The sequence below is a fragment of the Onychostoma macrolepis genome, chromosome 22 (genome assembly GCF_012432095.1).
Source record: "Onychostoma macrolepis isolate SWU-2019 chromosome 22, ASM1243209v1, whole genome shotgun sequence".
Lineage (NCBI taxonomy): Eukaryota > Metazoa > Chordata > Actinopteri > Cypriniformes > Cyprinidae > Onychostoma > Onychostoma macrolepis.
The window spans coordinates 12664849-12908641 of record NC_081176.1 but is presented as its reverse complement, the minus strand read 5'-3'; the positions used below and the strand labels follow the sequence as shown (position 1 = coordinate 12908641).

The window sequence follows — 243793 nt, the reverse complement described above, 5'->3', positions numbered from 1 at the left end:
ACGTAAAATCAGCCGCTTATGTTCGTGTTTGTCCATTTCTAAAATACAGTAAATTATCGTCATTTGCGAATAAAATGCCAATGTAGTGCTGACACGACATGTTTCGCCCCAATCGTCCAGACCGCTCTGAGGACTTGATCTGCTGAAACTGCTGCTTGTTCTTCAGTGTGGTGTGTGTTGATCTCTAGCGGTGAGACTGAAGAACTGCAGATGAGACTTTAAGCAGGAAAATCTTGGCATCTGCTGCTGTATCTCCAATTATACTGATAGCTGCCTATTGAACTAAACTCTTCAAACACAATAAAATGATCAAGTTTTATTTTTAATAGTTACAATATGCAACACATTACATTACAATACAAGAGAAGATTAAAATCACTAAACAAAAAGCATCAGACAGACGATCTAAACTAGTGACTGAAAGCACATCTATTCTAACACTAGTAAAGATCAGTGTGGGCCGCTGTGAGAGAACAGATTCATCCACATCTCTTACTTCAGTCAAAGAGTCTGATCTACAGAGACATGTTTCTCAAGAGACAGACACAGAACTTACAAAAACTAATTTAAATACACATTCTGTATATAAAATATAAGAGAAATGTGATGTAAAACATACATAAATGTAAAATAAAACAATGGTATAAAGAAATATAAATACGACAGGATCACTGATCTTTAAAATGACTCTATTATCGATCACTGATTTGAATCTGTACATGTAGCCCATAATAATTTCATTTTCATTTTAGACTTTCAGTTTATGTCATTTGATATATAAGTGCTAAATTACATTCACAGTTATGATCAGCAATATTTTAATTGCTTCATTATGGACGAGTTTAATCTTAACATGATTATGATGAAGGTCTTCTAGACTTGTGTTCTTACTAATCCACATCTTCTGAGCGTCATCAGACTTGAGTCCCTTCTGTTTCAGCTGTAAAAATACAAAATAGCATTCAGATAAATACAAAACATACAATAAACATTGAACATTACTCATGTGTACATGTATGTTTCTATTAATGCTGCATTATTTCATTTGAAGGTCTTCCACCTGTATACATTAGTAATCATTTTTAAATAGTAATATATAACAGTTAGTATAATAACTTTAGATTTGTTAAAGCAGTGCTATCTGAAGCTGTAGTAGCTGTAGGTTTAGTATTGTTTGTATTAATTGCTTGCTGTTTAGCAACATCTCACCAAAATTATCATCACACATATTAATTTATAACAGAACTAAAGTGAGAACCTTCTGAGGATTCCTCGTCTGATGATGACTTTTCTTGATCTGTTGATTTCACAGATTCCTCCTGAGCTTTAGACCCAGTTAACCATCCACTAATGTAGCTCACACCAGCTCTCAAGAGTGATTGTTCTTTCTCCAGGCTGTGAGGAGGAACCAGAAGAGAACAATGATGTTGAGCAGAACAAGTTGAAAATGTGTTACTATATTTTAATTAGTACAAAGTAGACTGTAACAAAAATATTTGTTTTATTTAATTTTTAAAAAAAATATATAATACATTTAAAACAATTGACATGTTTGTCTGTTTGTGTTAGCATGACAGCGACTCACCTCAGGTTACAGTTTGAGTCTCGTAGCACGTCACTGAGCTGCTGCTTTGAGTTTCCTATTTTATTGTTACTCAGATCAAGCTCTTTTAGAAACTGCAGTGCTTTCTTTTCAGCCAAAGACTGAGCCAAAGCAGCAACATCTGTAATACCACAGTCATTTAGACTAGAAAGAGAAAGACAAACAGACAGAGGAAGAAAATTATTTTCCCTTTAACCCAGAGTGTGATATTAACCCAGAGAGCACAGACACGTTTGTCATTTCTTAGCATAATTTTGTAGACAAAATCACAGTCACTTCAATGAGAAACAAAGTGATGAGGAATTTCACTTAATGGCTTTTCAATGGCAGAGAAATTCCGTGTTTCACATTAATTACTTAAACTATTGTGGCCTGCAATAGTCTAATTTGTCCCACCATAGTTTGATAATGAACTAAAAATCTTTTAATGTTGTTATTAACATAAACTTGCACTGTTGCATGTGTCACTCCGAGTCAGTGAACCTCTGTGAGTGAAGGAGACAGACTGAATGAAACTGCAGTTCACTCTCTGACAGTAGATGGTGCTCACGGAACAGATATTTCACCAGAAACACAGCAGACTGCACTACTTTCTGTTCCTGACATGCACCTTTCACAGAGAAGTCAAATATATTTACGTGTTTTCAAGCAGACATTCCGATTTTTGTATGAATTTTGGTGTTTATGAAACAACAGTAAATACTCAAAGATTTAATATTTATTTTCAAAAATGTATTTTTACATTTTAATCTGGACCAAAACATGCCAGAAAAGACATCTGAAAAAAAAAAAAAAAAAAAAAAAAAAAAAAAAAAAAAAAAAAAAAAAAAAAAAAAAAAAAAAAAAAAAAAAAAAAATATAATACATTTAAAACAATTTACATGTTTGTCTGTTTGTGTTAGCGTGACAGCAACAAATGGATGTTTACTCACCTCAGTTTACAGTTTGAGTCTCGTAGCAGATCACTGAGCTGCTGCTTTGAGTTTCCTATTTTATTGTTACTCAGATCAAGCTCTTTTAGAAACTGCAGTGCTTTCTTTTCAGCCAAAGACTGAGCCAAAGCAGCAACATCTGTAATACCACAGTCATTTAGACTAGAAAGAGAAAGACAAACAGACAGAGGAAGAACATTATTTTCCCTTTAACCCAGAGTGTGATATTAACCCAGAGAGCACAGACACGTTTGTCATTTCTTAGCATAATTTTGTAGACAAAATCACAGTCACTTCAATGAGAAACAATGTGATGAGGAATTACACTTAATGGATTTCCAGTGGCAGAGAAATTCCAGTGTTTCCCATTAATTATTGAAACTATGGTGGCCTGCAATAGTCTAATTTGTCCCACCATAGTTTGATAATGAACCAAAAATCTTTTAAAGTTCTGATTAACATAAACTTGCACTGTTGCATGTGTCGCTCCGAGTCAGTGAACCTCTGTGAGTGAAGGAGACAGACTGAATGAAACTGTAGTTCACTCTCTGACAGTAGATGGTGCTCATGGAACAGATATTTCACCAGAAACACAGCAGACTGCACTACTTTCTGTTCCTGACATGCACCTTTCACAGAGAAGTCAAATATATTTACGTGTTTTCAAGCAGACATTCCGATTTTTGTATGAATTTTGGTGTTTATGAAACAACAGTAAATACTCAAAGATTTAATATTTATTTTCAAAAATGTATTTTTACATTTTAATCTGGACCAAAACATGCCAGAAAAGACATCTGAAAAAAAAAAAAAAAAAAATATAAAAATTTAAACGAATAATAAAAATAAACATTTATTTGAATTAAAAAATAAAAAATAAATTGGGAATCCCCCCCCCCCATTTTTGTGTACTATTTTATTGTATTTTCAAAAGCATCGTTATGTTCAAACTTCTTTTTGTTATATAAAAAAAAAATAAATAAATTTGTTATTAACCTTGACTGAAATAATGAAATAATAATCAGAAAAATCTCTCTTTTTTTTTAACTGGACTTTTTTTAACATTTAGACAAAATATTAAAGTAAATTGTTTTCATGTGTTTTATGCTTTGTGTCATATTTGATAAATCAGGTTTTTATGGCTCATATATCTTAATATATAGTGAGAATATGGGTTTTAAATGATAAATGATGTTCTAAAATATAAATGAAGGAAACAGGGCAGTTTAAAAATCAAACAAATTATACATAATAAAGAAAAATAAAAGCACAATCGAAGTGTCAGAGATAGAAGATTCTGCAACTTATCAATGTTAATTTCTGTTAATGTTATAATACCAGTTACTCTTATCACAAACATAATTTCTTGTATTAAACTAATTGTCTTTTTTGCGCTCTGTTGCTCACACTCTGTCTGGTTTGAGGCGCATGTACTTTGGACAGCTTGGCTGATACTGTTACCTCGCTGTTGTTCGCTCTGGGGTCTCTTGACATTTTTAAAAAGTATCTTGTAGTTACACATTTATTCATGACCGTTAGTGATGTTACTGTTACTGAGGTTCTTCGTGTCACACTGCACATTTAAAGCTAATCAGTATGAAATTATCACCTGCCTCATCTGTGACACTGTGAAATTCACTGGCCAAATTTTACCTGTGTTTACCTGGCAGGTGTTTATAACAGACCCTGCTTTCATCAGTTCATAAAACACAACAGGAATTATTTTCCACAAATATAACGTGAACTCAGGCTCTTTGTGAAATATTGAGTAAAAGTGTTAAGAGTTAAATTGTTGAAATGATTTTAAGCATGTTCCTCACCTCAATCTCTCCAGTTTACAGCGTGAATCCTTCAGTACGTCACACAGAATCTGCACTCCTTTGTTTTCTATTTTATTTCCACTGAGGTCCAGCTCTCTCAGGTGTGAAAGGTTTGAACACAGAGCTGAAGTCAGCATGAGACACTGTTTCTCTGTAATACTGCATCTACACAGACTGAAGACAGAAAGAGAAAAGACAATGAATCAGATGCATGTTAAGTTTATGTGTGAGTTAAATGCATCATAACTAAATGTCATATAGCACACTAATACACCAGCAGAAGCATGAAAATATATTATAGAACTATAAACCAATCCCTAGCCAGGATTTGAGGATACTAGATTCAACCAAGTTTAGACAATCATCACTCAGTCAAAATATATGTTATAAATGTAGATCTGATTTTGTGAATTATAAATGTAGAACTGATTGAAACATTTCAATCGACTATTTTCATATTCTTAATGTGAGAAAAATCACAATCTCAATTTAAAGACATGTTAGAGTAGTTTAATGTTCTTTGATTTTTAAATGGAATATAAGTATATTAAGTGAAGAAAGCGAAGTCAAGTTAAATTTACTGCATGCAGGTGTAGTTTGTTACTGTTTCTATTATAAATCACAGCAGTGGGCGTCTACTTGGGTTTCTGAAATCGTGTTTTTACAAACTTAAAATGAGGATAGAAAATTTTACAAACATTTACAAACTTTTGGGGAAAAAACATTGCTATCTTCACAAGCAAACCTTCAGAAACATGCAGTTCATGATCCCTTTTAGATTTAGTGAAAAGCACCATCAGTGTTATAGAAACCATTTAATTCTGTCAGAATAATCTATTGTCATGCAAGTTCTTGTCCGCTCACTTCTGTCTCATTTTGCAGCAAAGTTTTGTCAGATTTCATCATATAAATCTTTCTGCTGATAGAAATACTGAACCATCAGTCCATTAGCTCATAGTACTTTACAATCTTTCTTTAGAAGGAGAAACGCCAGAAAATTCAGTGCTATACATTTTGTAACTTGTGCCCTGTTGTCTTAATAAATAGTATATTTAAATCACATGTAACTGCTGTACAGTGTAATGATACTAACTGTAGTTTCTTCAGCTTGCATTGTGAACTGCTCAACAGAACACCAAGGTTTTCAACTCCAGAGTCTCCTAGTTTATTCTCACTGAGGTTCAGCTCTCTCAGGTGTGATGGGTTTGATTTCAGAGCTGAAGTCAGGATGAGACACTGTTTCTCTGTAATACTGCATCCACACAGACTGAAGACAAGAGAAAAGACAACGTTAAGTTAATGTGTAAGTTAAATGCATCATGAATAAACACCATACTGTCATTAACACACCAGCAAAAACCTGGAAACTTAATTATAGAAACATAAACCAAGACAGAAGCATAACTGTGATTTGAGGATACTAGTTACAACACAAGCCTGGAGCATCTTCACTCTCGGACATAAAAAGTTTGTGAATTATAAATGTAGATTAATATCACTGAAACATAACATTTAAATTGACTGTTTTCACATTGTTCATTTGAGAAAATAAAGAAAAGTTTGTAATCACAATTAAGTATTTTTTAGAGTCTAGTTTATCATCACAAAATACAAATATTGCTTAATAAAAACTGATTTTGTGAAAAGTACCATTAGTCCTGTAAAAACCACATAACTGTCAGAATAATCTGTCAGTCATGTTACGTTCATTTTTTTTAAGTCTGCTTTTACTTCTATCTCTTTTTGCAGAAAATGTTTGACAGACTTCAGCATATGAAAATTTTATAGCCACAAAGTTTTAAATGCTTCAAAGTTTGTTTGTTTTTCTACTGACACACAAACTGAATCATCAGTCCATCAGCTCATAATATAATATACTTTAATCACACTGTAGCTGCTGTACAGTATAATATTACTAACGCTAGTTTCTTCAGCTTGCATTGTGGGTTCATCAGTAGATCACTGAGGTTTGCCATGACTCTTGATTGTCCTACTTCATTCCCACTCAGGTCCAGCTCTCTCAGGTGTGATGGGTTTGATTTCAGAGCTGAAGTCAGAGCTGAACAATCTTCAGCTTTTATATCACAAGATCTTAACCTGCATTCAGAGAAATGAGACAAATATTATTTTTTTCATTCTGTTTCATTAAAATACTAAAACACTAATTGTTTGTTGTACGTGAATGTTCCTCACCTCAATTTCTCCAGTTTACAGGATGAATCCTTCAGTACATCATAAAATGTATTCACTCTTGTGTGTTTAAGTTTATTTCCACTGAGGTCCAGTTCTCTCAGGTGTGATGGGTTTGATTTCAGAGCTGAAGTCAGGAAGACACACTGCTTCTCTCTAATATTGCATTTACACAGTCTGAAGACAGAAAGAGAAAGCACAATGGATCAGATCATTGATGGCATCTTACAAAAACAGCAACAGTAGGCATATAGTCTTTAGTTGCCATAGTTTAACTGTTTTTAATTGTTTTTAAGTTCCAAAAAAACAAGATGTTTTCTTTTCATTTATTTATTTATTTTTAAACTAGAGACATAAATGTATTTTTTTTTGTCTCTCATTCATTGTTGCAGCAAATGTGAATCTCATAATATTTTTGCAGAACATGTACACAACCAGTACAGTTTATCGGTAACACTTTACAATAAGGTTCATTAGTTAAACATTAGTTAATGTATTAACTAACATGAACGAACCATGAGCAATACATTTGTTACTGTATTTACTAATCTTCGCTAACGTTAGTTAATAAAAATACAGATGTTCATTGTTTGTTCATGTTAGTTCACAGTGCATTAACTAATGTTAACAAGATTTTAATAATGTATTAGTAAATGTTGAAATTAACATGAACTAATAATAAACTGCACTTATACAGCGTTTATTAATCTTTGTTAATGTTAACTAATGTAGTTAACTAATGAACCTTATTGTAAAGTGTTACCAGTTTATCAAATACTTTAAATTAAACCCAATTATTTCCTAATTAGACACATATTATTAAGTGTGACCAATAGAGAAACAGTTGCTGTACTGATGCAGTGCTACAGTTTAAATACTGTAAACTGGGCCTGTTTGACTAATCAGTGACTTTTAATCACACTCTAGCTGCTGTACAGTATAATGATACTAACGCTAGTATTTCCAGCTTGCATTGTGGGTTCATCAGTAGATCACTGAGGTTTTCAAATCCAGCGTCTCCTAGTTCATTTCTACTCAGGTCCAGTTCTCTCAGGTGTGATGGGTTTGATTTCAGAGCTGAAGTCAGAGCAGAACAACCTTCATCTGTCATAAAACAGCCTCTTAACCTATATTGGGGAAAAGAGAAAAGCAGAAAATAAATCATTCTGTAAAGACATAGAAAGAGAGATCATCTTGACTTCACCAGATCACAAAATACTCAGTGTCTTTGTTTAAAAACTGTTGAAGTGATTTTAATCATTTTGATTCTTGTATGTGAATGTTACTGACCTCAATCTCTCCAGTTTACAGTGTACATCCTTCAGTGTTTCAGATACATGCTTCACTCCTTTGTTTTCTATTTTATTTCCACTCAGGTTCAGTTTTCTCAGGTGTGATGGGTTTGATTTCAGAGCTGAAGTCAGGATGAGACACTGATTCTCTGTAATACTGCATCCACGCAGACTGAAGACAGAAAGAGAAAAAATAATGAATCAGATCTATAAAAAATCATCTAAGGTTTTGGAGGATTTGGATCATTTGCATGACTGTAATTTGTCATTTGAAAGTCACACGTGAAATTCTCTCGAACAGCATTTACATTATAAAGCATTACTTCTATTCCAGATGCATTTGTTTCATGTCAATTTTAAGACCGGTTCTTCTATGTCAATGTCACCTTTCACTCAACGGGCAAATGTGTTTAGTTCTGCTGTTCCCAGCTACATACAGTAAGGTTTCCTTAGTTAACTACATTAGTTAACAAGAACTAATGATGAACAATACTTCTACAGCATTTTTCAAATTAAAAGTTGTATCTCTTAACATTACGCTCTGTGAACTAACATGAACAAGCAACAAACATTAAAGATTAATCTGATCAAGTGTTCATTCATTAAAGTGCTGTATGTGTGCCGCAATTAAAAAAATAAATAAATAAAAACTGTCCCCGAATTTAAACAGGACTGAAGAACTAGGGTGAACGTCAGCCGATAAAGATTGGTGGCCAATCTGTTGGTACATTATTCATTTGTTTTGTTCTGAATCGGGCACTAAATTGTTGAAATGTTGCATTTTTGTTTTGAGGAGTTTGTAAGTTCTGGAAAAAAACATTGTTCTCCCTCTACAGTAACTGAACTAATTAATAATGACCCATGATCAAAGTGACTCGGACTACTGTTTAAAGCTAATTGTCATTTTCTGACAATTATTTGTTTTTAATGGCCTGTTTAATTTTAATACTTCACATTGTGACACCTCTGGCTCAAACAAATGAGAGAATAGTTTTATCAAATACATGTTAACTGATGTAAGATACTCACATCAGTGTGTTGAGTTTACAGTGTTTATCCTGCAGTAGAGCAGCGATCTGATTCACTCGTGTGTCTCCTAGTTCATGTCCTCTCAGATTCAGCTCTCTCAGGAGTAACGGGTTTTTACCCACAATTCCAGTCACATACTGACAGGCTTCATCTGCAGCAGGACCCAGAAACCTGCAGAAGGTAAAGCAGGATTCAGTTTAATTATGAAATAAATGTACACTGCCTTACAAAACATGTTGATAAAACAGAATTCATTATTGTTCCTAATGACAAGCTCTATTTACTGTTTTACTTTGAACGTAAAAAAATATATATTTTTTGACATTCAAATGTCAAAAAAACAGTGATGTCAAAAAACAGAAACAGTGCAAATGTCACGAGGAGCAGAAGGGCATGTAGAACCTTAATGGACAGACACAAAATTAAGTTTGTTACAGCACATTCCTTATCAGAATTTAAGGAGCTTTCTCTTGGCCACACCGAGCCGTAAAATTGACAAATGACCAACACAACGCCCAATTCTCTTACTAGCTTCCTGCCATGCACTCCTTATCCCCTCATGAGATCCATAAAACACCAAAGATCTGAGGAAAACATCGGATGTATTCCAGAACAGGACTTCACTGTTGTTTCTTATCACTTAAACATAATTTAACCAGGATGGGACAAGAATCTCCTGGTGCCTTTAACCATAATTCAGTGATGGTATCATTAAGAAAAGACAGATATACGTTGACCAGACGCTGAACAAACCTACACCACGGACATTCCCATGACCTCAAGACCTTTCCTCTTCGTTCTCCTGCTTTCCAAAGGAATGCGCTCTTTCTCCCTTCTTGGGCAAAGAACACCCAAACTTTTATTGACTTTGCCAAAAGGATAATCAGTAATGACTGCTGCTATTAAAGCAATATACTCAAGAGACTATGTATTAATGTGTATTTTATGCCTTTTTCAAGCTTGCTGTGGTTATTAGGATTTAGGATATTTTAATCTATGCCTTAACCGTTTAGTAGATAAAATTAGTATATGTATTCGGAAAGACAAATACATTATATTTGATATTGAATTAACGCTTGTTTTGATAGCAATAATGCGGTGTGGACCAATGTTGACTTTTAGCATCATAAGGCATGATTATAACACTTTATAGAAATCTGCTAGGATATTTCCTCCATGTGACATATTTATTAGCAGATAATATATGCTCGCTGCTAAAACTTTGGTCTCGCCTCACTGATTGCGCTGTGAAGTGCCTACAGACTTAACATCAGGTTGGCCATCCAAGACTTCAACACTCTGTCAACTTCTGACCAAAGAAACTTTCAAAGCCTGAAGCAGCCCAAGAACTTTAAAGCGTTGCCATTCGCACGTTGCCAAGAAGCCAACCACTTACAGACGGGATTCCCAGTGACGTCACAAAAGGACCGCACCCGCAGCCAATCAACAGCTTCGGGGTTCCCTCAAGCAACCATCCAGGGAACGAGCCAGCCGTCAACTCAAAGCAAGTAAACAAACAAACCATCTCCAGTTCTTGCTGAGCTGGTTTAAATTAATCTTTAAGAGTCAAGTCAAAGCCTCTGTTTGTGACTTCCTCAGGTCGTATTTACAATACACTTGGAAAAGAGCATTAGAACCTTAAACATTCTTCAAATTGCCATCACCTTGCCAGAAAGTGTGTATGTGTGTGTATGTGTTTTGTTAGTATTGTATCATAGAATAGCAAATAAACTCTCATTTAATTTATAAAGAATGGTCTGGTGCTGTGTTTTTCAAGTTTGAAACTATTTGCCACCCAACCAATTCCGTATTATTACCGTGGCCACGAAATACACAGAATTGCTAAGATATACTGGTTTAATGCTCGCTGAACGAGTCGTTAATAAAGTATAAATTATACATTTTGATTAATATCAATTAGTCAGATCAATATTTAATCTCTATGATTCGATTTCCTAAAGCTAAAATTCAAAATAAATGCTTAAATGAGGAGCTAATTTTTACAGGCAAAAGATCTTTCCAGACAGCACATGTTTGTGAAGACCTGGAGACTCATAGATCTGCTGTAGAGTGATACAGTGTTGAGAATCTGGGCTTGATGGAAATTAAACCACAGTGTATTCAGAAAACGTTAGTAACAAACTACTGAGTATCAGCACATCTAGTGGCTCATAATGTCTATTTAAACATTACTGTAGCTTATACCACAACAATTTGTCACCAACAACACAGTACCTCAGATGCACCAAATCGAAGCTTATTGTATTGGCAAAATAATATTATGTATGAATATTTAGCCTGCATGTCTTTTATCTTGTATTATTTCATCCCGCCTCACCTCAGTGTCTTCAGTTGATAGTTTGGATCCTGTAGTAAATGATTGAGCTGCTTCACTCCTGATTGTCCAGGATCATTTCCTGTGAGATCCAGCTCTATCAGGTGTGAAGGGTTTGATCTCAGAGCTGAAGCCAGAGCTTTATAACCTTCTTCAGTGATGCTGCAGTCTGAAAGTCTATTTGGAAAAAGTTTTATAATAATCAAAAAGTATTACGTGATTTATAGAATTAAAAACACATTTCTTCCTGTTAAAATATACATTTTATTATGAAAAAGATATATACGTTACATGCAATCAATGATAATTCAACTCACCTGAGTTTCTGCAGTGTGCAGTTTGTATTTTCTAATCCGTTCTGGAGTTTCTTCACTCCTGAATCCTGCAGATTATTGTTGCTCATGTCAAGCTCTTTCAGACTGGAGTTTGATCTCAGGACTGTAGCGAGAGCTGAACAGCTTTCCTCTGTTAGACCACACTTACACAGACTAAAATGATGAACAGAGAATTTACAAAGTACTTTATTATTGTCTTTTGGTTACTGTGCAGTTTATCTCATCTCTTCAAGATACTTTAAATGTGAAACAATAAATAAACTCAATACTCACATCAGTGTGTTGAGTTTACAGTGTTTATCCTGCAGTAGAGCAGTGATCTGATTCACTCGTGTGTCTCCTAGTTCACGTTCACTCAGATTCAGTTCTCTCAGTAGTAACGGGTTTTTACCCACAATTCCTTTCACATACTGACAGGCTTCATCTGCAGCAGGATTTTGTAACAACCTGGAGACATGAGAAGTACACTGACATTTCACAACTGTACATAGCAGTGCTGCCTTCTACAACGAGATGAAGATCAGGAGACAATGAAGATCATCTTGATACACTTGGTAGGCTTTTCACACCACAAATGCAACATAACAGACAGTTTTGTTGAAATCTGCCTCTTTTTTATATAAAAGTTGAAAAAATTCAATGTTACAAGTGTAATCCAAAATAACCGTTAAACTCAAATCACTGCAAAAAGAAATAATGAATTTATTAAAATATTCCAATCTTTTGACAAATCATAGTTATTTAATAAAAAAAGAATTGAATTCAAAGGTAAGATGTGGTAAATTAATGTAAATATAGGTACATGTAAATGTTGCACACAGAGATAAAATATGGTTTGATGGTTTAATTGCATTTCAGCTAAAATCTTAAATTTATTACACTTAAGGACACTCACCTCAGTGTCTTCAGCTGATAGTTTGGATCCTGTAGTAAATCATTGAGCTGCTTCACTCCTGATTGTCCAGGATCATTTCCTGTGAGATCCAGCTCTATCAGGTGTGAAGGGTTTGATCTCAGAGCTGAAGCCAGAGCTTTATAACCTTCTTCAGTGATACTGCAGTCTGAAAGTCTACAGAAAATAAATACATGAATTAAAAGTAATATTGTGGTTCAAATTAATCCATTCATCCAGCGCACAATCACAATTAATGTAAGAGTTGATTAGAACAAATGAATGCATGATTCTGATTGGCTACAGATGTGTTGATTATTTTGAATAACTGCACAGCTAAAGTAGTTCCTGGCATGTCTTGACTGCATTACAGTTTCATATCACTTCATCAGATTACTTTCCTTACAGTCTACAAAAGCAAAAGAACCAAAACCCCTGAAGATAATGACCAAGCAAACAATAGGATAAAAAAACCAAAAACAAACAAAAAAAAAATGAAATGAAATGGCACATCTCATTCGGGCTAAGAACCATTTATGAATTAGTTCATTGGTTTATACGCATTAAAAATCAATTGGTTATTTTAGTAGCATGAAAACAACAACAACAACACTTTTTCAAACTGGGAATACATTTCATACAGAAAGTGAGCAAAGAACATCCCCATCATTGAAGCCATCAATGACGAGCATGAGTTCTGTCCTCTTACAAAAACTCCCATTAAAATCAAGTCTATACTGCAAAATGATGAGTGAGTACGTGCCATGAACTGAACAAAAGTCTGACATGTTCACTAATCTAAACACCTCTGGATTTGGCTCTACATGTATATGCTCAACAGAAACGTGTGATTGGTTAAAATGCTACACGCTTTTTATGCAACATGCCTAAAAAGAAAATCTGATGTAACATCAGCAGATCTTAATTAAATCATGAATTTGGGTGAATTTTTGTCAATTTTAGTGCCATTTTTTGCCCAAAGTCCCCGTTAATTTTCAACCCTACTTGGATTATGTACAGAAAGATACTTGGGGGTTACTCCACCCCAAAATGCAAATTTTTGTCATTAATCACTTACCTCATATCGTTCCAAACCCGATAAAACTTTGTTCGTCTTCGGAACACAATTTAAGATATTTTGGATGAAAACCGGGAGGGCTTGTGACTGTCCCATTGACTGCCAAGTAAATTACACTGTCAAGGCCCAGAAAAGTATAAAAAACATTGTCAAAATAGTCCATCTGCCATCAGTGGTTCAATCTGAATTTTATGAAGCGACGAGAAATGCCGCTACGCTGACACAAAGAGACAGAGAGGCAATTGTTGAATAAATGTCGTTATTTTTATTTTCTTTGCGTACAAAAGTATTCTTGTCGCTTCATAAAATTCAGATTGAACCACTGATGGCAGATGGACTATTTTGACGATGTTTTCACAGTGTTATTTACTTGGCAGTCAATGGGACAGTCACAAGCCTCCCGGTTTTCATCCAAAATATCTTAAATTGTGTTCTGAAGACGAACAAAGTTTTAACGGGTTTGGAACGATATGGGTTATGATTAATGACAAAATTTGCATTTTGGGGTGGAGTATCCCTTTAAGAAAGTAGGAGACTGATTTTTACATATATGTGCTTTGTTTCTAAATTTCATCCTTAGCCTAGGAAAAATATAATTGTGAACAAATGTTATAGCTATTTTATTTATTTTGTATTTTTTTATTACTGTCATAAGAGGTAGCACTGTTGTAAGGTTAATAATGACATGACTTTCATACACAAAAAAATTCACAAATTTGTTCTCTATGCACAGTTAGTAAATGAAAACCACTGTCTATATATATATATATATATATATATATATATATATATATATATATATTATTCCTGTGATTGTTGTGGTGTTGAGTGTAGCTGATGGTGAAATGTACTCACTTCAGTATCTTCAGCTTAGACTTCTGCAGTCCCTCACAGATCTCTTTGACTCCTGAGTCCAGCAGACGGCTGTTGTTCAGGTTCATCTCTTTCAGGATGGTTTTGGAGGAGAGAACAGTAGCTAGAACTGAACAGTTTTTCTCTGTCAGCTTACAATTATTCACCCTGAACACAAAAAATCATTATTTATTATTCAGAACATATTCAACACACTTCAGATGAACAGCTCTTCATATCTGCTCACACATGTGGACGACAGTCTTTTACACTCAATAAAGAGAAGATATATTGTATAAAATCATGTTCACTCACTTCATTTTCTCCAGTTTGCTATGAGAGTCCATCAAAAGAGCAGAGAGTTTCTCTCCATCCAGATCTCCTAATTTATCTTCACTCAGATCCAGTTCTGTCAGTAATAATGGACTTTTACCCAGAACTTTAGTGAGATACTCACACGCTTCCTGTGCAGCAGGACTTTTCAAAAACCTACAGGAAGCAGAATTATTAGATTACATATTCCAAATGTATGCCTTCAGGAGAAAGATAGAAGCTCTCAATCTGAATGAATCTCTAAACAGAGTAGAATAATTAACTACAAACATTTGTCTTGATGAATTAAACGAAAATTAAATTTACAGCATGCAATAAAGATACAAAGATACAAGCAAACATCAGTAGCAGAAAGTACAGAAATGTGTTTTCACTTATTACTTCTTTATACATAAACAGAATACATAAAACAGCATATCTTTAATTACAGCAGATGATCAAAATAAAACATGGCCAAAAATAATACTAACAGAAAATGAGAATGTGATATAATTTGTCTAAACACACGTGACACCGCCTGACAAATACACTGAATCATTATCAGATATTCTCTTGTGAACACAAATACTGCTTATCTGTGAAAATAGCGGAAAATACATTATCAGTGCTATAATAATAAATTAATTTTTCCAATGATCAGCCAATAATATCTCAGCCACCGATATACTGTACCCTCTAGTCCAGTGTAGCATTAATGTAAAATGTGTGTAGTATGTGGTTGAAGTTACAGTTACGATAATTGCCTCCAGTTTCATTGAGAATATATGTGACCCTGGACCACAAAACCAGTCTTAAGTCGCTTGTAGCAATAGCCAAAAATACATTGTATGGATCAAAATGATAGATTTTTCTTTTATGCCAAAAAACATTAGGATATTAAGTAAAGATCATGTTCCATGAAGATATTTTGTAAATTTCTTACCGTAAATGTATCAAAACTTAATTTTTGATTAGTAATATGCATTGCTAAGAACTTCATTTGGACAACTTTAAAGGTGATTTTCTTAATATTTAGATTTTTTTGCACCCTCAGATTCCAGATTTTCAAATAGTTGTATCTCAGCCAAATATTGTCCTATTCTAACAAACCATACATCAATGGAAAGCTTATTTATTCAGCTTTCAGACGATGTATAAATCTCAATTTCGAAAAATTGACACTTTGTGTAATACACATATGTATTACTCAAATAAAAGAAATAAGCACAATCAGTTATGTTTTACATCGTATTACAAAACAGAAAAACTGTTACAAACATTGAAAAAACATCAGTGTTTATTTTGAAATATCTGAAAGCTTTTATTACCTGATGATCTTTAATGAACACTGTCCATCCTGCAGTAAATCACTGAGCTGCTTCACTCCTGATTGTCCAGGATCATTTCCTGTGAGATCCAGCTCTATCAGGTGTGAAGGGTTTGATCTCAGAGCTGAAGCCAGAGCTTTATAACCTTCTTCAGTGATACTGCAGTCTGAAAGTCTGTATATGAAAGAATTAGTTAAGTACTGCATGATCTACACTAAATAAGCAAAAAGCATATAAACTAAAGTGACATCATTTAAATCATAAGAAAAAAAAAACTGTAAGAAAAATTAAACTAATAATTATATTTTTTTAAAAGTAATTCTAAAAAGCATTGCCATGGAAAGTGTGAAAATGTGTTAATAATTGCATTTTAATTTTTAAAAATCTCACCCCACAGATAAGCAACAAATTAGACTGAAATTAGATTAGAAATTAATTAGATTTTTTTATATTTCATAGAATAGAAATGTACAAAAATAATTGCAGCCTCCATAGACTTAATCATTTGTCATGACAAATGAACATTTATAAATGTATGTTATCATGTAGAAATATAAATAAATGAAGATACACACTTCAGTTTCTCTAATCTGCATTGTGTGTTTTCCAGCAGAGGACAGATCTTCTCAATTCCTGAGTCTCCGAGTTTATTTCCACTCAGATCCAGCTCCATCAGGTTTGAAGGGTTTACATTAAATGCTGAAGTCAGAGCAGCACAACCTTCTTCTGTAATATTGTTATTACTCAGCCTGCAGAGGAAGAAAAAGACAGGAAATATTCTTCAGTTTATCTCAAAACCTTCTTTAATGAACAGTAATGACATTCTTCATTGCTTTTGCTTGTATTGTTATTTGTAAGCTGCTCTTATATCTGCAAAGTTAATAAATACAACATTTTCATCTTAACCAGTTATTGAATGTAAAACATAAAAGAAAATGTTATATATTAAAGATACTTCGGCCTCATATTATATTAGGTGTCTTTGACTACTATGTACTTACATCAAAAAAGATGAATTGTTAAGTACAATGTTGTGCTCAAGGCAATATAAATTACATCTGTTCATCACATAAATCAATCAAGTCTCTTCAGAAAATTTGGACTAGTTTTATGATCTTTTTATGAACTTTTTGAAGCATAAAAATGGTACTGGTCCAGACTGTCAATGAAGGGACAGAATTTGCTCAGATTTCATTAAAAAATATCTTAATTTGTGTTCCGAAGAAGAACGAAAGTCTTACGAGTTTTGAATGACACGAGGGTGAGTAAATTATGACAGAATTTTCATTTTTGTGTGAACTATCCCTTTAAATCTGATGCCTATATAAAAAATACATTCATGCATGCAAAATTGTGATGCTGCTTAAACTGTCTCCATATTTAATCCTGCTGTATTATCTACTCCACAATCTCGTATATCTACTGTTCTTTTACTGAAGCTCCCTCTGCACCTATACCTTTCTGGCAGTTATTTGACTTGTGCCTGGTGCTGAGGAACAGCTGAAGTGTACGCCTAAAACATCTCTCTTGTGTTGTGTTTGTAAAGAGACAGTTCTGTGTCTAAATAAACGCAATTCTTGTGAAGAAAAATAAGTCAGAAACAGCAGATGTGAGCGGGTGGCCAAGCTCCGCTCCTGCAATAACAGCACTATATCAGTTTAAATGTTAGTACATAGTAGCTGATGACACTTAATATAAAGAGGGCCTGATACCTCCAAAACAGGAATTTGAAGCTTATGTGAAATACTCACTGAAGTTTGTTGAGCTGACAGTGTTTGTCCTTCAGTAGAGCAGCGAGATAATTCACTAATTTTATGTCAAGTTTATGTCCACTCAGATTAAGCTCTCTCATAAATAAGGGATTTCTACCCATAATTCCAGGCACATACTGACAGGCTTTCTCTGCAGCAGGACTCAAAAACCTGCAGAAGAGAAGATGAAGCAGGATTCAATTCAACAGAACTTGGTGTAATCAATAGTCAGTTTTTCAGTCTTGAAATCACTTTGAAACAATATGCAGCACAATTCGTTGTTGAATCAAAGTTAGTGAAATGACACTCTATAAATAATTCACCTTCCTATTAGGTGAATTTTGTATCATTTGTATCATTATTTTGTATAATTTCATCACGTCTCACCTCAGTGTCTTCAGTTGACAGTTTGGATCCTGTAGTAAATCATTGAGCTCCTTCACTCCTGATTGTCCAGGATCATTTCCTGTGAGATCCAGCTCTATCAGGTGTGAAGGGTTTGATCTCAGAGCTGAAGCCAGAGCTTTATAACCTTCTTCAGTGATACTGCAGTCTGAAAGTCTAGAGAAGAGGATTTGAAAATCAGATTGAAATTTATTATACAGTTAATATCACTGCAAAAAAGATTTTGTATAAAAAATTCAAATGCATTTCATTTTCTCTTCCTGATTAGTGAAGAAAAACAGTCAAAAATGAATGGATGAAACATTTATATAGCGCTTTATTGTGTATTGCTATACACCCAAAGCGCTTTACAATCATATAGGGGATCTCTCCTCAACCACCACCAGAGTGCAGCATCCACTTGGATGATGCGACAGCAGCCACAGGACAACGGCGCCAGTGCGCTCACCACACACCAGCTACAGGTGGGGAGGAGAGAGAGATAGAGCCAATCAAGTGGGTGGGGATTATTAGGAGGCCATGATAGACAAGGGCCAGTGGAGGCAATTGGGCCAGGACACCGGGGTTACACCCCTACTCTTTTATGATGAGTGTCCTGGGATTTTTAATGACCACAGAGAGTCAGGACCTCGGTTTAACGTCTCAACCGAAAGACGGTGCTTTTTTACAGTATAGTGTCTCCGTCACTATACTGGGGTATTAGGACCCACACAGACTGCAGGGTGAACACCCCCTGCTGGCCTCACTAACACCTCTTCCAGCAGCAACCTAGTTTTCCCAGAAGGGCTCCCATCCAGGTACTGACCAGACTCAGCCCTGCTTAGCTTCGTGGGCAACCGGTCTTGGGCTGCAGGGTGATATGGCTGTGGCAAAAAATGGTTCATTGAACTCACCTGAGTTTCTGCAGTGTGCAGTTTGTATTTTCTAATCCGTTCTGGAGTTTCTTCACTCCTGAATCCTGCAGATTATTGTTGCTCATGTCAAGTTCTTTCAGACTGGAGTTTGATCTCAGGACTGTAGCGAGAGCTGAACAGCTTTCCTCTGTTAGACCACACTTACGCAGACTAAAATATTAAACATGAGAGGATGAATTTACCAGCACAAAGTTCTTGATTCCAACATTCAGTTATTACTGAGAATTATGTTTTTATTACCTGATGCTTTTAACATACTTATCTACAATAGCAAATTAACACAATACTCACGTCAGTGTGTTGAGTTTACAGTGTTTATCCTGCAGTAGAGCAGCGATCTGATTCACTCGTGTGTCTCCTAGTTCATGTTCACTCAGATTCAGCTCTCTCAGGAGTAACGGGTTTTTAATGTGAAGAACTTCAGTCAGATATTTACAGGCTTCTTCTGCATCAGGACTTTGCAACAACCTGCACATAATAGAAGTACATTGATATTACCTGCCATACAGTGATTCATGTTCACAATGTTGTGAAAGGGACTCATTTCAGGGAGTCATTTCAAAGCTTTTATAAATGTCTTTTTGACAATTTAATTTTCTTGAAGCTAAGATATTTTTAGGACTGTTGAATGTTATTATTTTAATATCACTCACCTCAGTGTCTTCAGCTGACAGTTTGGATCCTGTAGTAAATCATTGAGCTGCTTCACTCCTGATGGTCCAGGATCATTTCCTGTGAGATCCAGCTCTATCAGGTGTGAAGGGTTTGATCTCAGAGCTGAAGACAGAGCTTTATATCCTTCTTCAGTGATCCTGCAGTCTGAAAGACTAGAGAAAATAAAAACACAAACTTAAATTAACATTGCAGCTGAGATTAATTCAACATTGTAATATCAATAAATATGACTAAATCACTCTACAGTTTACCTTATCAGATATGCCACCATTTTATTCTGCTAAGATTAATTTATTATATAATGATGACCAGGAATCTGTTATTGTTGAATATGTGTGAGAGTTTGTTCTAAATTTAATCTTAAATTTCGATTATTAATTCATACAGGTTATTATAAAGATGAAAGCAGGTGAAAGTGTGTGTGTGTGTGTTTGTTTGTGTGTGTGTGTGTGTGTGTGTGTGTGTGATGGTAAAGGCCAACCCAAAGTTAAAATAACTAATTATTTATAATAAAACTAAAGTCCTAAGCTTTCACTTTCTTAATTACTGTAATGTATCAATACAAATACAATTATATGCCTCTAAATTTTGTATAAATTTAGTCCATTCTGTTTCTTAAGGAAACAATTTAAAACATAGCATAAGGCTAAAACTGCACCTTATCTCTGCATTGAAAGCACATTATATGACACAGTTCTCAGTACTTCATCAAATAAATGAGCTGCACCTGAGACACAGATTACCCAGACAAACACACTGATTTAGGCTGATTGACAGAAGTCATTTTCACAAAGGGCTAAAAATTCATATTCAGTAAAATTTTGGACTTTAAGCTAGAGCCTAAAATTCACTAAAAGGAGGCAAAAATTAATTTTGTATCAATAATTGTGGAACTTAATTATTCAAGAGTAAAAATTGATGCACCCTCTGTTATTCAATGTCACTTAGCCATCAATTCATAATTTTATGTGATGGCTGAGGGCATGTTAACAAAGTGTGAATCTTGTTGGTCGGCCAGGTTTCTTTACAATTCAATGGAAAAAAGAACACCTCTCCATAATAAAAAAAATACAAATAAATCACACTGACATAATGTGAATGTTCATGTTGGCTTAAATGAACAGCAGTTTATGGTAAAATGTACTCACTTGAGTATCTTCAGCTCACATACACGCTTCTTCAGTCCCTCACAGATCTCTTTGACTCCTGAATCCAGCAGACGGCTGTTGTTCAGGTTCATCTCTTTCAGGATGGTTTTGGAGGAGAGAACAGTAGCTAGAACTGAACAGCTTTTCTTTGTCAGCTCACAATTATTCAGCCTGAACACAAAAAACAGAATTATTATTCAGCGCATATTCAGCACACAACAGATCAGCAGATCTTCATATTTGCTCACATATGTCACTGACAGTCTTTGGTAATCATAGAAGTTATAACGTATAAACTCATGTTCACTCACTTGATTTTCTGCACTTTACTATGAGAGTCCATCAAAAGAGCAGAGAGCTTCTCCCCATCCAGATCTCCTAATTTATCTTCACTCAGATCCAGTTCTGTCAGAAGTAATGGACTTATTTGCAGAACTTCAGTAAGATACTCACACGCTTCCTCTGCTGCACGACTTTTCAAAAACCTACATGAAGTAGAAGACAATTTTAGATGAGATAATCTTGTAATTTTATACCTTTGCTGCTCCCATCCTGCTTACAGGTGGAGTTCAGCAAACACAGCTCATCCACACTAATATGTTTTCATAGTTTGTGTATTACGGTGATGTTGCTTTTGGTTTTTAGTTGTTTCTAGAGTTTGGAATTGGTTTCTAAAGCATTCCTTTTAGGTTTTAGTTTTACACCCATAAAATAATGCTCACAGAAGGCTTTATGCAGAATTTATTAAGAATTAATAGAATTTTTTCTTTAATGAATAATTTTTTTAAGATGTCAAATATATTTTTAATTTTGTACAGATTGAAGAGAATCTGTTATTAGTCAATGTAAACAATCCTTTTTGGTGTGTGAAAAATGAATAAAATTGCTTAATTGTAATGTTTAGAGGACATTATGTGATGTTTGAATATTTATTGCATTTGTGTAAATAAATAAATTTATTGACAATTGCTTAACTTGTTTATCGTTTGAGGAATTATAAAATTTTCATCAAGTTTTCATCAGTGCTGTAGAAGTGTAGCAATTGATTGCACTATTAATGTGCTGTTAATACAATGAGTTTATGGCTTATGCAAACAAATAGTTCCAAATCTGATCAATTTGAAATGAAATAACTACAAACGAGAAAATGTTTTTTGGTTTTTTCATTTGTACAAAAAACAAACAAAACAAACAAAAAAACGAAAAAAGGAGATGCTGATAAACGGATAATGGTTAAACGACTTCAAAATGTGTTTTCCCCATGTGGGAGGTCATGGCACGCCCCTTTCAGCCGACTACTCAACCAAATGTGAGCACGTGACGTCATCCTCGGTTCGTTCAACAAAATAATAGTCCTCTTCTGCTGTACGGGGCGGGTTCTAGATCGGCCTTTCTTCTGTGCAACCTATCGCGTTACGCAGAAATATTTATTTCAGAAATTTTAATCAGCACAGAGCCTATTTTATTTAGCTGTGACTGTAGTTAAATCTGTACGGCGAAGCTGCGCTACCCATAGACAGTGCAGAACAGAAGAGGAACACAGATTTTTTTTTTTTTTTTTTTTAAATAGAGGGGGGTGTGTCATTTTGATTGACGGGTAATTTTCTCTTTTTTCTCTTTCTACTATATTTATCCACTCCATGTCAGAGCTTTTGTATCTTACATACATTGGAAACGTGCACTCATTTTTAATTATTACAATTTTTAACATTTTATACATTTACATTTAATCATTTAGCAGATGCTTTTATCCAAAGTGGTTTACAAATAAGTGCTGTGACAAGTCTTGAGTGAAGTGAAGTGAAGTGACAAATCAGATTATAACTGATCATTAATTAATTGTTAGTCTATATTTATGATTATTGCAAAGTCATCCAAACTGGCTGGAATCAAATGGAATCAAAACACAAAATGTCGGGGGGATCACGTGACCCTTCGACGGCGATGCAGGCTTAGTCTTTCGCTCTGCTCACTTTGCCACATATTGTATGATCCTGTCAGTAAAATTTGAACCACTCTGCATTGGACCCATCATGAGTGCTAAGGCAGACAAAGGGGATCGGAAAAGAGAGATTGAGCAATCGCCAATGAAGAAAAAATTCAGAGATTCCGCCATCTCCAGAGAAGACCTCGACGATGCTATCGCTAGCCGTATTGAACTAGCATTTAAACAACAGCAAAACACTTTGAATTCGGTTGTGAATTCGGCAGTAAGAGATGCGATGGACTCTGTACTGATTCCAGCATTGCGCGAACTGCGTGAGGACATACAAGCGACCAACAAGTCTGTTAAAGAGCTAAGAGAGGAGTTTGAGGCCATAACTACCGGCGAAGCAGACACGTGACGCGTTGATTCTGTGCAAGCTGATGCACGTGAGGATAGGAGGGCAGTCACGGACGTGAAATCAGCTGGAGCGACTCACCGAGAAGATGACGGATATGGAGGACAGGTGCAGGAGGAACAACGACGACTGGTGGGGCTGCCAGAGGGGCTGAGGGATCCGACGCGGCTGGTTTCCTCAGAGTTCATCTTCCCAAGTGGATTCCTTCCTTGAGGGGCCGTGACATTGAGATTGACCGGGCGCACCGCATGTATGACGGAGGAGAGGCTCCGATCGACGCGCACTCTTATCTTTCGTGTACTGAGATGGCATGACAGATCTGATATCCTGAAGGGTGCTCGGCAGGCCTATCCGTGAAATGCGCACAGAACAATGTTACACTACTATTTTTCCCGACTTTAGTCCAGCTACAGCGATCAGGAGAAAGGCATTTGGTCCGGTTTTGAAGAAGATGACAGCGCTTGGCCTCCAGCCCTTCCTCATCTATCCGGCGGTGGTTAAACTACGGCACAAAGGGGAACAGAAAAGCTTCGATTCCCCTCAAGCGGAGGATTTTATCGGCTCCCTGTCTCAGCAGAAGACATATGCCGCGGCTCTGCGGGCGGCGACGGGGAACAGCGGCCGCTATCTCTCCGGTCCAGCGGGAGGAACTTGATAGCCGGGATGGACATGGTTCTAGCTGCCCAGTAGGGGATGATGGTAGGATGGACATGGACGCTTGCTAAGTCTATTTTTTGCTTTTTCTTCTCTCCTCTCTACTACCGAAATATTGTCCCTATATATCCGGTACAACGATCTCGTTGCTGGTAAGACTGACACTCCTTTTTTTCTCTCTCTCTCTCTTTGGAGGGGACTAATTGAGAGTGGGTTTAATTAAAAATATTTTTGGCTTGGTGGGCCTTTCGGGAGACATGTCTTGCGTTGAGTGGATCGGTCACGAACCATCACTATTTTTGTTGCTCAGTCAGACCTATGTTCTCGGTAATGTGCGGTCTGAGTTGTTCCTCGTTATAGTTGTTGGTTGTTCAGGTTTTTATGTTGTTTTTACTTTTTACAACAGACATTTATACTGTTATTTATTTTACCTTATTTCTAAAGGGATTTTTCTTCTAGGAGGTTTGGTATCTAAAATGCACGTCAGCGTTTACATGCTATTTACAGAATGGAAGTGCTTTTGTTTTCATTTATTGAATACAATTTAGGGATTGTGAATATTCAATGCATACTCTAAATATTTTATCACTGAATGTGAATGGTTTAAATTCCGCTGTTAAACGAACCCGTGTGTTAGAATATATAAGTCTATTTCCTGTGCCCTAATTCAAGAGACGCATTTAAAACAATCTGACGTGGCACGTTTTCAGAATAAATATTATAAATTAGTGGCTTTTTCCTGCGCTCAAAATAAAACTAAGGGGGTGCTTATCCTTGTTAATCGAAAGTTAAATTTAACAATTGAACACCTTGGTAGTGATGAGAAGGGTAGATTTGTGTTTATCCGATGCAAAATATATAATAATAGGCTAGCATTGGTCTCTATTTATGGTCCGAATGAGACAGACAGTGCGTTCCTTACACAGATTTCAAAACATTACTTGAGCAGACTGACTGCCCATTAGTTGTGGGTGGGGATTTTAATGCTGTCATAAATCCTGCTTTAGATAAATCTCAATTTGATACAACAGCCAATCCATCTTCTAAATTACTGAATAAATTTATCACGGAGCTCAACTTAATCGATCTTTGGAGAATTCAGAATACTAAAGCTAAGGACTTCACTTTTTTCTAATAGACATAAGACTTTCTCTAGGATAGACTACATATTTCTCAGCCCATCTTTAATTTCGTAATTCCTCCATCTCTATATTACCAATTTTAATATCTGATCATTCTGCTGTGTTGTGCAGTGTTCCTCTTTTCGATGTTAAAGCCAAAGCCCTAGATGGCGCTTTAACATATCATTATTAAGTAATCAGACTTTCATTACTTCATTAAAAGAATATATTAAGGAATTTCTTGAAATCAATATGCCCTCTGATGTGGATCCTCAAATAATGTGGGAATCGACTAAATGTGCCATACGAGGATTCTGTATATCTTTTCTTCTACTCTTGCCAAAGCGAAAACTTACCAATTTACACAATTAGAAAATAAAATACAATCATTGCAAAACCTACAAAAACAACATTTTACTGAGCAACAGGCTACACAGTTGTCCTCTTTAAAAGAAGAATATGATTTACTTTCACACTCAAAGGCGGAATTTATTTTACATAGGACTAGGCAAAAATATTATTTTGAATCAGAGCGACCTAGTCATTTATTGGCCCTTAGGTTGAAAGAATGCGAGTCTAAGGCATATATTAGCGCAATAAAATCATCGGATGATCAGGTCACCATGAATCCTCGGCAATTAATGACATATTTAAAGGTTTTACATGAATCTGTATAAAGCGAAACAGATTTTGATGAACCAATTTGTAAGCAGTATTTAGATAAATTGGAACTGCCTCGGATCTCACAGATGGATAAAGAATCTTTGGAGGCCCCATTAAGTTTGGAGGAGCTTCACGTCTCTCTAAAAAGCCTTCAAAAGGGCAAATCGCCAGGTCTAGATGGTCTCCCCCCGGAATTATATTTAGAAATTTGGGATTTGGTAGGGACACTTATGCTTAATTCATTTAATTTTGCGATTGAACATGGGGTTTTCATAGAGATCAAAAACATCACTGATTTCATTACTTCTTAAAAAGGGAAAGACCCATTAGATTGTTCCAGCTACAGACCGATTTCGCTTATCCCATGTGATCTTAAAATCTATGCTAAAGTTTTTGCTTTTCGTATGGAGAAGGTAATTCATAGTTTGATCAAGGAGGACCAAACTGGTTTCATCAAGGCGCAATGCATCTGACAATATCGTCGACTCCTTCATATTCTGGACTTTGCAGACTCCCACCCGACCCCTTGTGCGGTCTTTTCACTTGATGCAGAAAAGCCTTTGACAGGCTAGAGTGGAATTATATGTGGGCAGTTCTGCAATGTTTCGCTTCGCGAACACTTCATTTCTATGATTAAGACATTATACCACTCACCTGCAGCATCAGTCATAACTGGTAATATTATTTCCCCGTTCCCTTTGCAGCGGGTACAAGGCAGGGATGTCCGCTTTCCCCTTATTGTTTTGTCTATCTCTTGAACCCTTAGCACAAGCCATCAGGAAATCTGAAGTATCGATTAAGATTCATGATCATAATCATAGTATTTCGTTATACGCTGATGATATTATTCTATATTTAGACCACTTTGATGTTTCAGTCTCTAGTGTAATTAAGGAATTTGATCATTTTAGTAGCTTATCAGGATATAAAATAAATTGGAGCAAATCTGCTTTAATGCCAATTAACAATGTTAAAGTCAATTCTTCTATTCCTCATTTATCCCTATTAAGGAATCTTTCATCTATTTGGGCATTACCATATATAAAAACATTCATAAGATTGCCAGAGACAATTTTAATAATATCTTAGTTAAAGTCAAAAATGACATTCAAAGATGGAAGAATCTTAAAGTCTCTCTTCAAGGAAGAATTTTCACTGTTAAGATGAATTTGTTACCTCGATTTAATTTTTTTTTCTCTATGCTACCACTTTCTCCCCTTCCAGGTTACTTTAAGGAGATTAACTCCATAATTTCTAAATTTATCTGGAATGATAAATGCCCCAGAATTAAACTTACCACATTACAACATCCTAATAGCGCAGGAGGACTGGCTGTACCAAATTTTGAATTGTATTATTGGTCGCTCCAGCTTAAGGCTCTTCATAATTGGGTTGATCCTCAATCTACAGTTTCTTGGAGAGTGATTGAAGCTGACAAGGTTAAACCAAATAGACTCCAAGATATGTTATTTACTGGCACAGGAAAAAAAGGGGATAAGTATAAATTTGGTCCGGTTGTGGCCAACTCTATTAAAATCTGGAAAACGGTGGAACGTCGGATAGGAGGAACCTTCAAATTTTGTAATAGTACACCTTTATGGCACAATTTTAATTTTGTATGCGGAAATCGTCCATTTGTCCAACCCTCTTGGTCCTCTTTAGGTGTAAACACATGCGGTGATATATATGATAACCAGGGCCTATGTTCATTTCAGACATTAAGAACCAAATTTTGTCTACCAGCATCCGCATATTTTGTCTTTCTTCAGTTACGTTCTGCTCTCAAAGCGTATGGAGTTCCTTGGGCATCTCCCATCTCCTCTCATCCTATGCAAGATTGGATTGCACTATCTGTTGGTCGGCCGTCTGTTTCTTTAATATATAATAAGATTATTGATTGCGTTACAAAACCTCTTTCTATTAAAACTATTTGGAATAGGGAATTATCTGACCTTAATTTATCTGTCAACTGGGAGAGAGTGTGGTCTAATCTCAGTTTAACATCTAAAAATCTGGCTCATCGTCTTATTCACTTCAAAGTCATTCATAGAGCATACATAACTCCTTACAAAAGATTTAAAATGAAACTACAACCGAATCTCAACTGCCATATATGTAACACTACATCATCAGGTACTTTTCTGCATATGTTTTGGGAATGTCCTGTCGTCATCAGTCTATGGACACATGTAAACCTGGTTTTATCATCCTTATTGCAAATGGATTGGTCTGTTAATCCAAGTTTGTGTCTTCTTAATGATGATTCTGATCTCTGTATAACCTCAATGCAAAAGAGAATGATGTTTGCTGGTTTTACAGCTGCGAAGAAGACAATAATACAAAACTGGTTTACACCGCACATGTGTGGAAAAACATATTGGATCCGTAGTCTCCTGCACATAGTGGCTTGTGAATGTACAACAGCACGAATCAATGGGGCCAAGCCTTCTACCATCGATGCTTGGCAGTGTTTTCTTTTTGTTATACGTGACTGTATAAAGGAGTGACTTTTGTGTTTTTCTTGCCTTTCCCTCTTTCCCTCCCTTTGATTGGACTTTGAGATATTGAGTATGTGTCTGTTGTTGTTTTTTATTTTATTTATTTATTTATTTATTTTTATTTTTATTTTTATTTTGGATGTTATGTATAAAAAAAAAATTAAAAAAAATGTTGATAACAAAAAAAAAAAACACAAAATGTCGAAAATGAATCAAAATATCCCTATAGGATTTACCTCAATTCGAGCACAATTGTTTTAGACAATACGCTCAGTTTGTTTTGGACATGGGATGATAATTGCAAATAGCCTACTGTAAATGCAAATTGGCTGAGGGTGGATTTAATTTTTGAAAGTGAATGTGAAGTGACGTGTCGCCAAGTATGGTGACCCATACTGAATTTGTGCTCTGCATTTAACCCATCCAAGCGCACACACACAGCAGTGAACACACACACACGGAGCAGCGGGCAGCCAATCCACCGACAATTCCTGCCGGACCTGAGACTCGAACCCACGACCTTCGGGTTAAAAGGCCGACTCTCTATCCATTAGGCCACGACTGCCCCTAATTTTTACTGTACTGTAGGCTAATCATCACCGCAGGAACATCACATTTAGCCAGGATTTATGTTATGAGTGTGCACAGCACTGGACGCTTAAATAACATTTTGATAAATAACTAGATAGATAAATAACTAACTCTTAAGGCTTGTGCCAGAGTGTTCGGCCATTCACCAATTTTTATATAATAGGCCTAACATAAATAGCTAATGAAGCCTAGCTGAGTTGGACAGCAGACAAGTGTCCGCTTCATACAGCACGAGCCGCAGCGCAAGACTGACAGGACCATAGCGGCTCCGGCAAACACCCAGAACTATGGTTAATAACATAGTTAATAATGAAATGTTTTCATTTCGGTTCGTTCTTAGCAAAAAAAATTTTTTCGTTCAGGTTCCAGAGCAAAATAAGAACAGAAGAGCGTTTAGAAAGAATTCTAACAAACTTTGCTAATATTCTTGAATTAAAATCGAACAGACTAAAATTGAATTATGCCTTACTATATGACCAAAAAATAACAGAGTAGGGCCTATGTTTCCGCTGTTTGATCGTGCGGCACCTCACGCGCATATCTATAGGCTAGCTATTCATTGCAAACAGCTCAGCCGTTCACCGTTCAGCGTGAGCACCGGTCCACTGTGGCATATTTTTGCTCATCATGATTTTTCTGTCGATACTAGAACACGCGTGAACTAGGACCTATTTTACCTAATAAATAGGTATAGCTACAGCTTCAAATACATCGCATAGGCCAGGGGTCTCCAACCCTGCTCCTGGAGAGCTACTGTCCTACAGATTTCAGCTCCAACCCCAATCAAACACACCTGAACCAGCTAATCAGGTATTCAAGGCTACTTGTTAATTTCAGACAGGTGTGCTGGAGCAGGGTTGGAACTGAAATCTGCAGGACGGTAGCTCTCCAGGAGCAGGGTTGGAGATCCTGCCTTCGTGTTTCTGATTGTTTTGCTGCCTGCCCTGACCATTGCCTGTTTTGTGGATTACTCTTTTGCCTTGCCTCTGCCATTGTTGTTTGCTGTTGTTTTGACCCTGATTGTTTCGACTACGCTCTGGAATAAAGCCTTGCATTTGGATCCTCAACCGTTGTCACGCTCCCTCGTTACACAAATACTTGATCCTGCAAATTTTGATCTTTTTTATATTATGTGATTAATAAGCAATGGATCAATACAGGACATGAAACTGTTCACTGATGTAAGCATGGTTGCAGGTCATTTTAAAAGTACAATTTGAATAAATATTTAAAGGTTTTAATCACCTGATGGTCAATTTACAGCATTCATCCTGTAGTACTTGTTTGAGCTGCTTCACTCCTGATTGTCCAGGATCATTTCCTGTGAGATCCAGCTCTATCAGGTGTGAAGGGTTTGATCTCAGAGCTGAAGCCAGAGCTTTATAACCTTCTTCAGTGATACTGCAGTCTGAAAGTCTAAAAAAAAGACATTGGAGACATTTATTATCATATCACGGGAACGGGATTTATGAACGGCTTCTGACAACCTAAACAGACAAATTATGAACAAATTATTGCCATAAAGTGCAAAAAATGTATGCCAATATAATGTTTTTATTTTAATATTGGCAGAAATCCCATTAATCAAATTCCATCATTAATAAATGCTGTCCTCATGTACTTTCAAAAAAGAATATGAGTCTCAGTCATACTCTAAATTAGATAAAAGTATAACTAAAACTGTGGCCTTCATTTTTACAGTTAAGCTAATTAAATAAACATTAATAAATGTATATAAACATACAGAAAAGTACATAAATGAAAATACACACTTCAGTTTCTCGAATTTGCATTGAGGATTTTTCAACAGAAGACAGATCTTCTCCATTCCTAGGCATCCTAATTTATTTCCACTCAGATCCAGTTCTATCAGGTTTGCAGGGTTTGAATTAAATGCTGAAATTAGAGCAGCACAACCTTCTTCTGTAATACTGTTATTCTTCAACCTGTAGAGAAAGAAACAAAGACATGCAACTAATAGAGTACCAGAAGGATACATTTATATGATAGGTCAATTAATCTCAGTCCTTAAATATTTTATAGAACAACAATAACAGTGTTTCATTAGACTGTAAAAATGTAACATCAACATTTTTTGTAAAGCATTATAAACCATGTGGAATACTCACATCAGTGTGTTGAGTGTACAGTGTTTATCCTGCAGTAGAGCAGCGATCTGATTCACTCGTGTGTCTCCTAGTTCACATTCACTCAGATTCAGTTCTTTCAGGAGTAACGAGTATTTAGTGTGAAGAACTTTATTCAGATATTTACAGGCTTCATCTGCAGTAGAACCCAAAAACCTGCAGAAAAGAAGATGAAGCAGGATTCAATTAAATTCCTAAATAAACTTGATCTAATGAAAAGTAGCCTATGGTTCTCTGCATGTGAAATGCATTTTATATTCGTGAAATAATATTTATATAAATTATTTGCATGCATGTAATTCATTTTGTATTATTTCATCACATCTCACCTCAGTGTCTTCAGCTGACAGTTTGGATCCTGTAGTAAATCACTGAGCTGCTTCACTCCTGATTGTCCAGGATCATTTCCTGTGAGATCCAGCTCTATCAGGTGTGAAGGGTTTGATCTCAGAGCTGAAGCCAGAGCTTTATAACCTTCTTCAGTGATACTGCAGTCTGAAAGTCTAGAGGAATACGAAAAGAAACTTTTAAAGTTTTAAAACGGTAGTAATTACACATTTAATAAAAAATATTTCAATATGAGTATTGTGTCATTAGGATATTTATATTTCACAGCACCCCAAAAGTTTTTTCAATAAGAGAAATGAATGTGAGTGTTTTAGCAATCTAAGTGATGTTACTGAAAAAGGTTATTCATGACACGCATCCTGGCTGGTGCTTCTTCAAATCTCTCATATTACACCACTGTATTCTCTAGTTTCATTCAATCACAATTGCTATCATCTTGTGCCTCAGTTATCAACTGTGTTTACTCAAATGAACCCCAAGGACTTCAGTATTAATAGCAGGTCTGCTGTAATTGTTGAAGTGTTTATCTTGTTACTAGAACAATTGCTTTGTACACTGTAATGGATTTCCGATAATTAACATGTAAGCTTTTAAAATGCCTTCTTCACAAATTACTTGTCCTCATCTTTATTTATGTTGTGAAAAGCTGTGTAAATAGTGATACGACTGTATGTTACACCTTAAATGTACGTCTTATCTGAACTTCATCAACTGTAGGCTCAAAGCTGTTTTAGGAGCCGTTTTCTTTGTGGAGGCTTTTCATTTGAAAAACGAATAAAATATTTCAACTTAAATCAATAAATCAATCTTTTTTTTCTGATATAGCAACCGTCTGGATGTACATTATTCCTTTGCTGTATAGAGAGTTAATTTTAGACTTCATTTACAGGACAGTTTTGGGCTTCGTACTGATTAATGTTTAGATTCACCAATTCCTAACCTGAGAATCTGTAGCGAACATTGTGAATTTCTCAGTAGAGTGGAGATTTCAGTCACTCCAGAGTCTCCGAGTTTATTTCCACTCAGATCCAGCTCGATCAGGTTTGAAGGATTTGAATTGAATGCTGAAGCCAGAACAGCACAACCTTCTTCAGTAATACAGATGGAATTAAACCTGTAAAAGAGAAAAAAAAATTATAAACGTAATGTAATATAATAAATTATAACATCAGTTTTGTAGTAGTTGGCCAGTTTTACACATTGACTAAATTACTTACTTCAGCTTTTTCAGTCTACACTGTTCATTCTTAAACAGAGTCGAGAAGAACTTCGTTCCTGAGTCTCTGAGTTTAGTCCCGCTCAGATTCAGTTCTGTCAGATTTGAAGGGTTTGAATTTAAAGCTTCAGCCAGAACATGACAATCTTCTTCTGTGATATCGCTGTTATTCAGACTGCATTGAAAAAAAAATTTGCTCGATGATGACGTTACAAAAGCATCCATTGGTTATTCAGCAAGTGCTCTCCAGTAAAAGATACACTGAACACATCCAGCAGCAAGTTCACATGTATTAAACGCTGTCATCATAAAGATAAAACTTACATCAGTGTGTTGAGTTTACAGTGTTTATCCTGCAGTAGAGCAGCGATCTGATTCACTCGTTTGTCTCGCAGTTTACATTCACTCAGATTCAGCTCTCTCAGGAGTAACGGGTTTTTACCCACAATTCCTTTCACATACTGACAGGCTTCATCTGAAGCAGGACCCAAAAACCTGCCGTGAAAAAACAAAACAAAACAGTAGTTTCATCTACTACACATACTCAAGTCCATGTGATGCTTGTGGTGTATTTTTCATCCATATTTTAATTTATTCAGTATACAAATTATGTTGTTCAGCACATTTTTATACAAAAATAATGCCATGTTTTGTTGTAAATTATATTTCTTTTTGATTACATTTTAAAAGATTTATTAAATTGCTAAAGTTTTATTTATTTCATTAAACACCCTTTTTATTATATTTTTGATATTAAATCATAAAACACGGAATACATAAAAAATAAAATAAAAAGGAAAACAGAATTTGATTGGAGCCCTAAATTAGAAAGTATCTTACTTTGAGGAGCTTACTTGTAAAAAAAAAAAAAATAATAATAATAAAAAGAAAAAAGAAAAAAAAACCTATATTTACATTTATTCTCACGGTCTAACAAACGTGTAATACATTGCCTTCCTCATTAATAGTATGAAATAAATGTGACTGGTGCTGGCAAAATGAGTCAGAATGAGCAAATTTTCAAAAATGCCTTCTTTTTATTTTCATTCTCCATTAAATACCTTCAAAGTGATATATGACTTGTTGGAATCGGACAAGAAATGACTGAGCTACAGCCATTTGAAGGCAACAGAGTCAGCAGAGTTCAAAGATTCCAAAGCAAAATCATCTAGCAACGGTGCAAACTTTCCTCCGATTCTTTTCTTAATAATAATTACTATATTATTAATCACAATACAGCTATTTTTTATTAAAATAAGAACAAAGATGCAAATAAACAGTAGTTTAATCAAGAGCAGCGAGTGATTCCGTCTTTTCTTTTAATGTATGATTAGCATTGAGACAGATCTACTGTATATTAAGACCTACGGTAATGCATGGATCTAAAATAATGTTACACATCAGATTTTCCCCCAACCATTAACTAAATGTTCATGTAAGACATAACGTTTGTGTGAATATTTCGCAATAATGTACTTTATAGAGAGATTGTGCACTCTGGGAGAGGTACTTTGCAAATGTCAGTCAGCACGATCATTTTGTTTTCATCAGCATGGGTTTGAAAATCATATTTCACTGGTTTGGACTCGAGAATTCAATATGAATATTCACAAAGCTGGAATGCTGCGCTTTGCAACAATAGACCTACAACTTGTGAGAGGCAGCAGCAGTCGTCCAGAAGCGAGAAGAGAAAAAGGTCCTCTCAGAAAACATACAAATAAGGATCATTTTAGATATTTAACCTCAAATTTGACCAAAACTGACATTTTTCAATTCTTTTGCCTGTAGCTCAAAATTAGACGGGTCACAAATATTGTGGTAAATATTGATAAATATTACCCAGCCCTATCCATTAGACTGAATTAGTAAAATAATTTTTCTATGAAAAATGCGCTGCACATAATTTTATTTTGCATTATTTCATCACGTCTCACCTCAGTGTCTTCAGTTGACAGTTTGGATCCTGTAGTAAATCACTGAGCTGCTTCACTCCTGATTGTCCAGGATCATTTCCTGTGAGATCCAGCTCTATCAGGTGTGAAGGGTTTGATCTCAGAGCTGAAGCCAAAGCTTTATATCCTTTTTCAGTGATACTGCAGTCTGAAAGTCTACAGAAAAGGGATTTGAAAATCAGATTGAAATTTATTATACAGTTAATATCACTGCAAAAAAGATTTTAGATAAAAAAGTAAAATACATTTGATTTTCTCTTCCTGATTAGTGAAGAAAAAGTCAAAAATGGTTCATTGAACTCACCTGAGTTTCTTCAGTGTGCAGTTAGTATTTTCTAATCCGTTCTGGAGTTTCTTCACTCCTGAATCCTGCAGATTATTGTTGCTCATGTCAAGTTCTTTCAGACTGGAGTTTGATCTCAGGACTGTAGCGAGAGCTGAACAGCTTTCCTCTGTTAGACCACACTTACGCAGACTAAAATGTTGAACATGAGAGGATGAATTTACCAGCATAAAGTTCTTGAATCCAACATTCAGTTATTACTGAGAATTATGTTTTTATTACCTGATGCTTTTAACATACTTATCTACAATAACAAATGAACACAATACTCACGTCAGTGTGTTGAGTTTACAGTGTTTATCCTGCAGTAGAGCAGCGATCTGATTCACTCGTGTGTCTCCTAGTTCATGTCCACTCAGATTCAGCTCTCTCAGGAGTAACGGGTTTTTAATGTGAAGAACTTCAGTCAGATATTTACAGGCTTCTTCTGCATTAGGACTTTGCAACAACCTGCACATAATAGAAGTACATTGATATTACCTGCCATACAGTGATTCATGTTCACAATGTTGTGAAAGGGACTCATTTCAGGGAGTCATTTCAAAGCTTTTATAAATGTATTTTTGACAATTTAATTTTCTAGAACCTAAAATATTTTTAGGACTGTTGAATGTTATTATTTTAATATCACTCACCTCAGTGTCTTCAGGTGACAGTTTGGATCCTGTAGTAAATCACTGAGCTGCTTCACTCCTGATTGTCCAGGATCATTTCCTGTGAGATCCAGCTCTATCAGGTGTGAAGGGTTTGATCTCAGAGCTGAAGCCAGAGCTTTATAACCTTCTTCAGTGATACTGCAGTCTGAAAGTCTAGAGAAAATAAAAACACAAATTTAAATTAACATTGCAGCTGAGATTAATTCAACATTGTAAAAACAATAAATATGATTAAATCACACTACAGCTTACTTTATCAGATATGCCACAGTTTTATTCTGCTAAGATTAATTTATTATATAACGATGACCAGGAATCTGTTGAATATGTGTAGTTTGAGTTTGTTCTAAATTTAATCTTAAATTTTGGTTATTAATTCATACAGGTTATTATAAAGGCCTGTTCACTCCGAGATGAAAGCAGGTGAAAGTGTGTCTGTCTGTGTCTGTCTGTGTGTGTGTGTGTGTGTGTGTGTGTGTGTGTGTGTGTGTGTGTGTGTGTGCATGGTGTGGGGTGGGGCGTGTGGGTAAAGCCCAACCTAAAGTTAAAATAACTAATTATTTATAATAAAACTAAAGCCCTAAGCTTTCACTTTCTTAATTACTGCAATGTATCAATACAAATACAATTATATGCCTCTAAATTCTGCATAAATTTAGTCTCCCGCTAAAAATTCATATTTAGTAAAAGTTTGGAGTATAAGCTAGAGCCCTAGCTTAAAAAATTGAAATTCACTAAAAGGAGGCAAAAATTCATCTTGTATCAATAATTGTGGAACTTAATTATCAAGAGTAAAAACAATTTAAATGTACTTTACATGTAATTTACAGTACTTACATGTTTTCAAAAAGTTCATCCTATTTAACCAATCATATCCATTTTTTATTGAACGGAATTTATTACCACTAAAGTTGCTCAATATCAATCTCCAACGCCTGTTCCTGATTCACCCTCTGCTATTCAATGTCACTTAGCTGTTTGTGAGCCACCAAGTCATAGTTTTATGTAACGACTGAGGGGATGTTAACAAAGTGTGACTTATTGGTCGGCCAGGTTTCTTTACAATTCAATGGAAAAAAGAACATCTCTCCATAAATTTTTTTTTTTTTTTTAAAACACACTGACATAATGTAAATGTTCGTGTCGCCTTAAATGAACAGCAGTTTATGGTGAAATGTACTCACTTGAGTATCTTCAGCTCACACACAGGATTCTTCAGTCCCTCACAGATCTCTTTGACTCCTGAGTCCAGCAGACGGCTGTTGTTCAGGTTCATCTCTTTCAGGATGGTTTTGGAGGAGAGAACAGTAGCTAGAACTGAACAGCTTTTCTCTGTCAGCTTACAATTATTCAGCCTGAACACAAAACAGCATTATTTATTATTCAGAACATATTCAACACACATCAGATCAGCAGATCTTCAAATTTGCTCACATATGTCACTGACAGTCTTTGGTAATCGTAGAAGTTATAACGTATAAACTCATGTTCACTCACTTCATTTTCTCTAGTTTGCTATGAGAGTCCATCAAAAGAGCAGAGAGTTTCTCCCCATCCAGATCTCCTAATTTATCTTCACTCAGATCCAGTTCTGTCAGTAATAATGGATTTATACCCAGAACTTGACTCAGATAGTCACACGCTTCCTGTGCAGCTGAACTTTTCAAAAACCTACAGGAAGCAGAACATTTAGAAAATTTTGATTAGATAATCTTGTTTTATTAGATAATTTTATGCCTTTTGCAGCTCCCATCCTCCTTATGGATCCAGTGTAGTATTAAAGTATAGTAAAGAGTAGAATGTGTTAGTCATAGTTATCATAAATATTACCAGTTTTGTTTAATTGTGATTCAGTGAATTCCTCTTCATGTCATTCTAATTCTGCATTAGCTTTATTTGTCACATTTACCTGGTTGCACAATATGTCTGTGGCTTATTTTGAAATACTGAAAGACTTTTATTACCTGACAGTCTTTAATTTACAGCATCCACCTCGCATTAAATCAATGACATCCTGCTCTCCAGATTTTCCAGGATCATTTCCTGTGAGATCCAGCTCTATCAGGTTTGAGTTTGACTTCAGAGATGAAGTCACACTTTTATAACCTTCTTCAGTGATTCTGCAGTCTGAAAGACTAAATATACATAAAAATCTGTTAAGTACTTCACCCAGTGCATTAATAGCACCTGCTTCATTTGAGTTTCATTCAATACTTAAAGTTCTCTCTAAACACAAATGAAAAATATATATATAATTTCAGTTTCCATAGCCATCTTTTTTTTTTTTTTTCAGTTAATCTACTCAAATGGACATTTATAACTGTATATCATCATGCAGAAATGTAGATGAATAAAAATACACACTTCAGTTTCTTCAGTCTACATTGTGGATTTCTCAACAGAGGACAGATCATCTCGATTCCAGTGTTTCCTAGTTTATTTCCACTCAGATCCAGCTCTATCAGCTTTGAAGGATTTGACATAAACACTGAAGTCAGAGCAGCAAAACCTTTTTCTGTAATACTGTTGTTATTTAGCCTGCAGAGAAAGAAAACAAAGACAGGAAAAATTATTTGGTTTATTTTAGCCACAACACAAAACTTCACTAACAGAAAGGTTTTTTAAGCCAAAGACATTGGGCTTCTCTTCTGACACAACATGCATTTTAATGCCACAGTAAACCCAGCCTAATACAAGTAAAAACTTCTTAAGCAATTAAGTAAATAAGTAAACAATCTGTGATTAAAGCAAAATCAAACCACAAGCAATAAGACAAATAAACACCAGAACAAAGACGCAAATTAGTTGTTTTTTTCATGTAGCCTATTATTCAAGTACAAAATACTACAAAAAATGGCGTCATTAAATATGAAATAAAATAAAAGTGCAGGGACTGCATAAATTAAATATGCAACAAAAGTTTTTCAGTCAAGAGCAGCAGGTATATTAGTTTGCTGTCACTTTAAAACTGAATGCACATATTTAATTTATTGATACACATCTGATTTTCTCCCAACTGTTTATGCTCACTTTAGACATATCTGACTGTGTTCACCTGAATACACGCCAAGTCAGGCATTTTGATACATAATGTGTAATATGTAAATATAGTGTATTGTTGTATTGTACATGCTTGAGGGGTGTGCGCACACAGGGACACCTGAAAGCTTGTGAATACAGAATGCAGTTCTCTAGCACAGTTTATTGTGCTTTTAATAACTTAACAAGCATGTTACAATCTTCATTTTTTCATTCATTATTATTATTTTTAGCTTTAACATGTCAATAAATACAAAGCTCTGTCATTAAACTACATGGCACTCAATCTAATATAATCACATTATTATTCACATGGCGCAGCTGATTGGTTTCTTTTGCATCAACATTCAAATACTCAGCTAGTGCTTGTTGTAGCAGCTGCAGCACGCTTCAGAAAACATCTGAACTCAACATCTAAGATAACTGAATTCTCTTTTACTCATTTCACTGTGAATATTGCACGGTCTGCCTTATTAATTCCTAAATGAGCAACTATAAACATGTTTTAAACTAAGCCTCATGTTTAACATGCCTTGTATTCATATGCAGGAGCGAAATGCTAAGCAGTGGCTTTTATGCAACTGTGTTTATTCAGCTGCAGCAACATTCAGTCTAATGTTTGTGATTGTTGTGAGGACATGATAACAAGTTATGGTCATGATAACAGGTTTATATGAAATAAGCATTTGTGTTTGTTTGCACTTTAACTGGGATTCACTATATTTAGCTGCGCAACCTCTATGTGCGGTTTATTTTAGCTGCACTCAGTGTCGGAGTCCTAATGGCTTTCTATACAAATAAGAGTTGAAAAAAATTGATATGACAATTATCAAAATGTAATATAAACTGGTATTCTGTTTTAAAGATACTTATACAGTACTGTACACTGTTAAGTATAAAAGAATGTATGATACTCACGTCAATGTGTTGAGTTTACAGTGTTTATCCTGCAGTAGAGCAGCGATCTGATTCACTCGTGTGTCTCCTAGTTCATGTTCACTCAGATTCAGTTCTCTCAGGAGTAACGGGTTTTTACCCACAATTCCAGTCACATACTGACAGGCTTCATCTGCAGCAGGACCCAAAAACCTGCAGATGGGAACATGGGGGAAAGAATTTATAAAAAATATTGCTTAAAACCCTAGTAGTCTTTCTTATTGATAGTCTAATTTGAACCCTTTCACACATAAGTTTAAAATATTCTAGCTGAGCTCTCAAAGTTTAACGCAAATGTGTTGCCTTATTGTTTCCATGGTGACGTGTCATACTTGTTACAAGACAGACTGCATTAACTATAGCTCTGTGTGCGTAATGTATCGCATTTATTTAGTTTTCCCTTTTTTATTCAAAATATTCACAAACATGTTAACTATATTACGGTTGTTTAAACACCTTTATAATGATCATATTAGTTGATCTATAACAGGTGATGTGCTCCGCCACATTAGTTTGTGAAAGACATGAAAGTAAGTGGCTGGTGAACTGTGAGAAGAATGGAATAAACTTCATTTTTACCTACATTATATTAATAAACACATCAAAATATAGTTGAAAGAATCATTATTGCTGATTCTATAGACACTAGTGTGTATTTCACAAACTATTTTTATTGTTTGCTAGAACTTATGTGTATCTAAATGTCTGAAGCCTAAAATAAATATTATGTGGTTGAAAATACTGCATAGTTGTGATATATGTGCCAAACACTGAGCGCATTCATCTCTGGCTAAGTGGCAGCCAAAGAGTGAAATCAGGTCTGACTCTGAATTTAGCATTAACATTAGTATTGTTAATGTTTGTAATTGTTGTTGGTCATTTAAATGTATGGGTTTTTTTTTTAAATGACAAGTATCGGTATCGGAATCCGCGATACTGGCCCTGTATTTACTCTGTATCGAATCGATACCAAAATTTGCAGTTTCACAGACCCCTATTCCCCACCACAAATGAGAAATAAAGCAGCACCTTTATAGTGTAGGCTCCGCCCACAAGAGAGAAACCATTTTAAGGTAAGTACCAGTTAAGTAATAATTTTTTTCAACCTTCTACAAAAAGGTAATTTGATTATACATACATTTCACACAAGTGTACAAGTCTTGATTCAAACTATGCATGCATTATACTCAATGGTAAACAGTCGACAAATAACTCAAATGCATTTTCCCTGTTCCCCTCCCAAAATATAACCACTTTAGAACAGTCCAGCTGGTGGGAGATTCACACATGCGCAGCCTGCGAAAGTTCCTGTCTTAAGCATTTACAAACTGCCACCGGTGGCAAATATACAGATAACTAAATAATTGATGTTATCAATAAACCTATCTTTAACACTCACCTCAGTGTCTTCAGTTGACAGTTTGGATCCTTTTGGACATCAATGAGCTGCTTCACTCCTGATTGTCCAGGATCATTTCCTGTGAGATCCAGCTCTATCAGGTGTGAAGGGTTTGATCTCAGAGCTGAAGCCAGAGCTTTATAACCTTCTTCAGTGATACTGCAGTCTGACAGTCTACAGAAAACAAATACATAAGTTAAAATTAACAGTGTGGTTCAAATTATTGAATTACTGCACAAATCAGAAAATAAGACTAAATCACACTCAAATTTTTATTACAATTAACAAAAAATGTTGACTTTCATTTTAAAGACAAACCTGTAGTGAGAGAAAAAAATTCTTACATTTTTTTTCCAATTCTGAAGGTGAGCAGATGAAAAAAATATAATATTTAATATTTGCATCATGTAAATACAGAATATTTGCATCATCAGTTGCATAATATTCCTGTCATTGATGTGAATGTTAAGGCCTGTCACAATAAAAACATTTTTTGGACTTGGATATTAGTAAGCAGTAACTGCTTTAAATGATATCAGACCTCCAAACATGTTTGCATTTTGACCTCCAATTATGCTGGTACACTCTAAACTATGCAAACGCTGCCAACCACCAACCCAAATTATTACATTTAATGTACTATTAATACCTTTGTTGTCAAAAAAAGAGAGGCTTTAGGAACACTCTACAGTTCTCCACCAAAATAAAAGCTCTATGGTTTAATGTTTGAAAACAAAATCATTTGTAATATTATCGCTGGCCACTCAGTGGCCAGTCACAAGGCATTTTATTAGGTACTGGTGCTGCACAATTAATCAATAAAGATTACGTTCTCGATTCAAACACCCATGTGAACTTATTCCAATGATTTAGCATTGAAAGTGTCAGTGGAGAGTCCACAGCACATTTTTTTTTATCACTGCTCATGTTAATGATCGAGAAGGCAGATAGTCACACCGTGATATGAACACTTTTCACTAACACAGGCAGCGACAAAACACATGCTGCTCATCAGTGATGGGACTAACGGCGTTATAAATAAACAGCGTTACTAACGGCGTTATTTTTTTTCAGTAACGAGTAATCAAACTAATTAATGTTTCCCCCGTTACAACGTCGTTACCATTACTGACAATAAAATTCGCCGTTACTATAATTTATTATAATTTTATTTTTCAGTTCATCTGAATGGATGCACAGTGTACCTGTATTTGACGTACCATAAACTCTGTGAAGCGCACGACTCGCCGTCGCTTTCTCTCACATACACGCACGCAAAGAAAGATGCAGAGCAAGAGAGTGTTTCATAACATGCAGGATTGACGCGCTACATGTAAACAATATTCTTTGTTGTATTTTTCTGTCAAAATAACGGAGTTCATTTGAAATTCTTCAGCTTTTAAGAACTGCCGGTTTCTCTGGTAGTGGGCGGAGCTAATGCGAAAACGACAATCTCATTGGCTGGCGCTCACCTATTATCATCCCTGTTTTGATTTCAGCAAATCAATTCAAGCGAACTCAGACAACATGATTAATATTCATGAACCCAGCAGTTTATTAATCCTTAGTCCGTTTTATATTGTTATTAGTAGTAGAATTCGTAGTAGTTTTGTTATCTTATCATTCAACATTTTTTTTTTAAAGTAACGCATAATAGTTACTTTCCTGGTAATTAGTTACTTTTATAATGATGTAACTCAGTTACTAACTCAGTTACTATTTGTGAGAAGTAACTAGTAACTATAACTAATTACTTTTTTAAAGTAACGTGCCCAACACTGCTGCTCATGCTCCGCTGATGCTTCTGATGCAGGTGTTAAAGGGGTAGTTCACCAAAAAAATGACCAAATTAATACCTTTGGCTCCTGACAATACATTGAGGTCTTATGAAGCGAAATGATCAGTCTATACAAGAAAATTACCATTATTTACTAAATTATTACCTTAAATCCTCAGCCTAGGCAAAGGTTCTCAGTGCATTCATGATTGTCTGAAGCACTATCTTCCTCTGCCGCATAATGACATATGTGGCAGTGGCGAGGCTATGGCTGAGCCCGAGTAGTCATGGGCCCACCCAGTGAGAAGCTGGTAATTTTCCAAATGGAAGCAATTTACTAAATAATAATAATAATAACAATAACACTAATAATAAAAATAATAAATGCCTTATTTCACTTTAACTGTCACACCCATGGACTTTTTTGTTTGTTTGATTATGTTAGTCAGTTCACCTGTGTCCTCATTAGTTGATCATCCTCACCTGTCACCACGTTAATAACCCTAGTTGACTTTAGTTCTAGCCTGTTCAGTTTGCATTTGTCTGGTATTGAATGTGAATGTTGCCTCTACGTGTGTCTCCTGCCTGCCTTCTGTGAATTACCCTTCTGTGGATTTATTAAAGACTATTTGACTTGATCTTCTTCTTCGTGCGAGTTTTAAAGACCATGTTACGTGACAGAATATCGGACCAAAATTAAAGTATGTGGCGTGTTTCCCCACGTTTTGTTTTTTGTTTTTGAGAGCTTTTCTTTTGGATTTTCATTATTTTGACCCAGAGCCCAGCCTACCACCACCCTGCTATGTGGAGCTATATCCAAAGCCCACTGCAGACGGAGAGCCAGCATCCGCTATGACCGATGAGCCATCACCAAAAGGAGCAACAGAGCTGAGGATCCCCGGAGCCAAGGCCTCATTTGTCATCTGACCAGGTGCGAGAGCCGGCTACAATGCACGCGATGGTGAATGAGACAGTGTAGCGCGAGTGCGCGAAGGGATGCCCCACCCACTGTGCCACCGCTGAGGGTGAGCTCAGGCAGGACTAAGGAGATTTAATAGACTTTTATTCTGAGGTTCTTCTTCTGTCATCATCTGTCTGTCCCGTCATGACCACGGAGGTCGTGATAGAACTGTCTATATTGTTAAAGAAAATGAGCAATTTTCCTATTGCAAGTTTGCCTTTTTTTATTTATTTAATACCTTTTCATTGTAACTACAAGTTATTATACGTGTTGGTTTATTAAGAAAGAGACCACACGTTATTGTATTTGTTTTATTGAAAGTAGTTTATTAAGAAAGACACCAAACATGTTATTGTATTAAGCATTTATTAAGAAAATGTTATAGCATATATCAATAGGAAGATAGCCAGGAAAGAAACATGTATTAGCCCGAGCTTTAAGGAAAGGAATGTTACCGTTGAATGATGTGTTGCAGACACAGCGAAGAAGGCATCTGAGGAGAAAGTCCCGGAGAAGAAAAATGAGAAAATGGAGGACTTCATATAGGAATTTTCTTTGGGAATTTCCAGACCTCATGATGTGTCAAGACATTAGAATCCACCTGCTGTCTATAAAGGACTGAAGTACGATGAAGAAAATCAGATGCTGGTTCTGTGTGACAGCTTCTCTGGTGCCGGCGGCCTTGCCAGTGATACCTCTAGACAACCGAGCTTGCAAATTATATATACCATTGATTTGATTTCTGTTTTTTATATTAGTATTTTATTTGTAATGTATTTAACCTATATACAATAAAACTATACTTAATTAAAACTAAGAAGCTCGCCTGCCTGAAGACTGATTTATAACTTGAGCAGAACAGACCACGCAGAAGTCTTCTGAGACCTATTTTGTGAGTATGAAAATTTACATGTTTATAGGATAGGACAGACTTGACTTTCTTTACCTAACCTGAGAATAAATAAAATAAGGTAGAAGGTGTAGGGAATTTAGCACCGCAAAACAATATATATTGAACTATCTGTCTGGAAATATCTATCTGCCCCGAACTGTCTGCCTGTATGACAACAACCACAGAGATCGTTCCCCGGTGCTCCTTGTGGTGTGTGTGGGTAGCACACACCGTTCCTAAGCCCCCTGATCATCCTGAACTCCCACCCACCTAGCCTCCCTCTCCCACCACCTCTGCACCAGTCCTCACCATTGCCACCGCTGTCTCCTGGCAGCCCAACATCTGTGCGGTGGGATTGTAGCGGGTCTGCCAGTCTCCATCCGCGTCGTGGCTGGAGGATCCCTTGTCTTTGCCTCCAGCCTCTGAGTCCTGGACTCCACCTTGGCTCCTAGCTCCCTCCTCTCCACCGTGGCCCATCAGTCCACCAGCTCCGCCGGGCTCCCTCATCCCTCTGGCTCCGCCTTGGTCAGTTGCCGGCCTTCGCCTCGGTCACCGGAGCCATCTGCTCAGACTTGGTCCTCTGGATCTTTGGCGTCACCCTGGCTCATCGGCTCTCAGTCTCCACCTCGGGCTCCTCCACCACCTGCTCTGCTGCTGTCGGTCGGCCCCCTGGAGTTGTCAGCCCTTCCTCCATCATGGCTCCTTCCTCCATCAGCTCCACCGTGGGTCACCATAATGGCTGCGGCCTGGGTCCTGCCTGGCTCCTCCTTCTCCAAGTCCCTCCAGTTTCCTCTATGGTTCTTCCCTCTGTCGTCTCCACCCTGGACTCTGTTCGTCGTCCTCCTCCCGGGTGTCCGTCCTCCGCCCTTTGTTGTTCCTGCGGCGCGAGGTTGTGCCTTCCGGGAGGGGGACGAACTGTCACACCCATGGACTGTTTGTTGCATTTTCATTCCCCATGTGCTCAGTGTGACCCAGTTTTTTCCCCGTGTTTGATTATGTTAGTCAGTTCACCCATGTCCTCATTAGTTGATCACCCTCACCTGTCTGTCCCTCGTTAACAACCCTACTTTAGTTCTAGCCTGTTCAGTTTGCATTTGTCTGGTATTGAATGTGAATGTTGCTCCTACGTGTGTCTCCTGCCTGCCTTCTGTGAATCACCCTTCTGTGGATTTATTAAAGACTATTTGACTTGATCTTCTTCTTTGTGCGTGTTTTAAAGACCAAATTATGTGACATTAACTTTATATATTTAATTTAAATAAATATTAAGCATGAGTTTTTATGGTCAATTACATTGAGTTTCTTAATTTTCCCTCTTCCTATTGGTGTATACAAAATGATGATTCATCAGTTTCTGTTAGTCTCACCCACAACGTTACGGTGTAAGGACATAATAGTAAAATGCACATCTTTGTGGAGCTTTAACAGAACAAATATACAAGTCTTTAAAAAGTATATGTTGAATATCCTAATTGAAACTAAATCTTAGCAATGAATCCGGACAGTCTAGAAATAATTCTAGATTGGAAACTTCTGAGCCATGCGTGTTTGAAGCATTATATTAGCATAGGTACAGTGTTCGATCAGTTAAATAGATGCGTCTATTGTAGAAAGAAACACATAAATATTGTGCTAGATACTCTTCTCCATAACTGCATATTTGCAGCTGTGCTCATTTCTACGGTCCTTGATGTTTACTCCTCTTTGAACTCGAACTGACAGAGACACTTATGAGATTTACTTATTATGATGACTTAATATGAGATCATCTGGGAAGCCCAGTGCCCGTTTCACACCGCAAGCGTGAGTGGCGCGTGAGCAGCACGTCAGCGTAACTACAGCATTGCTGCAGCTGCAAACTTGCCAGAGTATTCACACTGGAAGCGTTTGTTCAGCGTCACAGCAGCGGCTCCAAAGCGACATATTTCTTTACAAAGACAACTATAAATTTGTTTTTAGAAGTTGGTCAGTTACAAACTTGAAAGTTTTGAAGTCTTGGGGATTAGCGTGTAAATGGTCAACAACAAAAACATCTCCTATCATGTTGTTTCAGTCATACTCAAATATAGAAAGTGCTGTTTATACTGTTTTTTTTGTGTGTGGTTTTTTTTTATTATTATTATTTTTTAATAATATATACTTTTACCCATATCTCCATTTCTTATAGAAGCTGTCAATAATGAATGAATAATGAATTTATTATGTAGGCCTACTGTATCCTGAGCAAGATGAATTGTTCGTTGTGAGTTTGATAAAATGCTTTAAGTTAGAATTTGCTTATGGCAATTAAAAATTAAAAACAAGTTAAAATGGGTAAATATTCTATACATATTTTTAATTGTTCATTTTCTTTCCTGACATACTCCAATTCGTCTTAAAACACACTAGACATGCTTATTCTGTGCATTTTTAGCATGTTTTGTGTGAAATATTTATTTTGTCCATCAAAAGTGTGCTGTCACTTTAATTGAGCGTGAGCAGCGCAGCAAAAATAGACTCGGCGCCGAAACCATCGCTGCAGCGCTGCTCACGCGACGCTCCTGCTGCCGGTGTGAATGCACTCATTTGTTAACATGGACGCCGAAAAAAATACGCGCTGCTCACGCTTGCGGTGTGAAACCGGCGTGAAACGGGCAGACTGAGGTAATGCTTTACATTAAACTTTCTTTACTTAACCGTAGTTAATGCGTTAAATAACATTAACAATACTTACTGTCTTTGTTAACGTTAGTTATTAAAAACACAACTGTTCATTGTTATTCGTGTTGGCTCAGGTACGAATGTTAACAGTTAACTTTTAAGTTTAATAGTAAATGTTTGTGAACGTGAATATTAAGTTGTATACATTATCATGTTTAGGAAACCAGTTTGAGATGATTTGAGCTTTGTGACATGGCACATTATCCTGCTGGAAGTAGTCATCACAAGATGGGCCCTGTGGTCATAAAGGGATGGACATGGTCAGCAACAGTACTCAGGCAGGCTGTGACATTTGAATGATGCTTATTAATTGTATTAAGGGGCTCAAAGTGTGCCAAGAACATATTTCCCACACCACTGCACCACCACCTCCAGCCTGAACCATTGATACAAGGCTGGATGGATCCATGCTTTCACGTTGTTTACACCAAATTCTGACTCTAACATCTGAATGTTGGAACGGAAATTGGGACTCATCACACCGGACAACCTTTTTCCAATCTTCTACTGGAAGATCAAGTTGCTGTTGCCTTTCTTTGAGCTTGAACCAGTCTGGCCATTCTCCTCCGACCTCTGGCATCAATAAACTGCAACAGAACTGCCAGTCACTGGACATTTTCTCCTTTTTTTATCATTCTCTGTAAACCCTAGAGATGGCTGTGTATGAAAATCCTAGTAGATCAGCAGTTTATAAAATGCTCAGACCAACCTGTCTGGCACCAACAACCATGCCATGTTCAAAGTTACTTAAATTACATTTCTTCTCCATTCTGATGCTCAGTTTGAACTTCAGCAGATAGTCTTGACCATGTCTACATGCCTAAATGTATTGAGTTCCAGCTATTGTTTGGGTGATTAGATATTTACGTTAATGACCAGTTGAACAGATGTGCCTAATAAAGTGAGCACTGAGTATATATATATATGGAAATGCCCTGCATTATGGTTGAAACAATCATATTCCTTTCAGGTCTTTGTTTAAAAGACATTTATACAGTAGTACTATTCTAGAATTGTTATGTTTGTCTTTCTTTTGTAAAGAGCTTGTTTTAATAAACAGTATTTATTCATCACATGGAATGCTGCTTTGAAACCAAGTCCATTTGAACTAAATCTTCAACATTTTCTGACTGAAAATAGGCAGTCTTTTTTCCTTCAGAAAACACCAGTTAACAACATCTGTTTGTCTTTGGAGCAGCTGCCTGATTGCCACCTCTGACACACAAAATTTATGAGATGACAGAAGCAGTACGCCTGACCAAAATGTTGGTGACAGTCATTCTTATGTAAACATATATGCATGTAAACATTACTGAGTTCAGCAAAAGGTATTGTGGTTATGTTTACATATCCGACAACATGCAGATATTACAATTACCAGTGTAGCTGATGGTGAAATGTACTCACTTGAGTATCTTCAGCTCACACACAGGATTCTTCAGTCCCTCACAGATCTCTTTGAGTCCTGAGTCCAGCAGACGGCTGTTGTTCAGGTTCATCTCTTTCAGGATGGTTTTTGAGGAGAGAACAGTAGCTAGAACTGAACAGCTTTTCTTTGTCAGCTTACAATTATTCAACCTGAACACAAAAAGCAGCATTATTTATCTGCTCCACGTGTAACTGGAAGTTCTTTATAATGACTAAACAGAGATGTTATAATATATAAATCATGTTCACTCACTTCATCTTCTCCAGCTTGCTATGAGAGTCCATCAAAAGTGCAGAGAGCTTCTCTCCATCCAGGTCTCCTAATTTATCTTCACTCAGATTCAGTTCTTTTAGTAATAATGGATTTACACCCAGCACTTCAGTGAGATACTCACATGCTTCCTGTGCAACAGGACTTTTCAAAAACCTACAGGAAGTAGAAGGACTTAGATTAGATAGTCATGCTATAATTTGATGTCATTTGTGGCTCTCATCCTCCTTATGGGTCCAGTGTAGTATTAATGTCATAGTTATGATAACTGCCTCCAGTTCAAGTGAGAAAATGTAAGAAACTTGGGTTCCAGACTCATGAAATTCAGTTGTTTACTGGTATTGAATTTAAGTTCTACTTTGTGTCATTTTAATTCATAATTTAATTATCTATCTGTCTCCTCTACATAGTTGAACAGCTGTGACTATGTCTGTGGCTTCTTTGAAATATTTGAAGACAATTATCACCTGATGGTCTTTAATTTACAGCATTCACCCTGCTGTAAATTAATGAGTCCCTCCACTCCTGATTGTCCAGGATAATTTCCTCTAAGATCCAGCTCTGTCAGGTGTGAGTTTGACTTCAGAGATGAAGTCAAAGTTTTATATCCTTCTTCAGTAATACTACAATCTGAAAGTCTATATATATAAAAAAGATTGATTTAATGATATCACCTGCATCATTTAAATTTCTAAATATTTCATATAAAATGTAATGTTGTAAGCTGTCAAAGAAAAAAAACTGGAATTAAAATTACATTTTAGTCTCCATAGTCATCTAGATTTTTATCATTTGATATACCAAATAGACATTTTGTAATGTATTCTGTATCTTTGTGATTTTGTGAACTTATAATTTTAATTTTCTTTTAATTTTCCTCTGTCCCTGTTTCGTGGGAACAGTTATGATTGTTTGCCCCTGTGTCTTGTTAGTCTAATGCTGCGTTCACGCCATGTCGTAATTCCAAGATGAGAACACGTGACATTCTACTCTGAATTATGTGTTTCTATGGCAAAACTATCAACGGCAAAGCCCTCACGTGCTCCTGAACTCGTAATTACAACTTATAAACTCGGAATGTTCTGAGAGTTACGACTTGGACCAGTGACAGCTGTACCCCGTGTCTGCCTCCAGGTTCATTTTGGCGCTACTTAGGCGCTACCTCTGAGTCTGAGAACATGGAAAGCTTTGAGTAAAATGTACGGTAATTATGATAATTACGACATGGCGTGAACGCAGCATAATTCCTCCTGTGTATTTAAGCCTTTATGTTTTCTGTGTTCATTTTCTGGTGTTGTCCATTGTTGAAAGTACTGTTGGTGTTCTCAGTTCTGCTCAAGCTTTTCCCATGTCACCTTGTTTTTTTTTTTTCTTCTTTTTTTGTTAATATTAAATTTGAGTGAATCAAACAAAATCACATATACAGAAAACATTACACATGATTAAATGTATATTCGAACACAGACATGTACATAAATGAAAATACACACTTCAATTTCTCTAATCTGCATTGTGCATTTTCCAACAGAGGACAGATTTTCTCAATTGCTGTGTTTCCAAGTTTATTTCCACTCAGATCCAGCTCTATCAGGTTTGAAGGATTTGAATTAAATGCTGAAGTCAGAGCAACACAACCTTCTGCATTAATGCTGTTATTATTCAGCCTGCAGAAAAAGAAAACAAAGACAGGAAATCGTATTCAGTTTATCTCAAAACCTTCTTTAATAAACAACAATGACAGTTTTAATACAAAACAAGTAAAAATATAACATCAAAATAATGTTGTATTCAATACTCACATCAGTGTGTTGAGTTTACAGTGTTTATCCTGCAGTAGAGCAGCGATCTGATTCACTCGTGTGTCTCCTAGTTCACGTTCACTCAGATTCAGTTCTCTCAGGAGTAACGGGTTTTTACCCACAATTCCAGTCACAAAATGACAGGCTTCATCTGCAGCAGGACCCAAAAACCTGCAGAATGGAAGATGAAGCAGTATTAAATTCAGTTATCTACTAAACTTGGTATAACAAAATATCTAGAAATTACTGCTTAAAACCTATATTAAAACTTTTAATACAAACCACCATTAACAATAACAAAAGACTACCGTATTAGTGAAGTATGTTTTCTATAAAAAAAATCTTTCATGTCATTTATATTATATTATTTCATCACGTCTCACCTCAGTTTTAGTTGACAGTTTGGATCCTGTAGTAAATCACTGAGCTGCTTCACTCCTGATTGTCCAGGATCATTTCCTGTGAGATCCAGCTCTATCAGATGTGAAGGGTTTGATGTCAGAGCTGAAGCCAGAGCTTTATAACCTTCTTCAGTAATACTGCAGTCTGAAAGTCTAGAGTAGGAATGTAAATGTAACATTCAGATTAACTGATTATTCTAGAAATGTTCTGAACAATCTAAATCCATTAACCCTTAAAGACCTAGAACATTTTTGGGGCACCTGACATGCCTGTTGTATTGTAGACCTATTGTAGCAGTCGGCATCAAGTGCCATATATCATTATAAACAGGAGAACTTGAAGTTTCAGTCTAGCTAATATAAAGTCCCAATTTTCCCTATGTTTTCTCTAAGAATTAACGAATTTCCAGAATTTTAAGAAAAACGCAAGCAATAATTGGGTGTTTTTTTTTTACTGTTTACTCAAACAGAAACTCCTGAAGTTTGGATTTTTTTTTTATTTAAAAAGTTGTATCTGTGTGTTTTACACTTTCAAAAAAAATTGTCTACATATAACATTCCCCAAGCAAGTTATAGCCATTTATTACAATATTGTTATAGTCGCTTTTCAGTGAAAAACACTATATTGTTAGTTACTTTACTAACAATATAGATGTATCCAAAAAAAAAAAAACATTTAGGGAGTAAAGAAAATGGAAACCGTGTTATATAACAAAATACAGTAAAAAAATAAAATTTTCCAGAAAAAAATATATATTTTCAATCCGAGTATGAACAACAAACACAAACAGTGCAGCAAGTTGTGAAAAAATTGTCTTGTGCAACAAAAATACAAGCAGTGCAAATGATTCACAAACTATACACAAAATGGGTGAGAAATATATAGAGTGCAACAGAAAAAAATAGTGCAAATGATCTTTCTGAACTATATAAGTATTATTTACATAATAAAACAGCCAAATGGATCGATCCGCTGGCTGCAATCTGCATCAGAATTGATTTTACTGGGACATTGCCTCGCAACGCAAATACCTAAATGCCAGTGCTTTAACCAATATGTACCACTTTTTTATCCTTATTTTATGCCAAAGTGCTCTGTCCTGTGTTTTTCTGGGCTTTTTCAGAGAGTGCTCTCATGCAAATGTGTTATTTTGTGTTTGTTTTCATGCATGCACGACACACCACTTTAACTTTGCGTGTGCTCAAATTCCCATAGAAACACGCTAAACAATGGTTCAAAAGACCAAAACCTGTGTTTATTGGTTGAATATGTGACAGTTTGAACCAATCTGGGCACAGGGGTGGGACTTAGCGTCAACAATCGTTCCTGTTTGGCTCAGAGGGACAAAATGCATTGGTTTCTTCTGACCAATCAATGTTGTCAAAATGTGATGACGTAATCACGTAAGCTACGGAGCCTTTGAATATCCAACTGAGACAAATGCCATATCTCCGGAGTATCTCTGCTTTACGACACTTTTTAAAGCATTCAGATAGGATTAGTGGTTCAAAAGTTATTAAAAAAAAGGACCTTTAGTATGTCAGGCATCAACTCACCTGAGTTTCTCCAGTTTACAGTTCTCTTTCAGTCCATCAGAGAGCAGCTTCACCCCTGAATCCTGTAGATTATTTTTGCTCATATCAAGATCCCTCAGACAACTGGAGTCTGAACTGAGAACTGAAGTGAGAGCTGAATAGTTTTCCTCATTTAGATCACAGTTTCTGAGCCTGAAAATAATAATAAAAAAAATCTATATTATGGATATATGTACCATTATTGTAGGAAGCACAGGTGTTGAGAGTTAAGCAGCACCAGAGAAACCAGCAGATTGCCAATGCAATTTGATCATTAATGGGTTTTTTTCTCCAGCCTTTAACAAATATTTCGAATGGGTTGGAGATCTCCCACAAAAGAAATGCTCAATATGTTAAATTACCAGCACTGACCAGCATAGTTAATTTTATATTTTGTCCACTCCTAGCAGATTAATATAAGATTTAATAAATATATAATATATTTTGTGATTCCTGTTGTGTTGAGTGTAACTGATGGTGAAATGTACTCACTTGAGTATCTTCAGCTCGCACACAGGATTCTTCAGTCCCTCACAGATCTTTTTGACTCCTGAGTTTAGCAGATGGCTGTTGTTCAGGTTCATCTCTTTCAGTATGGGTTTGGAGGAGAGAACAGTAGCTAGAACTGAACAGCTTTTCTCTGTCAGCTTACAATTATTCAGCCTAAACGCAAAAAAATAAAAATAAATAATAATAATTATTATTATTATTTTATTTAACACACAAATTAGATCAACAGGTCTTTATACAGTATGTTTACCCACAGATGGCTGATAGTCTTTATCAATAAAGAAGTTATAATATATAATATAATATATTACTTTTAGGAAGCTACATATATTGTATATGCATTTATGCATCCTTTAAATAACCGAGAAAAACAGTGGTTATTGTATTTGGCAAAAAGGATGAAATTCTCAAGGTTAACCCAAAACTTCTGTAAACCCAGAATTTTAGGGATCACAAAACAAAATATCAAGTCAAGAATATAGGTGTGATTTAGGATTTCAGTAGTCACGTCAAGTAATAACTAAATCAGCAAACTATCTTATCAAAAAGTACAGCAAGACATAGATGATTTTTATATCCCACAACAAATTTAAAATTGTTTCATGCGCTCATCACTAGCAAAATGGACTACAATCACCTCACTTACAATCACCTGCCTTCCCAAAAAGACCATTAGACAGCTGCAGCTCATACAGAGCACAATGCTTCCAGGATTATGACCAGAACCAGAACATCACACTCAGGTCCTAACATTCACACCAACTGAGGAAGAGGACAACTGGGGTAACGTTCATACAAAGCCTTTATTTAAAGGATGTAAATGAAGCAACAGTGCAAGTAGGTGAGTGTCCAGTTCATATAATTCTTAGGTGACTTGGCTGAGATAATAACTGTCATATGCTCTTTGCAGGTGCAGGGTAGCAGAGTGGATGATAGGGAGTCAAGGCTGTAGCAGAAGACAGGTAAGGTAGTCTGGTAAATCTTTACAAGAAAACAACGACGAGACCAGACAGTCCTTGCATGTGCTGTGCTAGTTTAAACAGATCTGTAGATGAGGGTAACAGCAGACAGGTGTGTTGATTGTGAAGGGTGTGCAGGTGATGACCAGAAAGGATTATGGGAAATGTAGTGTGTAACGGTGACAGGATTAGTGACTGGAGATGGGGATTGTGACACTAACATTGGCTTCCATGTACAGTTAGAACTGCTTTTACAGTATTATTGCCTGTTAATTTATTCAGTGGCCAAGTACTAAGATAGAGTGAGGATATGATAAATGAATAAAATGGGCAGACCACTCAGATCATTAGGGTTGAGCCAGTTAGAAATACCTAATGGCAAAAACTGAGTTACAAAAATACAAGAGGCGCTTAAATACAAAAACAAACTAACAAAAAAAAACTAAACAAAGAGAAAAATACAACAATTAAGATTATACAAGCCATTTTACATTTACATATAGAAATACTAAGGTTCAAAACAAGGTCTGTCTATGTTCAACAACACATGGGAATCAGCTTCCAGAAAACGTCAGTAGGCACTGTAGCATTTTTGCTTTTTGAGATGAACATAATTAATCATAACGGGTTATCAATTGTATATCCATCTTCAGGAATTAGCTGTAGTATAAATAGTACAATAAAATGATTAGTTCGTCCGTAGTACGGACCCTTCTATTGACTCTAAGGAAAATTATTCCTCTGGCCACGACAAATAATTTCCTTACTGAAGCATTGCTCCGAGCATGTAGCAAGACCGGACGTTAAAGTGACTTTGTTCTGAGAGCAGCAGACACAGACAACCAAGTGTGAACACATATGGATGTTTATTAAACTACACTACAGGGGAACATGCAACATCGAACTAGACACAGACATACACACATTAAACATGGATGCCAATGCAAGGAAGGCATGGAGAGAGAGAGAGAGAGAGAGAGAGAGAGGGTGAGACATTGAGAGTCTTTATTTATACATTACTAAAATTATTTAAAAGAACATTCCACAAAATAAATTGTAAATATCCAAACCCAAAAACTAAAAAATGTAACATTCATTTACACACATTCTCAAAAGATATTTACTTTAAAACCCCCAAAAGCATCAGGTTCACATAAAAAACCATCCACTCCCCAAAAATTATAAAAAGACATCACATTGTTTGTAAGGTTATAAAAAGCGTATTCCAAAGTTAGTCTCCTTTTAACAAAACAATTAACCATAATAACAGGATCTGTTTCACCCCCCTTCGCTTCCACTCTATTTTTCCTAGTACACCAGATCGCTAACTTGGTAATTCCATACAAAAAATTTAAAATAATCACTTTATGCTTTTTTTTCACAGAATATTTTGGACCATAAATGAACAAATTGAGACCAAAATAACCCAACATCCTCAAACTCCAACATTTCACAGACTCCAAAATATTTTTTAGACGAGAACATTGCATAAAACACATGGAAAATGGTCTCAAATTCACCACAAAAAGGACATCCCTCTCCTATCAAAGGATCTAACCATGCTATGTGTCTGTTCATAGCTAATATCCCATGTACAATTCGCCACTGAAGATCCCCTACTCTTTTTTCAATGGGTCTTTTGTACAGGGACCGCCAGCTTCCTTTCGGGGAAGAGCCTGATTCCAAAACTGAAGTCCATTTACTTTCTTTCAAGTCTTTAAAACTTTTATAATTGCCGTTTTCACACATATTCTGTACATGATTTCCTTGTTAAAGTTCTGAAAAGCCCACCTCTGGAATTTTTAATGACAATATATTCCCAGGAACTTCCTCCCAATCGTCATCCTTTAAAACAATTTTGAAGTCAGGGAATCCATATGGCTCTTTACAAGTCTTAACGGTAGTAACATTTATAAAATCTCTCACTGATCTTGGGAGCACCGATTCTAGTTCATCAATCAATCGTTGAGTGGTACGTACAGATCTGAACCCCACTTTGTCAGCCAGTTCTTTTGCCTCCATCCATCCACATCCTCTTCTGAGATCACTTAACTTGGATATTCCAGCCGAAGTCAGTGCAACTCTGATAGCATCAGATGACAAAAAATAGTAGATAAAAGACCATTAAAAAATAAAGGTTCTTCAAAGATCCATACATCAGGACTCTCCCATTCTCTCGAGAGAGTAAAAGTCTGCCATAATTCCAAAATACCAATATAAAAAGGTGCAAGACCTCCAAGCAAAGTTCCTTTTAATTCCATTACAAATAATTGTTTATCCAGGCCCATTCTTCCAGTCTTACGTAAAAGGGCACATGCAACATCCATCCAAACATGAGGCTGATGATAAAGAAGACGTTGAACAGCCATTAAGCGAAAAGTTGCCAATCTTGCCTTTATATCAATAAGCCCCTGTCCACCTTCATGCACTGGCAAAAAAAGTATAGCTGGCTTTAGCCAATGCTGTCCTGACCAAAAAAACTCAACCAGCATTTTCTGTATTTCTCTGATCAAATTGAAAGGTGGATCAAGGACCATAAACTTATGCCAGAGTGTTGAAGCAATCAAATTATTGGAAATCAGTACTCTTCCCCTATACGACAACTGGGGTAGCAACCATTTCCATTTAGACAACTTAGCACAAATTTTTTCTACTAACCCCTCCCAATTTTTCTTTCCAAAGTCATCACTGCCCATATATACCCCTAAATATTTAAATCCTGTTCTATTCCATTTAACATTTTTTGGGAGTTTAGGCAAGGAAATATTATTAGATCCAAACCATAAGGCTTCTGTTTTTTCCCAGTTAAGTTTGGCTGAAGAAAATTTTCCATACACTTCTAAACTTTCTTCTAAATGTTTAACATCTTCTGTATTTTGGATTATCACAGTAACATCATCTGCATATGCAGAGAGTATAATAGGTTCTTTCCTTAAAGCTCCTGTTATAACTATACCATTTAATTTTTCCGCATCAAACAAAGTAATGGTTCAATTGCCAAACTATAAAGTTGTCCTGACATTGGACATCCTTGTCGAATGCCTTTTCCAATTTTACTGGAACACTCAAACCACCTCCCACTTTTATCAAACATGTAGCATCATGATACAACACTTTTACCCAGGACAAAAAATTTCTCCAAAACCATAACATTTAAGAACATGGTACAAGTATTGGTGATCTACACGATCAAAGGCCTTCTCTTGATCTATGGAAACAATACCAAAATCAACATTGTACACCTTAGTATATTTTAAAATATCCCTCATTAAAAACAAATTGTCATAAATAGATCTCTTAGGTATACAATAAGATTGATCCTCAAATATTAGCTTCTCCAACACAGTTTTAAGTCTATTACCAATACACTTAGAGAATATCTTATAATCAGTGGTAAGAACAGACACAGGCCTCCAATTTTTTTGCATACACAGATCTCCTTTTTGGAATTAGAGAGAACAGCTCGCTGACAACTTTTAGGGAGTGTCTTCAAATTTAAACTTTCCTTTAAAACACAAAAAAAGTCTTGTCCAATTTATTTCCAAAAAAATTTATAAAACTCTGCCGGTAGTCCATCAATGCCTGGTGCTTTTCCTGTACCAAGCTTATTAACGGCTTCAGTCACTTCTCCAAAGGAAAAACCACATTCTAAGATTTGTGCATCTTGTTTGTCCAATACTGGCAGATCTGTAAAAAGTTCACTTGAAGGGCAAAGAACAATCTCTTCTTTTGCATATAAATTAGTATAAAAGTCCACTGCAAGTCTTCTCATCTCTTGAGGATCTGAGGTAATTGTCCCATTTGATTTACTAAGGCCATGCATAAAGTTTGGATGAATATGTTTTTTCTCCAAATTAAAGAAAAAAGTCGTTGGAGCATCCATATCTTGCACTGATAAAAAACGTGATCTAACTAAGGCTGCTTTTACTCTCTCTTGTAACATTTCCTTTAATTCTTGCCTTTTAACATTTAATCGTTCTTGCAAAGAAGAATCATTTTGATTTTGATTCAACATTCCACAAATATCTTGTTCTAAAAGCCATAGTCCATGCTTGAATTTATTTTGCGTTTGCAACAAAAATCCTGACATAAAAGTTTAATTTGAACTTTTCCCACTTCCCACCACTGAAGCAGATTTTCAAAATCACTTTTCTGGGCAGCCCAATAATTCCAAAACAATTTAAAATGTTCACAAAAATTACGATCTAACAGGAGTTTGATGTTAAATCTCCAATAATAAAACTGAGGAGTTGTTTTGACAATGATATATATAAAGTAACAAGATGATGGTCTGAAATAACATTTGGAATTATTTGTGCATTCACAGCTCTATTACACACTGCTTTCTTCATATAGAATCTGTCTAAACGAGCAGCACTAATGTTATTCTCTGTTACTCTAACCCAAGTATACTGCTTCACCCCTTCATTCTTCTCTCTCCAAATATCAACAAGCTCTGATTGTTTCATGACATTTTTAAAGAAAAAGCAGATAAAGGGTGAGGCTCTTCTCCATTCCTGTCACTAACAAAATCTGTAGTGCAGTTCCAATCTCCTCCCACAATTAAAAATCATCTTGATCACAATCACATATAACATTCTTAAGCTTCTGAAAAGGTTAATTCTATTACTTCCTACTGTAGAGCATATATATTAATAAAAACAAAACTCTATTTTTATCTCTACTTTTAAAACAAGGAGACGTCCTTTCTCAACTTCATGTTTAGATAAAATATTGATCTTTATCTTTGACGAAAATAGTATTGCCACCCCTGCACTTACATTGGTGCCATGACTTAAACTACATTCTCCATCCCACCACAAACCCCAGTCAGTTTCATTTCTTTCGTCGCTATGTGTTTCTTGTAGAAACATAACATTAATTTCTTTAGGTTCAATATATTCCTTCATCAAAGCCAGCTTACTTCCATCTCTAGCCCCATTTATGTTCAAGGACCCTACTCTTAGGATATCCATAAAAAGAAAACAGGGTAAAAGATTAAACAAAACCAGAGATGAAAAAAATAACTCAAAGATACAGACACCCATGTGGTTCCTATTCTATTTTGCCTCTTTTATTCCGACCTTTAGTCCGAACATTTCTTAAGCTTTTCCTTATTGCTGTTAAATATTTCTTTAACCTAAATCTCTTCTGTTGTGACAATACTTCAATACTACAGTCTCTACGTATTTTTTTCACTGATTCTACAAATTTATTCAAATCAGGAAAAAACTCAACAAGTTCAACACTTTTTCCTTTTGTTTCATCTAAGAAAGTATTAATCTGTTCAACAGTATACAGGTCTCCTTCATAGTCCTTATCCATATCACCATTAATACACGATTCATCATCTCTAATGCTACCCTCAGTGACTTCAGACATCCCATCTACTTCATCATCGCTACTCACAACATTCCTCTTATTCAAAAGGACTTCACATACTGGACCTTCACTACTCTGTTGAGCACTTCCAGCACTGATACCACTGCCACTTGGTTTTTCATCATCATTTACAACATGAACCGCTTGTCTTACCTCAGTGTTAATCTCTTTTTGAATGTTCACCACATCAGATTCCACATTGACCGTATCTGCCAGCACAACATCCTCGGTCACTGCATTATTTTCCACGACTCTCTGTAGGCCTTGATTTTCGTCAACGCGTTGTTTATGCGGACAGTTAAACCGTTTGTGTCCCATGTCTCCACATTCAAAGCAACGTAAATTGTCCGTGCTTGCGTACACCATGTAGGAGCTCTCTCCATGAGACACACGGAACGATACATCAAGCGTTTTGTCAGGAGATATTAAAAACATATAAACTTGCCTTCTAAAAGACAACACATGTCTTAGCGCGGTGTTCTTACATCCGGCGTGTCGTTTCACTCCACCTGTAATTTTTCCGAACCTAGATAGCTCTTTTACGATTACATCATTGCCAATAAACGGCGGTACATTTGAAACAGTAACTTTCGTAGCCGGAGCAGATAAAGGTGTTACGGGCACGTAAGTTTCCTTAACCCAAATTCCGTTTTCAATCATAGTCTTCACTAAATTTTCATCTTTCAAGAACACTACAACCGCCTTATTCAATCTCGAGGCAGAGTTTATATTTTCGTGACCAATTTTTTCCGCAACTGCTAGAAGCACATCTTCGATTGTTGCACCTAATTCTGGCACACACCTGAAACCATTTCGGAGAGAGAGAGGCGACGCTCCCCTCTCAGGGGTAGACGTCATTGTAACCTCAAAAACTCTCTACTTTCTATTCAGTGAACACTAATACTTTTGCTGAAAAGTGCCCAAAGATAGATAAGAAAAAATAAAAAAAATAAAAAGGAAGGGAAAAAACGGTTAAAACTGAAAAAAAATCCGAAAAAACCGTGCGCTCTCCCACATGCAACCCAATGCTCTACTCACTCCCACCATGCACCAGAGAGAGAGAGAGAGAGAGAGAGAGAGAGAGAGAGCGCTCGCGCGCAAGAGAGAGTATGGCAGGATTTTAACATCAGCTAACTACAACCTGTTACGAACCATCAGATAATCACATCACCTTAATTAAAAGGGGTCGAAGCCTAGAAGCGCATCTAGATAGTTAACAAGCGGTTACTTGCATGGGTTTTGTGGGTGCTGAGTAAAGCATCCTGGTGCATGTATAATGCGTAGATTCCTGATGAATTCCTGTAGGAGTGAAAGCTTCGTCATTCCAGCCGTGGGTTGATTAGTCCGAAGTGAATTGACAAAGTTACTGAACTTAAAACTGCCAGAAGATCGGACTCCCCCCGGAAGGGGAGCAGTTTTACGACTGATCTGGAGACTCATTTGCATGCTTTACGACTGATCTGGAGACTGGTGTAATTTTCCCCACAGTACAGTAAAAATAGTGTGATGCATTTCATGATCACATAGTGTACATCATTGTGTGAGGAATAAAGAGCAGATCATTTTGATATCAAGAAAGAGACATCTACAAGGTATTAAACCAGAGATACATAAACGCTGAGGCCAGGTCAGTAATTTATATGCAAATGTCAAAAGGCTAAAAGGTTTTTTTTAAAACAAAGTGTAATCAGCCATCACTGATCCTAAACAGACGTTACAGCACATTCAAATCAAGACTATAAACACTGTTTAGCAGTGTATTACCTGAGCACTGTGCTGCATTTACTGATTGCACAGTATTATTTTATTTTTCTTTTATTTCGTTTAAAATATGTTTTACATTTCTTATTCACCTTTTATAAAAATTGTTAATCACTTTTTTTGTACAGCACTTTGAATTTGCATACATGTTCTACATGAATAACCTTGTCTATAAAATCATGTTGACTCACTTAATTTTCTTCAGTTTGCTATGAGAGTCCATCAAAAGAGCAGAGAGCTTCTCCCAGTCCAGATCTCCTAATTTATCTTCACTCAGATCCAGTTCTGTCAGTAATAATGGACTTGTACCCAGAACTTTAGTAAGAAAGTAACACGCTTCCTCTGCAGCAGGACTTTTCAAAAACCTAGAAGACAATTTTACATTAGATAATCTTGTTGTAATTTTATACCATTTGCTGCTCCCATCCTGCTTATGGGTGGAGTTCAGAAAACATAGATCATTCCCACTAATATGTTTCCATAGTTAGTATAATAGTGTGAGGTTCCATTTGGTTTTTAGATGTTCCTAGCTCAATTTAAATGTTACTCAGTTTTTTTAAACTTCAGTCGTTTAAAGCAGCAGTTCCCGATTCCAGTTCTCATGTCTCCCCGCTCTGCACATTTTGTGTGTATCTTATTACTTCAGACATTTGTTCTATTCGACCACAAGTGCCCTGCGAAGTGGACATCACAGGATATTCCGCCATGATTCCAGTTCGAAGTGAGCATATACGTTCCATTTAAATGGCATTAAAGTGTGCGAGACGTAAATTTAAATTGTTTTTATTTACAAAGTATATATTATGTCACACTTCACACTTCTCTGGTAAGTTTTGTCTGTGTGTAAAGATGCCACAGGCAGTGGCGTAGCGCAAATCTGTGAATGACTGTTCCAAAGTGAAGTAAACTTCAATGGATTTCCCGTGAAAACTGTGTAAGGATCATGTCAATCGGAACACCGTTCATGCTGATGATCTGAATCAGGTGTGTTAAACAACAAAGACATGGAATTGGGAACCGCTGGTTTAAAGAGAACATGATATTAGCAAGTGTAAACATACAATTTTTGTTGTTGTTAAAAGGAGGGAAAAGCAGAGACCCAAACAGAAAATATAAAATTTGGTGCAGCTGCTGATATTTATATGGCCTGATATTTATATTGATGAAATTTTAAAAGCTTATAATATAATTCAGTGAGATCTTTATAACAGTATAGAAGGCTACTTACGTAAAACAACACATAAATATCAGTTGTCATTCTATATGTCCCAATAATGTGTCTTAGTGAAATTATATTTAAATTTTATTATCAAAGCTCTTTTTTTTTTTTGTGGAATTCAGAGATAAACAAATAAATGTAATTTAATTTGCATAAAAAAACCCAGATGTGTAAATAATTAAGCAAACTTGTGTTGCTTTAGCCCAGTAAGTGTTCATCTAGAAATATTACTAATATAAAAGTTATGTTTACCTTAAAAATCAGTAAAGATCTCACTGCAAAAAGATACGTTTACAACAACTTGAATGGGGGCATTTTAAAAATGATACTAAAAGGGCTTTTACTTGCTAATGTAAAGAAATACATGTTTCTGACAGTTATAATCTTCCATATGGCATATGATGTGATTAATTAAACACTGGATCAAAACAAGATACAGCTTCTCAACTGATTGTTGTTGCAGCATGGTTCCAGAAAGGTTATTTGAAATTTACAAGTATTTGAAGGTTTTAATCACCTTATGGTCTTCAATTTATAGCGTCCATCCTGTAGTAAATCATTGAGCTGCTTCACTCCTGATTGTCCAGGATCATTTCCTGTGAGATCCAGCTCTATCAGGTGTGAAGGGTTTGATCTCAGAGCTGAAGCCAGAGTTTTATAACCTTCTTCAGTGATACTGCAGTCTGAAAGTCTGTATATGAAAGAAGCTGTTAGGTATTGCATGTTCTGTGCTAAATAAACAAAATAAAGAACATTTCAAGTTCAAACTAATATTGTGATGATAAATAATAGTTAGAGAAATGAACAACAAGTTATACAAATTATTGCCATAGAGCGTGCAAAAGTGTATGCTAATATAATAGCATTTTAAAATTGGAAAATACATGCATTGAACCAAATGATTTAATGCTTGCATCTTACTAAACAAACTATTTGCCCAACAAAGAAAATTGTGATTATTCATTCATTCATTTTTTTTTTCAAAAGACAAAAGGAGATATTAAACAGAATATTAGTCTAAGTGAAAGTGAAACTAAGGTGAGTACAGACAGTAACTGAAATTATAGCCTCCAGGTTTCATTTTTTTCAGGTAATGTAGAAATGTACATTAATGAAAATACACACTTTAGTTTTTCCAATTTGCATTCTGTGCTTTTCAACAGAGGACAGATCTTCTGTATTCCTGAGTTTCCAAGTTTATTTCCACTCAGATCCAGCTCTATCAGGTTTGAAGGGTTTACATTAAATGCTGAGATCAGAGCAACACAACCTTCTGCTGTAATATTGTTATTATTCAGTCTGCAGAGAAAAAGAGAGAGTGAGAGACAAAACAAAAAACAAAAAGACTGGAAACATTCTTCAGATTATTTCATTCACAACACACAACTAATAACTAAAGAAAGATAAATCTATATGACGGTTCAACTAATCTTAATCCTCTAAAAAAGAACCACAATGCCAGTATTTAGAAAATGAAATATCAAATAATATTATACTTTAAGGGTATTTTATAAAGTATTAAACCATGTGAAATACTCACGTCAGTGTGTTGAGTTTACAGTGTTTATCCTGCAGTAGAACAGCGATCTGATTCACTTGTGTGTCTCCTAGTTCACATCCACTCAGATTCAGCTCTCTCAGGAGTAACGGGTTTTTACCCACAATTCCAGCCACATACTGACAGGCTTCATCTGCAGCAGGACCCAAAAACCTACAGAAGAGAAGATGAAGCAGGATTTAATTAAACTAAACTTGAGGTAATGAAAAACAGCATCTGGTTCATGAAACACTTTATTACAGAAATAAAATTTCTACAAATAATTAACTTGCTACATAATTTATTTTGTATTATTTCATCACGTCTCACCTCAGTGTCTTTAGTTGACAGTTTGGATCCTGTAGTAAATCATCGAGCTGCTTCACTCCTGATTGTCCAGGATCATTTCCTGTGAGATCCAGCTCTATCAGGTGTGAAGGGTTTGATCTCAGACCTGAAGCCAGAGCTTTATAACCTTCTTCAGTGATACTGCAGTCTGAAAGTCTAGAGGCAAAAAACAACAGCAACAAAATCAAGTCTTAAATGTTGTTACTCATTTAGTAAAAACAAGATTTCATTTTTTAGATTACAATATTTGGTCCCACTTTATATTAAGTGGCCTTAACTACTATGCACTTATATTTAAATTAATCATTTGATACAATGCACTTATTGTGTACATACATGATTTTACATTGTGCTTATATTTTTAAAAATACCTATATGTACTTACATCTGTAATTAATTTCTGTAATTACATTTATAATTACACTGTCAACCCATCCCTTACACCTTAACCCACCCTTAAACCTACCCACACCACCAAACCTGTCCCTAACCTTACCCGTATCCCACCTCAATAGCTTCAGAAGTGTTTTGCAATACAATATGAACACAATAAGTACATTGCACTTATTTTTTGATGTAAGTACATAGTAGTTAAGGCCACCTAATATAAAGTGTAACCCAATATTTATATATTTATAATTCTCAGCTCTCCAAATGTGCATTTGTCAATATTTAAAATATTTCAAGACAGATGCATACTAACTTGTTTTCTGTACAAAGGTTGACATTACTGACAGAAATTTTATATTCATGTTTAAATTCACCAAAACCTAACCTGAGTATCTGCAGTGTGCACTGAGAGTTTCCCAGTAGAGTGGAGATTTCAGTCACTCCAGAGTCTCCCAGTTCATTCCTACTCAGATCCAGCTCTATCAGGTTTGAAGGATTTGAATTAAATGCTGAAGTCAGAGCAGCACAACCTTCTTCTGTAATATTGATGCAAATAAACCTGTAGAAGAAAGTATACAAATAAGCTATACATATAATTATTCAACTAGTAGATTTGGCTATTACTACGTTAGTCCACCAATATGAGAATTGCATGATAAAAGTATTTTTAGTAGTTGGCCTTTGTTTTACACATTGACTAAATTACTTACTTCAGCTTTTTCAGTCTACACTGTTCATTCTTAAACAGAGTCGAGAAGATCTTTATTCCTGAGTTTCTGAGTTTAGTCCCACTCAGATTCAGTTCTGTCAGATTTGAAGGGTTTGAATTTAAAGCTTCAGCCAGAACATGACAATCTTCTTCTGTGATATCGCTGTTATTCAGACTGTGTTAAGAGAAAAACAGTTACAGTTTCAACTAAATATTTACCAAGAGTTAGTTGTTAGTTAAAAGTCCACATTCTCTGGTAAACAATACATATAACACATCCAGCAGCAAGTTTGTAAGTATTAAAATTGTCATAATAATGATAAAACTTACATCAGTGTGTTTAGTTTACAGTGTTTGTCCTGCAGTACAGCAGCAAGTTTCATTAATCCAGAATGATCTAGTTTACATTCACTCAGATTCAGTTCTCTCAGCAGTAACAGGTTTTCACCCAGAACGCTATTCACATACTGACAGGCTTCATCTGCATCAGGACCCAAAAACCTGCAGAAGAGAAGATGAAGCAAGATTCAATTCAACTAAACTTGGTGTAATAAAAATAACATCTGATTCTGATAGGAAATGAGAAATCTTGAATTTACTTTAATGCAACAAATTGCATTAGTGAAATTATAAGGTGCATTAATGCAACATCATGTCATTGTATCATTTAATCATGGCTCACCTTAGAGTTCTCAGTTTACTGTTTGGATCCTGTAGTAAATCACTGAGCTGCTTCACTCCTGATTGTCCAGGATCATTTCCTGTGAGATCCAGCTCTATCAGGTGTGAAGGGTTTGATCTCAGAGCTGAAGCCAGAGCTTTATAACCTTCTTCAGTGATACTGCAGTTTGAGAGTCTACAGTAAAGAGAATTGAATAAATTGCATTTGACCTTTTATATATAGGGGCACTTTTGCAGCATTATTGATTGTACAATATGTATATATGTATATATATATATATATATATATATATATATATATATATATATAATCTATTTTTATTGTGAGATTGTTATGACATCATTATTTGTGTGCCCTTGGGATTACGGTCCCACATGGGATTTAAAATACACAGTGACATAACATTTCTGCCAGATTCAAATGTGCTTTCGCAGTTTGGAGTACACTGAGCCACAAACAGACGTGCTCAGTGATTGTCATATTCTCAACTATGCAGTGTTTTCAGCCACACAATATTTATTTTAGGCTTCAGACATTTAAATACACATAAGTACTAGCAAAACAATACATTTATATAAGTTTGTAAAATACACACTGATGTCTATGGAAGCGGCAATAACAATCCTTTCAATTATAATTTGATGACGTTATTTATTCATATCGGGTACACATTGCGGTAACTATAAAGTTCCCTCTATTTTTCTCCCATTTCACCAGCCAATTTCTTTCATGTATTTTGGGAGAAATGGATGAATTTACGTGTTGTAAATCTGACAGATACGATTCTCTGAATTGCAACACAAACTAATATGACAGCGCCCATCATGCATTATAAATCAACTAACAAGATCATTATAAAGGTTTGTAAATGACAAAACACATACTTGAGAATCGGAATATCAGATAATTGGCATAGTTAACAAGTTTGTGAATATTTTGAAAAACTAAATAGAAGTGATCTACAGTAGTAGTGTCATACAGCACTACTGTGGCTGTGGTGTGTCACGTGACAAACGATGCATCGCCATGGATATAATAAGGTGATGAGGGAGGGTCAGCTAGAATATTTTAAACTTGTGTGTGAAAGGGTTAACAGCAAAGGTCTCATTACACTACATTCGGCACAAATTGTGCTACAGTGATATGTGAGTAACATGTATGTACACTATTTTTAGGAAAATCAAGTTTAAAAATAATTATTAATAAAAACAGTAAGATAAAACCTTAAAACACACTTAAATTTATTTCATGAAACATTTGAAAGAGAGAAAAAAAAACATAACTCAAGGTTATGATACATAAGGCAACATTTTGAGAAATATTGCTGGGCAATGATGCTATCAATGGGCAAAACACACACAGGGCCCACGACTGATCTAATTATCCAGACAGAAATCTGTTGCCCATTCTCAATGGGAAAGTGCCCAGACAACATTGCTCAAAAAGGTGCCCTGTGTATCATCATCTTAATACTAATGTTATTATTAAAATTAAATATTCGTTTATTGAACTCACCTGAGTTTCCGCAAAGTGCAGTTTGTATTTTCTAATCCGTTCTGGAGTTTCTTCACTCCTGAATCCTGCAGATTATTGTCGCTCATGTCAAGCTCTTTCAGACTGGAGTTTGATCTCAGGACTGTAGCGAGAGCTGAACAGTCTTCCCCTGTTAGACCACACTTACGCAGACTAAAATATTAAACATGAGAGAGAGAATTTACAAACACAGTGCATGCGCTAACATTTAGTGATTACTGAGAATTACCGTGTTTTGATCACCTGATTTCTATAACATACTGTATATATACAATAATAAATGAACACAATACTCACATCAGTGTGTTGAGTTTACAGTGTTTATCCTGCAGTAGAGCAGTGATCTGATTCACTCGTGTGTCTCCTAGTTCACGTTCACTCAGATTCAGCTCTCTCAGGAGTAACGGGTTTTTAATGTGAAGAACGTCATTCAGATATTTACAAGCTTCTTCTGCATCAGGACTTTGTAACAACCTGGACATAGTAGATGTACATTGACATTAACTTCCATATAGTGATTTATTTTCATAAGCTTGTGAAAAGTCTTTAGTCATTTCAAAGCTTTTACAATTGTCAATTTAACAGTTTAATTCTCCTTAATATAAAACTTTAGACTATTATTTTAATATCACTCACCTCAGTGTCTTCAGTGAGTAGTACTGACTCTGCAGTAAATCATCGAGCTGCTTCACTCCTGATTGTCCAGGATCATTTCCTGTGAGATCCAGCTCTATCAGGTGTGAAGGGTTTGATCTCAGAGCTGAAGCCAGAGCTTTATAACCTTCTTCAGTGATACTGCAGTCTGAAAGTCTACAGAAAATAAATCCATAAATAACTATTAACTGTGGTTAAAATTATTTAATTAGTGGACAAATCACAAAATATGACTACATTACGCTACAGCTGAATAAATGACCAAATATGCAGATAAACGGATAACAGATATGCAGGAACACAACTTTTAGTTTTTTTCTGTCATCATTTATTCTGTGAGTGAGGTGATTAATCCACTATTGCCTGATTAATTTTAACTTAAACTAAATCAGAATCATCTTTACAGTTACAGAGGTTCATCAAATAAAGCTGAATGCCAATTATTAGTATGTATCATCAGCTACAAACAGCACACACTAGCATTGCATTCGGATATAGAAAATAATTTTTCTGAGGAATTCCAATGTAAAGAAAAGCTTGTTTAAAACTGCAAAACATTTGAAAAATAATCATTCTGACTATGTGCCATTAAAGCTGAGATTCTCCCATTTTCAGTGATATATGACACATTTATGGGAAAATTCTTAAAGTTTTGTAAAACAGGGCCCATATTCACGAACATTGCATCTTACCACTAAGAGTTATCCTAAATAGCAGTAAAAGTTTTTAGCTAAGAGTTTTCTCTTAAAACCTATTTACAAAGCTGCTGAGACAAACTTTGGTCCCACTTTATATTAGGTGGCCTTAACTACTATGTACTTACATTTAAATTAATCATTTGGTACAATGCACTTATTGTGTACATACATGTTTTTACATTGTACTTATATTTTTTAAATGCCTATATGTAATTACATCTGTAATTAATTTCTGTAATTACATTTATAATTACACTGTTGACCCATCCCTTACACCTTAACCCACCCTAAAACCTACCCATACAACCAAACCTGTCCCTAACCTTACCCGTATCCCACCTCAATAGCAGCAAAAGTGTTTTGCAATACAATATGAACACAATAAGTACACTGTACTTATTTTCTGATGTAAGTACATAGTAGTTAAGGCCACCTAATATAAAGTGTGACCCAAACTTTTACTAAGGAATAGAGAGAAGTCTTAATCTAAGAGTAAGGGGGCGGGGTTGACCTTGTTGCTATGGATGATGTCAGCATGCTTACTAACTATGCACACAGTGACTGGCTGATAGGGGAGGGTCTCTGTCAGAGATTTATTCATGGAAATATCAAAGAGTGCGATATTATGTTGCCATATTCAAATATTGTATTGGTTTTAATGGTAACTGTAATGGTGCCTATTGGTCTTTACTGGTAATTGTATCAAAAAGGAAGTGCACAATTTGTTCAGGTGATCAGCTCGTGATCCATTGTTTTCCGCATCTCAGAGTCTTGGGACAGTTTTATTATAGGTCTGCATGTATAGTTCAGTGTTTGTATTCCCTGTGCAATTTGACATAAAATTAACGATACAGCCTTTTTATTATTGCGATATGTTTTTATCGCGATATGTTTTTAACGATAAGATGGCGGTACGTGCACACGCTGCGGCTTCTCTCTCTCCCGAAAGAATGGTGTTTTCCTGTTTTTTATCTTGTGAGTCGCAGTGTTTTTGTATGTCTTCGTTGCGTCTATCTGTCCTAAAGCGCGAATACAGTTGTGAGTTTCCGCTCGACGTTGGCAGAACCACATTTTTAGAGTTAAACTTCGCGCACGCCGAAGAGCTGCGGGACCTCGGTCTACTTTTGACTTTGATATTTGTAATGCCAAAATAACTGCATTGCCAAGTACAATTAAAAAGTCACATTCATTCACTCACATTCATTTCTATATAGCTGGCAGGGATGCTTTACCTCAACAGTTCATGTGATAATATAATATTGCTGACAATCTCCGACAATCTGAAACAGACACTTTGTCTAAACCTGCTCCCAGTTTGAAATGCTCATCAGCCACCAGACACTCTCCATATGAAAGAGCGGTGATTCACACCTTTGTCTTTCAACCCCATGATGGAGCTACTGAACTGCCCCAAAACCCAACCCCCTCTGACTGGAATTACACAAATGAGAATTCAGTCACACTGCTGAAAAATAGGCTATTTGTTGCTTAGTGTAAAATAGCCATGCTCTATCTAAAACAAAAATAATTATAGCATAACATTAATCTGTTTTTTTAACTGCAGAATATACACACATTTTTGCATTAATAAAAAAATAATAAAGTTCTAATAATAATTAAAGTTACATTCAAGTTTATCCATGCCAAAGACCCTGCTGACCACAAACTCGACTACGAATTAACTTTCCATTTAAATTTTAAGAAGTCTTTATGTCTGCACAAAGCCAGAGAAGTGCTATTCATTCGTTTCACTTCACAATAATAATAATAATAATAATAATAAAATCTGTGGCGTCAAACACCTAATTTTTTAAGGTTCTACCTAAACGTAAGAATAACAATCATGGTGTATCTAGTGGCAAAAAAAAGAAGAATTATGACAGAATGCAACTGGACGTATATAAAGCAGTAGAAGAAGAGACTTGTTTTCTGTGATCTATGTTTCAGATGCATGTCATTGTTTAACATCTATTCCTTGGAGTAGATATGGCCGTAAGTTATAAATTTCATAAGAAAAAGCTGGCGTAATATTCTCTTACGTTAGTTTAATAAGACCTGATGCTTACTGAGATGTTTAAACCTCAATGTTTGATTCTGAATTCTGGTGCGATCTAACGGCTAACATGCTAACAGAACTGTGCAACCCCTTTTTCATGCAAGCACGTTGTTAATCTAAAGGCCTTTCCACACTGAGTGCGATGTGAAAAAGCGAGGCGAATCGCCCGCGAATGTTGCTTTCACACCGAGCGCGAAACGAATGTTTGCCTTCTGCTAATTCAATGCTTTTTTTCTTCATGTAGCGTATGTATCTCGTGTGGTTTACATCGTCCGCTGCTCAGTATGCATTAAATTAAGATAAATAACTTGTTTCTTCATCAGAAACACAAAATCCATAATCCATAATGCTTACAAGAATACATCTGAAATAATAAGAGGTACAATTAGTATCAAGCTACATTGAAAATGTATGCAATTATTAACGTTTTTGGTCAAAACCCACTTTAAATCATCATCGAGTGCTTGTAATAACTTCCGATTGTGATCTAAAATGGATTTTGATTCTATAATAGGCAGACATGCACTCTTTGTATGTTTTATAATGGACTGATCGATACATGCATGTCATAAACATCCTTTATTATAAAAAAAAAATACCATGAGCTGCATAAAAACATATACAGAAACCTATCTTCATAATTATAGGTATATTTGCTTTCATATTTCATGTTTAGAAAAATATTTCTCTTTTTTAAATATGGAAGGGCAAGAGATATGATTACATGACTGACAGGCCTAGAGTGAACAAGCTCTGACTCATAAACACTCGCGCTCGTGGAAGATAATGGATGGTGCTCTTCAGATCAAATAATTCAGTGGAGAATGAATAGAAATGTTATTCTGTATAAAGAACGTGATAATAGTCTGTTCTTAAATACCAACAATAACAAGAACTCAGCATTCACTCTTCTCTCTTGTGGAAAAAGTCCTCTACTTCTGTGTTTTTACGCTCATGCTCAATACAGTCTTCTGAGCTTTTAGCGCCACCGCGTCGACCTTTTGGGTAACAGCAGTTGCTCTGGCCATGTGATATAATGCTCAAATCTTATTGGACGGCCCGTGTTTTCGCTTTGCAAAACTGAAAAGATTCGTCGGATTGGACGGGAAAAAAAACATTCGCATTTTTATGCTATGTGGAAGCATTCAAAGCCGTTGTTTTATTCCAGCGTGTCAATGCGTCCGAAATTCATTTCACTTTTTCGTGCTCAGTGTGGAAAGGCCTTAAATCAGTTGTTTATTTGGGCATTTCAGTGTGTTAGTGAATGTTTATGATTGTGAAAGTGTAAATAATATTTTGAAATAGAATCAGTTTGTAATTTGTATATTTTGTGTTTTTCTTAGTTTTACAGTTGTGTGAAGTAAAGTATTCATCGCATACAAAGAAGAACGTGTGATGGAGCTTTATTTCTGCTATCTGTCAGCACCTTGATCAGAACAACATCGCCAGGACATAATGCATGGAATGTGGCTTTGTAACCAAGTCCTTCAAAACTTTCTGACTGAAACCCCTATTAGTCTAGAGCAGTGGTTTTCAAACCAGTCCTGTGAGCACCCCAACACTGCACATTTTCTGTCTCCCTCATCTATCCCACCTGATTCAACTCATCAGCTCATTAGTAGAGACAGCAAGACCTGAAATGGGTGTGTCAGATATGAGAGACCAACAAAATGTGCAGTGTTGGGGGTGCTCGCAGGACTGGTTTGAAAACCACTGCTCTAGAGAAATATGTTATCTTCACCTGTTGCTGTCTGCTCTGTGTGTGGAGCAGCTGCCTGATTGCTGACTCCATCACAAAATGACAGATGAAATGACAGAAGCAGCACAAGTGGACAAAAATGTTGACATTCATTCTTATGTAAACAAACATGCATGTAACAACAGGCATTATTGAGTTCAGTAAAAACTACCATTGTTATGTTTGCATTTAGTACAAAGCCAATAAAGCATTTAATATGGCAGGCCTAGTGTTGTTGAGTGTAACTGATGGTGAAATGTACTTACTTGAGTTTCTTCAGCTCACACACAGGATTCTTCAGTCCCTCACAGATCTTTTTGACTCCTGAGTCCAGAAGACGGCTGTTGTTCAGGTTCATCTCTTTCAGGATGGTTTTGGAGGAGAGAACAGTAGCTAGAACTGAACAGCTTTTCTCTGTCAGCTCACAATTATTCAGCCTAAACACAAAACAGCATTATTTATTATACAGCACATATTCAACACACATCAGATCAACAGGTCTTCATATCTGCTTACACATGTGACTGGCAGACACATATGAATAAACAGAAGATATGTGTACATCATATTTACTCACTTGATTTTCTCCAGTTTGCTATGAGAGTCCATCAAAAGAGCAGAGAGTTTCTCTCCATCCAGATCTCCTATTTTATCTTCACTCAGATCCAGTTCTGTCAGTACTAATGGATTTATACCCAGTACTTCATTGAGATAATAACACGCTTCCTGTGCAGCAGGACTTTTCAAAAACCTACAGGAAGTAGAAAAGAACTGAAATTAGATACTAAATTAGATTTCATGCCTTTTGGAGCTCTCATCCTCCTTATGGGTACAATGTAGTTATGATAATTACATCATAGTTATGATTATTGCCTCCAGTTTTGCTGAGGAAATAAAATTATACAATTCAGGTAATAGAGAAGCATAATTTGTAATTATTCATGTTAATTATGTACATTATGTTTTGTTTTGGAAAACACGAGTGTCAGACTCATGAAATTCAGTTGTGTTATTGATTTTTTTAAACTTCAGTAAATTCTTTTTTCCTGTCATTCTAATTCTGCATGTACACTACTGACTCTATGTCTGTGGCTTCTTTTAAATATTTGAAAGCTGATGGTCACCTGATGGTCTTTAATTTACAGCATTCAACCCGCTGTAAGTCAATGAGCCCCTTCACTCCTGATTGTCCAGGATAATTTCCTCTGAGATCCAGCTCTATGAGGTGTGAGTTTGACTTCAGAGATGAAATCAGAGTTTTATATCCTTCTTCAGTGATACTGCAGTCTGAAAGTCTATATAAAAAAATAATAATAAATACAGCAGCTAATGCCTTAATATCACCTGCTTCATTTAAATGTCTAATTATTACATAAAAAAATAAAATTGTAAGTAGTCAAATAAAAAAACAAAACAAATTAAATTTATATTTTTGTCTCCACAATTATCTAGATTTTATCATTTGATCTAATCCAACAGACATTTTGAGATTTATTCAGTATCTTTGTGATTTTGTGAATGTAGTTTTGTCATTTTTCTCTGTTCCTGTTTCATGTGCTGTCTCATTACTCCCTGATTTTTTGCACCTGTATGGTTAGTCTAATTCCCCCTGTTTATTTAAACCTTTTTGTTTTCTATGTTCATTGTCTGGTAATGTTCATTGATGGATGCATCATTGGTGTTGTCAGTTCATCTCTTGCTGCTCCCTTGTCACCTTGGTTTCTCTTGTTTTGTTGATTTTGTTTGTATTATAAAGTTTACCGGATCAAACAAAAAGCACAAAGATACAGAATAAATTACACATCAATACATTTATATTTACATGCAGAAATGTACATAAATGAAAATACACACTTCAGTTTTTCTAATCTGCACTGTGTATGTTTCAACAGAGGACAGATCTTCTCAATTCCTGAGTTTCCTAGTTTATTCCCACTCAGATCCAGCTCTATCAGGTTTGAAGGATTTAAAATAAATGCTGAAGTCAGAGCAACACAACCTTTTGCAGTAATACTGTTATTATTCAGCCTGCAGAGAAAGAAAACAAAGACAGAAAACAATCTTTAGTTGATCTCAACACCTTTAAGGAACAATGACAGTCCTTATCCAAGCAAGCTACTGACAATATAATATAAAATAATTAGGGTGACCCCGAATAGTCGAAGATTTGATAGGAGGAGCCTGATTCGACTCCTAATCTCACAGTCAAATATTCGCAGAGGTGTTATGATCATACCATTTTGGCTATATGGGGGGTGCTCAATATCTGATTTCACATAGAATTACCGGTTTTCTCCCAATAACTTAATATACAGCCTGTTAAGATAATGCTGTAAATAGGAATCTAAAAATAAAGAAGCTTTAAATAAATATTTTAACCTGCGTGAATAAATCCAACCACCCTCTAGATTTAAGTTTCACTTTCCATAATCCGTGATGGACAGATCGGCATCTTGGCGGCAGGGATTTAAATCTTTAACAAGACTTAAATTGACACAGGCAGAGTGAAAGACTGGATTTTTTTTCGATCAGGTAAGGTACAAGTGATTTCAAAACATTTCAGCCGGTTTATATATATTGTGTATATATTATTTATCTCGTATAAGATGCATTTGGTTGAGTTGCACTGCAGTAAAGCGCTTCATTGCAGTACTATGGTGATTATCTCTTCAGCACAGCGCAAGCAGGACAAACAACAATGCAGAATATGAATAACTATGACTGGGACTGCCATATACATAACATTATAATGTGAACACTTTTATAATAAAACGCTGTGAGTTTAGTTGCCATGTTTCTGCACGTTGTTGCGTGAAGAACACGTCCTCAAAAGAAGCACATTCAGTGCCGCTCAGACACGTTCATGCGTTCGGGGCATTTTGTGCAGATAGCCTATAAGTCATAATATTAACCTTATGTTGTATAAATAACGAAGCGTATTCTATATGAGACAAATGATGAGTTAAATCCCATTGATTAAAAACCTGCTATCATATGCTTCATTCTACTAGTCATCTTCAGCACGAGCAGCTCAAAACAGAAATGCAGAACATTAATAACTACTGTCATATACATGATGTTATAGTGAGAGCACTATTGTAAAAAATGTTGTGAATTCTTAGGGTTTCACTGACTTTTAATGTGAAATATCTTTTAATCAAAACATAAAACATTATTTTTGTATTTTCGAGGCGTCCATTACACATTTTCCCTGTGTGTTAATGTCAGTAATTATGACTGTCGAATGTCTGACTTGACTCTTGGTAATGTATTTTGCCCCGCCCCCAAACATATGATTCGACTATCAGTCGGCTATCAGCAAGATTCGAAAATTCCGATTCGACTATGAAAATCCTTAGTCGGGGACACCCCTAAAAATAATATTATATTTTAAAGATTTTGAAATAGGTTTTACATTTTATGTAATAAATCATGAACAGTACTCACGTCAGTGTGTTGAGTTTACAGTGTTTATCCTGCAGTAGAGCAGCGATCTGATTCACTCGTTTGTCTCCTAGTTCACATTCACTCAGATTCAGCTCTCTCAGGAGTAACGGGTTTTCACCCACAATTCTAGTCACATACTGACAGGCTTTATCTGCAGCAGGATCCAAAAACCTGATGGAATAAATGATGAAAGTTCATTTGGTGGTAAGCTATCCCTTAACATTTTTAATATCAATTATTTTTATACATAAATACTGATGATGACAACAGCAGCACTAGACTGTAAAGCTCATTCATTGTTAGAAAAAAAAAGTTGTTTCAACTTAAAAAAGTAAGTGTTTGTGCTGCCTTTAGGCCCTGTCCACACGGATACGCATTTAGCTGTATATGCAAAAATTTTGTATCGTATAGGCGTTTGGTCCAGACGAATCCGGCATTTTGGGAGAGTGAAACCGGGTCCCAGAGTGAATCTGAAAACGACGCCCTTGCATTTTATCCATAGTTTTATTTCATCACGTCTCACCTTAGTTTCTTCAGCTGACAGTTTGGATCCTGTAGTAAATCATCAAGCTGCTTCACTCCTGATTGTCCAGGATCATTTCCTGTGAGATCCAGCTCTATCAGGTGTGAAGGGTTTGATGGGTTTGATTTCAGAGCTAAAGCCAAAGCTTCATAACCTTCTTCAGTGATACTGCAGTTTGAAAGTCTAGAACAGGAATGGAAATTTAACATTTAGATGATTCATCAGTCATTCTAAAAATCCTTGTTCCTTTAACAAATTAATTAAAAATAATAATAATAATAAAAATAAAAAACAAATCCATAACTCAATATGGATGCAAACAAAAGGCCCAGAGACCTTTAATACATTAGACAGCAACTCACCTGACTTTCTCCAGGTTACAATTCTTCTTCAGTCCATCAGAGAGCAGCTTCACTCCTGAATCCTGCAGATTATTATTGCTCAGGTCAAGATCCTTCAAACTGTTGGAGGCTAAACTAAGAACTGAAGCGAGAGCTGAACAGCTTTCCTTAGTCAACTCACACTTACTGAGCCTGAAAAAAAGGTTCTTAAATTAATATAATTCTATATTGCACAATGTAAAACAAAAGTAAACATGAACAACATTTTTAAATGAAGCATATATCATACTGTAAAACAAATTAAACTTTCAATTTTGATTCAGCTCAGTTTTTGTCTGTTTTCACACAACTTACACTAGTATCTCCAATTCACACTTTACATGATGCAGTCCAGTGCAGAGCACTTTCACTCCTGAATCCTGCAGATTATTATTGTTCATATTCAGCTCTTTCAGATTAGAGTCTGATCCAAGAACTGGAGCCAGAGCTGAACAGCTTCTGTCTGTTAAATTACAATCATTTAACCTACAAGGGAAATTTAATCATAGAATTTGGTAAATACATAGATTTGGTAAATACAAAAATGTAAATATTTTTACGTAAAAATTACATATACTGTAAGGCTCATAGATCAGTGATTTTCAGACACAGTGATATTTGCTACATAAAATCTTAAGCATGACAAAAAATCCAGGGTTTATGGTTTTGATGTAGGTCTGCAGCTAATATTATTTTGATATCTGTAAATTCTTTATTTGATTAATTAAGACTCAATATTTAAGTCAATACTTATTTCCTTTTTTTATTAAAAAGCCACATCATCTAATAATGTGCAAACTGGAGGCAAAGAAAACAAACATTTAGTTAGGTGAATGTATCTAAGTAGGCTATATACATTATATGCAAAAAAAAGAGAAGCAAAAAACAAAGCAAAGCAAAACTGCTTGCCCAACATTTTAAAGTCACTTAATTAAGAATGATGAAGAAAAAACGAAAACACAGACAAAATGTTAACTGGTAACAATTACACTCCCTCAAAATATTAATTATATCTATACAATAGTGCCTTTAGAGTTACTGTACTCCTTAAATATAAGTTAGTTTCACGTAACATTTTAAACCTATTTATCTGCATATTTTAGTTAGAATTATTGCACTCCATTTTTAATGTGCTCTATTTGTTTGATGTGCATGTGCGTGTTGGTGCTTGATTAATGAAGTCTGTGAAGTTCAACAGAGACTTGGTGGCAGGAAAAACCTTTATGCAAAATGCATATACTTGCAAGATTTTCTTAAATTTACATCTAAACATATAACTGCAAGTGCATGTAACTTATACACTGAGGAAAGAAACATCTCAAAATGCATTAAACAGCACACACATCATGTTACACTATATGCTTATGTTTTTGTTTGAAGTGCATCATATAAAGCATTCTCACATGTGCTCCGTGAAATTTTTCCCACAAGAGCACATTCTGTATCCTTCACTATATTTTGATGCATCTTAATCCATACAAATATTATTCACTATTGTAAAGTGACATAACTTGCAGATATTATCAGTGCACAGACGTGATTAATCACATTTTCATAACGGACTTTGATAAGCTGATTTAGCCCTAAATTATTCCATCATAATTTAACCATACACAGGTTTAAATTATTTGTATATAGTTAAACTAATGGATATGAAAATTGAACATGATATATTCAACAATATATTCAATTAAACTATATAGAAAGAATAATTTTGGCATGTTATTTAGAATTAACTTGCAGGCAGCATATGAGTAAAAAAAATGAATTATAGAGGGTTATCGATATATATGTTTTTAATATGAGTGCAAAATATGACAAATTACTAACAAAGCTTTTTTGGAGGTTTTTATGACTGGTGACAGTCGAATGAGACACTCGTCTGATTTCTTGAATTTCTGAAGCTCAAACTCCTCCATTTCCTCCTCTGATGTCAACAACACAAAAGCCAAAGCAGACCACTGGGCAGGAGAAAGTTCAGCAGATGAGAGACTTCCTTTGCTGAGGTGGGTTTGAATCTCTTTTACCAAAGTTTGGTCGTTCAGTTCATTCAGACAGTAGAACAGATTGATGGATCTATCCGGAGAAAGATTATCTTGAAATTTTTGCTTGATGTACTCAACTATGTCCTTTGTGCTCTGGTCACTGCCGTCACTGCCATCTTGCTGTGTCAATAGACCTCGTAAGAGTGTTTTTTTAGACTTAAGTGACAAACCAAGAAGGAAGCGAAGGAATAGGTCCAGGTGTCCATTGTCACTCTCAAGCGCCTTGTCCACTGCAGTCTTGAGCAAATCAATCATGGTGTCATTTTGGTTTTCCTGTTCTGTAGACTCTTGAACAAATGCATTTTTCTTGTTGATGTCTAGAAACAGATGTGCATAAAGGGCTGCAATAAACTCTTGAATGCTCATGTGAACAAAGCAGTACATGGTACCAACAGTGATACCTGTTTCCTCCTTAAAGATCTGGGTACACATGCTTGAATACACTGATGCTTTAGAGACATCAATACCACAGGCTTCCAGATCTGTGTCATAGAAGATCAAGTTGTTTCTTTCCAGCTGATGAAATGCCAGATTCCCCAGTGAAAGGATGGCATCTTTATTCCAGGAAACATCTGGTGTATATTCTCCATCGTACTTTCGTCTACTCTGCAGCATCTGAAAGCGGAGAAAGTGTGTGTACATTTCTGTCAAAGTCTTAGGAGTGTCTTCAGTATTTGATTCCTGAAGTGTTTTGGAGGCGTCATCAGCCTGATTATTTTTCAGATCATTATTTCTTTTCTCCTCCAAAATCTTCTGGAGAACAGTGGCTGAAATCCAGCAGAAGACTGGGATGTGGCACATAATAAAGAGACTCTTTGATTGTTTAATGTGATCAATGATTTCTTTGGCCTGATTCTCATCCGTGAATCTTTTTCTGAAGTACTCCTCCTTTTGTGCATCATTGAACCCTCTGACCTCTGTCACCCGGTCGATACAGTCAGGGGGAATCTTACTGGCAGCTGCTGGTCTGGTGGTGATCCAGATGAGAGCAGAAGGAAGCAGATTTCCCTTGATGAGGTTTGTCAGGAGAACATCCAGAGAGGCTGGTGAAGATACATCACGCCACGTCTCATTCTCCTTAAAGTTTAGAGGAAGACGGCATTCATCCAATCCATCAAGGATGAACAGGACTTTGAATTTATCATTTCTTGTAAGGTTCAGTCCTTTTGTCTCTGGGAAAAACTGGCTTACAAGGCTCATCAAACCTTGTTTTTCTTTCTCCTTTAAGTTAATCTCTCTGAATGGAAGAGGAAATATAAAGTTGATATCTTGATTTTCTTTTCCTTCAGCCCAATCCAGAATAAACTTTTGAACAGAGATGGATTTCCCGATGCCAGCAACTCCTTTTGTCAGTACAGTTCTGATCTCCTTGTCTTGTTCAGATGCTTCAAACAAATTTGTGCATTCAACCTGTATCTCTTGTGACTCAGCACGCCTGCGAACTTTTTCAATCTGCCTTACCTCATGCTCAGTATTGACCTGTTCACTACCACCCTGAGTGATATAGAGATCTGTGTATATGTTCTTCAGAAGTGTGGAGTCGCCGTGCTTTGCAATTCCTTCAAACACACACTGATACTTTTTCTTCAGGTTTGATTTAAGTTGTCGTTGATGAATGAAGACCAGCTCATCTAAACAAACACAACAAGAACACTTGATCCTACTTTTCTTTCCTCATTTTATAAGTGAGAGTATGACAGATGCTCATGAGCCTCTTACCTTTTAGAGTGTCTGCAAGTTCATCTTGCTTCATATTTTTTAGGAAGTAAAGTGTGATATCAAGAGCTGCTTCTTTGACACTGCACATGTCCTCTATAAAGTCCTGGACAAAGTATTGTGTGTTCTCTTTTTTTAATATTTTCTTAAACTTTTCCAGTTCAGTCTTCAGAAATACAATTATTTTGTACTCAAGGTCCTAAAATCAAAGCATAAAAATAAAGATTACAACAATAAAATGTAATTAAATCTTACATCCACATACGAACATGAGGTCAAACACGTTACAGACAGGCAACAGTAAAAAGCATTATTGAAGCTGTGATAATGTAAGAAATATAACTACAAAATAGCAATGGTATAGACGAAAAATGACATTTTTAGAACATAAGTATTTAATATTTAATATAATTTTAGAACATCAGTTACAATAAGTTATCATCAGTTATCATATCAAACTTTATTCAATCATTTTAAGTCAAATTATTGAAAGTACCTCAAAAAATTTCAAACCAGTGTTTCCCTATGCAATTTACCAGGCACACTGCCACTCAGTGGCGTGGACTGGTGGGTTGCCAGGGGTTCCTGCCCCTTTGAGGTCTGATGCTAAAGTGTCCTTTTGGTACAGTGTAGGTGCCCCCGGTGTAGGTGTGAGGGGGACCCACCTCCAAAACCGCAATCACCCCCACCCCCACCCTCTCAGTCCACGTGGCCTCGAACGCTATTTCGCCCCTGCCCATATGGAGGTCTGTGCACGCCACTATGAGCATCGGTGCTGCAATTTCACATGACTCATTGATGATACTGATGCAACATTACATGTTAGTAAACTTCTTAGCAAAAACAGTAAAAAAAAAAAATGTAACAGAAAGAACCAGAACTGAGTTAGGGAAAATGAACATTTCCAAATGTCCACATGACTGTATATTATTCAGTATATGACTGTATATCATGCATAGCTTGCTAAATATTGATTGCATATAACTGTAACTTTAATGTTTTAACTGAATAATTTGTTAAGTAATTTAAGTTAGAATAGATTGTGTGTATGTTCCTACTGATAGCAGCACAAGCCATGCTGATATGAAAGCTGTAGAGGTTGTTTTTAATGAGATTTTCCTCTACCAACTTAAAAAAAAAAAAAAAAAAAAAAGAGTCCATCACAGCAGGGATGTTGACGTGTGCACAACTAAAATCATAAGGAAACACTGCAGACATTAATTAACTGTCATTTTTTCAACAAATAAAATATGCAATGTTACATTTCGTCACCTTGGAATTACAAGGTTCTATCTGACATTTTTGTCAAAATTGAATTATTTACATATTCTTATTCTGTGACAACTTATTTACATTATGTGATGGTTCTTTTGTAAGGTGTGTACATTTTGGGCCTTTTTTTTTTTAGAAAACAAAAAGGGTTCTATCTACAGAAGTCTATGGAACGGAACAACTTTGAAGCTCAACGTCTCATAACTGCTCAGAATGCAGAAAGAACCTTATAATTCCAAGGCGGCAATTTGTTGAATAATGTATTTGTTTGTTATAATATAAACCTTATTTTACTTTTTTTTTTTTTTTTACTTTATTTAATAATATAAACAATATTTTTTCCCCACCTGGAAGATCCAGACAAGACTTTCTCTGAAATTCTTTTTGAAGCGGTTATTCTGGAAGTCTGATTTCTCATATTGAATCCTGTTAGGGAAATAATTTACAATATTAGAGAATTTGTAGGAAACAGTATTTTTTATTTTTTTTTTTGCAAACAAAGCCATTCTCTAGATTTTTTTCTCTCTCTATTTGTTTATTTCATGAAAGCACACATAGATGTCCTTAATCTCTGAAAAATCGACTGATGACATCACATATCAATGGCTGAAAATGTCAGAAGGTCGTAGCCAATGTCAATATCATCACACAACTGACATGACAAAATAAATGTTGGCTTTTTAGGAACACAAGCATTTCTCTTGAACCTTTTGGTTTATGGGATGCAGAGCATTTTAGCACTTATTGTGAAGTGCTAAATTCGCTTTAAAAGGCAGAGCGTACACCCTTTCAAAAGCTAAGTTACATGTCATAGAAAAATGTATTATGCACTTTGGTATGGTTGACTATGCATATTGTAAATTAAACCTTTTAGTTAAATTGTGGTATCTAAAAGATAATTTTGTGTTCCCACCGGTTAAGAAGAAAAGTTGCCAGTTCCACATCATTCTTCATTCCCTTCTGTGCTTTTAGAGTTTCCCACCGTGTAAATTCTGCACCTATATTTACTGTGGTCTTCTGTCCTTTGTTGCTAAATCACACAAAAAAACAAATCATAATATGAAACAGGTTCACAGCTGTGTTTATCATTTCGGAGTGTCTATTTACACTAAGTGCAAATAGCCTGCCTTGTTGGCAGAGGCTATTTACACTAACTCCGACCACGAGCATGTCATTGGGCTAGTCAACACTACAAAAGACACCTCCAAACAACAGTGTCAGCGGCACAGTTGATAAAGTGCATGCTGTAGTCTTTTCAACGCGATCAACCCGAGTTCAAATCCGCCTTTTGGCGAACTTTTTGTCTCCTTTTCAAATCTCATATCATATTGCAAAGGCATTTAGTTTCAGTAAAAATGAAGGAAATAATCGAAAGGTTGAACATAAAGAATCAGTTAAGGTTATGGTAGGTGTAGGGAGGGCTTATTGTCCCAACAAGGCAGCATCCATTTAATAATTTGGATTAATACTATAATTTACACTCAATACATTATTATTGCATACTTTTTTATAACATACTACAATACTGAGGTGCAGATAATTGCCTCTATTTGCAATAATAAATAGCAGAAAATCCTGCTATTTTAATTTAGTGTAAATAAGATCTATAGCTATTTGCTTTTAGTGTAAATAGCATCTATCACTAAGAAAATATGCTATTTTCACAGTGTAAATAGCATCTATCGCTATTTACACTTAGCGCAAATAGCCGCTGCCTTATCATTTTGGGCAAACAATCATCAAAACTGCATGAGAGAGAAATAAACACTTCACTACAGGAAATTCCTTTGTTACTGATATCCGCACATGCTCTCGCTAGTCCTCCTCAGAAATGTGCACTTACAAAGTGTAAAAGTTAATGGTCATTCCAGTTCAGTGGTTCAAGTTTATTAATTTCTTTTATAAATGTATAGATGTGAAATTTAATATGCTGGTAATTTTACACATTTGATTCATCTAACTGAACAGAAAATATAAAGGTTTTGTTTACTAAAACAAAAATCTGAGATATCCCTGCTACATAGTTATGTTAGCTTGAACCCTTACAATAGTCTATGTTGCTAGCTATCTTGTTCTTATCATTAACTATGACTCATTTGTAATGAATGCTGCATTGGATTAACCTCTCTGTTGCACATGAATTCATTTCAAGCCCTGGTAATCAATCACACAGTTCTGCTATGAGTTAATAAATTTAATGAAATAAATTAAATCAATTTAATTTCTAAACTCTTTTTGAAAGGAAGGGTGACTTAAGCTATCTATTATTCTACCTGAATTTGATTACCAAAAACTTCCAGTCTGCCAGAGCAAACCCTGCTGTTTCATGCTAACTTCCATTCTGCTGCAGTTTTCTACTGCTATGATGAAGATTCACACTAATTCCAGGAAATTTTCAAGGGTTTTCAGCAGTAGTAGTAGTATCATGATAAGTCCTAACCCTACCCCCAAAATTTCAGTAAAAACTTTTATTTTTTTAAATAAAGAAATACCTTTTGATAGATGATGGTTTTTTCTCACTGAATTTCGGTGGCTCATCCTTTGACCAGTTACTCTTCACAGACACAGAGCTGAACACATCTGAGCCTGATCTTTCTCTAAGGACACAAAGAGCAGAGAGAGAGAGTGACTTTTACAAACCATTCATTCTACACAAAACAAATAAATAAAAAAAATAACATTAAATAGATATAATCATATTCACATTAAACATCATACATTATACTGTATTCCTACTAGTGCTGTCAGAATTAGCGTGTTAACGCAGGCGATTATTTTTTTCAGTTTAACACGTTAATAATATTTAACGTCGTTAACGCAGGGGCAGAGCCTTGGGTTGGCCACCTCACTCATAACTGCTACTTCTGTCTCCTTTTTCTTGACAAGAATTAATTTAGTCACAGAATGTCTTTACGACCACATTAAACGGGAGACGTTTCAGGCACGCACTTCAGCACCAGGCGTGAGTCAAACGAGCGTGGAAACGGTATGTGCCAACACATTCTCACTCCCAACTCGTCACATATTGAAGCTTGGTCAGGACCACATGGCATCGCTTTTTGACGCTCAAAGTACCCTTTTAGCGTCATTTTTCGATGTGCAGGGTCCTCTGATGTTTTCAGTTGTTTGTCTTAATTTAGAGGTTTGCATGCATTTGTAAAAAATTAAAATAATTTTATATAAATTTATACTTTCATTGGAGCACCTAACCCCTCCACTACGTTAAACCTAGCCACCTCTGAACAATATACGAGACATACAAGAGCCAATAGCATTTAACAACCAAAGCTGACGTAAGGCTTCTTCTGGTGGCATTTTTTGAAATTGCGCACAGACTGCAGCACACAGGAAGAGCTTTATGTCGGACGGAGACAGCGATCGTGTCTATTCTTCTCACAAATCAAACGTTTTGCCTCAGAAGACATGGAATATTAATACTGTTTGAATAAATAATGACGGTAGTTATATCTGCCTGTTATATCTTGTGTTTTATTGACAAATGGTAGGTTTAGGGGCAGGTTACATGTAAATAATGTAATATAAATAAAACTGTTGTGACTGTTTACATTGAAAAATCACACCCCAACATATATGCAATAATGGCAATTTTATTACCAAATACATAATTTAATTATGACGATAAAATTCCCAGTCCCTTTTGCGTCGGCATATTGACGCCAAGTGTTTCTTATTTAAAGCGACGGAGGACAATGATGCTAAAGAGGTACCCTGTGCCTCAAAAAGTGATGCCAAAGGGTCCTGACCAAGCATCAATATGTGACGAGTCGGGAGTGAGAACGTGTTGCATGTGCTTGTAGCGTGTGATTTTCGATTGCACGCACAAAGGCACCGGCGCGCTGTAGCCTTTATCATTTCATATCAAAGTGCAAATGAAACTACATGCATGCAGTGTCGTGGTCAGTTAAGTCATGAAGATACCAAAAAATATTAAAAGCTGCCTTAAAACTGCGCATGCATGTAATATGTTATATATGAGTCACATTCAGGAACGTGTCTCTGAAATGGTTTTCCAAACTGTTCTGGAGCATGCCAGCACTGTCTCCCTCATCTAACAGACTCGAATCAACTCATTAGTAGAGACTTTAAGAAAAGGTAAAGAGAGTTGAGAGAATATTGTCAGATCTGTCACGTTCAGCAGCGACAGTTCTTAAAGAAATAGCAGCCAAAACAACCTAATAACCAGCTGATGTGATATATGTTAATCAAAGAAAAATAGAAAAAAAGAGGAAATCAATAACTTTTATAGCTTTAAGGATTCATCTGTATTTAGTTTAGTATTTAGTGTTTGATAACTTTATTCAATTTCTGTTTATTTCTGCTGCGGGGCATGCATTTTAAATGTTAAAATGCTCTTAATTATACTGTAATGTTGAATGGCTATAGTCAATGGTTAAATATTAGGGGGAACATTTTTTATAGGGAAATCAGTATTAATTGGTATCAGTGATACTGGCCTTCAGTCAAAAAATATGCCATTAAACAAATATTAAAAATATACTGTCTTTATGTTGTTTTTACATTAATTTGAAGATTGAATGTGAAATCGTTGCAATATGAAAGTATATTTAAAGACTTTAATGTTAGGTGGGATTAATTGCGATTAATCTCAGAAAAAATGTGTGATTAGTTTTTTAATCGATTGACAGCACTAATTTCCACGTCTGCTATAAAACACACAATAAATTAGATTACCAATTAAAACCAAACCACCAAACTCATTCACTGTAACCAGGAATTCCTTAACACCCCAATTCCATTTAAAAATGGAATATTATCAATATGCTTGTAACAGATTTATTTCATTACCACTCGTGATTCCACCAGGGATTTAAATAAACTTATACTACAGGTAGTTTTACTACAGGAAATTCCTTTGTTACTGATATCCGCACATGCTCTCTCTAGTCCTCCTCAGAAATGTGCACTTACAAAGTGTAAACGTTAATGCTCATTCCAGTTCAGTGGTTCAAATGTATTAATTTCTTATATAAATGTATAGATGTGAAATTTAATATGCTAGTAATTTTACACATTTGATAAATCTAACTGAACAAAAAATATAAAGGTTTTGTTTACCAACTAAAACAAAAATCAGAGATGTCCCTGCTACATAGTTATGTTAGCTTGAACCCTTACAATAGGCAAGGCAAGTTTATTTCTATAGCACATTTCATACACAGTGGTAATTCAAAGTGCTTTACATAAAAGGAAGTGAAATAGTCATTAAAAATAATAATAAAAACAAGGAATTTAAAATAATAATCACAACAATAAAAACAAAGTGATATAAAAATTGATTTAATAGAATTTAAAACATTTAAGAATAGAATTATTATACATAGTGCAATCTGTTCGGACGTAGCACAGTGCTCATTCAACAAATGCACAGCTAAACAGATGAGTTTTGAGTCTGGATTTGTTTTAGCACATCTGCTGGTTGAACTGCGGGCGGCATCATAGCTAAAAGCGGACTCCCCTTGTTTTGTGTAAACCCTTGGTATTTGTAACTGACTCGATCCTAATGATCTGAGTGGTCTGTTAGGTTTATATTCAGTGAGCATATCTGCAATGTATTTAGGTCCTAGGCCATTTAGAGATTTATAAACGAGTAAAAGTACTTTAAAATCAATCCTAAATGTAACTGGAAGCCAGTGTAAGGACTGGTGTGATATGCTCAAATTTTCTGGTTCTAGTCAGAATCCTGGCAGCAGCGTTCTGGATGAGCTGCAGCTGTCTAATGGCCTTCTTTGGAATGCCGGTGAGGAGACCATTACAATAATCCACCCTGCTGGTGATAAAGGCATGAACAAGTTTCTCCAAGTCTTGACTGGAAACAAAACATCTAATTCTTGCAATGTTTTTGAGATGATAGTATGCTGATTTAGTTACTGCTTTGACATGACTACTAAAACTAAGGTCTGTCTCCAGAAACACCCCAAGATTTTTGACTTGGTTTTTAGCTGTTTGACCCCTAGAGTCAAACTATGCATTCACCTTGAGAACTTCATCTTTGTTTCCAAATACAATGACTTCAGTTTTCTCCTTGTTTAACTGAAGAAAGTTCTGGCACATCCAACTGTTAATTTCATCAATGCATTGGCAGAGGAAGTCAATGGGGCTATAGTCATTTGGAGATAAGACTAGGTAAATCTGGGTATTGTCAGCAAAGCTGTGATAGGTAATTTGGTTCTTTCTCATTATTTGACTTAGTGGGAGCATATACAGGCAAAACAGGAGCGGTGCAAGAATTGAGCCTTGTGGGACTCCGCATGTCATGGACGTCCACTTAGACTTATGCTCTCCTATACTCACATAATAACCTCTTCCTTCTAAGTATGACCTGAACCACTTGAGTGCCATCCCAGAAAGCCCGACCCAGTTTTCCAGTCTCTCTAGAAGTATGGTATGATCAACAGTGTCAAACGCAGCACTAAGATCTAGTAGTACCAGCACTGATATTGACCAGAATCAGAATTGAAGCGAACATCATTTATTATCTTAATAAGTGCGGCCTCTGTGCTGTGATGTGCTCGGAAACCAGATTGAAAATTGTCCAGATATACATTTGAGTTTAAGTAGTTATTCAGCTGATTAAAAACATCTCAGGTTACGTCAGTGGCGAGCGCTGACTTTTTAAACTGGGTATGCTGAGTTCTAAAATTAAGACCCCTCCCCATCGCTTTTAGGACACACTCAAAGAGGAAAACACTGTGGCAGGTGTCATTTTAAAAGTATGCACATTCCTACCTTAGGTTATTAGGGCCCGAGCACCGAGGTGCGAGGACCCTCTTGGAATTGCTCCGTTTATTAGGGCCCGAGCACCGATGGTGTGAGGACCCTCTTGGAATTGCTCCGTTTATTATTCTTCTTCTTCTTCTTCTCCAAAGTGAATCGCATTTTTGAGGGCCTAAACATGCTCCAAAACTCATGAAACTTTGCACACGGGTCAGAACTGGCGAAAATTTACATCTGATATGGGTTTCAGAAGTGGGTGTGGCAAAATGGCTCGATAGCGCCACCTATAAAATTTCAAAAGAGTGCGCCTCGAGCTACGTTTTATGTACATGCACGAAAATCGGTACACACGTGTAACTCACCATTACCTACAAAAAAGTCTCATGGTACAAAATCCAAAACCCAACAGGAAGTATGTTATTTTGAATTTCCTGTACAATTTTTGTGCAGTTTTTGCAATTTCCAGGCATCGTACTTTGACGAACTCCTCCTACAGTTTTAATCGGATCGTCTTCAAATTTGCTGAGTGTAATCATAAGGCCTTTGCGATGTTAAATTGCGAAGATCTAGAGTTTTCGTCAAGGGGCGTGTCCCTGGCGGCCTGACAAAGTTTGATGTTTCGCCATGAAACAGGAAGTTGCTGTAACTCAGGTAAGCAGTGTTCAATCTGCCCCAAACTTCACACGTTTCATAGGAGTTCAGTCCTGAACACATCTGCATGCTCATATTCAGATATAGTCATAGCGCCACCTGCTGGCAACAGGAAGTGACATGTTTAACACTGTAATGGACTCCTAGGTGCATATTAAAAAAGTGTCAACAAGTGATAAATAGGCTGGCAGCATGCTTCAAGCATACTAAAACATGCTAGCAACACTTAGCTAAGTGCTAAAGCATGCTAGTAATGCAGTGAAACAGGAAGTTGCTGTAACTCAGGCATGCGGTGTTCAATCTGCCCCAAATTTAACAAGTTTGATAAGAGGCCTGTCCTGAACACATCTACATTCCCGTATTCGGGTACAGTCATAGCGCCACCTGCTGGCAACAGGAAGTGACATGTTTTAGACTGTGATGCACTATTAGCAACACATTAAAATATGCAATTGTGTGCTAAACATGTTAGCAACATGCTCAAACATGTTAGCTACACTTAGCTAAGTGCTAAAGTATGCTACTAACTCCAACAAACAGGAAGTTGTTGTAACTCAGGCATACAATGTCCAATCTGCCTCCAACTTCACATGTTTGATTACAGTCCTGGCCTGAAGTCATCTACATGCTCACATTCGGCTATAGTGATAGCGCCACCTACTGACAACAGGAAGTGACATGTTTTACACAGTGATGCACTTTTAGCAACACTGTAAATTATGCCATTGTGTGCTAAACATGCTAGAATAATGGTCAAACATGCTAGCAACACTTACTAAGTACTAAAGCATGTTATTAATACCATGACACAGGAAGTTGTTGTAACTCATGCATACAATGTCTTATGTGCCCCAAACTTCACACCTTTTATAATAGTCCTGGCCTAAACACATCAAAAGGCCAATATTCAGTTAAAATTATAGCGCCACCTGCTGGTGACAGGAAATGACTTGTTTCACACTAACTTAAACACGCAATGTCTGATCTGCCCCAAACTTGACATATTTAATAAGAGTCCTGGCCTTAACACATCTGAAGGCCAATATTCAGTTATAATCATACTGCCACCTTCTGGAGTAAATTAATTGTTTTACACTAACTTAAACATGCAATGTCCGGTCTGCCCCAAACTTCACATGTTTGATAAATGTGCTGGCCTGAACACATCTTAAGGCCAATATTCATTTATAGTGATGGTGCCACCTGTTGGCAACAGGAAATGACTTGTTTTACACTAACTTAAACATGCAATGTTCAATCTGCACCAAACTTCATATGTTTGATAAATGTGCTGGCCTGAAGACATCTACATGCCAATTTCCAGTTATACACATAGCGCCACCAGCTGGCAGCATGAAATTACTTGTTTCACACTAACTTAAACATGCAATGTCCGATCTGTCCCAAACTTCACACGTTTTATAAGAGTAATGGTCTTAACACATCTAAAGGCCAAAATCCCATTATAATCATAGCGCCACCTGCTGGCAAAAGGAAATTACTTGTTTTACACTAACTTAAGCATGCAATGTCCAATCTGCACCAAACTTCACATGTTTGGTAAGATTCATGGCCTGAAGACACCTAAAGGCCAATATTCTGTTATAATCATAGCGCCACCTTTTGGCAATAGGAAATGTCATGCTTTATAGTAACTCAAACATACTACTTTCAATCTGCATCAAACTTCATATGTTTGATAAAAGTGCTGCCCTGAAGACATCTACATGCCAATATTCAGTTATAGACATAGCACCACCAGCTGGCAGCAGGTTTGGCACATTTAAATAATTTTGACATATTCCTCTATGTTTGCCTTTTTAAATGCAAATTGCTCACCGTTCCCTCTCTCCCTGAAGCAACCGGTCGGCAGTGAGCCCGGGTGCGAGGGCCCATTCATCGCTGCTTGCAGCTTTAATTCTTCTTCTTCTTCTTCTTCTTCTTCTTCTCCAAAGTGAATCGCATTTTTGAGGGCCTAAACATGCTCCAAAACTCATGAAACTTTGCACACGGGTCAGAACTGGCGAAAATTTACATCTGATATGGGTTTCAGAAGTGGGTGTGGCAAAATGGCTCGATAGCGCCACCTATAATATTTCAAAAGAGTGCGCCTCGAGCTACGTTTTATGTACATGCACGAAAATCGGTACACACATGTAACACACCATTACCTACAAAAAAACCTCTTGGTACAAAATCCAAACCCCAACAGGAAGTACGTTATTTTGAATTTCCTGTTCGATTTTTGTGCAGTTTTTGCAATTTCCAGGCTTCGTACTTTGACGAACTCCTCCTACAGTTTTAATTGGATCGTCTTCAAATTTGCTGAGTGTAATCATAAGGCCTTTGCGATGTTAAATTGCGAAGATCTAGAGTTTTCGTCAAGGGCGTCTCCTGGGGCCTGACAAAGTTTGATGTTTCGCCATGAAACAGGAAGTTGCTGTAACTCAGGCAAGCAATGTCCGATCTGCCCCAAACTTCACACGTTTCATAGGAGTTCAGTCCTGAACACATCAGCATGCTCATATTCAGATATAGTCATAGCGCCACCTGCTGGCAACAGGAAGTGACATGTTTAACACTGTAATGGACTCCTAGGTGCATATTAAAAAGTGTCAACAAGTGATAAATAGGCTGACAGCATGCTACAAGCATACTAAAACATGCTAGCAATACTTAGCTAAGTGCTAAAGCATGCTAGTAATGCAGTGAAACAGGAAGTTGCTGTAACTCAGGTAAGCAGTGTTCAATCTGCCCCAAACTTCACACGTTTCATAGGAGTTCAGTCCTGAACACATCTACATGCTCATATTCAGATATAGTCATAGCGCCACCTGCTGGCAACAGGAAGTGACATGTTTAACACTGTAATGGACTCCTAGGTGCATATTAAAAAGTGTCAACAAGTGATAAATAGGCTGGCAGCATGCTAAAAGCATACTAAAACATGCTAGCAACACTTAGCTAAGTGCTAAAGCATGCTAGTAATGCAGTGAAACAGGAAGTTGCTGTAACTCAGGCATGCTGTGTCCAATCTGCCCCAAACTTCACACGTTTCATAGGAGTTCAGTCCTGAACACATCTACATGCTCATATTCAGATATAGTCATAGCGCCACCTGCTGGCAACAGGAAGTGACATGTTTAACACTGTAATGGACTCCTAGGTGCATATTAAAAAGTGTCAACAAGTGATAAATAGGCTGGCAGCATGCTAAAAGCATACTAAAACATGCTAGCAACACTTAGCTAAGTGCTAAAGCATGCTAGTAATGCAGTGAAACAGGAAGTTGCTGTAACTCAGGCATGCTGTGTCCAATCTTCCCCAAATTTAACAAGTTTGATAAGAGGCCTGTCCTGAACACATCTACATTCCCGTATTCGGGTATAGTCATAGCGCCACCTGCTGGCAACAGGAAGAGACATGTTTAACATTGTAATGGACTCCTAGGTGCATATTAAAAAGTGTCAACAAGTGATAAATAGGCTGGCAGCATGCTACAAGCATACTAAAACATGCTAGCAAAACTTAGCTAAGTGCTAAAGCATGCTAGTAATGCAGTGAAACGGGACGTTGCTGTAACTCAGGCATGCAGTGTCCAATCTGCCCCAAATTTTACAAGTTTGATAAGAGGCCTGTCCTGAACACATCTACATTCCCGTATTCGGGTATAGTCATAGCGCCACCTGCTGGCAACAGGAAGTGACATGTTTTAGACTGTGATGCACTATTAACAACACAGTAAAATATGCCATTGTGTGCTAAACATGTTATCAACATGCTCAGACATGTTAGCAACACTTAGCTAAGTGCTAAAGTATGCTACTAACTCCATCAAACAGGAAGTTGTTGTAACTCAGGCATACAATGTCCAATCTGCCTCCAACTTCACATGTTTGATTACAGTCCTGGCCTGAAGACATCTACATGCTCACATTCGGTTATAGTGATAGCGCCACCTACTGACAACAGGAAGTGACATGTTTTACACAGTGATGCACTTTTAGAAACACTGTAAATTATGCCATTGTGTGCTAAACTTGCTAGAATAATGGTCAAACATGATAGCAACGCTTACTAAGTACTAAAGCATGTTATTAATACCATGACACAGGAAGTTGTTGTAACTCATGCATACAATGTCTTATGTGCCCCAAACTTCACACCTTTTATAATAGTCCTGGCCTTAACACATCTGAAGGCCAATATTCAGTTATAATCATACTGCCACCTTCTGGCAACAGTAAATTACTTGTTTTACACTAACTTAAACATGCAATGTTCAATCTGCACCAAACTTCATATGTTTGATAAATGTGCTGGCCTGAAGATATCTACATGCCAATTTCCAGTTATATACATAGCGCCACCAGCTGGCAGCATGAAATTACTTGTTTCACACTAACTTAAACATGCAATGTCCGATCTGTCCCAAACTTCACACGTTTTATAAGAGTAATGGTCTTAACACATCTTAAGGCCAATATTCAGTTATAAACATACCGCCACCTGCTGGCAATAGGAAATTACTTGTTTTACACTAACTTAAACATGCAATGTCCAATCTGCACAAAACTTCACAAGTTCGATAAGAGTCCGGGCCTGAACACATCTAAAGGCCAAAATCCCATTATAATCATAACGCCACCTGCTGGCAACAGGAAATGGCTTGTTTTACACTAACTTAAACATGCAATGTCCAATCTGCACCAAACTTCACATGTTTGGTAAGAGTCATGGCCTGAAGACACCTAAAGGCCAATATTCAGTTATAATCATAGCGCCACCTTTTGGTTATAGGAAATGTCATGCTTTATAGTATCTCAAACATACTACTTTCAATCGGCATCAAACTTCATATGTTTGATAAAAGTGCTGCCCTGAAGACATCTACATGCCAATATTCAGTTATAGACATAGCGCCACCAGCTGGCAGCAGGTTTGGCACATATAAATAACTTTGACATATTCCTCTATGTTTGCCTTTTTAAATGCATATTGCTCACCGTTCCCTCTCTCCCTGAAGCAACCGGTCGGCGGTGAGCCCGGGTGCGAGGGCCCATTCATCGCTGCTTGCAGCTTTAATTTGTAAATGAAATTCATCTCCAATCCTTCTATCGTTTCAGGTTTATCCATAGTTATTCGAATGCTAGAAAAATTTTCCAAGTAAAACCAGCCAAATAACATTTACACGTAGTTACGTTATGATAGGCTACGTAATATTCAGTGGGGAGATGGGGGATTCCCCCGGTCTATACTTCTCTGCATCAACTGAATGATTTTTATTTTATTTTATTTTTTTCATTTATTTTTTATTCCCAGTGAATAGGAGTTAAACACTCCCACCCAGATGACAATAATAGACTATGCAAAATACCAAAACATAAATCAATAATAATAATAATAATATCTTTAAAATATTGCCAAGTAACGTTGCAAACAACAATAAAAATCACAGAAGGACTTTAACTGTAAGCGACACAAGTATACGGAAAACAAAGGTATTGTTTCCTATTTTTTCCTGATGTTTGTTATTATTTCAAATTTTATATACATTTTTATAAACTTTTTATTTTTTTTTATTTACTACTTAGACAATGTTAAAGACATTATTGTCAACATGTCTATGACCAGATATGTTTTTAGTGGACTTTCAAAATTTGCTTTGCTTGAGAAAGCATGAAAATATACAGTTATGATGTTTTTTGGTTTTTTTTGTTCATATGATTTCGTCAAGTTAGTTTTGCATCAAACACAATGTAATTTTCGGCAATTGAGAACTGGCAGCAACAGCGCATTTTTCCGCTTGGGCTATCGCTTCGCGGACAGCTTACCTCACGCATGAAATCATGCGCATACCAGCAAAACACTGAGAATGTGCTACAATACTGACGGGTCACAGCAAAAGAGCGAAGGCGCCAAAGCTGCAGAGAATCCGCTTACCCGGAAGCTTCCGTCACTGACGTAGATTTACAGAAAACGTATTAATTTATTCCCAGCACTTTATTAAGCTTCATGTCACATCTCAAATGATAAGGTATCAACTTATAATCATGTTTATATTAATTAGCCCGTGAACTCATTCTCTCAGATGGCCTGGGTATGCGGCGCATTCACAGCTTATATGGACGGAACGCCACTGGGTTACGTATGTAACCATGGTTCCCCAAAGGGAATGTGACGCTGCGTCCGGAGACGCTATGGAAATGCCTTCAGTGTGACCACGCTCTTAATCATATGTGTAATCAGTCCAAAGGATGGGCGAGACGTCACGGGCGGGGTGACGTAATGAACAGCTGGTAAAAAAAAGCACATGTGGTGGAACCGGCGTCAGCTTCTTGGAATGAAGCAAGTGCTGGCAGGGATGCCGGAAGTGTGGCTACGAGACGCAGCGTCTCGTTCCCTTCGGGGAACCATGGTTACATACGTAACCTGAGACGTTCCCCTTCAGGAATTCGAGCTGCGTCCAAAGACGCTATAGGAACGAGATGTCCACGCTGCCAAACTGACAAGTCCCTGCCTAGTGTGAACTAGGATGAGACAACAGAAGAGCCAAGAGTAGCTCGCAAGTCGAGGCCATAGAACCTCACAAATGTTAGGGGCATGGACCATCCTGCAGTGTTGCAGATGTCCTGCATAGACACACCTGCCAAAAAGGCCTTGGAGGCCGCCACACTCCAGGTTGAGTGGGCTCTGACTCCCATCAGTGTGGGGAGCTGAGAGGACTCATAGGCAGTGTTGATTGCATCCACAATCCACCTGCTGAGGGTCTGCTTCGTAGCAGGAAGACCCCTCTAAGGGGTCCCATAACACAATCAGCTGGTACGCCTTTCTCCACAGGGCAGCTCTGTGGACGTACGTGCCCAGTGCTCGCAATGGACACATACAATTAAGCTTCAGCTGGTTTGGCTCCCTAAAGGGAGGAGGACAGAAGGCCTGCAGTACGATGGGCTGTGGTGTAACAGAGGGAACTTTCGGGACATACCCCGCTCGAGGGTAGAGAAAAGGCTTTGGCCATGCCAGGCGCAAAGTCGAGATAGGCAGGGGCCACTGAGAGGGCCTGAAGATCACCAACTCTCTTGAGAGAGGAGATAGCCAAAAGGAAGGCAGTCTTGATGGTGAGGAGTCGGTCAGAGATCTCCTCGATGGGCTCGAAGGGAGCTCTGCAAAGAGCCTCTAGCACCACAGCCAAGTCCCATGTGGGGACACGGGACCGTACTGGGGGTCTCAGCCTCAGCGCACCGCGGAGGAAACGTGTAACGAGGGGGTGTCTACCCACTGACTGACCACCGAGAGGAGCGGGGTAGGCTGCAATGGCCGCCACGTAAAAACTTTAATGGTGGAGTGGGTTAACCCTGCGGAGAAACGGGCCTGCAGGAACTCCAGAACGGTACCAATCAGGCAGTTAACTGGGTCGAGTTGGCGGTCTCCGCACCATGAAGTGAAGGGTCTCCACTTCAGGGCGTACAGTTTCCTCGTAGAGGGAGCTCTGGATCGGAGGATGGTCTCAACAACCTCGGTTGAGAGACTGGAAGCTATGAGCTGTGCTATGAGCAAAAATTCTCCATATCTGCTTCACCACCTCTGGGTGAAGCATCCATTCCCCGGGCCTCAGCCCCTGTTTCGTCAGAATGTCTGCTCCCACATTTAGATGCCCAGGGATGTACACTGCTCTCAGTGAGAGGAGTTTGCCCTGGAACCACACAAGGACCTGGTGCGCCAGCTTGTACAAGGGGCGTGAATGGAGACCTCCCTGGTTGTTGATGTAAGAGACCACCGATGTGTTGTCGGTGCGCACCAACACATGATGATCTCTTAGGTCTGAGAGGAAGTGTCTCAGTGCCCGAAACACGGCTAGCATCTTCAGCCAATTGATGTGCCACATGAGATGGCGGCCGCGCCACAGACCACGGGCAGGGTGGCCATTCATGACCGCTCCCCAACCGGTGAGGGATGTGTCCGTCGCTAGCGTTACATGGCGACAAGGAGCTCCCAACACCGGGCCCTGAGACAAGAACCAAGGTTTCCTTCACATGTCTAAGGCGGGCGGTCTCCTTAGTGACGCGGAGAGACAAATCAGCAGTCCGCCGAAGCTCAGAGATGTCATCTGACTTTATCTCCTCGCCCTCATCCAACTCTTTCAGCAGGTCGGCTTGGTATGCCTGTAACACAGCCATTGTGTGCAGACACGCACCAGCCTGACCTGCTGCCGCATACCCTTTGCCCACCAATGCAGATGTAGTACGCAGCGGTTTGGTGGGCAATGCCGGAGCCTTCAGAGACGATGCACAAACTGTGTGTATCCCCGCTCGTGATGTAGCGAGGGCAGGGAGGAACACACAGTCTGAAACGTGATCTGCTATCGCCCTTATGTTTAGTCTTATCTAATGCTTTAGACACAATGATTTTATCTTGTGTGTAGCATATTTGCTTTATGAGATGAACATAATTAATCATAACGGGTTATCAATTATATATCCATCTTCAGGAATTAGCTATAGTATTAATAGTACAATAAAATGATTAGTTCGTCCGCAGTACGGACCCTTCTATTGAGTCTAAGGAAAATTATTCCTCTGGTCACGACAAATAATTTCCTTACTGAAGCATTGCTCCGAGCATTGTAGCAAGACCGGACGTTAAAGTGACTTCGTTCTGAGAGCAGCAGACACAGACTACCAAGTGTGCATACAGATGGATGTTTATTAAACTACACTACAGGGGAACATGTAACAGAACTAGACACAGACATACACACATTAAACATGGATGCCAACGTAAGGAAGGCACGGAGAGAGAGAGAGAGAGAGAGAGAGAGATTTTTTGATTTTTAATAATAAACTTTATTCAATCATAATTATACCAAACAAATTTCAGGTCCACACAAGATCAAAAATTAATTCCTCCTCCACCACAGTACAGAAAATAGAATTATAACACCACTGTAATCTAAAAGCTTCCCTATCTTTCATTGTTTTATAATACTTAAATTCCACAACAATCCTTGATTTGACAAAGGCCTTAAATAGAGATGTAATCTCTTGACCACGCCTATTCTCCATTCTGTTTTTCCTTGTTTTATAAATTACAAGTTTTGCCTGCCCAAACAGAAAATTGAGTAACTGCCATTTCACCTTTTGTTTTTGATTATATCCCGCCCCCAGAATAAATCCAACCGGTGTAAACTGTTCCCCACATTTACCACATAACAAATCCAACAAGTTAAAAAGCACTTGAAGCCTTACACACTCTAAAAAACAGTGAAAAATAGTTTCTCTAGATCCACAAAACACACATTTATCATCAACATTTGAATTAATGACTGAAACAAATGCATTAACAGCCACAGCCCCATGTAATATTCTCCATTGTAAGTCACCAGATCGCTTTATCAATGGTGGTTTATACAGCACTCTCCAAACTGGCTTCATTTCCTCATTCAACCCAAGTTTATCCCTCCATACTGTATCAACCCTCCCCTTTAAAGTCCCTTTATTAAAGACCTTCACAAAACATTTAAATTTTCCAATTCATTGAGATCCAACAAAGGACCTGACATTCCTTCCAAATCCGGTGTAATCCCCAGTCTTGGAAAAGGATCTGCTATATCCAAAGTCATATCCCCATTCTTAAAGTCCTTTAATAACAACAATTCCTCATTTGTCAACCTAGTTTTCCACATATTCAACATGAGTTGCGTGTGACGAACTGACCTCTGACCCAAGAAAGCAGCAACTGCATTTATATCGCTCAGCTCGGGTCCGGCCACATCAACTAGATGCTTCAGTGTCACCAACTTTGAAGCACACAGTATCTGCATAAGTCCTGGAAAACTCCCACCAGCAATGTCCATCCGTGCTCCTTTGATGAGGGGCTCCTCCAGTAACCAGTGCAAAGATTGTATCCCCTCCAACCTGCAAACTTTTAAAAGTCCCCACACTTTAAAAAGTCCACGATAAAAAAGAGGCAGTCCAGTCAAACGTAGTTGTTTAGCATCCATTAAGAACAGTCCCACATCCAATCCAAGTCCATCCACTGTATGTAAAATTACTTCTGCCATCTTTCTCCACACCAGATCCATAGGGCCAGTAAGGAATCTCTGAATGAACTGCAAACGAAAAGTTGCATGTCTACTTGGAAGGTGCACCAAACCTTGTCCCCCATCCTCTTTTGGAAGAAAAAGAACACTTTGAGGAACCCAGTGTAGACCATCCCAAAAAAAATTCACCAGAATCGTCTGTAACCGAGACAGTAATCCAACAGGTGGATCCACACATGATAATCTATGCCACAATGTAGAAGTGACTAAATTATTAATTATTAAAACTCTTCCTCTAAATGATAACTGTGAATGAATCCATTTCCATTTCTTTAATTTACCTTCTACTTTTTCAATCACCCCTTCCCAATTCTTTTGTTGGATGTTTGAATCCCCAAGATATACTCCTAGATATTTAAAACCTTCCTTCCTCCAAATCATCCCACCAGGCAAATTTGGCAGCCCTTTCTCCCATTTTCCAACAGCCAGTGCTTCACTCTTCTCCCAATTAACCTTTGCAGATGAAATTTTCCTAAAATCATTAACAATAAAAACCAGCTGGTTAATATCTTGTTGCCCATTTATCATAATCACTACATCATCAGCATAAGCTGAGATTTGATGCTGTATATCGTTTTGCAATAATAAACCCTTAATCCTAGATCTTAAACTATTCAGCAAAGGTTCAATAGATAGAGAGTAAAGCATGCCAGACAGCGCACAACCTTGTCTGATCCCTCTGCTAACCTTAAAAGGGGCACTCAAACCACCATTGATTTTCAGTAAACTCTCAGTGTCCTGGTACAACACTTTTATCATATCAATAAAACCAGAGCTAAAATTAAAAACCTCTAAGGTATCCCATAGGTACTGATGCTCAACTCTATCAAATGCTTTTTCTTGATCTATAGAAATAAGCCCCAAGTTTACCCCTAAAAGACTAGAGACACTTAAAACATCCCGTATGAGACAGACATTATCTGTGATTGACCTGCCCGGCACACAATACGTCTGGTCAAGATGAATGACCTGCCCCATCACCTTTCTCAGTCTATTGGCCAGAGTCTTAGAAAGGATCTTAAAGTCAGAACATAGCAGACTCACAGGTCGCCAGTTCTTAATCTCCTGTAGGTCACCTTTTTTAGGTAGTAGTGTGATCACTGCTCTCCTGCAACTCAGAGGCAAGGAGCCATCAATCAAACTTTCATTTAGGACTGCCAACAAATCCTCACTCAGCACAGCCCAAAATTCTTTATAAAACTCAACAGGGAGTCCATCTATACCAGGAGTTTTTCCACTCTCCATGCCCCTCAGAGCATTCAGAAGTTCCTCCTCAGAAAGGGGTCTCTCCAGCTCTGCCTTTGAGTCCTCCAAGACCTTTGGCAGACCTTCATAGAAACCAGCAGATAACACCTCATCCTTTCTATATTCACTCCTATACAATTTGTCATAAAACTGTACAGCTCGTTTTCTAATATCAGATGTTTCTGTTAATTCTTGCCCATTTTCAGACCGTAAGGAGTGAATATAGCGACTCTGACCATTCTTTTTTTCCAGACTAAAAAAAAACTTAGACGGGGCATCCATCTGCGTTAGATTCTGATAACGAGATCGGACCAGAGCCCCCTGTGCTTTAATGCCAAGCAAGTCTGCAAGAAGCGATGTCTTAGTTTTAAATGTCTCAATGTGTCCTCCCTCCCCAGTAGCCTCCACTAACCCTTGTGCCTCCATTATTTCAGATTCAAGTTTTTCCATTAAACTAGTGATGTCCCGAGAGACACTGAAAGTATACTGCTGACAAAGTAATTTCACTTCAACCTTTCCACAGTCCCACCACTGACGTAAATTTTTAAAACATTGCTTTCGTAGTCGAAAATTATTCCAGAAGAAAACAAAAACATCCCTAAAATTCACATCACTGAACAAGGAAGTATTAAAATGCCAGTATACACTCTTTGGCTTCACATTGGCTATAAACACATTACATGTGACAAGACAATGATCAGAAAAACCAGTTGGGGTAATAAAACAACTTTTCACAATATTACAGTGATGTCGAAAGCAATAAAACCTATCCAATCTGGCAAAGGAAATAAAATTTCCCCTATTATGTGCCCATGTATATTGTCTTACATCATTATTTAGATCCCTCCACACATCACATAAACAATGTGTTTTAATCAACTCCTTTAAAGCAAGACTTGAGGGAGCGTGAGGTTCCAAATGATTTCTATCCAGTCTGTAATTCTCTGTACAATTAAAGTCCCCACCCAAAAAAAGAACTTCATCAGAACTACAATTCTGTAATTTTACATCAACATCTTTGAGAAACAATACTCTTTCACTACCACTTGTAGGAGCATAAACATTAACAAAAACAGCCTTAAAATTTTCAAACTGAACTCTTATAAATAAAAGTCTGCCAGGTATCACATGTTTGACCTCGCAAGAAGAAGGCAAAACATTTTTAGCAAAGAGGATAGCCACCCCTCTAGTAGAGCTCATATGAGCAAACACCACTTCACCATCCCACTCCTTTTTCCAGTCACTTTCATTAAAACAATCACTGTGAGTTTCTTGAACATACATTACATCAATATTTTTTTGCTTGATGAGCTCAAAAAGCAGTGCTCTTTTATGCAAATCTCGGCCACCATTCAAGTTTAAAGAGCCCACCCTCAACACACTCATTAAAATAAAAAATATGAGAGGAAACAAAACACTCAAAACCATAAGAAAAAAAAGATTACGTGGTTTCAAAACCATCTTCATTTTGCAATTCTAATTTTAACTTGGAAACAAGTTTCTTCAGTCTGTATATTTCCTGTACTGTGAATTGTTCCCCTCCTTCACCTTTCATTAGCACTGTCACTGAATTGATAAACATTCTTCTGTCGGCAAAAAATTCCTCAAACTGAACATTCTTTGCATTCTTAGTTTTTGCAAAAATGACTTTATTTTGTCAAAATTATAGTCACTGCGTCGACTTCGTCCTGTCTTACTATCCACTGCTTCACTGTCAGAATCATCAATCATGCTGCCTTCAGAGTCATCAAGCTTTACAGATCCTGCTGTTGTTGGTCTGCTCATTTTAGCCATTTCCGAACTCTTCCTTGCCCTTTTCCTCTTAATGTTAGGTATTTTAAAAAGTGTTTCATCACTAACAATATCTGTCACCAACTCCTCCTCCTCCACAATAAATTCAGCCACACCAACAACATCAGCAGCCACATCGTGTTCTTCCTCCCCACTTTCTATGTTCCTTCCCATAACATCAGCAGACACTGCATCAGGTCCTTTCTCCCCACTGTTCAAAACCTGCCCCGCGGCATTACCGCCGTCCTCTCCGACAGCAGAACTCTCAGTGAGCGTTGCGCTGCCACTATCACGCACTGTTTCTCTACTCGGCCCTGGCTCAGAATCATTTACTCTCTCAGGACATACACGCCGAACGTGCCCTTCCTGCCCACATGAAAAACATCTCATCGTATCAGACGTTGCAAAAACAACATAATCAAACCCATCAACTTTAAATTTAAAAGACAAGTTCAAATCTTCCAAATCGCTCTTTAAGATCATATATAGCTGTCGTCTGAAACACACTACATGTTTAAGCAGGGGCGATTTACAACCTAAAGGAATCCTTTTCATTTGGGACACAATTTTACCATGTCTAGACAATTCATTAACCAAGGTCTCATCTTTAATAAAAGGTGGCACATTGGATAATATTATCCTTTTTGCCGGCTGAACCAAAGGTATTACCGGAGTGAAGGTGTCCTGAATTACTACTCCACTCTGAACTATACTGTTAACTTTCTCAATGGTATCAAGGAAGATAACAACAGCACTGTTCATTCGCGATGCAGACTTTATACTGTCAAAGCCAACAGCTTTGCCTACAGCTAAGCTGCAATCCTCAACAGAGCAGTTCACCACAGGTGCGAGTTTTATCCCATGCCTGCGTGAAAGCTGCTCAAACTTTGTTTGGCTTGCACCCGCCATTGCCAACCAGCACAAAACTGGCTGACAGCGTTCCACAAAACCAGATCCTCCCTTCTAAAAAAATCCTTATTACTTTTACAAACAAAACTTTAAACCGAATCCTTAAAACAGAGACAGTATAAAAGAGAAAGAAAAGCAAACTCACTCGTACCGCAACACTCTCACTCACACACGCCGACTCCGCCCACTCACCCGACACATGCGCGCACAGAGAGAGAGAGAGAGAGAGAGAGAGAGAGAGAGAGCGCTCGCGCGCAAGAGAGAGTATGGCAGGAATTTAACATCAGCTAACAACAACCTGTTATGAACCATTAGATAATCACATCACCTTAATTAAAAGGGGTCGAAGCCTAGAAGCGCATCTAGATAGTTAACAAGCGGTTACTTGCATGGGTTTTGTGGGTGCTGGGTAAAGCATCCTGGTGCATGTATAATGCGTAGATTCCTGGTGGATTCCTTTAGGAGTGAAAGCTTCGTCATTCCAGCCATGAGTTCATTAGTCCGAAGTGAGTTGACAAAGTTACTGAGTTTAAAACTTCCAGAAGATCGGACTCCCCCCCGAAAGGGGAGCCATGAGGTTTCCAAGGTGATAGGTGTGTCTCCGGGGCACCGAAAGTTAAGAGAGCCCTTGGCTTTTGGTGTGGGAGAAGTTTTATCTGTTTCCCTGTAACACCCATTTTGGTTAGTTTGACCAATAACAAGGCTCATAGTTTCAGCGGGAAAATGTTTCTGTGTCCCACTTGACATCTTGTTTGCATGTTTTGCGACTGATCTGGAGACTGGTGTAATTTTCCCCACAGTACAGTAAAAATAGTGTGATGCATTTCATGATCACATAGTGTACATCATTGTGTGAGGAATAAAGAGCAGATCATTTTGATATCAAGAAAGAGACATCTGAAAGGTATTAAACCAGAGATACCTTCATACCTCTAAATATGAGTGTTTAGAGCTTACTAATACGAATAACGAGTGGTAACTAGGCTAATATAATAAGGAAACATACAAACAACACATGCATATACCAGATACATTTATAACTGCTTAATTATGGCCTAAATAGAGAAAATGTCTTTAGGTGTGTGTGTGTGATGTGTATTTGAAATCGTGGAGACAGACTAGTCTGGTCCGGGGGGTCACCCCCCCCTTCTGTGGAATGTTTTTGAAGCTTGATAAGGACACTTAGTCGATCCTTTTGCATCCTTTTGATAGTGATAAAGACCATCTGCAATTTAGTACCCATATAAATGTAAACGCTGAGGCCAGGTCAGTAATTTATATGCAAAAGTCAAAAGGCTAGAAGGGTCCCTTAAGCCATAAAGTCCCAATGACCATCAAGGATCATAAGCAGATGTTACAGAATCCCCCCCTTTTGGCTGAAAATGTTCACCTGGAGACATCTTCAGCCAACAGTGGATCATGATGGTCAGATGGCAGGTGGATCACAAATGACTGATGACAGGTGGTTTCTACTTTTCCTCAGCTTGGGTGTTAACCTTGTTCAGGTTCAGCAGTGTCTCTGCCTGGGCCCCTCTTCTCCAGTGGTTCCGTTTGAAGGTCTGAGGGCATGCAGCTGTGCACCTGTTCATGGACCTTTGCATCAGGTTGACTCTCAGGACTGGATGTGGGTCTGAGGAGGTGTAACCCGTCTCTGTCAGTCGCGTGAGCTTCCACTTCTGGATATCTTGGCCTTCTGTAGTGTTTGGTCAAACTGGGTGATGTTTTAGCCAGTTTGTCAAGGTCTTTGGGAGTCGTCTCGTGCAGTTTCGGGGTCTGCATGGAGAGGCTTTCTTCTTTTGCTAGAAGGGAAGAGTTCTATGGTGAGGGCTGGCGATGCTTTGGTTTGCGCCATTCACTTCTTCCAGTGTGTAGCAATTCTTGGATGGGGACTCCGTTCTGCTCAGCGGTGGTGATGCTGATGAGGGCTCCGCTTTTCTTGGCTCTAATTCCTTTTCAGGTGGTCTTCCAGAGCATTTATCTTAGAGTCTTTGTTTTAAGGTCAGTTTTAGCTTCCTCTAGTAGCTGTTCTGCAGACTGTAGATGTCTTCTCATGTCTTTCTGGGAAGCCTTTAGTTCTTGTCGGTCACGTTCAGCAACTGCAAGGGCTTCTTGGAGCTGTTCAACTTTTTCTTTGTTTCGGTTTCACTCCACCTGGTACCTTGAGTTTATCCTGAGTCTTCACTTCGAGCTTGTCTGTGAAGCGTGAGATGTGCAACAGCTCTCTCAGGAACTCAGTGGTCTGATGCCTGAAGCCATCCTGGACTTTCACTGCCAGTTTGTCTATGCGGGTTTTGGCCATGTGTCAGTTCCTTTTGCAGAAGGGTGCTGTGCTTGTCGCGTAGTGTCAGCTGGGCTTTGAGGCGAGCTTAAGGAACTGATGGCCTTGTTTAGCTCCCGTGGTGGTGATTCTGGCTTGAGTCGTGTGTCAGGAGTCTCTTCCGGATCGTGACTATTACTCAGAATATTAAAAGTTCAATGGTCTTTAGGGTGAGGCTCTCTGTAATGCCTTAGTCAGGTGTTCACATCTCCTCCTGTGGGGTTTGCTTTCTGTGACATGCTGGCAGACTGGAAAGTGAGGACTGACACAGATCTGTATAGTGTTATCGGCCCATATGTGGTGAAACGGCTAAGTGTCATTTCAGTGATTGCAAACCCAAAGTGGAGTGCGTTGTAGTGGGCTTTGTGGTTCAGGCTTGCTGTTTCGGAATTGACAGCAACCTGACATGCTCTGACATATTCCGCCACATCTTGCTTTATGCTAGCCCCGTATGCCACTTGTTTTAGTGTCTTATAAGTGTCTCTGGTACTGTGGTGTCCAGCACATGGTGCATTGTGGGTATGCATTAACCTGACTCCCCTTTGTCACTGTGTCACCACAAGCTTTGGCGCAGAGTGGGCATCAGGGACATATTATGGAATGTTGCTCAGCACATGTAGCATGTGTGTGACGTCATGCCGAAGTTTGAGGGCTGGAGCAGCAGCAAGTCGAGTAGATGTGATAGGGTGGTTGGAGGGGTCAGGGAGGTGGTAAAGAATAAGCTTTATTGTTCAGTCAGGGGTTTGCATTTAGGCAATGACATTTATGGATAGCTCTTAAGTTAGTGTCAGGGCTGCGAGGTGGGTACCCTGGAGGTGAAAGTTGGTTTCATTCTGGTTATGGATGCCATGTCATGGGTGGATGGGTGGGTCTTGATTGAGGCCGTAGCTCACCATGCCATACACTTGTGATGTTGTTGCATGCCTGGTACAGGTGTTGGTGCTTGACTGGCTTCCTGTTCATTGTGGCAGACTCATCTTTTTCCTAGCCAAGGAGGTGGCGTGTGAAGCTGAGGATTGGCATGATTTGGCAAATTGGAAATTTGAGTCTGTGTAACTGAGGAGTTCTTTGATGCAGTTCTTGTGAGCTGATGCGATTTAAAGGGTGATCAGGATGGCTGTCACTTGTACTGTGATCACTGGGAGTCCAGCTTGAAGTGTTGCTGTGGGAGACTGGAGAATCACTGGATGATTCATGAAGTGCAGAGCTGGGCTCTTTTGTCATCTGAGTAGTTAGTGCCCGGTGGGAGCAGTGTTCTGCTGAAGTGGGCAACCCCTTTAGTTCTGGCCATGTTGTTGGTGTAGACCAGGACTAAGGCAGTAGTTGGTGAATCCAGCTGTAAGATGAAACTCCTTGGGATGAGGGTAAATCAGGCATGGTGTAGAGTGCAGATGCCATTTGAGTTTGATGATGTAATGTGGTCTTGAGTGAGTCCACATAGCTGACATCAGCTCTGCATCGTTGCTTCTTGTGAAGAGCAGCTTTGGCACTGGCAGTTGTCGACAGGTGCAGGATGTCTCTTAGAAAAGGGGGTGTGGCTCAGAGTGGGGCCAGGTTCCTCCATCCCCTTGAAGGTGTGTGCTTGAGGGTTTGGCCACGCTGTCTGTGTGTCACACTCTGGCTGTCCGTTCCCCTTTGTGTATGCTGGTACTGCAGTCTCATATTTTTGCCGATGTAAACGTCTGGTATGGTCTGGCCAGACGTTCTTGCACTTTACAGGGCTTCTCCAGGGGGTTGCAAGGTCTCATAGGAAACTTGTGCACTTGCTTGCGAAGGCAGGTCTGGTGTGTGCTCGGTGAGTGCTTTGAAGCGTGTGAGGCTTCAGGCCATGTCCTCATGGCTGGCTGTGAGATTTTCCGTGACCTCTGTGACCTGACAGTCTGTCTAGGTGACCTGTCTGGCTGGAGTGGCTGGGGTTCTTGCACTTCAGCCCAGAGTTTCGCTGTCTCACTTTCAGCAAAGGGTCAATGTGACCCAGCAGCTCTTTATCACTGAGAAGGTGGTATGCATGTATGGCTGCATGTTCCGTGCACACCTTTGGGCCTTAAGAGTTCAGTTCTGTTTCTGAGCTTCAGCTTGGGGTCTGCCCAAGAGTTGGAAGTGACATAAAAGTTGGATTTACTCCAGTGTCACCAGAACTCCAAGTCTCGCCTTGTTTTCCAACATGCTGTTTCCTGGTTTTCCGATTGGGTCCCTCAGAAGTCCTGGTATCGGGTTTGTGTGGTGACCGGTATGCTGACAGGTGTTGGATCAACCTGGATGTGCAGCCATCAGCTGAGGTGGCTGGGTGATGCCATTACCTGGCGATGGAACGGCTGGCTCTGTGGTCAGTGGCTGGTTAGCAGAGATCTGGGTGAGTGTTCAGCTGGTGGGCATTTGGGGCGGTCATCCATTCCGGTTCTCACACTTATAAGGAGTCTGTACTGCCCATTTTGCCTCTTTTGCAGGGCCTCCTCTGAATGAGTTCCTTTAGGATACTCAAGATCTCTGTACTGTCTCAGATGTAGCCACACTGTTCAGCTCTGAGAAGAGCTGGGACGTGTCACGAGGGTTTCTGCTGGTGAAATTTCAGGTTTGTTGCTCAGTGCTCTGTCTGGTGCTTGGGAGAGGCACCATCACGGCTATGCTGTTCCTGCTGGTTGGGAACTGTGTTGACTTTCTGATGAAGCATCTATCACAGTGATGTGCCTTTCAAGATGCAAAGGCAGGAGGAGTCTGGGTCGTGGGCTGGTCTGACCTTGAAACTGAGTTCTCGCGACCAGCTGAGATGTCAGTGCTTATCTCTGTGTCCTGGCTGTACACTTCAGATGAGTTGGCTGGCTGGAAGTGTGAACGTTCCCGCACTTGAGGCTAATTCTCTGAATGCTTAAAGTCCCTTGGGCTCAAAACCATACGGCAGGTTCATGTTGGTGAAACGAGGGCCGGTGTCCATTTGGGTTGTGTACACGGGGTGTACGGTCTCATGGAGCTGATGGTCAGGTGCAGGAGAGTTGACCGTGTGTTTCTTTTGGTTTGTCGTGGGCGGTCAGCCGTCTGCTGATGTGCTGTTTGGGTGCCATCTGGTGTTAGGATGGATGTCTCTGTGGTGAGAGACTGTTTGACAAGATCTGGGCGTTTCTTTTAGTAGGAGGGCTTTCTGGTAAGTTGTTGGTTTCTTATGCCACTCGTAGTTAAAAGGAGTTTGATAGTCTGATATATCCTGTTTGCCCTGCTGGGGAGGCCACTCGCAGGATCAGTTCGTTTTATGTCCTCAGGATCTCTGTTGCTGGCCCGTGTGCTCTCCAGAGTCAGTTCTGGGTACTGTGCAGAGATAGGCAGGATTTTAACAGTCTTTATGGAGGCAGCGCTGTGTTGTCTGTAGGCCATATGGGCTGAGTTCCGCAGATGTCAGGTGGTCATTGTGCGGGGGAAGACCATGGCGCTTGAATGGTGACTCACAATGTGATGTGGATTTTTGGGAGGAGGGAAGGTTCTGGAGTTGAGGCCTTCCTCCCTTGTGGCCTGTTCTGTTGTCTGCCGTAGACTCAGAGCTGGCTGTAGCAGGCCTCTTGTAAGTTTTGTAATCCGCTTTGACAGTTTCAGACTGCTGGTACAGGATGTTGTGTTTCAAGGTTGGAGGTGATCCTGAGCAGATAGTCTGTCTCGTGTGGTCACATTGGGCAGAGTTCGAGCATAAAAGTTCATGTTTTGCAGGCAGGCAAGTGTGGTGGCCTTCTGCAGGCCAGTTGGTTGGGGTCTGTGAGGCCACACGGTGTCTGTATCTGCAATGATGCTCTGGAAGGGTCCCTGCCCCACCTGTGGTTGCTGGCAGGTGAGGTGTGAACAGTGGGCCTGGGCCTGCTTGTCAGGGGAAATTCTGTGTTGTGTTTTCCCTTTCTGTTCACCTTGTGGTCTGCAAGCCTATTTCAGTTCATTTGTGACATTGAGTTCGCCTTGGCTTTGTTGGTTGGTGTTTGAAGTTGCCTCGTCGCTGAGTAGAGACTTGGATTTCAGCTCGGGCTGCTTGCAGGTGGCATTCACAGGCATTGTTTCAGTTCGCCTGGGTCATTACTTAAGAGAGCTTTAGCCTGCTGGAGCCTCTCTGGCTTCTATTCCAGCTGCTCTCTGTGCTCAGTGTCTGTGTGGGTTTTGTAGAGGCATCCTGAAACTTTCTACTTCCTCTTGTAGCTCCTTGTCCTCTTCATCCGCTGTCATTTGCTGGACCAGCTGGTCTGGCGGTTCTGCACGTGCTCCCGGTCTTCCGGCCTCCTTGTGGTTGAAGCATCTTCGCTGGCTTTAACTGGATGATGCGGTTGTAGGCAAGGGCACCGATGATTCTGGCTGGCTCTCTGTGGCTGTAGCCATGGTTTGATCATGGTCTGTCTGCCGGTTCAGGTTGTCATCCAGCTGTTTCGCTCAGGTGCTGTAGATCAGGAGTGGTCCCGGACCGAGGGCGCCTGTTGCAGTGCTTAGCTAAGCCGGATGATCTGGACACAGGTGGAACACAGGTGGAGAGGGAAAACACAAAACACCAATGCAAGTCTGCACAGATTTAGTGAACTAAAATATTTGGGCTATGTGTTGCATGATTAACTGGTGTGATCAGTTAGTGACGCAAACTAAACGCTTACATATCGTGGCTGATAAGGCAGGAGTGGATAATTGGTGTGAGTGAGCACCGAAAACTATGGGTAACACTGTTGATGGGTGATAACCTAGGGGTCATTTAATGACTTAGGCTATTTGGTTTATCAATGTTATTACCAAGTATTTTCTGATGGTTCAAACAGGTTCGGTCTCCGGGCACACAAAAACAACCAAAACAAACAGAACCAAAATTAATAAAACAAATCAAAGTTCAAATTTAGAAAGGAATAGTGGGAAATCAAGGGCTTACTACCACCTCTAGGGGCTGTGACAAGGACTGCAGAGCGGGGCTCTTGTACTGCCTAGGGAGGTGATGGGAGAGATAGCTGGACAGACCAAGCATGCTAAAGCAGAGAGGCTCTCTAGTCCTCTTCACATTTCATATTGAGTGAATGGCTATATCTTAGGTGTTGTTAGGCTTGGTGATGAGCTGAGGTCACTCGGGTGAGCCCCAGTGGTTGGGCCGTCCCTTGACTCTCCCGAGCACGCAACTGCAGGGGCTCCTGATCACTCGCACCCATGGCACCCGGTGGCAACCACTCAAACAGCAATGCCTTTTGGCACAATGTTGCATCACTCAAGTGAGGGAGGCTCAACGACTAGCTGGCACAGCCAAAATTGGGTTTCGCCTGTGGGTCCCAAGTTACACGGACCCCTTTGGGCCTCGAACTATGGATGAGTTCGCTCCTCTCAAAAGGGTGGACCACCGTAACTTCACAGGATAATTAACCAAAATTGCCCTTATGTGTCAGTCAGTATGGTTGATACAACACTTGAGGTACCCCATTGCTGATGTCGTGCTGCGTGTTGCCACCGGAGTACAGGGCCAGAGGTATCCGAGGCGCCCCCAGTACATGTCGGGTAGGTCAGGCAGGCAGGTCCAGTCCCGAGAATTCCCCATGGATAACTCGTCAGCTTACTGCCAAGCACCAAGGGGGCATGCTACCTAACAGGGAACATTGAGAGGGGACAACAGAAAGATTAAGCGTCTAGGATGAAGCAGCTTGATGCCAATGAGCAAGGGAATCAGACGTGTGACGGTGGGCCAGTAATAGATTTGGAGGCTCATTGTGCACCGCAGTGGCTAGCATTACCTATGCCTATAGAGGAAGGAGAGGAAAAGGGTAACAAAATAAAATTGAAAATTGAAAACAAAGTTAAAATGTCCTAATTGCGTAGGAAAGTAAATGGAAGATTGTTTTAAATAGATTTAAAATCTAAGTAAATTCAATTTTGCTCAATGGGTGTAGCTAGACTTAAGACTGGAGTAGATGAAATAAAATAAGCCAAAATAAAATAAATAAATAATTGCTGCAAATAACACGGTAAAATAAAATACACAAATCAACCAAAGCATGTGTGGGAGACCAAAGTAATCGATAGCCAAGCAGAAGGTGGGACAGAAAGAAACTGTAGAGGTAGGGGTACTGTTACATTTTACACACACTGTCTCTAAGTGTCAGTCGGATGCTAGCAGCTGAGGTAGCTGAGGTACATCTATCCATGTAGGGCCGTTAGCGCAGTAGCTTCGGCTACATGCGATGGTCTGTTTACATTAGTCTGTGACGTATGCGCTGTCTTGAGTTTGAACCGAAAGAGCTCGCTATCGCCTTCCGGGGTCAGACGTTGCTAAGAAACCAATGCACGCTTAACAACCGGTGTGCGCGAAGCACTTGAGCCAGATGTAAACATGCATGGGAATCTCTCGCTCAGCCAGACGTGACCTGTCGTTCACACTTCATTCATAACTTACACAGCGCGTTCACTTCACAGACAATGGCAAAACATTACACCCTTAAATCGACCAATTGCATCACATCAGTGGATTAATATGAATGCAATGATACGCGACAATAAGCAGATGAAATACTGTAGTGAGATTTTTTTTTTTTTTTAAATCACACAGCTAAAATTTAAGCCGCTGTCCTGAAGAGATTTTATCTGTTCAGGAGAGACTTACGCGGTTTACAACGAAACCCGAAAGTGGGGATTTTCTTTACCCAATATCAAATAGATTTAATCTAAAACTCTATGCGCTGCCGATCTGACATTTACTAGTTGGATATGGGACTTATGCTGTTCAAAACTGAAAATGGGGATTCTTCGCCCAAGATCATAACTTTAATATAAACAATATTTATATATATATTTATACGCGCTGCCGGTCTGGGATTTCTTCGCCAGATATATGGGACTTATGCTGTTCAAAACTGAAAATGGGGATTCTTCGCCCAAGATCATAACTTTAATATAAAAAATATTTATATATATATATTTATACGCGCTGCCGGTCTGGGATTTCTTCGCCAGATATATGGGACTTATGCGGTTGTTGCAACAACTACTTGATCAAGATTTTAAGACTCCCGATTATCATTAATCCGTCACTGACCTGCAGTAAGATTAATGTTGCTCCGTGATCGGGCGAGGGGGCAAGCATTAGTTAGCTACGCTAATGGTTAAACCCACGGGAGTAATAGTCTAGTTGTATGGCATCGGAACACCAACGCAGTTGGATAGTTTGAATAAACACACATAAGAAACACATAATTGTTACTGAGTCTGCTCACAGAACTAGGTTTAAAACGTTGCCCGCATTCTCCACCATCTGTAGCATATTTGCTTTATGAGATGAACATAATTAATCATAACGGGTTATCAATTATATATCCATCTTCAGGAATTAGCTGTAGTATTAATAGTACAATAAAATGATTAGTTCGTCCGCAGTACGGACCCTTCTATTGAGTCTAAGGAAAATTATTCCTCTGGTCACGACAAATAATTTCCTTACTGAAGCATTGCTCCGAGCATTGTAGCAAGACCGGACGTTAAAGTGACTTCGTTCTGAGAGCAGCAGACACAGACTACCAAGTGTGCATACAGATGGATGTTTATTAAACTACACTACAGGGGAACATGTAACAGAACTAGACACAGACATACACACATTAAACATGGATGCCAACGTAAGGAAGGCACGGAGAGAGAGAGAGAGAGAGAGAGAGAGAGAGCGCTCGCGCGCAAGAGAGAGTATGGCAGGAATTTAACATCAGCTAACAACAACCTGTTATGAACCATTAGATAATCACATCACCTTAATTAAAAGGGGTCGAAGCCTAGAAGCGCATCTAGATAGTTAACAAGCGGTTACTTGCATGGGTTTTGTGGGTGCTGGGTAAAGCATCCTGGTGCATGTATAATGCGTAGATTCCTGGTGGATTCCTTTAGGAGTGAAAGCTTCATCATTCATCACCACTTTTGGTGTGGGAGAAGTTTTATCTGTTTCCCTGTAACACCCATTTTGGTTAGTTTGACCAATAACAAGGCTCATAGTTTCAGCGGGAAAATGTTTCTGTGTCCCACTTGACACCTCGTTTGCATGTTTTACGACTGATCTGGAGACTGGTGTAATTTTCCCCACAGTACAGTAAAAATAGTGTGATGCATTTCATGATCACATAGTGTACATCATTGTGTGAGGAACAAAGAGCAGATCATTTTGATATCAAGAAAGAGACATCTGAAAGGTATTAAACCAGAGATACCTTCATACCTCTAAATATGAGTGTTTAGAGCTTACTAATACGAATAACGAGTGGTAACTAGGCTAATATAATAAGGAAACATACAAACAACACATGCATATACCAGATACATTTATAACTGCTTAATTATGGCCTAAATAGAGAAAATGTCTTTAGGTGTGTGGGTGTGATGTGTATTTGAAATCGTGGAGACAGACTAGTCTGGTCCGGGGGGTCACCCCCCCCCCTTCTGTGGAATGTTTTTGAAGCTTGATAAGGACACTTAGTCGATCCTTTTGCATCCTTTTGATAGTGATAAAGACCATCTGCAATTTAGTACCCATATAAATGTAAACGCTGAGGCCAGGTCAGTAATTTATATGCAAAAGTCAAAAGGCTAGAAGGGTCCCTTAAGCCATAAAGTCCCAATGACCATCAAGGATCATAAGCAGATGTTACATGTGCTTGGCTTTTTAGACAAACAACACCAAATAAGACTGATAAAACACGATCAAACTGACAGACACACAGAGAACTTGCTGAAAGACAGAAAGCTGACGCTGGTTCCACCGCACATGCTTTTATACCAGCTGGTCATTACGTCACCCTGTCCGTGACGTCTCGCCCATCCTTTGGACTGATTACACATATGATTCAGAGCGTGGTCACGCTGAAGGCGTTACCATAGCGTCTTCGGACGCAGCTCGAGTTCCTGAAGGGGAACTAACTACCTTTTCAATAATCTTACCTATGAAAGGAAGATTTGATATTGGTCTATAGTTGCTCAACATTGTGTTATCAAGATTGTGCTTTTTCAGAAGGGGCTTAACAACTGCAGTTTTCAGGGAGTTTGGAAAAGTCCCAGAAAGTAGCGAAGTGTTCACAACTTCTAAGAGATCTGCTTCTAAACAGTTAAGCACACTTTTGAATAAAGCTGTGGGAAGTGTGTCAAGATAGCATGTTGACGATTTAAGGTGCTGTACTGTTTCTTCCAAAATTTTGCTATCAATTGCTTCAAAAACAGACACAGTCACTTGCCTTTGCTGTCGGAGAGCATTTCACTGTGAATTTGACTTGGGGGGGTTTGTCAGTCTTTCCACAGTAGCAAAAAGAGTGCGAGTGTTGTTTAAGTTACTGTTTATGAGGTTTGAGAAGAAGGTCTGTCTAGCTGTGGCTATTTCCACATTGAAACCATGAAGGCTGTCTTTATAGATGCTATAGTGAATTTCAGGTTTTGTCTTCCGCCACATCCGCTCAGCTTTTCTGCATTGTCTTTTCATACTCTGAACTGCTGCTGATTTTCTCCATGGTGATTTTTGTCTGCCATTGTTCTTGCAGACCCTTGCCGGAGCAATATCATCAATAACATGCTTAACTTTTGAGTTAAGTGAATCCAGGAGAAGAACAACAGAGTCTGCAGAAATGCTTGGTGTTAAAGATATAGCCTTCATAAATAGCGCACTAGTGTTCTTGTTAATGCATCTCTTTCTGACAGAGACAGATCTAGATTCAGTGGTAACAGAGATCAATATATCAAAGAAAATACAGAAGTGATCAGATAGTGCTACATCCTTAATAACAATGGATGAAATGTTTAGACCTCTGCTGATGAGTAAGTCTAGAGTGTGTCGACGATTGTGTGTGGGTCCATGCGATTGACCAATCAGGTCAAAAGTGTTTAAAACAGTTATAATTTCTTTTGTAGTTTTGATTTCTGCATTATCTATGTGAATATTAAAATCCCCTGCAATAGTAAAACAGTCAAACTCTGAGGAAATTTTGATAACAGTTCTGTGAACTCTTCAACAAAGGCTGGAGAGTATTTTGGAGGCCTGTAAATAATGATAAACAGAATGCATGGAGCACCTTTCAGCACAATACATAGGTATTCAAAAGACAAATACTGACCAAAAGACAATTTCTTGCATTGATAAACATCTTTAAATAGAGCAGCTACACCTCCACCTCTCCTAACAGTCCTGCAGACACTTATAAAATTAAAGTTAGGAGGGGCTGTTTCATTTAAGACAGTTGCACTGCAGCTGTCTTCAAGCCATGTTTCATTTAGAAACATAAAATCCAGGTTGTTTGTGGTTATTAAATCATTGATCAGAAATGATTTATTTTTTTAGTGAGCGAATGTTTAAAAATGCTAACTTGATAGAATGACATTTTGTCTCTACAGCAATCTTAGATTGACCCATTATAGGCCGCAGATTAGATGGGTCAGCCGTACAGCTTGAGAAGGCCTTAGACTTTCTATCACGTGATAAAACAGAAATAGTGAAGGCTACAGGTACACTGGGTTCCCACTTGTTCTGTGAACATTTGTGAATGTTGCTGCTAATATAGCGTGGATCCAACACATCACTGGGAGCTGTTATCAGTTGTTTTTGGTTCACCTACAGCTGATGGAGGAGGGTTTGGGCCCTGGCGTTGTGGCAGCGGTCGGAGAGCTCTCACAGGAGGAGGAGGGAGAGCTGGGCCTGCAGCCTTTGGTGGTTGTGGAGCCCGCCGTTTTTTTCAATAGTCTATGTTGCTATAGCTATCTTGTACTTATCATTAACTATGACTTATTTATAATGAACACTGCATTGGATTAACCTCTCTCTTGCACATTAATTTATTTCAAGCCCTGATAATCAATCACACAGTTCTGCTATGAGTTAATAAATTTAATCAAATAAATTAAATCAGTTTAATTTCTCAACTCTTTTTGATAGGAAGGGTGACTTAAGCTATCTAGCTACTACAGGAAATTCCTTTGTTACTGATATCTGCACATGCTCTCTCTAGTCCTCCTCAGAAATGTGCACTTACAAAGTGTAAAAGTTAATGGTCATTCCAGATCAGTGGTTCAAATGTATTCATTTCTTTTTTTAAATGTATAGATGTGAAATTTAATATGCTGGTAATTTTACACATTTGATAAATCTAACTGAACAGAAAATATAAAGGTTTTGTTTACTAAAACAAAAATCAGAGATGTCCCTGCTACATAGTTATGTTAGCTTGAACCCTTACAATAGTCTATGTTGCTAGCTATCTTGTTCTTATCATTAACTATGACTCATTTGTCATGTCATGAACGCTGCATTGGATTAACCTCTCTCTTGCACATAAATTAATTTCAAGCCCTGATAATCAATCACACAGTTCTGCTATGAGTTAATAAATTTAATCAAATCAATTATTCAATTATTGATAGGAAGGGTGACTTAAGCTATCTATTATTCTACCTGAATGTGATTACCAAAAACTTCCAGTCTGCCAGAGCAAATCCTGCTGTTTTACAATAACAAGAAAGTCGCCCGCATTTCTTCTTTTGTCAGGAACTTGCATTATATTAACAAGTAGTGTTATATTAACCAGTAGTAGTATCATGATAAATCTTAACCCTACTCCCAAAATTTCAGTGAAATCTTTTATTTTTTAAAATAAAGAAATACCTTTTGACAGATGATGTTTTTTTCTCACTGAATTTCGGGGGTTCATCTTTTGACCGGTCACTCTTCACAGATGGAGAGCTGGACACACACAAGCCTGATCTTACACTAATGACACAAAGAACAGCAAGAAAAAACACTTTACTACAGGAGATTCATCAGTCTTATTATGAGACTTAATATAATTACATGCAGCATAGCCGTGCTTTTATCTTTCTCATGACTATGCATTGATGGTAGGACTGCATCATCTAATTGGTAAAGTAATTTATAATCAAAAATGAAAATAATCGATTAAATGTGTCGACAGAAAACATCCGCCGGTCATGTCAATTTACAGTAGTGTATAATGCATTTCTATGGACAAAACACAAGACATACAGGAGGACACAAAAGTGAGCTGCAGCAGAAAAATATAATTACTTCGTTCAGTTGAGTGCATGTTCCTTAAACCAGTTAACATTTGGTCTGTGCAAAAACGATAAACAAGCAGTTGTTTTTTTTTATTTTAAAATATCATGTTTATATTTAACCCTTTTGTAAATAATGCATAGTGTAGCCTGCATAGATACATATAAAACTGGAAAAAGGAGGAGAAAGTGTGCATATACTGTAGACAAAGATGCAAGAAAGAAAGAAAGAAAGATTTGCTTTGAATCTGAGTGATACTGAGCTAACCACCATCTGCATAGACAGCAAAGCAAGTTTAGCGGTACCACACGCAATGCAACTGATTACAAGGTGATAACACAAACTTTATAAAAGAGGCTTCTCCATGTTGAATTTATGTACTATTCATATAGCATAATAGTGCATTCCTATGGTACAATTTTGCACCTAAAGCACCTAATACAGACACTGATGGACAAATGCACCTTGATTTAATCAAAGCACAGCAAAGTCAAACATATTTACATTACTCTTTATTAGTTAAATAATCTGCTTGCAGTTGAATTGACTTTTCGTTAAATTTAGCTAATGTTACGCTGTAATGCAAAACACACAAAATACCTTTTGGTAGATGATGTTTTTTTCTCACTGAATTTCGGTGGCTCATCCTTTGACCAGTTACTCTTCACAGACACAGAGCTGAACACATCTGAGTCTGATCTTTCTCTAAGGACACAAAGAGCAGAGAGAGAGAGTGACTTTTACAAACCATTCATTCTACACAAAAAAAAAAAAAACACAAAAAAAACCCCATTAAATACATATAATCATATTCACATTAAACATCATACATTATACTGTATTCCTACTACTGCTGTCAAAATTAGCGTGTTAACGCGTAGGCGATTATTTTTTTCAGTTTAACGCGTTAATAATATTTCACGCCGTTAACGCAGGGGCAGAGCCTTGGGTTGTCCACCTCACTCATAACTGCGCATGCTTCAACTTCACTTCAGCACCAGGCGTGAGTCAAACGAGCGTGGAAACGGTATGTGCCAACACGTTCTCACTCCCAACTCATCACATATTGAAGCTTGGTCAGGACCACATGGCGTCGCTTTTTGACGCTCAAGGTACCCCTTTAGCCATTTTTTGATGTGCAGGGTCCTCCGATATTTTCAGTTCTTTGTCTTAATTTAGTGGTTTGCATGCATTTGTAAAAATAGAAATCATTTTATATAAATGTATACTTTCATTGGAGCACCTAACCCCACCACTACCCTAAACCTAGCCACCTCTGAACAATATAAAACACGTAACAGGCAAATATAAGTGCAGTCACAGGTATTTATTGCAAAAACTGACCATAACAAGCAGTATAAAAGCATTACAAACAAGTCGTGTCGCATTCCAAGTCCTTCTGAAGCCATACAATGTCTTTATGCGAAGAAGAGAGTAAAACATAAGGTTTTAAATCACTGAAAATGTTCCCGGTCCGTTAACACACTCACATCTCATTCAAAAGCATACACCCGTTCTGTAGAATGACGCAACAGGCCACGAGACATACAAAAGCCAATAGCATGTCACAACCAAAGCTGACGTAAGGCTTCTTCTGGTGGCATTTTTTAAATTTGCGCACAGACTGCAGCACACAGGAAGAGCTTTATGGCGGACGGAGACAGCGATCGTGTCTATTCCTCTCACAAATCAAACCTTTTGCCTCAGAAGATTTGGAATATTAATACTGTTTGAATAAATAAAGACGGTAGTTGTATCTGCCTGTTATATCTTGTGTTTTATTGACAGATGGTAGGTTTAGGGGCAGGTTACATGTAAATAATGTAATATAAATAAAACTGTTGTGACTGTTTACATTGAAAAAAAGTCACACCTCAACATATATGCAATAATATAATTTAATATACCCAACATATAGTTTAATCATGACGATAAAATTCCAAGTACCTTTTGCGTCAGCATATTGACGCCAAGGGTTTCTTATTTAAAGCAACAGAGGACCCTGCACGTCGAAAAATGATGCTAAAGAGATACCCTGTCCCTCAAAAAGTGATGCCAAAGGGTCCTGACCAAGCTTCAATATGTGACGAGTCGGGAGTGAGAACGTGTTGCATGTGTTTGTAGCGTGTGATCTTCAATTGCATGCACAAAGGCACCGGCGCGCTGTAGCTGTCACAACTCACGGGGGAGCCCGGGAACCAGGAACGAGAAGACGAGGAATTAGCAACACGGGAGTTTAATATATAGACAGGAACACAGATCACAGGTAGGGTAGACACTTACGTAGACACTTAAAGACCGACAAACACTAACTGAAAGGACTGGGGTTTATAAAGACAAGACAATCAGTGAACTAAGGAGACACACCTGGCATCAAATTAAACAATCAAGGGGAGACAGAAACTAGGTCACAGGGCACACATGGGGAGCAAAACACACACAAGACAGTCCAGGGACGTGACATTACTCCCCCCTCCCGGAAGGTGCGCCCTCGCACTGTGGAACAACAGAGGGGGGAACGGTGGGAACCATGGCGGAGGCTCAGGAGGAGGACGGACCACCGGGAGGAGGTCGGCAGACAGAGACCAGGGAGGCAACGAAGGAGGGAGGAGCCAGGGAAGAGACAGGAGGGACCCGGAGCAGGAGGAGCCTGGCCGGACCCAGGCCACAGCCATGATGATGGCCCACGGTGGAGCCGACGGAGGGAGGAGCCATGGAGGAGGAATGGCCTCCGACTCCAGGGGGCCGACCAACGGCGGCGGAGCAGGTGGTGGAGGAGCCCGAGGCGGAGACGGAGAGCCGACGAGCCAGGGAATGCCGAGGATCCGGGGCCAAGGTGGAGCAGAGTGCTCTGGCGACGAGGCGGGCGGAGCTCCGGAGATCCGCGGGCGGAGCCGGAGCGACTGAGGACCAAGGTGGAGCTGGCGGGAGGAAGGAGCCCAACTGAGCCGGTGGGACGGAGCGGCGAGGTGCAGCGGAGGAGCGGAGTCCTGAGGCGATGGCGGGTCGACGCCCGACCAAGGCGGAGCCGGAGGGACGAGGGAGCCTGGTGGAGCTGGAGGATCGACGGGTGACGGTGGAGGCGAGGGAGCTAGGAGCCGAGGTGGAGCCGCTGGGTCAACGGGCCGAGGCAGAGTCCGGGCCGAGGAGGTTGGAGGCGGAGGTGAGGATACTCCAGCCCCGGTGATGCTGGAGGATGGCAGTCCTGTGGGGCTCGCACCGTATTGATGGTGGGCTGAGGGCGAGCAGAGGGGCTGCCAGACGACAGCGGTGGAGGAGGCAGGAGCGGGTGGGAGGGTGGGCATTTGCGAGGGCCGGCACTGGGGGCGCCTTGAAGCGCGGACACTTGGGGGCGCCTGGCAGCGCTGGAGACAGGGAGGCGCCTTGCAGCTGGAGACAGGGAGGCGCTTGCAGCGCTGGAGACAGGAGGCGCCTTCTTGGTGCAGGCACTGGGGGCGCTTGGCAGCGCGGTGCTGGACGGGACCAGCGGGACTCTTGGAAGCGCCGTGGCGCAGGCACTGGGGGCACTGCGAGGGGCCGGCACTGGGGGCGCTCTTGAAGCGCGGACACTTGGGGGCGCCTGGCAGCTGAGACAGGGAGGCGCCTGGCAGCGCTGGAGACAGGGAGGCGCTCTTGCAGCTGGAGACAGGGAGGCGCCTTCTGGTGTAGGCACTGGGGGCGCTGGAAGCGCTGTGCTGGACGGAACCAGCGGAGACTCTGGGAGCGCCTTCTTGGCGCAGGCACTGGGGGCGCTGAAGCGCTGTGCTGGACGGAACCAGCGGAGACTTGGGAGCGCCTTCTGGCGCAGGCACTGGGGGCGCTCTGAAGCGCTGTGCTGGACGGAACCAGCGGAGACTTCTTGGGAGCGCCTTCTGGCGCAGGCACTGGGGGCGCCGAGCGCTGTGCTGGACGGAACCAGCGGAGACTCTTGGGAGCGCCTTCTGGCGCAGGCACTGGGGGCGCTGAAGCGCTGTGCTGGACGGAACCAGCGGAGACTTCTTGGGAGCGCCTTCTGGCGCAGGCACTGGGGGCGCTGAAGCGCTGTGCTGGACGGAACCAGCGGAGACTCTAGAGGGCTCTTGCGAGGGCAGGCACTGGCGGGCTCTTGCGAGGGCAGGCACTGGCGGGCTCTTGCGAGGGCAGGCACTGGCGGGTTTCGCGAGGGCAGGCACTGGCGGGCTCTTGCGAGGGCAGGCACTGGCGGGCTCTGCGAGGGCAGGCACTGGCGGGCTCTTGCGAGGGCCGGCTCTGGTGGGCTTGCCATACTCTCTGCCGGCGGGCTTGCCATACTCTCTGCCGGCGGGCTTGCCATACTCTCTGCCGGCGGGCTTGCCATACTCTCTGCCGGCGGGTTTTCCTGGACCGCGAACGGCGGCTGGTGAAGGGAAACGTTGACCTCCAGATCCGCTTTCCCAGTCCAGTAAATCCTCCTCCATGTCCAGCAGCCCCAGATAGATGATCAGCTCATCCTCAGCCGTGATGCAGGGGCGGAGCTCCACCGCGCTCACACCGTCCACGGTTGGCTCCTCGCGATGGGCACCGCCGCCGCTCGCACCTGATCTGACGTGTTGGGCTCAACTTCCGGGCGATCTTCCGCCAGTCGCCAAGCCGCGCTGGCTCGCAGATCGCGGCGGGAATGGCTCTCCGTCATCGGTGGGCTCGGGCTGATGCTCCGTGCATCGCTGGGAGTTGGTGGGCTGGGCTCTGGGTCTGGAGTGGATCTGGCGAGATCATCCTCGGGAGAGACGGTGAGGGTGATCCGCTTTCACCAGAATCCACTCCACGGCGGCGAAATCCTCTCGAGGACCATCCTCGGACGACAGCGCCTGCACGCGGTGTTCAGACTTGCGTTGTAGAATGAGCAGAGCGTGCCGTCCGGGTAGCTGGTGTCATTAGCTATCATCAGGAATAGTCTGGTGTGGTCCTCGAGATCGTTCCCCTGCTCCAGCAGGAGGAGGAGGAATTCGGGCCGAACATAGGGATCCATAGATGCACAACGGAAAGAAAAAACACTGGGTAAAAACGGAAACAAAACGGAGGGTACAAACACGGAGGTTACTGTATAGGTCGGTCTTTCTGTCACAACTCACGGGGGAGCCCGGGAACCAGGAACGAGAAGACGAGGAATTAGCAACACGGGAGTTTAATATATAGACAGGAACACAGATCACAGGTAGGGTAGACACTTACGTAGACACTTAAAGACCGACAAACACTAACTGAAAGGACTGGGGTTTATAAAGACAAGACAATCAGTGAACTAAGGAGACACACCTGGCATCAAATTAAACAATCAAGGGGAGACAGAAACTAGGTCACAGGGCACACATGGGGAGCAAAACACACACAAGACAGTCCAGGGACGTGACAGTAGCCTTTATCATTTCATATCAAAGTGCGAATGAAACTACATGCATGCAATGTCGTGGTCAGTTAAGTCATGAAGATACCAAAAAATATTAAAAGCTGCCTTAAAACTGTTCATGCATGTAATATGTTATATATGAGTCACATTTAGGAACATGTCTCTGAAATGGTTTTCCAAACTGTTCTGGAGCATGCCAGCACTGTCTCCCTCATCTAACAGACTCGAATCAACTCATTAGTAGAGACTTTAAGAAAAGGTAAAGAGAGTTGAGAGAGGAAATCAATAACTCATATAGCTTTAATGATTCATCTGTATTTAGTTTATTATTTAATGTTTGATAACTTTACTCAATTTCTGTATATTTCTGCTAAATATCTTGATGGTGGCAAGGAGGATTTAAAGGGGTCATATGATGCTATTTTAAAGATCATTATTTTGTGTATTTGGTGTAACAGAATATATTGACATATGTGACCCGTTCTGGCAAAATGAGTCGGAATGCACAAATTTGATAAAAATGAGTTCTTTTTATTCTCACATTCTCCATTAAAATACCTTCAAAATGATATATGACTTGTTGGAATCGGATAAAAAAATGACTGAGCTACGGCCGTTTGAAGGCAATAGAGGCAGCAGATCTATTTTTGAGAAAAATCGAGTTAAAGGGATGGTTTACTGCGATTTCACTTTTTTCATTTTAAATAGTGTGTAACGTTGCTGTTGGTGCATGAACAGTATCTGCAAAGTTGCTGCGCTGAAAGTTCAACGTAAGCGGAGATATCGTCTTTTAAAAATCAGGAAGTTTAATGCCTACAAAAACAACTCATATGGGACTACAACAAGATACTTCCCGGGTTGCATTCGTAATAAACCCATAAATTTGCATCAACCCCTCCCTCCGGAACATGCAAAAAAGGGGGCAAGGCCATGTTCTGCGGCTTTGTCGAAGAGGAAGAGTTATAGTGGAGAGTTGTAGCCATGCCGTCGAAACGGTGTCACCCAGCTGTCAGGTCTTCTGTGTTCGGACTTCCTACGAATGCTGTAGTTCGTCAACAATGGTTAAAATTTATGTTTGATTATGTTCCTGACAATTACAATCCTAATTTAGCTCTCTGTGCTGCGCATTTTACGGAAGACAGCTTCCAGAATCTACACGAGTTCAATGCTGGATTCACACAGAAACTATTACTAAAACATGGAGCGGTTCCAACTTTAAAACCAGAGGCAGCAGTTGTTGGGCCACAACCTGTAAGTAAGATTCCATAATTTTAAATGTATTTGCATGTATAATTTCAGACGTAATATATGAGGTTTTATCAAGGACGTAAACAAATGCCAATGCTGGCTTTAGTAGCCAGTTAGTTAAATGCTATTTCGTGTGTCTATGACAAATTTATGTACTATTCATATAGCATAATAGTGCATTCCTATGGTACAATTTTGCACCTAAAGCACCTAATACAGACACTGATGGACAAATGCACCTTGATTTAATCAAAGCACAGCAAAGTCAAACATATTTACATTACTCTTTATTAGTTAAACAATCTGCTTGCAGTTGAATTGACTTTTCGTTAAATTTAGCTAATGTTACGCTGTAATGCAAAACACACAAAATACCTTTTGGTAGATGATGTTTTTTTCTCACTGAATTTCGGTGGCTCATCCTTTGACCAGTTACTCTTCACAGACACAGAGCTGAACACATCTGAGCCTGATCTTTCTCTAAGGACACAAAGAGCAGAGAGAGAGAGTGACTTTTACAAACCATTCATTCTACACAAAAAAAAAAAATGTGCCAACACGTTCTCACTCCCAACTCATCACATATTGAAGCTTGGTCAGGACCACATGGCGTCGCTTTTTGACGCTCAAGGTACCCCTTTAGCCATTTTTTGATGTGCAGGGTCCTCCGATATTTTCAGTTCTTTGTCTTAATTTAGTGGTTTGCATGCATTTGTAAAAAATAGAAATCATTTTATATAAATGTATACTTTCATTGGAGCACCTAACCCCACCACTACCCTAAACCTAGCCACCTCTGAACAATATAAAACACGTAACAGGCAAATATAAGTGCAGTCACAGGTATTTATTGCAAAAACTGACCATAACAAGCAGTATAAAAGCATTAGTTAAATGCTATTTCGTGTGTCTATGACAAATGCGTACAAACATTTTGGACCTGAATTTGTAATTATGTACTAATTTTGTATTTTCCATGTATACTTTATGACGTAATTTTTCGATTTGATCGAGAATGTAAACAAATGCCAACGCCGGCTTTAGTAGCCAGTTAGTCGATGCTATTTTGTGTGTATAAGACAAATGTGTACGAACTTCAAAAAATTATATGTAATCACAACAGCAAACTTCATTCAGAAATGTTTTGTAAGAGCCGTGCTTGCAGAAGTTCTGCTTGACTCTCTTCATTACCGCTTTCTGGGTCTGATTCTGGCTCAAACTGATACGGCAATATTGACACCATTATCTACATTTGACCGGAGCACATGCGACTGTCGTCCGTGAAGGTAATGGGCGTGAAGTTTCCGGACAATGTGCAGTACGCAGTTTAGCCAATCACAACACACCGGCCAAACTAACCAATCTGAGCCCACTGCCTGTTTCTGAGGGAGTGGTTTCATAGAATCAGGAAGTCAACCGGAAGAAAGCGGCTTACAATAAAGGTGAAATATATGAAAAATAAGGCACTGATGACACATACACAGCTGAAGGCACTGATTACACAGCTATCACCAATCACACACTCTACTTAAGCCATGGACTTTCTCTCCCTCACTGCTGAGTATTCCCTCACTTATCGCTCCCCTAGCTTTAGCTACTCTACAGTTTTCCTAGTCTTGCCTTGCCTGTTTTCCTGTGTTCTGATTCTAGCCCGTGTTCCCTGGATTAACCCTTGCCCTGCAGTTTGGATACTGTTTGCCCCAGCCCGGACCATTGCTTTGTTTACTGATTACCTCTTTTGTCTTAGCCCTCTGGATATTGTTAGCCCACGATCAAACACGCCTGTTTTGGATACTTCTCTTGCCTTGCCCTCTATATACCTGTTTGCCATTGTTTGACCCTGCCTGTTATTACCTCGTCTCTGTCTATGTTCAGAAATAAAGCTTTGCAATTGGATCCGCACGTCTCACGTCTCGTCAGCCCCGTTACACATATTTTCCTCAAATTCTGTTCTTAATAATAATTACTATATTGTTAATCACAATATAGCTATTTTTATTTTATCTTTGTCATTAAAAATAAGAACAAAGATGCAAATAACAGTAGTTTAATCAAGAGCAGTGAGTGATTCCGTCTTTCCTTTTAATAGAGTCTGGGAATGTGTCATCACAGCGGCAATGCATTCTGGGAATTTAGGTCACGGGAGCTTACAGCGGAGACTGAGTGGTAGTGAATGTAGACTTTTTATATTATTTAATGTTATTCTACTTAAGATCGCGTTGCAGTGGTTAAGGCTTACTGTATCATCAATTGTCATATCCCTTTGCACTGCCGGTGTGAAAAACGTGCTTTCTCCGCGTTAGAATGCCGAAAAAGCAGAGGTTTTATCTGCAGACATTGATGATGAGGGCTATGGCAATTGATCATTCCAACGCGATCTAAGTTGAATCATAAACATTAAATATGTCTACATTCACTACGGAACTCAGATGAAAATTAAACCGAAACTCGTATGGTAAACATCTAAAATAAAATGTGGCTTTATAATTCATCTCTGTAGATTTAATATATTATAGATTAAGTGAATTTGCATTAAATTGTAAGCCCTCACACCACTAATAGAAGGAAATCATATATGGAAATGTTATTTGCGGCAGCTTGTTAATACCCGAACGCTTTTTGTACAGATTAAGTTTCCTTCATTCATTTGATCGCTCGCATTGTTGTTCGGCATCCTAATTTAGCAGGAATCTTCAACTTGGTTCGGTTAAGTCAATGTATTTATTTGCATAGCATCCACAATACACATCGTTTCAAGGCAGCTTCGAGTTCTGTTACCTCTATAATGGCTTAACTCTTAACACTGAGCAGGTTTACCGGGTAATATGACGATATAACAATGATCCACTAGCTGTGTATTCTCCCCTTACAAAATTAGCCATGGTTTTGCTACTCTAACCATAGTTTATCCATGGTATTTAATAAGATTGTGGTTATAGGAATGGTAATACATACACCAAAAACACGGTCGCTACATGTTTACTATAGTAAAACCATGGTCAATTGTCGTAAGTGTTTTAGCAGTTAGCATATATCAGTACCACTGTATTGAAGGAGACTGATTAGTAATGAATATTTGCAGCCTCTCAAACAACAGAGCGATTGTTTTTTAATTTAAAGAGATTTACATATTAGTCCGTTTTATTCTAAGCGTATGTAAGATGTTTTAAAAAAAAATATGAATGGAAAACGGTCGGCTTTTTCTGTGGTGTTTTGCATTTGTTTACGCTGTGTGCTCCTGAGCGTGACCTAAAACATGGCGGAATCCGACGCGGCGTGACGTAGGTTCCCAAGCTCTATGAATGATTAGCATTGAGACAGATCTATATGAAGACCTACTGTAATGCATGGATCAAATATAATGTTATACATCAGATTTCCCCAACCATTAACTAAACGTTCATGTTCTTGATTTTGATATATAATATGTTCTTATATTCATAGCAGAAAATATTCTGAGGGCCGTCAAATTTAGGCGGTGGCTGGCAACCGGTACTGAACATAAATGCTATTTTGAAGAACGTGGAAAACCAAACCGTTACTGTTCCACAGTGGCTTCCATAGTATTTTTTTTTTTTTCCTATCATCAAAGTCAATGTGGACTAGCAACTGTTTGGTTACCCAGTTTCTTCAAAATATCTTCTTTTGTGTTCAGCACTAGAAAGAAATTAATACAGGTTTGGGACAACATGAGTGAGTAAATAATGACAGAAATTACATTTTTGGGTGAACTATCCCTTTAATGACAGTCAGCTGCATGTTTAGTACTGTCCCCTTAAGACCTGCATGCATCTAATATACAGGCACGCATCTGTTTTTCTCAGCTGTTTACTTTAATTTTAGACATAACCAACTGAGACTATATGTAAACCTTGTGTGTTTTGACAGTATTAGCTTAAAAGATGACTTAGTTGAGTAATCAGGCGCTGTTAGACAGGTGTTTTAGTGCGTGTGCTTCAGGTGTACGGGCTCAGAAAAAGCGCATGCGTAAATGAAAAGCTTAACCGGCAAGGCTTTAAAACACACGCAAATAATGTAATTTTGTGATTGTGAATAAGTGCAGTGTTTTGTGAGTGTAACTCTACCACTGAGTTAACACTGATGTGAATGTATGTCGTGCTGTACAGTATATTGATATGGCGCCGCCAGAACTGTAACTGATAGAATGTGCGCTGTAGCACGATACTACGATACTTCTTCAAAAGACATTTTTATTGTCCACGATCAAAAATCGTCATATCGCACACCATTAATAAGAAACTTTGGGTTGTAAACAAATCTTAACCAATGATTCCTAAATGCATCTACTTTTGGAAGGCCAAATAAAGTGCTTTTGCTTTTGCACAGAAACACACAGCGTCTCCCTGACATGGCTACATCAACACTACTTCGGTTACTGAAACCATGCCTTCTTTCCTCGCGTGCACATTTGGGTGGCAAATATTTCCACATCGTGACGTAGACATGTGGGGGTGTGTTTGAATGAGCCGTTTTAGGTGGGCGTGGACGAGTCTTAACTTTTATAAAGAATATCTCTTTTGGTTTAAGACTTTAGTCTTTGCAACTTTAAGGATCTTATCTATGCACAATTAGCTTGTAACACTCCAAAGAGAAAGAAAAACTTGAAATCGCATCATATGACCCCTTTAAAACGTCTAACGAGCCCTTCTATAATTCTGACAGAATGTAAAGCAGCCTGATCAGCCAGTATAGATTTCCATTGACCTTTATTTATTTTAATCAGATCACTAATCTTAGTGATGCCAGCAATTTTGCACCTAAAGCAACCTAATACAGACACTGATGGACAAATGCACTATGATTTAATCAAAGCACATCAAAGTCAAACATATTTACAGTACTCTTTATTAGTTAAACCTTCTGCTTGCAGTTGAATTGACTTTTCATTTGGTCAGGTTGTCACATACACACCACAGTGGAGGATTTAGCTAATGTTATGCTGTGATGCAAAACACACGAAATACCTTTTGGTAGATGATGGTTTTTTCTCACTGAATTTCGGTGGTTCATCTTTTGACCAGTTACTCTTCACAGACACAGAGCTGAACACATCTGAGCCTGATCTTTCTCTAAGGACACAAAGAGCAGAGAGAGAGAGAGAGAGAGAATTGAATTTTAAAAAGCAATTTTATTACAACTCAATTAAAAACATGGTAACACACAAGAGGGCATATTCTCTATTCTCTAACTCACAACAAACTATTAAAAATAAAAATATCATCAATAATATTGCAAAGAACATTTTTTACACACCATCTTTGTTCATCATCATATTTTTTGTTGCTTTATAATAACGAAAATCAATTAAAATTCTTGACTTTACCAAGATTGAAAAGAGCATTGTATCAGAATTCCCCTCTATTTTCCTTTTTCTACTCTACTCGCATAAGTTGCCATTTTCGCTTTACCCAACAAAAAGTTAAACAACTGACATTCAAAGGAACGTCTTCTAGAATACTTAAAACCAAAAATAAAAATCTCCATAGAAAACACCTCATCAAACCATTTAAACATATCTTGTAACAAAGAAAACATAGGTCTTAATCTATTACAATGCATAAAAGCATGAAACACTGTTTCTCTTTGTAAACAAAAAAGACATGATTAACCTCACGATTCATTATTGAAACAAATGCATTAACAGCTATAATTCCGTGTAAAACTCTCCATTGTAAATCCCCTATTTTTTTACTTAGTGGTGACTTATAGAGTGCCCCCCATTCAGGTCTTGCATTTTCACTTAAATGTAGAACATTACGCCAAGGTGCGTCTATTTTTCCATCAAGACTTTTTTTGTTGAAAACTTTAACACAAAATCTATACATTGTTTTACCAGAAGATTTCTCTTTCCCTGACAAAACTAAATTATTACACCTTAAAAAAAAAACATTACACATTTCCAAATCAGGTGCCAAACACAAATTCGGAAAAAAATCATCTTTCTCAGGCTGAGACCGCTCTTCTGAAAAGTCCTTAATCATTTGAAGTTCTTCTTCAGTAATACTTTCTTTCCACTTAGTCAACAACTGAGTTATTACTCGCATTGACTTCAGACTCAACTTTTCCACCATTGCTTTGGTGTTAGAGAGTTCAGGTCCAGTTATATCAATTAGTCTCCCAAGAGTAGTGATATGAGACTTGATAAGTAAGTCTGTCAAAAAAGGAAAACATTTTTCGTTTGACACATCAAAACGTGAACCAAAAATCAGTGGTTCTTGTAGAGTCCAATACAAAGAATCAGTATTTCCACATCTCAACACTTTAAAAAGCGACCACACTTTGAATAAATTACAATAATAAATAGGTAACTTGGATACATACATTTTCTTCGGGTTCATCCAAAACAAAGACTTATCCAAGCCCAAACCTTCAAAAAAATTTTAAATAATAGAGGCAGCCAAACTCCAATTTTCATTTACAGGAGTATCAATAAACCTTTGTACAAATTTCATTCTAAAAGCTGCTGCTCTACTCTGCAAATGAATCAGACCTTGCCCCCCTCTCCCTCATCTTTAGACAAAAATAAAACATTTTGTGGAACCTAATGTAAATTATCCCAAAAGAAATTTACTAAAATAGATTGAACCTTTTTTATTAAAAGTAACGGTGGATCAATACAAGTTAACCGATGCCAAAGAGTAGAGGCTGCCAAATTATTAATAATTAAAACCCGTCCTCTATAAGACATATTGGAAAGTAAAAATTTCCATTTATTTATATGACCCACTATTCTCTCTTCTACTCCTTCAAAAAAAAAAAAATTAACAGTCATATCATCCCCTAAATATACACCCAGGTATTTAAACCCATCTTTGCTCCACTTTAACTCCACAGGGAGAGCAGGTTGTCCATTCGGCCATTTACCAAATAAGATAGCCTCACTTTTTTTCCAATTTACTTTAGCCGAAGATACAGTCGTAAAATCCCTTAAAATTTGTCATTTTATTCACATCCCTTTGTTCTTTAATAAGAATTACAATTTCATCGGCATAAGCTGATAATTTAAAAACATTTTCACAATAGGGAATATTTACACCCTTTAATTCTGCTCTAAACTTTCTCAACAGAGGTTCAATCGCCAAACTATATAACATACCAGACAGAGCACACCCGTCTAATACCTCTAAAAACTCTAAAGGGGGCACATAAGTCACCATTTACCTTCAGTAAACTTTCAACATCACAATATAAGACTCTCAGCTTATCAATAAAAACTTTATTAAAACCAAAAGCTTTTAGAACATCTCATAAATAACTATGTTCCACTTTATCAAACGCTTTTTCTTGATCTATTGATATTAAACCTAAATTAACGCCCAAGAGCTTACCAATATCAAGAAAGTCTCTAAGAAACTAAATATTATAAAAAATTTGCCTACCTGGAACACAATAAGTCTGATCAGAGTGAATGATTTCAACTAAAACCTTACTTAAAGCTTAAAGCTAACGCTTTAGATATAATTTTATAATCACTGCATAGCAAAGAGACAGGCCTCCAATTTTTAATGTCACTCAGGTCTCCTTTCTTTGGCAGTAGAGTAAGGACTGCTCTGTGGCAGCTCAGTGGTCATTTTCCACTGCTCAAATTTTTATTGATGACCGCAAGCAGATCTGCACCAATCTCAGGCCAAAATGACTTATAAAAGTCTGCAGATAGGCCATCTATTCCCGGTGCTCTGTCGCATTCCATACTTTGAAGAGCTTTCTGTAGCTCTTCTAAAGTCAACACTCTACAAAGCTCGCCATTGGCATCATCCGATACCCGAGGAAGACCTTCAGTAAACCCATTATCACTGTCTGACCTGTGTGTTAGCTCACTGCTATACAGTTCTTCATAAAATTCTACTGCCCTCTTACGAATCTCTATATTATTCAACAAGAGTGCACCACCCTTTGAACGTAAGCCATAAATGCATATTTTTTGACCATTTTTTTTCTCCAAATTAAAAAAGAATTTTGAAGGTATATCCATCCACTCTATATTCTGGAAACGGGATCTGATCAGAGCCCCTTGTGCTCTCAGGTTTAAAAGTTTAGCCAATTCTTTCTTTTTTTTAATCTAAAATTCCAATAAGCTCTTGATTTTGTTCAGTATCAATAGATTCTTGAAGTTTCTTTATATCTTCTTCTAAATTTACCATTAAATTAGTTAAGTCTTTAGTGATGTTGCAAGCATACTGTTGACTCAATTGTCTAATTTGTATTTTACCGAAGTCCCACCATTGCGCCAAGGATTGGAAATCAGACTTTCTGGTTCTAAAGTCATTCAAAAAAAAAATTTAAATTTCCCTAAATTCCAAATCAGTTAATAAACTATTATTAAAATGCCACAACGCACTCTTAGGTTTTATGGATCCCAAAGTTAAAAAACACTGCACTAAACTATGATCCGAAAAACTGACTGGAACAATAAAATAATCTCTGAAAATATTAAGTTGATGACTAAAACCATAAAATCTGTTCAACCTTGCTAAAGACAACATATTATTGTATGAATGACACCAAGTATACTGTCTCTGCGTCTTATGGAAATTTCTCCATATATCTATTAAATCATGCATTTCTATTAATTGGATAAGTCTTTTTCAGGAAGCCATATGGGGCTCAACATGATTCCTATCAGAGGCATTCTCTGTACAGTTAAAGTCCCTGCCTATTAAAAACAAATCTTCAGTGTTACAATCACTTATTGCTTTACATAATATATTTAAAAAACCCATTCTTTCAACTGCATTGATGGGAATACAGATACATAAAAAAAACATAAAACTAATTTTCAAATTGAGCTCTTATCTTTAAAAATCTTCCCTTTACAATTTCTTCAACTTGATATGAAACTGGAATAAAGTTCTTTGAGAACAGGATAGCAACACCTCCACTTAAAGATGTGTTATGGCTACAAAGGGATAACCCATCAAATTCACTTGCCCAATGAGCTTCATTCAAAGCATCACTATGTGTTTCTTGTGCAAACAAAATGTCTGTTTTTTTTATCTTAATTAACTCATATAGTTCAAATCTTTTCTTCCCTTCTCGTGCTCGATTCAAATTGAGAGGGGCAATATGAAATTCTCTCATCAAAGAGAAGAAAAGAATACACAAGAAACACCAATAAAAACTCATCTCATAAAAGTATAGTCCTAGTGTTTTTCATTACCAACATTAGTCCCTAACTGTACATTAACTTTGGTGAGAATTTTTTTTCAACCTATAAATCTCTTGATCAGAAAAGAGACCGTCGCTCCTGAAAATTTTTGCTTTCTCAGCAAATTGCTCCAAATCAGGAAAGTATTCAGTGATACATACATTCCTTGCATTCTTAGTTACTCTCAAAAAAAGGAGAAGGGTCTGGCTGCAGACTTGCACTTGCACTCTCAGACACTTGCACTTCCGCGAGTGACGTCACGCTTTTTTTTGGGGTTTTTTTTGTTCTATTTATTGATTATTTTTTGTTTGAATCTCTCAACATTTTACACAAGTAGGCAGGTGGTGAAGACAAGAAAAAAGAAACTAAATTACAATGTCACTTGCAATCGCCGCTTGCACTTTTCGCTACTTGCGACGTCACTTGCATTCAACACGAATCGTGTGCGTTGCCAATGGAGACGAGACGCTGTGGTGGTTAAACGATTAAAACTAATTTAGTAGGCTACAACGACAAACAGGGTCCTGCAAGTTATCTGTAGGAGAAAAAGACAAGACCTGCAAATCCGTGGCTACAGAACAGCAGAATATGAACGCAATGCGCAAAGCTTCTCGTTAAGCGTTTTCCTCCTGCAGAAATCCATAAAACACTTAATATGGCTTAATATATTAAGATAGTGCTATTAAAATATCAAATTCAATATACAGTTTATTAATATAGCCTAATGAATATGTATATAGTATTTTCTCCCATACCGCAAAACATGGGATAATGTAGCATAATGGAGTAAGATGATAAAGTGCAAAATCAATATGCTCCTCATCATTATTAACATATACATAACTAATGTAAAGGCAGGTGAGCCCAGAATAAATGCAACACGCAAAGTCTCACGTTATTTTTTTATTTTTTTTCCCAAATAGAATAAATGGTCTACAGCTCTTTTATATCATTGTCTTAGTCCATAAGCTATATTACGTATTTTATTTAAAATGGTTTTCCTCCCATAGAAAATCATTTTAAATAAAATACGTAATATAGCTTATGGACGAAGACAATGATATAAAAGAGCTGTAGACCATTTATTCTATCTGGGCTCACCTCATCTTGAGATTGATCAAATGAAATGCTACACTCAGAAAGATCAGTTTCACTCTCAGTATCAGTTTGGCTCAAATCCACTTTCTCCATTCTTTTGGTTTGCTATAATGACGCTGTTTCATTCTTCTCTTTTGTGGTGTTTTAAAAACACACTCATCCTGTTCTTCCAATAAACAATGATCTCCTACCATCTCCATGTCTTGATTTTTGTCTGAACTCTGCTTATCACCTGAACCATTAAGTGACTTCATCTTATCAGATACAGAATCTTCCTCCATCTCAACCACAGTTTGTCTTTCATCACCCATTTGTTTCAAAACTGCTGCATCACCTGATAGATCAATTAGGTTTACATCTGCAGATTTTTGTGCATTGTTTTCCCCAACTACACTAGCTGTTGTAGGCAACTCTTCTCTAACAGTTTCTGCTACCTCCTCTTCACCTGCCTTTTCAACGGAGACCATGAAAATAGCAGCAAAAAAAATTGAAAGTACACATACAGGGCTCGACATTAACGCTTGTCCGGGACAAGTGAACGTTTTGCAAGTGAAAGAGAAATTTACTTGCCCAATCGGACAAGTAACTTGAAAAAGTCAATACCAAAAACAATAATAACTGCCTTTATTTGTGATATGGCCTTTGTTATAGGGTGTGCGATATATATCGTTTGAGATAATTTCGTAATTGTTGTTTAAACGAGTGTATTGCAGGAAGCAAACAAAACACACAGCGTGCACGCATACATTACGTAAAGAAGTCTAGGTTAGACTAGCTCGTATGAAAGTGCGTTCTTTCAATGCATGAAGAATGACCAGAAAAGTCAAGATACGGGAGCAGAAAATGTATATATTTATATAATTTCATATAGTTTCACACGAAGATCGAGCGCCGTTTTTCTTTGCTCCAAAAAACATCATGATTACAAATGTGATTTTATAGCAGTTCAATAAACAAGAAGTTAACATTAAGAGACTTACGTTTTAGACACCATATTGCCTGTTTTTGCTCTATTCACCAACAAAATAACTCCAAACACAGCCACAGCGCTGTTCTGCGTCTCTGAGCAACATGACGGCGTTTCGTGCCTGAATGAATCAACCGTTTAAATGATTCGGTTCAGTCGCAATGACTCAGTAATTAACAGTGACTTGATGCCACCTACTGGTGGTTTTAATTTCACATTTACAGTTTTTTTTTTTTTTAAATAATTTCAAATATCAGTATTCAACGTTTTATTAACCAAAACATGATTTATTCATTTGTAACTGCAGATTAAAGCATTCCATGTCCATTAGAGCTGCATTAACAGTGGGCAAATATATCTATTCCACTTCAGATGCAGTGTCTGTGTTTCCTCTACATTGCAAAGATTAATTTTGTTGATACTTATTTCATTTGTTTGGTAACAACCCGAATGTCTTATACTAATTATCTGATTAAATTTACCTTTAATTAAAAAATTTAAATTTAAGTTTGAAAATTCACATATAAAAAATAAGTAAATATTAGCATTTTATTTTTAAGTTTAATATAAAATAATTGTATTTGTAATTAATACTCCCTTTTTATTTTAAAATATAACAGTATTATCACACTTTATTATCATTTTTTCATTATTTTATTTAAAAAAAATCTAATGTTTTGTATTCTATCTATTTGTTTTCTTTTATTTATTATACAATTAACAAAAGCAAAAAGGCCTATAACACTAGCTTGCTCTATTCTTTTTCTATTGTTTTCTTTTTAGTTATTATATAATAAAAAAAATTTAAAAAACCTTGTTACGTGTACAGTGTTAGGCTAACTGAGACTTGTCATAGCACTTACATATCATTGCCCTTTTGTTGATTTTGATTGCTTCCATTGTCCTCATTTGTAAGTTGCTTTGGATAAAAGTGTCTGTTAAAAGACAATGTAAATGTAATCAGAGGGGGTGTACTCATTTATGCTGTGCACTGTAAATGCCACCGCCTGTCGCACTTTGCACCAAACTTATCTTGACAATATGCACATTATAATATAAACTGTTCTACCAGCTATGCAAGTAGAACAAAGGAAAATTCTCTCCATCTATTTCCTCAATTCTATGACTGAACTCTAGACTAGAGATTTTCCTGCCTACCCGAGTTGTTTTTCCTTAAACACAACCTTTGTATGGACTTGGACTAGACTTTTTCAAGGTTTTTCCCTCCTCACCCACATCATCAGACTGTGTATGTTGTTGATGCTTGACTCAAGTCAGCTTTATTTCTATTGCGCTTTAGAGTTTCAAAGCAGAGAGAAGTCCAAATTCTTCTGTAAAGCAGCTCAAATAAGACAACAGTCCCATCACTCAGTGATGTTTCAGTGCTGTCAAATTGATGATATCAAGGAACATGTTAGAACTGTTAGAACCCAACTTAGCAAGCCAAAGATGACAATTTTGAGAAAAACACCCTCTGTTTGTAAGGTTTTGTTTACAGGAAAACTGAAACTTAAGTAAAGGATTCTTTGAAAGCAGACTTACCCATGTTCCTTGGTTAGACTCATCTCAGACGGAGAGTCCCCTGACATACTGCAGCTACACAGCCAGCGCAAACATCAGCACTGCTTTATGAAAAGCGTCAGCTCTTCAGCATGACCTGAAGATAACAATGTTACTGAGATGAATAACATGGCATTTCAGATGGACGCATGAAAAGAAAAGGATTATTATAAAACATGGCCTAAATGTGCTAAATAGACATTAAGTCAGTACTTTGCTACTGACATTGGTGACCAACAATACTTTACTTTCGGTATTGGAGTCTTTAAATAATCTTACCTTTACCCAGCTATTATCTTGCTGTATCACAGTGCTTTTGAAATAAGAGTAATTTACTATTTGTGCTAAACGTAATGCAGTATGCTACATGAACCAAAACATTTGTCAAAATATTATTCTTTAAAATGAAATCGAATTACATGAAAGACTGTATGTTGGAGTTTAGCAACCTAACTAGAAATGTGGGATTTCATCGAGATTTTATAACTTCCTGTGACTGCATTCTACTTTCGATTTCGCAGTACAAGTAGGCCTATTGCGAGTTATCTAAATGTTAAAGGCAGACTAAATGAAAGAGGTGTGGGTTAAAATACTTAAGAAAAATAATTACTCCATTTTTACAAGCTTCATGCTTTAACATGCGTGGTGATCAAACAGTTTACATTCTTCTTGGCTGTCGGTTATAGGCTAACAGTTACTCCTGGAACTGGCATACACATTCGCATTTAAATAAAGCTGAAATGCCTTCATATACTCCAAATAATTGTAACAATAAAGCTTACTTACAGCAGTACAGACAGTCTTGTGCACAAGGAACAGAATCGAGATGTCTTTGAACACTTTCGTTTTTTTTTGTTCGCGCTCTGTTAGCGACAGATTGTAGATGATTGGGCACGTGATACAATCAAAGTTCCGTTTGCTATAAGCCCCCTCCCACCCCCGGTTTTTTTCTTCTTCTTTTTTCTCTCTCTCTCTCTCTCTCTCTCTCTCTGTAGACTAACGATTGTTGACTGACAGCATCCTCAGATTAAATAATTAAGTCATTAAAGCTATATTATGTATATAAATTTTGAATCATCAAACATTTTTTATTTCATATTTTTTTCCATATTCCATACTTTATTAGTTTATTCTGCCAGATAACTGTAGACGAAGAAGTACCACAAATTTGTCATGTGCACTAAGAAAACACACTTTCCGATGTTTTGATGTTTACTTCACACTTGTTGTTTGTCATGTGGTGATTCCAAAGCGAAATCCGGTAAAAGAGATTCTGCATTAACTCGGACTGGTAACGATTAACAGCGTTTACTGTACGTTGCCAAATGGCCGCACATGCGCACTGAGGCGGAGATGCTGAGCGCGGGTTATCAACACATTCTCGTGAACTGTTCTCGGTATAGGAAGATGGATTGTGGATATACATGTTCGTAACTGTTACATTTCTTAGAGCCTGTAAAATGTTTTCTGGGACCTGGTATGAATCAAAGCCAACCAACGTTTTTTCTTGGTATACGTTTGTTTATGTACTACTTTCACTTTCGTCTGTTTCGGTGGGTTTATATGGTAGAGCAGCTGAACTGTTCATACCGCCACCTGCTGGACTGGAGTGTGGAGAATATAAAGTACATACAGTATAATCTAAACTGTCAACATGGCATTTATTGTCCCTTTTTCTGGATCATTTCAAAATACATATTGTAAATGCCTGACATCCCGAGGTTCTTTCCTTCTGTATGTTCAATTCTTTGTTCCGTATTGACATATAACTCAGAATCAGAATCAGAATGTGCTTTTATTGCCAGGTATGTTTACACATAAGAGGAATTTGTTTTCATGACAGAAGCTACCGCAGTGCAAGAGAATGACAGCGACAGAACAAAAACACAGGTAATACAAAGAGGAATTAAAAATAGAACGAGTAAATAAGGAATAACAATATACAAACAGACAATTGTATGTACAGGTATATAACAATAGACAGTTTTGTAAGTACAGGTATATTATGTGCAAATTGAAATGTAGACTATGTATGTGTAAGTATGTGTGTTAGATAAATAAGCGTATAAGTGTATAAATAGTGTGTGTTCCACAATTATTGTCAAGTGTTCATGAGATGGATTGCCTGAGGGAAGAAGCTGTTTCTGTGCTGGTCGTTCTGGTGCTCAGAGCTCTGTAGCGTCGACCAGACGGCATCAGTTCAAAGAGGGAGTGTGCTGGATGTGAGGGGTCCAGAGTGATTTTGCCAGCCCTTTTTCTCACTCTGGATGAGTACAGTTCTTGGAGAGTAGGGAGGGTTGTATCAATGATTCGCTCAGCAGTGCGGACCACCCTCTGTAGTCTTCTGAGGTCAGATTTGGTAGCTGAGCTGAACCAGACAGTTATTGAAGTGCAGAGGATGAATTCAATGATGGCGGAGTAGAACTATTTCAGCAGCTCCTGTGGCTTCCTCAGCTGGGCCTTTTGACAATGGACTCAATGTGATTGTCCCACTTCAGGTCCTGGGAGATGGTGGTGCCCAGGAACCTGAATGACTCCACTGCAGTCACAGTGCTGTCTATGATGGTGAGTGGAGGGAGAGCAGGGGGGTTTCCTCCCGTTCACGGTCATCTCCACTGTTTTGAGCGTGTTGAGCTCAACTCTTACCAAATTCTAAGAAACATATTTCATAAAAATACCATTAAATATTTTAAAGCAGCCTATTTAAGAGTTCTCTTCCCCACAAAGCAAATAAACACTTCAAAACCTTCCTAAATCTATGAATTAATTTTGATGCACTGTACCTTGCCATTCTGTAATTTTTCTTCTCAAGATACAGAACATATGTTTATATTCATTATATTAATTTAAAAAAATTTCAGAAGCCCTTCAAACTGTTTTATCTCCTTGTAACATAATTTACTTCAGAAATTAGGACCTAGATCAAAGTGTATCCATGTCTATGTTTGCAGAAAACATTTCTTTGATCACATCATTTGGAATTATTGCTTCATATTTAACCTAAATTATTTTCATATATTGTGCACAATATAAGTAAGAGCAGGTTGGGAGTAAATGATGGATGTCAGAGAGGATCAAAAGCAGAAATGTTTTAGTTATCTAGTTTTAAATAAACATGCAGAACACCAGAGGGCTATTGAGTCGCTGGGACACGGGTTCAAATCCGGCCTGGATCAAGTGCCCATCTCGTCCTCTCTATGATGTCATTTCCTGTAGTTGTTGTTTTTCATCATATAACAACGGAAGGACTTCCTGCATGATAGTAACACTGTCTTTGGATGACAACAGTGTTAATTACGTCAATGATTGTATGAAATAACTGCCAGTGAGATGAGAATGGGTTTTATAACATTTGTCTTTATGTATTAGTCAGACCTGCATGGCTGCTCATTCACATGTAATTTCTACAGGAAACTCTACAGCTGCCAGAAGATCAGTTAGTCTGGACTCATGAAAGAGGAGAGACTCCATCCACGCCTCTTACGTCAGTCAAAGCATTATTTAATGAACCAAACACAATCGAACTCTTACTTGAATGTTTCTTCACAGAACTAAAACAATATATTTGTGCAGACACAAAACTGACTTAATACAAATTAAATTAATAAATATATAAATATATATAAATGTAAGAGATAAGATGTAAAAATGTACAGAAATATAAATATAAAAATAAAAATGAATTTATGGCATAAATAAATATAAAATTGACACTGATAGTACTGATTTGAATCTCTAAACATGTAGATGTACTCTCAGTTTATATTTCATGTTCATTTGATATACCTGATCACTTAAATTTTATTGCACAATCATGTGCAGAAATATTTTAATTTCTTCAAAATTGAGTTGATTAATCACATCATCTGGTAATATGAGTTTAGTCCTTATACCAAAGACTCATATCTTCCTGCTAATCCACCTCATTTGAGCGCTGATCAGACTCTTCTCTTTCCTTTATTTCACCTGCAAATAAATCCACAAAAAAAATAATTTGTAAACACAAAACCAACAATAAGCATTCAACATTACATGAACTTGTATGTTTCAATGAATGCTGCATTATTAACCCTTCTGCTGTCCTCAAAGATTTAAAACAGGTTAGGGGTAGGATTCTTTTTTATTTATGCTGATACTCTCAGTTCATATTTGAATATATAATGAACATTTTCATTTTTGATTATATACATCACACTAATGTAGTCTTCATCAGATCTCCAGAGTGAATGTTCCTTCTCCAGGCTGTGAGGAGGAAGCGAAGGAGAAGTTGCAAATTATTAGTTACCATATTTCAATTACTTTGAGTACAGAGTATAATAGACTTTAACAAACATTAAATTTGTGTAATCATGTTACATTATTTGGCACACACATTTTTATAGATCAATTTTGGTAACACTTTATTTTAAGGACCAATTCTCACTATTAACTTGCTTATTAGCATGCATATCCTTAGCATATTAGCCGTTTATTAGTATTTATAAAGCACATATTAATGCCTTATTCTGCTTGACCATATTCTAGATCCCTTAATCCTAACATATATCTAAACTTAACAACTACCTTACTAACTACTAATAAGCAGCAAATTAGGAGTTTATTGAAGCAAAAGTCATAATTAATAGTTATTTGATAGTGAGAATTGATCCCCAAACTACAGTGACTACAGTATTTGTGCTTTAAATATAATACATTCAACATGCTTATCTGTGTTAGTATGAACACAACAAAGAGATGTTTACTCACAGTTTACAGTCTTGTAGCACATCAGTGAGCTGCTTCTTTGAGTCTCCAATCATATTGTTTCTCAGATCAAGCTCTTTTAGAAACTGCAGTGCTTTTGTGTTTGTCAAAGACTGAGTTAAAGAAGAAACGTCTGTAATGCCGCAGTACTTCAGACTAGAAGGAGACCAACAGAAAGACAAAGAGACAGAAGAAGAGAGATCATTTTTACTTTCACCCAGTGTACGATGTTTATGATATTTAGAGTGCACTGTCACATTTGCCTTTTCTATATTACAGCAATATCACAGTCATCTCAATGTGAATCCATGTCATGAGGAATTGAATCTGATGGAAATTCCACTACATGAATTTTGCATAAAGTTCAAGTAAATTTAACGGGGAAATTCACAGCTTTGATCAAAAGTTGTTTGATTTGACAGTGAGCTCAGTGTGGGCGGAGCCTCATCAAAGCTATACTAATTATTCACAAGGAATGAGGCAATCTTTCATAACAGCATTGTTCAAGAGTATAAAGTGCTGCATTATAAAGTAGAGACTGTCTGAACAAATGTTTCCCAGACAAGCTTCACATCTGGTCCTGACTATAAATGCCTGAAGAAATTTGCCATTCAAAGGTAAATGTAACTGCACCTTACTGTATGATAGATAGAAAAAAATACCAGCCAGTGGGAACTTTAACAAGCCAATTCATAAAAAGACCCAAATATTTTAAATGTATAATGCTATGCTCTACATTGCCAAAAGGTTTCAAATAAAAACAAAAACAGAGCAGTTTATAAAACACTACATTATAGATAACAAAGCAAATTAATGGCACAAATGAAGTCTTGGAGGCAGAAGGTTCTGCAGAAACACATTCACTTAATTCTTTTTTGTAAATGTTATACTGTTACTGTAGGCCTATACAGTTACTGTTTTCCTCACAAATATCATTTCTTGCACACATTTTTAATTAAATATTTAATCAAAATGCTATTTTTTTGGGGGGCTCCTTGCTTTGCTTATGATCTGTCTGGTCTGAGGCACATGTGTTTTTGTCCAGCTGGTCATGCAGTTCTCCTGCTGCTGTTCACACTGTGGTCTCTGCCATTTACAATGTGTCTTATACTTACACATTTTTTCATGACTGTTATTGATGTTACTGACAGAGAGAAGATACTTGTGCCACAGTTGCACATATCCCACTAATATAGTGGTCTGTAAGGAATTATTTTCCACAAATATAATGCAAACTCGTGCTCTTCTTGAGATATTGAGTAACAGCGTTTCATTTAATGTCTAATGTTGAAGTGATTTTAAGCATTTTGATTCTTATGCGCATGTTACTGACCTCAATCTCTCCAGTTTACAGTGTGGATCCTTCAGTACGTCACATAAGTGATTCACTCCTGTGTCTTTTATTTTATTCCCACTCAGGTCCAGCACTCTCAGGTGTGATGGGTTTGATTTCAGAGCTGAAGTCAGGATGAAACACTGTTTCTCTGTAATCCAGCATCCACACAGACTGAAGACAGAAAGAGAAAAAACAATGCCTTAAAATTATGTTAAGTTCATGTGTGAGTTACATTCATCATGACTAAACACCATACAGTCATTAATACACAAGCAAAACATGGAAACTTAATTACAAAACAATCCATAACCAGGATTTGAGGATAGTAGTTAGAAGTCTGAAGCATCTTTAGTTGGACAAAAATAGTTTGTGAATTATAAAAGGTGGATTAAGACACAGAACTGACTGAAAAATTTAAATGGACTATTCTCACATTTTTTTAAGTGAGAAAATAAAGAAATTTTTCAAATTCAATATAGTTTAAGTTAATTTAGTGTAGTTTAACATCACAAATTCTGCTTAATGATGCAGTACATAATAATTCATCATCTGAGTTGTCGTGTTGGATTTCACACAAAATATCAGTTTGACATTATTTGTTTTTGCATGATTATGTCACATCTATTTCACTATTACACATTGAGCTTTTACACTGCAGGTATGATATGGCGGGCAGTTAGTTAATAGTTCTGACAGTCTGTAGCCATAACTAACATTATTAACACAATGGATTGATCAGTTGAGGAATCATCTGTTGTTAAAACAAAGAAACCTTGTTTCAAGTAAAAGTAAAAGTGAGAGACTGTAACAATCATATCAACAACAGACTGGCTTTTAAGAGAAGGTGAGATTTAAAACCGACCCATAGATCCTGACAGGTACAATCATCTAGCAATTGTTTTATTAAATATCAGCGCTGCCTAACTTTTTCAATGTTATTTATTTAACAATTGTTTTTAATGAGTTAATGACTCTTACCTGCTCAACAGACATTATTTTTGGATATTTGTCTTTTTTATTTTTTATGCTATGTCAGATTCTAGGACAGGCTGATTTTTATTTTTATTTTTTACGTTATTAGTGACATTCGCTCTGATCCATCATCAGAATCCACACTGAAGAGCTGAGCCAAAACTCCACATAATCATCACAACAGTGGGTCTCATTCACTAATAACTGCATGGATTATTTTCTATTTGTACACACATAACGTGTGTACATTAATTAGTCCTTAATCTCATTCTAATGTTAATGAATTTGCATTCTATTAGAACAAATGTGTGCCTGAATTTTGTCATTTGCATAAAACACACCCAAACCATCTCTATATAAGTGCTCCACACAACAACATTTCCTTTAGTGTGCCATTCTCAAAAAGACCAGTTCAAACACACACACACACACACACACAAAAAGCTTTAATACTAACCAAGCCTATGGACCTCTAATTAGTCAGCTGTAGATTCACATATCTGCACTGTTATACAGAGAAACCCTGCAGCCAATCCTCTATACTAATGTCACAATTTTCCTCTACATGCTCTTTACATGTAAGCAGGTGTGCTCTTATCTCCTCTCTGTCAATCAGTTACTTGAGCAATACAGCTGTGAGGTGTTATCATTAATCTTAAATGCTTTAGTAATTTATTGTGTTCAATGTGTTTTTGGAGGATGTCATGGACACAGTGTGATGAAGTTCACCAATCACTGCCTTACTTGCATTTCTGAAAGCAGTCAAGCCTCTTAAAACTGAGTGTTTTTGGCAGAGAGTAAAAATGAGGATGAAAAATGATCAATTTTACAAATATCTGATGTTAGCTTATGTTGATAACTTCATAAGCTAACCCCCAGATACATGCATTTCATGACCCCTTTTGAACTTCTGTCAGTGTTGTAGAAACAATGTAACTGACAGAATAATCTATTGTCATTCATGTTATGTGAGTTTTGTCAGATTTCAGCGTATGTAACTTTCTGCTGACAGTCATACTGAACAAACCGTCCATTAGCTGACAGTACTTTTAATCTTTCTTTAGATGTGGAAATGTCAGAAGATGCAGTGCTATAAATTATGTCTCTTGAGCCCTGCTCCCTTTAAATAAATAACTTAATAGTAAAATTTAATCACACTGTAACTGCTTTACAGTATAATGTCACTAACTGTAGTTTCTCCAGCTTGCATCGTGAACTGCTCAGCAGAAGCCCAAGGTTTTCAACTCCAGAGTCTCTTAGTTGATTCTCACTCAGGTTCAGCTTTCTCAGGTGTGATGGGTTTGATTTCAGAGCTGAAGTCAGGAAGAAACTCTGTTTCTCTGTAATACTGCATCCAGACAGACTGAAGACAGAAAGAGAAAAGACAATGAATCAAATGCATGTACATGCGTAAGTTAAATTCATCATGAGAAAATGTCATAGTGTCACTAATTCACCAGCAAACCATGGAAACTTAATTATAGAACCATGAACCAATTGACATTTTGATTAGAGAATACTAGTAACAACACAAGTCTGGTGCATCTTCACACTTGGGTAAAAAAAAAAAAAAAAAGTTTGTGAATTATACATGTAGATTAAAATACAGAATCAACATAGGTCATTGTAAAATTGACATTTAAATTGTCTATTTTTATGTTGTTAATTTGAGAACATTAAGACAATTTTATACATGAATCACAATTTAAAGTTTTTTTAGAGTGTAGTTTACCATCAAAGAATAAAAAATTGCTTAATAAAACAGATTTAGTGAAAGGTACTGTACAGCATGTGACAACAATCAAGTCACTCAAGTTGCACTAGTTTTTAGTCAATTCTCAAATTTGTCTTTTTTTGCAGCAATGATTTGTCAGATAGATGTCAGTATATGAAACAAATTTATAACCACAAAGTTTATATTGATTTCAAGTAAAAATAAAAAGAACAATTATTTTTCTACTGATACACATCACATCCATCGGTCATTAGCTAACAACATGAAGATTTCGTCACACTTTAAATGCTGTACAGTATAATAATACTAACTTTAGTTTCTCCAGCTTGCATTGTGGGTTCTTCAGTAGATCTCTGAGGTTATTCACTCCAGAGTCTCCTAGTTGATTCATACTCAGGTTCAGTTTTCTCAGGTGTGATGGGTTTGATTTCAGAGCTGAAGTCAGGATGAGACACTGTTTCTTTGTAATCCAGCATCCACACAGACTGAAGACAGAAAGAGAAAAGATAATGAATCAGATCTGATGATCAGCAAAGGCAGTGATTCTCAAATGTTTCTCAACCCTTTCCACCCCCATCAAATAACTGTCTTCACTGAATATTAGGGTTGTTCCGATTCCGATACTAGTATCGGAAATTCCGCCGATACCACAAAAAATTCTGGCATCGGTATCGGCGAGTACTTGAACCCATGTACCGATCCGATACCATTTTCTTAAACAAGACCTATAGTTATGCGCGCTAGCTTTGCTTGACGCTGCAAATCGGAAATCAATTCTTCTTCACTGCTCAGAATGCAAACACAGGAAGTTGTGCTGTGTTGCCACACAAGCAACCACTATTCAGAGCAGCGAAGAAGAAATACAAACGTGTTAGCACATTGCCAGTAAGTTAAATCACTCACATATGCGACTAAATCTTCACCCTGGGTGACTACATGATGTCTAATATTAGCCACTGGCTAATAAATGATCAGATTTTACTGGGAGGCTATGTATAAGTTTAGCACAGATATATTGTCACTCGCTGAACACTGAGCGCTTCAGAGTTTCTCTCTCTGTCAAGCGATCTATTTTTCAGATCATCTGAATGAATGCGCAGCGCACCTGTATTTGACGTACTGTAAACTCTAGTGTGAAACGCATGACTCGCCGTCGCTTTGCTTTTTTTTCTCACACGCAGAGAGAGAGACAGAGAGAGAAAGAGAGAGAGAGAGAGAGAGAGAGAGAGAGATAGTCTTACATGTAGAACGTCAATTCTGCATGGTATGTAAACGATATTCTTTGTTGTATTTTCCTGTCAAAATAACGGAGTTCCTTTGGAATTCTTCAGTTTAACTGCCAGGTTCTCCGGTAGTAGGCGGAGCTAATGCGCAAACGACAATCTTATTGGCTGGCGCTCACCTATTATCGTCCTTGTTTTGATTTCAGCAAATCAGTTCGAGCCAATGCAGACAACGTGATTAATATTCATGAATCCAGCAGCTCGTTAATCCTTAGTAGAATTCTATCTATATATGGTGAAGCACACCATAAAATAATTGTATCAATTCATACAGTGCTAGTAGTACACACAGCTGTATAACCAGATACACACCCAGGTATTGGATCAGTACTCGGTATCGGCCGATACCCTGAGCCTAGGTATCGGAATCGGTATCGGGAAGGGAAAAAGGGTATCGGAACATCTCTACTGAATATTAAAGTTGATTTAAAGTTGAACTCTTATTATAATTACAGTACCATTCATATGTGTGGGGTCATTACGATTTTAAGAAATGCAATACTTTAATTCAAGGATCCATTAAATTAAACAAAAAAGACTATACAGTGCTTCTTTTTTACAGTCAATTATTTGAGAAAAGTGTAAGAACATTTATTTACACGAGTTAAGCAAGTTGGTGATTTTCAGTGCTACAGCTTTGGCGATGTTGAGGCTTTTTTCACTCTTTTTCTGACGCTGATCTTGTTGCTCCGAAGGTTAGAGACTTGTTTAGAATATATCCACAGGGCAATGTTTACAGAAGAGCTTTCAGTTTGTTCTTCCTTTCCTGGAACTCTTGAACACCCTTTTTACTGCAGTGATTTTACCTCTAATTTCTGGGTGGATGCTTTTAATTATCTTTCAGTGAAAAATAATTATATTTATCCCTTATATTTATATACATATACAGGTGCATCTCAATAAATTAGAATGTCGTGGAAAAGTTCATTTATTTCAGCAATTCAACTCAAACTGTGAAACTTGTGTATTAAATAAATTCAATGCACACAGACTGAAGTAGTCTTTGGTTCTTTTAATTGTGATGATTTTGGCTCACATTTAACAAAAACCCACCAATTCACTATCTCAACAAATTAGAATACTTCATAAGACCAATAATAAAAAAAAACATTTTTAGTGAATTGTTGGCCTTCTGGAAAGTATGTTAATTTACTGTATACCAACACCATGGTCATTTAACCAACTTTTGGTGCTTTTGGCAGTGTGGGCAGGTGCCAAATCCTGCTGGAAAATGAAATCAGCATCTTTAAAAAGCTGGTCAGCAGAAGGAAGCATGAAGTGCTCCAAAATTTCTTGGTAAACGGGTGCAGTGACTTTGGTTTTCAAAAACCAACACCAGCAGATGACATTGCACCCCAAATCATCACAGACTGTGGAAACTTAACACTGGACTTCAAGCAACTTGGGCTATGAGCTTCTCCACCCTTCCTCCAGACTCTAGGACCTTGGTTTCCAAATGAAATACAAAACTTGCTCTCATCTGAAAAGAGGACTTTGGACCACTGGGCAACAGTCCAGTTCTTCTTCTCCTTAGCCCAGGTAAGACGCCACTGACGCTGTCTGTGGATCAGGAGTGGCTTAACAAGAGGAATACGACAACTGTAGCCAAATTCCTTGACATGTCTGTGTGTGGTGGCTCTTGATGCCTTGACCACAGCCTCAGTCCATTCCTTGTGAAGTTCACCCAAATTCTTGCATCGATTTTGCTTGACAATCCTCATAAGGCTGCGGTTCTCTCGGTTGGTTGTGCATCTTTTTCTTCCACACTTTTTCCTTCCACTCAACTTTCTGTTAACATGCTTGGATACAGCACTCTGTGAACAGCCAGCTTCTTTGGCAATGAATGTTTGTGGCTTACCCTCCTTGTGAAGGGTGTCAATGATTGTCTTCTGGGCAACTGTCAGATCAGCAGTCTTCCCCATGATTGTGTAGCCTAGTGAACCAAACTGAGAGACCATTTTGAAGGCTCAGGAAACCTTTGCAGGTGTTTTGAGTTGATTAGCTGATTGGCATGTCACCATATTCTAATTTGTTGAGATAGTGAATTGGTGGGTTTTTGTTAAATGTGCGCCAAAATCATCACAATTAAAAGAACCAAAGACTTAAACTACTTCAGTCTGTGTGCATTGAATTTATCCATTGTGTTTTTTTGAAAACCAAAGTCACTGCACCCATTTACCAAGAAATTTTGGAGCACTTCATGCTTCCTTCTGCTGACCAGCTTTTTGAAGATGCTGATTTCATTTTCCAGCAGGATGTGGCACCTGCCCACATTGCCAAAAGCACCAAAAGTTGGTTAAATGACCATGGTATTGGTGTGCTTGACTGGCCAGCAAACTCACCAGACCTGAACCCCATAGAGAATCTATGGGGTATTGTCAAGAGGAAAATGAGAAACAAGAGACCAAAAAATGCAGATGAGCTGAAGGCCACTGTCAAAGTAACCTGGGCTTCCATACCACCTCAGCAGTGCCACAAACTGATCACCTGAATTGAGGCAGTAATTAAAGCAAAAGGAGCCCCTACCAAGTATTGAGTACATATACAGTAAATGAACATACTTTCCAGAAGGCCAACAATTCACTAAAAATGTTTTTTATATTTTTTTTTATTGGTCTTATGAAGTATTCTAATTTGTTGAGATAGTGAATTGGTGGATTTTTGTTAAATGTGAGCCAAAATCATCACAATTAAAAGAACCAAAGACTTAAACTACTTCAGTCTGTGTGCACTGAATTAATTTAATACACGAGTTTCACAATTTGAGTTGAATTACTGAAATAAATGAACTTTTCCACAACATTCTAATTTATTGAGATGCACCTGTATATTTGGTATATTTCTTAGATTCTGTGAGAATATTTCAAAGTTTGCTTTTGCTTTTATACTTCAAATAAAACTAAGCAGATAGATGGGAAACATATGCTCCTCATTTTCAAAATAGTTAAAATTTTAGTGCTGTCATAATTCATATGTTTGTTATAGTCATGATTAATGTTTTTTTTTTTTTCAAAGATTTCTTTTCTGTGTGTGTGTTGTGTGTATTTGTGTCAGTGTGTTGTGGTATATGATGTTGACATGTTCCCTGTCTTGCATTATACATGTGCAATAAAAATGCAAAATGTGCAATAAAAATATTTAAAGTAATGAGTAAAGACATGAATAATGTTAATACATATTTCTATTTTAAATCATTTCAAATAATTCACATTTCTATTTTCCATTTTGTATTTATATTTCAATCTTTCTGTTAATCAAAAAATGGAAACACCTCCACACAATTACTGAGCATCATAAATATTTTCAGTTATATATATATATAATAGCTATAATAATAAGAATAAATGCTTCTTGAGCAGCAATCAGGATGATTTCTGAAGGATCACGTGACCCTGAAAGCTGGAGCAATGGAGCTGTTGCATGTGAAGAAAAATACATTTTAAAATATTTTCAAATAGAAAACAGTTTCAAACTGTAGATTTACTGTTTTTACTGTATTTTTATTAAATAAATGCAACCTTGATTAGCATTAGCAAGATATTTCTTTCAAAACCATTTATAAACCTTACCCTCAAACCTTGAAATTCTCTCGTAATTGCATTTTTAGTGTTATAAAACATTTCTTCTCTTCCACTCACTTTATGCCAATTTTAAGACTGGTTCTTCTGTGTCAGTGTCACTCAATGGGTCAAATGTGTTTAGGTTTGTTGTTCTCAGCCACACTGTTTACAGCAAGGTTTCCTTAGTTAACTACATTAATAATAATTTTGGGAAAAACACAACACTTAACAAACCCTGCCTAGCCCAGTATGTCATCTCACATTGCATGCAGCTGCTGGACATGATTCAGGATGTGATGTAGCCCATGAAAATTGTGTTACATGACCCTAAAATACTAGATAAGAGGGCAAATGAAGCTCCTGTATGGGTTTTTATCTTATATTTACATCATATCATGTAGTTTAACAAGAGCAAGAGTGCTGTTTTCCCCAAATATCTGCAAATGTGATATTGATTTTTTACAACAGTTAAGTAAACAAGTTGTTAATATTCTTACATTTTACACAAAATATTGTCAGTATTGTTGCAAACAAAGCCACAGCAGAACTGTTGTGCCTTTCCAAGAAGCAGACAATGGTGTCTTGTTCTTGAATGAATCCACTTTTTAGAACAAATCAAGTGAGCCAATGATTCAGTGACCCATTCATAAAGTCAGTCACTTGCCTTGTTTTCTGAATGAAGCAGCGATTTGAAACAATAATTTAATTAATTAAAAAACTGAATGACTCTCTCATTAAGACAATGAATTGCCGCCACCTGCTGGTGGTTTGGTATATATTCAGAGTATTATTACAATAAATAAATAAAGTACATTCATTTCAATAATCAACATTTAAAAGATATATATGGGGGTCTTTGATCTGAAACAGGCACTAAACATTTTTTGTTGAATTGTTTTTAACAAGTAATTTGCTTCACAACCCTTAGCTTTAAAAATCACCTAATTTTAAGCACACATCAATACACTTTCAAGCTATATCTTGTGTAGATATAAAATGCATACTTTTGAAAATAACATATGTGTACATACATTTAGCCTATATTACACAGAATTAACACATGAAAGTTATTTGTATCATTGTTCTCCATCTACAGTAATCTACTAAAAATAATTATTGACCCATGATCAAAGCTAAGCTAATAATTATTTGTTTCTTTGATGGGCTGTTTAGCTTTAAAACTCCATATTATTGTGACTGTGATGCCTCTGGCTTAAACAAATGAGAAAATAGCATTATGAAGTACAATACTATTAGTATTAAAAGTAATGTAACATTTTACATTTTGTGAAATACTCACGTCAGTGTGTTGAGTGTACAGTGTTTATCCTGCAGTAGAGCAGCGATCTGATTCACTCGTGTGTCTCCTAGTTCATGTCCTCTCAGATTCAGCTCACTCAGGAGTAACGGGTTTTTACCCACAATTCCAGTCACATACTGACAGGCTTCATCTGCAGCAGGACCCAAAAACCTGCAGATGATTCAATTTAATATGGTTATTTTATTTTACTTCATTGTTGTTTCTAATGACAAGATCTAGTTGCTTTTAGCACTTTTTCTTTGAACATAAATACACACAAAAATAATAATGACTTTTTGACTTTCAAATATTTAATTTAAAGAAACGTTGTGACAGTGCAAAAGTCCTGCACTGTCACAACTGTCACAGTCCTGAGGAGCAGAAGGCAAAAGCTCACTAGATCTCGATTTTCAGTACAAATATGTACAGTGAAGTTACTATTTTGATTAGTCTCAAGGTCTTTCTGGTCACCGCACATTTGTTAAGACCTGGAGACTCATAGGGGCCGTATTCACAAAACATTTTATTTTACCACAAAGAGTTCTCCTAAACAGCAGTAAAAGACCTTATGGTAAGAGTTTCCTCTTAAAACCTATTCACAAAGCTGCTGAGACCAACTTTTACTAAGGAATGGGGAGAAATTTTAGGCGGGAAAGAGCGGGGTTGACCTCGTTACTAATGTCATGAAGCTTACTAACTATGGCCACTGTGATTGGCTGATATATGATGGGTCTATGTCATAGAAATATTGTAGCACCAGATATCATGTTGCCATATTCAAATAAAGATTTTTAAAATGTAGGCTAAGTGTCACTAATTAAACAAATGTATGTTCAGCTAACTGTCAGCCTCTTACATGTCTCCATCTCACAATCGATTAGCAGAAATGCATACACTGTAAGCAGCCTTTTAATTAACAGACTAGAATAATCATGGCTGATAGTAAGACGTGTAAATTGTGTAAAAAGAAATCCAAACTGGACGCAAAAACAGATGTTACCTCCTCTCCAACTTGTACATAATTACACTTAAGGGAAATTATCATGAAATATTTATAAAAAGTTTACATTCCAAAGCACATTAGTCCTCCTTACTACCTCTAAATTCTCAGATTTTGGAGCTGGTTTTAACATTAAAGCACTTTGTGAAATACTCTTAGAGCAAAAACTGAAGATGCTGTGAACGGTCCCTGTTGTAGATCGATACAGTGATGAGAATCAGAGTTTGACAGAAATTAAATTATAATGTAAAAATTTTTAGAAAATTTTAATATCCACTTTAATGCCCCTATAAACAGTCTCCTCTGACCTTCTACAAACAGGCTGTTCTACATATAGATTAGGAAATGCATAATAGAGATATACACATACTCAACACAATTGTTACACACACACACAAACACACACACACACACACACACACACACACACACACACACACACTTCACATACGTAAATACACGTGTCATATGTACTGCTTTAAAAACAAAACTTTTTTTTTTTTTTAAATCACAATACTGATTATCAGCACATAATATATATTTAACTTGTACTGTGGCTTGTATCACAACTAAACTGTGCTGATATTTATCACCAATAACAACATCCTCAGATGCAACAAATTTAACAGTTTACTGTATTACTAAAAAAATATTTTGTATAAACATTTAACCTGCATATCATATATTTTGCGTTATTTCATCACTTCTCACCTCAGTTTCTTCAGTTGATAGTTTGGATCCTGTAGTAAATCACTGAGCTGCTTCACTCCTGATTGTCCAGGATCATTTCCTGTGAGATCCAGCTCTATCAGGTGTGAAGGGTTTGATCTCAGAGCTGAAGCCAGAGCTTTATAACCTTCTTCTGTGATACTGCAGTTAGACAGTCTAGAGAAAATAAAAACATTTTGGTTCACATTCATCTATTCATCCACTGCACAAATCACAATTAAATGTAAGAGGCTGAAAAGATGTGCAGATCATTTTCAATAACTGCACAGCTAAAGTAGTTCCAGGCAGGTCTTGACTAGGGCTGGGCGATATGGCATAAAAAAATCTGATTTACGATTTAAAACCATTTTTTTCCCCCCTACTTAAAATTAATCTGCAGATGACAAAGAAATTGTTCAAAACAAGTTTTAACTTTATTTTGTTTTGATTTTCCCTTCTGGGATTTGATCTGGATTTCCACCTTGGGGTTAAAGTGTAATCAGAAACAACAAGCCAAAAAGACAAGATGGCAGGCCCTGCCGTTGTAAACAGTGAAAATGTAACATAACATAAAACATAAAATGATGCAACACTTTTTGCCCGAATAGTAATTCTGTATTCAGATAGGCACGGAAAACAAATAACGATTGCTAACAGTTGCCTATTACAGTTGTATTATAGTACATCAAATTTCAGTTACCACATAAACAGTGAGATGACTGAGGATGATGGCGAATGATTTACAGATCCTGAGCACCACTGACAAGCATCTGATCTTGTAAAATGTGTGGCAAGTACTGCCGCTCCATAGTATAAACAGTGCGCGTTCGATTGCAAATCTCGAATGTGAAAGTGAAACTAAAAAGCGATCGTGCATTCAAAAGCAGTTTCAATGCAAGGCATAATAGCGGCTCCCTGATGCCCGTAATTTTATATACAGTATGATTAGGCTACCCAACGATAAAACTGCGAGAGAAAGTATTGAAATATATATTTTCCTCCCATCTCGTATTTATTCCCTTTAAGGAGTTCCATAGTACACGTCATTTTCTTTCCGTACACAGTATTGGGATGGTACGGGGGCGGGATCACGATGCCGGTGTCATGAGAAATCGAGTCCCCCCTCGAAATCGAGTCCACTTAGGACCCTGAGTGATCCCATTGTCTAAATAAATACATAAAGATATTAATGTAAAAACGTATGGCTTACTATATAGTGCATAATGAAACAAATTAAACGTAATTTCTTACACTTGATTAACTGCTAATTAATAAATAAAAGTAATAATATACTATTAAGTGAAAATTAAATGAAAATCATTATTTAGATTTATTTATCAAATAAAACATTTGACATTTAACACTTAATATATAACATAATTTTAAAAAAAAATTGTGAGCACATGTAGGATAAGTGCAAATTCCTGTATAAAATAAGCTATGCAACTAATCAGGTATCTGCATGCTATGCTAGTACATAAGATAACGAATACAGACATTAATTATCATTATAACGTTGTTTAAACAGCATTTATCATTACATGATTTTGTAGGAATTGTATTCGGACACTACAGACAGTACCTATTAAAAATAATTTGAGCCAATGGGATCGCTTGGGGTCCTAAGCGGACCTGATTTCGAGGGGGGACTCAATTTCTCATGACACCGGCTTAACATCGTGATGTCTATCAGCCATTGGCGCTGGACGATGGCATCGTCTATCGGCCCAACCCTATATGGCAAATGAGCGGGGGGAGGGCTGAGCCCATTCTGAACTACGGGAGCGTCGGCGGCTGTTAAACAGAAAACCGTTTTTCATTCAAACAAGTCGACGTAAACTCAGAGGCGCGGGAAGTGGGGGTGCTGCAGCACCACCTGTTTTTTCTGTGGGCAACTGTTTAACTGTTGGGGGGGAAAAAATCAGAGTGTCTATTTAAATCAGCCTCTACACTAAGTGCAAATAGCCCGCCTTGTTTGGCAGAGGCTATTTACACTAACTCCGCTCACCAACGTGTAATTGGATTAGTCAACATTACAAAAGATGGAACTCAGTCGTCAAAGTGTGTGTTATACTCTTTTAGACGCGATCGACCCGGGTTCGAATCCGCCTTTTGGCGAACTTTTTTTCACATTTCAAATCACATTAGAAAAGCATTTGTTTTTAATAAAAATGAAGGAAATAATCCAAAAGTTGAAAAAGTATCGGGTAGGGTTAGGGTAGGTGTAGGGAGGGCTTTTGTCCCAATAAGGTGGCATCCATTTAATAATTTGAATTAAAATTAAGATTTACACTCAATAAGTTATTATTGCATACTGTTTTATAATATATTACAATACTAAGGTGCAGATAATTGCCACTATTTGCAATAAGTAATTAGCAGAATATCCTGTTATTTTAACATAGTATGAATATAATCTATAGCAGGGGTCTCCAACCTTATTTCATTCGGGAGCTACTTTTTAAAAATGAAAGCGGCTGAGAGCTACCAATGTTAAACAGTACTTAAATCTCTTAAATAATGTATAAATCCAAACTGTTATACACGACGTTGTTAAAATGTGCTGGAAATATTAAAAAAGTACTGAACACACTGAAATATTTTTATGAAAAGTTTTATGACAAAAGCCAACAAATAAAATTGCACTATGCACTTTTTGTTTGCATAAACAGTGAAATAAAACATTAAAAAATCATGTCCAGATTTTAAACTAACAAAAAAATATTCATAACATGTTATCTACTGACATGTACTACATGTTCAAATAAAGTTTTGACCATTTTTTTTAAATAAAATTATAACATATCAGCCTTTAAATCTTTTTTTTTTTTTTAATAAAAGGATGAGTCAGAATGATAAATTAAATTGTATCTGCTCCATAAACAAGATTTAAGATTTACAACAAAAATCTGGGCTGATTTTCGCATTTGTCTGAACAAAAATATGGCAGACAAACTGAATGAATTTGTAAATCCACAGTTTGACAGCAGATGGCACTTATGAACTGCATAACAGAGCTGTTTCCACGGTAACCTCTGAGAAACAAAAATGCGCTGAGCTTTAAACACTGCTTTATTACGTATTACACGGAGGGAAGATAGAAAGCAAATGCAATCGAAATTTTTCTTTAGACAGTGGGTTTCCTATTATGCATTCACACAAATGAAATGAAATTTACACAATGAAATCAAATATTCTTTCATATAATTTCCCTCAGCAGTCTGCTTTCAGTCATGCTTTCACACAAAACAAAACTACTCTACGTGTTGCGTCTGCGTGAGATTCTTAATAACTTTCATTAAAGCTGAACTGTATTTACTTTAAGTTTTTCAAATCACGATAATCAAATACGGGTTTAATGATAATTAAAATACGTAACAGGATCATTAAAATAACCTCACGGCCGATATGTCAATATGTGTCTTGGCGCGCTACATCCAATCAGGCCACGAGCTACTGGTAGCTTGCGAGCGACGTGTTGAAGACCCCTGATCTATAACTATTTGCACTTAGTATAAATAGCATATCACTTAAATCACTATACACATATTATATATGTATATATAGTCCAGTTTTGTGGACATTCAAACAAAGATCAGTCATTAGTCAGGTGGCGACAGCATTTGGACACTGGATTTACAAAAATAATTTCAGGTTTTTAGAAGGTTTTCATAATTGCATCAACTAGGCTACTGATGAACACATTCATTTTTATATGAATTATTACTATGTAGGTTTTTTAACCATGTATTATTAATTATAACTCATTAAAATGCACATAATCACATAATTTCTAAGTTACATGTAATGCAGGAATTCCAAAACTTTGTCATCTAAACCTTATTCACCAAATATATTTGCTTTAACCCCTTAACTGTCATCCCCATTTTTGAAAATTCACGAGAAAGTGCACTATCCAAACTTAAATTATTATAATTCATGTACACTTCTGAATACAGATCTAAGGTTGGTCTCTTTTTAAAGAAGACAATTATCAGATTATTACAGAAGTGAAATCATTTAATAAAATTAAAGTATTGAAACGTTATAGAAGTTTAAATTTACTGTAAAGAAAATGTATTATACTATTTTTTATTTTATTTTATATAAAATAAATATTTAAAAAAAGTTAAAAATCCAAAATTGCTATAAAATGAAAGCCATATGTCTACATAAGTTGTGTTCCAATTTTGAAGTCGATATTAAAAAAATGGCGTTATACCACAAACAGCCACCGGGTGCCATCCAAACTCTATTGAATTATTATTTTTTGATGCATTTCTGTCACAAATCTATCAATTTCTCTCTCAATATTACATCTATAACAAAATAACCACCAAATATGGAATCTTGAAACTCAGACCTTTCCAACGATATGTATTTTGTCAAGATTATAAAAAGTTTTTATTCTAAAAGGCCATAACACATTTTGTAATATGACACCCCCGCTAAGGGGGAGGAGACTGCTAAAACATTTTGAAGTACCATTTCCATGGTAACGCAATGTCTGATTTCAAAATGATTTTCACAGGATAAATTTTGAGATTTTAAGCTTTCAAATGGTATATAACTTATGATGATTGCTAAAACGTGATAGGGAAAAAGGCAAAGAAATAAAGACTTTTTGTGACAAAGGTCAGAACTCCTGTAGATTTATCATAGACTCTTGGCGCACTCTTGTCATAAATGAATCTATTACTGTTACTACAATATTTGTAACAACAAAAAATGGTAAATTATCTATTTTGGAGTCTTAGACCACTCCAATGATATATAGTTTGTCATGATTACATTAGGATTTAATGGTAATATAATGAAGTAAACTTAGGCGTCCCGTATACGGGATGGTGACAGTTAAGGTTACGTACCCCTTAAAAATAACAAAAATAAATATTTCAATAATTAAGTAACATTATTAAGCATGCTCACGGTTTCTTAGATGCTGATTAATGATCACATTGCATGCAGGTAAATAAAAACATTTCATCTTTTTTTAGTAAGTATTTTATTTAAAACAAAGACTATAGAAATGCAAAGATGGTTCTCTCCTATACTTATGAATGGGAGAAACTGCAACGCGCAATATGGAGGTATAGTCCCACCTTCTAAATGAAAGAACCAAATTTCCCATAGAAACCTGCCTAGACCAGCCAATGCATATGCGCAGTCAAAAGCACGGTATGACTCTGCATGCGCAATGCCTGGTCTAGCCTGAAAAATAAGCTTTTTAAACGCTATTTGAGCGTAAGAAACAACATTCATGGGGCAATTAATTTCAGATTTTTGTTGCCGATTTGACATATGTAATTTAATTGTGAGTTCAGCGAGCAGTTTTTGAGATTTCAGGATTCCCCCATTCATTAAGATAGGTCTTGTACGAGCTGCCCGGAGGCATTGCAAATATGGCAGCCAAGTGAAGAGAATTTCTTCGAAAGGGAGTTCAAATTAAAAAAGAAAGGGAGTTTGTTTTAAAATGATTTATTTTCATTTACCTTTTTTATGATTTAATTAATTGTCAGCTTTTCATTAAACTCACTACCCCTCTGCAGTTCCTTTACAAACCCTAGTTTGGGAAACCTTGATGTAATATGTTTAATGCACTTCATGTTTAAATTACAATGAATGGAACAAGTTTTCTTACTCTTTGCATTGTTTACATCATTATGGTACAAGATAATGCTATTTAACAGTAGAACCGCCACGGGGTAAATTTTACCCGTGGCTGTTTTTCAAATGTACATAACAGATTTTCAACAAAACATTCAAGTCTCCCAGTCACTGACTTTTACTAAAATTATGTCATTTACAATCCAATGTTGTTAAAAATTATTTAGATAAAACCAGATTAAAAAACGGAGCATTTATACCTATAAGCGCCACGCAGGTCAAATTTACCTGCTATACAGGTGCTGGTCATATAATTAGAATATCATCAAAAAGTTGATTTATTTCACTAATTCCATTCAAAAAGTGAAACTTGTATATTATATTCATTCATTACACACAGACTGATATATTTCAAATGTTTATTTCTTTTAATTTTGATGATTATAACTGACAACTAAGGAAAATCCCAAATTCAGTATCTCAGAAAATTAGAATATTACTTAAGACCAATACAAAGAAAGGATTTTTAGAAATCTTGGACAACTGAAAAGTATGAACATGAAAAGTATGAGCATGTACAGCACTCAATACTTAGTTAGGGCTCCTTTTGCCTGAATTACTGCAGCAATGCGGCGTGGCATGGAGTCGATCAGTCTGTGGCACTGCTCAGGTGTTATGAGAGACCAGGTTGCTCTGATAGTGGCCTTCAGCTTCTCTGTATTGTTGAGTCTGGCATATCGCATCTTCCTCTTCACAATACCCCATAGATTTTCTATGGGGTTAAGGTCAGGCGAGTTTGCTGGCCAATTAAGAACAGGGATACCATGGTCCTTAAACCAGATACTGGTTGCTTTGGCACTGTGTGCAGGTGCCAAGTCCTGTTGGAAAATGAAATCTGCATCTCCATAAAGTTGGTCAGCAGCAGGAAGCATGAAGTGCTCTAAAACTTCCTGGTATACGGCTGCGTTGACCTTGGACCTCAGAAAACACAGTGGACCAACACCAGCAGATGACATGGCACCCCAAACCATCACTGACTGTGGAAACTTTACACTGGACCTCAAGCAACGTGGATTGTGTGCCTCTCCTCTCTTCCTCCAGACTCTGGGACCCTGATATCCAAAGGAAATGCAAAATTTACTTTCATCAGAGAACATAACTTTGGACCACTCAGCAGCAGTCCAGTCCTTTTTGTCTTTAGCCCAGGCGAGACGCTTCTGACGCTGTCTGTTGATCAAGAGTGGCTTGACTCCAGCTGCAGTCCACTCTTTGTGAATCTCCCCCACATTTTTGAATGGGTTTTGTTTCACAATCCTCTCCAGGGTGCGGTTATCCCTATTGCTTGTACACTTTTTTCTACCACATCTTTTCCTTCCCTTCGTCTCTCTATTAATGTGCTTGGACACAGAGCTCTGTGAACAGCCAGCCTCTTTTGCAATGACCTTTTGTGTCTTGCCCTCCTTGTGCAACGTGTCAATGGTCGTCTTTTGGACAACTGTCAAGTCAGCAGTCTTCCCCATGATTGTGTAGCCTACAGAATGTTGTGAACTTTTATCTTCTACGAAGCAGAGACCAGGAGACGTTGGGATATCTTTCATCCAGAAGTTACTCTTTATTGAGAACTCGCTGTGCGTCGCTGTAGTCATCCAAGTCTAACTAAAAGCAGTGATACATTGTAGTGTATATACATTTAGGGGGCAGTGCTTAGGAATGGAAACCAAGCACCTGGGTGACAACCTTAAGGCATGCAAATGAAGTATTCAGGTATAGCATCCTGCCTGATTTAATCACTCCTAATCCAATCAGCCTAACTACCCAAAGACTGGCCGGGGCCCCTAGAGCCATTACAAACAAAAGGCAAGAGTCTCCGTCGTCTGGCTCATTAGACTTACAATAAGAGAACAGGAACTGGCAGGAACCTCTTGAATCGTTCATCTGATGTCATCATCTTCACCATAAATGCTAAATACAATGTATATAACTTCTTCAGTTTGTACACTATTACATTGGAATCTAAATTAAACATTTAAATAAATTTGTAATCCCACAAGAACTAGACTGAGAGACCATTTAAAGGCCTTTGCAGGTGTTTTGAGTTAATTAGCTGATTAGAGTGTGGCACCAGGTGTCTTCAATATTGAACCTTTTCACAATATTCTAATTTTCTGAGATACTGAATTTGGGATTTTCCTTAGTTGTCAGTTATAATCATCAAAATTAAAAGAAATAAACATTTGAAATATATCAGTCTGTGTGTAATGAATGAATATTGTGGGATTACAAATTTATTTAAATGTTTAATTTAGATTCCAATGTAATAGTGTACAAACTGAAGAAGTTATATACCTTGTATTTAGCATTTAAGGTGAAAAATGGTGACATGAGTCAGATCACTACATCAGATGCAAAGAGGTCCCTGCCAGTTCCTGTTCTCCTATTGTAAGTGAAATGAGCCAAATGAGCCAGACTCGAATCTTTTGTTCTGCAAATGGCTTTCGGAGCCCCCTGGCCCAGACATGAATCGTTAGACTGATTGGATTATCAATGCAATCGAGTGTTGTTGATTGGGTCTGTCTTTCTCATTTGCATGCTTTGTTTAAAGTCGTCACCCAGGTGCTTGGTCTCCATTCTTAAGCACTCCCCCCTAAAATGTATTTAAAACTACAATGTATCACTGCTTTAGTTAGACTTGGATGACTACAGCGACGCACAGCGAGTTCTCAATAAACAGTAACTTCTGTATGAAAGATATCCCAACGTCTCCTGGTCTCTGCTTCGTAGAAGATAAAAGTTCACAACAGATGGTGCCGTGACCCGGATAGAGTTCCAGCTTCCTCACCTGAATCCAGTTTTGAAAACTTCAAGCTCAAACAAAGATCTGCTTCCAGACTGCATCTTTTGGAATCCAGCGAAAACTTCAAGCTGAACAAAGATTTCCAGACTGAATTTTTCTCTCAACCAAGGTTGTGGTGAGTGCTGTCTCTAATCCAAAAGAACCTTTAAGACCAGTACAAATTTGTTTATCCTCTGCGCCGTCAGAGAAGAGTTAACAGACAGCTGTAGGGTTTGGTTAACTAAGTTTTCCTCTAAAAATGAACTTTTAGAGATGAAGTTACCCTCTGTCCAGGCAGGGAAGTTTAGCATCAAGTGCTAATATTGTTTTATCCTCTGTTCTGTGTAGGCAGGGAAGATTGGCATTTACGTGCTAGTTATTTTGGTTTATCCTCTTTTCACAGAGAAGTTTAGCATTTCATGCTAATAATTTTGGTTTATCCTCTGTTGATCAGAGAAGTTTTAGTGTTTTGATTGTGTGGTAACAAAGTTAACAATAGTTAAGCTGTGTTAACAAGTGTACCCTCTGTTGATCAGAGAAGTTTTAGTGTTTTTGTTTGTGTGGTACAGAAGAAACGTACAAAATGGTTAGAAGGAATGCTAGGCTGATTCCAACAACAGAAAAGGGTGGTCTTGCGACTCCTTTGTGGTCAGATAGCGAATTCAAATCACTGTTAGGAGTGCAAATGAACCTAATAGTCACTGAAAAGTTAGACAAGAACTAATTCAGAAATATGAGATCCATCCAGATAAGACTTGGTCTGTAGATGAGTGTAAAAGGTATTAGGAGCATGTGTTCGCAAGAACAATGTGAAAGGCATTATCTGCTGCCACAGAGAATTTGGTTTAGCACTAGCTACACAACAATCTCAGCGTAACTCAGAGCTAGAGAAACAGAACAATGAGCTTCAAGCTAGAATATCCTCTTTGACTAAGAAATTGAACCGCAACAAAGCTGCAGCAAAACTGATGTGGAAGTTAGCCAGCCGGATAGCATTTACCCTGATTTACAAGCATTCTTTGAAAGAGATGTAGCTCTCCAATCAGTAATTGATGTGCCTGTAAATTCGGTCAATGTTTGTGGTGCTCGGAGAAGATCTCTCAGAATTGAGGAAACTGAAAGTGTTCCCCTCAACTCTTCTGTTGTGCCAGTACAAACTGTTGCCAAAACACTAGGACCTAAAGATATAGAGACTGTCTCAGAGCTTACCCTCAGCACGCACACATTTTTCTGAATTTAGAAGAGTATTGATCAGTAAAATGCGCCTTTACGACATGTCTTTAACAGAGGTAACGCAGTTGATGTCACAAATTCTAACTGAATCTGAATTCAACAGTTTTGAAACTGCTGTTACTTCTGAACTGCGACATGCAAGTAAAGGTGATTTAAGAGAAGGTATTTTGAAAATCCTAAAGAATATCTTGGGACCCAAAATAGATTGGTCTAGAATTACTACCTGTGTGCAAAAGAAAGAAGAAACTGTGAGTGAATATACTGAGAGATTTTGTCAGTCAGCTGTAATTTACAGTGGAATTGTTGATGACCCTGAAAGTGTGCTAGATGACAAGGGACCCCTAGTTCGTATCTGGTCAGATGGCCTTGTAGCCGAATACAGAAAAGCTTTACCATTCTTAGATCTAACTTGGTCTAACAGAACTCTCAGAAGTAACCTAGACAGGTTAGCTACATGGGAAAGAGATGCTGATGTCAAGGCAAAAGTGAGAGTAGCAGCAGCTACGTTTAACACAACAAAACAAGATAAGAGATGGTCTAAAAGAGAAGGCAAATGCAACTACTGTGAAAAATTAGGACATTGGGAGAAAGAGTGTAGGAAGAAGTTGCAAGATAGTAAAAGAAATGGTATGCATAATTCTGCTCCTCCTCAGCCTGCCTACAACCCTGAAGTAGTTCCGCCAGTGACCACTGAAACTTTAGGACAGCTCGTACAGGCTCTTCTAAGAGCACAACAAGACCAGGAAAAAACTAATTGTTGGGGCTGTGAGTAGCTACCTTTCCCTGTAATCCATCACAATGACAAAATAATTTTTGTGAAAGGTAGCGTAAAGAGAAAGAGATTGATTTTTGCTTGATACAGGTGCAGAGTGTACAGTAATTCCTACAAAATTGGCACAAGTTTTAAACATCCCATACAAGAAAACCAAACTTTGTTTAACTGGCGTAATAGGTGAAGATTCTGTTTTGTATGAAACCCGCCCATAGAGGTACAATTTGGCCCAAAAACTCTGACTACAAAATTGCTATGTGCTCCATTAAATACAGGTGCAATTTTAGGCATGGATCTTCTGAGACAAGTACATCTAACGTTAGGCGTGTCCTCAGAATCCGCTAGCATAAAAATTTCCTCAGCACAAGTTTCTACCAATAATGCAATCCCTACTGAGTATGCTTTCTTACAGAATCATCTAATTTGGGCTAAAGACAAGGATGATTGTGGTTTGTTAACAGGTGTAGAACCAGTTAAATTGACGGAAATCCACCTCCGGTCACCAAACAATATCCGATTAATAAGGAAGCTATACAGGAATCAAACCTATTGTAGAAAAGTTGCTGAAGCAAGGAGTGCTAGTTAAAACCAACAGTCCATGTAATTCACCCATATGGCCCATCAAGAAATCAAATGGGACATGGAGACTTACAATAGACTACAGAGTAGCCAATAAACATATTGATAAAATCACCCCCCTAGTGGCAGATCCATCTACAATTTGTAATGGCTTACCATTAGATTGTAAGATTTTTTCAGTAATTGATATGTCTAATGGATTCTTTTCTGTACCGTTGCACTCTGACAGCCAGTCATGGTTAGCTTTCACAGTTGACTATGAACAATACCAGTGGACACGTCTGCCACAGGGATTTCAGAATTGCAGACCATATACCATCAGGCTGTCAGGCGTGATTTGTGTGACCCAGAATGTCCAGTCAAACAGTCCACTATGATTCAATATGTCGATGATATTATGCTTGCCTCAACAGACCACGAGGTACATCAAATTGAATTGACAGCATTGTTGGACTATTTGCATAAAAAAGGACACAAATGCAGCTTTCACAAAGCTCAAATTGCTAAAAAGCAAGTCACATTTCTGGGTCAAACAATTGGTGCAGGAAATAGATCCATTACACAAGATCGGCGGCTTCAGTCAAAGCCATACCTCCGCCTACTACCATTAAAACACTCCGCTCATTTTAGGAACAGCAGGTTACTGTAGACCTTGGATTGAAGACTATGCCTCGATTGCACAGCCTCTCTATGATTTGTTGAAAGGCCATGGTAAAGATTCAGATACTGTTTGTATGGAAGAAATTCATCTCAAAGCTTTTAATGATTTGAAGAGAGCACTATGTCAAGCACCAGCATTAGGAATTGCCCAATCAGATAGACCCTTTGTGCTTTATGTCCATGAACACTTAGGCTTTATGACTGCATGTCTAATGCAAGATCATGGGGGCAGCTTACGCCCAATTCATTACTATTCTGGTAAACTTGACATAGTCGCTCAAGGTATGGGCCCATGCCTCAGAGCAGTACAGGCAGTTCATCTAGCGCTTCAGGCTTCATCAGGAATGGTGTTAGGTCAGAATGTAAATGTAAAATGCCCTCACGCAGTGTCTGCACTAATGAATCAAGCAAAGTCACTTCTGTCACCTCCTCCCGTTGGGGAAATTGGTTAGCAACTCTCACAGCCCCGAACATTGTTATACAGCGTGCACCAGTCACGAACCCATCCTCATGTATGATGTCTGCAATGACTGAAGTTGTGTTAGAGGGTGAAGGTGAAATGACTCATGATTGTGTTACGCTTACATATGCAGCGACAAGCGAAATAGCAGAAACTCCCATAGAGAACGCAGAATTGGAGTTGTTTGTTGATGGTTCAGCTCAAGTTATTGAAGGTAACAGACGAGCAGGATATGCAGTAACTTCCACCACTGAAGTAGTTGCTTCAGGTCGACTTCAGATCATTTTTCAGCTCAAGCTGCAGAACTAGTAGCCTTAACAAGAGCATGCACGCTAGCTTCAGGATCAGCTGCAAATATCTACACAGATTCCAGGTATGCTTTTGGGGTAATTCATGATTTTGGTGTTATTTGGCAAACCAGACAATTTCTAACTTCTGCTGGATCCCCCATTAAGCATGCTGGATTAGTGAAAGATTTAATGTTTGCCATGAAACTCCCAAAGAAATTAGCGGTGATCAAAGTGAAAGCACACCTCACAACTAATACTACGGAAGCTAAAGGTAATGCTCTTGCTGATGTAGCGGCTAAACAGGCTTGTTTCTATGCAACTGTACAAGTGTGTTCAGGTAGTACAGCACAGAAGACAATTCTACCTCCGGAATCAATCATTGATCTGTATAAAGACGTTCCTCTATATGAAGCATGGACATGGTTAGACAAAGGAGCCACTGTGGATTCATCCAGCTGCTGGACCAAAGGGGGAAAGTATGTTGCTCCCGAATCACTGTTGCCATATTTGGCTCAACAAATACACAATTTGGGTCACAGTGGTCCAGCAACGATGAATCACAGGTTCTCAAATCAATGGTGGAATCCAAAATTCAGAAACATAGCCACTGAAACAGTCAAGAGATGTGTAACATGTCAGAAAAATAATGAGGTACCAGCAGCCACCACACCAGCAGCACATACCCCAGCTCCACCAGGGCCATTTCGTCACCTGCAAGTTGATTACATATCATTGCCCCCTTGTAAAGGAAAAACTGACGTTTTGGTAGTAATAGACAAATTCTCAAGATGGGTAGAAGCTTATCCAACAGGGCGTGCTACAGCTGCACATACTGCTAAATGTCTTGTTACTGATTTCATTCCCAGATGGGGATTACCAGATTGCATTGACTCAGATCAAGGTACCCACTTCACAGGACAGGTAGTCAAGGAAGTGTCTAGAATGTTGAAGATTAAGTGGAACCTTCACTGTCCCTATAGGCCACAAGCATCAGGACAGGTTGAACGATCAAACAGAACAATCAAAACCAGGCTAAGCAAAATGCATCAGGAAGGAGTACCATGGGTTGAAGCACTGCCCGCAGTACTGTGTAGTATGAGGCGTCACCTAACAGATCAGTAGGACTGAGCCCTCATGAGATTATTACTGGGCGTCCTATGCAGATGCCAGGTGTGATTGATCTTAGAAATGCTGATGTTCACATTGCTTCAGATGCCCTGATCACTTACTGTGAAAACCTCACAAAGGCAGTACAGAGTGCCAGAGAGAGAGTTGAGTCGTGTTGGCAGACTCCACTAGAAGGTGGACACACTATCATCCCAGGTCAATGGGTCATGATAAAGTCGTTCAGAAACAAGCCATTAGAGCCTAAGTGGTACGGACCACATCAAGTGATGTTGATTACAGCAGCTGCAGTATTGTGTCAGGAAGGAAAACTTGGACTCATGTGTCACACTGTAAAGTTGTTCCTCCACCTACAGGGATAGGTTAGGACACATGGACCAGTGAGGAGCCGCAGGGAAGAACCAGAGCAACAGGCTTCGGGGGCCAACCCTGCGGTGAACATCCCTCATAGGCCTTCCCCATCCACTAGTCCACCCTCACCTCACTGTTCTTTAGGTGTCACAGGAATTAAGAAATAGGGAAAGAAGGAACAACAATAGCAGACGAGATTGAACAGAGGATACAACCCTAATGTTTGTAGTCTTTAGAACAAATACTGCTGTCTTTTGTTTTCTTTCTTCCTCTGTGCAGATACCACATGATGGCTGTCCTGAGACCCATACGCGCCGAACTCCTTACCTGCGTATGAAGCCACAACCTCTAAAAGACAACGAGACCCACTGCCGAGCCAACTGTCACGGAAGACAGAACAAAGAAAAAAAAATACACAACGCAGAGTATCACATACGAGAACTTCAGTCATCCAGCAACATGATCAAGACATTCTTGATCTTTCAGCAAAATTACACCTGATGGCTGAAGATAATTCTTCATGGTTCGGAAACCTGTTAGTATCAAGTGTTTCATGCAACAAATGACTCACGCCCATCACGAGAAATGACAGTTCCAACCAGAAAAGATTATTAAGAACTTCACGGACCATAATTGCATGTTTTGTTTCTGTGTCAGCATGCAATTACAGACAATCAACACAGAACAAGTGCTATGTGCCTGTAACGATCACAAGTTACAAGAATAAACTTTTAAGTGTCTAAATTTGTATTTTGTGAGAGTTATTAGAACTCTCAAAGGGGGAATTGTGGGATTACAAATTTATTTAAATGTTTAATTTAGATTCCAATGTAATAGTGTACAAACTGAAGAAGTTATATACCTTGTATTTAGCATTTAAGGTGAAAAATGGTGACATGAGTCAGATCACTACATCAGATGCAAAGAGGTCCCTGCCAGTTCCTGTTCTCCTATTGTAAGTGAAATGAGCCAAATGAGCCAGACACGAATCTTTTGTTCTGCAAATGGCTTTCGGAGCCCCCTGGCCCAGACATGAATCGTTAGACTGATTGGATTATCAATGCAATCGAGTGTTGTTGATTGGGTCTGTCTTTCTCATTTGCATGCTTTGTTTAAAGTCGTCACCCAGGTGCTTGGTCTCCATTCCTAAGCACTGCCCCCTAAAATGTATTTAAAACTACAATGTATCACTGCTTTAGTTAGACTTGGATGACTACAGCGACGTACAGCGAGTTCTCAATAAACAATAACTTCTGTATGAAAGATATCCCAACGTCTCCTGGTCTCTGCTTCGTAGAAGATAAAAGTTCACAACAATATAATATACAAGTTTCACTTTTTGAATGGAATTAGTGAAATAAATCAACTTTTTGATGATATTGTAATTATATGACCAGCACCTGTATAATGCATATATTTTCGCGCTGCAATTTTCTTGCCGATTATGTTTTAACTAGGGGTGTCAACATTAACGTGTTAACACATGCGATTAATAAAAAAAAAAAATTAACGCATTAATTTTTTCTAATGCAAATTAATCGTTTGATAAGGTTTGACCCCAACTTCTTCCCGTCATCGCAGCACGGAAGGTTATCGATCATTGTGTGATGAGGGTACAATGAACCAGTGTTGCCAGGGTAGCGGCACAAGTGGGCTATTTTGAAAATACAGTCGCGGGAAAAAATTACAGAGCCGTGGGTTGCGGTTTTTTGGGCTACTTTTATAATGTACCGCGGCCGCCCAGAGTGTATATAGACAAATAAAAATTAAAATAGATCTTTTTACTAATGTATATATACTTGGAATGTATCCCTGGCAATTTAAGAACGGAGAGGCGGTGAGTTTCAGCAGAGCATACATGTTAAGGCTTTTCCACAGCAGAAATAAACATGACAACAGCCACTATAGATTATATAAGATAATAAACACACGATTAAGATAGGATATTTGTATGTGATTTTCTTGAGTTGAATGTGTACATCTGAAATGCTAATTTGTTCAGCGATATAAAAGGCTATAAATAGCATATTTTAACAACAGTAAACGACCAAATTCCATATGTGATCGCAAAAGGAAGTTGTTACAAACACTCGATGGTGGTTCGAAGTGAGTTCTGAGTAAAAGTGTACTATTAATATCATAAATTGTCTTATGAAGCATGATGCTAATGTTAGCTCTAATGCACCTGCAGAACAGGTCCAATTCTTCTTCATAATGCATTTTGTCATAATACTTCACGTAAGGTCGCAAGAAAATGTTTTGTTGTATTTATTTAGAAATACTTTTGATAGTAGTTGGATAAATGTATACTGGGACTGAAGCGATATGGCTTGGTAAACGTTTTATTGCCAGTATAAAGGCTGATAATGGCTGAATAAAAACAAAAGAATAATGATAAAAGGATAATAAGGATTATGTATCATACCTGTCGGAAGTGTGAACGGTTTCCTTAAACTAGTTTGTCATGCATTTCTTTTTCAACACATTTACAGGTAAATCCTAGTATTTTAAATTTGCGATTAATCATGATTAATCACAGTCCATGACAGTCCATGACTGTGATTAACGCAATTACATTTTTTAATCGATTGACAGCACTAGTTTTAACATTGTACATTTCTAGGCAACGCCTTTCACTCATGATTTAGCGGTTATCGGTTTCATAAATAAAGTCAAAATGGCTAAAAGAAGGCGATTTATGGAAGGCAAGTATTAGAAACACTAAATGCCATTAGTGTTGGAGAGTCTGATGGTAAGTTATGCGTCTTGGGTCGGCTTAGCATCTGGCGGCTCATCTGACAGTGATCCAGACATCACATTTAGATGTTTTAGCCTAACGTTACTCATAATTGATCAAACTTTGGTTTTATTATTTAATTTTTGTCCTGTCATATCGTTTATTGTTTGCTACTGTGTTGACTGTTTCCTGAAGAAAAAAAAATCCGATCTATGTAATTTATAAAACTTTTTTTTGATTACCCGAAGTTTATTGGTGTTGTTCTGTTATTCAAATTATAAATGATATAACTAAACAAATTAATAACTGGGCCTAGGTGAAGCTGTGCACTTGAATTTGTCCTAGCATCATCCTATACAGTGTGGTGAATTATTATTGCTCATTATTGTCTATTGGCTATTTTAGTAATTTAAATAACATGGTTTATCCTAATATATTGATTAATGACATTGTATTATAATATTACACCACCCAAATATTTACTACTTTCTAATTTTCGTTGTCATAGCAGGCTTTTTTTTTTTTAGCTTACTGACCATAATGGATTAGTGTTAGGCTGCATTAAAAAGTCTTGGACATAAAACAACAGGGTGAAAATATAGTTGACGACTAGACATAATCATTTCACAACTCTAGACACTTCTTTGTGAAGACAGAGGCGTAATACAGTGAAATAATATGTTCTTTAGCCATATAAAAACAGTTGCCATGTGTGTGAGTAAAATTTAACCGCTGGCGCTTTTAGGTATACAGCGACCTCTGGCGGTTCTAGTGTTCAATCAATGTGATAAACGAGTTAAATGAAAAGTAAGCTAAAAGTAATCTGATTATATTACCTAAAATGTGTAATGTAACGGATTACGTTACTGACTGAATTTGTAAGTAATGTACCCAGCTCTGCTTTTATGTTTGTGAATGTTATGTTTGTGTTGTGGGATCTGTAGGTTGTGGCTAAGTGATGCGTCTTAAAAGTGGAACATGGAAATCTCATGGATGTACTGAAAAAAACGTTTTATATTTTTTTAAACGCTTAGGCTAATGTATTCCCGTGTGCAGTCAAATGTCCAGGTGTATGGGCTATTCAGTGTTTTCAGCGATTTAATTATTTATTTATTTTGTTCTCAGCGATATGCTTGTTGTGTTTTCTGGAGTGTGTTATATACTCTGTATTGTTTCCTAATGGGGTTTCTTAATAAAATCAGCAATTTTAGTAGCATGAAAAAAAAAATGAAAAAAAAAAGCTTTTTTAAACTGGGAATACATTTTATACAGAAAGTGAGCAAAGAACATCCCCATCACTGAAGCCTTGAGTGACTAGTGTGTTATATCCTCTTGTAAAAAAACATTATAATCAGTTAAGCGGTCTAGACTACAAAAATAATCTCGTTTGCATCGTATCAGCACTTTTTTTTTTGTTTGATGAGTGAGTGAGTGAGTGTGTCATGCACTGAACAAAACTCTGGTGTTTTCAGTGCTGAATAATCAAAATACTTCTGGATTTGCCATTACATTCATGCTTAACAGAAATGCGTGTGATTGGTTGAAATGCTACACGCTTTTTAGGTGAAATGTGTAAAAAATAAAATCTGATGTAACATCAGCAGATCTAAATTAAATGTTTTGCCCTATTATCGTAAATTTAGGGTGTCATTTTTGCCCCAAGCCCCAACCTAGGAAAAATATAACTGAACAAATGTTATAGCTATTTTATTTTGTTTCTTATTTAGTTTTTATTACTGTGATTAGAAATAATTCCCTAATTACTGTGATTAGGGAAGTTGTGGCCTAATGTTTAGAGTCGGACTCGTAACCTAAAGGTTGCGAGTCCGAGTCTCAGGTCCGGCAGGAATTGAAGGTGGGGGGAGTGAATGTGCACTCCCTCCACTATCACTACCACGACTGAGGTGCCCTTGAGCAAGGCACCGAACCCCCAAATGATCCCCGGGCGCCGCAGCATAAATGGCTGCCCACTGCTCCGGGTGTGTGTTCACTGCTGTGTATGTGCACTTTGGACTGGTAAATGCAGAGCACAAATTCCGAATATGGGTAACCATACTTGGCCACATGTCACGTCACTTTCACTTTCACTAAATAACACTGTTGTGAGGTTAATAACGACCCATGGAAGGTTAGTGAATTAAAACCACTGCCTACAGCAAAAACAATATGGTATTACTGGTATTGTGGTATAATTCAATTATTTCTACTACTGGAGGTGAACAGATAAAGAAAAAAAGTAATATTTCTATGATTGCTGTGGTGTTGAGTGTAGCTGATGGTGAAATGTACTCACTTGAGTATCTTCAGCTCACACACAGGATTCTTCAGTCCCTCACAGATCTGTTTGACTCCTGAGCCCAGCAGACGGCTGTTGTTCAGGTTCATCTCTTTCAGGATGGTTTTGGAGGAGAGAACAGCAGCTAGAACTGAACAGCTTTTCTCTGTCAGCTTACAATTATTCAGCCTGAACACAAAAACAGCATTATTTATTATCAGCACATATTCAACACACATCAGATCAGCATATCTGCTCACACATCACTGGCAGTTTTTAATAATGAATAAACATAAGCTATAAATGTATACAAATCATGTTCACTCACTTCATTTTTTCCAGTTTGCTATGAGAGTCCATCAAAAGAGCAGAGAGTTTCTCCCAGTCCAGATCTCCTATTTTATCTTCACTCAGATCCAGTTCTGTCAGTAATAATGGACTTTTACCCAGAACTTCAGTGAGATGCTCACATGCTTCCTGTGCAGCAGGACTTTTCAAAAATCTACAGGAAGCAGAATTACAGATTAGCAACAATAACAGTATGCCACTTTCATGTATAAGCAAAAACCAGTAACAGAAAATAGAGAAATGTGTTTTCATTATGTTTCACTTATTACTTCTTTACACATAAACAGAACACATAAAACAGCATATCTTTAATTACAGCATATTATCAAAATTAAAACATGAAATGATAATGATAATGAAAATGATAGTGATATGATAATTTGTCTAAACACACTTGACACCGCCTGAAAAATACACTGAATCATTATCAGATATTCTCTTGTGAACACAAATATACCAAAATCTGTGAAAATATCAATGAAAATTACATTATCAAAGCTATAATAATAATAATATAATTTTCCATCAAATAACATATCAGCCTCCAATAAATTTTGCATTCCTAGTCCAGTGTAATATTAATATGTTGTGTGTGTGCTGTATCTGGTTAAAGTCAATAATGATATTTGCCTCCAGTTTCATTAACAACAAAGAAATAAGCATAATCTGTTTTATTTTACAGTGTATTACACAACTCTAAGAAAAAAAACTATTACAAAAGTTAAGATCACATTAGTGTTTTATTTTGAAATATTTGAAAGCTTTTATCACCTGATGGTCTTCAATTTACAGCATCCTTCATGTAGTAAATGATTGAGCTGCTTCACTCCTGATTGTCCAGGATCATTTCCTGTGAGATCCAGCTCTATCAGGTGTGAAGGGTTTGATCTCAGAGCTGAAGCCAGAGCTTTATAACCTTCTTCAGTGATACTGCAGTCTGAAACTCTGTATATGACAGAAGCTGTTAAACACTGCATGATCAACGGCAAATAAACAAAATACACATACGTATAAAGATGTCATCATTTAAATAAGAAAAAAAAAATAAAAACGAATAATTATAATAATTGTAAAAATTATTATTTAAAAAAAAAAAAAAAAAAACATTGCAATGGAAAGTGTGAACGTGCTAATATTTTTTATTTTAATACTGGCATAAATCTCACCCTATAAGCAACACATACCTTAATGATAACATCTGCTTAATTTGAAATTTTCAATATTTCATAGAATAAAGACAGCCATGTACAAAAATTTCACCCTCATCATCATTTCTCATGACAGTTAATCAAATGGACATTCATAAATGTATATTATCATGTAGAAATGTACATAAATGAAAATACACACTTTAGTTTCTCTAATCTGCATTGTGGATTTTCCAACAGATGACAGATCTTCTCAATTCCTGAGTTTCCTAGTTTATTTCCACTCAGATCCAGCTCTATCAGGTTCGAAGGGTTTGAATTAAACGCTGAAGTCAGAGCAGCACAACCTTCTTCTGTAATACTGTTATTCTTCAGCCTGCAGAGAAAGAAAACAGACTGGAAATATTCTCCAGTTTATCTCAAAACCTTATTTTATGAACAACAATTACATTCTTAATTGTAAGTTGCTTTTAAAAAAGTTTACTTAATTAAGAAATGTAATGTTTTCATTTTAACCAGCTATTGAATGTGCAAAACAAAAGAAAATGTTACATATTAAAGATATTCAGTCTCACTTTATATTAGATGTCATTGACTACTATGTACATACATACATCAAAAAGATTAATTGTTAGGTACAGCACACTGCTACATTTCAAACACTTTTGATGCTATTGAGATGGAATACGGTTAAGGTCAGGAACAGATTTGGTGATCTGGTTGGGTTTAAGGGTGAGTTAAAGGGTAAGGTTAGAGTCATTATACAGAATGTCAATTATAGATGTAACTACAGATATTAATTACAGCTGTAATTACATGCAGATATTTTTAAATATAAGTGCAATATAAATACACTAATCTACAGGCAGGCAGGCAGGCAGAGGCCAACAAGTCTGGGGTTACAAAAAATACAATTAATTTTTACTTAATTCTAATTGAGAGTGGTGGATTAGATCAAGTAATATTGAGTGAATTATAATTTTTTTGTATTATTCCTAACTCCAGACATATTAATAGAAAAAAGCTCACTAAAGTTCCACATGCTTAATCAGTTCTGGTTCTCAACCACCATAAGCTTGTTCTCTATCATTGCATCACCAGAGACATGCAGATAACTGCGTATTTCAAAGATTAGTTAACCTTCATAGAATTGTTAAAGAGTTAATTTATTATATAAAGTTATCTGTAAGGCCTGTTTTATTGAGTATTTAACATTCAATCCATTTTCAAAATAGATGAATTGCAACAGTTCTATTATACCTTAATTTTTCAGAAAAAAAAAAAAAAAAAAAAAAAAAAAATCGCAATATGCAAAATGTGAATATGGCAAGGACAGAATCCATCAAAACATAAATGCCAGAATGTAAAATTTGTTATTTTATACACATTCAAATGTGATCCATTTCTTTTGTACTTTTCAGTACAAACACAAAACTGTTTTCTTGTACAAATGCAGCTCACATTTTTTGTGCATTAATTTAAAGATTAAAAATTACATATCAATTTGTACCTTATATTGCAACCTAACGTGAGACACATGTTATTAAATGTGATGGATATGCATGCAAAGTAGGGATACTTTGGGGAGGGGAGGCGTATCGAACCGTACGGTTCACGGGACAAATTCCAAATGGAAGTGATCATCCCTATCCCCTTGGAGTGAGGACTTTGGAGTGAGCAGGGCATGTGTGTGCCATTATTTAGTCGTTTGGAATGCACTTGGTGAGGGGAGAGACGTAATTTCCTCATTATCTTCAGCTGGGATGTTCCCGTGACAACACAGCACGCTGTGCGTCAGCAGATGTTGCTGTTTTAATGTCATAAATGTCTTTTTATTGTTGTTAGCATAACTGTTGCAAATGAATGTACATTTTATATTTTAAAACGTTTTTAACGTTTTTTTGCTATATAATAAAAACTAATATGCATACAACATTTAAAATAAAATGTATATTTTTTTATGCCGGTGTGCGTCAGCAGATTTGCTGCGTTGTCACGGGAACATCCCAGCTGAAGATAATGAGGAAATTACGTCTCTCCCCTCGCCAAGTGCATTCCAAACAACTAAATAATGGCACGCACGTGCCCTGCTCACTCCAAAATCCCCTCTCCTAGGGGACAGGGGTGATCACTTCCATTTGAAATTTTCCCCCGTGAACCGTACGGTTCGATACGCGTACCGTGCCATCCCTAATGCAAAGTAAAAAGACGTTTCTGTTCTATGTCTAAATAAGTGCAATTCTTCTGAAGAAAAATGAGACCGAAACAGCAATTGTGAGCGGGGTGGCCAAAGCGATGACCAAGCTCTGCCCTCTGCAATAATTATAATGTTAGAACATAGTAGCTGATGACACTTAATATAAAGAGGGTCCAATATTTTGATGCAAAGTATCAATTTGAAACTTGAGTAAAATACTCACTGAAGTTTGTTGAGCTGACAGTGTTTATCCTGCAGTAGAGCAGCGAGCCATTTCACGTTTTTTAAGTCAAGTTCATGTCCAATCAGAATCAACTCTCTCAGAAATAAGGGATTTTTACCTACAACTCTAGTTACATTCTGACAGGCTTTATCTGCAGCAGGACTCAAAAACCTGCAGAAGAGAAGATGAAGCAGGAATCAATTCAACATGGTGTAATAAATAGTCAGTTTTTGTTTGAAAAAGACTTGAAATCATTTTAACACAATATGCTGCACCAATTTGTTGTTGCACTAAAGTTAGTAAAATAATATTTCTATGAATAATTTACCTGTATATAATTTATTCTGTATCATTTCATCGAGACTTACCTCAATTTTAGTTGACAGTTTGGATCCTGTAGTAAATCATTGAGCTGCTTCACTCCTGATTGTCCAGGATCATTTCCTGTGAGATCCAGCTCTATCAGGTGTGAAGGGTTTGATCTCAGAGCTGAAGCCAGAGCTTTATATCCTTCTTCAGTGATACTGCAGTCTGAAAGTCTGCAGAAAATAAATTTGAAAATTATAATAAAATTTAGGATACAATTAATATCACTGCAAAAACGACTTTCTTGAGTGAAATGCATTTTATTTTCTCCTCTTGATTAGGGAAGAAAATCAATTCAAACATCTGTTTTTTTCATGTTCCTCTAGTTTACTACAATACTATTTTAACTTTGCACAAAAGAAATGTTATTATTAAAATCAAACAATGGTTAATTATTACTCACCTGAGTTTCTTCAGTGTGCAGTTTGTATTTTCTAATCCGTTTTGGAGTTTCTTCATTCCTGAATCCTGCAGATTATTGTTGCTCATGTCAAGCTCTTTCAGACTGGGGTTTGATTTCAGGACTGTAGCGAGAGCTGAACAGCTTCCCTCTGTTAGTTTACAATCACACAGCCTAAAATGATGAACAGAAGAGGATGAATTTCTAGCACAAAGTGCTTAATTCCAACATTCAGTGATTACTGAGAATTACGGTTTTATCATCTGATGCTTTTACTATACTTATCTAAAATAATAAATTAACAAAATACTCACTGAAGTGTGTTGAGTTTACAGTGTTTATCCTGCAGTAGAGCAGCGATCTGATTCACTCGTGTGTCTCCTAGTTCACGTTCACTCAGATTCAGCTCTCTCAGGAGTAACGGGTTTTTATTGTGAAGAACTTCAGTCAGATATTTATAGGCTTCTTCTGCATCAGGACTTTGTAAAAACCTGGACAAAATAGAAGTACATTGATATTACCTGCCATTCAGTTATGCATGTTCACAATGTTGTGAGGGGAACTTTAACATCTGAAAGCTTTTATAAATGTCTTTTTGACAGTTTAATTCATTGACCACTCACCTCAGTGTCTTCAGCTGACAGTTTGGATCCTGTAGTAAATTATTGAGCTGCTTCACTCCTGATTGTCCAGGATCATTTCCCGTGAGATCCAGCTCTATCAGGTGTGAAGGGTTTGATCTCAGAGCTGAAGCCAGAGCTTTATAACCTTCTTCAGTGATACTGCAGTCTGAAAGTCTAGAAGAAAAAAAACACAAATTAAAATTGACATCGCAGTGGAGATTAATTAATTACTGTAAAACCACAAAATATGCGTAACTAACTAATGACAGAGGGGCTGAATGAAATGCAAATTTACTTCCTGACTGCAGGTGAAAGCAAGGGATGGGGGTCAAGTGTCTGTGATAAAAAAAAACAAAAAAAAAACAACGATATAGAAAAAGCCCAACCCCAATTTAAAAATCTATAATTATTTATAATAAAACTACATTTAAGCTTTCACTTTAACAATTATAGCAATGCCTTCAAATACAATTATATACCTATAGGCCTCTAAATTCTGCATCAATTTAGGCTTTCATATATTCTGTAGCTTAAAGAAACAAATTAACTTAAAATATAGCTTAAGGCTAAAACTGCACCTTATCTCAAATTTTGTGAGACAGTTCTCGGTACTTCTTCAAAGAAAAGTGCTGCACCTGAGACATAGCCGGGTTTCCATCCAAAGTTGCGAATTTAACTTATGCGTAAAATTGGAATATCGCATAAAACATTTGTGAACAAGCACCGTTTCCATCCAACGAGTCAAAGATTACAAAATCGTCACATGACTTTTTTGATGCACTTGGAGGAATTTATTCGCAAAATGCATTTCCATCACCCATTATTCACATTAACCCTTTTTCGCACAAGTCAAAAACCACCTTAAGCGAGCGTAAAAACCTTTTTGCGAATTAAGGGATTTTTGTTTGAAATTTGGCGTTTCCATGACTCGTTTCTCGTTACTTCAAAATGCACATTAAAACAGGGTGATGGAAACATAGCTTCTGAAGTGACGAGAATATTTTTAAAAATAAAACAAAAATTTATTCAACAATTCGGCACCGTAACGTCACCGTAGCAGGCATGCACTGTTTGCGTCCATTTAGGCTTTGATTTGAATGCTAACAGCGCATCTGTTTGTCACAACTGACACAGAAGAGCGTGCGCTATGTGCATCCAGTGGATGCTCTCCAAAATGGAGCTGCAGTGATGTTACGGTGCCGAATTGTTCAATAAAGTCATCATTTTTGTTTTATTTCAGTACAAAAAGTATTCTGTTCACTTCATAACGTTACAGTTGAACCACTGATGGCAAATGGGACAGTCACAAGCCTCCCCAGGGGCGCCATGAGTTTTAAGGGGGGTATGCAAGACAGAAATTTGGGCCCCCTTCTTCCAGGTGATTTTATTTTTTCTTTTAACGCTTAAGAAATTCAAAGTAACGGGATAAGTACAAGAAATGTAAATAATTTATCTGTTAAAATTTATATTATTTCAAGTAACATTGAAACATTTTATTTCAAGTAGCCTAACTTTGTTGTAAAAAAAAAAGTTATAATTGTTTTGACCCGTTATCTTGTATTATAATAAATAAGCTTAAATAACACCAAAATTATATACCAGTTCAATTTTACAATTCACGATTCCAATTTCAATACCACAGCAAAAACTACCAGCCTAACAAATATAAAGTTCAAACATTATTAAAGACAAGTGAACAGTCAGTAAATTATGAAGAACAAATGAACAAATTACAAGCAATAGCACAAATAAATAAATAGAACAAATTACCAAAAACAAATTAAAGATGTTTTGGGTTTTTAGATTTGTAGGTGTTCAAGTACAGAAATTAAATGATCTAATGTAAAATAACATTGCATATTCTTCACTGTATAAATGGAATAGGCTATAGATTAATCATAAGTTATTCATTCAACAGCAGCGAGTTCGTTCGATAGAATAGTTCAAAACTAACATCATAAAGTTATTTTTTTTTACTTTGAACAATGCAGTGTGCAGAACAACAGTCACATCTCAGATAAGCTGCAGGAGTCGAATTTCATTTATCACGTGAGGAGAGTGAGTCGAGCTGACGAGTGAGGTCAGAAAGACAAGAAAGTTGGCGAAAGATTTAGTTTCGAAACGAAATAGGCCTACAAAAGCCAAGATTAATCTAGATTAAAAAATTAATCTATGCCCACCACTAATTTAAACTTTGTGTAAGCTATTTATTTTATATTAGGCCTGATAGCATGGTGTTTGTATTCGCTTTGTTAATATATTAAACATTCTATATTAAACATTCAGTGTAAAAAGTCTATGTTTAATATAGCCTAAGTGAGTTTGTCGTACTGTTTTGTTGTTGTCAATTCATTCAATTGACGAATTACCACTAATTCGCTAAGTAAAATGCGCACATGCACTTAAAGGTGTAATAGGAGATCTCGGAAAATGCTAACTTTAGCCTGATAGCACTGAAAGCGAAGGGCCCACCCTCCGTGCAATCGCCATCCAAAGCCACGCTCCCCTCAACGCCCATACGCTCAAAGAGCAGAATTCCAGAGACAACATTAAATTACTACAATAGGCTACATCAATGGTTTCCAATTACAGTCCTCACGCCCTCCTCGCTCTGCACTTTTCGTATGTACATCTTATCATGTCCGACGGTTGTTCTGTTCGACCGTAATAAGTGCCCTGTGAAGTGGACATCACCAGATATTCCGCCATGATTCCAGTTCAAAGCGTATGTTCCATACAAAGGGCATTAAAGTGTGTGAGACGTGAATTTAAATTGTATTTATTTACAGAGGTATATTATGTCACACTTCACACTTCTCTAGTAAGTTTCGTCTGTGTGTGAAGACGCTGCGCAGCGCAAATCTGTGAGTGAATGTTCCGAAGTGAAATAAATTTCAATGGATTTCCCCTGCTCAGGGAGTAGAGAGCAATGAACACTGTGTAGGGAGCATACACGGAGCTCACTTCTAACGAGCTGGTTATCTGAACCGAGTATGTTAACCAAGCGAGACACGCAAAATATGCAGGGCGGGGGGTGCGAGGACTGGACTTGGGAACCGCTGGGCTACATCACGTGTCATTCACCAGTGAGAAAACTTTATAGCACAGTTAGTAAAAGTACTACAATACCAGGAAGGAAGATAGGGTTGTTGATGTGTGCCTGCCATTATTGCTCTGTCCGCACAGCGTGCATGAACGCGCTGATGACGTATCCTGTCTGCGCGAACAGAGGTATGCAAATACATACGTTGACAGGCAGGTAGGAAAGCAAATTAAAACGCTTGGACCGAGCGTTTTGATTGGACGAACATTTCTTGGTCCTACACCTTCCACAGAATATATAAATACAGATAAATACATTTAGACCACTTAACTTAATGATTGATATCAGGATGTGAAGTGACTTTCAACCAGAATAACAAAAAATGTTTCTGAATACAATCACCTATGGCACCTTTAAAGTGGATAAAAGTGGATAAAAGCGGAAAATAGGGAAAACTCTAACAAAATTTTGGGGGTGGGAGGGCCAGACGTGCACGTTGCCTGTTACATCGTTTGGGCTGCCTTGTTGAGGATTTTAAATGGTCAGTTAATAAATATTTTTTGAGGTGGCCAAAACGGGTATTTTGACATACTTTTGTATTCCACGCTGTCGGGAGTCACTTCAAAGATTTCAAAGATCAGTAGTTCTTTGGCTAAACATGACAGAAAGTTGCAGAAGGGAGTCAGGGAGAGGCAGTGGTGTTGTTTTACGGTGTATTACAGTGACAGCTAAACATAAGGGGTCGTACTGTAAATATTTAAAGGGGTCATATGATGCGATTTCAAGTTTTCCTTTCTCTTTGGAGTGTTACAAGCTGATTGTGCATAGATAAGATCCCTGAAGTTGCAAAGGCTAAAGTCTCAAAACCAAAGAGATATTCTTTATCAAAGTTAAGACTCTGCCATGCCCCCCTAAAACGGCTCGTTCAAACACGCCCCCACATGTCTACGTCAAGATGTGGAAATATTTGCATAATGCAGCACAAATGTTCATGGAATTTTGCGCGTCGTGTGTGTGTGTGTGTGAGAGAGAGAGAGAGAGAGAGAGAGTTCTCGGCCTTGAACTGATGGTAAAACTAAGGACATTATTAACTGTCTTTACTATAATTTTGAAAGCTAAAGCTCGCGATTATGGAAAGGGGCGTTACATTTCCGATGCAGCTTGTGGTGTTCGGCCAATCACAATGCACTGTGCCAGTTGGCCAATCAGAGCAGACTGTGCTTGTCGGAAGGAGGGACTTTGTAAGTGTTTGAGAGAGGCGGGGCATAGAGGACCTACAATAATGTACAGTATTTGAAAAATAATGTCACCATATTCTGTTACACCAAATACACAAAATAATGATCTTTAAAAAAGCATCATATGACCCCTTTAAAAACTTTGCTCTCTTTCTCCTCATCTTTGTCCTCCTTATAGCCTGCTCTGCAAATTTGCTGGCTTTCGTGGCACATCAGCTTATGAATGAGAGAAAGAGTATGAAAGAGAAAGAGTAAACGCGTATGACAGCACGCTTCATGGCCGTCTTGTTGTTGTTCTTTTGCGCATGTGGGTCAGTTCAAGAATGAAAAAAATTGGAAAATTGGCAAGGTGTAGGCTATCTGTCCTTTAAAGTGCTAGAAGACGCGCTCAGATAAAAAAAATAAAAAAAATAACCAAATTTGTAATTTGGGGCCCCCTAGCGGCCTGGGCCCATATGTCTGGCATACTCTGCATCCCCCTAACGGCGCCCCTGAGCCTCCCGGTTTTCATCTAAAATAAAAATTTGTGTTCCGAAGACGAACAAAGCTTTTACGGGTTTGGAACGACATGGGGGTAAGTGATTAATGACAAAATTTTCAGTTTGGGGTGGAGTATCCCTTTAACACACATGCATGAGTTTGCACCCAATCAGTAAAGTTTGTGGCTAAAATATAGAAGGAATTGTAAGTCCCCATCTTATGCTCGCAAATTCTTTAGATACAGAGTTGCTGCAGCCCTGCTCTAAGGGTGTGACAAGATCTCTTATAGAAAAAACAAAAAACATTTAATTTAGTTGCATAACAGTTGCTTTTTGGTGGTTTACATTCACATGTAAATAGAAGAAATGTAAACCCTCCTTTACCATATTTCTTCATGATTTGGGGAGAATATATCAAAGTTTGCTTTCAAATACTTCACAGAAAACTAAGTATAAATGGGAAATGTATGCTCCTCATTGGCAAAATAGTTACTATTTTAGTGCCGTCCTGATTTATATCTTTATTGCAGTTATGAATCCATTAAATTTCAAATATTGATTTATATGTCAGTATGGTGTGCCTTAAGGCCTAAGTATACTTAGTTTTTGTACGCGTACACTAGCGTATGAACTCTTTTAAACCAAAGCTGAGCTGTCATACCCTCTCGCTCACAAGTGCTCGTCAATGTGAGTGTCTGTTGTTAGAGTCTCCGCTGTTTTGTTGTCGTTGTCCGTCTCTTTAGTTTCATTTTCTACTGTGAAACAACGGCCCGGGACAGTGTTGCCACCATGTGGGAAAACCTGATTACTGCAAAATAACTTCAGTGCGCATGTGCGACCTGAGCGTACAAAGTACGCGTGGTTACAAAAATCAGGTGGTGCACATACAGTACGCACGTACTGCTCTGATGACGCAATTCGCGTCACATGCACTATAGTATAAGTACTAGGGGTGGCATACTTTGTGAAGTATACTGTGGCCTTTATGCAATAAAAATGCACAGTGTGCAATTTATTTTTGGAGCATTAGCATGACAAGAAAATTATATATATATATATATATATATATATATATATATATATATATATATATATATATTTTATTTTTTTTTATTTTTTTTTTTTCCAAATAGAAAGTAGTTCTTTCAAATTGTAGATGTCTGTTTGGTCCCACTTTATTTTAAGTGTCCCTAATACCTGTGTACTTACATAGTAACTATATGTGTACGTGTACATGTGTAAGTACACATTGGTACATAGTATCTACAGCTGTAATATTTCTGTAACTACACACATGTAACAACCCGCAGAAAGGTATGTGTAAATACAAATGTGTAACAGGACATCGGTAACAACACTTTTTGGTACAAATGTGTAACAAGACTAGGGTTGGTTACCGAACTCGGTACTTTTAAGGGTACGGACGGAATTGCGTCGGTACTACCGAGTATCGATTCACATTAAATCATTCGGTACCAAATTTCGGTAACTGATAACGCATTTGAGCGCATACGAGAGAGACAGAGAGAGAGAGAGAGAGAGAGAGAGACCATGTGACTTGTCACCTCTGCAACTCTCTAAAACACAACACACAGGGCAAACCAAAATGTTCTGAAGTGTGCTTACATTTCTAGGGTCATAAGGTTTCCGCGAAGACGCGGACAGGATGGCGGAGTTCATTCATAAAAACGGAATTTACTCTAAAGCGCGGAATGCCACGGAATTCATAATTTTTGGATGAATAAAAGAAGGTCTGTCACTTAATTCAAATCGCGATATGAACTAGTGTATGTGAATATTAAAATGCAAAAAGACGATTTAAATATGAATCCTGCATGTTCCGTTAGCCTCGGTATGTATGAATGGCGGAGACGTGGTTTTGTTTACTACACAAATACTGAAGCACACGTGAACTCGCGGTGATTTTCGGACTCTGCACTACATGAACACATGAACTTACAGGCTGTGAGAGTCACTTCATGAGAATTTTACCATTTCATTTGAGAAAATCAGCATCATATCATACTGTATACACACGGAAACTTCACGGCAACCTGTCAAAATAAAAGTGCGGTGTAACAGAAATATATTACTCTTGTATTACTTTTGTACAGTATAATGTACATCTTTATAATTTCCATTTACTGACAAATTTAAATAAAACAATTAAATGATAAAAAATAATTGGTACACTTTAGAATAGGGAACACTTATTCACTATTAACAATGACTTTTCCCTCAATAAATTCCTAATTGGCTGCTTATTAATAGTTAGTAAGGTAGTTGTTAAATTTAGTTATTGGGTAGGATTAGGGGTGTAGAATAAGGTCATGTAGAATAAGACGTTAATATGTGCTTAATTAGTACTAATAAATGGCTAATATTGTAGTAATATGCATGCTAATAAGCAACTAGTTAAGAGACCTTTATAAGAGAAAATAAAGTGTTACCAAATAATTATTACAACCACATTAACCACTTAATTGTAGAAAAAAATACAATTATTATTAAAACTTTTTAAAATGAATATTCACACAATTTTTCTACCATGTATTAATATTAACAGTAAACTTCTGTTTGTTTGCCAAAAAATAAAAGGGTTTCATTTTCATTTTATTAAAAATAAATAAATGTTTCATGCCTTCATTTGATTATCAGAAAAAATAAAACAAGAATTTCTGGAAGAAATTGTAGGGCCCTATTGTTCAAAATGTTGAAATTGAGAGTTTTGGACTTATTTTTTCACTGAAATAAATGTTTTTGTTATTACACAGAGAGTAAAGTACCGAAAAAAGGTACCGTTGGGTACCGGTACCAAGTTTCAGGTACCGATACCGGTACCGTACCGGTTCAAATGTGAATGGTACCCAACCCTAAACAGGACTAACAGCACTTTTTGGTAAATACATTTTTACACTTTATATTAAGAAGACAATTCCTATGGATTTACCATGTAATTACTCTGATGTTATACAGCAGCGGCCAGTAAGTTAGGCTTTACATATAAATTGTGGTTGGTGTCCAGAATGTTACACTGTTACAGAATGTTCCTGAGGAGTTACCATGTAAGTACACCGGTATTACAGTGATGCACCAACTCCACCAATTCGAGATCCAACTCCTCCCACTTTACATATCCCTAAACCTACCTGTTTCCACCCTCTGGATCCCATTTCCACCTGTAAAACCTACCCATCTCCTCCCCCTGGATCAAACTGTTCCAATTACTCTTATACATACTGTTGTTACAAAATGTAGTTATATAGTTCCTGTTACACGAGTACTTAGTGAAGTAAAAAAAGTGTTGTTACCAATGTCCTGTTATACATTTGTACTTTCACATACCATTCTGAGGGTTGTTACATGTGTGTAGTTACAGAAATATTAAAGCTGTAGATACTATGTACCAATGTGTACTTACACTGTGGTTACATACTACGTACACATCTAGTTAGGGACACAATGTAAAGTGAGACCAAAAAAAAAAAAAACTTACTGCCCCCCTTTTGAATGGTGGTGTATAATAGGGGTGAGGAAAGTACTGTAGGGGTTCTACAGCACCCCCTGTTTTTACAGGATTGTAAATGCAATGCAAATTTTAGTTCATTTTTAACATTTAGTAGGGTACAACGGGGCTTAAGAAAAAATGTGCTATTCACTGCGCCTAAAATGTATAATTGCAGAAAAAATATATACGTTGTATTGAACATTAATGGAGCAAGAGGTGTTTTGTGAAAATAAATCATTCAAACTGTTTATTTTGTTTAAAAAATTTATAAATATATGAGGTGGCAAGGGGGGCCTTTTACCCCACAAACGGGGTAAAAGGCCCACCAGCATGGGGTAAAAGGCACACGGTATTGATACAAATACTTCAGCTAATTTTTTTTTTTTTTGTAAATAATGTCTAAGTTAATACTGGTTCAAAACAATCACTTCAGCAAAGTTTGTACTATTTTCTGCTTATTTTGAAAAATAAAAATTCATTTTTGTTAAAAAAAATATACTGTCATTAAAATGTTAATACAAAAAGTATATATTTTAAAATACAGAAACAAAAACATTTTAATAAGTAAAGATTCTGAAAGTATTGAAGTAGATCAATAATAATTGAATATATATTTACAGTAGTAACAACAAATGATATTTTATTATATGAAATTAAACATGCTTTTAAATATGATGGTTTCATTCTAAACATGGTGATTATCTCTAATATGGACACCCAACATAATATATGATATTTACCATCTGAATTTAACCATGTCATGTCAACAAATGGAAAAGTCAGCCTTCTATTAATTATCATGTTAATTACTGTGCGCCTTTAGCCCAACAGCAGGAGCGCTTTTTACCCCAAATATCATACTTTTACATATTCTTTTGTTATTTAAAAACTGTTTTAATTATCTTAAACAAAACTGAAAATCATAAAGAAGACCTTTGTCTCAAAATATGTGCATTGATTTTTAGCGATTCTCATTTGCTACTTAAATCTACAACATTTAAAAAACATAAATTATTAGATCAAGTAAGCACAGAATCAACTTTTTAATATCAAAGGCGCCTTTTACCCCGGTGTGCATTTAGCCCTGTTGTACCCTAATTTATTTGTAATGAATACTTCAATTGTAAATTGCAAGTGGGCTAAAAAAACCTATATTGTTCCTAAATAGAATACATTTGGCATGAGATGTTTTCTTTCTCGAAACGGAATTACCTCTTTCTCTTGTTTAATTCATCTGCACTACTTCTGTGTTCTGAAAGCCACAATTTTTTTGTGTCCATTTTTATTTCCTGTCACTGTGCAGGCTCTTCTAATGTATGTGACAGTAAACCCCATTCCAGAATCAAATGCCTTAGGGTGATTCTGAAAAAGGTGCTTTTTTTATTTTGAACTATTTATGTCCCTGTCCATTGCTATGGTGCAAAGAGCTTCCCTTTATAATCATTAAAAAGCTCTCACTCATCTTTTGTTCACAGTTCTCACACAGTTCCATTGTAAATCAACAAAACTCTACACTGCATACTGAATCTCTTATGCTACGTTCACACTCCAAGCATTAGTGCTCAATCAGTGTTTCCCCCGCCATTATATTAGGGTCTGCCGTCTCACTAATTGAGAACATAATGAACAACATCTCCAGAACTGCTCTGAGAGTCACTTCATGGGCATTTGACCGTTTCATTTGAGTAAAACTATCCTCATATCACAGGAATTTAAAGGTATTTAAAGGTAAATGCTATAAAAAAAAAAAAAAACTCAATCTTCCGTTGCCACACAACTTACATGTTCTGGTTGAGCTCAATGTCTGTTCTCATACAACTTACCTCAGTATCTCCAATTTACACTGTACGTTCTTCAGTCCAGTGCAGAGCAGCTTCACTCCTGAATCCTGCAGATAATTATTGTTCAGGTTCAGCTCTTTCAGATTGGTATCTGATTCAAAAATTGTAGCCAGAGCTGAACAGCTTTTGTCTGTTAAGTTACAATCATTTAGCCTACAGGGAAAATAAATCACATCACAGAATTAGGTGGAACATATACAATAATTTTTATATTATAATTAATATATTTATATTATTTTAAATGAACAAGGTGAGCCACACTAGCATATCTCTTCAAAAACTAGTAATTTCTGTATATTAGCACTTTTGATTCAATGGCACTTATATACAATTATAGTGTTTCCGCTACATTCATTATGCTGTGGCATGCCACTTCTCAGTGACATCACAGTGATGTTGCTCATTTTTATATTTTGTCTAAAAGTTCAATGAAATGTTTGAAAACATTTGAAAACAATAATACATTTCTACATCGATGTAAAGATGGCACTGCTAATAAAAATGTATAAATAATTAGCTTTGCACTTTAATTCCCCATTACTCAATAAAACAGGCCAAAAACAAAAATAGATATAAGAAAAAATTTAGCATGAAACATATTTACGTATATTAGCCAATATGTAATGTATGATAAAGAATCACTATATACAGCAATGTGGATAATTGCATATTCTTAATTAAACCATAACATGACAAAACATTTTAAATGACTTACAAGGCTCTTTTGGTGGTTTTGATGACTGCTGATAATCTAATGAGACACTCGTCTGATTTCTTGAATTTCTGAAGCTCAAACTCCTCCAGCTCCTTCTCTGATGTCAACAACACAAAAGCCAAAGCAGACCACTGGGCAGGAGAAAGATCACCAGATGAAAGACTTCCTTTGCTAAGGTGGGTCTGAATCTCTTTCACCAGAGTTTGGTCGTTCAGTTCATTCAGACAGTAGAACAGATTGATGGATCTCTCTGGAGACAGATTAGCTTCAAATTTCTGCTTGATGTACTGAACTATTTCCTTTTTGCTCTGGTCATTGTCATCTTGCTGTGTTAACAGACCACGTAAGAGTCGCCGATTGGACTGGAGTGACAGACCGAGGAGGAAGCGAGGAAAAGGTCCAGGTGCCCATTGTCACTCTTGAGTGCCTTGTCCACTGCAGTCTTGAGCAAATCAATCATGGCTTCATTTTTTTCCTGTTCTATAGAGTCTTGAACAAACACACTTTTCTTTTTGATTTCTAGAAATAAATGTGCATAAAGGGCTGCAATAAACTCTTGAATGCTCAAGTGAACAAAGCAGTACATGGTACCAAGAATGATCCCTGTTTCCTCCTTAAAGATCTGGGTACACATGCCTGAATAAACTGATGCTTTAGAGACATCAATACCACAGGCTTCCAGATCTGTATCATAGAAGATCACATTGTTTTTTTCCAGCTGATGAAATGCCAGTTTCCCCAGTGAAAGGATGGCATCTTTGTCCCAGGAAACATCTGGTGTGTATTCTCCATCATACTTTCGACGGCTCTGCTGGATTTGAAAGCGGAGAAAGTGTGTGTACATTTGTGTTAGAGTTTTGGGAGTGTCTTCAGTATTTGATTCCTGCAGTGTTTTACACGTGTAATCAGATTTGTTTCTCATATCATTACTTCTTTTCTCCTCTAAAATGTTTTGGAGAACAGTAGCTGAAATCCAGCAGAAGACTGGGATGTGGCACATGATGAAGAGACTCTTTGATTTTTTAACATGATCAATGATTTCTTTGGCCTGATTCTCATCAGTGAATCTTTTTCTGAAGTATTCATCCTTTTGTGAATCATTGAATCCTCGTATCTCTGTCAGCCGGTCGATACAGTCATCAGGAATCTTACTGGCAGCTGCTGGTCTGGTGGTGATCCAGATCAGAGCAGAAGGAAGCAGATTTCCCTTGATGAGGTTTGTCAGGAGAACATCCAGAGAGGCTGGTGATGATACATCAGACCATGTCTCATTACCATCAAAGTTCAGAGGAAGACGACATTCATCCAAACCATCAAGGATAAACAGGACTTTGAAATTATTCCTTCTTTTAAGGTTCAGTCCTTTTGTCTCTGGGAAAAACTGAGTTACAAGGTCCATCAAACTTTGTGTTTCTTTCTCCTTTAAGTTCATCTCTCTGAATGGAAGAGGAAATATGAAGCCAATGTCTTGATTTTCTTTTTCTTCAACCCAATCCAGAACAAACTTTTGCACAGAGACTGATTTTCCGATGCCAGCAACACCTTTTGTCAGTACAGTTCTGATCTGCTTGTCTTGTTCAGATGTTTCAAACAATCTTTTGCATTCAACTGGTATCTCCTGTGATTCATGACGCCTGGAAGTAACTTCAATCTGTCTTACCTCATGTTCAGTATTGACCTGTTCACTACAACCCTGAGTGATATAGAGATCTGTGTAGATGTTATTAAGAAGTGTAGAATCACCTTGCTTTGCAATTCCTTCAAATAAACACTGATACTTCTTCATGCTACATTTTAGCTGATGAATGAAGAACAGCTCATCTAAACACAGGAAAAAAAGAAAACAGTTTCAGTCCACTTTCTCTAATGCATTCATAAGTGACGGATGGTCATGAGTCTCTTACCTTCTAGAGTATTAGCAGCTTCATTTTGCTCCATCTCTCTCAGGAAGTAGAGTGTGAGATCAAGAGCTGCTTCTTTGATGCTGCATCTGTTCTCATTAAAGTCTTTAGTGAAAGACTGCAAGTTCTCCCTTTTTAATATTTGCTTAAACTTTTCGAGCTCAATCTTCAGGAATGTGATTATTTTGCTCTCAAGATCCTACAAAGAAAGCAAAAAAAAAGAAAAAAGAATTGAAATTGAAATTGAATTTTTGTGTTCAATAACATATTTATAAACATTAAACACTTATGTTTTCTTACCTGAAAAATCCCTAAAAGATTGTCTTTGAAATTCTCATGGTTCCTTTGAGTCTGGAAGTCTGAATTTAATGTCTTATATTGAAGCCTGTTAACAAATAACTAAAATAAAACACTGTATTTACAGGCAAAATATTACAGACATCTCTTGTAAACATTTTTATCAATGAGAAAAAGAAAGCATTTGCTTTCAAATAGGGATGCACTGAATGTTACAACCGAAATTATTCGGACGAAAATAGCAAAATAAGCTCTTTCGATGTTCGGCCGAATAAGTGAAAAGAAAAAAAAAATCACAGCGATCAAATAGAGGCATGCGCTAATGCAGCAAACATGTCGGCAGTGTGGAAGCATTTAAAACTGTCAGAGAAAAATGCAAATATCATTACAAGCGAGAGACTGTTTAATACTGCACTGCATGTCTTCGATGAAAAGAGGAAGGCTGGTTGTTGCTGGTTACTGTATGATGATTAAAATCGCAAAATGGCCTCAAACGATTAGTAAATAAACTGCAGAATGTTATGTTTTCTAATACATGCACGGATTGCATGTAGGGTGGATTAGTGTAATGTGGGACACTGCCTAATGTGGGACACCTAAGCTTCATTGTGTTTATCTCTTCTTTTACAACATTAAAGTGAACATGATTGGTGTTGAATTCAAGCAGGGGTGTCAAGTTATTGAAATCACTTGACTTTCTGAAAATTATGTCAGAAATGTGGCCGTGAAAATCATCAAACAGGAAGTACCTCTTGTAAAGTTTACTCAAAGGTCAGTGACATAGGATTTAGACAACATTAATGTTAAGGATACAAATCGGTTTTAAATAAAAAAAATGTTCTAAATTGTTATCAAATTATATTTGTGATGTATTTGTACAACAAATTTTGCAGTAATATTGTTAAAATGTGTTAAGAACATTTTCTATTTAAAGAAATTTTTGTCATCCCACTTTAGAAAAGGACGTTTCAAAAGTGGGACAGTACATTTTGACTAATGTGGGACAGTCAAATATTCTATGTTATGCAACTGATCAAATGTGCATTAAGAAAGTTAAATGCCATACATTGTAATTTTGTTAATTTTGGGGCTTATAATGCAGCAATATTATTTGTTTTAAGATCCAGATTAAAAATTTTAAGACTAGAGGACAACAAGATCTTGGACCATGAAAAGGCCAGGACAGGCCAGGACTTCTAATTCCTGTTATGGAGTATTTTTACCATTACAATTTGCTTCAAACATGCTTTTGAAAATACATGTTCCATATTCTTACCATGTGCAGAGTATAGAAGTTTAATAACAATTTTAAAGGCATTCCATAACCATAGCAACTTGCTCTCTGAAGATAGCCTGCTCCGGAGTAGATTCTGTTCAGGATTAGTTCACTTCAGCGATATCAGTGCATGCGTGATCTACTGACGAGCCTTCAGTGGGCGTGATAGATAGTGCACAACATTATATAATATTATAATATGTAATATAGCCTATTATATATACACATATATATGTATTACATATACAACGCGAAGCGGAGTGGCCGTTACACCTCGGGTGTGTATTATTTTTCTAATAATTCAACGGACTGAAGTCAATCATTCCCCTTATACTGCGGTTGCCACACCTCAAGACATCGATCAGATTATATATTTCAAAGCATGCATCGGGTTTTCTACTTAAATCGCTATTGTCAGTAGAATTATTTCTTCCGCATCTCATCCAACGCCTCCGTTGCTAATTCCAAAATGTCATTTTAAACCTAGTAACGGAGGCTTGAGCCATTGATAGCAGACTAATACAGTTAATTCAGTTAATAAGTTATGAGAGAGAGAGAGAGAGAGAGAGAGATTACCTCTGTGCATCTCTCAATAGTGTTCGTCAGCAATGTCTCTAGTTATAGTGAAAGTTCCTTTTATTCACGAACAGCGCCGTTGTTGTTACCTCGCTTGTGAGAAGTCATGTAGTTTTTAAGTTGTTTACTGATAAAATCGTCAGAGTAGCGCTAACAACATTAGCGCGATATATGTTAGTGTGTGTGCAAACTATAACTGTTATGTATGTGCGGTCTGTGAGGAAGAGAGAGCGGGAGAGATGGAGTATGTGTTTTCCGTACATAATAAAGCATAATTTTGTGGCAAAAACATGGACATGATCTGTCGTTTTTATCCTTTTGTTTACTATATTTATTTGTAAATTTACACATTACAGGTGTGCCAGAGGGTCCCAAGCCAAGCAAGGGCGCTGGATGAGGTGGGAAGGTATGGAGAGGAGGAAGATCAGTTGGAGCGAGCTGTGGAACACAGAGTCCAATATGCTGAGCTTTACCATCAGAGCCACATATTATGTCCTGCCCTCTCCAACCAACCTACATCTCTGGTTTGGAGAGGATCCAGCCTGTCTCCAGTGTTTTGCCATTACATTGGACATTCAGCGGACATTCGCAAGTAAGTATGACATTAAAACAATGTCTATTATCTATTGTTTTCACATATTTTATTTTTAATCACTTGTTTATTTTGTTATCTGTGTCTTGTCACTTGTCATCCTGTCTGTGCACTGGAAACTTCTGTCACCAAGACATATTCCTTTTGTGTGTGTGTAAGCACACTTGGCAATAAAGCTCTTTCTGATTCTGATTTCTGATTCTTTGAGTATCCGGAGGAGCTGGACATATTCATAACAAACTGTCTTGATGAACAACGACTGAAAGTCCATGCCATGTTTCTGTGAATAATCTTTCAAAGCAAGGAATCTCTCTTTGTAGCTTATGTATGTATGTGTACTGCATTTCAAGAACTGTTTATATGAACATTCAACTGTTCATTTATGATAGCTGAAACATATCTCTTGTTGAACATATATTTTGAAATGTAATTATTTTTGTAAAATAATGAATATAAAAATATGAAGCAAGGGATGAAGGGTTTATTCATCTTTAAGTATGTGGAGGACCTGGACACATTTCATGTAAAGTTTTGTTGATGAACAAGGTCTGAATGTCAATGCCATGTTACTTGTATAATCTATCCAATGCAAGCGATCTCTACTTAGCCTATGTATGTGTAGCTTACTGCACATGGAGAACTGTAAATCCTTTCATTCAAATGTTAACACTTTATGATAAGTGGAACACATCTTTAGAAAATTAAATGACAATTATAAATTAATAAAAATATGTTGTGACTTACAATAACAAAATCTAATTGTCCCCTTTAAATTTGAGCAATTTAAAAGGTGTCTTAGGTAGTTCAAAATCAATCGTAATAAATGTGAATTTATCTCATTACATAAATGAATAAGGTCAGGTGTAGAGGTTTTTATTACAATCAGCCTAATTTAATCAACCAATGCAAGTGTTTTACAGGCTGTTGTGATGATGAATTCAGCTCCATGTTAGACATATTAAATATATTAGACTTAAGTTGTGCCATTTTAGCCTAGACATCCTTTAAAGAAATAAGAAAACGTGTATTAGTAAAACGAAAGACAACATTATTTTACTTAGATCCCCGAAACGGCCGTAAATTGCTTCGACATAACATTGCTTCCGGGTTTCCCTGGTACGGGGATGGGGAATCACAAGATGACGTATTTGATAAGGGCGTAGTTTCTGACGTAATGCTTTGACGCGGGGCTGTGTTGGGTGTGGGCGTGGCTTCTGATGTCACACTTGGATGTGGGCGGGGTTGGATGTTCACCGCAGGATGCAGCGAGCCCTACTTGGGGGTTTGGGGATAATCAACCCAAAGTTCAGGGTTTAGCCGAAGGTAAGTTAACCGTGCTTTATGAAATACACCCCTGAACCTCTTGCATGACATGGAGCTGCGTAAATCATCAGTAATTTTTTTTTTCTGGTAGTGAAATAAACCTTTAACGCATACGATCACACCGGTGTGATTAGAATGTTCAGCACATCATGTGATCAACTGCTAAATTCAAATATATCTTTGTGCTTTTCTTGGTGCTAAGCCTGAAACGGACATCATCAGCACTTGGCACATATCAAAACTATTCAGTGTTTAGTTTAGTTCAAAACAGCGAAAAGAGTCTGCACTGGCATTTTCACTGCGTTTCAGAAATGATCTCCATCCACACTACACAACCGAAAATGCATGTCACATGACCATTTATGCAGTTACAAACATAGAATAGGTATAGGTAGATTCCCAATTATTTATATGTCGAATGTTTACACTGAAATGCAACCCTGGAGTTTTCAAACTAAAACAGGGTCTGCAGCGTTTTCAAAAGTCTCCGTTTTCAAGGGTCGAAAACGCAGGAGTAGTGTAAACAACAGCCGTAAGCGTAGCAAAAGTTATGCGTTTTAAAACGAAAATGCACTAGTGTCCAGCTCAATGGACGTCAATAATGATTTTGCTTTTCATATTTAAAATGTTTAACAGCCGTAGAAGCTGCCTGAAATGACATAAACAAATATTAAGTATGTGGATGTCAAAACATGAAGATTTAGAAAGTATTATTTAAAATAAATATTGCAGGTTTCCCATATTTTCTCTGTGTTAGGTTGTTGTTTTTGTGATGCAAAATCAAAAGTATTTTAAACTGGACATTCACAGTTAGGTAGATAAAGCCCAGCATCTAGCAATCTGTTATATGTTTGTTGGTTAAAGATGATCATAACAAAAAACTGCTATCATTAGTCTTCGTTTTGGACTGTTTACACTGAAGCGCAACCCCAGAGTTTCCAAACTAAATCGGGGTCTGTTTTAAAAAAGTTTGTTTTCGAAGGTTGAAAATGCCGGAGTAGTGTAAATGACAGCCGTAACCGTCTGCTAGAATATTTTAAACTCATGTGTGAAAAGGTTAAATACCCTGATAAACCTTTCAGAGTTCATATACACTTATATATAACTAACAAAAAATTTTCATATTAGGTATTCACTGATAAACTTTCTATCACAGTCTATGTTTGACTAAAATTAAGAAACATATGAAATACCTTTTGGCAGGTGGTGTTTTTCTCTCACTGAAGTTTGGCATGCCACCTTTTGAATGGTCACTCTTCACAGACACAGAACTGGACACATGTGAACCTGATCTTACACTAATGACAAAAAGAACAAAGAGACAAAACACTATCAGAGAGGAAGTATTTCAGTATAATTAAAAGATTGTAATGCTGCAAATGATAATTAGATACAGTATAGCTGTGCATTTCATCCTACTATGACTATGGATGGATGGATATATTCATGTTCGGGTGCATGATCTTTATTTTCCATAATGAATTTGTACGTATGCCTCTTAGTGATTGCCTGCGTTGTTTTACTGAAAGAGGTTCCAGAATAAGCTCAATAAAGGCCATTAATATTGTGGTAAATAATCAATTTCTTCAGTCGAGTTCTATCACACACCCCTGTAGATTAATAATGCTTTAACGCTATAATGTAAAACACATGAAATACCTTTTGGTAGATGATGGTTTTTTCTCACTGAAGTTTGGCATGCCACCTTTTGAACGGTCACTCTTCACAGACACAGAGCTGAATACAGGTGAACCTGTTCTCACACTAATGACACAGAGGAGACAAAGGCGGGAAAAAAGAACAACACTGACTGTGGCGTTTGCATAACATTTTTCATAAATTTAGCCATTTTTATACACTGTAATTTAAAATGTTGTGTACAATTATAACACTACTTGAGCACTTTATTGCTATAATAACACTACTGTTCTATTACCCCAGCCAAAAAAAGCTGTGAGAGAGTGAATAAATTTGTACATTTGCAAATACGTCAATAATGACTTTACTTTTCATATTTTAAATGTTTAGCATCTACTGGCTACTTTCTGAATGTTCAAAAATCAGTTAAATTGCACTGATAAAATTAATTCATACTGTAGTCCCAAAACATCGGCAGTCATGGTAGAAGCTCTGTATGTTAGTTAGTTACTTTTAAGTTAGACTTCTTCTTAAAGCCCTGTTTGCCATGTATAGTTTCAAAGTATTTGCAAATGTAAAAAACAAACAAAACAAAAAAACAGAAATTTCAGTACTGTTTAAAAAATGATTCTCTGTAAATAGACTCAGTCTTACCTCTGTTTCTGTGACAGACTCATCTCAGACAGAAAGTATGTTCCTCTCCCCTCTGACATACTGCAGCTAAACTTCCAGTGAAAGCATCAGCACTGGTTTGTGAAAATAGTCAGTTGACCAGTGTGACCTGGATATAATAATATGTTAATAAGGTCAATAACAAAGCAGTTATTCAAGAAAATAATGAGGGGGAAAAAAACAACTACTATATAAACTAAAGTGGTTTACAAACAAATATAGAATAGCCAAGTGGTCTGACATGTGGCATAAAATATAAGGTAATTTGGGAATAGTCATTTACACTGTGCTTAAATTTTTGAATGGGAAAATTGAACCCAGTTTGTTACATTCTGTATTGCAGTTTTATGTCCTTTTTACAATCATATACATTTTATTAATATAATTTGATGTCATTCAATCACTACTTATGCTCCTAAAATAACTGAGTAGATGTAACCTGTATTATGGTCAGTATACGTGCACACACACGCAAACACATATATTATATATGTGAACTGAAATATTCTTTAGTGATAGCAGCTGATCTTCTTTAACTAACTAACAAAGAAACAACAGAATGCTAGATGCAACTTGCTGTTCAGTTTATAACACTTTAGATTGTGTATCACAAAAACAACAGCCTAGCATAGAGAACATAGGGGAAACCAGCATTTTTTATTTTTAAATAATACTTTTTTAATCTTCATGTTTTAACATTCACACACTTCAAAATATTTGTTTACGTAGGACCTAATTTCAGGTAGCTACATCAATTTGGAGTAGTCTTTAATACTTCCGGACTAAGAAAGGTCACCTTCAGCTTCATATTTAAATCAAACTTACGATTCCAAAGCAAAGTCCAGTCTCTGGTAGAAGATGCTGTCGTTAGACTGCTGTGTTTGCAGACTTTGGTATCGATTAACAGCGATGACTGACTAACGTTCTCATTTATGATCGCACACGACGGATGCGAGAGCTGTGTAAAACTTGAAATATTTAAGAAGGTTTTCCGGGACGGACATCAAATGGACCAAATCCAGCGAGTACCATTTTCTCTTGCTATCCGTTTATGTGTTTTTGTAAATAGCACATAAATTAAATTAAATTTATTTTCTTCTTCTTCGTGGGTTTTATTGGAGCGTTTTAACAGATCCATACCGCCACCTACTGAAAAGGAGCGTGAATATTCCGCTATATATTCCAAAACGTACTACATTTCTAGATATTTAACCGAACACATTTCAACTGTGCATTTATTATTTTCCCTGGTTCTGGACTATTATCTAAGATGCTGGATACTGTAAATGCCTGACATATTGTTTTGGTTTCATATATACTATTAATGCATGTTCTACTTGGCCATATGTCATGTCACTTTCACTTTCACTTTACAGGTTCTGCTTCTTGACAATAATCCATGATGCATAAACCTGTTTTATTTTTCTCCATGATGTATAACATAGCATTAATTAGAGTGCTCCTTTCTTGGATATGTGAAAATCGTTGATTGAGGTTAACAGGTCTTGCAGTTCTCCAAATGGAATTATATGCATTGGCTCCCTAACCTAATACACAAATATGCACTACAAATTTAAACTTCATATTGTTGTTTAAACATTTTATCTTTTTGAAGCCAAAAACAAATGAATATTAACTAGTTTTTGATTACTGCTGATATGGTTATAAACACACTTCACATGGTGTGATGAACTCTATGGTGATCTTGAGAAACTGCAGATAAAATTTCCATTCCATCAGTAGACCGATGCAGTTTGAGGTGCTGCATTATATCCTAGATCAATAAAACTAATAATTTGACATTTGATTTCCTTACGCTAATGTTTAAGATTATTATGTTGCGTTCTTGCATTTTGCTTCAGACAGTTGTCAAGGTCTTTAGTGACAAAAACAAAAACAAAACAAAAAAACACGAGAAACAATTTAGTCTTTAGTTCAAACTTGTATTAAAGCTCATAAAACAATACCAAGTACAACTGAACCGAGATTAAATCATATCATGTCTCTGTTTACAGCAAACACATCTTTTGTCTCACATTAGAAAATTTAGCTTACATGATTTTGATACATTATGTACAAAATATGAAAAATATATTGTGAAAATATATATATATATCTGAGTGCTAAATTTCATAATTAGAATTACAATTCAATTATGATTGTAGCTTTATACTGAAGACCCAGAATCCTCTCTGTTCTGACCACTGACTCTATTCCCTTCACTGCTCCACCTGTGAATGAAACAAAATCGTAATATATATCAACACTAAACCAACAATAACCATTCAATATCAAATATCATTACTGCACATGGATGTTCCTAATAATGTAGCATTATTGATTTTAAAGTGCATGTGTGTATTTCCGTCATTAAATATGCTAAGAGCTGCAGTTTTGTGCAAATGTGTGCATATAAGAAAAATATAAATATCCCCATTCTGACACAGTGCTATAAGGCTTTAAAACTGCTACAAGCATTGGTTTCATTTTTTTTTTTTTTTTTTTTGTGATGAGGATCTTCTGAGGATCCTCACCTGATAATGACAGTCCTTTTCATTTCACAGGATTTTAAGATTTAGACCAGGATGTAAACTGCATACCAGACTGCTTTGTAGCAGCTCTAAACAAAGTCTGTTCACGATCTAGTCTGTAAGGAGAAATCAGAAGAGAAATTGCAAAGAATTGCAAATTAGTTACTATATTTCAATTTAATTAAGTAAAATGAAGTGTCACATTAAATTATAATTCTTAAAGTTAGCTACTTAGTTACACACACGTCTAAAACAATATTTGGGTTTTACATATAATCCATATAAACATGAATTATGTTCAAATATTGTTCTGACTGCAGAAGAGCCTGCGACTCCTATTGAGTCACTGTAAAGAGAAACACATGCTGATGACTTTATGGTTTATGTACTTGATGACAAAATGTAAACACAAATGATATTATGAATTAAAATCAAAAACTTTGAGTGAAAATTTCACTAGTTAAAGCTGTTTGTCCTCTAGTTTAAACATTGCTTGTATTGGTCTTAGTAAATAATGTAAATAATGTTGCTTGTCCAATGTAAAAAATACTAATAAAAATTAAAAGTTTTATATGTCAGATTTGTTCTAATACAAACTCTTTCAATAAAGCTTAATATGCATATTTTTGAAAGCTGTCCCATGTACTAAATCTACATGAAGCTCTCTTTAATACCACAAAAAAAAAAAAAAAAAAAAAAAATCAATAATTAAACAACACTGCTTCGTTAGCGTTGGTATTGTATCAGACACTTGCATTTAACATTAAAATCAAGCTCAAATGGAGTTAATGTTTTTGACCAGAGAGTGACGGAGATGGAGTGTTTTGTCTGTCATTAGAACGGCTGTGACTGTTATCTGAGACAGTAAGTGCATTATATGCTTTCATCAACTTTTACAGGTTATATAACTTTGATTGTAGCTATATGGGCTCTTAGTTTTTCTTGTTGTTTAATACACTTGGCCAAAATCTCAAATTAAGTGCTTATGCACAGGATATTTAAAACGTAGCCTACACAAGTATATAGACGGCAAATAACTATTCTTCTCCACTCTTCAAACGCACAAAAACATTAGCCTTTACAGACATAGTGTTTGAGTAAAGAAAACGCTGTACTATTCAAACATCAATTATTTATTTACCCTTGCATTGCGAGGGATCTGTCTCCAGGCTGTGTAATTACAGTACAGTACCAGTAGATGATGGAAATTTCACTTTTCTATATGTACAGTAAACTGTAGCACATGTTGTACACCTTCAAACATGTGACTGTCAAATTGTATTTGTAACCATTTTTTTATGTGTATTGCATGTTTGCAGAACTGTGAAATGAGATATAGTCTTGTGTCAGGAGACCAGGAAACTGCTGTAGTATTGTATACTGTAATGAAATTTGACCAAATGTGCAGAGGATGCTGAATTTACTTTTTTACATTTTATTTTATACTGTACTGTATTGTGGTGTATACCAAGTTCATACTGTATGCAATTCTTTGGTATTTGAACTTTTCTAGTGCTTTTCATCTACTGCAAGATTACTTTACAGTAGTAAAATGAAAATTATCTGTTCCCAAAAGTTAATTGCTTAATTATTATTATTATCTGTAATTTTATTTATGTTGTATAATGTAATAGACATTGAGCTGCAAAAATAATTCCTGAATCCTAATAAGAGTTTTTTGTTAAGTGTTATTGATCTCATGAGTGTTCACTGGGCAGGGAAATCATCTGTGTATTTTAATTGTTTGTAAGTATTTAAGAATACCTGTAATAAGTAGATTGAAAAGTTTGAAAGACAAATTTATGCTGGCTTGTCTTAAAATCTTGTTTAAGAAAAATAAATAGTTTGGTCAGTTAGATGTTCTAGATGTTTGCTAAAGTGTTGCTAGTTGGTTGCTAGGATATTCTGGGTGGTTGCTAGGCTTTTGCTATGCAGTTGCTGGGGTGTTGCTAGACTATTGATAGTGTGCATTCCCTCCTCAGGTAATAATAGATTGTCTTCTTTAATGATACAAGCTCAGAAACATTTATAACCTGTTGAAGTTTTTTTATATATATTGTGTATTGACTAGGTGTCATGATGGATATTGAAATATCGTTATTTATTTTTCATTTTAAACAGTATAGATGATTAGGTCCCACTTTATATTAGGTGGCCTTAACTACTATGTACTTACATTTTAATTAATAATTTGATACAATGCACTTATTGTGTACATACGTGTTTTTACATTGTACTTGTATTTTTAAAAAATACCTATATGTAATTACATCTGTAATTAATTTCTGTAATCACATTTATAATTACACTGTTGACCCATCGCTTACACCTTAACCCACCCTTAAACCTACCCATACCACCAAACCTGTCCCTAACCAGGGCTGGACTGGTAATCGGGTATACCGGGCATTTTCCCGGTGGGCCGACGCACTGAAGGGGCCGACAGAAGGTTTTTTTTGTTTGTTTTGTTTTTTTGCCAAGGACCATCACGCAGGGACTACGAGCAGCCAGTGACCCATTGGTTTGTCTCCAGTATTGACAGCGTAAACCACCCAATCACAATGCGCTATAGACGGAGCCATGAAGTGTTCCGCCTATTGACTTGGTCGGCATTGCTGGGAACGCCCACAAAAACGTCTTATCCGTTTACGCTGTGGGGGAAAACAAACCGTTTGAATTAAAGGGGTGGTTTACTGTTTTTTTTCTAGGCTTGATTGTGTTTATGGGGTGTAGTCTAACGTGTTCATGCTTCATTTTTTTTAAAAACGTATTATTTTTCATATTATTTACCTTTATTCCACACCGCTCTGTCCCTTCTCTGACAAACGCCTCGATTACTTCCTGTTTTTATGAAGCCCCTCCCTCAGAAATACGTGATGGGCTCTGATTGGTTAGCTGGCTCAGTGTGTTGATTCACTAAACCGCCGAGCGTGCATCTAAATGTCCCGCCCTTCAGCTCAGCGGCATGTGCTCCGGTTGTACTGTAAACAATGATTTATAACAATATAGAAAAGTCTATATTGCTTATCAATTTGAGCCCGATTGAGACATAGAGGATATTAGTGAAGAGGATCGCGCAGAACCTGTGCAAGCACGGCTCTTAATGGTTTGTTTGTTTGTTTGTTGTCTCATACTTTTAGATATGCTGTTATTATGCTACTGCTTATGTTAGCTTTTAATATACGGTTTTATTCTGATTAAAGCTTTAATACAGTACGGCAACCGCACACACGTCCATGTATAACGCTTCTCATTGCTATGTGAAAATGTATAATTGGAACAGTTTGTTGGAGCTGATCTGACGATCTGAATGAGAGAGAGAGAGTGAGAGAGAGAGAATTGAATTGAGGTCATGCTCCACTTGAGCTCTTAAAACTTAAACAATTTTTTGCCTCTAGAGAGAACCAAATCTGACAATACCTACATTAAAATTAAGATAAAAACATAAAGAATCACAAGATAATAGTGATTTAATTCTTAAAAGAAAAAAAATCTTTTTTTTTTCAATACATCTTGAATGCAAGCAACTAAGGAGCAGCAGCACTCTGCGCATCGAGGAGGATAGTGGAACTATACAGAAGAAATCTCCAAAACTTCAATCAACAAACAGGCAAGACAAAGTCACCACCTTCAACTAACATTATTTTCAACACTAGAATACAATAAGATAAGAAAGAGACAAATAACTGGTTGATTAAAGCTGAATTAGCAACATACCAGTGAGTGAGTGACAAGAGTGACAGTTGGAAATGGAGGGAGCAGAGGCAGAGGCAGCGCCCCTCCCCCGAACCATCACATACCCACAGAAAATAAAGACTGTAAAAGACAAGAAAACATATAAACACAATCTACTCAAGAAAAACCCAGAGACTTTAATGGCTGACTACTTTCAAAAAGGAGACAGGTCCACTATCACAAATCTACTGCTCTACGCAGAAAACTGCAATGCTTGACACACAGCTATTTGCAAATTCTACAAGAATATCAAAAAACACGGCATCTGTAATGGAAGACAAATACAAATTCATGAAGAAGGAGGAGACAACAGCAAAGCATTTCAGACTGTAAATATATATCACAATGGAACCATAATGTTCCAAGGAAATGAAGCATGTCTCAGCTCTGTCCAAGCAAACTTTACCAACCTAAAAGCTCTGGCAGAGAGTGAGAAACAGACAGAGAGTCTAGACAGCCATGTTAAAACCAAGAGCTCAGGAGTAGAGCTAGAGGAGGAGGACGAGCCCATCCTGGACTGTGACACACAGCTGGAGCAGTCGGTCACTCAGATACGAAGCAGTCTGTCCCTACAGGAGGTTGAACTGGTGGAACTCAGAGAACTGGTGCTCTCACAGACAACATCCAGTGAGCGTTCACAGCACCTGGAAAACAAACTTCTTCAGCTCACGAGAGAATTTAAAGCTAGTGTTGAGGAGCTGAGAGGAGACATTAAAAAACTGCAACAAGACAACAAGAACCTAAACAATGAGCTGAAAAGCGTCAGGGAAGAGCTGATCTACAGAGAGAGAGAAATACAAAGCCTGAGAGAGCAGACAGAAACCATCATACAACCTAGCTCAAATACCACCCAGGCACCAGCAGACCCACCTTTGACACCCACTGAGACTAACACACCAACAGCACAGATAGACCCCAAGCACCACCAAGATCAAGAAAGCACATCCAGAAATGCAGAAATAGTGATTTTAATGGACTCAAATGGCAGATTTATCAATGAAAAGCAGATTTTTCCCAACCACAAAACATTAAAACTTTGGTGCCCGAACACAGAGAGTGCCCTTCAACAACTTGTCAAAGAAAAACTTGGTGATCCCAGCCACATCATCATTCACGTGGGGACAAATGACCTGAGGTCAAAACAGGAACGAGTGGCACAATCAGTTACACAAGTGGCAATTAAAGCAACACAGACTTTCCCAACATCAAAAATAATCACCTCCACCTTCCTACCCAGAACTGATTTCCACCCCCGTACTATACAGAGAGTCAACACAGACATCTCACGTGGCTGTGCCGGAATACCAAACGTTCATCTGGTCCATCACCCTACACTGGACATTTACAGTCTCCATGACCACGTCCACCTACGCAAAGATACTGTGAATGTTTTTGCTAAAAATCTTAAAGATGTTGCCCTTGGCAGAACCCCTGGCAGTCCCTCAGAGAGCAACAGAGAATCCAGCAAACCTCAACCAAGGACACACCTCATCCCAGCATCACCACACAGCATCTTCCCCTCACATCCAGCTGAGCCCTGGAGATTCCGTCGACAGCGTCCTATGACCCAACACCTTCAGCCTTCACGGCTGTACCCACATCCTGAACTCCAACAACCACGCTTTCGGCCTCCACACCCGCCTATACGTGAACAGCCTGCACCCCATCACCGTCAGCAGCGCCAGGACCCTGTGCCACCATACCAGCAGCGGAAAAACCAGCCAGGACCCAGAGAAGCCCCGCTGCTGGGCAGCAACACCTCAACAGAGCAGAGGCCCACTCCACAGCCAGAGCAACAGGAGCAACGGAGCTACGCTGCAGCCCTAAAAGGCCCAAATGACACCCACAGCACCAATCTAAGAGAGATCAAGGACATGCTCAACTTAATCTGCACACGGCTGATGGACTGGTCGTGAGTAAAACACACCGGATTGAACAACTACACTGCATAATTATATAGCATAGCATAAATAAATAATGTAAAAAAGAAGGAAAAAAAAAAATCAACTGGTTCAAGTTGGGTTGGTTCTATTCTAGAGGATTGTTAAAATTGTTTTATTGACCCCATGAAACCACTGACAATCACACTGTGGAACATTCAGGGCATTAACTCATCCAATCTGGGATGTAAAACCAAAACCCTGGATTTTAAGAAGAGTGTTTTAGACATAGACATAATAATACTACAGGAAACGTGGCGCAGAACTGATGAGGTCACTCTTTGTCCTCCAGGATATCATGAAATATCCATATCATCCCAAAAACATGCAAAAATTACACGCGGGAGAGATTCAGGGGGCACAATCATTTGGTACAAGCTTGAAATTGCTAAATACATCCAAATAATTAAAGAAGAAGAATCTCATATCTGGCTCAAAATTGATAATCAACTCAATCAAACTACGAAAGATATATTCTTATGTGCTCTTTATATTCCTCCCTCTGAATCTCCCTACTATAATGAAAACATCTTTGAGACCCTCCACAGTCAAATCAACCACTTCCAGGCCCAGGGAAGTGTGCTGGTGTGTGGGGATCTCAATGCCAGAACAGGATCCCTACCGGACTACACCACAGACAGTGGGAATAATCATATTTTTGGACAGAGCTTTCAACAAAACATTGTCAATTTTCCAAGGAACAACTCAGATTCCCAAATAAATAAAAACGGGAAACTTCTGATGGAGCTCTGTCGAAGCCTCGGTCTGTACCTCGTCAATGGCAGGGTGAAAGGGGATTCTCTAGGAAGATACACCTACAGTTCATTTCATGGTTGCTCAACAGTTGATTACATGATCACAGATCTAGATCCATTCTCTTTCAGAGCATTCACAGTCAAACCTCTAACACCCCTATCAGATCACAGTCAAATAACTGTGTATTTAAAAAGGAAAGAAAATACTAACATACACCCACAACCCAGTAAGCTGTACAATATTAGAAAAAATTACAGATGGGTCCAAAACAGCACCGAAAAATACCTGACTGCAATTGACCACCCCCAAGTGTGTGTACTTATGGATAACTTTATAGAGAACATTTATCCTCATAATGAATATGGCGTAAACCTGGCCGTAAAAAACATAAATGACATATTTGATCATCTGGCAACAATATCTAATCTTAAAACCACTAAGAAAACTCATAAGCAAAAACAAGAGAACGAAAAATGGTTTGATTCGGATTGTAAAAGAATAAGGAAAAATTTAAGACAGCTTGCAAATCAAAAACACAGACAACCAGACAGTTCAGATTTACGCTTTCATTATTATGAAGAGCTTAAAAAATATAAAAATACACTCAGAAAGAAGAAAGAACAGTACATCCAAAATCAACTCAAAACAATTGAAGAATCTGTCCATTCAAACAGTTTCTGGGACAACTGGAATCTTCTAAATAAAAAGAACCATGAAGAAATAACTATACAAAATGGAAACACCTGGAAAAATCACTTTGAACAACTTTATGGCAAAATAAACATGAGTATGTCACGGCCCTGCTGCTGTGCCCTGGTTGGCCACCAGATGTCACTGTGTGTGTTAGCACATGGCTTGTTGTTTTTTGTTGGTGCCATGTGCTCTCCTGTCTATTGTCTGACCCCAACCTCCTTGTTATCTCATTATTGTTTCAGTTACTTCACCTGTGTCCTCCTCGTTTGGCTCCCCATATAGTCTCCTGGTGTATGCAGTCCTGTGCTGTTACGTTGTTTAATGTCGGATGTTTCATGTCGTGTGTGGGTTTGGTTACTTGTGCTGTGGTTCTCTGCCTGCCTGCCTGTTTTTCCCCTTCGGGGTGGTTTTTGTTGCTCTTTATTATTAAAAGACCCACTTTCTCCTGCACTTGAGTCCTCGCCTCATCTCTTGACCATCCCGTGACAGAGTACAGAACAAGCACAGATATATTAAAAATTAAAGCATATAGAATACATAATTGGCGAATACCAAAATCCACTAGATTACCCGATCACAGAAAAAGAGCTGATGGAGAAAATACAGGCCCTGCCAATAAAAAAGGCAAGTGGACCAGACAGCATCCTAAATGAAATGCTTAATCCTAAATTAAGCATCCTAAATGCTTAGGATCCAAGATGGCGGCACGATCAGACGCAGCGGCTGCTCCAGGTCCCAAAGACGGTGCTTTTTTGTCTTTTAATGTCGTCTGTTCGTCTCCAAATAGTGTAAATTTACCGCTAGTTCATAAGGAAATCACTCCAAAACTCATATATGTTCGCCAAAGACTTTTGGATATCGGCAACGCATACAAAGACCAACTCTCGCCGGCGGCTACTGAGAAGCTACGAGGCCTCTGTTTACTGCTGAAGCCGGACCTCGAGACCGCGGCCTCGCCTACTGTCGCTACCCGCACAAGGCGGCGTCATAGCGGTGTGAGAGAGGACAGAAGCGCGGTAAGCGCGGAGGTAAACGAGCTAGGCTGAGGGAAAACCCCACAAGACCGGCTCTTCCAACACTCATGCTCTCAAGCGTTCGCTCTCTGGAAAACAAACTGGACTTAATTCAACTCAGTCGATCTACACAGCATGAGACAAGGGATTGTTGTGTGTTTGTTTTCACTGAAACATGGCTGAACGACAACATCCCGGACTCCGCCATTCAGCTGCACGGACTAACTTGCTACCGCGGACAGAGATTCATCACTGTCTGGTAAGACTCGGCGGTGGCTTGTGTGTGTACGCCAACAAAGAATGGTGTAACAATGCTGGGGTAGTGACAAAACACTGTTCATCGCTGGTGGAGTTTATGTTTGTGAAGTGTCGACCGTTCTATCTGCCGCGGGAGTTCACGGCCATTGTTATTGTCGCGGTTTACATCCCCGTGTGCAAACGCAAAGGACGCGCCATGAGCTGTACAGCGCCATCAGCGAACAACAAACAAATAACCCCAACGGCTTTTTCATGACTTCAACCACGCAAACTTAAAGACAGTTTTGCCAAAGTTCTACCAACATGTGAACTTTGCAACAAGGGGAAATAACACACTGGACTTTGTTTACACAACAGTTAAGAGCGCATACAAAGCTGAACCCGCCCCACCTCGGGTACTGGACCACATCTCTGTTATGCTAATCCCAGCATACAGACCACTTCTGAAACTGGCCAAACCGGTTCACAAACAGATCAAGGTATGGCCAAACAATGCCACCTCAGCACTGCAGGACTGCTTCCAGGACACAGACTGGAACATGTTCAAAGAGGCGGCCACCTACAACAACCACACAGACCTGCAGGAGTACACTGAAACTGTGACTGCTTACATCCAAAAGTGCACTGATGATGTGACAGTCACCAAGACCATCACCACACGCGCCAACCAGAAGCCATGGATGACAGCAGAGGATCGTGGGCTGCTAAAGTCCAGAGATGAAGCATTCAGATCAGGAGATAAAGCAGCCCTCAAAACAGCAAGAGCAATCTGTCCCGCAGCATCAAAAATGCAAAACGGTCATATGCTCAAAAATCAACAATCACTTCACAGACAGCAGTGACACACGGAGCCTGTGGCAAGCTATTCAGACCATCACAGACTACAAGCCCCCGCCACAGGCCTGTGATGATGACACATCCCTCCCAGATACACTCAACCACTTTTACTCACGGTTTGAAATGCAGAATGACACACCTGCACAAAACTGCCCACACCTCCCAACGACCAGGCGCTCTGTTTGTCTCCAGCCGGCGTAAGGAAGACCCTATCTAGGATCAACCCACGCAAGGCTGCGGGTCCCGACAACATACCTGGCCGTGTACTGAAAGACTGTGCTGCACAGCTGACAGATGTCCTAACAGATATCTTCAACACCTCGCTGAGCCAGGCAGTCGTCCCCACATGTCTCAAATCCACAACAATCATACCGGTACCAAAGAAATCACCTGTGTCCTGTCTAAATGACTACCGTCCCATAGCACTGACTCAATCATAATGAAGTGCTTTGAGAGGTTAGTCATGCACAACATCAAAACCAGCCTCCCCAACACACTCGATCCGCTCCAGTTTGCATACCGTCCGAACCGCTCTACGGACGATGCAATTTCCTCCACCCTCCACCTAGCTCTTACCCACCTAGAAAACAAAGACACTTATGTTAGAATGCTGTTCATTGACTTCAGCTCAGCATTCAACACAATAATCCCACAACAGCTCATAAATAAACTCAACCTGCTGGGCCTTAACAATTCCCTCTGCAATTGGATCCTGGACTTTCTAACCGGAAGACCTCAGTCAGTCCGTGTCGGCCACAACACCTCGAGCACTACCACACTGAGCACAGGTGCCCCACAAGGCTGTGTGCTCAGCCCGCTGCTCTTCACGCTGCTGACCCACGACTGCACTGCCAAGTCCAGCTCCAACCACATCATCAAGTTTGCTGACGACACAACAGTGGTAGGTCTCATCAGCAACAACGATGAAACGCACTACAGAGAGGAAGTGGCACAGCTGGCTGAATCGTGTGGCACTAACAACCTGTCCCTCAATGTGAGTAAGACAAAGGAGGTTGTGATGGACTTCAGGAGAAACTCCGTTGATCACCCCCCACTGACCATCGATAGCTCGACTGTGGAGAGAGTCAGCAGCACTAAATTCCTGGGGATGCACATCACAGAGGATCTCACCTGGTTCACCAACACCATGTCACTCTCCAAGAAGGCACAACAGCGCCTACACTTCCTCCGCCGGCTGAAAAGAGCAAGTCTCCCTCCACCCATCGTCACCACTTTCTACAGGGGCACCATTGAGAGTGTGCTGACCAGCTGCATCACTGTCTGGTACGGGAACTGTACTGCAGCAGACCGCAAGACCCTCCAGCGGACAGTGAACACCGCTGCAAGGATCATCGGTGCCCCTCCCTCCATCCTGGATATTTTCCTCACACGATGCTCCAGCAAAGCCAATAGTATCGTGAAGGACTCCACACCCTCCCACAGTCTCTTCCAGCTCCTACCATCAGGAAGACGGTGCGGAGCATCAGAGCCCGCTCTGCCAGACTGCTCAACAGCTTTTCCCCCCAGGCTGTGAGAGCCCTGAACTCAAATCACCCCGCCCCTCTCTGAACCCCCATACAAACCCCCTACCTCCTGTAACATGTAACGTGCAATTTCGAAGTGTGCTACACACAGGTGAGTGGGCCTGTACAAACCACCTGTAGTAGCACACTCTCCTCCTCTATGCGCACTAGTCACTTTTCACACACACTGCTGTGTGTACACAAATCCCACAAAAAGAACTCAGTAATATATGTATGTTTACATGCTCATGCACTACAAATCCTCCTGCACTGTTCCCCAGCCAGCTGATTGAACTCAATGTTTCTCCTTGCACATGTACAGTATTTATCTGAAGCATTCGTATAGTTTGTATTTTTTAGTTTGTATAGGTACTTTTTATAGATAGTATATTTATAGTCAAAATCTATCAGTAGGATAGTTGTGTATAGGTTTATATTGTCTTACTCCATTGTTGTATGCCTGTATTTATGTAGCACCGTGGTCCTGTGAGGCACGACATTTCGTTCCACTGTATGCCCCCGCATGTAGCGGAATGACAATAAAGCTCAACTTGACTTGACTTGACTTGACTTGACTTAAAAATACAAATCATAAATTCCGACTGGCCATAATGAAACTGTTCAACTTGGTTCTGAGTGTTGGTCATTTCCCTGAAACCTGGAACCGAGGACTCATAACGCCCATATTCAAGAGTGGAGACAAATCAGACCCAAACAACTACAGAGGCATCTGTGTGAGCAGTAATCTGGGGAAGCTGTTCTGCAAAATCATCAACACAAGACTCGTACACTTCCTTACAGAGCACAGTGTCCTCAGCAAAAGTCAAATTGGACTCTTACCAAATTATAGAACAACAGACCACATCTTCACCCTCCACACCCTGATCGACAAATATATTAACCAAAACAAAACCAAAATATTCGCTTGCTTTGTAGATTTCCAAAAGGCCTTTGATTCAATTTGGCATGAAGGTCTGCGGTGAAAACTTCTAGAATCAGGTATTGGGGGTAAAACATACAATATTATAAAAACAATGTATTCAAACAATCAATGCGCAATTAAAATTGGAAATAAACGAACAGAATTCTTCACTCAAGGGCGGGGTGTGAGGCAGGGCTGCCCACTATCACCAACCCTCTTCAATATTTACATTGATGAATTGGCAAAAGTCCTGGAACAATCAGCAGCACCTGGCCTCACACTAAATGACTCCAACATAAAGTTCTTGCTGTTTGCAGATGATCTGGTTCTGCTGTCTCCAACAGAAGAGGGTCTACAGCAGAACCTAGACATCCTGCACAAGTTCTGTCAGACCTGGGCCCTGACTATTAATCCTAACAAAACTAAAGTACTAACATTTCAGAAAAGACCCAGATGTCAGGGAAAGAGACACAATTTCACCCTTGGTACGACAAACATTGAATATGCCACAAACTACACATACCTCGGGCTGAAGATAAGTGCAGCTGGTAAGCTAAATTTGGCTGTGAATGAACTGAAAGAGAAAGCAAGAAGGGCCTTTTACGCCATCAAAAAATCTATCCAAATTGAAATACCAATTAGAATCTGGCTCAAAATATTCCAATCAGTCATAGAACCTATTGCATTATATGGCAGCGAAGTGTGGGGTCCTCTCCTAAATCACGAATTTGAAAAATGGGACAAAAACCCGATTGAAACCCTGCATGCTGAGTTCTGTAAGAGCATCCTCAGAGTACAGAGAAACACACCGAACAACGCATGCAGGGCAGAATTAGGCCAATACCCTCTACTAATGCACATTGAGAAACGAGCCATCAAATTTTGGAAACACCTAAAAATGAGCGACCCCAACTCTTACCATTTTAAAGCCCTTAAAAACCATGAAGTGAACCCTGAAAAAAAGTCCCCTGATTCAGATGCTCCTGAAGCTGCAAAAACAGACTAACATGACTAACAACACCCAGCATCAGGACACTGAAATATTAATCCACAAAACTCGGCCCAACCAAATTATTAAAACACAAAAAGAAAATTATCTAACCTATTGGAAAGAAACAACAGAAAAACAAAGTAAACTTGAATGTTATTTGGCCCTAAACAGAGAGTACACCACTGCAGAATATCTGAGTACAGTGAAAGACTGTAAACTAAGAAGACAAATGACGAGGTACAGACTGAGCAACCATACTCTCACTATAGAGACGGGGAGATATCGACAGCACTGGCTGCCCAAAGAGAGCCGCATCTGCCCATACTGTAATCATGGGGTAGTGGAGACAGAGCAACACTTCCTCACCGGCTGCCCTAACTATCAAGACATTAGAAAGAAATTTTATCCCAAATTTGACTTCAAAATGTTAAACAAAAAAACACAACTTCAATATTTATTAGGGGAAAAACAAGATTGTATCCTACTAGCAGCAAGATACATTGATACCTGTCACAAAAAGAGGGAGGAGTTACCAAATGAGTGATGCGTCCACAAACACACACACACACACACACACACACACACTCACAACATTGAATTTTAAATTGTTCATGGAATTCTAAAATGTTGATATGTTCTACTTTTTAAATGTATCTACATGCAAGTTTTTGTCGCATATATATCTGTTCTAGATTCAATGTAGACACTACGCTTTGGCAATACATTGTAACAATTGTCATGCCAATAAAGCACATATTGAATTGAATTGAATTGAATTGAATTGAATTGAATTGAATTGAGAGAGAGAGAGAGAGAGAGAGAGATGCAGAGCAGGGCGACGCGAGGAACAGTATTAAGAACGGCTGTTTTAGAACATTGATTTTGAAACTTGTGAATCCATTAGAATCATTAGAAGACAGAATCGCGATTCATATATGAATAGATTCTTACATGACCCCTAGTTTTCTCTTCCTCTTCTCTAAAGCAGCGCAGCATGGCCTCGCCCCCTTCCTTACATGTTCCCGAGGGCGGGGTTTATCTGGGTCAGTGACTTATCAGACCCGGGAAGTAGTTCGTTGTAGTCCCTTACCAGCCGTTTTTGTAGGCATTAAACTTCCAGAATTTTAAAAGACGATATCTCTGTTTGCATTGAACTTTCAGCGCTACAACTTTGCAGATATTGTTTATGCTCAAACAGCAACATTACACACTAACTAACGTTAAAAAAGTGAAATTGCAATAAACCACCCCTTTAATGTAGGGAGACCTTAGCTGTGTCCGAAATCGCTCACTCGTTCACTCATTCACTAATCCCTATATAGTGTAAGGCAGTTGAGTGCACTATATTAGAAAGGAGTGAACAAAATGAAGTGAACGGATTCGGACCGTGACCTGCACACTGCGCGTGAGGCTTGGCTGTTGCAAAAACATCTTAGATGTACTTTTATATTTCATGAACCTCATTTTAGAAAATAATATTAATAGCAATAACACTTAAAATGACTATGTAATCAGCTTTGTGGTTTCATTGATGGTATAGGCCTATATTCATTTGTTCTGTATATGGTAATCATTAAGTACTATTAAAATATTGTCAACAAAAATAAACTCACATTAGCACATATTAATAATTGTATGTATTTATTGTTTGTAGTATCTTGAAACTCTCCCGACCAGCGTTTTTGCACTCAAATAAGATGACCGTAGAGCGTCCTCAGGCGACCGTTAATTTGACATCAGAATGAATACACTACCAACGAACATTTTTAAAAATCCACCAAATTCATCATTTTTGTAAATTAAACAGCATCTCTCGTTCAAACTCGCTCGCTCCCGCTCGCTCTAACAGCTCGTCGGTTCTCCGCATTGGATTGTGGTGAAATAGTGCTTCAGCTAGTGTACATCGGTTGTACACTCGAAATCAGAATGCATTGTGGGTAAAAAGTAGTGGACAAATGTAGGGAATGAAGTCGTTCACTCAGAATTCGGACAGCACTACAAAATGGCTGACACCCAATATAGTGCACTATATAGTGGATAGGGAGCGGTTTCGGACACAGCTCTTGTAAGACACTTGATCTTTACTTTTTGTTATGATTTCGATTGATTTTTGCTTGGTGCAATGCTGAAAAGTTGCTGTGTGGCGTTCTGTACCTCTAATAAGTAAAAAATACAAATAAAAACCCGATCTGAAGATTTATATACTGCCGAATAAACAGACGGAGGTAGCACATCTGAGCAGGCAGCACACAACATCAGAACTCCGACAGCAGTTATTATGGATATACATCGTATGAAACATATCAAGCTTAATATTCATATTTATATGCACTCCAGATAGACTACACATCTTCAATGACCTGTCATTAGTCCCGTCCAGTTCTGATGGGGCTTACAGCAACCTTCCTTCACATCAAATAAATGTCACTCCCTGATATTTTGTGATGTAAATGTCATATTAAAACATTTATTTCATATTATTATATACAATCCCTTACGAAAATGAACAATGGTATTACTATAGTAAATGTAGGCTATAGTAGGCTAACCGTGTTTTTTGGGCGTTTTTATTACCAGTTGTAGCTACAGTTTTACTACAAATACCATGGTTAAACTATGGTTAGTGTAGCAAAACTCATTTGTTTTTACCATGGTTTACCTATAATAACCGTGTTTTTTTGGTTGTAACCACGGTTCATTTTCGTAAGGGATATTTTCATGTTATTTTATATCTTTTTATTTTACGGCGTGTATTTGTGAAAATGATTAGGCTGTATGTTTAGCACACACCACATAATGCTGTGCATTTCAAGGCACTTCAGTAGACCTTTAATGTTACCTGTTTTGTCAATGTTAAAATTATTTTTAATATATAAATAAAAACGTATGACTGGCTTTTACTCTCTTTATCACTTTATTAAGATTAAGCAAAACAAAACGACTAATGTTTACTTTCACAAGCGTCACGTATAGGCTTGTAGTAAGCTGTCTCTTGCCTGGAGACTCAATCAGGTAACAGAAAGTGTCGGGAAACGACAGCTCTGGCCATTTCGTTGGGTCGTTTGTCCAGTCACAGATACCGTACAGACAGTCCGACACAATACAGCTCAGTTTTTCGACGTATCGTGCTCTGTCGAGCGGCATAAATGATTTTATGTACACCATTCTGGGTCAACACCATGCTTTTCCAATGAGGGGGAAACGTTCGTCTTCCCCCACGCTGACTCCGCCCACACAGCTATGACACGACACCGACCAAGTCCTTTTTCTGAACGCGGAAGTCTCCCCAGATTAGAACGGTACTTTACATTTCCGGTTTCTAGTCACATTGACATATTTTCACAGCCGATAATATAATGTGAAACCGAAAGCCATTTTAAAAAATCATGTGGCGCCATTGTTTCATCACTTTACATTGTCGCAATGACCGTCTTTTTGCAGTAAAGACCAGTCATAGTTCAATGAGTGGGAAGATGACATGAAGTGATGCGAGGTTAGCAGCATTGAAAACAGATGAGTGCACATACAGCTCCCGATCGGGGTGAAGTTCATGGGATTTTGTACACAGAATGATAAGAGCAAACATTATTTTAACATATATTATTATTTCACACTCAGTATTTTAACTTAAGCACTGCAAGCTATATACAGTGCCTGACAAGACAGATTTTCTGATACGCAAAACAAGTACTTTAAAGGAATTGCTTAGCTTACTGCCGTTACTGTGGCAGCCAACAACAGCACAGCAACCCTCCGCACATTTTTATATGTAGTTGAAAAAGTTTCAAATCAGTCTATCTTTTTTTTTTTACCCCGTTTTAAAGAATCCATCATGGCGCCGCCCATCGGTTATTCAGGAAAAAGGTCTATATAGACCATTTCAACGGCTATTCGGCTGTTTAAGGAAGTGACGTCTTTGGCCCTCGGACGTTTCCGGTTAGTGTTCGAGTGCATTCAAAACAATGGCGGCAGGCGCTTGATACACAGTAGGATTGCGATAATTTATTTAATCCTGCTGTTTAAATTGTTAAAATTAAAATTGAGATCCTTGTTGCTCAGTGGTTGGGTGCTCCCTCGGTGCTGGAACTATCATTCATTTATAAATAATAGGAAATTAAAGGATTAGATTTCCGAGAAACGCGCCTGGATTGCAGCAGTGAAGCGAGAAGCAGAATAGCAACTAGCAGCTCTAGGATATACAGCGAACATTTCCATTCAGGTAAGGTAATATTGTCCCCCATTTGATTATTTGTATTTCTTTACGTTAACTCTTTAAGTATGATGCAGCATTGTGTTTCCATCATTGTTTACATATGCGCCTAGCGTTTTGATTCTTTTTTAGTGAAAAAGGCCAAGCTTTTATTTCCATTTTATTGCAAGCATTATGAGGGCTTCAGCTATCTTGTCAGCAGATAAATGCAGTGCGTAACACATTATAGAAATGTATACTGTAAACTTGAATGTTGTATAGTGTAACAGTTAACTGCAGTAGTTTACAAAAGGTAACGGTAAAAAAAAAATGTCATAACTTATTAAGCTTGTCTAATGTTAATTCCAACATGTCCTGATGTATGAAACAATAATATAATTATTTTTAAATATTGTGCATTAAATTAAATAATTGTTTTTCTACTTTTGTCTTTAGGAAAGCCATCATCTGTAATGTCACTGAGTGCTACAGGGAGACAGGACAGTGCCAAACCACATGTGACTATATGAACACCCAGATGTGTTTGAGAACTTGAGGATGAAATGCAATGTTGTACTTAAAGCTGCTCATGGCCAGGCCAGATACTGACTACTTCTTTTGATATTGATCACATATTAATAAATTTGGTGGAAACAGTTGAAAGTGAGAGGATGTCTTTTGTTTATATGCAGTACTGGTCAAAATTCACACTATACATTACTATTAGTATTAGATTTATTACTATTAGACACATTACTATTTTTAATGTTTTTAAAAGACGTTTCTTATGCTCATCAAGCCTCCATTTTATTTGATAAAAAATACAGACAAAAACAGTAATATTGTGAAATATTATTACATTTTAAAATAATGGTTTTGTTTTAATATTCTTTATATTTATTTCTGTGATGCAAAGCTGAATTTTCATCAGCCTTTACTCGTCTTGTCACATGATCCTTCAGAGATCATTCTTATGTGCAGATTTGATATTTGGTTATTGTCAGTGTTGGAAAAAATTGTGCTGCTTAATATTTTTCTGGAACCCTTTATACAGAATTGACTGATTGAATCCTGGCAGGGATTTTCAAAATATAGAAATCTTTCCTAACAGTATATCCTTACTATCACTTTTTTAATCAATTTAAAATCCTTGCTGAATACATGTATTAATATTCTTTCAAAAAATAAATAAAAAATACTGACCCCACACTTTTGAACAGTAGTAGCATGTTGTTACAAAATATTTATATTTTAAATAAATGCTGTTCTTTTATTCTTCAAAGAATCCTAAAATTATCACAGGTTATAAAAAATATTAAGCAGCACAATTGTTTCCAACACTGATAATAAGCATATTAGAATGATTTCTGGAGGATCATGTGACACTGATAACTGGAGTAATTATGCTGTAAATTCAGATTTGATCACAGAAATAAATGATATTTTAAAGCGCATTAAAATAGAAAACCATTATTTTAAATTGTAATATTTCAAAATATGACTCTTTTTGTCTGTATTTTTGATCAATTAAATGCAGGCTTGATGAGCATTTGAGACTTCTTTCGAAAAGTGTTTTGTTTTGTTTTTCTCGTCTGGTCGACGCTACAGAGCTCTGAGCACCAGAACGGCCAGCACAGGAACAGTTTCTTCCCTCAGGCAATCCATCTCATGAACACCTGACAATAATTGTGGAACACACACTATTTATACACTTATTTATCTAACACACATACTTAGTCTACATTTCAATTGCACATAATATACCTGTACATATAACTGTCTATTGTTATATACCTGTACATGCAATTGTCAATTTGTATATTGTAATTCCTTATTTACTTGTTCTATTGTTTAATTCTTCTTTTTATTATCTGTGTTTGTTCTGTCGCTGTCATTCTGTTGCACTGTGGAAGCTTCTGTCACAAAAAAACAAATTCCTCGTATGTGTAAACATACCTGGCAATAAAGCTCATTCTGATTCAGAAAAACATTAAAAATAGTAATAGTGCCCACACTTTTGACCAGTACTACTGTATGTGTACGTGTTTACAGTAAATGTGCATAAAAACATTTATACCCACATATATACTGTATTTAGTGTGTGTGCATTTATTAATCTATACTTTTTTATTAAAGCTATACTTTTTATCTTTTAAAAAAACTAATAAAGGTGTGTGCAAAACACGGTAGCCAGCACTGAAATGCATTCATCTTATTTGTGACAACATGGTGGCTGATAGAGCATTCAAATTCTTTCTCGCACTGTTCCACAGCAACAAACTTAACCAAACTAAGCACACACTTTAAAACGAATAAAATCAGTAATAATGGCATGTAGTGATTAGTTTATTAGCATTCATATAGCGTTGTAATATACATGCATGTAATGTAAAACTGCAGTGAAACTATATGTATTGTGAAAAGCGCTATACAAATAAATATGGAAAATAATATTTGCATAGATATGCAGAGAGTGCAAGCAGAAATGACGTGATGAAGTCTAGTAGGTTAGACTAGTGCGCATTTACAGTGCGTTTTCACTGCATGATTCAACCTATTAAAATCCTAACAAAATTCAAGATATGGGGGCTTTATATAATTTCATATAGTTAATATCACACGAACAGTGCCGTTTTTTCCTCCAAAAATCAGCATGATTACAAATGTGATATTGATTTTATACAACAGGTCAATAAACAAGAAGTTAATATTAAGAGACTTACGTTTTAGATGCCATATTTCCTGTTTTTGCTCCATTTCGACATCAGAAATAATTCCAAACAAAGCCACAGCACTGTTTTGGGTCTCTGAGCAACATGCGTTCCTGAATGAATCAATCGTTTAAATGATTCGGTTCAATCGCAGTGACTCACTTATTAACAGTGACTTGATGCCACCTACTGGCGATTGTAATTTCACATTTAAAGTATCTTTTAATTTATTAAAAATAATTTCAAATATCAGTATTCAACGTTTTATGTTTACAGTATTAACTGCAGGTTAAATGCATTCGTGTCCTGCATTAAGCAGGGTGTAAGTGCATTTAAATGCCACTTCAGAAATTCAAATTCAAAGATGAATTTTGTTGATACTGGTTTCATTTGCTTGATAACAGCCCAAATGTCTTATTATTCTAACTGACTGATTAAATGTAAGAATTTGACTGCACACTTTTCGAAAAAATGGCTTAATTGTGAAAATGACCATAAAAGGTAAAAATCTATTTAAACATATTGGAAAAGATTCATTAATATCACTGCTGTGAACTGACCACCACACAGAATATGAAGAATATCAAAATCAGCTGTTCACGGTAGTCCTTAAGACTACCAGCACAATAACACAAGATCAGCACAATAACGTAAGCAAAATATTGTCTAATTCTCGTTATCGATAAAATCCTAGAAAATATCGAGATATAATTTTTTGTGTCAATATTGCACACCCCTAACTGCCAGCCGTTCTGCGCAATTGGCAGAGCTGAATGTAAAACTTTCTTTTTTTTAAAATATTTATTTTGGCATTTTTGCCTTTATTGTGATAGGACGTTCCTCTCTCCGCTCTAAGCGTTCTGTATTCACTCCGCTGTGGATCCACTCCGGGTTTTGTGTTCCCGCTCACGGAAAAACTGCTCCGTGTTCACTCCATTAGTTATTAGGGATAAATGAGGGGAAAAGATACATGTAGCGCATTGTTGTTGTTGTTCTGCCGGCACACCAAAAATCATCCCCGCTACGGCTGCAGCTTCACTGACAACATAGTAGCCTAATACCGCTCGCATCATTCACAGTCGGGTTATTATCAGAGAACAGAGCAGAACTTGAATTTCGGCGCGGGATTGCGGCTATTACCGGTAATAATCATTCTACTCATTCCCGCAGGAATGTATCACATTTGCACCTGCTTTTGAGTCTTGAGAACTCACTCGCGCGCCCTCATCTGTGCACAGATCGCGATAAGGAGAGTGACAGCTTTTAATAATAATTAAGGGAGTTTGCAAATGTGATATTGATTTAATACAACAGATCAATAAATAAGTACTGCATTTTTGCTCTATATCATCAATGAAAATAGTTCTAAATAAAGTAACAGCTGAGTTGCTGCGCATCTCTAAAAGCAAACACAGGGGCTACTGTATAATTTCAGTTATTTAAACCATTTAATAGGTCGGCATTCAAAATTGTATATTTAAAACATTAATCTCCACATGAATTTATGAATTGAATTGCACTCATGCCACCTCTGAGCATCATTAAACGTCTGAAAATGTACCTACAAGCCACTTTTGTGTTCTTCTGTGCCACCTCTGTAGTACAAATTAATTTCTTATTAATACTAATTTCATATAATTGGTAACTTATTTGTCTTATTCTACTTCTTATTAATATATATATATATATATATATATATTTTTTTTTTTTTTTTTTTAATAGAAATTTTAAAAAGCTTAGAAACATAATTTTTTTAATTTGACAGATGAAAATGATGCCATTGCAAAAAAGAAAATGCCCTGTAAATCACTTTGAGTCAAATGTCACCTCGAATTAGGAAGGCTAATTTTTTATCGGAATTTTTTATTATTGATCAGAAGCTGCTCCTAATTAAATCAGGAGGACAAAGCTCCTAAAAAGAAAAGTAAGCATAGAGCCATGTGTAACATATTAGATCCATGCATGAGGTCTTAAAGAGACAGCAGCCTAAATAAACCTGCTGCTGTCTTTCATTATACAGTGAAGAATATCCAGTGTTATTTTACAGTTGAATAGATTATAGTTAGACCTAACTGAAAAATATTAAGTACTGATAATTTAATTTGTATCTTGTTATTGTTTTTGTTTGTGCTATTGATTGTCATTAATTTATTTGTTCTTATATTATTATTTACTAAATTATTCAAAGACATACTTCTTTTTTTAGTCAAATAAATTTGATTCTGAGTGCAGGTGATTGTTGGGTGGGGAGGGGGTGTGGTCCATGGGAAATAGTCCTGCCACCACAACTGGAATAAATCCTAGAGGAAACACTGCATACATTTAATAAAATTAGAAAAATGCATTTACAAAAGTAAAAAGAAAATGCCCCTGTAAATCACTGTCAAATGTCACCTCGTATTAAGAAGGCTAATTTTTGATCAGAATTTTTTATTGATTAGAAGGTGCTCCTAAATTTTTTAAATTAGGAGGACAAGCGCTCCTAATTACAAGAAGAAAAACACGGCTCTTAAACTGGGTGTGTGACAGGTATGGCTGTGGATCGGGGTTTGGCCGAGGAAAAATTTTCAGTCAAAAGATTTTTTTTTGCTTTAACCCCTGCAAGTAAAAAAGTTAATTTCGAGCCCTGGTATCTCGTATATGGATTTAACATCATCCACTGCTCAATATACAGCATTAAATTTTGATAAATAAAGTTTGGTCCTACACCAGAAACACAAATATCTTTAATACTTACAAGTAGACCCTTAAGAGTTTTGTTAATAGGTTTTAAGCTAAATCTCTTAGCTGGGACACCTAGTAGTAAGATAAAATTCTCTGTGAAAACGGCCCCAGAATTTGCCTTTCCTGCTGGAGAACTGGAGAACCACTTAAGATTTCAAAAGGAAGATTCACAGTTTGTGGCCACCATCACCATCTCGGGTGACTTATCCAAATTGTCTTTAAAATTATTTGATTATTTTTATGTTTATTTTTGTGTATATTCAAGGGAAAGATGAAAAATAAGGAAGTCTGGGAACGACTGAAGAAGACCGCAGCGAGGGAAAGAAGTAATCATCACAATGTAAGTTCTTTGAGAATGTGTGTATTGTTTATTACAAGTTGTGTTTTCATTTAAATGTAGCAATGTACACAGCTGGTCAAAAGATTGAAATATATTTTAAAATATAATTTATTTCTGTGATCAAATTACTCCAGTCTTCAGTGTCACATGATCCTTCATAAATCATTCTAATATGCTGATTTGCTGCCTAAGAAACATTTATGATTATTTTCAATGTTGAAAACAGTTGTGCTGCCCAATATTTTTGTCTACACCAGTGTTTCCCAAAATTATTTCTGCCGCTGCACAGTTTTGACCTGTAAAAAATCCCACGGCACACCACTAAATATTATAAAAATGAAAAAAAAAAAAAAAAAAAACAGAAAGGGGAATTTTTTTTTTTCTCAATAATTAAACATTGTGTCATTGGAGTTGGTATTTTGGCTTTATATAATCAGACACTTGCACTTAGTTTCTGAAAATCATACTCAAATGGAGTTAACAAGGTTTTTGATGAGCGATTGACAGAGATCTGTGTTTTCTCCATCATTAGAACGGCAGTAAATTAATATCTGAGGCAGTAAATTAATAGCATCGCATTTTCATCAGTTTGCAGGTTATAAAGTTTATTGTAGCTATATGGGCACTCAGTTTCTCTTGTTGTTAATGATAACAAAGACCAATTGCACTGATTTAAAATAATAATAACGAAATATAATAGAGAAGGAAGTTTTTGATCATCTTCCATGGCACACCTGACCTGTCACGGCACACTGGTTGGGAAACACTGGTCTACACTACGGTTCAAAAGGTTGGAGTGACTAAGATTTTATTTTTTTTCTTTGGGAAGACATTAATAGCAAGGATGCAAAAAATTTAATTAAAGTGATAGAAAATACTTTTATTATATTACAAAAGATTAGATTTTTTTTTTTTACTTTTTTTTTTTTTGGAATGTTTTTAACTAGTATTCATAAAATAATCATGAAGAAAAATATCACGATTTACACAGAAATATTAAGTAGCACAACTGTTTCCAACACAGACTACGTTTACATGTGCACAAATAATGTGATTATTTCCAATAATCAGAGTAAGGACTTGATCACATTATGATGTTTACATGTCAAGAGAAAAGCTCTTCACTCCCGTTTACATGCAATTTCCATTATTTGTATTATTTGAGTTGTAGTTATTTTTTTACCGCCATTATTCACATAACATAACCTCACTGCTCAGCACAAATAGGTGTGTTACTGAGTAGGTGTGTTACTGGCCACTGTTTTAATTTGTCTAATGCAAAACACGTTTGTATGTTTGTATTCCATGCTGGGTTTGCCTGCGCTGGATGAGGGTAAGGAGCAGAGACTGGTGTGCTGACAGAGTTTAGTGATTCGGCTCTCCAGACATGCAAAGCTTTCTTCCCCATCATTTCTAATTTGGGGGTGCGTTTCCCAAAAGCAACTATGGTCACAAGTTCCATAGTTAGCAATAGAGTTCAGTGGAACTAACGACCATAGTTAGCTATCGATGCTTTTGGAAAACGCACCCCTGCAGGTGCGTGTCACGTCATTCATGTATGTCACGAGCACATGCACACTTTGGTCAGAGAGGCAATGATGTGATTAGGTGCATGGAAGTGCACTGATTGATAATAATTAGAAATGTTTCTTAAACAGCAAATCAATATATGAGAATGATCATGTGACACTGAAGACTGGAGTAAAGGCTACTGAAAAATTCAGCTTTGCCTCACAGGAATGACATACATTTTAAAGTATATTAGAAAAAGGGTATGAAAACTGTTATTTTAAATAAAAAAAAAAAAAAATATATATATATATATATATATATATATATATATTACAATATTAATGTTTTGTACTGTAAATTTGATCACATTAATATAGCCTTGGTGAGCAGAAGAGATTTCTTTCGAAAAAACCCATAAAGATTCCAGATTCCATTTTTGACTGGTTGTGTTCATACATTAGCAACATTAACACAATGATATCCTCCCTTTCAGCTGCCAGAGAAGGATATTGACAGTGCAGGCTCAGCATGGCGAAGAGGAGGAAGAACACCTTTAACATAATTTTCTCATACCTTTGCCATGTGTTATAATAAAAACAATAAACCTGACTACAATAATATGGTAAATCTTATTAAAAGATTCCAGTTTGCAAGGAATCTGGAGTCTCTGACTCTGCACTAAAGGAACTCTTTGCTGAAGAAGACCAAGTGCTGAGGAGGAGCCTTGTTCTACAGCAAAACACTGCATCAACCCTCCATGAAAAGATGAAGAGTGAAGTGTCACCCTCCTGTCCTTCCCCCAGAAGAGCCTGCCTTCTGCTGCTGGGGTAAGAACGACACTCTTCCTCGTCTCTCACAGCTGTCCAGCACCTAACTCTGCCTCCTCAGCACTGTCTGAAAGAGTCTTCTCCACAGTCAGTAATCACAGATCACAGATTCTCCAGAGAAAGTCAACACGCTCATTTTCCTAAACAAAAACTTTATATTTTTTGGGGTGGGCCAAATTATACAGGAGTAATGCTAGAAATCTTTATATTGTTCATTTTACATATCTTTACTCTTTATGAATGTTATTTTCTTTATTTCTTTTATCTTCTGAGAAGCTCAAGAACTATGGTTCTTTGGTAATTGTAATATTGTTTAGGTTTATCTTCTGATAGTGAAGCAGTATTAAAGCACATCAGCACCAGATATTTGTAGCAGGTACCTCATGTAGGATACTCAGGAAACAATTTAACTTATTTCTGCAAAGAAGTAATAATGAAGTATCTACTGAATTGTTTCATATCTTTTTATCATGTCTTTATTTTTTTGCACCAAATTAAGGGAGTTGTATCAATAAGAGTACTGATAATTATTGATAATTTTAACTGATAACAGCATTATTTAACTATGCACATCCTTAATGAGACAAACATTTCCAGTTGATTATATGGCATAGCAATCTATGAATTGATGTGGTCAGTTTTTTGTGCTCATGATTGGTAACACTTTGCATGGTTAAAGAACAGGTGTAATGTTCAAAATGTTTTGGTTTAGTATTTGTAGAAAGTAGCACTGAATAAATGTTGATTCATGAATGAATGCATTGCCTTTTTGTCTATTTTCTATTGGAATTTAATGTTCTTGAATTGGTCTGCACTGCATGTATGTAATGAATGTATTTACTATAAATCCCCTGTAATTAAATTACTGTTAGATTTTATAAGGTTTCTTTTTTGCACCAAAGATGAGTTTATTAGTTCTATATGTATTTCAAGGTAATGGTCGGAACACATTCTCAGGACCCGGACTAAAGGTGAGGTGTAAATATTAAAAATAAAAATGAACGTGGTATTTTAGTCCTTAGGACATAGCCTACTTGGTACGTCGCTGCGACCAATATAATCCGGTACTGTCACATCCTCACAACGTGCCAGTTTGGTCGTTAGGACGTTCTCAGCACGTTCCAGCGACGTACCACTATGACGTCGCCACGACGAATATGGGAATCACAAAGTTACGTCGCAGGAACGTTATTTGGTACGTTGCTGCGACGTATATGGTCCGGTCCAGTTACGTCGTCGTGACGTAACTGTGTTAGCTGGGCTGTCCCTGTAAACTGGCCTGCCAATCATCTTGTCACTGTTAACATCCTCCACATTTCATTTCATACGGTATTGGAGAGAAAAAAGTAGCTCGTTGATCTGCCAGTCTGTTCTCTTTCATGGCAAGAACTCCTCTCATATTTTCTGCATAATGATGCATTTAAAAGTTAACGACCAAATGGATGTTTATAAAAGTTCACATGGCTGTTGCAGATGAAATATAACACGGATAATAATAAATAAATATTTTTTTACCAGCTTAAATGTTGATTATTAGTAACTCAGACCCCTTTTTGTAAATCTCTCTACCTAAAGGTCGATCGCGCGCATCCGCCACGTTTGTAGTTTTTCTAACGCGTTTTATTCGTGTTTGTAGTTCTGGACCGAATCCTTCGCCAAAGCGCAATGGATTGTGGGCAATTTTAGCCATTAGATGTCGGGTCCACACTTCAAAAATCGACCTGAAATAGTAGACCATCCGGGGACTTTTGGCATACTGTTTTCAACATACTATGGTTTGGGACACACTTATTGTAATCTCACATACTATTTAGGATGGATAGTATAAACATTGGGACGCAGAGTGAGAGTTGCGCGCCGAATGAATTCCCGCGTCTCGCCAGAAGATGACGCCCGCAGCTGAATCATCCATTCATTTTAAAAGCGCTCGTCCATGGCGTAATATAACACAGGTACAAATTCATTGTAAATTGATTAACTATGGTTTATACATAATTTCAGTGACAGAGTTCAAGATAAATCCTTTAATCTTACTACTGGAGCTGCCCGTTTCAAATGATTATTAAACAGCAAGCAAAGCGGCAGTCCTTCCGGTGCACTCGGTGTCCGAATTCACTCACTCGTTTTCATTCACTCCTTCAAGTGAACTGTATGAGTGGACTAATGTAGGGAATAGTGAATGAGGGTAAAGCCTCGTTTATACTCGCGCCTGGCTTCGCTTCGCGAGCCTCCGCTGACTGCGCGCGCACCTCCCCAAACGGACTAGGCGTTTATACTTGACGCGTTCGCCGTTGAGTTATTCTTTGAAACGACAGGGGGCGCACAAACGAAATCGTCCTTTAAATCCGCAGGAAGTAGAAGAGAAGTAGGAGTTTTACCGGAATTACGTCAGATCATTCAAGATGGACTATTGTTTGTTGATTTAATAAAATTTTACATCAAACTTTTTGTTCACTCTTTCATTTCTGTGCATAATGCAGACACATTTCTACATATTGCAGTATAGCTAACGGTATGTGGGTTATTGGACAGTGTTGGAATTTACAGGATGTCTTATTTCTTATTCTAACATTTCAAATTAGACCACATTATTAGAGTACAAGTTAGACAAAAATATTGCCACGTTGAGGCTCAAGTAGGTGTAACTGTTCAAATACAAGATTAATGTTATAATGTATATAAGTTGAAACCCTACAGAGTTTTGCAAATGTAACACTTCTATAAAGGTTAGGGACTGCAAAATGTACTTTACCATAGATTAACCCATGTGATGTCTTTGTTATGTTATATAAAATGAGAAGATATAAGAACAGTTCAAAAGAGCAATGTTGATAAATATTGTTTTATTCTGAATGCAATATATTACAGACACATTGTTTTGTGGTGCATAGAATACTTTGCTATAGTTACAGAGCTACAGGCATATATTTGAATAATTATTTTAAAACTATTATAAAAATTACAAAGACAATACAGGTGCTGGTCATATAATTAGAATATCATCAAAAAGTTGATTTATTTCACTAATTCCATGCAAAAAGTGAAACTTGTATGTTATATTCATTCATTACACACAGACTGATATATTTCAAATGTTTTTTTCTTTTAATTTTGATGATTATAACTGACAACTAAGGAAAATCCCAAATTCAGTATCTCAGAAAATTAGAATATTACTTAAGACCAATACAAAGAAAGGATTTTTAGAAATCTTGGCCAACTGAAAAGTATGAGCATGTACAACACTCAATACTTAGTTGGGGCTCCTTTTGCCTGAATTACTGCCTCAATTCGGCGTGGCATGGAGATGATCAGTTTATGGCACTGCTGAGGTGGTATGGAAGCCCAGGTTACTTTGACAGTGGCCTTCAGCTCATCTGCATTGTTGGGTCTGGTGTCTCTCATCTTCCTCTTGACAATACCCCATAGATTCTCTATGGGGTTCAGATCAGGCGAGTTTGCTGGCCAATCAAGCACACCAACACCATGGTCATTGAACCAGCTTTTGGTACCTTTGGTAGTGTGGGCAGGTGCCAAGTCCTGCTGGAAAATGAAATCAGCATCTTTAAAAAGCTTGTCAGCAGAAGGAAGCATGAAGTGCTCTAAAACTTCCTGGTAGATGGCTGTGTTGACTGTGGACTTCAGAAAACACAGTGGACCAACACCAGCAGATGACATGGCAGCCCAAATCATCACTGACTGTGGAAACGTCACACTGGACTTCAAGCAACATGGATTCTGTGCCTCTCCACTCTTCCTCCAGACTCTGGGACCTTGATTTCCAAATTAAATGCAAAATTTACTTTAATCTGAAAAGAGGACTTTGGACCACTGAGCGACAGTCCATTTCTTTTTCTCCACAGCCCAGGTAAGACACTTCTGACGTTTTCTCTGGTTCAGAAGTGGCTTGGTAGCCCTTTTCCTGAAGACGTCTGAGCGTGGTGACTCTTGATGCACTGACTCCAGCTTCAGTTCTCTCCTTGTGAAGCTCTCACAAGTGTTTGAATCACCTTTGCTTGACAGTATTCTCAAGCTTGCAGTCATCCCTGTTGCTTGTGCACCTTTTCCTACCCAAATTCTTCCTCCCAGTCAACTTTGCATTTAATATGCTTTGATACAGCACTCTGTAAACAGCCACACCTTTCAGTAATGACCCTCTGTGACTTACCCTCTTTGTGGAGGGCATCAATGTTCGTCTTCTGGATCATTGCCAAGGCAGCAGTCTTCTCCATTATTGTGGTTTCAAAGAACAAGGGATACCCGGAATTTATACTGTAGGGATGGTCATTTATTGAAACTCAAATGTAAATATTCTAATATTTTGAGATGCTGATTTTTGACTTTCATGAGCTGTAAGCTCTAATCATCAAAATTAAAAGAAATAAACATTTGAAATATATCAGTCTGTGTGTAATGAATGAATATAATATACAAGTTTCACTTTTTGAATGGAATTAGTGAAATAAATCAACTTTTTGATGATATTCTAATTATATGACCAGCACCTGTATAAGCTGCTCATGTTGACTGAGGCGCCGCGCGAACTGTTCGCTCGAGTCTCAAAAAATGTCGTGCACAACGCCACGCGAAATGAGGTCGCGCTCACCCAAAGCGAACTTCTGCTAACACCGCGATAAAGTCATATTTGGCGCGCGCACCCAAGCGAACTTGCGGACGCGTCGAGTATAAACCAGGCTTAAAGGGGGCGATTTCGGATACAGCCACAGTCTATGGTTTGGACACTATAGTGACCTGCTGAAACTGCTGCTTGTACTTCACAGTGTGATAGTGTGTTGACCTCTAACGGTGAGCTTGAAGAACTGCAGATGTGACTTTTTCAGTTTCAACAACTTTAAGCTGGAAAATCTTGGCATCTACTGCTGTATCTCCAATTATACTGACAAAATAAAATGATCAAGTTTTTTATTTGTATAGTTACAATATGCTAACATACTACAATACAATAAAATACAAGAGAAGATTAAAATCACTAAACAAAAAGCATTAGATAGACAATCTAAACTAGTGACTGAAAGCACATAATATGCTTCATAAATTCTAACACTAGTAAAGATTAGTCTGGGCCGGTGTGAGAGAACAGATTCATCAATATCTCTTACTTCAGTCAAAGAGTCTTATATACAGAGACATGTTTCTCAAGAGACAGACACAGAACTTACAAAAACAAATTTAAATACACATTCTGTATATTAAATGTCAGAGAAATGTAATTTAAAAAATACATAAACATAAACTAAAACAATGGTATAAAGAAATATAAATATGACAGGACCACTGATCTTCAAAATGACTCTATTGTAGATCACTGATATGAATTAGTGTACATGAAAAGCCCACAATAATTTCATTTTCATTTTATACTTTCAGTTTATGTCATTTGATATAGAAGTCATGATTAGCAATATTTTAATTGCTTCATTATGGACGAGTTTAATCTTGACATTCTTATGATGAAGGTCGTCTACTATAGACTTGTATTCTTAATAATCCACCTCACTGGAGCGCTCCCTCCTCTATTTCACCTGTAAAATATGCAAAATACCATTCAGATGAATACAAAACCAACAATAAACACTCAACATTACTCATGTGTACATGTATGCTTCTGTTAATGCTGCATTATTCAATTAGAAGGTCTAACCCTCTTCCACCTGTATGCATTAGTAATCATTTTTAAATAGTAATATACTTTCCTTGTTCCGTTGATTTCACAGGTTCCTTTTGAGCTGGATTTATTGCTGAATTCTCATCTGTTGATGACTTTCCGTGTTCCGTTGATTTCACAGGTTCCTCTTGAGCTGGATTTATATCAGTACTATTGTGAGAACCTTCTGAGAATTCCTCATCTGATGATGACTTTCCTTGTTCCGTTGATTTCACAGGTTCCTCTCGAGCTGGATTTATATCATTACTTTTCTGAGAACCTTCTGAGAATTCCTCATCTGATGATGACTTTTGCTGTTCCGTTGATTTCACAGGTTCCTCTTGAGCTGGATTTATATCAGTACAATTGTGAGAACCTTCTGAGAATTCCTCATCTGTTGATGACTTTTCCTGTTCCGTTGATTTCACAGGTTCCTCTTGAGCTGGATTTATATCAGTACTTTTCTGAGAACCTTCTGAGTATTTCTCATCTGATGACGACTTTTCCTGTTCCGTTGATTTCACAGGTTCCACTCGATCTGGATTTATATCAGTACTATTGTGAGAACCTTCTGAGTATTCCTCATCTGATGATGACTGTCCTTGTTCCGCTGATTTCACAGGTTCCTCTTGAGCTGGACTTGTATCAGTACCATTGTGAGAAGCTTCTGAGAATTCCTCAACTGATGATGACTTTTGCTGTTCCGTTGATTTCACAGGTTCCTTTTGAGCAGGATTTATTGCTGAATTATCATCTGTTGATGACTTTCCTTCTTCCGTTGATTTCACAGGTTCCTCTTGAGCTGGATTTATATCAGTACTATAGTGAGAACCTTCTGAGAATTCCTCATCTGTTGATGACTTTTCCTGTTCCGTTGATTTCACAGGTTCATCTTGAGCTGGATTTATATCATTACTATTGTGAGAACCTTCTGAGTATTCCTCATCTGATGATGACTTTCCTTGTTCTGCTGATTTCACAGGTTCCTCTTGAGCTGGATTTACATCAGTACTATTGTGAGAACCTTCTGAGAATTCCTCATCTGATGATGACTTCTCCTGTTCCCTTGATTGCACAGGTTCCTCTTGAGCTGGATTTATATCAGTACTATTGTGAGAACCTTCTGAGAATTCCTCATCTGATGATGACTTTTCCTGTTCCGTTGATTTCAAAGGTTCCTCTTGAGCTGGATTTATATCAGTACTTTTCTGAGAACCTTCTGAGTATTTCTCATCTGATGACGACTTTTCCTGTTCCGTTGATTTCACAGGTTCCACTCGAGCTGGATTCATATCAGTACTATTGTGAGAACCTTCTGAGTATTCCTCATCTGATGATGACTGTCCTTGTTCCGCTGATTTCACAGGTTCCTCTTGAGCTGGATTTATATCAGTACTATTGGGAGAACCTTCTGAGAATTCTTCATCTGATGATGACTTTCCCTGTTCCCTTGATTTCACAGGTTCCTCTTGAGCTGGATTTATATCAGTACAATTGTGAGAACCTTCTGAGAATTCCTCATCTGTTGATGACTTTTCCTGTTCCCTTGATTTCACAGGTTCCTCTTGAGCTGGATTTATATCAGTACTTTTCTGAGAACCTTCTGAGTATTTCTCATCTGATGATGACTTTTCCTGTTCCGTTGATTTCACAGGTTCCACTCGAGCTGGATTTATATCAGTACTATTGTGAGAACCTTCTGAGAATTCCTCATCTGTTGATGACTTTCCTTGTTCCGTTGATTTCACAGGTTCCTCTTGAGCTGGATTTGTATCAGTACCATTGTGAGAACCTTCTGAGAATTCCTCATCTGATGATGACTTTTCCTGTTCCGTTGATTTCACAGGTTCCTTTTGAGCTGGATTTATATCAGTACTTTTCTGAGAACCTTCTGAGTATTTCTCATCTGATGACGACTTTTCCTGTTCCGTTGATTTCACAGGTTCCACTCGATCTGGATTTATATCAGTACTATTGTGAGAACCTTCTGAGTATTCCTCATCTGATGATGACTGTCCTTGTTCCGCTGATTTCACAGGTTCCTCTTGAGCTGGATTTGTATCAGTACCATTGTGAGAAGCTTCTGAGAATTCCTCAACTGATGATGACTTTTGCTGTTCCGTTGATTTCACAGGTTCCTTTTGAGCAGGATTTATTGCTGAATTCTCATCTGTTGATGACTTTCCTTCTTCCGTTGATTTCACAGGTTCCTCTTGAGCTGGATTTATATCAGTACTATAGTGAGAACCTGCTGAGAATTCCTCATCTGTTGATGACTTTTCCTGTTCCGTTGATTTCACAGGTTCCTCTTGAGCTGGATTTACATCAGTACTATTGTGAGAACCTTCTGAGAATTCCTCATCTGATGATGACTTTTGCTGTTCCGTTGATTTCACAGGTTCCTCTTGAGCTGGATTTATATCAGTACAATTGTGAGAACCTTCTGAGAATTCCTCATCTGTTGATGACTTTTCCTGTTCCGTTGATTTCACAGGTTCCTCTTGAGCTGGATTTATATCAGTACTTTTCTGAGAACCTTCTGAGTATTTCTCATCTGATGACGACTTTTCCTGTTCCGTTGATTTCACAGGTTCCACTCGATCTGGATTTATATCAGTACTATTGTGAGAACCTTCTGAGTATTCCTCATCTGATGATGACTGTCCTTGTTCCGCTGATTTCACAGGTTCCTCTTGAGCTGGATTTGTATCAGTACCATTGTGAGAAGCTTCTGAGAATTCCTCAACTGATGATGACTTTTGCTGTTCCGTTGATTTCACAGGTTCCTTTTGAGCAGGATTTATTGCTGAATTCTCATCTGTTGATGACTTTCCTTCTTCCGTTGATTTCACAGGTTCCTCTTGAGCTGGATTTATATCAGTACTATAGTGAGAACCTTCTGAGAATTCCTCATCTGTTGATGACTTTTCCTGTTCCGTTGATTTCACAGGTTCATCTTGAGCTGGATTTATATCATTACTATTGTGAGAACCTTCTGAGTATTCCTCATCTGATGATGACTTTCCTTGTTCTGCTGATTTCACAGGTTCCTCTTGTGCTGGATTTACATCAGTACTATTGTGAGAACCTTCTGAGAATTCCTCATCTGATGATGACTTCTCCTGTTCCTTGATTGCACAGGTTCCTCTTGAGCTGGATTTATATCAGTACTATTGTGAGAACCTTCTGAGAATTCCTCATCTGATGATGACTTTTCCTGTTCCGTTGATTTCACAGGTTCCACTCGAGCTGGATTCATATCAGTACTATTGTGAGAACCTTCTGAGTATTCCTCATCTGATGATGACTGTCCTTGTTCCGCTGATTTCACAGGTTCCTCTTGAGCTGGATTTATATCAGTACTATTGTGAGAACCTTCTGAGAATTCCTCATCTGTTGATGACTTTCCTTGTTCCGCTGATTTCACAGGTTCCTCTTGAGCTGGATTTATTGCTGAATTCTCATCTGTTGATGACTTTCCTTCTTCCGTTGATTTCACAGGTTCATCTTGAGCTGGATTTATATCATTACTATTGTGAGAACCTTCTGAGTATTTCTCATCTGATGATGACTGTCCTTGTTCCGTTGATTTCACAGGTTCCTCTTGAGCTGGATTTGTATCAGTACCATTGTGAGAACCTTCTGAGAATTCCTCATCTGATGATGACTTTTCCTGTTCCGTTGATTTCACAGGTTCCTTTTGAGCTGGATTTACTGCTGAATTCTCATCTGTTGATGACTTTCCTTGTTCCGTTGATTTCACAGGTTCCTCTTGAGCTGGATTTATATCAGTACAATTGTGAGAACCTTCTGAGAATTCTTCATCTGATGATGACTTTTCCTGTTCCTTGATTTCACAGGTTCCTCTTGAGCTGGATTTATATCAGTACAATTGTGAGAACCTTCTGAGAATTCCTCATCTGTTGATGACTTTTCCTGTTCCTTGATTTCACAGGTTCCTCTTGAGCTGGATTTGTATCAGTACCATTGTGAGAACCTTCTGAGAATTCCTCATCTGATGATGACTTTTCCTGTTCCGTTGATTTCACAGGTTCCTTTTGAGCTGGATTTATTGCTGAATTCTCATCTGTTGATGACTTTCCTTGTTCCGTTGATTTCACAGGTTCCTCTTGAGCTGGATTTATATCAGTACTATTGTGAGAACCTTCTGAGAATTCCTCATCTGTTGATGACTTTTCCTGTTCCTTGATTTCACAGGTTCCTCTTGAGCTGGATTTATATCAGTACTTTTCTGAGAACCTTCTGAGTATTCCTCATCTGATGATGACTTTCCTTGTTCCGTTGATTTCACAGGTTCCACTCGAGCTGGATTTATATCAGTACTATTGTGAGAACCTTCTGATAATTCCTCATCTGTTGATGACTTTTCCTGTTCCCTTGATTTCACAGGTTCCTCTAGAGCTGGATTTGTATCAGTACCATTGTGAGAACCTTCTGAGAATTCCTCATCTGATGATGACTTTTCTGTTCCGTTGATTTCACAGGTTCCTCTTGAGCTGGATTTATATCAGTACTATTGTGAGAACCTTCTGAGAATTCCTCATCTGATGATGACTTTTCCTGTTCCGTTGATTTCACAGGTTCCTTTTGAGCTGGATTTATTGCTGAATTCTCATCTGATGATGACTTTTCCTGTTCCGTTGATTTCACAGGTTCCACTCGAGCTGGATTTATATCAGTACTATTGTGAGAACCTTCTGAGAATTCCTCATCTGTTGATGACTTTTCCTGTTCCGTTGATTTCACAGGTTCCACTCGATCTGGATTTATATCAGTACTATTGTGAGAACCTTCTGAGTATTCCTCATCTGATGATGACTGTCCTTGTTCCGCTGATTTCACAGGTTCCTCTTGAGCTGGATTTGTATCAGTACCATTGTGAGAAGCTTCTGAGAATTCCTCAACTGATGATGACTTTTGCTGTTCCGTTGATTTCACAGGTTCCTTTTGAGCTGGATTTACTGCTGAATTCTCATCTGTTGATGACTTTCCTTGTTCCGTTGATTTCACAGGTTCCTCTTGAGCTGGATTTATATCAGTACAATTGGGAGAACCTTCTGAGAATTCTTCATCTGATGATGACTTTCCCTGTTCCCTTGATTTCACAGGTTCCTCTTGAGCTGGATTTATATCAGTACAATTGTGAGAACCTTCTGAGAATTCCTCATCTGTTGATGACTTTTCCTGTTCCCTTGATTTCACAGGTTCCTCTTGAGCTGGATTTGTATCAGTACCATTGTGAGAACCTTCTGAGAATTCCTCATCTGATGATGACTTTTCCTGTTCCGTTGATTTCACAGGTTCCTTTTGAGCTGGATTTATTGCTGAATTCTCATCTGTTGATGACTTTCCTTGTTCCGTTGATTTCACAGGTTCCTCTTGAGCTGGATTTATATCAGTACTATTGTGAGAACCTTCTGAGAATTCCTCATCTGTTGATGACTTTTCCTGTTCCCTTGATTTCACAGGTTCCTCTTGAGCTGGATTTATATCAGTACTTTTCTGAGAACCTTCTGAGTATTCCTCATCTAATGATGACTTTTCCTTTTCCGTTGATTTCACAGGTTCCACTCGAGCTGGATTTATATCAGTACTATTGTGAGAACCTTCTGATAATTCCTCATCTGTTGATGACTTTTCCTGTTCCCTTGATTTCACAGGTTCCTCTTGAGCTGGATTTGTATCAGTACCATTGTGAGAACCTTCTGAGAATTCCTCATCTGATGATGACTTTTTCTGTTCCGTTGATTTCACAGGTTCCTCTTGAGCTGGACTTATATCAGTACTATTGTGAGAACCTTCTGAGAATTCCTCATCTGATGATGACTTTTCCTGTTCCGTTGATTTCACAGGTTCGTTTTGAGCTGGATTTATTGCTGAATTCTCATCTGATGATGACTTTTCCTGTTCCGTTGATTTCACAGGTTCCACTCGAGCTGGATTTATATCAGTACTATTGTGAGAACCTTCTGAGAATTCCTCATCTGTTGATGACTTTTCCTGTTCCGTTGATTTCACAGGTTCCTCGAGCTGGATTTATATCAGTACTATTGTGAGAACCTTCTGAGTATTCCTCATCTGATGATGACTGTCCTTGTTCCGCTGATTTCACAGGTTCCTCTTGAGCTGGATTTGTATCAGTACCATTGTGAGAAGCTTCTGAGAATTCCTCAACTGATGATGACTTTTGCTGTTCCGTTGATTTCACAGGTTCCTTTTGAGCAGGATTTATTGCTGAATTCTCATCTGTTGATGACTTTTCCTTCTTCCGTTGATTTCACAGGTTCCTCTTGAGCTGGATTTATATCAGTACTATAGTGAGAACCTTCTGAGAATTCCTCATCTGTTGATGACTTTTCCTGTTCCGTTGATTTCACAGGTTCATCTTGAGCTGGATTTATATCAGTACTATTGTGAGAACCTTCTGAGAATTCCTCATCTGTTGATGACTTTTCCTGTTCCTTGATTTCACAGGTTCCTCTTGAGCTGGATTGTATCAGTACCATTGTGAGAACCTTCTGAGAATTCCTCATCTGATGATGACTTTTCCTGTTCCGTTGATTTCACAGGTTCCTTTTGAGCTGGATTTATATCAGTACTTTTCTGAGAACCTTCTGAGTATTTCTCATCTGATGACGACTTTTCCTGTTCCGTTGATTTCACAGGTTCCACTCGATCTGGATTTATATCAGTACTATTGTGAGAACCTTCTGAGTATTCCTCATCTGATGATGACTGTCCTTGTTCCGCTGATTTCACAGGTTCCTCTTGAGCTGGATTTGTATCAGTACCATTGTGAGAAGCTTCTGAGAATTCATCATCTGTTGATGACTTTCCTTGTTCCGCTGATTTCACAGGTTCCTCTTGAGCTGGACTTATATCAGTACTATTGTGAGAACCTTCTGAGAATTCCTCATCTGATGATGACTTTTCCTGTTCCGTTGATTTCACAGGTTCGTTTTGAGCTGGATTTATTGCTGAATTCTCATCTGATGATGACTTTTCCTGTTCCGTTGATTTCACAGGTTCCACTCGAGCTGGATTTATATCAGTACTATTGTGAGAACCTTCTGAGAATTCCTCATCTGTTGATGACTTTTCCTGTTCCGTTGATTTCACAGGTTCCACTCGATCTGGATTTATATCAGTACTATTGTGAGAACCTTCTGAGTATTCCTCATCTGATGATGACTGTCCTTGTTCCGCTGATTTCACAGGTTCCTCTTGAGCTGGATTTGTATCAGTACCATTGTGAGAAGCTTCTGAGAATTCCTCAACTGATGATGACTTTTGCTGTTCCGTTGATTTCACAGGTTCCTTTTGAGCAGGATTTATTGCTGAATTCTCATCTGTTGATGACTTTCCTTCTTCCGTTGATTTCACAGGTTCCTCTTGAGCTGGATTTATATCAGTACTATAGTGAGAACCTTCTGAGAATTCCTCATCTGTTGATGACTTTTCCTGTTCCGTTGATTTCACAGGTTCATCTTGAGCTGGATTTATATCAGTACTATTGTGAGAACCTTCTGAGAATTCCTCATCTGTTGATGACTTTTCCTGTTCCCTTGATTTCACAGGTTCCTCTTGAGCTGGATTTGTATCAGTACCATTGTGAGAACCTTCTGAGAATTCCTCATCTGATGATGACTTTTCCTGTTCCGTTGATTTCACAGGTTCCTTTTGAGCTGGATTTATATCAGTACTTTTCTGAGAACCTTCTGAGTATTTCTCATCTGATGACGACTTTTCCTGTTCCGTTGATTTCACAGGTTCCACTCGATCTGGATTTATATCAGTACTATTGTGAGAACCTTCTGAGTATTCCTCATCTGATGATGACTGTCCTTGTTCCGCTGATTTCACAGGTTCCTCTTGAGCTGGATTTGTATCAGTACCATTGTGAGAAGCTTCTGAGAATTCATCATCTGTTGATGACTTTCCTTGTTCCGCTGATTTCACAGGTTCCTCTTGAGCTGGATTTGTATCAGTACCATTGTGAGAACCTTCTGAGAATTCCTCAACTGATGATGACTTTTCCTGTTCCGTTGATTTCACAGGTTCCTTTTGAGCAGTATTTATTGCTGAATTCTCATCTGTTGATGACTTTCCTTCTTCCGTTGATTTCACAGGTTCCACTCGAGCTGGATTTATATCAGTACATTTGTGAGAACCTTCTGAGAATTCCTCATCTGATGATGACTTTCCATGTTCCGTTGATTTCACAGGTTCCTCTTGAGCTGAATTTGTATCAGTAACATTGTGAGAACCTTCTGAGAATTCCTCATCTGATGATGACTTTTCATGTTCCGTTGATTTCACAGGTTCCTTTTGAGCTGGATTTACTGCTGAATTCTCATCTGTTGATGACTTTCCTTGTTCCGTTGATTTCACAGGTTCCTCTTGAGCTGGATTTATATCAGTACAATTGGGAGAACCTTCTGAGAATTCTTCATCTGATGATGACTTTCCCTGTTCCCTTGATTTCACAGGTTCCTCTTGAGCTGGATTTATATCAGTACAATTGTGAGAACCTTCTGAGAATTCCTCATCTGTTGATGACTTTTCCTGTTCCCTTGATTTCACAGGTTCCTCTTGAGCTGGATTTGTATCAGTACCATTGTGAGAACCTTCTGAGAATTCTTCATCTGATGATGACTTTTCCTGTTCCGTTGATTTCACAGGTTCCTTTTGAGCTGGATTTATTGCTGAATTCTCATCTGATGATGACTTTTCCTGTTCCGTTGATTTCACAGGTTCCTCGAGCTGGATTTATATCAGTACTATTGTGAGAACCTTCTGAGAATTCCTCATCTGTTGATGACTTTTCCTGTTCCTTGATTTCACAGGTTCCTCTTGAGCTGGATTTGTATCAGTACCATTGTGAGAACCTTCTGAGAATTCCTCATCTGATGATGACTTTTCCTGTTCCGTTGATTTCACAGGTTCCTTTTGAGCTGGATTTATATCAGTACTTTTCTGAGAACCTTCTGAGTATTTCTCATCTGATGATGACTTTTCCTGTTCCGTTGATTTCACAGGTTCCACTCGATCTGGATTTATATCAGTACTATTGTGAGAACCTTCTGAGTATTCCTCATCTGATGATGACTTTCCTTGTTCCGCTGATTTCACAGGTTCCTCTTGAGCTGGATTTGTATCAGTACCATTGTGAGAAGCTTCTGAGAATTCCTCAACTGATGATGACTTTTGCTGTTCCGTTGATTTCACAGGTTCCTTTTGAGCAGGATTTATTGCTGAATTCTCATCTGTTGATGACTTTCCTTCTTCCGTTGATTTCACAGGTTCCTCTTGAGCTGGATTTATATCAGTACTATAGTGAGAACCTTCTGAGAATTCCTCATCTGTTGATGACTTTTCCTGTTCCGTTGATTTCACAGGTTCATCTTGAGCTGGATTTATATCATTACTATTGTGAGAACCTTCTGAGTATTCCTCATCTGATGATGACTTTCCTTGTTCTGCTGATTTCACAGGTTCCTCTTGAGCTGGATTTACATCAGTACTATTGTGAGAACCTTCTGAGAATTCCTCATCTGATGATGACTTTTCCTGTTCCTTGATTTCACAGGTTCCTCTTGAGCTGGATTTATATCAGTACTATTGTGAGAACCTTCTGAGAATTCCTCATCTGATGATGACTTTTCCTGTTCCGTTGATTTCACAGGTTCCTCTTGAGCTGGATTTATATCAGTACTTTTCTGAGAACCTTCTGAGTATTTCTCATCTGATGACGACTTTTCCTGTTCCGTTGATTTCACAGGTTCCACTCGATCTGGATTTATATCAGTACTATTGTGAGAACCTTCTGAGTATTCCTCATCTGATGATGACTGTCCTTGTTCCGCTGATTTCACAGGTTCCTCTTGAGCTGGATTTGTATCAGTACCATTGTGAGAAGCTTCTGAGAATTCCTCAACTGATGATGACTTTTGCTGTTCCGTTGATTTCACAGGTTCCTTTTGAGCAGGATTTATTGCTGAATTCTCATCTGTTGATGACTTTCCTTCTTCCGTTGATTTCACAGGTTCCTCTTGAGCTGGATTTATATCAGTACTATAGTGAGAACCTTCTGAGAATTCCTCATCTGTTGATGACTTTTCCTGTTCCGTTGATTTCACAGGTTCATCTTGAGCTGGATTTATATCATTACTATTGTGAGAACCTTCTGAGTATTCCTCATCTGATGATGACTTTCCTTGTTCTGCTGATTTCACAGGTTCCTCTTGTGCTGGATTTACATCAGTACTATTGTGAGAACCTTCTGAGAATTCCTCATCTGATGATGACTTCTCCTGTTCCCTTGATTTCACAGGTTCCTCTTGAGCTGGATTTATATCAGTACTATTGTGAGAACCTTCTGAGAATTCCTCATCTGATGATGACTTTTCCTGTTCCGTTGATTTCACAGGTTCCTCTTGAGCTGGATTTATATCAGTACTTTTCTGAGAACCTTCTGAGTATTTCTCATCTGATGACTTTTCCTGTTCCGTTGATTTCACAGGTTCCACTCGAGCTGGATTTATATCAGTACTATTGTGAGAACCTTCTGAGTATTCCTCATCTGATGATGACTGTCCTTGTTCCGCTGATTTCACAGGTTCCTCTTGAGCTGGATTTATATCAGTACTATTGTGAGAACCTTCTGAGAATTCATCATCTGTTGATGACTTTCCTTGTTCCGCTGATTTCACAGGTTCCTCTTGAGCTGGATTTGTATCAGTACCATTGTGAGAACCTTCTGAGAATTCCTCAACTGATGATGACTTTTCCTGTTCCGTTGATTTCACAGGTTCCTTTTGAGCAGGATTTATTGCTGAATTCTCATCTGTTGATGACTTTCCTTCTTCCGTTGATTTCACAGGTTCATCTTGAGCTGGATTTATATCAGTACTATTGTGAGAACCTTCTGAGTATTCCTCATCTGATGATGACTGTCCTTGTTCCGTTGATTTCACAGGTTCCTCTTGAGCTGGATTTGTATCAGTACATTGTGAGAACCTTCTGAGAATTCCTCATCTGATGATGACTTTTCATGTTCCGTTGATTTCACAGGTTCCTTTTGAGCTGGATTTACTGCTGAATTCTCATCTGTTGATGACTTTCCTTGTTCCGTTGATTTCACAGGTTCCTCTTGAGCTGGATTTATATCAGTACAATTGGGAGAACCTTCTGAGAATTCTTCATCTGATGATGACTTTTCCTGTTCCTTGATTTCACAGGTTCCTCTTGAGCTGGATTTATATCAGTACAATTGTGAGAACCTTCTGAGAATTCCTCATCTGTTGATGACTTTTCCTGTTCCTTGATTTCACAGGTTCCTCTTGAGCTGGATTTGTATCAGTACCATTGTGAGAACCTTCTGAGAATTCCTCATCTGATGATGACTTTTCCTGTTCCGTTGATTTCACAGGTTCCTTTTGAGCTGGATTTATTGCTGAATTCTCATCTGTTGATGACTTTCCTTGTTCCGTTGATTTCACAGGTTCCTCTTGAGCTGGATTTATATCAGTACTATTGTGAGAACCTTCTGAGAATTCCTCATCTGTTGATGACTTTTCCTGTTCCCTTGATTTCACAGGTTCCTCTTGAGCTGGATTTATATCAGTACTTTTCTGAGAACCTTCTGAGTATTCCTCATCTAATGATGACTTTTCCTTTTCCGTTGATTTCACAGGTTCTACTCGAGCTGGATTTATATCAGTACTATTATGAGAACCTTCTGATAATTCCTCATCTGTTGATGACTTTTCCTGTTCCCTTGATTTCACAGGTTCCTCTTGAGCTGGATTTGTATCAGTACCATTGTGAGAACCTTCTGAGAATTCCTCATCTGATGATGACTTTTTCTGTTCCGTTGATTTCACAGGTTCCTCTTGAGCTGGACTTATATCAGTACTATTGTGAGAACCTTCTGAGAATTCCTCATCTGATGATGACTTTCCTTGTTCAGTTGATTTCACAGGTCCCTCTTGAGCTGGATTTATATCAGTACTATAGTGAGAACCTTCTGAGAATTCCTCATCTGATGATGACTTTTCCTGTTCCGTTGATTTCACAGGTTCGTTTTGAGCTGGATTTATATCAGTACTTGTGAGAACCTTCTGAGAATTCCTCATCTGTTGATGACTTTTCCTGTTCCGTTGATTTCACAGGTTCCTCTTGAGCTGGATTTATATCAGTACTTTTCTGAGAACCTTCTGAGTATTTCTCATCTGATGATGACTTTTCCTGTTCCGTTGATTTCACAGGTTCCTCTTGAGCTGGATTTATATCAGTACTATTGTGAGAACCTTCTGAGTATTCCTCATCTGATGATGACTGTCCTTGTTCCGCTGATTTCACAGGTTCCTCTTGAGCTGGATTTGTATCAGTACCATTGTGAGAAGCTTCTGAGAATTCCTCAACTGATGATGACTTTTGCTGTTCCGTTGATTTCACAGGTTCCTTTTGAGCAGGTTTTATTGCTGAATTCTCATCTGTTGATGACTTTCCTTCTTCCGTTGATTTCACAGGTTCCTCTTGAGCTGGATTTATATCAGTACTATAGTGAGAACCTTCTGAGAATTCCTCATCTGTTGATGACTTTCCTTGTTCCGTTGATTTCACAGGTTCATCTTGAGCTGGATTTATATCAGTACAATTGTGAGAACCTTCTGAGAATTCCTCATCTGATGATGACTTTCCATGTTCCGTTGATTTCACAGGTTCCTCTTGAGCTGAATTTGTATCAGTAACATTGTGAGAACCTTCTGAGAATTCCTCATCTGATGATGACTTTTCATGTTCCGTTGATTTCACAGGTTCCTTTTGAGCTGGATTTACTGCTGAATTCTCATCTGTTGATGACTTTCCTTGTTCCGTTGATTTCACAGGTTCCTCTTGAGCTGGATTTATATCAGTACAATTGGGAGAACCTTCTGAGAATTCTTCATCTGATGATGACTTTCCCTGTTCCCTTGATTTCACAGGTTCCTCTTGAGCTGGATTTATATCAGTACAATTGTGAGAACCTTCTGAGAATTCCTCATCTGTTGATGACTTTTCCTGTTCCCTTGATTTCACAGGTTCCTCTTGAGCTGGATTTGTATCAGTACCATTGTGAGAACCTTCTGAGAATTCTTCATCTGATGATGACTTTTCCTGTTCCGTTGATTTCACAGGTTCCTTTTGAGCTGGATTTATATCAGTACTATTGTGAGAACCTTCTGAGTATTCCTCATCTGATGATGACTTTTCCTGTTCCGTTGATTTCACAGGTTCCACTTGAGCTGGATTTATAT

General features: G+C 37.7%; 4 protein-coding genes across 5 annotated transcripts; 1 reads left to right on the top strand and 3 right to left on the bottom strand.

Moving 5' to 3' along the window:
* Positions 1-301: 301 nt before the first annotated feature.
* LOC131529786 (uncharacterized) lies at positions 302-138231 on the bottom strand. Of its 2 annotated transcripts, XM_058759681.1 has the most exons (76): positions 138128-138231; positions 137324-137438; positions 136645-136716; positions 129536-129640; positions 124926-125030; positions 118538-118642; positions 117530-117634; positions 84652-84756; positions 83073-83189; positions 82507-82585; positions 80891-81086; positions 78957-80802; positions 77442-77612; positions 77109-77279; positions 76747-76929; positions 76224-76394; positions 74631-74804; positions 73901-74071; positions 73354-73527; positions 73043-73213; positions 68267-68440; positions 67928-68104; positions 67613-67783; positions 66098-66271; positions 65746-65916; positions 65417-65590; positions 65092-65265; positions 64299-64472; positions 63972-64142; positions 63557-63730; positions 62949-63122; positions 61404-61577; positions 53093-53263; positions 52583-52753; positions 51008-51178; positions 50625-50795; positions 50316-50489; positions 49293-49463; positions 48808-48981; positions 48534-48704; positions 40797-40970; positions 39380-39550; positions 34728-34898; positions 34406-34579; positions 32796-32966; positions 32473-32646; positions 32196-32369; positions 31237-31410; positions 30890-31063; positions 30533-30706; positions 30006-30176; positions 21203-21376; positions 20892-21062; positions 19722-19895; positions 19360-19536; positions 19048-19218; positions 18137-18310; positions 17750-17920; positions 16574-16747; positions 15999-16172; positions 14674-14847; positions 14362-14526; positions 12432-12605; positions 11810-11983; positions 11519-11689; positions 11205-11378; positions 8867-9037; positions 7836-8009; positions 7499-7672; positions 6549-6722; positions 6276-6452; positions 5449-5622; positions 4356-4529; positions 2536-2697; positions 1259-1395; positions 302-940 (listed from the first exon to the last, which is right to left on the bottom strand). In XM_058759681.1, the coding sequence occupies exons 2-76, from the start codon at positions 137368-137370 to the stop codon at positions 915-917; spliced, it is 13761 nt and encodes a 4586-aa protein (XP_058615664.1). In that variant the 5' UTR covers positions 137371-137438; positions 138128-138231; the 3' UTR covers positions 302-914. The 2 variants fall into 2 exon arrangements, with proteins under 2 accessions (XP_058615664.1, XP_058615665.1); XM_058759682.1 differs by lacking the exons at positions 39380-39550; positions 40797-40970; positions 48534-48704; ... (7 more) ...; positions 61404-61577; positions 62949-63122 and adding exons at positions 35040-35216; positions 35402-35575.
* A 2150-nt stretch (positions 138232-140381) lies between these two features.
* LOC131529787 (NACHT, LRR and PYD domains-containing protein 12-like) lies at positions 140382-198402 on the bottom strand. Its single transcript, XM_058759684.1, is given in 26 exon segments — positions 140382-141307; positions 141530-141583; positions 142088-142240; positions 143418-143591; positions 145582-145755; positions 146439-146612; positions 152271-152441; positions 153982-154155; positions 172919-173089; positions 173229-173402; positions 174020-174193; positions 174599-174772; positions 176817-176987; positions 177185-177355; positions 177586-177756; positions 177897-178073; positions 178206-178379; positions 188297-188467; positions 189030-189420; positions 189423-190850; positions 190934-191129; positions 191231-191315; positions 196188-196292; positions 196654-196758; positions 197287-197413; positions 198130-198402. Coding segments are annotated over 25 exon segments (5175 nt in total). The 5' UTR covers positions 197346-197413; positions 198130-198402; the 3' UTR covers positions 140382-141303.
* A 30932-nt stretch (positions 198403-229334) lies between these two features.
* On the bottom strand, positions 229335-232117 carry LOC131530776 (dentin sialophosphoprotein-like). The gene is made up of 2 exons (XM_058761216.1): positions 230523-232117; positions 229335-230351 (listed from the first exon to the last, which is right to left on the bottom strand). The coding sequence occupies exons 1-2, from the start codon at positions 231761-231763 to the stop codon at positions 230321-230323; spliced, it is 1272 nt and encodes a 423-aa protein (XP_058617199.1). The 5' UTR covers positions 231764-232117; the 3' UTR covers positions 229335-230320.
* A 3736-nt stretch (positions 232118-235853) lies between these two features.
* Positions 235854-238728, top strand: LOC131530992 (uncharacterized). Its single transcript, XM_058761543.1, has 5 exons — positions 235854-236512; positions 237158-238103; positions 238262-238287; positions 238358-238487; positions 238718-238728. Exons 1-5 carry the CDS (start codon positions 235931-235933, stop codon positions 238726-238728), a joined length of 1695 nt encoding a protein of 564 aa, XP_058617526.1. The 5' UTR covers positions 235854-235930.
* The last annotated feature ends 5065 nt before the right edge of the window (positions 238729-243793 follow it).

Bases quoted from the DNA above. Each gene is read 5' to 3' on its own strand.
- LOC131529786 (XM_058759681.1), bottom strand. From the start codon at position 137,370: ATGTCAGGGGACTCTCCGTCTGAGATGAGTCTAACCAAGGAACATGG. The intron at 74,805-76,223 runs GTGAGTACTGTT...CTTTCTCTGCAG, and splicing joins TGTAAACTCAACACACTGAC to GCTGAATAATAACAGTATTA. The intron at 67,784-67,927 runs GTGAGTATTGTG...TTAATATTTTAG, and splicing joins TGTAAACTCAACACACTGAT to TCTGCGTAAGTGTGGTCTAA.
- LOC131530776 (XM_058761216.1), bottom strand. From the start codon at position 231,763: ATGAATCCAGCTCGAGTGGAACCTGTGAAATCAACGGAACAGGAAAAG. The intron at 230,352-230,522 runs AGGAAAGTATAT...TGCATATTTTAC, and splicing joins CCTGTGAAATCAACGGAACA to AGGTGAAATAGAGGAGGGAG.
- LOC131530992 (XM_058761543.1), top strand. From the start codon at position 235,931: ATGACTTTTCCTGTTCCCTTGATTTCACAGGTTCCTCTTGAGCTGGAT. The intron at 236,513-237,157 runs GTTCCTCGAGCT...TTGATTTCACAG, and splicing joins CTGTTCCGTTGATTTCACAG to GTTCCACTCGATCTGGATTT. The intron at 238,288-238,357 runs GTACTATTGTGA...CTGATTTCACAG, and splicing joins CTCGATCTGGATTTATATCA to GTTCCTCTTGAGCTGGATTT.